General features: G+C 42.9%; 5 protein-coding genes, 2 long non-coding RNA genes and 2 other non-coding genes across 11 annotated transcripts; 3 read left to right on the top strand and 6 right to left on the bottom strand.

The window, feature by feature from the left end:
* Positions 1-80,435: 80,435 nt before the first annotated feature.
* LOC136051630 (uncharacterized) lies at positions 80,436-81,888 on the bottom strand. Its single transcript, XR_010622482.1, has 3 exons — positions 81,724-81,888; positions 81,276-81,523; positions 80,436-80,760 (listed from the first exon to the last, which is right to left on the bottom strand). It is a non-coding gene; the product is annotated as an uncharacterized LOC136051630 (long non-coding RNA).
* A 1,295-nt stretch (positions 81,889-83,183) lies between these two features.
* NPAS2 (neuronal PAS domain protein 2) lies at positions 83,184-180,111 on the top strand. 2 transcript variants are annotated; one of them, XM_065741138.1, is made up of 21 exons: positions 83,184-83,223; positions 129,192-129,245; positions 133,962-134,110; positions 137,094-137,185; positions 140,372-140,461; positions 145,566-145,686; positions 146,666-146,779; positions 155,758-155,876; positions 157,454-157,536; positions 158,108-158,214; positions 159,370-159,517; positions 160,079-160,160; positions 160,557-160,698; positions 161,388-161,494; positions 161,674-161,766; positions 166,512-166,658; positions 173,541-173,735; positions 174,574-174,740; positions 175,780-175,872; positions 177,493-177,679; positions 178,918-180,111. In XM_065741138.1, exons 2-21 carry the CDS (start codon positions 129,214-129,216, stop codon positions 179,083-179,085), a joined length of 2,436 nt encoding a protein of 811 aa, XP_065597210.1. In that variant the 5' UTR covers positions 83,184-83,223; positions 129,192-129,213; the 3' UTR covers positions 179,086-180,111. The 2 variants fall into 2 exon arrangements, with proteins under 2 accessions (XP_065597210.1, XP_065597211.1); XM_065741139.1 differs by lacking the exon at positions 83,184-83,223 and adding an exon at positions 110,857-110,933.
* Positions 180,112-183,219: 3,108 nt separating this feature from the next.
* Positions 183,220-187,123, top strand: RPL31 (ribosomal protein L31). Its single transcript, XM_065741143.1, has 4 exons — positions 183,220-183,350; positions 184,527-184,652; positions 186,816-186,928; positions 187,043-187,123. The coding sequence occupies exons 1-4, from the start codon at positions 183,244-183,246 to the stop codon at positions 187,072-187,074; spliced, it is 378 nt and encodes a 125-aa protein (XP_065597215.1). The 5' UTR covers positions 183,220-183,243; the 3' UTR covers positions 187,075-187,123.
* An 804-nt stretch (positions 187,124-187,927) lies between these two features.
* TBC1D8 (TBC1 domain family member 8) lies at positions 187,928-234,917 on the bottom strand. Of its 2 annotated transcripts, none has more exons than XM_065741136.1 (20): positions 234,791-234,917; positions 224,685-224,840; positions 221,162-221,280; positions 218,925-219,153; positions 215,002-215,242; positions 206,810-207,017; positions 205,455-205,649; positions 204,706-204,888; positions 204,144-204,294; positions 203,361-203,575; positions 202,865-202,982; positions 196,987-197,272; positions 196,358-196,487; positions 195,937-196,035; positions 195,298-195,366; positions 193,731-193,971; positions 190,631-190,696; positions 189,993-190,082; positions 189,726-189,826; positions 187,928-188,510 (listed from the first exon to the last, which is right to left on the bottom strand). In XM_065741136.1, exons 1-20 carry the CDS (start codon positions 234,915-234,917, stop codon positions 188,052-188,054), a joined length of 3,483 nt encoding a protein of 1,160 aa, XP_065597208.1. In that variant the 3' UTR covers positions 187,928-188,051. The 2 variants fall into 2 exon arrangements, with proteins under 2 accessions (XP_065597208.1, XP_065597209.1); XM_065741137.1 differs by having other exon boundaries at positions 224,730-224,840.
* On the bottom strand, positions 209,570-209,641 carry TRNAP-AGG (transfer RNA proline (anticodon AGG)). Its single transcript has one exon. It is a non-coding gene; the product is annotated as a tRNA-Pro (tRNA).
* Positions 234,918-254,683: 19,766 nt separating the features above from the next.
* On the top strand, positions 254,684-263,426 carry CNOT11 (CCR4-NOT transcription complex subunit 11). The gene is made up of 7 exons (XM_065741127.1): positions 254,684-255,098; positions 255,254-255,418; positions 258,650-258,802; positions 259,352-259,554; positions 260,321-260,523; positions 261,723-261,819; positions 263,071-263,426. The coding sequence occupies exons 1-7, from the start codon at positions 254,684-254,686 to the stop codon at positions 263,266-263,268; spliced, it is 1,434 nt and encodes a 477-aa protein (XP_065597199.1). The 3' UTR covers positions 263,269-263,426.
* A 1,021-nt stretch (positions 263,427-264,447) lies between these two features.
* On the bottom strand, positions 264,448-268,789 carry LOC136051621 (uncharacterized). Its single transcript, XR_010622481.1, has 2 exons — positions 267,277-268,789; positions 264,448-265,055 (listed from the first exon to the last, which is right to left on the bottom strand). It is a non-coding gene; the product is annotated as an uncharacterized LOC136051621 (long non-coding RNA).
* LOC136053386 (small nucleolar RNA SNORD89) lies at positions 267,082-267,196 on the bottom strand. The gene has a single exon (XR_010622646.1). It is a non-coding gene; the product is annotated as a small nucleolar RNA SNORD89 (small nucleolar RNA).
* A 222-nt stretch (positions 268,790-269,011) lies between the features above and the next one.
* Positions 269,012-286,367, bottom strand: RNF149 (ring finger protein 149). The gene is made up of 7 exons (XM_065741125.1): positions 285,827-286,367; positions 278,441-278,691; positions 275,581-275,649; positions 272,761-272,843; positions 272,188-272,284; positions 269,653-269,848; positions 269,012-269,298 (listed from the first exon to the last, which is right to left on the bottom strand). The coding sequence occupies exons 1-7, from the start codon at positions 286,284-286,286 to the stop codon at positions 269,240-269,242; spliced, it is 1,215 nt and encodes a 404-aa protein (XP_065597197.1). The 5' UTR covers positions 286,287-286,367; the 3' UTR covers positions 269,012-269,239.
* Between the last annotated feature and the right edge of the window lie 1,991 nt (positions 286,368-288,358).

Below are 288,358 nucleotides of genomic sequence, written 5' to 3'. Positions count from 1 at the left end.
AATGCAATAAGGTATGGAATGATTGTCTAGCAGCTTGAACAAAGTGAGTAAACAGCCTTATGAATCAGCACCTTGCAAGAATAGGAAATGTTTTGCTCATTGTCACCACGGGGCATGCTTGGTGCCACTAAAGGTAACACTGTCTGCTATCATTGTGCACCCAGACATGGGCAGTGCCAATAGCATAAGGCAGTGCAGGTGATGGCTGTAAAATTTGCATGGTTTCATGCTGAAGTAAATAGTATACGTGGTGCAGTTTGTTGCTTGGAAATGCCCTTGTTTCTGGCAGCAAACATGGCAACAATATGAGTGGTTGAACACAACTATTACAACACAGCCAACTTGTTTTAAAATACAAATAATTTTGGCTTTTTTGACACATCCATTAAGAGGTTTAATATCTTCTCATGCTGGTATCTCTGTGAGTGCATGTGTGTGCATGCATGTGTATGTTTTGTTGCAAGCCCTTACTGTGCAAACTGGACACCTGTATCCCTATCTCACTCTTCATGTCCAACTTAAGCACACTGTGGGAACAAAAACAAGGCAAACCTGAATCGTCACTGTAATCCATCCAGTAGTTTTCCATTGAGCACTGCCAGAGAAATGGCTCAAGTTCAAGGACAGAGCTTTTCTCAGAGTATATGAAGAAAGTCTGCCTGTAAGAGAAAGACTGATTTGAAGGATGTTGGATCCTTCAGTGACAATTGACTGTAGTGGCAGCATCCTTGTCAGGAGAATAAGTGCACCAAAAGCAATAATGTTCTTGTGCTGCTGCTTTGACAGGAAAGAGCCCCATCCTGAGCACAGATGTATTAAATTGCTCTATGTTCCCTGGACTGTGTGGCAACTGTACCTGTACAGCTTATCACAGCACCAACACACCCAAAGCTTATCACACTTTTGCTTTAGTCCACCTCCTCACCCTCTCCTCTGCCCCATGACACCTGCCCCCTAGCTGCTCCTGAGAACTTAGTTTGGGATTTGCTCCCTTCTGCCCTATTTTTCTCCAGTTTGGAGGTGATGTACAGGGAAAAGAAGGGCTGTGCTGTGCCTCTGGGGCTTTTTGTTGTGAGCTGCTCTGTACCATTGGAGCCATACTCTGTGCTAAGATGGGAACTGTGTGACCCAGGCTGGCTTCCTCCCCAGTAGCCTGTGTGCTCTGCAAGCAGCTCTCCTGAAAGAAAACTGGATGTAATAGATGTGATAGGCAACCTCCATTTGAAGCCTGCTTGTGGGAGCATTTCTTATCAGTGTGACATTGTAAATACGGGCGGACATGTTCCTGTGCACGCAGACAAATGTGTCACACCGCTGCGTAAGTCTGAGCACAACTGTGAGGAGAAGGGGAGTTTAATATAAGTTCATTGCTGCATGCTATACTTGCAGCGTGCTAGAGCCATCTCCTCTCTGCTTTGTGCATGTACCAGCAGTAACCAGGTAACAGTAAACTGATTTACATTCCAAAGCGATTATCCGCAGTGATGCACTCCATTAAATGGGCGGACGGTGGCTTACTTTTCATAATCCACGGTGACATACTGGAAATGAATGTGACAAAAATTATAGATAGCTCTTTGGCTCAATATGCAAAAGAAGAGACAGGGAGGAAAAGCAGAAGCCCAGGGGCTTGCTCCTGCAAAATGCCATGCCAGGCAGTGATGTGCTGAGTGCCTCAATGCCACATGAGGGCTGTGAAAGTGGGGGGGGGGGTTCCAGCCCTTCCAAGGAGTGTGGGATGGAGCTCTCATTTGGGAAGTCAGCATTCATTTCTTCCCAGATTTTACACAATTATAGAATTGAAGAAATGTTTGAGTTGGTAGGGACCCATTAAGATCATCTGGTCCAAATCCCCTGCAATGAACAATATCATTCTCTGCAGATCAACATGTTTTAAAACAAGTGCAACCCTTGAATTTGCTGCTCCTCAATGACTTTTCTGTGTTTTGTTTTGTTTTTAATGAACTAATGCCTGCAAACACGTGTGTCACTGTGTGTAAAAGGATATAGCTCAACACATGTTTAGTTTGGTAAACAAACCATTACTGACCCAAGGATTGTGAAGGCAAGTCACGAAGACTGAGAACGATCAAACAAATAGACACTGCTGAAAAGAATCCTACATGCCTGAAATTTGTACTAGGCTGTGGGGTTTTTTAAGCCATAGAACAATTAAAGAGGGAAACACACAAACTGGGTCAGTCCACCCAACTATTCAATGTCTTTCCTCTTCAACCGTGTCTGGGATCACAGAGCCTAATGCTACACCATTGCATAAATAAGTCAGGCCACCTTCTGTGTCTCCATGCTGTTGAGGTCAACTGTGGGCACTGTATGCTTTCTGAAAGAATCACGTCAATTCCAGAGATATTCTAACGTTGTTTTATCAAAAATTAGCACCTTGAAAGAATAACTTCAGCCACGTCAAGATAGCCTTCAAACTAGAGACATAAGAATAAACCTCTACAGCCTTGCCTTAAAAGATAGCTCCAAACTCAATTGCTCTGAAGTCTAATAAATGCAATATAAATATCTTTTGAGCAAAACATACTGGTGAAGAGAATGTTTATTTTGTCACAAAAATCAATGCAGTCTTCAGGGATTGAATCAAATAGCTGTGGAGTCTGCCCTGTGATTCATCTCGCTTTTATGAGTGAGGGATGCTAGGATGAAATGAAATACATGCGGAGCTGGAATGGTTGGAATATGCATCATGAGAAACATCACCACTTTCTTTTCAGCTTGAAATCTGGCAGTGACATATGTTTTTAATTGCTTTCATTAATATATCAAAATGTTTCTGTCACATGGTGAAAACCGCTAATTCATGAAAATGCAGATGAGATGCCACAACCCCTAAACTAACAGAAAACCTTTCATTGAGGTATAATTCTGAAGCACCACCACCATTCAGAGCTCTGCTGGCATGCAGGATTCACTATTCCCATTCACACACATTCTGTGTGAGCTAGACTCACAGCTCATATTTTCAGAGGATCTGTGTCGGTCTCTGGGCTTCTTTGCTTTAAGTCAAATATACAGCTGCACAAAAAATATTGGCATTGTCACCAGCAGCATCACTTTACTCTGAAGCAAAGATGAGTCATGCAGAAACTAAACTGTACTCAAGCAATGCCTATCTTATATGCAACCATCATCTCCTTATTTTCCAGGACTGAAGTAGATAACCATTTTTTATCTGTGTTTTCAACATTAATCTTTAAAGCTTATAATATGGGAGATGAGCTCATTATGGCAATGTGGATGCCACTCTCAGACACATGGTCTGATTTTTGGGTGGACCCTCACTTTAAGAAAGACATTGAGACCCTAAAGTGTGTCCAGAGAAGGGCAATGAAGCTGTGAGGGGTCTGGTGCACGTCTTATGGGGGAGCAGATGAGGGAGCTGAGATTGTTCAGTCTGGAGAAGTGGTGACTCAGGGAAGACCTTATTGCTCTCTACTTCTCTCCTGACCAGAAATAAGATTGTGGCAAGGTGAGGATTGGCCTCTTCTCTCAGATAATAGCAATGGGATGGGAGGGAATGGCTTTGGGTTGTGCCAAAGGAGGTTCAGGTTGGATATTAGGAAAAGTTCCTTCTCAGAAAGAGTGTTGAGGCACCAGCACAGGCTGCCCAGGGGGGATGGTGTAGTCACCATCCCTGGAGGTATTCAGGGATGGTGTAGATGTGGCACTGAGGGACATGGTCTAGAACACTCACAGGCATGGGTTGGTGGTTGGACTAGAAGATCTTAGTGGCCTTTTCCAGCCTTAACGATTTTATGATTCTGTGATCCAGGAGCTGGACTCGATGATCCTTATGGGCCCCTTTCAACTAGACATATTCTGTGATTCTATGCTTCTAAGTAATAAATTGAAGGAAACATAATAGAAAGACCAAATTAGTAAATAATATGCTTTATTTAATTTATTGCAATAGCAGTGATTCATTTTTTTAAACTACTCAAGATTCCAAAAGGACAATGACTCTGAGACAGCAGTCAGCTTGCCACGTGACAGCCTGTCACAGCCCTCCCTCTCTCTTATGCTGTCACCCACTGAATGAATAGGCAAAAACAACCTCCTTTCGGCTCGGACACAGGCTGCCAGTCAGTTCTGACAACAAGCATTTGGTGCCCATTTTTAGCAGGATTGTAGCAGATCAGGCTCTATCTGGTGGCTCAACAGAGCCTCCCATCTGCGTGCAGCTCAGTGCACTTGATCTTTAAATGTGCCACGGTTCTGAGTCACTGGCTCGCTCTGTTTCAGTGTAGGTGATCTGATTCACCAGTGTGAGGTAATAATATAGCTGGGGAAAATTAAGCTCCTATTTCTATGAAAGCATAAATGTTATTTGAGACAGTGACATTTACAATTCACTGAAAAATATGATTTGTTTTATATGCAGTTGTTGAGCTGCCAAGGAGCTTTTTTTATTTCTAGCAATTTAAGCTTCTCTGTAAAGTAGATGATTTAAGACAGGCAGAAGATGCGTTTTTCTCACGGATCCATTATGTCTGCCTCTTCCCTTTGCTCCTGGTCTGCAGCAGCAAAGAAGCCACGCTGGTTGGGTATCACTGGATTGATGTACACAGCTCATTTTTCTTTTCTATACGAGGGAGAGAGAAGAAAACCTTATAAAACACAGAGCCTTAAAAAAAGAGAAGCAGACAAGTCCATCATGATGGATAATGTTTACACAGTTAAATAAAAAATACACTTGCAATACCAAAAGCAGAGTACTTTTCATTTTCATCTACAGTGTCACTCTTCTAATGATTTCTGTCACAAAATCTAAACAAAACCAATCTGGGCTTGCATGGCTGTGGAGTTCTGCCAGGTGAATCAGGAAAGTAGGTCAGTGGGTCATTAATGCAAACCTGACAGTGAGAACTCGGCCCGCTGAGAAGGAAGAGGTTTAGCGCATTCTTACATTTGACACACTGTGTGCATATCACTGCCTCTAAATAGGCATTGCAGCTCAAATACTGCAAGCCAAAACACAGATCTGAGAACATTTCTGAGACTGAAATGCCTTCATCCTCTCTTTGTACAGACCTCACAAATCGCATTACAGAGATAGTGGGTTTTTTTTCACAGCAAAAGAGCAAGATATATTACAGTTTCTGTGTGCCTAAGTACACTGCAAATCATTTCCAGAAACTTACACAGCCTTATTTCTATTACTGACCAAGGGACTTAACCCTTAAAATGCTTTTCTGCTCCCTCCTAAAAATACTGAGTATTTCTGACCTTTCATTTTCCAAGAACACAACATTGGGAATTTCCTGTGTGCCCTGAGCTGTGTTTCGGCTTCCACCTTATGCATGGTGAGGGCAGTATGATGGGGAAAGAAAAGGACGTGCATTCTTCTGGGCTGGAGCTCCCTATGTCCCACAGCCACCCCTTCAGGCATAGCCCCACATCCCTTTGTGGAGTCCTCTCCACTCTTGTCCAGGTCATCCCATCTAAGAGCCACCAGTGACAAAATTCACCTTCTGGCTTTCTGAATCCTTCTCTTTTTTGCTAATTTAGTTTACCTCTCTTGGTACAAATACGCTTGGCTGTGTTATTGTTGCAACACTAAAGTCAGGAATGTATGGAAACTTTACACATTTTTGTCCCCTCATCGTGCAACCAAACACTTGTTGGTTTTTAGGATTTTTTTTTAACCTAATTGTAGTTTCTTGTTTTGTATCATTTTAGATTGGTGCCAAGTTTTTTCCATCTTTATCTTCTTTTTTATTTCTCTTTTTCTCATGTGTATTGGATTTCCCCCTTTGAAAAACCTCTCTTTGGAAATTCAGTGTCAGCAGTTAAGAAATTTGTAACAGCTTGGAAATCCTTCCTGATACGTCAGTTGTAGAAACATCTGACAAGCTCAGCAGCTCTATGGTGGACAGAGTCATTAAGAAATCTGTGAAGGCAAACACAGAAATGTAGAGCTAAGATTTCTCGTTCTTTTCCATAAAACAACTTCATTGGGTTTGTTTGACTTTTTGGCTGGCTTTGTGTCTTTCATGAACCACGTGGAAAACCTGAACTCAGAGACGATATCGGCCCATCAGCGTGGGTAGCAGTGGCATTAGGTAAGCCGTGGTCATTGCAGCAGTGCAGCACATCTCTGTATGAAGGTCATCTGGCTGCCTGCTCAGGATCATGGATGCTGATGTCTTGCTCTGACCAGGACAACCTGTGGTGCCTTGAAGGGTGAAATAACACCTGCTAGAGGTAGTAGTTCTGCAGGGGGTGAGCAGTGGATAGCGACCCTTGTGATGTCTTGGAGGAGTTGTAGATTCAACTGGTGGGTATCTACAAGTTGAATTGATTTAAATCCAAGCGATTTAAGCAGTTGTTTATAATTATGATTCCAGCCATTAGCAGAGAATAGCTAATCCTCATCTGCAGTTTGTTTTGAAATTTTCCTTCTAAAATATGTTCCCACAAAAAAGTCCATGCTCAATAATTGATATAAATGCATATTTATTTTTGCAAGACTAGGAAGTCAAAAATCTACATGGATTTATCTGTGGAGTTACAAACATCAATTCAGACATTCAATTTTTAAGTTACTTTATCTTGAAACATAGGCAAAACATCTCATTTATTAGGTGATACTACTTTCTTGTTTATAATTTGAATGGATTAAAATATGTGACATGAGCATTTTATTATTTGAATTATTTCAGTGATGCTGATTTCAATGCTCTGTAAATGTGGGACAAAACAAATGTGCCATAGCACACTGAACAACTAAATAGAGTATTAAACAAATATGTATTATTTCTATTTGTCAAATCAAATTCATCATTTATGGTCAATCAAAAGATAATATTCTGATTATATTAGAACTTGTAGATTTCATCCTCCCACATTATTTACACTCATAAATCAGGGGATGATTGGTTTTATCTGAGTGCTTGGTTTTCAGCTTAAACCATCTAGTCCATGAGCATCCAGTCTTCTGGCTTTCCTGACCTCACTGAGAGAAGAGGAAATGCCATGGGCCACACATAAAATATATCATATAGTTACTGTATGTAAGTAACAAAACTTATTTTTAGTATGTTTTTAATTAAAACATAAAAAACAACGAACAGCAAGAACATAAAACCAGTGAGATATTTGACCTTGTTTTTGTGAAACTAATGCATCAGTGTCTGGTTTGATGGCAGTGGCTGCAATGCTTAGTGAGTTCTCAAGGTGTTCATCGGAGATTTTTGGTGATATTTTACTCTTCCTGTGACTCGTCTCTGAAAACGGTTGTTCACAAGTGTGAGTGCTGCCAAAAAGAGATGACATGTATAAGTCACGACTGTGAAGTGAGGGATATTTCTCTCTGGTAAGATAGATGTTGCAAAAATCTAGTAAAGAGACTTGATCAAATTATTCTTTGAGCTGAATGTCTGATTGCAACTCTACACCTTCAAATCAAAATTGTGCAGGTAATGTGTGTCAATTGAAAATAGATTTGTGAATATACAAAATAATTGATTTTTTTTTCAGAAATCTATAAAACTATTTTATCCTTTATTACAACAGAAAGCACGGCTGCATATATTTTGCTGTACACAGGACTGTGTTCAGCTAACGCATCAAAATGCATACAACCATTTGCTATCACTTGAGCTTGCCATAACATAAGTTTCATTTCAAACGCTGTTATGGTTTAAAACATAGCACAGTTGAGTTGATTTTCACCTCACAGATGCATGTTTAACTCATTTAAATGAGAGGTCAAATCTACCAAAAATGCTAAACCTGTGAGCCATTTTTGGTCTTCACATTCTGGCACTAATTTTCTTTCTGATTCCATAAATGACTTGACTTCATTTCACAAATCATAACATCTTCTTAGCATTTTACCCTGACTTAGTCATCACCATCCTTAAGAAAAGTAAATGATGTGCCCATAATCAGCATCCGTAAAGGAACTTCTGGAACTGGCAATGATTTGATCCATTGGATTTCATGAAATTCACAGATTTGATGACAATTTGCACAACATTGTCCATTTTTAAAGCTTTTGCACATAAATTTTCTTGATGCATGATGCAATGACATTTTATCATATGTGAGTTGCTGGTGGCAACTGCATCATCTTCTATTAATTTTATAAGTCCCTCTTTTTTACCACTGTCACCCAGGTGCCAACAGATATGTTGACAAGGGTTAAAGAAAATTGCTTTCTTGAAATTTTTACTGCTTCATAGAGATTGAGAGATTCAGTTGTGTCTTTTAATGTCACCAAAGAAACCATTTCTTCAGTGACACTGTGTTCATTATGAATACCTCTAATGAAAATGGCAAGTTAGCCATTTTCTGTACTGTATCAGTACTGCATCAGTACTTTTATCTACTGCCAAAACATAAAACTGGAAATCAGCAGCTTCACTCTTCAGATTTCTTTTGATAGATTTTCCCATTTCTTCAGCTGACCTGACTACAGTCTGGTAAAACATGATTTTAGAAAAATCTGTTTTTTTAATCACAGAATCATAGAATGGCCTGGGTTGAAAAGGACCTCAAAGATCATCCAGTTTCAACCCTCCTGCCAAGGGCAGGTTTGCCAGCCACTAGAGCAGGGCTGCCCAGAGCAACATCCAGCCTTGCTTGGAATGTCTCCAGGGATGGGGCACCCACAGCCTCTCTGGCCAGCACTGTTCCAGTGCATCACCACCCTCTGAGTGAAAAACTTCCTCCTAATATCTAACCTAAATCTCTCCTGCCTTCCAGGCTGCAGAAGTGCACTGCTGGCTTATGCCCAGCTTCTGTCCATGAGAACTGCTGCCATGATGACACATGACATGGGGTGGTGCGCATGCAGCCTGTGGTCTGTGGGTTGGATATGCCTGGTCTTGTCTCTGCCCTGAGCTGCTGGAGCACAGTGTAATGCAGAAGGGGCTCTGTCTGTACTTAAAGTAGAAGTTACCTCTGCTAAAAAAATGTTTTGTTTCTGCAGCAAGACGTACTTCCAAGTGCTTAGTGCATTACCACCACCAGCTGCGGGATGACTTTCTTTAAAAGTTTAGCTGCTTGCATGCATACAAAACATACACTGCTTATTAGTTTTAATGTAATTTATATTATTCTAATATATGATAATAAATTTAGACCTTCCCATATGTCACCATGTTTTACATTTTAGCTTGAAACAGCCATTATTTAGGAGAGAAAAATAAAGATCTAATTTCCACTGTAATAGAACCAGATTTTAATGAAGATTAACCAACCTTCCACTGATCAGTGGAGCAAGGTGATTATACCAACAAAACAAATTTAGCAGCATTACTGTTGCTATGTATGTCAACTTATTATATGCAGTAATAACTTGAAAGCGTAATTTTATTAATTACCTCCACAGCAGTTGAAAGTGCTTCAGCTATGTTTTGTTGATGGAAGGACATACTATGAATGCAATCTAATTTCTCCTGCAATCATGTGTTTACATCCTCATGGAAATCAAACAAAATTAATCACTTGCTGAGTGCTTTGTCAAACCGAGAGCCATAATAGGAATGCCCACCAGTTTACTCCACAAAGTCCAAGTGTTTCACATCTCCAAGAAACAGGGAAATGATAGCTGGGTGAGCAGTCAGACAGAAATTAAAGCTTTTTACTGATGGGTCACAACACAATGAGGAAGCAGCGTAGGAACAGTTGGCTCTGAAGTTGTCATCTCCACATTAGTGACCAGATGGATATTCTCTCTTCCAGTGCCACGCACTTACAGCCAGGAGCTGTGAGCAGCAAAAGTCCAGGTCATCATCCTCTGCAACCAGTTCCCTTCCTGATGGTGTCTCCTCTACTGCATCCCCCTGGGTATTCCCAGGGATAGATCCTTGTGTGGGTACGGATGGCATTTGCTGAAGTCAACAGTGGCTCACACCAGCTATCCCTCAGCTCAGTACATGTCCTCAGCAGCCTGCAAGCATAGGTTACACATGGAGAGTTATCTGAAAATGAATTCTGAAACAATGCATTTAACATATGAAAGACTGGGAATCCAAAATGAAAGTTTTTACATACTTGGCATTCATTTGTAAGTTGGCAGTGACAGCTTTCATCCTACAGAAAACATTTTTTATCTCATGAAAGTTGAAAATAGCTTTGTGCAGTACTGGTGCCTCTTGTTAAGATGGGGCTTTTCATCCATGACCTACTTTGCTTTCTGCACAATATACCTAATGAGTAATAATGACTTTGGAAAGGGCAGCGCTGGAGGAGAAGGTGAAGTTAATGCCTTAAGATGCTGTCTGTGAAAACATCAAACAGAATATTTTTCAGCAGGTTGAATAAGAGAACCCAGTTAGAGCACACAGTTTAAGAATTAAACAACACTGGTCTGTTGGGTGAAGTCTCATGGGGTGGTGGTGCTGTGGCAGCCCGGGGCACAGCTGCCTGACATCCACCTCCCTTTTCCTCAGCAGTGGGTGCTGATGCAATGCTCCAGCTTCTCTTGCCTTCATCCATCCCTGGCTCTCCTTCCCTCCATACCCCAGCCCCACACCCCATTTGTACTGCAGTACCCCAGGTGATGTTTAGTTTGCTTGCAGCAGTCTTAGACAACAGAAGGAAAATTTTAAATTTTTATTAATACTGGTAGCATTTTCCTTGTCTTCTTTGACTGGAGTACTTCGATTTTGCTGGAGTTGAAGAGATATAATCTATTTCTCTTCTAGAGTTACTAACATTTTTTTACCTTCCAATATGATTTTGTGCTTTGAGGTGAGCTGAGAATACTCTTGACTGCAAGAGTATTCCTTGTCAAACAGTGCAGAAGGAAAAGGATTTTATATACATTATATTTGAAAAAAAAACTGGTAGTCAAAGTCCCTGATGACTGAAAAAAGGCAATGTCACACCCATTTTTAAGAAGAGTAGATAGGATGACCCAGGGAAGTACTGGTTGGTTACCCTCACCTGACTGCTGGGGAAAACCATGGTACAGATCCTCCTGGAAGCTGCATTAAAGCATACGGAAGAGAGGAATGTGATACAGGACAACCAACATGGCATTATCAAGGGTACATCCTGCCTGAACTACCTAGCTGCCTTCTATGATGGTGTTAACTGTGGACAAGGGAAGAGACATTGATGTCATCCATCTGGACTTAAGAAAGGACTTTGACATAGTCCCCAAAATATCCTGATGTCCAGGTTGGAAAGAGATGGGTGGATGGACTGTTCAATTAACAAGCAATCTCAAGATTGTACCCAGAGATTGATGGTCAAAGGATCAATCTCCAGGTGGAGTCAGTGACCTGATAGCATTTCAGTATTTGAAGAGGGGCTTTAAGAAAGAAGGGGACAGACTCTTTAGCAAGTTCTGTTGTCACAGGGCACGGAGAAATGGTTTCAAACTAAAAGAGGGGAGATTTTGACTGGATATAAGAAAAAGGGTTGTTTTTTTTTAATGATAAGTGTAGTAAAGTACTGGAACTGGTTGCCCGGAGAGGTGGTGGATGCCCTATTGATGGTGACATTGAAGGTCAGGCTGTGGAAGCTCTGAGCCACCTGATCTAGGTTCATTGCAGGGGAGTTGGACCAGATGACCTTTAAGTTTCTCTTCCAACTCATATGATTCTATGATTCTATACCAAAAAATACATGTGAGCTTCTAATTCAATAGTATACAACTCACAATCACATCTTTTTTATTTCCTCCCTTCCTTCCTTCCTTTATGCCTGTGAGTTTTATCACCAACCCCGGGTCTAAACTGTATTTTCTTCTTTGCCTACAGAGAATAATCAGAAACACGGGAACTGGCTTCCTGAAAAGCACAAAATGTCTTCCTGAGAGATGAGGAATAAACCAAACAGGGCAAGGAGACAGCAGAGATGTGATGCTTGAGGAAGGGGAATGGGGAATGTGCTGCTGGAAGGTAAGCAGGAGACACAGAGGGAAGATGTTCCTTGCCTCAGTCCCTGTCTTCACAAGGAGCTGCCTGCTTCAGGCTCAGCTACAGGCAAGGGTTGATCCAGAGGATTTAATGTATGGGTGATCAGCAGGTACGGGCTTCAACGTATATTCAATCCCATGCCAATTAGAGTAAATAGGTTCTAAGAAAAGTGAAAGGTGTGAAAGCCATGTGAAAGCCATGTGAAGTAGAGAATGACAACTGGCTTCCCTCACATTATGTCTAGCAATATAAAGCAGTATTAAAATACTGATATTTTGCAAGGCCCCTTTATAATACTGACATGATCTGAAGGGGTGTTTGTTTAACATACCCAATGTTTTAAGTAGGTCAAGTTCAAAGCCTAGTCAATATTTGAAAAATCTCTGCAAGTTAAAGAGGCAATGAGAAAAATTTGCATGTGAGTCAACGAGAGCTTTTCTTTCCAATTGTACTTTGCATAGGGAAAATGAGGACAGTACACAGCGAATTGCTATTTGTGTCCCAAATACCCAATTCCTTCTCTGACTTTCCATATGAGAAAGATGAATTCTGAAACACTTTTTCTGAGCTCTTACTTGATCATCCTTTTCTCTAAATTGGGAAATAGAAACTTTGATTTCCCATTTTAACTTTGCCAGAAAAATCAGGAGCTAAAAGTGAGTTTTATTTAACCTGAATCCCAAGCATATGTACATCCTAGTTACAGTATATTGCTGTGATTTGGGAACACTGGATGTCAGATATATGTAAGACAAAACAGAGACTATGAATGACAGAAGGAGGCATAAACCAATAAATAAAACTATTTCTTTGTTTACAAAAAGCTGAAATGGAAGAATTTTCTAAGCAACTGGGGAGGGGCAGGGTACGAAGGGAAGAAAGGAGAACAGCACTTGCTAGCACAGGCCAGTGACATTTAGGCATGGTTTCCCTTAAGTCCAGTGGACTTCCAGAGAGCAGCTCAGAGCAGATGCTGTGAGCCATTTTTTTGGCAAAAACTCTGAATGACCTCTATTAATACTCCAGTCCAGACCAGGAACACACTACTCTGATTGTCCCCACTTACAGCACTGATTTCATGTCAGAGCAGCTTTTGGTGTTCTGAGTAAAACCAAGCTGGAGAAGACACTCTGGGAACACCCAAAGTGCAACAGCCCCAATATCTAGAGAGCAAAAGGAGCATTATTTCCTGGTTCAGGTGAGTTCAAAAGCCAAAGCAAGGTGGTACAATTATCCCAAAGTGCAAGAGCTCTGTGTCTTTCTTGAGCTGGAGGCCCCAGGCTTCGATGCAGATGGGGTTTCACAAAGGAGGGACAATCACTTCCCTCACCCTGCTGGCCACACCTTTTTAATGCAGCCCAGGATATAGTTGGCCTTCCAGGCTGCAGATTTGCACTGCTGGCTCATGCCAATCTTCTTGTCCACCAGAACCCCCAGGTCTTTCTCTGCAGGGCAGTTCTCCAGGAGTTCTTCCCCCAGTTTGTATAAATACCTTCTCCTTTCTCATTAATCAGAGGGGGAACACTCTCCTTGGTCTGCTTCTTCCCGCCTTGCACTCACAGAAGGATGTCTTTAAAGAGCTTCCAGCTCTGTTCTGTTCCTGTGCCCTTAGGGACAGTTTCCCAGAAGATCCTATCAGGCAGTTCCTCGAGCAGCAAGAAGTTTGCTCTCCTGAAGTTCAGGGTCCTGACTACTTTTTGCCAGGCTTGCATTCCTCCAGATCACGAACTCCACCAGGGCATGATCACTACAGCCCAGGCTGCCTCCAGGCTTAACCCCTCTAATGCTCTCCTCTGCCTTGGTGAGCATGAGGAGGTCCAGTAAGGCTTTGTCTCAGGTCGGTCCATCTAGTACCTTGACCAGCAAGTTATCCTCAACAGACTTCAGGAATCTCCTGGATTATCTGCCATCTGCCATGCCACTATCACAGCAGATAGCTGCGTGGTTGAAATCCACCATCAGGACAAGAGCCCATGAGTGCAACAGCTCCCTCAGCTGAATCATAGAATCAGAGGCCAGCACCTGCGGGGGGCTATATGTCTCATCCCCATGCAAGGTCAGCTCTGCTGTCCTCAGGGAGCACCTGGCTCTTGCCATCAACTCTAAAATAATGCTTCCGGTAACTAATGTGATCATAGAATCATAGAATCATAGGGGCTGGAAGGGACCTCAAGAGATCATTGAGTCCAACACCCCTGCCAAAGCAGGTTCCCTACACCAGGTCGCACAGGTAGGTGTCCAGGCGGGTCTTGAATATCTCCAGAGAAGGAGACTCCACAGCTCCCCTGTGCAGCTGTGCCAGTGCTCCGTCACCTTCACCGTAAAGAAGTTCTTGTGCTCATTCATGCAGAACCTCCTGTGCTGCAGTTTCTGTCCGTTCCCCCTTGTCCTGTCTCCACACACTGCTGGAGGGAGTCTGGCCTCGCCACTTTGTCCCCCACACCTCAGATATTTATAAACCTGGATCAGGTCCCCTCTCAGTGTTCTTTTCTCAAGGCTAAAGAGACCCAGTTCACCTAGCCTTTCTTCATAAGGGAGATCCTCCAGGCCCTTCACCATCTTTGTGGCCCTGCACTGGATTCTTTCCAAGAGATCCCTGTCTTTTTTATACTGGGGAGCCCAGAACTGGACACAGTACTCCAGCTGAGGCCTCACCAGGGCAGAGTAGAGGGGGAGGATCACCTCCCTTGACCTGCTGGACACGCTCTTTTTAATGCATCCCAGAATGCCATTGGCCCTCTTGGCCACGAGAGCACACTGCTGGCTCATGAACAACCTGTCATCCATCAGGACACCCAGGTCCCTCTACAGAGCTCCTCTCCAGCAGATCATTCCCCAGCCTGTACTGGTGCATGCAATTATTCCTCCCTAGGTGCAAGATTCTAACATTTGCTTTTGTTAAATTTCATGCGGTTTCTGACTGCCCAGAAGCAGGTAGGCTGTGTCAACAGGCTCCTCCTGATCAGGTGGCTTGTAGTAGACCCCAACCACTAGATGTCCTTTACTGGACTGATCCCTGATTTTAACCCACAAGTTCTCAACCTGGTCATGGTTGTTAATCAGACACAGCTCTTCACAATCTATCCACTTCTTAACATAGAAGAGAACTCCCCCTCCCCTCCAACCCTATTTCTTCTGAAGAGCTTGTAGTCCTCGTTGCAGTATGCCAGTTGTGAGATTTGTCCCAGCACATTTCCGTGATAGCAACCAGATCATAACTTTCCAAGAACATAGTGGTTTCCAACTCCTCCTGCTTATTTCCCATGCTGTGTGCACTGGTGTAAAGGCACTTCAGCTGGGCTTTCTGGCACACTACCTCTTGAGAGGGGCCCTCCCTCAAACCTCCAAAAGAAACCTGAAGTTTTCCCCACTACTTCTTGAGAGAATTTCCCTGCAATCTCCAAGCCCTTCTCTGTCCTGTTGACCTCCACCCTCTTCCCCCATCAAATCTAATTGACATCTCTGAACTACTCATTCCACCCTAGTGAGAGTCATTTCCTCCCTTTCCCCTGTTAAGCCTAGTTTAAAGGTGTCTCAATGAGCCCTGCTAGCTCCTGGGCTAGGATCTGCTTTTCCTTTGGAGACAGGAGAGACTCATCCACAGCCATCACGTCAGCCACCAAGTAAACCGCCCCATGATTGAAGAACCCAAAGTTCTTGTGGCAGTACCAGCCTTTCAGACACTTATTCATGGCCTGATTTTTCCTAGACCACTCCGTATCCCTCATCACCCCAGAAGGGAGAGAGGAAAATATGGCTTGCACTCCCAGTCCTTCAACCAACCGCCTGAAAACCTTGAAATCTCTTTTGATAGCTCTCAGGCTTCCCTGAGCAATTTCATAACTGCCTGCCTGAATTATCAATAACGGATAATAATCAGAGGAACAAACCAGACCTGGGAGTTTTTTGGTGATGTCTCTGACTTAGGCTCCAGGGAGACAGCACACTTCCCTACGGGTTGGGTCAGTTCTGCATATGGGGCTCTCCATTCCCCTCTAATTACCTACCACAATTACCCTTGTGTCTTCTCTGGCAGAGACAGATTCAAGGCTTGAGAGCAACCTCCTCGCCCTAGTCCCCATCATAGGTGGATCCTTCCTTGCCTCCCCACTCACCTCCTCTTCAGTTTCCAGCACCCCAAACCTATTGCTTAGGGAGACCTGGACAAGTGAGTCATGCAGGCAGGGGGTGCGCCATTGATGCCAAGCTGGGACTTGAGATCTTAGAAGTCTTTTCTAGTTTTAATGATTCTATGATTCTATGACCTGAGGTGCATGTCAGCAATGCCATGCTCAAGAGGTACACTGGGAGCCACAGGCACTTCACAGTTTGGTCACCATTTAAATTTTAATTTGATGTACAGCCACAGCTGTGGCCTATCTGTAAGACAAGCTGTTGGAAATGAATTTCTGGTGTCAGTGTAAGGCCTTGGGGATTGGTCTCCTGATCATGGCCCAGTGTGCTTCCATGATTAACCCAGGTGCAAATCTGTGCAGCAGGAAGGGTTTCTGAAGAATATTTTCAGATCAGATAATGGATAGGAAGAAAGAAAAGAAGCAGCCTACCAGGTGGAAAGATCCCACTGTTACTGCCTGGGTGCTATTCTGCAAAGCTACATGAAATTTGGATTCTGTGATGCTAAATGACCAAATTCACACTGATGTTGATGGGGCCAGAATCTGATTCCTGTCAGTTTGGGATCCATTAGCCTGGAGCTTTTCATCAGTATTTGATCCAAGTAAACCAGCAGACTGAAAACTGAAACCAGACTGCAGAAAAATTCTGCATTTCTGTGAGCAGCAAGTCAGTCAAATGAATGTAAAAGTCAAACAATGTTAATTTATTTAAGATATTCTTTATTTTATCTTTACAAAAATGTAACAGGACTTGGCTAGGTACTTCTGCATTTAGTTGTAATTCTAGCTGTGATACCAACTCCAACCCAAGTTTAATCTAGTAAATGAACTAGCCACAAAGTGAAACAGCAGTTTTAACCTGAAGCTATTGGTTATGATTCTAAAATACTTTGGAAATAAGACATGTAAAATAGTTTTTGTCGAGTTAAGTGCTTGCAGCTCTAAAAAGAGTGTGATAAAGAGACAAACTACTTTTAATGTGTTTTATATTAACAACATGGATGTAAGGACTTTGTCAGTGTCACAGCACAAACAATGGATTACAGTAAAAGCAGAGAGAAGAGTGGCAGTCTTTATACAAATTTGAGACACATTCCCCTCTTTCAAAGGAAAAACGTGATATCAGTGCAGTTAAATAATTGCAGTATTTTGAAAAGTTTGTTGTAGTCTTCCTATACAAATACAGACAAATTCTGTGAGAGATGCGAATGCTAACAAACTGTCTTAGCCTCATATTAATTCTGAGGCAACATTGATGCGCTCCAGTTTTACACTTCACTAAGGACAAACAATGTGGCAAAATATTAAAAGCTATGCAAACACGGCTTCGGGATTTCATTTACAAGATTCTTTTGAAAACAATATTTTTTCTCACCTAATGCCCTCGTGAGAGTGTATTTCTCATTACATTTCTGCCAACTGGAGAATTCCAGTCAAGTGAGAAGAAATAATGAGCTACATTACAGCAACCAGTGAAAAGAAGATATGAGTAATGCAACGTACTCCCCTCTACCAGTGCTGCATAATTATACACCTTCCAGAGAAACGAGAGAAAAAATAGCAAGGATATTTCCTTGCACACACCCTCTCTGACCACACAGCCAACATTTAGAGGCTGCTTTGTAAATACCCCACTCTCAGACGGTGATGGACAGTGTCATGACTCTTCAGTGTTTATTAGATGAGAAAGAGGGAATGAAGGTAAGGATAATCATTTGGCCCCATGAGAATATGTCTGTTTGAGTGGTCTGCCTCCTCCTCTGGGGATCATGGTGTCCTGTGATCTAGTCTTACCTTTGGAGCACCTATAAGCCGGCCCCAAACATTCCAGAGATCATAGAATCCTTAGAGTTGGAAGGGACCTCTGAGGGACACCTAGTCCAACTCCCCTGCAATGAGCAGGGACACCACAGCTAGGTAGGTTGCCCTGGGCCTTATCCAAACTCACCTTGAAAGTCTCTGGGTTTGAGGCATCAACCATATCCCTTAAGTGACCTGTTCCAGTGCCTCACTGGAGTTTACACAAAAAACACCTCTTGTACTATTGTTTCTAGAAGGTAAAACTTCCACATTTGTTGTACTCTGCTTAAAAGAAGCCTACACATCACCTGGTCCTTCTCATGCCATAGAGAAAAAAAAATACTACTTGTTTTCAGAGATATAGTCACCATGCCTCAGTCTAAAACACCTCTATGATTGATCTTTCCAGGCTGCAAAACTTTAGGCAAGTGCTTAATTAGTCATGAGTTTTGCACTCCTTAAGCTATTTGAGTTATACATACAGCATGAACAGTGTGCACCTTTCATTGCAAAATGCTTTGATTCTCAGTGTTATTCTAAAAATGAATATTTGACCTAGGTGAACTAAAAGTGGGTAAACTTTCTCATTCACCTAAGTCTAATTTTCAGGCTCAGATGTACTATCTCAGGTAGTTTGGTTAAGTAATATGATGAACAAAGCAGTCGCTGGATAAGGACTTGGCTGAGTGGTTACACTCAAAGAACTGTGGCCAACAGCTCAATGTCCAAGTGGAGACTGGTGACAAGTGGCATTCCTCAGGGATCAGTGCTGGGACTGGTGCTATTTAACATCTTTATAGGTGATATGGTCAGTGGGATTGAGAACATCCTCAGCAAGTTGCAGATGGCACCGAGTGGTGCACTTGGCATGTCAGAGGGAAGGAATGCCATCCAGAAGGACCTGAACAGACTTCAGAAGTGGACCCATGGGCCCAAGTGGGCCTCATCAAGTTCAACAAAGCCAAGTGCAAGGTCCTGAATCTGTGCTGGGGCAATCTCAAACACAAATACAGGTTGGGCAAAGAATGGCTTGAGAGAAGCCCTGAGAAGAAGGATTTGTGGGTGTCAGTTGATGAAAAACTCAACATGAGCCTGCAAGGTGAATTTGCAGCCCAGAAGGCCAACCATTTCCTGGGTTGCATCAAGAGAAGCATGACCAGGTCAAGGGAGGTGATTCTGCCCCTCTACTCTGCTCTGAGACCCCACCTGGAGTACTGGGTCCAGTTTTAGGGTCTCCAACACAAGAAAGACATCAAACTGTTGGAGTGGGTTCAGAGGAGGACCACAAAGATGATCAGAGGGCTGGAGTACCTCCGTTGTGGAAACAGGCTGAGGGAGTTGGGGCCCTTTTCTGTGAGGGTGATGAGACACTGGAACAGGTGGCAGAGAGAGGTTGTGGGTGCCCCTTCCCTGAAGACATTCTAGACCAGGCTGAATGGGACTTTGAGCATCCTGGTCTAATGGAAGGTGTCCCTGCCTGTAGTAGGGGGGTTGGAACTAGGTGATCTTAAAGGTCCATTCCAAACCATTCCATGCTTGAGTAATTCTATGCCCAAGAAACCAGCTAGATTACAACCTTGCTGGAGTTTGTCAGCAGTTTGGAGGACTTATAAATTAGGGAGTTTGAAAGGCACATCCAAGCATTACTGACGAGACTCAGATCTGCAAAAACAGGTCAAATTCAGTTGCTGCTGTAGGATTTTCACTGCAAAACTCAGATGTGGGGAGAGAGGACATTGAAATGGAATTAAATATTCACATAAAAACACAAATCAGGATTTTTTTTTTCACTTAGCACATGGAGTTTTTTTTCACAATTCTTTTTGCAGCCTGTTTGACAAAGTGTATCGGTGCAGAACTAACGCTGTCAGAACCAACTGTGTGTTCCGCAGCAAAGAACAAAGTAAGACACTATTGTGAGAAAGTTTGCCTCAAGGCTGTGTTTCTAATAGACTTTAAGGCCATAAGATAGAAACAAAAATCTATGAAAGAAGCATTAAAGAGATGCAATTGTAGGAGGAAAAAAATTAAACTGCGGGCAACATTTCCAGTGCAAGCAAGGGAAAACACCAAGTGCAATGCACAGAATCAAGTTTCTGGTGATCCTTAGCTTTAGCCATTAGTCTCTTAGCTCTAGTACTTTTCTGTGAGTTCGTTTTCTAAAGCTACCCTCTTCTCCTCCTCACTTCAAAGTAGAGCTAATATCTTCTTGATTTGCTCTTCTCACCCTTTCCCTCGTGTCCATAGGAGAGCAGACTTCAGCACTTTGGCTGCTTGCAGGAAACTAGTTTATGGTGATGACATCATACTTTTCAGGTTACATGAAGTCCCTGCCTCAAGGAAATGCCAGACTGCAGAAACACAATGTGGGTAATCATTGGGTAGAGAGGAAAAACCCCACATGAATGTGTGCAGAGGGAATGGGAGAAGTGGAGCGCTCCCCAGGGCTCAACTAATCAGGCTGTGTATTGGCAGAACAGATGTTTATTTCTCTTCTTTCTCTCACATGCACAGAAACATGCTGATTTAATGACTGCAAGCATTCACAACATAGTCTTTCTTTCAGGACCAGATAGAAAGGAGAGACTGATTGTGAAGATGCTTTTGCTATACCTTCAGCTATAGCAAAGGGAATAGCGAAAGCTGCTGGCAAAATAAATTGCTTTTTTTTTTGCATCAGAGTTCCTGTATATCAAAAACGTCCCACTGTGCAAATTCCTCTTTGAAAGAAAAGCAAGGACTGAGGTTGGAATTAGCTCTGGCAAACTGTAAAGAACTGAGGCTTTCTAGAATTCAAGTGCTGAGGCGGATGACAGAGTGAGAAGGATTACATTTAAAAAATAAAAATAAAAAGCAGAGAAACCCACTTTCAATCTAGCACATTTCAATTACTGAAATTATTTAATATTGTGACATAATTTATTTAAGCTTCTTACTTTGACAAGAATTTACTCTACACCAAAAGATTCTGAGTGTGTAGTGTTCCCGTGCAATAAATTTGTTTTCATTGATATGTGATATGAGGAGTTTTCCATGCACCCTTATCACTACGAAATCCACTGGAAAATAATTATTTTTCAGACATATCTCCCCACAGGAGAAGTGAGATCAGAGTCTATGTACATATTTTGAGGATGTAGTTAACAAGCAGAATTAATTGCATTAGTCTTGTAAAGACCTCATTTTTCCCAACCTTGAGTTCACACTTTAATGATGTTTTATGAAGTCTTCTGATCTTGAATAGCACGGTAGTTTTAAAAAATCCTCCCATTATCACTCTAGTTGTCAAAGAATAACAAGATGCTCAAGATGCTTTCACTAGGGATAAGAAATTGAGGAAGTGATGATAGAAATAAATTGTCTGTATGGGTATAATTTTGCCTTCTCAATTAGGTCCCTGTAAGAAAAGATTCTGGGGATTCTGTGCTCATACAAATTCAGACGGTGTTATGCTTCCTCAGAAAACAGAACTGAATACCAATGGTCAGGATAAATTGCATGGGTTCAAGGCACAAGCTGGATGTCAAGATGTGCTTATCTGTGGATGGATTCCCAGCCACGAGGGTTTTCCCGGTAGCAGTGGGCTTGGGCTGAGCACCAGGCTGACGTCAGGCTGGTGGGATCCCCACTCTGCATAAGTCTCTGCTCAGCTCTTTCCCTCATCCTGCTTATAAGCTGCCAGCAAAATCATCATGCTCTGCAGAAATAACTGGCGAGGAAGATCCACAGTGATTGCTCCCAGATTTCTGTCTGTGAGAAAGATGTTTCCTATTATCATACAAAAATACAGTTTTGTTTTTTTTTTTCAAATTCCACTTCTTAGAGAGTAAAGTGCTTCCAGTTCCCTTCTTCTGCAGCCATTTTTGGAGGTTACTCATCCAAATGGTGCTCCCCAGGGCTCAGTATTGCAGCCAGTTTTGTTTAACATCTTTATCAGTTACATTGATGAGGGGATGAAGTGCACCCTCAGTAAGTTTGAAGACAACACTAAGAAGGGCAGGAATGCTAATCTGCCTGGAGGTAAGAAGGCCCTATAGAGGAATCTGTATCAGCTGGACCAAAGGACTGCATCCAGCTCTATGACATTCAACAAAGCTAATGCTGAGTGCTGTGCTTGCCTCATAACAACCCCACACAGTTTGGGGGAGAGTGGCTGGAACATTGCCTGTCTGAAAAGAACTTGAGTGTACTGGTGGACAGCTGACTGAACATGAGCCAGCAATGTGCCTAGGTGGCCAAGAGGGCCAACAGGCTTCTATACATGCCGTGGTCATCAGTCAAGATGTTTGATATGTTATTTAAAAGTAGGTTACAGTCTAATGTCATGAGTTCGTGCGGGTTGCAGAAAAGCAGAAGTTTGGACATGAAGCCTGTAGTCTGTATCACATCAACCTAGGGGAGAGGTGGAAATGGAGTCAAAGTAAAGCACCTAGTAAAAGATGACAGAATCAAACTGTGATCCATGTTTAATGTGGTGGAATTACGCGATGTTGCCAGTGAATCCCATACTGTCATAAATTGATGATTTATTTAACAGAAAACTGAGGATTAGAATGCCTAAAATGTCAGAAATTTGTATCGGAACAACTAATAGTTGCAAGTGTATGAAGAAATACATTAGGTGAATCAAGGGCAATCATGATTGAGGGCCAGTAAATTTGCGCAACTGTTCAAGTGCAACTAGGGATGGAAATTAATGCTTGCAAAGAGACATGTGGCTGTTTCTCCAAACAAATGCAAGAAATTGCCACCCTGTGGGGACACTCAACAGCAGATAATCTTCATCACCCTCTGGGTAGGGTCTCTATGGAGTGCATGTGTGTCATCCTTCTGACTGGAGGCTCAGGTTGAGCTATGGTGTCTGGTTAAGGAGAAGAAGCCCTTGGTCAAGTGCTGGCTTGGCTGACTTTGGCTCCTCATGTATAAAGAAAGACCTGAAGGCTCATGTTACTGCAAGAAGTCATTTCAAAGGTTAATCTAACAGCGTTAGTGAATTTGATGAGGAACTGGTCTCTGAGAAATTGGCGGGAAGATTGGCATCCCTCATCACCATTATTATATGATGGATAATAGAATCATAGAAGCATTAAGGTTGGAATCAACCACTAAAATAATCTAGTCCAGTCATCAACCCATCCAATTAGTCCCACTAGCCATGGCCCTCAGTGCCACATCTACCCTTTACTTGAAAACCTTCAGGGTTGGTGACTCTGCCATCTCACTGAGCAGCCTGTGTTGTTGCAGACAGCAGCTTCAAGGGACATACATTTGGAGACAGGAAGGGGAAAGGCACAAGCTCTTGGGTATGTCTGGAGACAGGCAGATATGTGTATAGAGCAGCTCCCCAAGCCTGGAGCGCATTAGATCACTGGACCCCCCCAGCTCCAATAGCCATGATTTCACAGGGCTGGGGTCTCACTGGGGGCCAGAGTGGAATTCATTGCAGGCTCTGGCAGCCCATTCTCTTTTACTCTACCAGTAAGACCAGGCAGCTCCAGTCCTGGCACCAAACACCTCCCTAGGGACGGGGCTGGGCCTGGCTGAGACAGGGTCAGGATGTGGGCTCATGAGTGAGCCCAGCTGTGCAAAAGCCATGGCTGGGCAGGGAAGAGCTGTTAACTAGCGCTGCTGCAGCCTCACCGTGGCAGGGACTGGCAACTCTGAGCTGACGTGAGGGCCTGTGCTTGGAGGAGGCCTGCAGGGCTGAAATGGGGTGCTGGAGACCCTAGTAGGACTGGGCAGGGACAGCCAGGCCTGGTGGTGCCTGTGTGAGTGGTCCAAGAGACCTCTTCAGTGGAACAGGATTCCTTTTCTTATTCTCAAGTAGCATGCCGCTGTACAGGAAGAAGACTGTGTAGCTTAGTTGAAGCCAAGTTTTTTATTCACTTTTTGTCTGACATGGGGTCAGATGAGTTGAACAAAACCTGAAGGGTCACGCAAGGTTTCTGCTCCTTAGTCTCAAGGCTGTCGTTACTGGCACTGCCACAACAGGCATACTAGCGCAAGTCAGAACCCTGTTTGTATTTTCAAACCCTTTACCAGATCATTCATTTCTTATGGATTTCCCAATGAGATGGAATACCAAGGACAAGTCAAACAGCAAAGCATGATCTATTTTATTTCTCCCCACTTTCTATTACTAAAAGAGCATGAGAAACACTTGAGGGCAGTTTGTAGAGTGCATCTACCATCCAACATGACAAGTAGGTTAATTGGAATGAAGGAAAATGTGACCCTTGACTACAGCTGCCCCTTAAGGGTATTGAGTTTAATGTTGTTGTTATTGTGTTCTGCAACATTATGAGGCAAAACACAGTGATGGGCTCTTCTATGCACAGGAGCTGTTCTTAACAAATAGAGCTGCACCAAGTGACTTGGATTAAATTTGACTAAGTCTTGCCTGAAGAAATCTTTCCCTAGAAAATCCTGTAGCACTCACAAATATTTTAGGACTGACAATGCTGAGTGTCCAGCTCAGTGGAAAAGCACAAGTGCTGTAAGGGAGCAATACAATATGCGTCTTCCAGGCATAATAAGTATGTGCGCATCACCTGCCATTTCTGTTTCTGGCTCTGCGTGCAAAGGAATCTGTCTTGTGACTCTGTATAAATGTTGAGGGGGAAAATAGTTGGCTTTTTTTCAAAGTGGGAGAAGTCATTGCAAGAAAATGTGTGCTAACTAATGTTAAAGAATAGTGATTTTTAGTCTATTCCACTTGAACGTTCTGCTCTGTTGAATGCAGACAGTCTCTATGGAAATTCAGACAGTAAGAGTTGGGGCTACATGTATTCAAATTTGAGTTGACCTCATTATGGCTCAGTGTTAAAAGCTGTTACTGATATGGTCAGAGCTTATTCACATAAATTGTCCCCTCAGTTTCTGTGGGAGTGCTGCTGTGGAACTGAGTATTGAAAAAGGAAGCTAGTTGCATTCACAGAGCTGGAGGTTTGTGCTTGCCTAACTGGGAAGTCCATGAATATGCCAGCAAAACATGGATCGGGATTTGTTGCTTTGGCTAATGTCCCTACTAGCTGATGTCTCCTTCCCTTCCTTCTTGCCTCCACACTGGAACAACGTGAGGAGGCCTGCACTGATCTGGTGTGTGATGTAGAAGGAAGATAGTGGCTGGTGGGATCCCACTTCTGTTGACCCCAGCCCCAGACAGCATCCACTTGGTCTTGTCATTGAGGCCTATTCTTAACAGTGCATTGGAGACCACTGCGAGCCAGGTTTCATCTCTGGCAGGAGTCCCTGACTGGAAACTGCTTTCTGAGGCAAAGGGCCTTTGTGAGGGCATGGCTGTGGGTAGAAAGGCCTCATCCAGGGTTTCAGTTTCCTGGGAAAAACGAAACGAAACGAAACCAAACCAAACCAAAACAAACCAAAACAAAACAAACAACCTGGGTGTAATGACAAGAAAGTGTTACCAACGAGAAGAGACAAAACCATATTCTGCAGAGCTCCTGAGATCAGCTGGGCTGGGTGTACACAGATGTAGCCAGATCTGGAACTGCTAGTTGGATTTCTTTTTTTCCAGGTAAAGACTATTTTTAATTGGAGCACATGAATATTAATAGGATATACAAGTAGAGAAATAAGGTCCAATGAGCAAGCCATGGGCAAAACTGTAAAGCAAGTTTGTAAATAGGAATCAATCTACTTTATCTTATTTTCTGTATTGTGCCTACTCTAATAATCTTTAACTGACACTGGGGAAAAAAAGAGATGGCTCACTTCTGTATAGAAGGTCCCAGGAAAAAAAGGTAAAAAAAAGTTCCCTTTGAAATGGACATACCTGTGTAGACCCGAGAGCTGAACTCAAGGAAAGGAAACATTGTCCTTATTCTGTTTCCTTGTCACAAAACAGTATTGTCCCAAAACACATTTTTTTACGTCCGTTTGCATATTACTGTATTATTCACCTAGTACAGAATCCGTTCCATAGGTTCAGCCATACAGGTGCCACTGGGTTCTCTGGGAACAGGATGTGTTCCTCACCTTGGAATGAACAACAAGCAAAGTGTAAGTGTTCCCTAGAACAAAATCTGTTCTCTAGCAACAGAGAAAGGCTTCAAAATCCTCAAAAGATGAATGATGAAATGAGTTCAAAACATTTCTGAAACTGTGGAAGAAGTTGACCTGTGACCTGATGAATAGTGATTTGAATATTTTGAATTATCTGAACATTTTTTACATCTTTCTTGGGTTTCTTTGGGATTTATAGTCCACTTTGCTGAAGGCTGCATCGCAGGAGAATGTTTGCAAAAGCACAAAAGCCACTTAGCACTTTCCACCTGTTGAAATATTGCAAGAGTCTGTTGTCCTAGCTCAGTGTAGGCTTGTTTTTGACAGCTCCATGGAGGACAATGTGACAGCACAGTCCGATAAGCTGCTCTTGTTGTTAATGTTGGTTGCTGCTTCTATCCTGCTTCCCTGGCCACTGGGTACCCTTGAGGCACAACATATCAGCTCTGCTGCTGTAGCTTTTCCCAGTCACTCTTTAAGACCATTCTGTTGGATGATCCCTTTTGCTTTTATCAAAATCAAACCTTTGTAATAGGATAGGACTTTTAAACCTGAGAGGTAGTGGCACAAACTGAGGAATAATTAAAGCAGAAGAACTAACTTGGCAGCAATATTATGTGGTTACCAGAGCATAATGACTGAGCTCATGTCACCGGTGTTCAGCTCAGTTTGTCTATCTGGGATCCTACAAACTGCGGATTCTGCAAGTGAACTAATTCTTTAACTGGTTTCTGCTTGTGCCTTAGCATTAGTATGACAATACACCTCTGTGAGCTTTCCTCCCTTGCTGTTCAAGAAGCAATTTTTTGTTTGATATTTGCAGTTACAGATTGAGTGGTATAATGGAGCAAAATCCTCTGACTTCTGGTGGTACACGAAGAAGGCAGAAAATAGAGAAATGTTATTGTTCTTAGATAGACCTGAAAGTAATAGCTTTGTACAGATAAAGAAATGTTTGGAAATACATTAGCACTGCAATATTCCAGCTGGGACATGGAAATAACTTGTCTTGTTGGTGCTTATTTTCAGACAACAGAAATGAAATCATGTCTCCAGCGTGAAAAGGTCAGCCAACAAGATTTTGCTAAATTCATCAAGCCGTGCTCCCCACTGAGCAGATGCCACTGGTGTGCACTAAAGTAACAGAGGGGCTGATGATGTGGCCAGAATAGAAGCTGAAAAAGATGCACTGATCTTTTCATTTCCTGCATACTGAGAAATAGGATTCCCTAGATGAAACTTAGCATAAATCTTCCCTTCCTCCCACATCTTTTATCTGGCAAAAAGACACTTAATGACTTCAGAGAGAAAGCACTGTTCCAGCCAGCATCACCTGGCAGTAAGGAGGACAAGAAAGTTCTCCAAGATTTCAGTTCAGTACTTTTCTGAGCAATAAAAGTCCAACCTGCTTTTTCTTGTGAAACAAAGAAGAAAGAAATAATCCAGCACAAACTCATGTAAGGATATCTTTATACATTTTGAAACTGGTTCAAAGCTACAACGGGTATTGTCACAGCATCCACGGATTAGATGACATTTACAACAGTTCTTAATTAAATTTACTTAATTTAGATATTTATCAGCCAGAATCCATTGGCATACTTTCTTCCAGCTTTTTTAAAGGTTAAATGAGCAATACATGTAATGAGATCTTTGAGAATACAAATTGTGTCACTTTCAAATTACCCCCAAAGCCAGTGCTGTGCTGGAGGATTTGTGGAGCCCTGGCAGAGGGGAAGGTGCCTCCTGGTAACTCTTCTCACTCTGCTGACACCAGAGTGCAGTGTCTGACCTTTACACTGCCTCTCCTGTCCAGGTTTGGAGTGTGGGATATGATCGTAGCACTGTTGTTTGATTTATTGTACATCACGGGTGAGCTCTCTGTACTCTTCTACTGTACCATTCAGCATGGCACTACTGCACTTTTTAAGGAGTGTGTGGTGAAGTGTGTCTTAGGAAGAACATTATTGCAAGCCAGTGCAAAGCAGAATGAAATGCAATAGTCTGAAAAGGGCAATTACAGTGAAACTACATATGAGAGCTGCAGATGGACACAATATGTAGTTGAATGACTAACGAGGAAACACAGTAGATGGCCTCCTAACAGCACATGGACCATATGGTATCCAAAAACTGGGGAATCATTCTTGTCAATGTGGCAGTTTTATAAACGCCAAGGTAAAAAAACACATAAGCTCTTTTGAAAATCCCACTGAGTATCTCATCTCAAGCTGACAGATTTTTTCAGAGCTAGCCTTATGGGTTCAGACATTATAGCACTGAATACAGTGAGAGAGGGATAGGACAGAACACAAGATTCCCAGTAAAGCTCCACACAAGGTGGTAGAATTCCACTAAATTCAGCATCCTAAATTCACAAAATCTGGCATCAGTGCTGTTCAGATTTTGTTCAAGTTATTTGCAAACTAGATTTTACTTCTTCACACAATTTGGTGATAATAATTTGCTTTGCATAATATAGAATATTTAATTACGTTACATGCAAGAAACACAGATTCTTTCTGTCTGATGATGTATAGCAGTTATGCAGGAGTGGCCTTCTCCATAAATAACTCACATTTGTTTGAATGTACCATCCGCTGAAAATAAACGCTCAGATAATCTCTGTTATCAGATACCAGGGATGATTGAACCGACTGTGGGAGAATTAGTGGCAAAGAATGATTGGGAAAAGGGGCTCAGAAGTTAATTTCCTTCTGCATTATCCATCCATGAATCAGTGTTGCACTTGAAGCATAGGCTGCTAGGCATTTTAAAGAGAACTTGCCAGCATTGTGGATAAAAATGTAGTTGACATATCCTTGTTTTGGTCCCAATTGTAATGAGTGCTGAGCATCTTTACTTCTACTCTGTCTGCAGAAAGCCATTGGAAACGTTCATCCATTCCTTATGATGGGTGTTGGTATGGTTAAGCAAGCAACACATGTTGAAAATTTACTTTTGCATTTCTTTTGCTGGGGTTATTCAGAACTCAAGATAAATCTGTGTCTTCCAGCACAGGACACCAAAAGGGAGTTCTGATTTCTGGGGTGATTTACATGCCCTTGCACACAGTTGAATTACTTTTGTTCCCAGCTGTATGTCTGCTGCAGTTTTTATGTGTTACTGTCTGATAGCAAAGTTCTAGGGCTGAGCTGGTAGCTGCTTGTTGAAAGCTGTGGCGGGAAGTTATGAACCAGATCCCTGTGATGGGTTCAGCAGCGCTACCCAGCATCAAAGTCTTTGCTCAGCTTGTCACTTGCCTTTGTCAGCGTTAAAACCACCACTCTGAAATCTGAGGTCCTGAGCTCACCATGCGTGTCTTATTTGATCCTGATTATCTTAAACAGTCTGACAAGACACTGGGAAATGGAAACATGACATTTATTATTCTGCAGAATGAAGGATTTTATGTTCTAGCATATTTTTGGCAAAACAGAGGAAAAGACTCACATTTAGAGATATAGCAGACAGCTCTTAAGCAATATGCTAACTTATTTCTTTCTGTCCAAACCGTAAGCTATATGACAGCTGTCTTTCTAATGAGAAAAATGCCGTAATCATTACTCGTGTGTAGTGGTTGGCAAGAGTTGTTCGAATTTCTGGAGAGCGTAACTCTCTGATCTGTTCTTCTTGGGGTAGTTTACATACAATTTCTAAAGTTTGCATTGTTAATCATACCTATATTTAGAACTTTCATTAGTAGTGACTCAGTACGAATGGGGAAAAAAACCAACAACAACAGAGAAAAGATATGGCTGTAAAATTCAGATGTGGTGAGAAAAGATTGTATCCTAAATTTCACTCTATGGGAATGTACATCTTGATTTCCAATTGGAATTAATTTCAGCAGCCAAAAATGTTGTAAAAATAATCACAGCGCAGATAAACTTACTTATAAGCTGATTTTTGTACACTTTTACTTAAGTTACAGTAAATGCTTTCTTTCCCTGATTAAAAAGAGCTAGGTTAGGTTAAGGCAAATGTATTCCGTTATTTAAGTTAAGAGATCTGATTTCATTTGTCAGGCAGATGGATGTTGGTTCAACTTCTTGTCGGAGGAAGATCAGTAAGTACAGCCAGGTTTTACTGAATTGTTGGACTTGTTTGTTTGTTTAAGAATATATAGTGTTTACATAGAAAAAAATATATATTAATCTCTCTGATCTCCCGAATACTCCTGAGGGCCTCTTCACATTGGCATAGGAATGCCAGGGAGCCCCGTGCTGACTGTGGCCTTTGCCAATGATGTCCCAAATAGCATAGCAGCATTGAGTTTGAATGAGCCAACGTCTATGGATTTCCAGTATGATGGTAAATAAACAGCAGACAGCACGACACACACAGATTTCGTTGGCCAAGGGTCCAAGGGTCACACTGGGTGACCCTTCCAGAAAACTATCTATGATCATTTTTGTTTTCCCTTATCTTTCTAGAAAATATATAATGGTCTCCTTGCAATTGAACTGGCTGTCTTGTTAAGAGCTGTGACCTTCAAAAGATAAATGAAACATGGATGGCTTAAGAAAGAGTTGCAAAGACCTCTGTTGCAGCCTCTCAGTCTCTATGCAGCCACCTGAGTCTTTGAACTTCTGCAGTATTTCATATTAATAATCAATAAAGTAAATAGTGACTTTGATTTCTTTTTTTTTTTAGTAACAAATCAACTTTGAAGGGAATAAAAAAGTTACTGTGAAAAGAAGGGAATAGATATGAAGAGGAAAGGAAGATATTGTTAAAAATAACAAAAACAAAACCCTGTTTTCCTCATCTGTATCTTAAAAGCATCATGGATAAATTGTAGTTAGCATGTGGATAATGTAAGACATTGGCCTAATTCTGCCTTCACCTTTATTCTAGCATTGCCTTTTACTTACTCTGTGAGGGTAGAAATGCAAAATTTCAACCCATTTCCTAAAAGAAAAAAGGAGTTCTCCAATTTCTGTGTTATTTTGAGGGTGAAATGCTGCCTAGAATTAATTCAGTCATTTGGGTACTGCAAGGTCACTCCTAGACATATTTCACAAGAAAAGATGAATTTATAGTTGGTCTAAATTAGTGCAGCTTCAGTGAAGTCAATTGAATTACTCTTGCTCAGTTCAGGTCTTGTAGTCAGATTGCCTCTGGAATATGAAGTATATCTTGTCTACTATCAGTAGCGAAGCTAATTTAATCTTTCTAGGTGATAAAGAAGAGGGGCCAAGCCGTTCTTTCAAAAAGTAAGAAAAATGAACATGCATTTGGAGGCACACTGAGGAATATTTAAGTGACAAAATCCTACAGAGAACAGCATGTCACAGATATAAGGAAAAAACGCATTTTTGTGGATATCCCAGGAGCATACAATGGGGGCTGGAGGTGGTGGGAAGGTAGAGGGCAAAACACCTGGCACTGTGCTCTCTTAACAGGCAGGAGGTGCAACAGGAACCACTGACTGATCCTCCAGTCTCCAGGGGTGGAAGGGGCTGCTCAGCCCATCACTGGCTCCTGAAAGGAGCAAAATGTAAAAGCAAAAATATGTTAGAAATTATTTCATGATATCTAACTCATCTACAAGAAACTCAGGGTGGGCCAAGGTGGTGCCCTGATTTGTCATCCAAAAATGTCTTGTTGTGAATTAGATCCAAACAGTCATGTTTTTGTGTGATACATTGCCATTTAACAAGGGAAGGGGTTTGGTGAAATGTTGCTCCCAAGGAAATAATTCTGAAAAGGAATTTAATGCAAATATCAAAGCTGCTTCAGAATACTTTGTGCCAGAAGTATCTGTTCCTTGTGGAGCCACTGTAGGATGTCGACAATATTGACAAATCTCAGATTTTAAGACCCAAGCACTGACTATTAAATACATAACAGCTGTACATTTAGGTATGCAGACTACCATTACCATCCATTTGTGTCTCGAAGGTGGAAGTATTTTCCCAATAAGTATCAAATATCTCTTCAAAATCCAGTTCAGAGGTAAAAGAGGACTTTTGTGCTGTTATTCTGGGTTTTCTGCCATCACAATGACATCTATCTCGAATATCCTCTGTCTACCAGCAAGATAATAAGGTTTCTAGCTGCCAGACTGGAATAGGAGTAAGCTGGTGGAAATGGGGATTGCTTGGGTCATCCCTGGGGTCAGTGGTGTGTGACAGCTGTAAGAGAAAATTTTGCCCTAGGGTAAAAGAAGAAGATAAAATTCTCAGTTAATTTATTTATCAACTTCTCTGATTCCTGCCCTTGTATTTCTGTTTTATGCTGTTTCCATGCAACATAGCATTCAAAAAGCCAGAAAGATTTTGCTATCAAAATGCCAGCCCTTCTTTCCACAAAGTCACTGGGTGAAGGTCTTTTTACTCAGCGAACAGTGACCGTCTATGTTTTTTTTTACAGAGATGTTTAGAAAGAGATCCTTCAAAAGAATAACACTGCTTCTCATACAGTGATTTATTTTTTTAAAAAGTTTCTTCACATTTGTCATGTTACTTGGCTTAACCATGCTGCATGTGCCAAATGTCACCTTGCACTGCTCTGCTAAAACAAAAAATTGGGTGAAAAATCAAACCTACTCTCTGCTGAGTGTCCGAGCACATCCTTCCTGGCAAAAGGGAGAAGGTCTCCATCAGAGGAAGCTGCATCACATACCAGCAGTGCTCCCCCTACTAGACTTACAAGGTCCATTTAATCTCCAGTTGATGTGAGCACCTCAAGGCACATAATGTTATATACTGGGATACCAAAAAATGGCTTCAGAGCTAGAAGTCTAAAACATCCAACAGGGAAAAAATAAAAAGCTGACACAAAAATAATCTCCCAAGAGACAGAAAAAAAATGAAATCATACCTCAATAGGTATTAAATGCCATTGTGGGTTTAAAGAGTCTATGTCAACCTGTGTGGGCTTCTGAGGGCACCCAGTGCTGCCTGATTCTCCCAAGGATGGCTCTGGGATCGAAGATGTTCTTCTTTTTCAGAAAAAAAAGCAACAATTAGTATCTGATGTGGGTACAAAGGTTTCTATACCCGTATACAAAGAGGTATAACCCCATTGCCACCAAACACTATCCGATTATCTCCACATGTATTCTCCATTAACCACTTCTCATGTAACTTGGCAAGCAGGGGAGTAGAAATTGGGACTTACATTTTAGCCTACTCCAGAATGCAACTCCCCAGTGTTGCAATTAGCCTTTCTCCTTAACTCTTCCAGACTGGGGCAAAAGGCAAGCCACTGTGCTGTCATGAACAGTGGGTGGTTTTGAGATATAGCGTGTCACAGAGATGAAGTTTCTGGGAAACTCCTTTAAAATCATAGAATTACAGAATTGTTGTGATTGGAAAAGACGTCACAGATCACTCAGTCCAACTGTCAATGCACCCCCACCATGCCCACTGACCATGTCCCTCAGTGTCACATCCACACGGTTCTTGAGCACCTCCAGGGACGGTGACTTTTTAACACAACAGAGCTGAGATTCCTGGCTCCCCTGGTTCAGCCATATAAGAGAGGACTGCTGTCATTGCTCACACACTGCTGAGACCCTACTCAGTGCACTCAGGACCACACTGTTTGCTCACTCTCCCAGACAGAATGCCTATCTCTGAGACTATAATCTTAACTCAATGCCTGGTGCAGCTGAATCAAACAGCAATCATGTCTTCCCACTGCGTCTCCGCAGGTTGGTTGCCACAGACCTTGATTCCTAATGCAACGAGGCATTGCTAATTAGGCTGACTTTCTACTCTTCAGCTTCATAACAATAGTGGAACTGAGAGAAGCACAATTAGGGTGGGGAGGGGGACATCTCCAAACCACGCTTTGGAACCTTCTGTGTCAAAAGAAGAAAAAATGGATATAATAAAACATAGGTAATTAAAAATTACAAGTGAAAATACTTTGAAGGTTATTCATTTCTCATGGATTTGAACCCTCTTTAGCAAGCCAAGAGCATAATATCTCCCATTCTTCCAAACTTCTATACATTTGGCGTGCGTCACTGCATATCCAGGAGTGGGCTAATTAAAATTGTTTTGTTGGTAACGATAGTGCATCTTCTTTCACTAAAGAGTTCAAACTACAACCATCCTCTTGATCTGCTCTGAGATTTTTTAATCTCTAAATTAGAAAAAAAAAGCATATGCCCTTTTAATGCCTATAAGAATTTGAGCTCATTAATGCAAAAAAAAAAAAAAAAAAAGAAAAGAAGAAGAAGAAGGAGTAGAAGAAAAAAAACTAGGCTTTCTATTATAGCTGTTCTTTAATTATGGAACAGCATGTGCGAGAAGGCTCTTTACTCATAACTGTGTCCTCAATTCTATTACACATTTTAGTGGAGAATGCATGTAATAGAAAAACAGCAATAGAGTGTGGAAATTGTCCAGAGCTCTGCTCTCCTAGGGAAACGATGCCAGTGGTACTTTTGTGCTGCTGCTCCTCGGCAGCCTCTTTGCACTTTCCTCCAGGTTACATGCACAGCATGACTCACTGCCTGATGGTTTCATTGAAACAGAAAAATATAGGCACAGTAATGATTGCATTCAATCATAAACTACAATCAATATAGTGGAGTTTAAATGTTCTGTGCCCTAGCAGGCCACTATGGGGTCCCCCCGCTCCCCCTTCCCCATCTGATTCCCTGAAGAAATGATTTTTCATTTCTAAAGGGTAACAGTTGTTCCAAGCGATCTAGCAGATGTAGTTGAGCCTCTCCGAATGAAATATGTAGGTCAGAGCAGGAGGCATTCATTGTTTTCTTTGATGTACCTTCATGTCAGCCCTTCATTGGATGGAAAAGCCACTTCACAGTGCTCTGTGGGAGTCCCATGGGGGACCTCGCAGTAACCCACCCCACAGAGTTGATCCGGGGGCAGCGGCGGGCAGAGATGTCTTTGTGCCCTTAAAAGACTCCGTGACCTTTTATTTACGGGCACTGGGATATAAATCTCGAACAAGTTGTGAAGTGTGGACAATTATCTCAACAAAATCTTTTCTCGTGTGCATCTCAGCACCACAGCAAGGTTTGGCAAATTCACAGACTCCGATGAAGAACTGCTCCCAGGAGACCCAGGCGAGACCGAAAGCAGGGGGGAACGTGGCCATGTTGGGACACGGGGAACTTCTCCAGGAAAAACAATAAACATGACTTTTGGCCTTTAGAGACATCTTGTGTGCCACTGCTGATCACAATTCCCTGGGGCAAGTATCTTCTTTTCAACGCCAGCAAAAAATCTGGCTCAGTATTAAGTATTACTCTGTCTTTTGCAGCGTCTTCAAAGGGGAAAGAGTCCAAAGGATTCCCTTTTTCCCTACAGTTGTGATGCTCTGACAAAACCCACTGCTGCAGTCTCTCCTTCCCAACACAGGTCAGGAGAGGTCCCCCATGATGTAACAAGACTCACCCCAGCAGACCCCAGTTCCACTATTCTTCACGATCACCTGCACCAGGAGCTAACAAAAAAATGTTTTCCCTTTTTCTGTTGGCAGTGGCAACTGCCTAAAGATGAAAAATAACTCCCAGAAGGCCGGTATAAAATGAAATCATGCCAACAAACCCTAAATAAAGGTTGCAGCTCCAACATGTCTTCTGATACACTCAGGATGTGTGATAAATGACAGCTGAATAAATCAAACCCCTGGAGTTCCATCATAACGATCAGGTTAAAAGTATTATTATCTCATTTCAGCTAAAAGTTCCGACTCATATATATATATTTTTTTCCTAAAACCTCAGAGATCTTGGATTGTATGTCACTCATATTAGAGCTGGAAAAGCATAACTTTCTAAAAAACAGACCTTTTTTTGGTCATAAATCAACGCTCCGAGTTTCATTCGGCTGCCTGTCTCCCTTTCTTCCTCTCCCCCCACCCCCCCCCCTACCCCGGTTTCCTCCTCCCACTCGTTAGTCTGTTCAGCACCTTCGGTGAGTCACACAGAGCTGGCTGACAAGTGAAGTCAAGTTCGACTTCACATCAAGTTCCTGCAGAGCCCTTCTGCTGCACGGTGTGCTGAGCACCGCTCCCCCCTCCCAGCCCAGGCTCAGATGGACCTGCACCCCTGAGGATGTGCATTTGGGACCACGAGTCCCCTGCACACCTGGAGACCCGAGCTGCAGGCACTGATGTGAGTCAATTAGCAGAAGACTGGCAGGTGAGAGATGCCGTGATGGGTCTTGAATTATGTCAGGCTAATTTAAGCCTGAAGGAATGAAGGAATAGTCGCAGTATTGGTTAACTCTGCCTCCTGTCTCATCCCCTAGCTAAATTATATTCCCTTAAAACTTCCAAAGTGGATCTTGCCTTATCACATAGAGTGTCAGTGCAGGACACGATAGTTGGGCCCCTAACAGCTTATTGTGCAACACCCCCCGATCCAAGGACTAGAAGCTGTATTCTGCAATCCCATTTCTGCAGAGTCTGTAAGTACGTGCCTAGCCTTAAACAAACAACGATCCCTGAAAAATCCCAAACGCTGTACTGAGGTATGAGGTTTATGGCAGTTATACTTCCTATACAGCACTGTCCTGAATCAGACTGTAGTACATGATTCCATACTTTTATGTTTCTGGCTTAAATGTCACAGCTGTTAGCCGTTGTTGAGAGGCACTGCCCAGCCCCTCGCAGCCAGAGCTCCTGGTGCCAAACTCCATTCCCATGCCATGCGTTTGCCAACTGGATGCCCTTGGGCATCTGAGTGCTACCCTGCCCCAGAGCAGCTCTTTGGCCAACCAGGAGGTACCTGCTGAGATCTGGGGGCTTTTTGAGCAGACGCCTAAATAGTACTACAATCCCAACACAGATAGTAATGAGGCAGCCTGGATCTCACCATTAGTGCTCAAGCCTTAAACAAATCTTACTCAATTCTTGCTGTAGGAGAAAGGGCAGTAAATCTTCATTTCACTTTTAGCAGTGATGTACTTTTACGACTCCTATAGATGCAGCTATTAACAAGGCTCAGAGAATTATTTTACATGCTCTTTTTTCCAAAACCTGGGAAAAGTCTGGTTTGTTACCAGGAAAGGAATCTTTTAAGTCTGGGATTGATTACTGCTTGCTCTTTTATGTATGTGTAAGTATTAGGTCAGTCCTGAAAGATGCATAAATTACTGAAACCAAACTGTTGAGTTAATAAGAACGATATTTTCAAACTCTTATGTTTCCATTTTAAGTTCCCATGCTATTAATGCCAGTTGAATAACTCACTGAAACTGAAATGAACCACGTTCAAGGCTAAATTATGCTAAAATAGGTCAAGCAGCAGTGAAGGCAGTTATTCTGACTAAACTAGGGTTAACAAGATGCATGTAACAAATGCCTCAGGAGAACAATCACATGCGCTTGCTGCACATGATACCACAGCAGGATACCCATAGCTTCAGGTTCGAGCTAAATGGCATCATGGTGTGCTCTTTCGGGCAAGAAAATAGTTTTACAATTGTTTGAATATGATCCCCTCATTTTATGTGATGTAACCTGACAGTTTAAAGGGTCCCATAAGTACGTTTTCACTGAAGCCTATGCAACTTCTACATACTCAACTAGGCTGTTTTTAACATAAAGCAGAGGGAGAGCAAAGAAGTAATTAATGAAAGAGCTGATACCTTCTGAGACTCCTGGCATGACAGCATGCCCAGCTGTCTTTCCACTTGCTTCGGAATAAAGAAAGAAGTCAGGAGGCAGAAATTAGACTGAGGTATTAAAACTGAACATCCTCGGACTTCATGGTAAAAGAGATGAAGTACACACCTAGTGTTAGTCTTCTTTGTAACAACAACAACAAAGAAGCTTTTCACATAATTTCTTTGATTTTTCAGCACTCAGTTCCATAAATCTTATATGAGAAATCTATAATGCTGATCTCTTCCCTTTCCTCTTCTCTTCCTTCTTGTTCTTTTTTCCTTTCCCCTTTTTCCTTCTTCCCTTTCAAAAGCCCCTATTGTGTAGAGCTGCACTTGAATTTTGAATACTTTTACCACATCTCCATGTTAGGGTACAAATACCTTTCAGCGGAAAAATGAAGTAGAGGAAAACACACAGACATATTGATTGAGTCTGCTCTCACCAAGCACCTGGGCTGAATACTTACATGTATACACTCTGTGAATAAAAAAATTCTGCATCTAATGTACCAGATGCACATCCTTTTTTCAGAAAGTTAACATGTACACAGAATATTACATTTAGGAACATTTATGAATGTGTATTGGATTTTGCTTATCCAAGAGCACTGCATGTATTTCTGTAAATCTATTTGATGATACTAAGTACCAAACTGTTAAAAAATTCCAGTCTTTACAGCTGTGTTCATTTCTATGAGGGGTTTTGAGTTTATTAGCTATCCAGGCAGAGGGAGAGAACAGACAGAGTGGGGACAAACAGGAAAATCTACTGAAGAAACTGATTATATAAAGAAAAAAACTTTCTATTGTAACAAAAACCAAACAACGATGAAGAAAACCTGTTGAAATTCATTTTCTTCACTGAGAGTTTCTGTTGCTTTTTTCACATCTGTCTGGGCTGCTTCTAAAGCAATGTAAAGAGAGTACAAAAAAGTCATTGCTGAACAAATACTCCACCTCCAGCTTCAGGTGATGAAAAACAACTCTAGCAAAGCTGTTTTCCAAATGGAAATGCTGAATGGAATTGAAAATGCTCTCCAAGGTTGGATTAGTTTATCATTTCTGTTTAGGGATGATAGCTAATTTTTTTGCCAGTGACAGAGGGTGTTCGATACTAGTGCTACTATCATGACTTTTATTTTGGAGCAGAACATCCTCATGTGCTCTGAATATTTGTAATATACCAGATTATGGGTCAACATAACTTGCTGTTGACGTTTTAAGCTTGCCCTAACCCAAGGTGATATATGTAAGTAGACAAGGTTGTTAAATTTGTAAGAAAATGTCTTGTATTATTGTCCTGCACAAAAATAGTAGGAGATTTCAATTTTTTTCTGAGGGTTTATAGATACGTTGACTTCTTGGCATTTCTGACATTCCAACAAGAGGGTAACTTAGGTCTTGGATGCTGAAAATTAGTGTGTGTATGATACTGCCTGTGAAAACTTTACCTTTACTGTTGAATTCGGTTCAGAATGAGGATTTTAATACTGTCTTCATACTGCAATAGAGTTTGGCAAAAAACCTTCTATTTCTGTTTAGAAGCTATTTCAATCTGCCTTTGATAATCCAAATTGGATTCACCTACCTCGAGACAAAATTTCCTTTACCATAAATGAAATGCGCAAATTAGCTATGTTAATTAGACTTGACCCAGTTACTGGCTTTGGGATCATCCTTCTATCTTGCCTAGAGCTAAATGTCCCTCCAGAAAGCAAATCTCACTGTTAAGACAAGAGTTAAAAACCTTTCATCAGGGAAAAAGAAAATGTAACCACTATTCCATCACCTGACGTTGTCTGCTACCCTTCTTTTTTTTTGCAGTGAATTATTGATTATGAGTGATTTAGAGTTCTCTGGCTTATCTACATGACAGCTCTTCCTCTCCCCTCGTGCCACATACATGCTCTAGTGCAGCAAGAACATCTATTACAAACAGTGATGTCAGATCCTTAAACTTTTGTAGCAAGTATCAGCTGTGAATCAAATGGCTCACCTAATCCTTCCTCATCCATCTTAAAACTTCAATGAGTTGCACAGTATCAATGGCTGAGTATTACCACCTCTGCTTAGAGATAAGCTCCATGTACACGGCAGTGTACTAATGCCTGATGGGAAACGTGTGCCCAAGAAAACCCCCACAGCAAGATTGTATTGTACTACAAAATTCTGTTTGTTACCTGGCTGGCTTCAGAGATGTTATTTATCCCTTTCCAAGTTAAAATGCAGGGGCTTATCTGCTGGGAGCGTAATCTTGTACAAAACCAGAGAGACATTTAGATTCTGTTGAACTCCCTGAGAGTTACCATCATGTTCCTAGCACAGACTTTGGAATTAGCTGACATCTGCTCCCTGGACTTGCGTTTTTTGCAGGGTTTCTGTTGAATAGAAGAAAGAAATAAAATATTTCTGTGCTACAAAAGAAATGTGACTTTTCTTTCTTTTTTTTCTTTTTTCTTTTTTGCAAGGAAACAGTGAATAAGGAATAAAATATAGTTTCTTTCAGTGCTGTTTTCTCTGGGAGCTGTGGCAAAATACTAGGATTCTGTCCAAAGCTACAGTATCAATGGCCATTGGTATCACGTGCAGGTTCGAGACATTCTTCTGATTAAAAATAAATATTAGTACAACTAGTCATTTTACAGCTCCCAGAGGAAAAATGTGCTTTTGCCAATAGAGTTTGTACCAAATTTGTGACCAAAACCAAAAAGCACTTCTTCCAGGTAAAAAGCTGTGGCTATGGCATGATGTTGTCAGCACACGGATGTACCCATTCTGGCAAATCCTCTCTGGTGTGAACTAGACCTGACTCCAGAGCAGATGAACACAAGCAGGTATTTACCTGCCTATGCAACTTTATGTTCAGAAGGAGAAAGTACAGTAACTCATCTGAATAAAACAAGTAGCCTGAAAGTAGGAAAACAAGCATGTGGTGAAGAAACTCTTCCAGACTGGGATGGGTGCTGGGAAGCTGAGATAATCTGCTTTGTTCAGCCTCATCTTATGCTGAGTTCTTTGTACTAGCACACTCCCAGAAGTATCATTTCAAGCTAGAACTCTATTTTGAGGCTGTTGAAGTAAGGAAGCCTCTCAACATTTTTTTCATTTATGATTTATGAGGACAGTAGAGCCTTTGCACAAAATTAAAGGCTGAGTGAGAGAATCTGGAAAGAGGCAGGACCAATGAACTAAGCTTATGATTAAGTGCCAGAAACCTCCTGAAACTTAATTCACCTGTTTTAACTTATTCCTTGACCTTGGGCAAGTTCTTTGCCTTAAAAACGTTTCTTTTATCTGCTGATACAATTTGCAACACTAAATATACCAGGGAATGAGGACACATCCATTTCTGTGTGTAAACTATTTTGAAAACCATGACCACTTTTTATATCTATTATGCAAGTACTTCAGTTCTTTATATAGTAGCTGAAGAATCATAGGCTTGTAGTAACTATCCTAGTCACAATGCCACACTGTAATAAATTTGAGTAGGATGGCAGCTTGAAGCTCCTGTTCAGTTACCTGAAGTCTTCACAATCAAATGAAATAGAGATAGGTGTTTTTTTCCATAAGAAATTAGACTGCAAGCCACACGTGAGTTTGGCACCTCAGTGCTTTTAAGACCAGTTTTCATTCTCCCAGTTAATCTGAACATAGAATCAAAGAATCGTAGAATAGCTTAGGTCATCGAGTTCCAATTCCCTGACATGGGCAGTGCTGCCACCCACTAGATCAGACTGCCCAGGGCCCCATAACTAGCCAACATCCAGTATCTCAGAAAGGTATTTCCTCGGGACAGACTGAGTACTTGGTTCGCAGGAGAAAATATTCAGCTGAAATATTACTCTGTGCCTTACCGAGCCATTCCTCCTGCATATTAGCACACACTGAGATCGTCCCACTGCCCCTTTCCCCCCACTCCAACAAGGGGATGTATAGTAGCTTCCTTTGTGGAGCCCTTGAGGTAAAACTTTGCTCTGCTGACTGTGCAGGAATGACAGATAAGCAAGATGTGCTTAAAGCTAAGAGAAGAAAAGCAAGAGGTAAAAGATCATTTATCTTCTCTTTCATTCAAGATGTGTTTTTTTATAAACGTTATAGAAGCATGCTTTAAAATCCTTTAAAAAAAGAACGCATCCAACAAAGCCCTTTTTGCCTCTTAATTCTGATTACTGGCAGGAGGAAAATAATCAGTTATATAATCTATATTCTACTATTTAACAGATACTAAATATAGTGTAGTTACTCAGAACAACACAAAACATAATAATATGAGAAACAGTGCCGAAGAAGAGAATACTGCCATTGTAGACAGAGGCATTTTTAGCATTATGTTCCTCAGGAAGAACATCAAATATTTTTCTGAGTGACCTAATTTTCTTTGTCTGATCAAATGTGCCAGATGCTTCCTTATTCAGAGTTGCCACTCTAAGTGAAAAACTGTTTTCTGGCAGCCACTTGAAATCTCGTCTTCAGTTTTCTGTTAGGGATTATTGTACAATCATTGCCCGGGCAGACTGAAAGCATATGGTAACTGGGCTGACATTATCTTTGCTATTTCAAAGTTCCCTAAGGATGTGTGAGCACAGCTACAGGTATAAGCCAGCCTCCCCAATGTATTTGAAATGCCACCCAAACTCAGCAGTGACCACACAAGCTGTGGACAGAGAGCTCAGCAGCATGCTTTCTATCTCCCTACCGGGGATGGGAAGCTTTTCCCTTTGGTAGATATGCCCATGACTCAGCCAGGAGAAATGCTAACAGTGGCTCAGTGCCATTTACTGTGCATGTCCCAAGTACAATTGTACCCTCTGCAGAAGCTTGAGAGTCTGTGTTTTAGTTATAGTCACCCAGGTTTTACCTACTATGCTCAATTCCTACTGTACAAACTTTTCCTTCTTGGGGGACTGTGACAATCACAATTGATATAGCCTTTCCCATTGTTCCTGTTGCAGGACCTCAGAAGGAATGTCTTCATTGCTAAGTAAGGGGGACATGGGCTGAGTTAAGGCCCTGACCCCCTTAGAGTAAATGTTCAGCAAATACCACCATCTTGTTGATGACTAACTGGAAGGTTCCATTCATTTGTGAATGAACTTCATGCTCATACACAAAAAGACAAGAATTTTGGTTTTACTGTTACTGTCATCATTTATTTTGTGCTACCTTGCCTCTGGTGGCCTTAGACCAGTGCCTAGACCCGTGCAATGGCTCAAGTGACAGTCACTAAGGTTATGTGTCTTCCAACCAAGAGAGGATCAAGAGCACTGAGCAGTAGCTTATAAGAGCTCCCAGAAGGTCAAAATGTGATGTTCCCTTATTCATTCTAATGTGGGGAGTCTATCTTACACATACTAGTGTTATGAGGAGCAGTTGAGAGAACTGGGATTGTTCAGTCTGGAGAAGAGGAGGCTCCAGGGAGACCTTATTGCTCTCTACAATGCCCCGAAGGGAAGTTGTGTAGGGATGCTCAAAAAAACCCCAACATTTGGTACGCACATCTCAGAGTAGTTTACCTACAGGTACTAAGCTTTAAGGCAGCATAGGCAAATGACTAGACATATGGATGCTCTATAAACACCTAAGCATCTAAACCTAGTTTGTTTCAGTTGATTACAAATCGATTAATGATAAAAGAAAATGAGTTGCTTTTGAATTATAGTATCTACATAGCCAATACATTCCTCTAAGAAAATCAGTAGAAGACTGTACAGTAAGAAAGCCGTCAACGAAATGGAAATCGGGCTTCCAAGCCATTTAAATTTTAGTTTCTTTAACTTATTCTGAAGTATAAACTATTAGTAGTACTGACTGTCTCAACAAAATAAGTGGATCAAAATCCAATCTCATTTTGCAAATGCTATGCACAAATACAATTCAACATACATTTTTTTCTCCTTTTCTGACTTAAATTAGCACCTATATACAGCTCAAGGAGCCCTGCAGAATTTTAAACAGGCGGCACTGAAATAAATAAATAAGTCTGGGAGATAATGCATTCTACAATATTCACAGCTGAGATTGCTCATTTTCTTCTAGACAGTTTGTAATTTTACTGTAACTTAATCGTGACCTACGCTGTAGTATGATTTTTTAACACATCACTACAGGCAAGTTGTCCTATTCACACCCCAAATGGAAATTCATACTAAAATATCAACAACTTGGAATACAGACACCAGCTCAGTCATACCTGTAGCATCGCCAGGATCTGTGAGACAGACAAAGAAGGTACAGGAACAAATTTATTATCTAAGAAGTACAAGCAGCGCTTGTAGGTTTGAAGAATCTCTGTCCTGGGACAGAAATCCTGGAAGTACAATGATTTTATTGCCTAGAGGCATACTAAAGGAATTATATTAATAGTTCTTCCCAGTCTATCAGGCATAATGGGAAAACTAATCCCAACTGTGAATTTGACATTCTGCTGTGCCATATTACTTGCCGGTGGAGGCAGCTGGCTTTCACTTCTCCCTTCAAAGCTGTCACCTATCCCTGATTCCTTGGAGTCCTGCATGGAGCTGAGTGAGCAAACAAAAACAACCCAGAGTCCCTACTAAACATTGCTCCAGAACTTTCACAAAGTCGATTTCTTTCAAGTTATCCATCATTAAAAATGGCTGTCAGGGGTTATCCTGATTAGCAGCTGTGCTGCAGAAGGTCTATGCAACCCCAGCCCACTCCCAGCTGCCTGTTTCCCAAGATAACATTATCTACTTGGATGCCTTTGCCAGAGTTTCTGTAATTATTAGTGATTTGCAGTGCTCTTCTCCATCCAGTGTTTATCTGAGCAGAAGACAGCAGGAAAGTCTTGCAAGATTTTTTCCTTTCTCAGAAGATTTGTTTGGCCAAGTTAAAATACCTCCTCAAGGAGCGTGGTGTGATTTTTCTTACCTTTGTATGTAAGATGTAATTTTACTGCTTCCCAGTCCTGTACTCTTTGAAAGCTCATACTGTTGTTCCAACCACGGTTTTCTTTCACATGTGTTAGACCTTTCCTGTAAAATCATAAAACTATAGAATCGTTTGAGTTGGAAGGGACCCTTAAAAATGATGTAGCTCAACTCCCCTGCAATGAACAGGGACACATACAGCTTGATCAGGTTGCTCAGAGCCCCATCCAAACTGATCTTGGATGTGTCCAGGAATGGGGCAGCCACCACCTTTATGGGAAATCTGTTCCAGCGCCTCACCACCCTTCCTGGAAAATACCTTTTTCTTACATTCAGTCTAAATTTCCTCTCTTTCCATTTGAAACCATTTTTCCTTGTTCTATCACATCAAACTCTGCTATACGGTCTGTTCTTTCTTATAGTCCCTCTTTAGACTGAAAGGCAGCTTGTATCTAAATCCAGTGTCTTTTGCTTTGCATGCTGCCCTGTGTTTCAGCCTTGCTGCCTGCTTGCTCCAGCTTCCCTATCAGCTGTGAATCCTCTGTCATCAGTAATCCACTACTTTAACTGGCTTAGAGTTTCCTTCCCTCTCTCCCTGTCCCAGTCAAATGCCAGATTAGAGCCAGCAGAAGCCCGCTGCTATCCCTGTTGTATGCATTAATCTTCTTACAAGTATGGTCTGTCCTGTATTTAACCTCTCCGCTCTGTGCAGCCAGGTGATACCGAGAGCTTGAGCAAAGTTATTTTCCTTTGCATGTTAATGAGTAAAGAGCCCATTAGTAGCACAGGACTGTAGTTTTATATACTTGGTTTAGCTGAAATTGCTCAAGCCACTAATTGCAGACTACCAGACTCTTCTTCTCCCAGCAAACTTTGATGCTCAAAGGATTTGAATGATTTGTTCAGTACCATGAAGCCAAAAGCCATCAGGTGAGCAATTCCTTTGAAATCAATGGGTAATATGGCTCAGCCAGAGCAGAAGTTTGACACTGTACCTGTGCTGCAGAATGGCAGGCAGCTGCCTTAGGAAGTGAGATAAATCTTTGATTTTGGATTTCAGCATATCTGGGGATGTGAGTGAGAGAGCAAGACCGGAGATCGGGAGCCCCATCTTCTATTCCTGGCACAGCCCCGGTTCACTGTGTGACTGTGCACAAATCGCTTAAGCTGTCTCTGGGATAATAATCGACACAGCAACTCCAGGAGGCTTAATTTTTAAAGTGTCAACTCATATATTTTCACCGATGTGCCTCAGGAGATGTCCTCTTCTCTTCACTGGAAGCCGGAGCAGGACCGCAGTACTGACAGCAAGATTTGCAACCCTTGACCTGCTCTCCCCCAGTCTGCTGTAACTACTTCATACAAAATGTTCAGTGATAATAGTAATGCCAGAAATGCTGTCCCAGAGCTCTGAAAGCCTCTTATCATCTTCAATTCCTAAAGCAGAGTGTACAGAATCCTGTGCTCCGGTTTCCTTTTTGCTACTTTCAGCATTAATTCTTTTTTTGTTATGCCAGCAGATGCATAGTCTGCTGCTGATGCTTTTTGGTTTTGGTCTCTCTGGTTGCATGCCATAGTATCAGACAAAAAATTTGGATAATTTTTTTTCCAGTGTGTGTTTTTGTGTGCCTGAAATCCTAAACATGCAGAAGTGACAAGTGATGGACTGCGGCTTTGTTGGTGTAGAGACTGCAGTCTACACGCTCCTCTTTTGAGAAGAGCCATACAGCACATGGCCATTTTTGATGGATCTTTCCACTGTTCACCTTTCCACTGTCCCAGAGTGGAAGCTCAGGAATATCCAAGTTTTCTACAGAGGTACTACACTCATGAATATCCAAGTTTTCTACAGGGTGGATCAAATGCACCAGCAAGATACATAATAGACCATCTCCCCTCACCTGGGTTGTACCTCCTTCCAGCCAGGGCGACATCTGATCTCTGTGGCAGCTACACTAAAACAATTAATTTCATGGGTCAAGAGCATTTGGAAAGTATTTGCTATGTTTCTCTTACTGCAGTTTAGCAGCTGGAGGCAAACAAGGGCACTGAGAGCTCAGCTCTGCTGTTCAGGTCCAGTGAGCAAAGGAGCACTCATTGGAAGTTGCCCTTCTGGGCATCTGGAGTGGGACAGACATCAACAAAGTCAATAGAAAAGCAGTCGTTCAGACTCCGTCAGGGTATGAGTCAGATCTCTGGCTTCTGCAGCAAAGATTTTTATTTATGTAGTTTGCTACATCACAATATGGTGTCTCAAAATGTCTGCCACCACTCGCTTTTAAAGCGTACATATAGCACATACAGTCTTGTCACAGCTGACACCTTTTTTTGATTTTGCTACACGAGAGTACTCTGTTGCTGATGAATCAAGCTGTTTTCAAGACTGGTTTACTTCTGCATATTCTGGGGAAGGGAAGCAAAGGAAAAAATACAGCTATTTTTCAGATAACTATTCCCACCTTTATCTTTTGAGCAATTCTTCTATCTGAGGCTCTTTTTGACAGTCACAAACACAGTGAAGCATCCATTCTTCTGAAATCTGATGAAGAAAAAAACTTTACAGCTAAAAGCCTTGGCTCAGGAATGCACCTTTCTTTAGGACAACATTTAGCATGCACCAAGAGCATCAGGTTCCAGCCCTGGGGGAGAAAAGATCCAGTGATTTATCACCTAGCGTTGGAATGGAAGTGAAGGAGTCACCCATGCCATCTCCCTACCCCATGATGGTCCTGGTGACATCTCTGTCTCTTCTGCCAGAAATGCATTGATTCCTTTTGTCCAGAGTCTGTTATACTCAGGGACATGCCCGTGTTGGTAATTCACCCCCCTTCTTTGCAGGACCTCTCTGCAAAGGCATCAGTTTTAGCTGTACAAAGAATTGCGGTTTCAGTCTTTACAAAAAGGGAAGGAAAAACACCGCAGGTCATCAGCGTGCTAAATAATTTAGGCGTGCTTTCCTCTCTTGTTGCACAGCACTGATGCTAGCAGCAGTGAGCACAATGTGCACACTGCAAAGAAAGAAAGGGCACGCTGGGCCAAATTCTGCCCTCAGAGGCATACGTGCAATTTCTAGTGACATCAGTAGGAATCGTGTGTGTGGATTGAGGGCACAATCTGGCCCTTTATTTTCAGCTGCTGTATTATGATCGTGACATGCTAATTTCTAATTCCTTTAGCAAAATAACACAGGAAGGCTTAAATATTCATGTTGCCAAATGTCAGAAACACCTCTACAGAGTCTTGAGCCAATTCATGAAAACAGATTTCAGGAACGATGGCCATGCTCATTATTGGAACCTGACATCCTCAATCAACTAAAACCTTCCTTATCTTCACTGTGTTTTTGCCAAGCTAAGAAGTGAATAAGGGCTATGGGATTTAGCTTCATGCTGGCTGCTTTGGACATCAGTCTCCTGACAGCTATGGTCACAACTTCCTACTCACAGGGATGCAAATGTGAAGGCACAGATGTCATTGTGAAATGCTGAACACTGAAGTCAGGCACCTATCTCTTCAAAAGCCATCAGCAGAAGTCAACCAAATGTAAACTGATACGATGAAAAGTGCAGGTAGAATCATAGAATCATTAAGGTTGGAAAAGACCTTTAAGATCATCATGTCCAACCACCAGCCCACCCCCACTGTGCCCACTGACCACGTCCCTCAGTACCACATCCACACGGTTCTTGAGCACCTCCAGGGATGGTGACTCCACCACCTCCCTTGGGCAACCTGTTCTAATTCCTCGTCACTCTTTCGGAGAAGAAATTCTTCCTAATAGAGATAGACAATCATTGAAGGGAGGAAAAAGGAGATCTTAACTCCTCGTGAAACCCCAGCAGCACTTTCTCAGCCTCTTCAGGGAGAGAATGGAGATGCCAGAATTAATGAGAAGGGTAGAAATTTCCTCAGCTGCCTACTTTCCCTTTGGGAAGTACCACAAATAGGTCAGGACCCCAACACCCCAGCACCGTGCTGACTAAATTGGAAGGCCCCATGGTCACACAGCAAGTATGTGCTGCAGAGTACTGTGGAGTGCAGTTCAGCAAGCTGAATTAAACACAGAAGGGGCAATAAAAAAGAAAGGCCAGGAGGTGAAAAAAAGGAATAAATGGCAGCAGGACCTTGCTTTTGGTCGTTGCTCTAAGTCCTGTGAGCCCTGCCTGCACGCTGTCATCCTGCACTGCCCACGTCATCCAGCTCCAGCTGTCCTTGTTTCATTCTCGCCATCTCTTTCCATACAGACAGCAAGCTGCCCATGGCACAGCATGACCGAGAGCCCCATGCCTGCAGCGTGAACTCGTGCTGGCACTGCCAGCCTGCCACCATCCTCCAGGAACGTGCAGCCTGTCCCTACGTGGCACTGGATCCTAAACTGCTCATTATAAATAAACATGCTCCTAATAATAGCTCGCCTGACCTGACTCACTGTAGGAAACAGCCTCAGAAATGAAGAGGACAAGTTTCAAGCGCAAGAGTTGTAATTTTTACACGAATAAAAAATGAAAAGGGCAGTGCAGGATAGGCTGGGGGAAAATTGTATCACGAGGACCTAGAGTTACAATCTCAGGGTGTTAACGGGCTTGTTTGGTTGCCAGGTCTGATGCTGTCTCCCCCTGTAAGTTCGCTGGGGTTTGATGGATGGATGTGGAGAAATATTACTTGAATTGTCAGATAACTGTTAGTCACCCAGATTAAAAACAAATTCCATTGACATCGTGTCATACCTTGGGAGCCCAAAACAGATATTGATGTTTTCATCTTGTTGCAGGGAGGAGGGATATAGGAGTGGGCAAAGTAAGAAATCAAAACCGCCTGGATAGAGGCAAGTCTTTCAGCTTTATTTGAAAAATGACACCGCAGATCAGTGCACCAAGCTGAGGGCAAGAGATAACACCATCCAGCCTCTCTCTCTCTCTCAAATGAAGGGGAGACAAAGGCAGTATTATCATTAGAACAACAACAGAAGCAACAAAATTTCTAACGGCTGAGGAGAATTATAAGCACAAGTGTAAAGAACAGATTCACTTGGTGGATGTCGCAACATCCATCAAGATCCATCTCTCAGAACAACCTTGTGTCAGTGGGATGCCTGGGGGCTCAGAGGAGGAAGGGTGTGATTTTGTCACCTTCTGGAGATGAAGCAGAGGGAGATGGTCCATGGAGCATGAGGCATTGGAGGGAGCTGCTCTTACCCAGCCTGGAGAAGAAGTGGTTCAGAAGCAGCTAACAGCCCCGCAGCATCTAGGAGAGCAATCAGGAAGACGGAGCCAGGCTCTTCACAGCATTGCACAGCAGGAAGGTGAGAGATGGTGAACTCAAGTAGAAAAAGAGAGGTTCAGATTGGACATAAAGAGAAGATTTTGCCCATGAGGACAGCCAGGCAGTGGATCTAGTTGTTCCAAAAGGCAGTGCCACATCTGGCCTTGGAAGCTTTCAAAATCCAAATGGCAAAAGCCCTGAGCAACCTGTTCTGACCTTAGGGCTAGCCATACCTTGAGCAGGAGTCTGGACCTGCAGGAGGCCCCTTCCAATGAGAATTTTCCTATAGTTCCTATGATAAACTCACAAGCTGTTTCTGCTCAGTTGACCTCAGTGGTGACTGTGCTGATTTACATCCACAGAAGATCTGGTCTTGAGTCTATAGTTAACTGTCCCAGTATATAAAAAGACTGGGATATGTTTTACATCGTTGGGTGGTAAAAAAAAGGTCTTGAAAGGCCTCTTCATGGTACACTGATAAACCAATAAAATACAGAGCACACATTTTCTGATGATAGAGGTTTGAAAGAATCTTGTCTTTGATCCATGTTATGTACATGTACGGAGGTGACTAAGACTTATGCAAGTTGTAAAGTTCTGGGAGAGAGACTGAAACTTTCTTGACATAGAATTTGGCACCCAAAATTGTAAGTAAATGTGTATGTATGTGAGGTATATATGTGCATAGTGTATATAGATATGGGTCACATGCACATAGATGTCCGTTTTACACAACTTATAAACTACGTTATACCACCGTTACTGTATTTGCAAAATAAAGCAGTAGAAAATTAAGTAATTCCTGGTCACTCTCAATGTGCTTCCCTTAGAAGTGATATGACAAAGTTGTGTACTAAAAAGTCATCAGGCAATACTAAATATGATACAGTGTTATATATGATTGCATACCTTTCTTTTTTTTTTCTGAATTTTCTTCTTACTCAGTGGGTAGCTCCTTTCCTGATTTAGTGAACATTTTTCAAACTCCATTTTGAAGTTGGATGTACAAATTTGCTTGTGATATTCTCACAGTGTCTATAGTAGAAGCAAGTTAACATTCACAGTAACCCGGTGAAGTGATCACAGGCACACTGCTCAGGGAGGTTACAGTGGCTGATCACATAATTGCAAACGTTATTGCCTTACATACTTACAGAGAATCCAAATTAAGGTTCCACAGGGATCACAATTCTAGTACTAACATTTGGTTGTCTGATGCTGAGCCTTACCGATATTCTTTCTCTACAGTGTGTGTAGGTGTGTGCTTTTAATTGACTAAGATTATAAAAAAGTCAAAGAGAAAGACTGAAATTCCACCCTGGGCCATCATATTGATTACAACATGCTTCACCGCTGTGGTTTGAAGCGATACCCCACACTGACACTTACCCTTTGAGATGGTAAAGAAAAAGATATCAGGAGTGACCTGTCATCCAAGCCAGGTCCCTGTTCACAGATTGCCCACTTCCTTGGGGAAAGAATGACTCATTATCCAGCTACCTGAAATCACCTTTAACTCAGGTTAAGCTAAAAGGCAAATACTGTCACTTATTCATAACATCCAACAAACAGCCTCACCATGTAGAAGAGAGCAGCAAAGGCTTTTCTTGAGGTGGGATTCAGGTGGCTGTCTCCTGCTATCAAACAGCCAAGAGACAGCTGAAAACACAAAGGTTGGCAGATGGGTCCAAAACAGAAAAATACAGTAGGCGTAAAATAGAATAGCTTGCTAAATAATTGAGTAGTTCTAGTAAACTAGGTGAAAAAAAAATTATGAACATCTTTCACATTACCAAAAACAATCATTCTCATTTTCTGTTAGGGCACAAGGCATATAGTAGCAGAAGAGCCACAACATACAACTTCAGCTGCAACGTGAATCCCAACAAATTCAAAACTGTTATGTGACTCAAGTGTGTGTACTTAAAATGTCTGCCTACACCATGACAACTGCCTTTTCAGGCTAACTCTGCCTCCTTTTTGTCTTGGCTTCTGGATGAAACTGAACCACAAATGACAAGGTGGGCAGACTACCTTGCCAGATAGCCCTAAGTAACACAGAAAACAGTGCAATTCTGCCTTGCTTTCTTTTCAGAGCAAACCTGCAGCATCCCCATAAGGGCTTTGAACTACTCAAACTAATCAGACCTCAAGAAGTCTGGCATCCATTACAGCCTTTGAAGACTCAGAGACCCAAGTAAATATTATACAATAGACTTGGCAAGAGAAGTCACTCCTACACATCAGGTACATGATGCACATCTAATCTTTTTTTTTTTTTACGGGAGCCAGCCTGAAACTTTCTACCCTGTAGATGCACGAGTGTTCTGCCCTCAGCAACATTGTGGAGATTCTTCTGCTCAAGCACAAAGTCATCACACTTAACGTGAGGGCTCAGAGAGATCTAAGATCACGTTAGTCACTGGCGGCTTTCTTTTAGAGTTGATGGCAAGAGCCAGGCACACCCTGAGGGCAGCAGAGCTGACCTTGTGTGGGGATGAGACATATAGCCCTCCACAGGTGCTGGCCTCTGTCCTTTGACTATAAAGGAAGCTTGGGTAACTAAGTCAGACTTAGATGTTTGACGTTCAGATGTGTGAGTTACAGCAGATGTATCCTGCCTAGACAGGGCATGGCTAGAGTGAAACATAAAATATGTTGGAAGATTAATAAAGGTTAGTGCATTTCCATATTTGGAGCTTAAAAAGCCACAGTGGTGTGTATCTCCCTCCCCCAGTAGCAATTCATCTTGAAGTAATGCAGCTCTCTCTTTCCCATGTTTATGTATCTTGTCATTCTATATTCAGGGAGGAACGCTGTGGGTTTCTTCCATAGTTAGAAGAATTTATGAAAAATAAGCATATTTTTTTCCTAGTAGCTGAAGTAAAACAGGCTTTTTGGAAACAAAATTCTTGACAGATTGCAAATTCACCTCCTCCTCAGGAATTTCAGGGCTCGTGGTCCATTTTAGTAGGAGATTGTTTGGTCCACCAAAGAACAACACAGTATATTCTTTACCGTACTGTGGATATAAATATTAACTGTCATATCACGCATTTTAAACACCGACTCTAATGATAAACAAATATTTCCTGAGGGCTGTAGGAAAGGCCTTGGGAAATGACAAAATGTTCCAAGTGAAAAATAGAGGACAAATATTAATATTCTCCAAATTACTATTATTTTTGTACCTCTGGCAATATGTTATCCCGCTGTCGCCGAAGAAAACAGTCATTTCTTTTTATTAAACTGCATGATTTTTAAATATGAGCGTTGTAAATCTTATTTGAAGAGTTCTCCAGAAGAAAAATGTTGAGCTGCTCTGGGGCATTTTTAAACTATGTCATTTTTAAGCCAGACAATAACATGGTTTTGTAACAGGTCACATGAGCCTGGTCCAGCCACGGGAAGAGCATAGTGTGCAGGGGATGTGTGGGCACAGACTGTGGGTGGCTGTAAGCAGAAGCCAGGCTCAGTGTGCAGCGATGAGACGAAGGAAGGAGCAGTGAGGCAGCCCAGGGATGGAGAGAGGTGAAACTGTGCTGCCCGCATCCCACAGCAGCTCCATTCCTACCACAGAAAGCATCCCCCTTGGCATCCAACTGCACTGCCTGGCCAGCCAAGTCCCTGGTCCGAGATAATAGGCGTTTGCATCCTTTCCATGCATTCTTGGATTAGCTACTGCAATGCTTGTCCCAGTAGCATTAACAATGTACACACTTGTCAGTCCCAGGAAATAGCAGTGGAGTCACAGGAAAGAAGAATTACAAGCAGTTTCTCAGGGCTTGAAGTCTGAGTTTACAGTCACAGTCGGATGGAACAGAAGTTCTTTTACTGCCAGTCAGAGAGGTAAGCAATTCCCACAACTCAAAAATCATTAATTCAACCAGGAGTAAAGATAGCACCATCTTCCTTCATTATCCCCTAATTTAATTGTCACAGATTAAAGCCTGGCATAAATCTTGGCACAGATTCCTGTTGCCAGACTTCAAAGAGAGCTCCTGAAGTCTTCTGCCAGAATCAATGATCATCGCTATATCCTTTTCTTATGCAGCATCTGTATCTTCCCTAACATTAATGAACATTATTTTTTCATGCTTCTGAGCAGGCTGAAAAATACACTTTTGAATCACATTTCCCATGTGAGGGGAAAAAGGAACCCTTCTACACTTGTTATTCTCCTCTAACAAGGATTAAACCACACTGTGGATACTAATGAGTGACTTGCAGTTGCCCGCCTCTCACTTTAGTTCAGTCCTCAGGAACACCGAAGACAAAATTCCTCAACTGAAATCATAACACATTCTATGGATTGAATGTTTCAGACCTGTTCTTACAACAGCTAATCAAGCTGCAGAGACTGCTTGCTATGCAGACTTGCAGACCTCTCCAGTCGCTGTTGCCAAGGAGTAATTTTCTTTAAAGTAGATTCGCTTGTCCACTTTACAAAAAGGGAAAACAGAAATAGTAGGTTTCAAGGAACTTGGTGTGAACGATGCACATTAATTTTACATCAATTTGCCTCCTCTGTGTGCTTTTCCAATGTGCACTGTAATTGCTAATTACAAAGAGAATTAGGCTCCAGAGCTGAATTAAGGTAGAAAATACCTGGAAGAATTTCTGACAGAGCTATGACTGAGGATAACCTACTTCTGTAAGTATGTCCATTTTTGTTTTCATGGCTACCATACTATCATACTACTATACTATCACTGTCAAGCAGAGGTCACAGAGATTATTTTCCTGTGTGTATACATGTGAGCATGTCAGTGTCAAGGAAATGCAAGATAAATTAATATCTCGTCTCTTCACCACCCTATTGATATTCCCCTCAGTACTACAGCAAAGTTCATGGATCTTTATTTCTTTTTCATCCACTACAGCTTTGTTTATGGAGTGGTACGTCTACTACAGGGAAGAACCTGTTGGCTGCAGGAAGAGGGTAAAAAGTTGTGGTTCATTAGACAAAATGTTATATAGTCCTTTCCAAATAACTGATTTCAAACCAGCAACTGGTCAGTTTAAGGATCCATTTGTTCAATATGAAATAACCAAGAAGATCCGTTAGATGCAAATCGTTCATTTCTCATCACCCCTGACATGGAAGAAACATAGTTCCTGAAAAAAGGACTTTGTATTAAACTACACTTCAGGTTTCATTTACTCTCCCTAGCAGTGTTATCTACTTCTTTGTTTATGACTACCAAAGAACTCGGTGGCAAGTCACAGGACAATGTTAAAGTTCAGTGAACATGTGACTTTGTCATAAACCTCCAGAAGTGTGCCAGAATCAGGTCTGTTGGGGCAGAGGTAATTGGGCAGAGCCCCCCTGTAAAAGGGGAGGCATCCTGGTCTCACATTTCAAGAGGAGCCCAGTACCACAGACCACTGCAGATGCTGTGAACACTGCACGATGTAAAAAGAGAAGAATATATAAACATGAATGTTTCAAAAGGGATTTAAAGCACATGAACACAACGAGAATGTCTGAGTAAAATGACTTGATAAACTATACAAGGAACAGACCTCCTCAAAGTTTAGCATATAAGATAAATAATCATGCCCTGGAATTAGAAAAAGTGTATCCCCATGCTAGGTCTTTCCATAGTGACCTACTGTGTGTCTGCTTGTGCTTTCTTCCGAGGTTCAGCTAACCATCAGTACGACCCTCTGTCATTTTTACGTGTGAACAAACAGTAATGTGCAGATTTCAATTGCTCCCAATGAGGACTCATTAAGCTCAGGATCCATCTTCAGTTCTCATTCTTCCTCATGTCTTCACGGTACTACACAAAATAGATGAAAATAAATGAAAAACTCATAATGATACTAAAAAGTAAACTAAAAATGCTTAAAGCCGAGCAGGATATTTAGTTTTTCAGTTAAAAAAAATGAATAATGATGAGGAAAGAAACAAACAAGTCATCCATAAGTCTTAGCTTCTAATGTCCACCTAACAACAGTCATACCCTACAATTTCTACAAGTACATTCAGAGATTGAAGGAAGTCCGGGTATGATTCAGTTAGATAAGGCAGTCAGTCAAGGCCATGGGAAGCCACACATTCAATAGAATAACTCATAAAATTGCTTGATAAGGTGGGAAGCACAAATAACCTACCCCTGAGAACTCAAAGAAACTGAAAGCTCAGCTCAAACTGATCATAATTAAAATAATAGCTTGTAAGAAAAAGTGTAGTTTCTAAATGAAGAGATTACAAAGAGAGGATTCTTTCAGAAAACATGAAAGGGAAAAATTCAAGAAAAATACATATTCGTTTTTTTTCCCCAAAACCTTTCATATTTCCCCACTACAGTTCATTGAGATGGTAAGAGAACAAGCAGCTGATTGCTTCAAATTCAATCCCACAGAAGAGTACACTGCATGAGCTGCCTCATTTCTTTGAACACAATTCACTAGTATTATCCTGTAGATTAAGTTGTGCCACAAGATTTGTGTGAGAAAACTGGTACAGGACTGAGCTATTGCATTAGCGTCTCAGAAAGGCACCCTGCCTGCTCTGGGAGCTCATTTCTCTCTGTGGTTCCCTGCCTTTCCTCCCCAGCAGTCTGCTTCATAGTTTACTGGCCCCTTTACAACTCGGACTGGGGGATGCACTTGTGGGGGTCATTACCCACCCACTGATATCAGGATGAATCTGACAGCATTCAATATTTGTTACTTTATGCAAGAATAATAAGGAGGAAATGACCAAACCTCCTGTACTCACAGAGGATAATTAAGCCTTAAATATCAGCGGAAACTGTAAGAAAATCACTGTGTTCTGGTGTTGCTTATTTATGGGCTTAATGGAAAGAGCAGAGGGCTCAGACCTTCGTGCTGCTGAGGGTCTCCTCTGGGAAGCTGAGAGCCCTTGGCTTGCTTTGCTTCCTGCTCCCAGCCCATCAGCAGAGAGATGAACATAGCACTCAGCTGAGCTCTGAGCTGTATTATGGGGAAGGTCACCAGGAGAAGTTTTCTGCCCCTGTGGCCTTCATGAGACTGAGAGCGATCTGTTCCTGGGCAATCAGAAATATTCATGTTGGACCATAGGCTTCACCAATGGGGGTCTGTAGATGAAGTGAGTACTGTTCAGAGACCAGAGACTGTGCCAGTACACACTGCAAAGACTCTACAGGGCTGCCTGGGGCTGCCACAGCTGCTCCCACGAATGTTCAGGAGGAGGAACTGGCACTGAGCATAGGGCATTTTCAGCAGAGACTCAGGAAGGACAAGGTGGGGGAGATGAGACCTGCTTCATTTGCTGCACTGCCTGCTAATGTGAGCCAGGAGAGGATAACATTCTTACTAATTCTGTTGTGGTTGGCAGGGGCAGAAAATAGATCGTGCAACACTTCATCAAAGTGCTCGATGGCTGCTGTGCTCCTTCTAGTCAGTGAGGGCATTAGCAATTACAATTCTAGTGACATGATTTCATGTCTGGGATCTGACCCGGCTCCTTTGGTTAATAATACAGCTTCCACTAGCATCAGCAGCTGCAATATCACCCTTCGGATGATGCAGTGATTAAGTAAAAATCTTCCAGCTGAAAGTAGGCAGGTAACAACTCCCCGTTCTGTATAATCACTGGAGTTAGTATGGAGATGAAAAGTATTTTAGTAAACTTTTCTACTTATGTTCATTTTTTTTATTTTTATTTTTTTGCAAGTCAAGGTGGAATCTCCAGGCACTGGTAATCACACAGGAAGCAAATGTCTTCCTTGAGAAGTTATGGATTAAGGACGAGTGTGGTTTGGCTTGTGGCATAGCATGATGCCAGCCAACATTGGATGAGATTGCAAACCCACCTTCAGCGTGTTTTCTGGAGTCCTTTAGGTGACCTATGTAAACAGTTTTAGCTGTTATCTAGATCTCAGGCTGCAAGCCCTGCTGCCTTGCAGCCCCAGGTGCTGAGGTGGGTGATCACTGGCACCTCTCTCCTATCCAGCACCATCTGCAGAACTGGGGACCACTAGAAGGCTGCATGGTAAAGGTTGTGTCCAACGCTGGCTGCTGAAAGGTGGTGGACGCTTAGGGTATACATGTCATTGAAAACTTTGGCTCTCTTTTCCCATGGCATCTCCTTGGAGAGGTTTCTCTGACTCTGAGCATTGCACTGTGCAGAGAGAGAGCCATGAATACCAGAGAGCCGGAGAAGCTTTCCTTATCAAAAAGAGTTATTTTGAACCCATAAAGAAGTGTATTTTCTGCTGTAGCATATCCCAGTGAGCTCACAATGCTTTCTGAAATCTGTTTTTCTGGGTAGAGTCCTGTGGGAAGAATGTGCAAGTTCCTCTGCCTCAGCTCTGCAGTTTTATTACAGCTCAGTCAAAACGCTGAGGTGCCAATTCTCTTCCTTTTTTTTTTTTTCTTTTTCTGCTAATTGTTAAAGAAAATATCTTAATTGTGTAGAAGAATGTGCAAGTGTAACATATGATTTATTATCAAGGACCCATTTTTTTATGCACTGTAAAACTCCATCTGTCCTGTCATCTGGAGTTGGCTACTTCTCTTATAACACACAAATGCAGATCAAGAATAATAAGATTTCAATATCCAGTGCATTAACCAAAGCAGGGTCTGATTTTACTTGACAGAAAGGATTGCAATAGCAGTCTCTGTGCTCTGGACGTGTATGAGGGGAGTACATAGCAGTTTATGATTCTGACATCAAATAATTTAACCTCCAAAGTTGTGAGGCTCCTTGGCCACATCTTACAGGTTGCAGGGATTTTTATTCCCTTTGGAGAGAAAATGGCTTGTTGTTCCCTATCTGCTGCTGTTAACACGTAAAGCCACTCCTTGGCAGAAGCTGTTGTCAGCATCTTGAGTTCTGTAACCTCTTTATGGCATATCACGCAGGCGCGGCTGGCCTGTCTTCTGGTCACCAACCCACTATGCACGGGGCCCACGTCTGCACTCTGTGCTTCACACAGCCTCAGCGTGGGCCTGGCCCACGTGCTACTGTGGGAGATAACACATCTCTGTTGCTCTTAATTACTCCTAACGTTGTATTTTTAGCAATACAAATTCTTTTATTGCACACAGGTTTTGATCGGTTGTTAAGGGTTAGGATGACATAGATAAGTGAAGGAGCAAAGTGTGCACTGGGTAATTAAAGCTTTGACTCAGCAAAACCAAGCAACTTTACATATTTCTAGCTGAAGTTAAGGCCTGAGCTTATCCTTATATAAACCGAACATTTGCATTCTCAGTCATGCACGGTGTATGGATTAGGCCTTTCTTGAAGAAAGGAAAACAAAGCTCACCTGGCCTTTGAGTTCTTTCCAGCAAACCTGTAGTGTGGTGAAGAGAGTGAGGCAGCCAATAGCACCTGCAGGAAGAGAGCAGGATGACAAAGGCCTCTGAAGAAATAAGAAGCATTTAACTTGTGTGTGTTTTTTTCCCATATGATGTTAATCTGTAAAACCAAGTGTCAGGGTAAAACAACAACATTCAGCCTTATATCTGATCATCTCCAACAAAATTCAGATAACATTTTTAAGAATGAGATCAAAAACTTCAGAAAATAATTTGATTAGGAACTGGTTAAATGGATATTAATTTATTAATATTTTGTGTACGAGCAGATTCAGCTCTATAGTCCTTAAGTTAACAATATGGTTCTCAAAGAAGACCTATGGGATAATAATAGGACTAAGCATAAATATACATTATATAAATCTTTGATTTTTAGTAGGACTTTCCATGAAGTGAAATGTGTATTGATAGTCAGATAGCAAAAACATGTTCTTATTTTCACAGAACTATAGGCTTGTTTGAGTTGGAAGGGACACTTGAAGGTCATTTAGTCCAACTGGAATCCCACAGCCTGCAGGTCAGATCCAGTCAGTGGGCTGTTACCCCTATATTGGCTGACTTGACCAACCTACTTTGGGTCAGGTGCAGGGGACAGATATCCTCCTGGAATCATGTGGCTGTCACTGAACAGCTCTGATTATGCACAGAAGCATTGCTGGTACGCAGAAGTGACATGCAGAGGATCCGACCAGCCAGGTGTGTCTGTACATCTAATAACCATGTGCAGAAAAACGAGCTACTGGTGGGAAAGTGATGTAGATAGTATAAATACTTTTCCCTAGAAGGCTAAATATAGAACATAAAGATCCCAGTGCTGGCAAGGAGAAATGCATCCTCTTTCCCAAAATGAAGGAAGGATGCATTGTGCATAAATGGCATGAATTCCCAGACAGATCCAAATAGAAAAAGTGATGAGAGTGTAAGGAAGAACCCTCTAAAGAGGGAGAAGAGGGAAAAGCCATCAATTTCCACTGGTATTCAAGCTAAGCAAACACATTTCCATGCCTTGCTGAACAGTGGGGTTTCCTGGGACAACCCCAGGCGCCCAGGATAATGTAAAAACGTAAGAATCAAGAGGTCAGATATCCCACTTTTAAAGACAATAATACTATTGCCACACAACATTACAGCAAGAATTTGCAGGGATAAAAGAAAGGCAAATGGAACTAGTGAGGAGTATGTAAGTAAGAACCCAGTCCAACAAAATCATGAATGCAGGCGGTCCCCAGTGTGCCTGGGGCCAGTGCTCATCGTCTGCCCCTGGATTAAGAGCAGCAGGGATTTGTAATCCAGTGTAACTCTCACAGTGTCTGCCTGCCAGGGTCAGCTGAGGACTGCAGTGACTGGGAAGCACGGCTGACATCGCCAGGGTAATTCCTCCTTCCTCCCTGCCATCATTAGCACAGTGCAGGCAGGTCTGCAAGCATCCAGCCATGAGTGTTCTGGGAGGTTAACCCAGGAATGGGATGTACAGAGGGAATGCACTGGGATTTGTGGCATTCCAGAAGTCCTTGTCTCTCTGTGAAAGCGGTGACCTGCCACAACCCCTTCCTTTTGCTTCTGTCAGCTTACCGAGTGCGGCTGTCTCCTCAGCTGAACTGACACCGTTCTGTCAGATTTGGGGCTGTTTGATCACGTAGACGAGTGTCCTCAGGATGTGCCTGAAGATCACTCTTTATTCACGACTCAAAGGCTGTCAGGAGGAAAAAGCATACATTTGAGGCACTATAGTGGGTAGCTAATATCATTATTATTGCTATTATTATTATTATTGCTATTATTGACCTGCTAATTGCAGGCCTGTAAGTCTCACTTAAGTGCCTGGTAGATTATGGAGATTATTCTGGAAGTTGCTGAAAAACACCTGAAAGACAAGGGAAGTCCTCTTTAATAAACTTAATTTATTTTTGTGACAAAGTTACCCACTTGGTTGCGTAAGAAAACCAGTAGACATAATCTTTTTTGATTTCAGCAAAGCTTTTGTTATTGTTTCTTGTAGTCCCCTTCTGGACAAATAGGCAAAAACATAATGTGATGAATGAACAAGCAGCTGATGGGTTGTGTTGATGGGTTACAGTAGATGGGGTTACATCAGGCTGTGCCCTGGCAGCCAAAAGGGCCAGCCATACCCTGCTGTGCTCCAGCCCAGCACTGCCAGGCTACAAAGATGGTGAAGGCTGTAGAAGGGAAGATGTGTGAAAAGCAGCCGAGGCCCCCGGGTGTGCTGAGCACAGAGCAGAGAAGCTGAGCCCTGATGGCGGCTGCAGCTCTCCCAGGGAGCGGAGGGGCAGCGCTGAGCTCTGCTCTGTGACAGCGACAGGGCCCGAGGGAGCGGCATGGAGCTGTATGGGGAGGGGCAGCTGGGGTAGGGACAGTGCTACACCACAGGGCAGCGGGCACGGCCCCGAGTGCCAGAGTTCAAGGAGCATTTGGACAGTGCTCTCAGACAAGAGGGTTTGGATTTTGCTGTGTGGGACCAGGAGCTGGACTTGGGATATTCCGTGATCCTCCGGATCCTATTAAATCTAGATTACTTTTGATGAAGTTAAAGCCTTGCTATAAACTTAAACAGAAACTGGATTTGATCAGCTGGCCCACACCACGCTTGCATGTTTGAGGAAGTTTCCAAATGCAACAGCATCGCTATAAAGGGAAATAAAAGTAGCAAAGAAACATTCATAGGGAGGAGTAGCAATCACAAAAATAAATAAATAATAATAAAAAAATTTAAAACAATGCATCTTCCAAATTTTAAAATAAGATCAATGCTATTGGTTATATACAAGTTCAACATAGCAGGGATTTTTAATTATTATTTATTTATTTTTATTGAGAATAAATGGGTAACTGTGGTTCCAAATCCCATATTTTCCTCACAGAAAGCATCCTCCTCTTATAGGATTTCCACAATACAGTGAGGAAGTTTGCAGCTCAAAATCTGCCTCCACTCACTTGATTTGCTTTTACATTTCCTCCTTTCTGCCAATGCTCCGGTGCTGCATGGAATGAAAGAGCTAATTTAACATGGCGTTCAGCTGTGCGCTGCCTGCAGAGCCTGTAGGAATGGTTTCATAGGGGTGCTCTGTGAAGGTGAGCCAAAATTAAGGCAAAATTGTATGCTGCATCACAGATTCAGCATGGTTTTCTACCTCCTAGCAGCCAATCAGAGGGTGCAGCTGCTAGAATTGCACAGGTAAAATTGATGGAGCTACCTCAGATGCTCTGGAATAAATTTTCCAGTGTTATTTTCCTACTCTACCCTTTCTTCCCTCCGAAAGGAATCAGCAAATGCCATGCTGCAGCTCACCACCACAGCACTCAGCTGTCAGGAGTAGTTTTCCTACAGGCACAGGGTTGCAGGCAGTGCTTTCATTTTGAGAAAAACAGAAGTGTTTAGATGGTAGAAAGACCTTGGCACCGGCTGCCTAGCTTACCCTTTTGCAGGTAGATGATCCTACTCTGCTTGGATGGAGGAAAAGCGTAAATCCTCATCATTTTGTATCTTGCTACATGCACTCTAGCTTTTGCCCCCTGCGGCTGTCCCAGCTCTTATCTTGGGTACATTGTCTTTGCAAAAGGAAAAAGCATCAGGAATGACTGTCAAAACACAACCGGATTTTGCCTACAGGAAGATGAGTGATGTTGCTGCAACCCACAGCCTGAATGCAATGTAAAATACCAGTTAAAATAGAATTGTTTGCATAAAATAAAGCTCGAAGTTTTCCTAAAGCCTGATGTTATTTACAAATAAACAGACCGTGATTGGAAAACCCTGGGTACATATGATTTGTAAAATGACAAAGAAAAAAAAGTCAAATAATCGGTCTTATTCTTTTAGAGGTTTTTCAGCTTGCTCACTGTCCTGAGTATTAAATAGCACCTCTGAGCTTCTGAATGTTGTCAACAACTACTGTTTCCTTGACAAAACCATAAGAGAAATAAATCTCATAAAGAGATTGCTAGGCAGCTGTTTGTTAATGGCTAAATGCTTGCAAGCGTTACACAGTATTATCTCTGTGTTCATGCGGCTCAGCACTTGACTAGGAATCAAGGGATGTGAGCTGAGTTTCTCCAGACCACCTGGCTGCATAGCAAATTTTGGTACATTTACAAGTGTCAGATGCCTCTCTAAATGAGCTACGCCACCTCCGTCGCCACGCAAAACCCAAATCTTTCTGCATCAAGGAAGACCCATGACACTTAGCTAATAATATGCAAGTGCCTTTCTGTGCAATAACTGAACAAATTTTACTTGACATATAACTGTATGCCTACCACAGAAAGATGGTACACAGTTTCTACAGCTGTGGAATTGATTTTCTTGCATATAAAAGAGTATATTAGGGCAAATAATTTTTTTTTCTTTTTTTTTTTAGCACACAAGGAAAATGCTTTCAGAGCTTTGGCAATGCCAGTTGCCCAGTGGGACCAGATAGGAGTGCAGATATAGATGCACATGTGCTGGCTGACTGCAGCATCCTACAAATGCATGGGGACAGCAGGGCACTCTGCCCATCTCTGAAGGCCATCTGAGAAGGTATCCCTGCTAGCACCAGCACTGCTGGCAGCTGAGCAACCTCACCACGCTCTGTGGAGCAGACCCATGCCTGTAGGCATAGCTCACCTTGGGGCACATTGGGCAGCCCAGATGCAGTCCCACCATCACCTCATTCTGCGTCACTGCTGCCTTGTGTGAGCTGAAAGCACTTGTCAACCCACAGGCAGAGATGCTATATGACAGATTGCTGCCTGGGGCTCAGCTTCTTCATCACTCCACACTGACCCAAGCCTGCACTGCTGTCAGTGGGGCCGTGTGTCCGTACTCCATCCTTGGCAACAGCACTAGTGCATGGGTGGGCAGCAGAGACCCCCATACAGCCACATTCCCTGCTTACTGCGCAGCCCCCTTCACTGTCAAAGAAAATCTGGGGGATAACATGGCCAGCAGAACATCACAGTCGTGCATGATCATGAAACTGCCTAAATGAAGGTGGTAACTCTTCTTGTTAATCTAGCGATGAGCATGAGTTACCTGGATCTATAATAGGTTGGGATGCTCTGCTTGTGGATGATGTGAATTACCCTCTCCATCAAATTTTACAAGCGGACTATACAAATTTCTATTAAGTCAAATGGTTTAAACATTGTGCTGGAGGGTCTACCTAAACTGGAGTTGACCCTGTCTTGGTATTAGAGGCAGGTCTGGGTATCTCACCCAGGAAGCAGAGGTCCAATTACATCTTCGTAGATGTAAACAGGCAATAATATCACTGTATGAGCAACTGTGATGTGTTACTGTTCCCTTAAAAGCATAGCTGCAAGAGAAGACTTAAAGCAGATTTGGGTTAATCAAGTGAAGCTATGCCAGTCTCATGTTTGACATATGCATGCACTCAGGCATGACTCACCCTTCAAACAGTGATTCATCATTAGCTTTTCTTATGAGTTTATGTGTCTTTTGTCCATCCTTGTTACAGTCTCTTGCCATTGTTTCACAAGTGCAGTGATGGTTAAAACAACATTAAAATTAGACTTCTAATTGGGTCTCTACTGCAGCACACGCGATAAGGGCAGAGAGGCCGCGTGCCTGTTGCTCTGATGAGAAAGGGAGAAGTGAGCTGCAGCTGATGGCTTTAAAATGGGTAAAGGGAGGAGGAAGGGGGCTAGGGCAGCTGTAAGAGAGTTGATTCTGGAAGGGCAACATTGTCAAGCAATGTGATATTACATTCTGTTACTGCCTAAGGAGCTTCAGCAGTCCGGTGAGCCTGAAAGGAATACTGGAGTACTACTTGCTAAAAACCTTGGAGTTCTGCATCAGCACAAATTTGAGAAGTGAAGTGCCACAGTTTCTGCCCCTGTGGTGCCCAAGAGTGTGCATGGTATGATAGCATTACGTAGTTTGAAGCATTTGGCTTATTCCCTCTTTGGCACCACACAGTGTATAGCCTCCTGTGCTGTTCATGTCAGGCTGCAGCAAGGAGTAGGGAGCTGGTGAGAGGCTGTGCTGCCAGCAAGCAGGTCTTTTGATTCACCTTATTGCCTAAAAAAGAAATTACCCTCCGCCAAATTGCTCAGTGTTCAATTATTCTCCATGGGACATTCAGTGATATTAAACAGAATAAACTTCTACATTTCAAATAGTTAGAACTGAGGAAAATTATTCTTTTTTCAGAGGTACCTTGGACCGTAGTGTTTTAACAATTTGTCCTTTGAGAACTGAATCATGGCCAGAAGACTGAGGATCTCGGCATGGAAAGAAAGACAAGTCTCTTCTCATTTCAAGCATCCAGGTCTGTTTGTATAAGCAGAGGGTAAGAGTTTACAGTGGATTACAGGTCATCATTTGTAATGGCATTTGCTCTTAAACAGTTACCAGCTTTATTATCTGTACCCATTAAAAGCGGATTTGAAGGAAGAGATATTAACAGCAATGCCAGACTGTACATATGTTTTGTTTTATACTGTACAGTTCTAAAGAGAGAAATGAGCTCAGCAATAAGTTTCTATAAATCCAACTTTTACATTCAGTATTTTAAAACTGTGTTGCTCTGTTTCCCTTTGTTCCACCTGCTATCTTTTTCTACTTCATTTATCTTTGCTCTCTCTGTCTCTTTTGTATGTCAAGCTTGTAATGTATTTAACGTATTTCTTAGATTCTCATACTTTTCCCTCTTTAGAGTCGGCCTGCTCTCATTTCTGTTTCTCTGCAAGGAAGTCTTCTCTTTCTGATTGTGTCTTTCTTTAGCTCCTTGTTCCCCATTTCTTCCCTATTTAATGCATTGCTAAGACTTCCCTTTTCTTCCCTTTGTTAAATGTCTCTCTTAAGGCACTGTTCCCCATCTGCACTCACTCCCTCATTTACCTGCTCTATCAAATGCTCAGGGCTTCTCCCCTTTGTTCTCAGCTTTCCATCCCTTCCACTCCTCACCTCCCCTTGTTCTCTCCTCACCGGAGCCTCTTCTTCCCCCCTTTTCACTCTCCTCTTCAGCATTGCATACACTTTTCTGCTTACTTTTTTTTCCCTCTCAAGAGGACGATCAAAGTCTGAACACTCTTCCTGACTTCCCAGGGACTATTCAGGAATACATCTTTCTTTCCAAAAGACCCCCAAAAAAGGAAAACCAGGCGAGTTAGTGGGATCTTCTTTGTGTTACCTGAGACTCTGAAGGAGGATAAAAATTTTGGTGGTCTGCAGGGTAAGTTTCTTCTCTAGGTCTGTGGTCTGCCAGTGTGAGCGAGGACATGAGCTTTGCTGAGCTGACCCTTTACCCTGCAAGAATATCCCTCTCCACCAGCCTTGGTAAAGGCTTGCCTTCTCTATCTCCTTCGTGCTTCATAGCCATAGGGGACAAACAGTGTGTCCACCTCCCATTGAGCAGTGTCAGCACCCTGAGGGGATCCCTTGTCTCCTGTCACTCTTCCAGTACAGCAGCCTCAAATGGGGACCAAGTGATTATCTTGGTCACTCCCAACATCTCTTCCACACTTCAGCTCCTCCTTCTCTCAGGGTGCTGGAGGAAATCCAAGCTCCACAGGTCTACGCCCTTTCTTCAGGGTGGAGATAAGGAGAGAGAGACCTCAGCTTGCCTTGTGTTTCTGAAGAATCATAGAATCACAGAATGGTTTGGGTTGTTAGGGACCTCAAGGCCCACCCGTTCCCAGTTCCCTGCTGTGGGCAGGGCTGCCCAGGGCCCCATCCAACCTGGCCTTGAGTGCTTCCAGGGATGGGGCACTTCTCTGAACAGTCTGCTCCAGGGCCTGACCACCCTCTGAGTGAAGAATTTCTTCATAATGCCTAACCTAAAGCTACCCCTCTTTCAGTTTAAAACCATTACCTCTTGTCATTATGCTACTGGAGAGAGCTGGGGTTTTGAAACAAAACTGGAAGGTGTGTGGGTGGTAAGGCCCTGGGAAGCAGATACTGGCTCTTCTCTTGGTGTTGTGCAGGACATGGGGCACAAAGTTTTGAAATGTTTCTGCAGCAATAGTAAAAAAGTAAGAGTTGGGAAAGAAATTATTTATCACTGCCACATTGCTAAAGAAATTAATCACAGTGAAAACACCAGAACAGACTGAAGAGCAGGAGAGGCAGCAGAAGAGAGGCAGATGAGGAAGATTCTCATGGGTGCTGTCAGAAGGCCCTCAGACACTGTGCCGCCCAGCCTAGGAGAGCCAACACATGTAAGTAAAGACCAAGCAATTATTGCAGGACTGAGTCAAGTGTGCCGTGAAATTTAATTAAGGCCAGCAGTCTCTAGAGCCTCGTGGAGCCTGGAGAGAGCCCTGTCACTCTCTGTGCAAGCTGGCCGTTCATCACTGGTGTCCCAGCACATGCAGCCCATTAGAAGCGGCTGGGAATGTTCTTGTCCCCTTAGCGGTTTTCTGTCAGGCCTAGTGCAAATATTACAAATTAAGCAGAAACACGCAACAGGGTTCCCTGCAGACTCCTAATTAGCCGTCGTGTGGCGGCGTTTCTGATCCAACTGTCTGCTCACTGTGATGAATATGCTGTGATGGGGCACGCCTGTGACAGGCCATTCATGGGGTGCTGCTGGCACGGGGGGCGCCATTTTGAATGAATCTTACAGAGTTTTTCAGCCCCTCTGGGGCTGCCCGCATCCATGCTTCTCTTCCTGAGCCAGCATCCAGTCCCAAGGCAGGCTGGAGGGCAGAGTGGACTCCAACCAACACTGAGATGAGAGAGAGCAGAAGGATGGGTCAGAAAGCTGAGGGAGAGAAGCCAGGTTCTTCAGAGTCCTCTTGACTAACAGGATCAATATTTGTATAATATTCATGTCAAAGGACTAAATATTTGTTATGGGACTAAATATTTCAGTGCTGCTCTAGTGACTTTGCCAGCCTTCAGCGCCCGGGGCTGCTGGTAATGAGCTGGAGTCACACACCATGCTGAATTATTATTGCTAACACGTATGGATGCAGCCTCATACCTGATGAATGACACCTGCTGTGAAAACTGAGTGATGCTATTTTAAGAAGGTATTTATCTGGTATTTGGAGGGGAGCTTTAGACATATGCAATTCAGATGCATTTCTTTAGATAGGATAGCAGTCCTTACATTATCATATTCAATGAAAGTGTGCCTACAAATACATCTTCTGTACGTGCCGTATGTGTGCAAAATGTGTATCCTAGATACCTAATGGCAGATCCAAGCTGTAAATAAACTGATAAGCCAAATGTGCCTTATTGGGCCCAGATCACTAAAATTGGTAGGAGCCAAGTACGGAAAAGAGTGCAAGATTGGATCTACCATAGTAAAGTCAAACATTATTATTTCCTTTGTAGAGATTAAAGCAATATTACAGATTTAAAACTGGATGACATTTTGAACACCGTTTGAAAAATCATGTTACAGATTTACCAAGGCACTTTCAGTATAAAACAGCCTTCTGGAAGAGTTCTTGGCGATTCTTTAGAAATCTGCAGGCACTTTCTTCCTTTCCCTTCCCCCTTCGTCTACTGCTATTGCACTTTTTAATTGTGTTCCACTAGAAAAACAAAATGAACAGATGAAATATTTAAGGACAATATTTACAACAGGATATTTATTTATTTATTTAGTTAGTTAGTTATTACTTTTCCTGACTTGCAGGTTAAAGTGGGAATTTACTGTGGGCTCCAGTTTGTTTGAACATCTGTCTTGCTTGATTGCTATTGATGCAGGCATTACCTGGCCAATATTTAGAATAAGCTTGAAGTGGGATGATGAGGATGTCTTTTGTGATTTCTCACAAGACACCACTTTGTTTCCTGGTAGAGTCACTTGTGCATTCTAAATAAACCATTGAAAAGGAAACTTCCTCTCTTTCTCCCATGAAAAACAATCAAAACTTCTGAAAGCTATGTTTGGGTTCTCACAGGGTTTTGTGGTAGGCACATGCATTGCTGTCACTAGGAATGTGACTAGCGCAGTGTCCTGCTTCAGGTTGGGTCAAGTAAATAGCTCAGATCTGAAGCATGCAAAGGGCACTGCTGGGATTGTACAATGGCAGGACCATGAACTGAAATAGAGTCAAAGATGAGGCTGTTTCCTAAACTTCTCTTCCTTCTGGTTAAATTCATAGTTTCCTGCCTGTGTCCTGCTGTGGCTAGAAATCAGTGTTTTTCCATGCAGGTGTCTGGCTCCCAGGCTTGCTCCTGGGATCAAAGTCATAACAGCCAGGTCTGGGTAAAGCAGCTGAGCTCCTCTATCCCTATGTCATCAGCCACATCAGAGTCACTCAGCCTGTGTAAAGTAGACACGCTGGGATAGAAAGGAGGCATTTGTGCTGTGCAAGTGCAGCTCACTGTTTTTTTTTACTTCCTGGAGCTGCCTGTCCACTCACAAGGGCAGGCAGAGTCCCTGTGCCTGCAGTGAGGTCTATAGGTGCATGCTTAGACCATCCACCTAAGCTCAGGGTGCTTGCATCCCAGCCAGAATGCATACTTCTACACCTTGCAGACTGCAGGCTTGTTTGAGAAGGAGATGGACTTCAGGGAGAAGGAGGTGACTGTTCCCCTCTGCTCTGCCCTCATGAGGCCCCATCTGAAGTACTGTGTCCAGGTCTGTGGTCCCCAGCACAAGAAGGACATGGAGCTGTTGGAACAGGTACAGAGGAGGGCCTCAAAGATTATTAAAGGATTGAAGCCCCTCTCCTATTAATAGAAGCTGAGCACTCCTAGCATGGAGTGGGGAATGCTCCAGGGAGAAGACTGCAATGATACTTACAAGCAAGAGGGGGGACTGACTTTTCACAGGGTCTAATAGTGATAGGACAGGGAGGAAAGATTTTTAAATAAAAGAGGGGAGATTCAGAATTGATATTCTGAATAAATTTTTTACTCAGAGGGTGGTGAGGCACTGAAACATGCCAGAGAAGTAGTGAGTGTTCTATACATGGGGCCATTTAGGCCAAGTTTGGATGGGGCCCCAGGCAGCCTGAGCTGGTGACTGATAACCACGGCAAAGGGGTTAGAACTAGACAATCTCTGAGGTCCCCTCCAACCTAAGCCATTCTGTTTCACTTGATAGCCTACTTCGATGAAATTTAGAGTTGCTAATGGGCTAAGATTCATTGACATGCTTTTGAGATGCGCATGGTGATCTTGCAAATTTAATTTCATTTTTTCCTCTCCAAAAGTCAGTTAGGTTTTCATACCCCTCCTTCTTTTTTTTTTTTTAATTAGCATAACTCAAGATAGTCACTTTCTCCTTCTTAATTAGCAAATTACTTATCACTAAAGTAAAAATCATTTCACTCAATTTTTGTTCACAATTTCTTCTTAACTTACGAGAGTTTGCTTCACAAAACTTTTCTTCACTGTACCGCAATGGTGCATTATGGGATCTCAGATTTCTCTAAACAGCCTCAGGTACTTAATACGTATATTCTTTAAACAGTGTAATTCTACTCCTCACATCATTCATAAAATTCCTATTTCCTCAGGAGATCAGCACTGACTAATGCTCTGCACAATTAAGCATTTTAATTGCATGTATGAGATGTTGAACCTGGGGCTGTTTCCAGACCAGGTCATGCTTTGAAAAACTGTAAGGAAGGCAGGTGCTTCTGGAAGATCATTCATTTGTAAAGATTCATTTCCCTATCCCGCTCCATGTCCCAAAAGAAAATGTTCAGTGAAAAGCTGTGATTCACTGATGGACTGAACACATGCACAGCACTAGGGGTCATGTGGGAACCCAGCAGTTGAGATCCTGAGTTTTTCTTCAGACACTATAAAGAATCTACTCTAAGGAAACAGAGTTCTCTGTAATTTATGCTATATTTAATGGTACTAATTTCTCATGCTCATCTATCAATTTCCAATCTTCCTCTCACTAACCTGAATTCAGTTTTTCAGTTCTTATTCTTGCTGATGGTTGAAATTCTCTCTCATAAGTATTGCTCAACAGATCTACTGAATACTTAAGGAGCATTTCCTGTAAAATTCATCTGAAATTTTCCTAGTTAATTTCCCCAGACTGTGTCAAGCAGTGTGCGAATAGAGAAACAATAGAAATAGATTATCTTCCTCCTTATTTTATGACTGAACAGAACACTCAACTACCAGGATGACCTAAAAGGAGTAGACTTCTCTCAACGTATTACAAAAGACATGTACACCCTCTGTCTAGAACTACAAGTTAATGACCATTACGGTTCTGTGTTTAGTTATGGCTGTACTAAAAACTGCTGTTAAACATGACATCCTGTGATGATTAAAATCCTTGTTAGAGTTTTAATTTGATATTAAATAGTTAGATAATATTTACCTAAGCTAGGCGTTAGCAATATCCATTTACAAGTATTTCTGTTTTAAAAGGTATACATTTCATTCCTGAGAATGAAAAGTAGATACTAGATACCACTAGTAATGCATTTGGCTTGAGGGTATTTTGTGAATGGGTAAGGATTTCATACCTTAGATATCATGTAAGAATTAAAACAAATGGAAAAAAATATTATGGTCATCCTACATCTTATGGTTCCACAGGAACTGATAAATTCCTGTACTAAGAATGTATGACTAAACCAAAGGACTCAGATGGGGGAAAATCTAGTATTAGATCTCTTAAGATGTTTTTTTGTATTTTTTTTTCCCCAGATATTTTGTATTCATTAAGAATGTCTTCCTGCAGTGAACTCTCACTCAAATTCCTGCAGCTGATTCTCATATACAGTAACGTCACTTAAAGCATTTGCAACTCATTATCAACAACATTTGTTCTAGCAGAGACAGAATATGACAGACATCCATAAAACCAGAAAAGCGATGGGGAAGGTGAGCCTGAAATGAAACTTCTCTACACTTTGCTATTTCTAATGATTGTAGAACAAGACATCTCTGAGAAATACATTTGAAGCAGACAAAGGAATACCTATTCACACATTAAATTTTAATTATAAGGTTTACTTTCTCGCCAGTAGGTCCTGAATTTCTCATTCCGGAGAAACACATGTTGAGGGGGTTCAGGGATGGACAGATTCCAAAAGAGTTCGAATGGTTTCAGGGAGGAGAGAGACAATAGGGACACTACACAAAATTGCCTAGTTTTGTTTTCCAGCTCACAAAGAGTTCAAACTGCTGATTGCTGGGAATAGAGAGGGCTCAGAAGGGGACAGATCACTCCCTCTAAAACTACTTCCTAATTGCCTGTATTGGAAATAGGGTGTGAGGTTAGTGGACCTTGACCTTACCTAATGCAGACTTCTTAAGCCACTATGATACGTGTCAGTGACAACCAGCACCAGCCCCATTATTTAAGGAAGTCTATTTCAAGATCATATTCTTTGGATGGCACATTCAGGTATTCTTTAGCATATTTAATTTTAGTTCTTGGGAGTCTGAAAGTTCAAATGCATTTCATCTATATGAAGCATATTCTGAAGCAATTTATTATGTTTTGAGACCTGTCACTTCAATGTCAATCTTGACAGTATGAGAAGTTCTGCACTGAAGTAATGCATACAGAACAGAAGGCCAGACACCTGCCCAGACGAGTTTGACCTAATAAGCCCTTCAGAGAGGGATTTAGCTGCTGATACAGATGCCTAAATTTAGGACACTGCAGTCAAGATATCTGTACACAAGCTAGGTGTTTAAACATCCATTACAGTCAGGGGAAGTTTGGTCAATAGGTAATGGTGTTAAGGAGAATTCGTAGCATTATAAAGTAAACTCTAACATTTTCTTAGCTGAATTACCTCAGGCTCAGATGACCATATTCCTTAGATCTCCAGTGATGGTGGCAGAAGCTCAGACACCCAGCTGGCATGTGAAGGCCAAAATTTGGAGTAGGTTAATGGGGAAATGGACTCATTCACACTTTCAGTTAAATCTTGTAGAGTAATAAATAATTAATTTGTGCTGGATGGATTTGGTATGTTCTGGAGCCCTAGATCTCCCTCATATCAATCAATGAATGTTCCTTCTGTGAAAGGAATGATTTTTTCAGGAGAGCCTGGTGCTTTAGGATGTATACAAGTCATCAGATATCTTCTGTAACATCAGCTAGCAGCCTAGCTAAAATTACCCTTCTTAGACAACAGAGGAACTATATCTTGGCACATGAAATCTTGACCTGAAGTGAACAGCCAAGCAAGTTCTTGAGATTTGCATGATTGTCTTTTATTATTTTTTTTCAGAAGATTTTTTAAATGGTAGATATTTTCTCTCTAAAAGGCTATGGCTATGTCTACATGACAACCTGCAGTTTCCTAAAGGCTTGGAGTTATTGCAAGTCTCAAGAACTGCTTAAAACTTGACTTGCAGCTTTGATATCTGCCTCTGTGGGGATGTGGGTGTAGTATGTAGGACAGGAGCGTGACTTTGTGGGGCTATCTGAATGGAAAAAGCAATCAGGGCTTGAGGTTGGGACCACAGCTCTCACTCATTGTACTGTGTTTACACCATACTCAGCCTCTGCAGCCACACTTGTGTAAACAAAGTAATCCCCCTGTGCGTGATAAGATGCACCATCAAAGACAGGATAACTGAAAACAAACCTGAATATATCCATGAGGATATAGCCTATCTGATTTGGATTACTGAAACAAAAAATACTCACAAAGCAGCTCTGGAATGCATTGCTCCCAGAGCAGAATTACGGAGGCAGTTTGGCTCCTTGTGCTCTATCCCAACACGCAGGAGGGGCTGTTGAACACTGTCTTTCTTTAGCAGCCAAAGACCAGAACTGGGCTTTATGTAATTCGGCTGTCCTACATTTATCTCTACCTGGCAACGACTTTGCCGTGCTGGCTGCGTGCTGCACGTTTTGTACTTCATCTGTAGCAGCTTTCTCTTTGCATTTAGATCTGAGAACATAATAATGTCAGATCTTATGCTTAAGATCTAACTGAATGGAGTTGATGTCATCTCATTTCCTTCCCCTAAACCACTTGGCATCATCTTGCCTTTGTCTCAGATGTGGGCTTTTTGTCTTCGTGCTTAAGTCCTAGCACAATTTGTCTTTCTCATTTCTTGACGATTCATCATTGATGGTGATTTGGAAATCAGTGTTTTGAAGAGGTGAGGCAAAAAATCTGAGATGTAGGGAGGTGAGCTGCCAGAGGCAGAAAGACAGCTCCCTGAATGTCAGCCTTACGCTCAAATCTCACCAAAGCGCTCACATCACTAAGGCACACTGAATCCCTGCAAGCCTTAACACGTACCTCCCACCAACTCTCTGCACCTCGTCCTGGGTGCTTGTTCTCTCCTTCTCTCCATTCCAGGCATCTTCTGCTGGCCTCTTCATCCTCACTGCACGCCTTGCTGATACATTGCCCACACCCTTTGCTCTACCTGCCTTTCCATTTGCTCCCTTCCCTACTGGCATGGAGAGATTCCATGTCATCTTTCGATGTCCATCTTGTACTGTTGCAGTTGTACAACACACACAGATTTTTGTTTGAATAGCAAACTGTACTCAGCTTCCACTGTGAATAGGCAGCTGCCTAGGGCAGGCGCGCTCACAGAAAAGATCTTTGCTTTCTCTCTTTCTAAAAATAATCAAAGAAAGGGAAAAGTCAAAAGCTCATCATGCCCCAAAGAAATGTCTGCATAGCCACAGAAAACCTTCAAATATAGAAAACAAGACAGAGCAGCAGGAGTAGAAAATTTTCAGATCAAAGGTTTAGAGAATGTGAAGTTCTGTTTGTGGGATGTAGAGCCAGAGATGTTTGCTCTTCTCAGAAAAAGAAAACAGGCCAGTACACTCCTGTCAATGCCATGGTGCCATCAGCATTTGAAAGCTGAATGCCACTCCTGCTTGTTGCAAGAGTTAGGGCAAGGGTTACTTGAACTGAAATGAAGCTTTCTGGCTATTTCACTCACTCAAGTAAGGCAGATGGGGATACTTAGGCCTAATTTGGGGGAGGCATTTTAAGGTAGACATTCAATTCTGCCTACAGCAGCATGGATCCCCTTGGGTCAAATAATCATCAGTCAATTCCCATCGATTTTTTTACAGGTATTGGTTTCACCAGGCAGAAACTGAGACATGCTCACTGTCACAATGCTGGACACATGTGGTGTGTCATGCACAGCCTGAATTCTGTGGGGTTTTGGTGGTTTGTTTTGTAAAGCCCATTGAGAAATATTTATCCCTGGGAGGAGGAGAGGTAAGACTGAGACAGGTTAGGTCATTTACTGCTGGTTTTCTATAGCACTGTCAAACTTACTTGATAGCACCAGCAACATTACCACATGTTCTGTGGAACATGAAGTAATGCACCTAGCAAGGACTGCACACTGAAAATGAAACTGGATGGTTACCATATTTACAACAGTTTTCAAGCAGTACAAACATCTGACTACATTTTTAAGGGCAAGGAGGATATCTTTAAACAAACATGCTTCCTTCCCGCAAGTAATGGATTGCAATAGCAACTGGCAGAAAAGCTCAGCTGTTCTTTCAGTTTTCTTTGTGGCTTCATGGCTTTTAGCTCTAACAAAAACATTTAATAAAAGGTAGTACATTTTGTTGTAGGGAAGTTGACAACGTTTATTATTATTATTTTAGCCTACATTTACTTTCAGAACTCTAGAGCATTTTGAAACATTTCCTCTTGGTGTTCAAGCTTTCTCTGATGGATTCCCCGTTCCCCTTTCAGAATGGTTATTTTTTTTGTGTGTGCACAAAAAAAATGAAAAAAATGAGATGGAAAAAGAAAACAATATTGAGCTCATGTATCTGAAATTTATCATGAACTTGATATCTTAAAGACTCAAGAGCCACTGTAACACATTAGAGAAGGAAAAGAGAGTAAAACGGAGAACACCATCATGCACCGGTAATGATTTAGTGTTTGCCTACTTGGGTTGCCTGTCCAATACTGTGTGCATTCCTCATCCTCACTTTCAAGGAGCTGAGGAAAACGATCAGAGAAGAGCAGAAAAGATTATCAAAAATATGGAGAAGTTTCCATGCAAGGAACAAAGAAGCAGCCTTTGGCTTTTCAGCCTGGAAGACGGTTGACAGAAAGGGATTATGACATTGGTCTAGAAGGCTGTGAGCAGTATGAAAGTAAAGAGGAACTGAGTATTCTCTTCCTCTTCCAACATGAGAATGAAGAGACACCAAATAAAGCTAGCTGGTTCAAAATGAGCAAAACCAGATGGCTCTTCATAAAGTGTATAGTTAAGCAGCAGGGTTCCCTGCAGGAAGATGTTGCCTGCAGTGGTTACACGGGCATAAGGAGAGATTCAGAGTAAAAACTATCGACGGCTGAGAGAGCACTCCAGAGAAGTGCGTGATTGTGCTATTCTTACTTCCTCGCATATCTTTTCTGGTGATAGAGGCAGAATACTTTGGTCTGGTCCTGCATAGTTGTTCTTATTTTCATAATTGCTTCCTGATAGAGTTATCTAAGTTCCTTTCTTTGACCCAGATAGGAATAGGGCTGTTATTACATATATGTCTGTTTGTAAAAAGGTGCTGATGTCAATGATTTGCTGAAATACATTCAGCAAATCTAACCAGCAGACTACTTTGGCATTAAGAGCAGGAAAAGATTATAAGAGTGTTAGGAACAAGGGAGTAATTTAGTTTTAGGGTCAATTTTAGGGTCTTGCAATAACTGACACTGCAATAACACAGTCCGTGAAACTCCTATATTGAAAAAGTCGTCATCTGTGTAAAACCAAGTTCTGTTCAGTGCAGATGATGGACTGCTGTCCTCTTCACTCTATCCTGGCAGAAACATGTACCTGAGCAATGTTAGCATCAAGAAGCTTGAGACTCAGCCCTCGTCTGAATCACACAGGTACAGACTTCCCTGCAGAGACCCGCCTCCGACACGGAGCCCTTTGGAAAACATTTTGCTGTATTTAGCATTTCATTAAAAGTGTTGTGTAAAATGAATTCTCCGTTACTCTGTGCTGCTCATCTGCATGTAATACCAATGGTAATTGATTTTCTGATTGTGCATGAACTGCTAATATAAAACCTCTGCAAAAAGCTTACAGGTGAAATCCATTTTCCCTGCAGACAGCCTATATAATCTGGTTTTACACATTTAAAGGACCTGTGATGGCAGTGGGCCCGGCACCCCACCTCCTGCATCATCCTACTGAGTGAGATTGGCACCTGTCCAGCTTCCTCACAGCCATCTCAATGGACGTGGCCCTGACCAGGCCCTTCCTACCACCTCACCCTCATCCCCTCTGTCTCTCAGACACGTTTTTTCAATACGAGGTTGCTAACGCACCCCCTCACAGGCGGCTCTGTTAACTGCATATTCTTCCACTTAGACAAGAGAAACAAAAGGCACTGTGTGTTTGTGTCCACACACACAGCTGTGTTTGTGTCTGGCTGGGAACGGCCCAGCCTGACGCAGCTCCCGCTTCCAGTTGTCAATGGGAGCACATCGGCGGGGCGGCGGGCCCACATCTGTGCACGATTACTGTGCGATGTCGGCATCAGGCCCTGCCTGTTCCTCTGCAAAAACAGCTGAGGGCAAATATTGCCTACAGGATCTGCTGATGCTCGAACACTGCAATTACTCCTGAAATCTAACCTAATTACAGTTGCTGAAGAATTCTCTCCATCCTCTCTGGCTCATTTACAACTCTCCTACATTCTCCTTTACGACTCCTTTCTTTGAGTCAATATTTACCTCCATAACTCTCTCTTCCTCTGCTCCCTCCCCTCTGCAGTGCTCCATGTGAGCAGAGCAGCACAGCCTCCCCCACCAGCCTGCACCGGTGTCGAACGTGGCTCTAAGGTGTCAGAGTCAAAGCTTTGACTTTGCAAAAGCAACAGAACCACCTCACCAGATTTGGCATTAGTGAAATTGTTTGCTGGAGTTGTGTTTGTTGTTCAGCACTATCCCACAGTAAAGAGGGGAACTGCAGATGGCCTATCACAAAGAGAAGCTGACGGTGACAAAAACAAACAGGCCACAGACAAGCGCACTGCCAATGACGAAATAGAAAACAATTCAACTTTTTACACTGCCTCATAGTATAGGACAAGGGAAAACGGCTTTAAACTACAATAAAGGAGATTTAGGACAGATGTTAGAAGGAAATTCTTAAGAGGCAGTGAAGCACCGGCGCAGAGAAGCTGTGGTGCCCCATCCCTGGAGGCGCTAAGGGCCAGGTTGGATGGGGCCTTGGGAAGCCTGAGCTGTTGGGGGGCAGCCCAAGGCTTTTAAATCAAGATCAACATTCTTTAAGTTGACAATATGGCACCTGAACAGATGCACTTGGGAAATTTTTCACCCTGGAGGTGCAAGCAGTCAAAATCAGTGGTCATGATAATCCTTTTCCACGTAGAAGAGAATATAATGAGGAAGATCTCGCTGTGTATGCTACAAGCATTCTGGAGCAAAGTCTTCTGAGCTAATGTTTTTGAATTAAGTTTCTAAATTCTAGGATTCACATTTTCTCGGTACTATTTGAAAATAATAAATGGTAAGATCTACATGCAAAGCCAAATCCATATTCCCACAAGTCTGAAGATTTTTGTATTATTTCAGTTATTTACGTAACTTTCACGTTTAATTTTTCAATAGTTTTACTAATCCATGTTAAATGTTTTGTGCTGAAGGTAGGTGCAAGAGCAAAGTGCTTCAGAGGATCGATGAAAGCTGAGAAGAACTTGAAAGAGCAAGCATGGTGTTAAGTAGTGTACCAACAAGGTTGTGAGCAACGGTAGTCAGAAAAAAAGAGAGGTAGCAAGTAACAAAAAATCTGGAAAAAGTATTTGGGATCCTGAGCTGAGGTAGCTACAGGCCTACCTGTCTCCTCCTGAAGTCAGTGGAAAGAGGGATCAGGCTGCTGCTATGGGAAGAAAAGGCAGTGGTAGCTACACCTTCCTAGAGCTTCTGGGAGAGGTAGAAGTCTTTTGAAATACGCAAGAATTAAGATATTTGTAGAGATCTATAGATCCATTAATGCCATTGCTTTCTTTAGCCAAGGTAAAACCAAAGATGTGCTGTGTTTGCACTGAAGCTTCTCCCAGCTGTTCTTAATTCAGTTGTGGCACTGCAGCCCTTCTTCTATCTCACTGAGACTTTTACAGAAAAATAGATCCTTTACTGCTGGTTTCCAGTTTAAAACTCATTTTCTTGAACATCTCCCAAAGCTAACCAAGCTTTAGCAGCCTGCATTTCAGCTCAGAGCCTTTCTCCCAGGTACAGCCAGGGCATAATTTCTTGTTCACATTAACCAGCACAGTCCTGCTGGACAAAGCTTTGCTGTAGAGTGTGATCCTATCCCAGCATAAGTGAGCATAATGCCATGTATGGACTGGCAGGACCAAAGGACAACCAGAGGCTAAGGGGACCATCTTGCTTGTCCCACACCTGATTATTTCCATAGCCTCAAGTTTGGGCTCGCTGGGCTGGTATGCATATTGCTCTGCAGCAGTTGAGTGCATACATGTAACTTGTGCTGCAGAACAGTTTTGATCCGCAGGAAGGCTGCAAACTTTTGGCCACAAGATTGCTGAGCAGTGGTAGAATTTAGGGCTTTCTATACAACCAGCAATTTCTACTCTTACAGACATGAAATCTATTCAAGGTTTAGTCACTGATTTTTCAGCCCTTCTTCCCGCCTCCTCCTAGCATTAACCACTTAAAGAAGACCATCACACCCTCTTCTGAATAAGCTGAAGAATTAAATCCTCAGGTAGGCTGTAAATAAGGCTAAGTTCTTCTAGACAGACTCTTCGGAATAGATCCATTGTTTCCTTAATAATAAACCAAGCTAAGCTAAGTTAAAATCCACATGCTGGCTCTTATTTTGTAATAACCATGCAGGAAAACAGGCAGCTTGGTTTCCTAGCTGCACAGAGCTGAGTATCCATCAAACATCCTCCTCCAGCACTCGGGGCAGCACTGGCAGGGTGCATTTGGCATCCATTTCTCTGTGGCACCTGGTTCAGGTGCATGCTGCCAGGTGATAATGATGCTTCTCCCTCTCCCAGGAACCTGTAAGCTGCAGAATGAGAAATAATGCTGATCCTCTAAAGATTGCTTTTCCCCTGCAGAAATCCCTGCAAGAACTGGTTACAGAAGTGCATTACGTGGGGAAGCAGCTCCCCACATCTGTCTGTCCTGCTCATTAATTAATGCAAGGGTAATGTTAATAAAATTAAACCTTCATCATCGCCTTCTTACTTCAAAATGTCTGAGAATAGCACCATATTCCATGTAAATGGATTTGTTCTTGGAGGATCCTTCTTTTCCACCATGCCCCTTCTCCCACAGTGACTGTAGCACCATTCACATTGATTAGAGGAAGATTATTTGGAGCCCCCCTTTTTCCTTCTATACAACCACCAGCCCAAAAGTAGGCTCCATGTTTAGATCACTGGAGCAGTGATGTCCTGGGGCTGGCTGCTGTCACTTCCCATCCCCCCAGTGGCTCTTGCCTTGGGAGGCACCTATCTGGTGGGTGGTGGTCCATTGGTAGCCCTGGTGCATCTTTTCTGGGCTGCCAAAGTTGTCCAGCCTATTCTGGTTGAAACAAAGGAATTGCGACTTGGGATTGCAACCTCCCGATGTCTGAGAAGCAATTTACCAGTACTTTGTGATTATAAAACGATTTCATTCTTAAAATTGAATACTGGGCTCTATCCCCAATGTTCTTATACGTGGCACCATGGCACCCAGCGGAGTCCCTTGGTTGGCCTCCAAACCAAACACAGCAGCGATAGCATCCAGTTATTTTCCATTGGTGGCTGGATGGGAGGATGGTCCATGGACTTGGAGAAGTCATTTCACCACAGGCTCAGGTATGCACTGGGAAAACCTTGCCATGCTTTCAGCCAACCTGCTGGCGGTGGCCATAATTCAAGTACACACCAGTAACCTAGGGGATGAATGAAGAAATAAACCTTAGCCAGCTTCCCTTTCCATCATGCAGTGAAGGCACTACAAATTCATGGGGAATGCATTAAAACTGAGTACATGCATGTCCCAGCGCTGCCTTTACCACTGTGATACTTTCCTCAGGGTGCTCCCTTTCTCATCTTTGGATATTGTTTTGGGGCAAGTTTTTGGAATGTTTTCAATGGGACCAAAACATCACCTCATGTGGAATATAGTCCTGGAAGGTCCTTTTCTTTACCCTTACAAGGCTTGAAGATTATGTGTTATACTTCATTGAGCAACACAAGAGAAATACCTCCAGAACAGCAATCCCTTTTATTCCACTCCCCATGTATCTGATGCTTTATCCCCTCGGGTGCTACTTGTTTGCCAAAGGATTGTTTAACCACTGTTTGACAATTTCCAAATGGGAAAAACTGCTGGGTTCCATCCAGCGGAAGGGAGGAGCTTTGCAAAGTTTTCTATTTAATCTTGGTTAAAAGTAAACAACTTTACCCTTTCAACATTAGTCATGCCCGCTGGAGAAAGGATGGTGTGAAGGCGTTCAGCAGAAGAGTGTGACAGTTTCCTGTGATGATTCCCGTGTGCGCTGGGGATCGTAGTCACTGGGTATGGTGGCAGGGCGATGGGGGGAGCAGGGCTTGGAAATGGCTCCTGTGTCCCCTGGCTGTGCTCCTAGCCGTCGGGATGGGCAGTGAGGGAGAGTGCTACCCAGTTCCGGTATGCTCCTTGTCTCTGGCTGGCTACTTTTCAGGAGGAGAATTAGGAAAAAAAAAATAGAAAGGAAAAAAAAAAAAAGAAGAAGAAATGATGCAAAGAGAGGAATAAAAAGAATGACCTACTTTGCGAAAAAAAAAAAAAAGAAAATAGAAAAAATAGAGCTCTCTCTCAAGGTTTTGCTCTAATTGCCGGTGCGGCGTTGCATAACCACATCGGGACTTACTGCCTGTTCCCGGCGAGGCCGGGACCTGCTCCGAGCTCGTGGGGTGTCCCCTGCGGGGAAGGTGGGGGGTGGGGGGGAGGGAATGTCCCCCCGCCGCCGGGAGAGGCCGGGCCCGGCTGCACCTGGACGCTGCCCCACCGAGTGTCCCACGGCACGGTCCTGGGGTCAGAGATATGGGATTTAGGGATGTAAAAAAACAGGGACGTAAGGATGAAGGGATGTGGGGATATATGAAGATGTAAGGATGTAGGGATATAGGGAGATAGGGATATAGGGGTGTAGGGATATAGGGGTGTAGGGGTATAGGGACGTGCGGACGCGGGGATATGGCACGTAGGGGCAGCCGGCAGCGCGGCGCGGGGATGCCGCTCCGGACCAGTACAGTAGCCCGGACGCCGGGTTTGCTTGAGGCACTGTGAAGCCATCCCTGATTCAGGGCTGGGTTTTTTGGTTGAGGTTTTATTTTTTTTTTCCCTTGCTTCCCCTTTCGTTCTCTTTCCAGCTTCTCCTTTTCTTGGATCCACGCCTGTCTCCTCCCACAGAACGAGAGAGAGAGAGAGAGAAAAAAGGTCACGTATGTTTGGAAAAATATGTAGGTCAGTGGAACATTCCCTGCACTTGTGCAAACGGAGCCGGGGCGGGAGAGCTCCTCCGCAGCCCTCTCGCTGCCCACCGCCCGGCCCGACCCTCCCCGAAGCCCGGGCGCTCGGCGGCGGGGAGGGGGCAGCCAGGAGCCGGGGTCCCTCTCCCCTTCCCTAACCCATTTCGCGCACCCAGCCGGGCTCCCGGCTCCGGGGAAGGCGGGCGGGCGGCGGAGGAAGCCGGAGCGGGCGATCGGCCGCCTCCAGCCTCCGGGCCCGCGGTCGCCCATGGGCGCGGGGCGCGGGGCGCGGCCCCCCAGCGCCGGCGGCTGAGGGCGGGGGACGGCGGCCGGGGGATGGAGGCGGCCGGGGGGGGACGCCCCCGCCTCGCCCGCCGGGCTCCAACTTCGCCGCCAACTCCCGGCCCCGCGGCCCCCGCGGCCGCCCCGCTTCTCCCGGCCGCGCGTCTAACTTAATGCACCAGCGGCAGCCCGAGCCAGCGGCCCCCCCGGCCTCCCAGCCCCCCCGCGGCAGCCCGGGCTCCCGGCGGCCTCCCGCTGCCGGCGGAGCCCCTGGCCCCGGCGCGCCCGGTTCCCGCGGCGCCCGGGGCGGCGGCGGCAGCGCGGCATGAGGCGGCCCCGCGCACCATGAGACACGGCACCGGCCCCGGCACCGGGCGCGAGGCGGGCGGCGTCCCCGGCTCCTCGGCGGCGACCAAGAGTTTGCCGGCTCCCGAGCCCGGCCTCCTGCGCGCCTGGAGCAGCGGCGGCCGCTGCCGCAGCGGCACCGGCAGGCAGCGGAGAAGCGGCGGCATCCAGCCCGGCGGCACCGGCACCCAGGTGGCCACCGCGGACAGCAGCAGCAGCGGCGGAGGCGGCTGGGTCTTCCCCGCCGCGCTCCCGCAGCACCGGCAGCCCAGGTAACGCGCCGCACCCCGGAGCCCACCGGGACGCAGCCGCGGGGGGGGGATGGGGGTGGGGGGGTGGGGTCGGGGCAGCCCCCGCCGTCCCCGGGGATCCCGCTCGGTGCGGGGTCATCTCCTCACCGCTGGCGCGGGGGAGGAAAAGTTGCGGTGAGGTCGGGGGGGATCTCTGCTTGAGACCCGCTGGGACGCTTGCGTGGGAGCGGGGCTTGCGGTGCTCGCCGTAGCCGCGCACGCAGCCTCGGCTCGCTTCCCCGCAGCGTGCGCGATGGGGGAATGCTGAACGCGGCGCTCACGAGGAGTTGCGCGCTGCTTGATCTCCTGCACGGTCACCGTGCGCTTTGTCAATTAGCGAGCACGCTCGTCCGTAAACTTTACTCGGCGCTCCGGAGCTGTCGGCACGGCGGCAGCTTACTTTCACTCAAGTGACTCAGAAATGATGAGCGGCTTTGAGCATCGCGGCCGGCAGAGGAACTCGAATCTTTTCGCGGTGCTACGTCTCCAGAAGGGCCGCGGGACTCGCGGCTGCGAGGCTGCCCAGCCTGACCTAGTGCGTGGCAGCCCTGCCCACGGGAGGAGGTCGGAGACGGATTGGGCTTGGAGGTCCTTTCCAGCCCAAACCGTTCTGTGATGCTGTGATCCTAACCAGGCTCTCGGTGCCCGCTCAACAAGTGGCGGCGTCTTGAAGCCGAAAGCCGACTCCCTCCCATCCCTGAGTGAGTGGTGGTTTGTGCCCCTCCGTGGCGTTGGGCTGTGTGCTGACACTGACTTAGCAGCGCTCGCACCTTGCAGACATGGCCCTGCTGAGCCCTGCTCCGACCCGTGCAGCCATCAAGCATGCCTAAAATTGCCTTCCTTCACGCATTGAGGTGCTGCCCTGCCTGTGTGAAGCGCTGAACCCGTAGGTTATATTTCGCAGAATTGCAGCTGTCCCATTTTCTAGCCCAGCATTTGAAGGTACTGTTATTTTATCATAGGCAGAAATGTTGTCTACTGTTAAAATTACCCTGTGCTTTCTAATACAATGCTCTGCTTTCAGGTGCTTATGCATTTGCTAAGCTTGAAAGTAGGCTGACATTTTCCGAGCTGAGTATTTGCTGAAGACAGAATCTCTTTGGGAAGTTTCAGATAAAATGGTTCAGCTATTTCTGAGAGTGTGGTGAGAGGAAATTGCATTCTTTGACCACGTATCTGACAAAGATGGTTTAGGTATATCCCATCCTGCACTAGGAGACCTTAATCTTTGTTTTCCCGTGAATCTGCATTTTTTGGCTCTCTTGAAAAACCCTTTCATTGAAACCGTTGAATTCTTGTGGCTTTGTGTTTTGGAGCAGGAAAAAGATACTTGGCTTGGGATCAGCCTTGTGACGGGGGTATACGTCACGTTGATTGAGCCTATGAAAATCTTCCAGAATTTGGAAGTGGTGGGCATTTGGGGCTTTGCCTGTGGCACTGCTGGAGATGCTCTCGGTGTTATGACACACTGAGCTTGTCCTCCTAGGAAGGATGGAAGCACTCCTGCTCATGGCTGGAGGGCCGAGTGGACTTCCCTGCACAGGTCTTCTCAGATGTTGCTGCTGTGGTGAGCACCAGAAGGAGGGGACGTGGGGCTGTGTCCGCAGCAGCTGAGTGTGCCTGCTGGCATGGAGACTGGGTGGGGAACGAAAGGGTAACTGCTTCATTCGCATGCATGGGGAAAGAGAATGTGGGATTAGGGGGGAGAAGCAGCACTGGCGATGGAGATGTGGTGGAAGTGAAAGGTGGGGACCTTGAATCAAGTGAGAGGGCTTGGTGGAGTTGGTACACAGCAAAGTTTGGCAATGAGGTGAAGAGGAAGGGCTGGAAATGGAAGCGGAGGGGGAAAACTCAGACCCAGAGAAGGAATGGTGAACAGAAACACATGGTGAGAGTCTTGTGGTGAACAGGGACAGGAGACCTTGGCCTGCAAAACCAGTGGTTTCCAGACTTTCAGTGGTTGTATTGTACTATTACTGCTTCTTTGTCCTCTCATCTCCCCCCTCACACAGCCTTCTGTGCTCTTCTGCCCTTGAGTGTACTTCTTTGCCCCACATGAACTGCTCTGACATCTGGTGACGGTCTGATTTTTCGGGTGGTGCTGTGTGGAGCCAGGAGTTGGACTTGATAATCCTTATGGGTCCCTTCCAACTTGGGATACTCTGTAATTCTGTGATCTCCTTGCTCCAAGGAGCAGCTCTTGTTGCTCACCATGCGTTTTGCACCACCTTCCTCGAGCTGTGGGCTTGCCACAGACAGGATGGCATCTGTGTATGTCCCCGTTGAGTCTCACACTACACTTCTGTGCTGTGGACCTACGGGATTCATCTCACCCTGCAGTAAGCTGATGCGGGTTTTCCACAGGAAGAATTTATAGCTCAGTATATTGAGAATAAATCAACACAGCAAAGTCCTGTGGAAACAAACCAGTATGTTATCACGGAGCTGATGCTGATGCTACACATTTGCTTCAAGAAGAAAAATGAAGATCATCAGCTGATTGTTCTGGTTTGTAGCCTGGCATTCTTTAAGGATAGGACATTTTGCACAGCCCTAAGTTTAGAGCAAACAAATGATGTCACTGTACAATTGGCAAATGGTAAATATAAAACAACTGAGAATGGCATTCAAATGTGTATTTTATGAGTACTTTACTGCTTTTCTTTCCTCCTAAGCTGGACACTAGGATTTAAGTAACTTTCATTTGCATTTAACAATGTTTGGCTTTCAAGCTCTTAGGACAGAGGCACTCAAGTTGCAAATTTTGTAGGGAGATCATTATCTGTATGAAAATAAGGCATTTTCTGGGATTTGGCTTAGCTTTCTGTTGATCCTTGGTTTTATTAAAACTTCTTTTTGAGAAACTAGGCTGAGGCCATGCAAATATTTGTATTTTAGCTAACTTAGTTCAGGCTGGAAGTGTAACAGAAATCAGCATCAGCTGAGACTGACTTTCCTGTTCTGAGACTGATTACTGAAATTGGAAAAGGAAATGCCGTGTAATACTGTTTAAGCAGAGTGTAGAGATGGTGGTGGATTTGTTTATGTAGTGGCATCACAGAGGGATTTTTTGGGGAGGGCTAAGATCCTTTGTTGGGACCTGCTGCTTTGTGCCAAGCAGGATGTATATATATTGATGTATCACTGGCTGAATTCAGAGCTGTAAGAGTTGCAGAGCAGGAAGGACAATGTGACATGATGTGACCCTGTAGCTTTGTTATAAAGCACGTGAGAAACCAGAGACCTGGCTCACTCCTTGCATTTATCTTGTGATGGCTCAGAGATCTCTGTAGATTGGGCTGTTGGATTTTGGGACGCACCTTTCTTGGACCAATCTATGTAATTTCATGTACCTTTTGGGGATGAAGGGATAAAAGCTGCTTTTTATACTTCATGTCTTGCGTCTCTTCCCCTAAAGGCAAACCATGATGCACACGTCAGCCTAACCCAAATGTTGTGTTTAATAACAGTTTGGTAAAGTCATTTCTGTTCCTTTATTCAAGAGCCAGAAAATCAGAAATCAGTGTCTCTTGCATGCTGCTTGCCTCACATGTTCCTTAGGCACCCCCAAAGCTATCTTTAATTCAGCATCAATCTGAAAATTCACCTGTGGCTTCAGAGGAATAAACCTCTCCAAACAGCTAAGCCACCAGTGAGCTTGGACATTTGTCATCAGCAAATAGCATTGTCATACACTTTGCTGTCTGCTCTCAGTACCTTCCTGTTGTTCCTTGCCCTGTCCCTCATCTACAAGCTCTGTGAGGCAATACCATTGCTTTCTGCAGGGCATGTACTGTAGGTGCGCACCCTGCTCCATGCGGAGAGCTCTGAAATACTCCAAACCTGACTGTATAAATGGTGAGTACTGGGAGGTGGGCTCACCTTCTGCTTGGACACAAGTCTGTGTAAAAAAAGTGGTCTCTTGCTGACCTGATTGTGACTGAAAGGAAACTGTGTTCATCTGTTTTACCACTATTCTTATGGATCTGTGCATAAAAAATGAAAGTACCTAAAGGGATCCTACAAGAAAGCTGGAGAGGAACTTCTTTCAAAGGTGCATAAGTGATAGGACAAGGGATAATGGCTTTAAACTAAGAAAGTAGATTTAGTTTGGCTAACAGAAAGAAATTCTGCACTCATCGGGTGGTGAGACAGTGGGACAGGCTGCCCAGAAGAGCTGTGGGTGCCCCATCCCTGATGGCACTCAAGGCCAGGTTGGATGGGGCCCTGGGCAGCCTGAGCTGGTGTTTGTCCAACTACAGCAGGGGTTGGAACTGGATGGGCTTTGAGGTCCCTTCAAACCCAAGCCAATCTATGATTCTCTGATTCTGCCATATGGGAAAAAAGTCTGAAGGACATTTATGTGGGCTTGAGATCAAAGTGGAAATTTAAAGTTCAGGTGTGAAGCTTCTTTGTCATTTCAAGCATGGAACAAGAGACAGAATGACAAAGCATCATCTACCTGGACATCTAAACCGTCCTTTCTCTATGAATATTCTCATGTCAAATAGGTGTAATATGTGTTGCATTCATACGTAATAAGTCATGCTGACAGTTAATGAAATAATATATATGTCACCTAAAACAAAACCATAGAAATGCATTGCCATAAGTCACCGAAGATGCAGGAAGTTAGATAAAATCTTCTATAAACAGCTCAGAAAACATTCAGATGTGAGTGCAGAAAACAAAACAAAATAAAACAAAAATGGAATTAATTAAAAAAAATCATTAATTCACTGCAGAAACTATGGGTGTACCCACGTCTTTGAGATTATATGTGTTGATTCTTCCATTCCAAAAGCATATGGTGGTAGGGAGGAGGTTAAGACATTCAAGGTTTGGTGATCAGAGGAACAGTGCAGCTTCTGCATGAGTAGCAACAAGGCTAATAAAGCGATGACTGGCAAGAAAGGAAAATCTGTAAAAAAGAAATCAGAAATCTGTAAAATTCTGCAGTGCGTGGAGGAGGCAAGCTGGGAGTGACTGCAGTCAGAGACAGCCATGAGGGCACTGGGTGAAGCAGGCAGCCATGGGGACTGAAACAAAGGGAGGTGGCTCCTCGAGCAGTGTGGTCGAATGCCGAGCTCCTCACCACAGGATGTGGATGCTGAGAGGTTACATCAGCTAATGAGGTGACTGGATGAGTTCATGGAAGAGAAATCCATCACTGGCTATTAAAAACAAAACCACTGCCTCTCGCTTAGGAAGCTTTGATCTGTAAATTATTGGGAGCCTGGTGAGTATCCTGAGGAAATACTGCTTTTGATTTGACCAATTCTTTGTATGCACTCCTTGACACCATGTCTGGCTGTGGGTGGGCCAGGTGGTCCCCCAGCTGTGCCTGCTCTTCTACTTGAGGTGTGTTGGGGACCCCAGCACAAGCAGCTCATGGAGGCTTGCACCTTCCTGCCCTGTGATAGTGCATTTGAGTAGAAAGAGCTGGTTTGAGGAAACTAGTTGATATGCTCCAGAGCAGAGCCATGGAGTGAGCTAAGGCTTATGCAGTGCTGGAAAAACAGGGTACAGGGCTCAAGCTTGCTGCTCCCTGGTGTCCTATTATTTAGCCATACAGTCATGCCAAGGATGACAGTCTTATCTCCTTGGGTTCAAGTAGGTTCAGAAAGCAATTACATTCACAGAAGCAATTCCGCCAGGAGACATTGAATACCGAGCTACAATGCCTGGCTGAAGGAGTCTCTTCTGGGAGACCATTGTATTGCCACGTGCCTGTCCCACTCACAGAGCCTGCCCCAGCCTTAGCTGCTGCCCAGAATCAGAGGGAGGGGTTGGGGCTCAATGGCCTTGTTTCCTGACCCGGCAGTGCTGTCATTAGTTTTATCTGTCCATTGGAGAGCAGGCTTTGAAATTCCAACAAAAAAAATGGAAGAATATGGTAGACAGTCATTTCTTTCACCTAGTTGCAGCACTCAGGCACTGGTTAAAGCAATTATGTCGTGTTGGTTGCTGGTTACTGGACCAGAATTTTCTTAATCATCTAAAAGACAGAATTAAAAACCCTGGGTCATGAGCACCACAGCTGTTCTGATCCAAAGCCTGTGTATTGCTTAAGCAGTGGTCAAGGTATAATATATTTACACATAGATTGTGCTGGTGTTATCACTAGTTTCCTGATGAGAACTAGCTATATGAAAATGACAGCAACAGTCTGAAATTCAGCAATGTGCAAGTCATCGTGGTCATTTCTTAAAACTCCTCCATGCTAACTGGTAAGAAACTCAGAGACAGCGAGTAACTGAACTGTATGAGTGCCTGCATGTATTTTAGGACTGCCTTATGTAACAGAATGGCAGGCCCTTACGCTGAGCGGGCGAGCGGTGTTGCATAAGCAGCTGGGGAGCAAGCAGGAGCTCCAAGAGCACTCCTGGATTCTGCAGATCCTGCTGGATCTCATTTGATGATTTAATAAGCCATATTAACGTCTCTTCCCAAGAGTTATCTCAGAGCAGTGACACTGATTTCATTTCCCAGATAAGCATCACTTTTCAGAAACAGCATCAAACTTTTCAGTCGGTTGAGCAGCTTAATGTCCTGGTAGCCTTGAATTTTCTATAGTCAGCACTCAATCCAATTGAAAATAAAAACACATTAAAGTGAAAACCTTGAACGGGAAAATACTTGTTTTTCATTCTAGTTTCTAATTCGGTAACCATTCTTAAAGCCCATCACTATGATTTCTTCTATCTTGGGAAAAACAAATTATTATTCAAGCAGCTTTTATTTTCTTTAAAAATAGACAATACTGTTCAATTGTTGGGAAGAAAACCAGAACAATAAAATCAACTTTAACAAGCGTACAGATGGCAATGAATTTCTTTAACATAATTTTAGTCCTTCAAACAGTAATAATTAAGTTTGATTTTTTTATCATTTTGTCATTGATGAGCCGACCCGAGTGTTTTTCTCTTGATTCATGCTTAGGTTCGCCAAGTCGTTAAGCCAGAGAACTCTTTTAACAGGAAGCTCCCACCTGTAATCTCTCAATCAACAGGTGGATGTGACTGCAATACCTGAGAATTGTTGGTTGTCTGATCAGCGGAATGAAGCCAACTATGAGTACATCTCGGACTTACTGGTTTGGGTGGGATGACTCATTAATATGTCATGGAGAATTGATGCAGTATTTCCCCTATCATGGATAAGATTGATATTCTTGCACAGTCCTGTAGATAATAAATATCTTTAGTGTGTGCACTGGGATCAAGTGGAGTTGGGATATTTTCCTTCTATTCATAGTTCTTATACAAAATATCTGCCTGGCTGTTTTTATTGATGATTCTAGATTTTACCTGTGGTATTTTGCCTGTTACTGGTTTTGACATCTAAAACAGGAGAAGGTTTTAAATTGGAGGCTTTGCATTTGACATACCCACAGCCCTATTACACTTACAGTGAGAGCTCCTTTAATTTATGATTTATTAACTTATACGATTTCTTCATGGACCATTAAGGCCACTACTTAGACAAAATCTTCATCCTGTTCATCAGATGTGCATCTAGCTTTTAAAAGTCGCATTATCTTTGGTTACCAAGGTCAGAAGAGTATTTTGTTCCCGTTTAGTTTTCACTATATCAGTGCAGCATCTCTGGAATACACTTTCTCCGTCATTCTGCCTGAAAACAGCCTAATCAAAGAATACTTCTGTGAACCACATGGGTGCATTTCCAACAATTTCAGCAAGAGCAATGCAGATACAAAATAAATAGGTCACTCATATCCACTGTTGTATTCGTATTATTTTTTTAATAAGAAGGACTGAAGAATCTTGTTTGTTTTCAGAGCTGTCACTGAAGTAAATAGAAACTTTCCTGGAATAATTCTGGACCTTTGATTTGCTTATTTACAAGGTGACATGAGTCCATTTTTTCATCTTTACTCTTTCCTACAGCATGAAGGGCTTTATTGTAAGCTGATGCACTCTGATGTATCCCAGCTGGTTGTGGTAATTACACTTTTACTGCCTGGCCCCTAATATCCATATTTCTTGAAAAATGCAGAGTCTTTTTCAGCAACACAATATCTTGCTGTATCTTGCTGTTATTCAAGTATAGAAATAAAGCTGCATTTGGTGCCTTTGCTACTGTCCTCATTAAGGCAAAACTCCCACTGAAATCAAGGGGAGTTTGGCTTGACAAAGAATTACAGGCTTGAGCTTCTGACAGAACTAAACCTTGTCTTTTTTTTTTTTAACTTTATTATTATTATTATTATTATTATTATTTTATCTGTTACTCCTTCTTTTACATAATTATAATCTCTAGGTTTTTTCATGAGGACCTTGTATTTTCATATTTACTTCAGTCAGGCCTTAGGACCTTCTGCTTCTTCCCTTTCCTTCTCTTTTCTTCTTCACTTTTTCAGTTCTCCTGTTATCCCCACCTTCACTGAATACAGTACTGTAAAGAGTTGCTATAGATCATGCACGTATCAAGGAATTTCATTATCTCTTTTAGATTACTTCTACACATAGGTGTCTATATCCATGTACTTGCCTTAGGGTGATGCACAGGTTTATAAGATTGGCGATTTAGACAGAGATTTATTTGCACAAAATCCACCTCAGTAATCTTTCTTTGTATTCTGGCAAGATCTTAAAAGTTCCTCCGAAGCATTCACGCAGGGTTTTAGCAGTAAATTGGGTTTTGAAATGACACAAATATTTGGCACAGTATTGCAGTCAGAAGAAAATACTTTAGGATTTTAAAGTCTGTGTGAAAAGGGTTTTGTTGATGGCAACAAAACTGGAAATCTCAAAATAGATTTTATTTGTAATTGTACTGTGGAACGATACAAGCTTAGACCACATATATAATGCTGTTGTGCATCATTTCTCTTGTCTACAGTCTAGGGCAGCCTGATAGAGAAGTGTAGGCTCTGATCAGTGATGGGCTGCATTCACAGCCAAATGCTTGAGAGGGTTACCAAGCAGGGGACTGTGTCATGCTAAATACACCATTGATCTAGAAACTGATGGGGTCACTGATCCTGGAGATCCAATAGACATGTAGAAGTGGCACTGAGGGATATGGTTACTGGGCATGGTGGGCTGAAAGTTGGTCTAGATGGTCTGAGAGGTCTTTTCCAACCTTAGTGGTTCTATTATTGGCAGAAAGAGGAGCCATGGTGAAGGCTCTTCTAGGTGCTGATCCTCCTTGGTGGTTGAGCTATGTGAGGCATTTCCTTGTGCACCACAGGGTGTTACTTCCAGCTGCTCTTGGTCCTTCCCTGTATGCACTGTCCCTGCTGGTACCTGATACTACGTCATACTTTCTCACTGCTACTTATTAATTATTTTTGGTTTTAAGACAGAAAGCCTTTTTATTTTCTTGTATTGTTATTTTCTTTCAAGTTGAACTGACATTCAGATTATTTTCCAGAAGGCCTCGTTCATGCTTGTGAAGTAAATAATAACTGCATGCCTTCTTAATGGATAGTATAGAATTTCAAAGTAATGCCACCAGCTCACAGTTCCTTAGCATCTGGATCCCTCCAGACATTCCTATTAATGTAAAAGGCATAACGCTTAAGTTGCTTATCCTTCCTTAAATAAGCAAACATGTTTTCTCTTTTTGTGAAGATTACAAATATTGTTTCATGGTGTCCAATTTTCTGCTTCTCTGGAAAACCTAAAATATATTAAAAACTACAGGCTATATGCATAGTATAATGCCAGTTAAAAAGGCATCATTTATTTAATGCAATCACTGTTTCCTTTGCTCAAAACTGTCTTTTTCCAAAGAATGATTTAAAACATATCTGAACAATAGATGTATTGTTGTTGACCAAATATGGAATTTGATAGTCTTTTTTTTTTTTCAAGATAGATTATTTTTCAGAGTACCTAGGGATATAAGTTCAGTATTTAGATTCAGAATTCACATTTTGTTTTTTCTGGTTTATAATATATGTATTTTCAAAGTCATAATTGGCATTAGACTTGCCATATTTCTCTGCAGATTTTTTCCTGCCTTGAAACTACTAAAGGGTCATCATGCTGGTTAATGAAAGGATTGTATTTTTTCTAAGTCATGAGTATTTAAATATTCTTCTACGCAAAATTTTTCCCTTTCATGAGGTAGTTTTAAGAGACATCTAAAAAAATTCTGTCTTGATAATGCAGGTTAAGTTCATTCAAAATCTAGATATCCAGTGGTGGAAGGTAATGAGACATTTCAAAATTGGTACTGTGTAATTGAGAGGGGATTCCATATATGAGATGCCTACACAAAAATTGGGTATAGCTCGTTTTGCAGCTGAATCCCTCTGTACTGTTCTTAGAGTGCATAATCAGTTACGCTTGTGTTGATTTAATCAATTATTCTTATGCACAAACAAACAAACACAAAAATCTGGCTAATTTCAGGCTCTCTTTGAAACACCAGACCTCGAGATTTAACTTACAAAGAAAGAAATACTATTTTCAAGCCTCTAGAGTGATTTAAAAAATGGCAAAGATATATTTGGGAAGTACCATACTTCTTGGTACTGGCAGCTGTGTATCCTTATGCAGAAGTGGATTTGGCTGAAAGACCAATTCATAAATATTGTATCCAAGGACTGCAGCAAGCTTTCATATTTTCAAGAGATAATGTAAAATGTGCAACATTTTTTCTTCACCCTCAGAAGTCTCAGCTTAAACAACTCGGTCTCCAAAATATGATGAATAATGGCCAGCTAGCCAAAGTATCCACGTCTTCTTCAGTCACACAGACTGGAGGTGATTCTGCTTCTTCCTCAGCAAGCTAGCACGTGTAGGAGAAAAGGTCAGCTTGCTACAGTCAGTCTGAAATCCGTCCTGCACACTGGCAATCTGCAAAGCATCTTGGAAGGAGGAGATGTCAATAAAGAACTTGACTCCTTCACTCAGTGGCTTTCCATCTCTCAGTCTGTGAGCTTCCATGCAGGCGGTACAGACTGCTCCTCACTGTGTTACATGTTGCTCAGAAAGCCACATGGGAGATGGGGAATCACTCATGGCTCTCTTAGAAAAGTGTTGTTTTTTTTCTCCTTGTCTCTAAACCTTCCCTTTGATCTGCAGTCTGAGAAAGCAAGGGGTGTAAGGAAGAGGTAAACATAATCTTTGATCTGATTGCTCCTCTCCTTCTGGGATGCTCTCTGGGAAAAAAATTTCCCCCTTGGGAAGGCAACATTTATCATGGCAGAGGCTCTGTGCGCAGGATCGTCTGGGAAGACACTGAGCACGTCTGGCGGGCGCTTGACATTTTAGCACAGACTCAACACAGCACCTTCATTCAGGTAAACACTTAGGCACATGCTTTTCATTACCCTTTTGCTCAGAATTGTATCTAAGTCTTCTGAATATGGAAAGATTTAAGTGCATATTTAGGGGCTGACTTATTCACTGCTCTGACTCACACGTATGCTGCAACAGGGATGGGTTGGGTGGAAAGGGAGCCATCATCACAGTAGCATGAAAGCTGAGAATCGCCTATTTTTCAAAGATCACAGAGAATCCAAGGTAGGAAAGGACTCCATTCTGGCCAGCCTTTTTTCTGCATTTTATTCTGAAGTAAATAACTTGTTGAATGCTTCTCTCTAGTTCTGTTTCCCAACTACTCTCCGGGTTTCTTTTGGAGAATTCTGTTTCAGGTGAAACTCCTCTTACTCTGCCAGAATGCAACACCTCCTGCAAGACAGTTGTCATAGAGAATAAAGAAATAGCTGGGAAGTTGTGAAACATTTCTGCAATGAACTCAATCATCGTGTCAGCATAGCATATTCTTCAATTTAAGACCAATTTTCCATTGCTTTATCAAATGTTATCCTTTAGTACTAAAGCCATAGCTGCAAGATTGCCTTAATTTTGCTTTAGTGAGTATGTTATGCTACTGTAAAAGATGACCCTGCCATACTCCCGAATTTCAATACTTATTTCTGTTATATCCCTTTTCCAGGAGCTGTAGGCAAGACCAGAAAGCTGATCTTGCTGAAACGTAACCTTTTCTGTGGGTGGATAGATTAATTTTCAGCTGTTGTGTTTCCCTAAACTGGTTTGTACAAATGGTGGTGATGGGTTCAAGGAAGGAAAGCAGGACTTCCTTTGGAGCTGCTGTGGGTTTAAGTCATCTTACGGCATTCCATGAATATTTTTTCACAAGTGTCCTGGAGGACTAGATAAACAGTGCTGTGTTTTGTCATGCAGGAAGTTGGTGAGTAGGGAGACTAAGGCAATGAGAAAGTGATGACCAGCAGGAGAGGGAACAAAGAGAGTGAATGAGGAGCGAGGGAGAACAGGAACTTTGAGCTGCAGATCATGGCAGTAGAGAAAAAAGAGAGGGGACAGATGGAGAAAGAGCCCCCAATATGAGATGTGGCAAAGCTCTGTGGTCAACTGGAGGAAAAGAGCTGGAAAGAGGGCAAAGAGGAAGGTCAGGGTGGAAACTTGCATGCAACACAGTGGGAAGAAAGAGGTTGGAGGAGAAGCCAAGGAGGTCTTCGGGCTGAGCAAAAGCTGGAAATGGGGTGGGAAAGCAAGGAGTAATATGCAGAGTTGCTTGGAATGTACTTGGGACTTGGAAAGCCAGAAATAGAGATGAGTGGATGATTGTCCTCAAATGTGAGGCTGTGTGAGAGGTCTGAGGTGTGGAAAGAGCTGGAGATCAGAGTGAGCTGCTTGCTCACTTGGGCACCTAGAATGGAAACCCAGTGCTGGCAAACTTAGCACTTCTCTGCTGCCAGCAAACATTCACAAAGCCCATAGGAAGAGCATCTTATCCCCGCCTCTTTCTGCTTCCCCTTGTTCCTACCTGCATAGGTTCCCTGCCGCCATGGCAGCTGCCAGAGCTTGTTAGCTGAAGTAGCTGGAAGTCTGATGATATTTTGGAAATGTCACAACAATGCCCAGTAAGGAGCACTTTCACTAGCAAAGCCACATGCTCGCAGAAGCTGCATTAAATGCTAACCACTATGGATGCAAAGTCAAGCGCTCAGAAATTAGGAAATAGTATAATTAAGCCTGCCTGTGTGATTTTAATTTATTCACTTCCTGCGTATTCATTATGATTCAGTACTTAATGATTTAATGATTGCACTATACTCATTTTTATCTTTTTATTTTTTTGTTGTTGTTGCTGCTTGTTACCAGTCATTTTAAGTCATATTAATTTGCTGGCATTTCCTAATCAGTTCTGATTCACTGCACAACTTCTGGCTTAAGCTTGGGGGACAGGTCAAGCATGGAACCATTCTGGTGCCACCAAGGCTGACTTGTCCTGGCCTGAAACAATTCTGAATTGACAACAATGAACTCCACTTAACAGGTTGGCAACTCTATTAAATGTTGGCATTCCAGTTGTTTTTTAACTGAGGAAATCTTTGGTGCAAAGACCACACGCACCTGCAAAGGTGGTTAACCATTTCTCAAGAATGTACCACCTCTCCTTTTTTACTGTTCTGGCTAAAATCAGGAGTAATCCTAACTCAAGGCAGACACTATACAGGAAACTTGCAGTCCAGGTGGTTTGGTTATGGGAACGTTCTGTGTGACCGAGAGAAATTCCAGATGGAGGGATCCTGCAAGGCTTCCAGGCAAGCACTATACCCACGTCACTCCCTAGAAAAACAAGAGGTGAGGGAGATCTGACAAGCTTAGCCATGAATAAAATTCACATTTCCTGCAGCCAAATACATGAGCCTTAGTAAAACCCTCAAGACTTCAGATTTTCATCTCAGTCATCCTGTAGATTCATTTACTGAGCTAAGCTTTTCATAGAGCTCCTCCATCTTCTCTTGGAATTATTGCTTCTTTATTTTGGGAGTGGGAGGAAAAGAAGAAAATAAAGCTCATGATTTTGTTCTCAGTTCCAATACCTACAAGTGACAGTGCACAACAGCAAGGCTAAGAAGAGAACTTTATGCACAACACTGCCGGATCATGCAGGGCAGTGTCAGCGTATCTAAGGCAGGTAGGGAATGGGAATGACCAGCAGCTACCACCACTAGCAGCACTGTCCAGTTCCATTACTGTGGCTGCTGACAGGCTCAAAAAAGTAGTTTGGAAGAACAGGATAAGTACAACACAAAAATATTTATGGGTCATATCTGGTTCCCTTTACATTGGGGTATTTTGAATGAATGTCTTCTGGGTTCAGATCTATTTTCCACCAAGCAAGCAGTGGAAAGCATATTTAGTATGAAATGCTGTCTCCTTTGAACTCCAGCGTGACCAAATTTTTGCCTTTATCACACAGAGTTTTGTGGTTGCAATGAAGCCATTCAACGTTATTGCCCGTCTCACTCTGTTCTCTTCATAACTTTCCAGTAGTTTGACTCAGCTCATGTAATTTTTCGGACCTCTTTGTCTGTTTTAAAAAGGAATCCTTTTTGGTTCATCAGGATTCAGGAAGGTCAAAGAGAAAAAAATGCATTTCGTTTAGAGAAAAAGTACTTCCCTAGCAACTTTGTTTCTAAGACTTTATATAGCTTTAAAGGTAGTTTAAAAAATTAAATTTGCCATAGAATCTGGCATTTATATTTTGAGGTGTACATACCTGAGAGATTATAAATATTGAGTGCTACTTTCTTGCTCATTTTCAGATGCTGCTGATGCTGTTATATGTTTTAGTATCAGCCTTTCAAGATTTTAAATTAAAAAATGCTAACTGGTTTAAATAGTCTAATAAATAATTTTTCTACTAGTATCTAGAGTCATCTTTATGACTGCTGATACAATTTCATTTTAAAGAACTATGCGCTATTTTTGTATCTGAGAAAATGTAAGTTGTACATGTTCAGAGCTATATAAAGCTTCAACAATTCTTTCTGATATGAATTATTTCCAAAATTGTCAGTATGTAACCAAACTCTTGAGATCAAACGGGCTTTTAACTTAGTTTTCTGATCTTCTAATAGCATCTTTTAGGAGCAGATTGACAGGCATTGTTGAAAAATTTTATATATATGTATATTTTACTCCCTGCAGAACCTTGTGCAAAAGGAATTTTATTATCTCTTCATAAAGTCCTTAATGTAAGAAAACACAAACTTTAAGAATCTTGCTGTAACAAATTTGCTTCTTCTTTCCTGAGTAGGAGTTACATGTGCTGTTTTGTATTGGAATTGTAATTCAGTAAGGTATAAAGCTTGTCCTTGAGTTGGAAGGTTGTTCTATTGGTGAAGTGACTTGATTACTCCCATGTATTGATGTCTTCAGAAGCACAATCAGTCTTGTTTCTATCATATATTTTTATGCTCCGAACCTATATACATGCAAAAAATTCCATCCTTTAGTTGTGAACCGTGTAAGAGTAAAACTTTACACATTTCTCTTTTGCCGTGCAAGGCTGTAATACTCTGAGAAGGATAATAACGTAAACAGTAGCAATAAACACCTTCACTATGTCCATGCATCCCATCCTGTCAGATTGATGCATTAACTTGTTGGATTATGGTCTTCAGTCAGCAAAGCACAAAGAACGCTGATAAATAAAAGTTTAGCCTGTTTTCCCATATCATTAAAACCAATGGTGGTTTTAACACTGATGGAAGGCAGTGGACATTGCTGTCAGAGCAGACGGAATTTGAAAGCAAATATGTTACCTGTTAGACAGCTCTTCAGTAAAGAGAATCATTCTTTCATTTACTGTGGTCTGTGGAGACCAAAAGCTCCCCCACGGACTTCCAAGGGACCCATCTGAAATCTGTCCGTTATAGCTACAGTAAATACGTTGTTGTCATGGTAATGTGGTGATCAAAGTCTGAGGGAAAAACTCAGGCATTTCTCTGGTTCATAGTGTGAGATGAAAGACTTGTCGAGAAATAAAATAGAATTGATCAGCATTTACTTTAGGTTGGCTTTGCAACCTTCCAGAAAGATATTATGAATTTTAATTTAAAATTAAACTGCTTCTATTTAATTATGTGATTTTGTATATCTGTGAGGATATTTTTTGCACCCAGAAAAATGCTGTCAAAGTCATCAGGGTAAGGTGGAGGTGTTCTTTCCTGGATCAATTTATAATGCAGGGAAGTAGCTGTGTGTAGCTGGGACAATTCACCGATCTCCTAAGAGATGAAAGATGTGTTTTCACAACAGACTAAAGCTCATTGATGTCCACTCTACCACCAGGTGCCCCTAAATGGTGAAGGGCTGCTCCCACTTGCACACTTGGTTTGGCAAATGCCAGTTTGCCAGCCCCCATCCATCCCCTGCTCCTGCAGCTGGTGAGACTTCTGTTCTCTAAAGTCCCTTCAGTTCTCTAAATCAGAAAAATAAAATCCAAAGAAGGATAGCTTCTTGTCAAATTACTGAACTGAATCAGCCACACAGGGAGGAGGGACTAGCAGTAAAGACAATCAAGGATAAAAGAGGAGGAGCTGTGGAAGATCTGCATTTTTCCAGCCCATGGTTTTGAGCCTTGAGCACTCAAAAGGCAGAGCCTGGGCTGCTTACTGACTGAACAGGAGAAATGCATGTCCCACAGGAGTTATGAGGAGAAAGGTGGCTTCAAACTATGCCTTACTTAGACCAACACATGCCACGTGTAGGATAGGAATACTAAGCCCCAATGCCTTCTGCACTAAGCCAACAGATCTTTCCCACTGGGTTGTGAATCCTCCCCCACTGTGGCCCACTTCCCCATTATATTGCTTGGGAAACTGGGACACCACTTTCAGGCTTCTGATTACCACTCAGAAAGGGCTGCTTGAATATCAGCCCCAGTTCCACAGAATATTACCCAGCTCTGATCCCTTTTCAGAGGATTCATCCCTTTGCCAGCATGCTTACAATGTGTTTCTAGCCTGGCTCTAATATTACTTGCTCACAGTGAGTGTCTCGTCATTCCAACACAGCATCCTTCTCTTCAGTGGTGTAGCTTAATGGGGTATATGCATACATGCCCATAAATCTTGACAGATCAAACTGTGCAAGCTTTAGACACAGTGAAAGGGGATGACTCACCTGATGAAGTGCTTGCTAGTCAAAGCAAAAGCTGCACAAAAGAAATCATAAGTGTTAAAATAAGCTTTTGTCAACAGGGATAGATTCTGACCTTCTTAATCACAGTGACTGTGTCTCACAAGTATTCCCAGTGAATGAACTGAAAATACATGCAGAGTAATAATGAGAAAGGGTACCAAATTCCAGCTCTAGGTCACCCAACTTGTGTTAAAGTCTCAATCCATCTAGCTGTTGTATCATGGCTAATGTTTCATGATCACCCTTTAATATATGAGAAAACAGCTTAATCTAAGGGAGCCTTCCTGATGTGTTATAAATGTGATGAGTACTGAAGGGACCATTGAAATTACAACTACAGAAAAACCCAATGTGAGATGGCACACGACATGATGATATTAAAATGCTGAGCACTTGTAACTTATTTCCTTGACACTGGAGGTGGCCTGCAGCCCATTAACCAACAGGCTGAGCTAAAGGCCTCAGTGTGGAAGAAAAGGCAAAAAACAAGAGGAAATTCCATGAAAACAGTAAAAAAAAATGCTGTAAAGGACAATAATCAAGGAGAATTCCTCTTTCAAAGTGCGTGATAGTCTGAATGGAATAAATGAGAGTGTTGAAACCACAAGGGTGGCCTCCATTCATGACCAGGACTGAATTCAATTTTTAAACATGAGTAGTATAGAAATTGGGTGTATTTGAGGCTTTGGAGATCAAGCAGAAGGGCTGTATAAACACCATGACTACAAAACAGGAGCCCTCCCTAGAATTTTAAGGAAATTCCTGTCAGTAAAGAGTGGTGAGCTTTACTACATTATTTTATTCAGAAGTTATTGTGTCAAGTACTGTGCTTAGTTTCAAGCCCCTCACTACAGGAACGGACATCAAGGCCCTGGAGCATGTCCAGAAAAGGGCAGTGGAGCTCTGACGGGTCTGGAGGACAAGTCTTATGGGGAGTAGATGAGGGATCTGGGATTGTTCAGTCTGGAGAAGAGGAGGATCAGTAGAGAGCTTATCACTCTCTTCAACCGCCTGAAAGGAGGTTGTGGGTGAGCTGGAGGTCAGCTTCTTCTCCCAGGTAACAGCAACAGGGCAAGAGGGAATTGCCTTAGAAAGAGTAATCAAGCATTGGCACAGGCTGTCCTGGGAAGTTTTGGACTCACTGTCTCTGGAGCTGTTCAAGAACTGTGTCTATGTAGCTCTGGGGGACATAGTCAGTGGGCATGGTGAGAATGGGTTAATGGTGGGACTAGATGATCTGAGAGGTTTTTTCCAACCTTAACAATTACATAATTCTGTGAAAAAACAATTTTATTCTGTAGACCTCAATGATAAGATATTCCTCGTCTTGAGGATATTACTGTCTCATGCAGTTTTCAACATAAAGTAAATAGAAAAGTAGTTTTGTCTGACTAAGGACTTTATTATATGCCCCAGAGGAATTAAAACTCCAGGAAAGGAAATGGAAAAATCCAGAAAATGAGGAAAGACAAGTACTGCAATTTAATAGCATGTTTAAAGCGCATACTTATTTTAGAAATTGTGCTCAATATCTTTCCTCATCAGGTTTTCATTTATGTGCAAGTAAGTACCAGCTGACATATATTACTAAATCACAATGCAAGGGTCGATAAACATATCCGCAAAACTTGCTTTTTTTCCTGCACTGTGGTCTGGTTATAAAAAAAAAAAAAAGGAAACAAAGAAATGAAAGTATTAAGAGCACTTTTTTTATCTCCACATAGATCATAAATCAAGCATACAGTAGAAGTTTTCATCAGTCTTGAGGCAGCACTTGGCTGCATGGAATATCGAATATCCGAAGGAAAGACCATAACTTCTGAGATGTGCTTGCTGTTCTCATTTGTAATTTATCTCTTAAAAGTATGGCAGCCGAATGATAATGCCCTTCAGTGAGGTTTTCATATCCCAAGAAGTACGGAAATCAAGAGAGACATTCCCAGTCTGAAGACCTGATGATTTTTCAGGATTGAACTCAGAGTGACTTCAGAGGCTCTTAGTCCCTAATCCCCCATGTACTGTTTGTACAATTCTGCTTCTGAGTGTTTAACGTGCTTTTATCTCTCAGTGTGAAATGCCCATGTAAGCAGAGGACAAACTAAATGACAGCGCACAAGTATGAAGGAACAACAAAATAAAGGGTCGCCATATACATGAAGTGAAAAAAAAAGACATTTTTTTCCCCTTCCTTGTACATTTTTGGAGCTGAAGAGGAGTCTGATTCAGGAGAAGGCTGAGCAAAATGGAGCCTGAGAGTCAATGTGATTGCTCTCGATAAATAGATGAAAAGGAAACATGAACAAGGAAAGCTATTGAAGCTAAAGCACAAATTATCCCAAGAGCAAAAGGTTTAAACTTTCAATGCATTGTTGCAGAAAGTTTAGGCCACCAGGTAGAGAAGTTCCTCTAACCATTGGGAGAAAATACTGAAGTAGCTTCTCCATAGGATTCATGGTGGAGAAGCCTAGCTGATTAGACACTGGTAACTGTGAAGTTTGTGATTAGTGTGGGACTATAGAGGGGAGGGAGGTGCTTAGTCTGAGCTTTTACTATCACAGCACTTCTTAAGCAGGACATACTTGATTTTGATAACTTTCTTAGAAATGGGTTATTCGTACGTAAGAGTTGCTGTTTCTCTCTACTGACTACAAAGGCCATTCTGACAGTTATCTCTGCTGTCAGACATCCGTACTGTGAATACCTTGCATTAGGTAAGAAGAAAAAATCCATGTGACTAAAAATTAGACATTGTCACCTCTAACTTCTTGGTTTGAAAATCTTCACAGGGTCTAGTCCTGGAAACCTTCCTGGTTTGGGCTCTGAGTTCAAAAACTATGATTTTTTTTCTCAGTTTTTTGGGAATAAAGGATTACTTGGTCATGTTTTATGTGCAGGACTAGCCTGAGGCGGGCTTCAGGCAGACTTGAACGTGTCCTCTTGTACCTAGGAGCACTGTTTTCATATGTTTAGTCTTAAAAGATAAGGCTTTTAAAAAGGAAAAGCAGCCGAGAGAAATTAAATAGGAACTGTTCAAAATTGGGAAAGGTGGATGGGCTGGGGGACAGGTTTCCTGAAATCGTGGTGGTTGCTCTGGAGAGCTTTTTGAACACACTTCATCTCCTCTGGCCACAAAGAAAAGAAATCACAAGTGGGAGAGATTACTAATGGGAAATGCCGTATTATTTTCATAAGTCTAATGGATGATGTGAAAGAGTGAATTGTTGGGGGAAGCCAAAATCACACTGAACACTGCAGCATTTAGGCCTGCTCTTGGTTAGTTGCTATACTGGAGACATACAAAAAAAAAGCTAGAAACATGGTGTTGTAGATTACATTGGCAGGATCTCCTAATGTGGAGGCTCACACACAGCCAGCTGGCTACTCTAAACTTTCTGAGGCCAGCTTTGCCCATGGCATGTGAGCTGGGTGGAACAGGAAAAATAGGAAATCACCACGGAAAGGGAGGAGATAAAGAAATTCCCCTCTTGAGTGCCAGCATTGCTACTCACAAGAGCTGCTGACAAATATTACAGATTTTATCTGTGAGGACTGAGGTTTTCCCTGTCATGGATTTGTAGTTTTTCTCCTCCTCCCCTGCTCAACATTTGAGTGTTTCTCAGAGCATGCAGGAGCAGGCTACTCTGATTGCCCTAGATGAGTCATTCCTCCAGATAAGCCTGACTGACTTCAAAACTAAAGTTACTCTGCATTGGATGGAAAACAGTGAGAGAGAAGAAAGCAGACTGTAAATGAGGAATTACTCTTGCCAAACTGCAGTCCCTGTCACATGAAGCCATGCTGTTTCGTGTGTGAGGTGAAGTGCTGTTTTGAACTGATTTCAGCTGATCGTAAAACAAAAATGATGTTGTAATTGTCACATAAAGGCTCCTGACATAGCAGGGGAGAAGACTTCAATCTGTCGCAACCTGTTCTCTTTGAGGAAGAAAAGGTGACTGAGAGTGTTATTTGGCACAGAACAGTGAATCGGAAGCAGAAATATAGTCCTTCTTCATTTTTTTGGATGCATTTACACTTGCTAATATGCCACTCGGTGCTCTTAAAAACTTAACTCTTCATTCCTACCTGGCAGCAAACTGAGAAACTACTTTCCTAGAAATGTGCCAGAAAAATGCAGCTTCTTCAGAACCAAAGATTTCTGTCAAATGTGCATTACAGCAGTTAAGACAGCAACTCTTTCACTGCCCTGCGTGTGGGCTGCTCTCCATGTAGGACATTCCAGTTGGGGCATTCCTGCACAGCCCTAAAGTAGAAATACCACCTTTGCATTTTCCCATCTCCATGCTTCTAAAAGCATCCAGTCTGCTGCCAGGAAGCTAGTTTATGTGCCAAACAGGGCTCAAACAAGATATAAAGGTTGCCATTCAGGACCTCAGGCTTCAGCTCTAACACCTACTTTATCTTTAGGGTAAATTGGGGAATGACAGAATAGGACTGAGTGAGACTCCGTAGGAGCCTTCTGAACAGGACATTTCAGAACAGTAATGCTGTACAGCCCTGACAGACAGACAGCACTGAGCAGACACATCACCATGAAGGATTTCCAAAGGAATTCTCCAATTGGACAAAAACTGAGTGACACTTGATATTTTTGCTGACATGGAAGAGAAAGATACTGTAAAAAAAAAATTTCTTTTACATTTTAAGTATAGCCATATCCAGCAGCAGTATATAATTCTGGATCAGAAGGACCTGCAGGACATAGTGATGAATTTCTCTCCTCTGCTTTTTCCCAGTACTGGTCGGTGGGCTATCCATAGCTATATGGCCCTCAACCTCACCATTTATCTCTCAACATCCATCAGCGAATACTTTGGACCCAAATCTAATGTTAACATTAAGAAGTAGGAGTTTTTGGTGATAATTAAGGGCAGGATTAGATTTAGGCTGAGGCTTAGGGTTGAAAACAGGCAGATCTGAGGTACTCGTTCTGCAGGTACAGCCAACAGGACCTGATGGGCTACAGTGAGGACTAGGGGACCAAGCTTTCAGGATTTACCAGTTAACACTCCTGCAGCCACATGCCCACTGTCCCCTTCTTTAACCTTGCCTCTAACATTAGCTCTCAGCCTCAGTGTACTTCTGTGGCCCATAACTGCTCCAGGGTTATTCACAAGCCATTTGCTCTGGTGGCATTTGTACACAGTCCAACCTAGAGGGCCTCCAAGGATTTCTAATTTTGCTGGTAGTCATTCACACTGCATAATGGACACTTGACCTAAGGTCAAGTGGGTCAAGCAGGACCCAGATACAAGAACAAGTAGGACCCAGGTACAAGACCCAGGTACAAGTTTGTCCCAGAGCCTGTGACATTCCAAGCAGAACTGTTGCTTTGTGGGATTCAGATAACTGCAGATGATAGAGGCAAGAATGCTAAAAAAAACTTTACTTACGAGCATGTAAACAAAGCCTAGAAAGCTATAAGCTGTTTGACATCTCACGTCAGTGATTGATGCTCCACTTGCTCATTCGTTCCAGCTGAGCAAGTCACTGACCAGACACTGTTCCCTTCAGCAGCAGAGACAGTCTCAAGAAACTGTTAATTCTTCTGTCTTCTTGAAGTAAGGCTGCAGCCTTCAACAGTATTGTTCTGACACTACGCGCACATGAATCCTCATTAGCTTCTATACATCTGCTGCCTGTGCAGGATAGCCCTTGCTGGGACATGTCTATTACTGCCACCAGTCCTCAGTCCTAACCTCAGTTTTGGTCACGCCATCAGAAAACTAGAGCAACTCAAGTCTGGAGACTTCATGAAAATCTGCATGTGGGGCTGGAGGAGGTGAGTTGTGAATATAGTCCAAGGATAGTCCCTGAACATTGTCCTGTGTTATTTTTTAGTTCCCTCTATGCAGAAATGTAGCATTATCTGTAGATATGAATCATGACATGCTTATGGGTGAAGATTTTTTTTTCTTCTCAAATTCCTGTTGTAAAATGGGCACTTCACTGAACAAACAAGAGCTTTATTTTGTCGTTGGTATTTTGACACTGATTTTGAGAAAGTGGAAATGCAGTTAGTTTAGTCAGGGTCATTGTGGTTGTTCCATTAACATGATGCATGTTTTCCTGGCCATTATCTCCAAGCTGTTTACACAACAGAGCTGAATCAATGTATCTAATTCCCGTTCACATGCATTCATTTTACTTACCAGTGAAAACTGATGTTACCAGTCTTTAATAAGCACTTAAATTAATTCCTTCCAGACATATCATTTAATGCCTTTCATCCTGATGGAGTTGAATTAGCAGGACTAACTACTTAAGAGTACAGAAGAAGAAAGTAAAACATTTTAGGATTAGATATTCAAGACAGGTTTTCACATTAGCATATTAAATCCGTAAAGTACAGGTGTTATAAAGGACTTCAGTTACCCTCTGGTTAGAAGCAAGCTTTTGGTATGAGCAGAACCTGTGCACCTTAAGACACAGGCTCTGCAGGTGGGTACGAGAGTGTTAGACAAAAGGATGCATTCTCAGTGTAAGTCAGAATGTAAAATTATTTTCCTCAATGTGTTAGAAACAGCCTTCAGAGCCTCTTTGCTGCTCTGGCCCAGCAAAACCATTTCCCCGTGTGAAACCTTGGACAGGGCACCCACACATTTGACACTAGGTCTACAGTTGCACCAGAAAGGTCAAGTATGAGGCAACCCCACTGCATGACTTTACGATGGCTCTCTTATTGCAAATTGTGTGCCTGCCAGTTCAGGGGAGCTGGCCACAAAAGCTTTGTGATTAAAGAACGTGAGCAACCTCTCAGGGACTCACTATCCTTCACTGGTCCCCAGAACTGGGAATCTGTGTGGGCAGTTTGCATTGTGCCCACAATGCCTCCTGGATCAAAATCTCAAGCTGGTTACCCAGTGAGAGAGAAGAAGCCACAGGTCATTTAGGACTTCTTATTCTGGAAAACACCTACACCAATGGACAACACCTACAAGTAACTTCTGCATTATGTGCAAATGAGACACTTCTAATGCGAACAAACACAACATTTTCTCTCTGCTTTCCATTCCCTCCTCCTCATTTTTTTTTCCAATGCAAAATAGGAAATACAAATTTGGGATACATGAGAAAGACTTGAATTTATTTAAGAAATATACGTTGTCACACTGAGCATGAGAATGTGCAGTGTGTTTAAAATAGTAGGTGAAGCTTTACTCTTCAAAGTACTTTCCATACAATAATGTATTTCTGGATAGGTTATGAAGTCAGTATGCTGTATTAGCTATATCCTGTATATGAATGCTGATCTTGCAAACATTTCTTCTAGGAAGATGGATTTGTGTCGTATGAATTTGTGCATTTTGACCTTAACCCTGCTCATATAGTGTCTGTGAATCTTGGGAACCCAATTGCTAATGGGTCAGTAGTAGCAGTACTCTCTGTTTCCATCTTTCTAGCTATTTGCTCATTAATTTTTCTGCTTTAGAGATATGTCAACTAGCCAGAAACATCAAGAAGCACTTTGTGTGCATTACAACTCTGTCTTTAATACTAGGTCTTTTTGACCATGTTCAAAAGCCAGGAATTTTTCTCTTTTTCTCAGAAATATATCCTTCTTTCTCAAACATACATCTAGGGAATTTTACATGCGCAAAAAAAAATTAGGCATAATACTGATCTTATTCATAAAGAGGTGAATAAAATTTAGTCTTGACATGAAATCTGGAGATATTTCAGTATTTCCTTCAAGGGGAGAAAAACACAGGAAATTTTATATGTTTTATATGTGAAGGCATTTCCAGAAAATGTAAATCTCTGTTGGGGCTACATTACTGTAGCTGAAGTCAGAGAATGTATAGGGCTAGATGTGCTGAGGTGGGAACTTGCATTAGGAGAGGGCAGCAGCAGCAGCCATGGAGGGTAGAGCAGTGGGAGATGTCGCACCTAGTTTTGGGAACTTTTTGTCCAAATGCACAAGATAGCACCCTTAAAAGAAAATAAATAAATAAATAAATAAATAAATAAATAAGGGCATCTGGATCTGTGTTCTCCTGAGCGTGCATCTCAGCTGTCTTTTAGAAGCAGAAAGGATTTATCTGAGCTCTTTGTCATGTTCTCTCCTTTTCTTCCATGTCTGCTGAGAGTCATCCTCCCGTATCTTCTGAAACGTGGTGAATGCACATCAGCATCCCTTGCAAGCTCAAGGTAATTTAAAGGTAAAGGGAAAAGAGTAACTTCCATGGCAGCTTTGTCTTGCAGGATCCCTACAATAAAAACCAGCGTAAAATTCCAGGGGAAAATGGTGCAACATCACAGAATTTGTTTTCCTAGTCCTTTCTAAGCTTTTCGCCTTTCTGCTCTTTCTATTAAGGGCCAACTCATCACTCAGATTTGTTTCTTTCCAAAAAAGGGTAAAATCATGCCCATGTTTGCATCCAAGGAACACACAACATGGCTTAATAGGAGGATCTTAGGGTAGTTCTGATGCTGACTGGCTTCTGGTGCACAGAGCAACTATTTCAGGCTGGCTTTGATTTACACCAGAGGCTAGCAGCCAGCCAGCAGAAGCCAGTGCTGTGCTGCTTCTACCCTGGCTTCATTCTCTGCCTATGCCCTTAACACCCAGCCTGAGAGCCACGGGTTGCTCTGCTGTGGCACAACCTTGTGACTCCACGAAGTCCCCAAGGAGCCAGTCTCCACCTCCCGTTCCCTAAACATCAAGCCTCAGAAACCAGGACAGGAAGAGGGGGTCATTCGCTCTTTGTGCTATCCTATTGTTTTGTTAACATTTAACATGCCCCTGAAATAGGGCAAAATATTTTATTATTTCCCATCTTTCTCGAGGCTGCATGTTCCAGTGATGGCATTTGCCATTCGTGTGGCAGAAGATCAGGTACGGGCAAGAGAATCAGAGCTTGAATTAGTTACTGCATCGACCAAGGTGCTCGAGTTGCTTGTGTGTGCTTAAGTAATGACAGTGCTGAGGATAGTGGAGAAGAATCCCCCAGGAACAGAACATGAACATTAATTATAGGGGGGAAAATATATTATTAACATCAGACCGCACACTACAGGAGATCCCAGTGTGACTATTAAAGGAAATTAATTACCACCTCTCTTTACCTTTCAGATCAACTCTTCTTTGTATTGAGAACAATTCCTTCTTTGTTACCACTGGTATTATCAGCTGTGTGAGAACAGTTTTTCCTGGTATTCCATTCACTGGTATTGTGTATCTGTATAGTTTGAAAATAAATATTTGCGAGAGAGGCATTGCATTCTTTCTGAGGGACAGTCCCACAAGCCCAGGTTCAAGCTCTGTGAAACAGATCGGCACGCTGAAATACTGCTTTCTCTGCACTGATAAGTGTGAAGTAGCATCAAAGTCATTCTCTGTGGCAAAACCAGGAGTGGGATTTAGGATGTAGTACAGGAGACCTCTTTTCCATTCCCATTCCTCTCTTTACATCAGAGTAGTTAAAAGCCAGGAGATACTTTTTTAAACTAATCCTGCTTCACAAACCCTTTTCCATATCCCAGTGTATTTTCCAAATGCATCTTGTGTAATCTCACACAATAAATTTTTGCTGGTAAAGTCAGAATCGAGGTCAAAACTGGACTAAAAGAAAACTCATTACAACTTCAACATCCGTAATCCACCCTGAGGAGAGAGATGAATGCAGTGAGCAGGCTATGCATGCATTGTTTCCATTGTGCTCTTGATTAACTTATAATTCGCAAGTGAGGGAGTGTGAAGGAAAGTACTGAGTGATGGAAGGTCACCAATTCCAAGAGGAAATAAACGATACTTGGGCATCCCATTCATCACTTTATTTGTGTAACATCGTTTTGGAATCTGTCTCTCTAGGATAAAGCCCATTTAAAATCTTTTAATATTTTGCAAAGACAAGGCCAGAAGCTTGTGTAATCATAATGACAAAAGAACGGTATATAAGATCTACATCGTCCCAGGGCTGCCAGCTTTTTTTTTTCTTGAAGAGGCCACTAATTCTCCAAATTCTTCATGGCTGTCCTTGGATGGAGGCCAAAAAATGCTCATGATCCTTTCAACCCCACATGAAGATCTGCTATCAATACTATTATTTCCAGATAAAGCAATCCTATGTGCTGCATTATGGTTCACCTTTGCATTCCAAGGAGCATCAGCTTCTCAGAAAATCCTCATTACAGACATGGCTCTGATTAGTATCAGGTTCCCTAATTCTGGTGCGTGCGTGATCTCTCTTCATCTGTAATTGCACCCTCCATTTTTACAGAGTAAATTTATTAATGAGCAAACTCTGTACAGAAAAGAAATTGAATCAATTGCTCCCTTCATGTGAAGAAAAGCAGCTACCCCTCAAATAAGCAACAAACTCCTGAACCAGTCACTTCCTTTAACACACTGAAATTGAAGCAGTGTAACAGTAGCTGGTCTGACTGTGGAAATAGAGATCAGCATTTGTATCAGCTATTTGTAAAGGCCGTAAGAGCTTGACTAAAATAAGAATTAAAAGCAAAAATTGGTTGGTAGAACAGACATATGTGCGAGACAGAGAAAAGACCTGTGCATATATTCTTAATCTGCTTCTACTGTTAAAGTAATACTGTAGCTGTAGGACAGCTAGACATGATTGAAACGCTCTCACACTTTATTTTCTTCCACAGTTTATTGCAGAAATAATAAACACACTGTGCTGCACAGAGTCAAATTGACGCACGTGATCTTCTGCATTATTGGTGGCTAATACGATTGCTCTGGAGCAGGTCAGTGCACATTCTCACTTTCAGTTACTTTGGACAAATGCAAACTAAGTGTACCGTGAAAAATTTCATCACATAACATGGCGTCCAAAAGATGATGTATGTCACTACTGTGATATTTTTATTATGCCTCAGAGAAAACCCATTTTAATGCACAGCTGCAAAAAAAAAAAAAAAAAAATCACAGGTTTTAGAGGAGAAAAGATCCAGAGTAACTAATGTGGACAAGCATTTTCTTTCACGTATACCAGCAGAGCTGCAAAAATGCACGAGCCAGGACATCATCTGCTTTTCTCCACATACAGTATTTTTTTTCAGTGGGAGACAGGATTGAATTAAGTCTTATCGCTGGATTTTGTAACAGTGCTTGTGAGGAAGGCAGTGAATTGCTAGATAGAGAAATAAGAGGAAGCTATGGCATGCACACAGGATCTTGAGGCATGGAGGAATCAAAACATAGTATTAAAACTGATTCTTAAACTCTGCAGAGTTTTTTGTTCAGTGCTCTATGAAACAAATAGAGGAGACGTGGTGTGACAAAAAAATCTTCTGCCAAATGTCACATCTGCAGGGTAGCTGGAGTTGTAGGTAGTGGGTATGTTTCCTGTCCAAAATGTGACTCCTCGTTAGCAGGAAACTTGTTTGTGGAAGGGTAGCAACTGCTGCTCTTGCTTCTTCCAGCTCAGCCTTAGCAGCTTGGCATTCAGGACTAGGCGGTAAGTCCAAGCCAGGTTTACAGGACTTCAGCCCCTTTTCTTTCAAGGGAGTTGCTGCTGCTTCTCACTGATGTGGGAGCAGAGCGGTCTGATCTCCCCCTCAGTGCTGGGAGTGAGGGCAGAGTGGCCCGGCCTCCCCATCTCAGCTGAACACTGCAGGATACCAAGTATGGATGGAGGAGGGGAGGAGGAGGCTCTCCCTGGTGAAGGGGGTGGATGTCAGGGCAGGCTGAACAGCTTCACAGACTCCAGAGTGGGACAAAACCCAGACTGAGACAGAGATAATTGGTTTGATAGTCTAAGAATAAGGAAGCAGCAGATGTCTTTGAATGCATGATAAGAGCAACAGGTCAGAGACTTGGCTCATGGTGATTAGGTTTTGAGAGAGCAGTAGAAGAAGCCTGTCTTCTGAAACTTGGCACAAAGCTACAGTACTTTTTTGAACATCTCTTTGGGATGACAACCTATGATCCCCCTTTTCTTTTTTTTCCCCTATGGTTTCCACATGAGAGTGACTGCTTCAGTCTGCACTTAAGTCCCACAGGAGCAGATTAGAGAGGGAAAAGTATCTGGATCTATGAAAAGGATAATAAAGGGGAAATAAGGGTATCAAGAGAGCCTCTGTTTCCCAGAGAGTCTTCTTAAACGTGCCTTACCATTGACTCAAATATGGACTGATATCCATGGCATAATCTGTGCAATTCCACACAACACCTGCATTTCTTTCGAGGTTTCTCATCCACTCTTTGCCCAGCCTGTTATTTCTTATCCTATATGACAAAAAACCATCCTAGCAGCCAGGGAATTGGAATGCAGCAGAAAATAGCTGAAAGCTAGCAGTGAATTTAGGAGCTGTGCTAACCATTTGGAGATTTATTCTCTTTTTTTTTTTTTCCTGGATAATGGCTAAGTTAGAACCTTTCAATATTTCAAAAAGTGAGCAGTAGAAAATATCCCTGGGGACAGGCTGTGTAAGCTCTGATCCTGTATCTGAAGTCCAGCACCAATATTTTCTCTAATGAAAAAAAGTAATTCATTCAGCTAAAAGAGAGTGAGTTTGACTTTGAAAATTAAAATCAATGCTTTAATTCAATACGCATACAATTACCAGCTGTCAAATGGCATGTAATGCACTTTTACTGGGGGAAATAAAAACACCATCACAAAAGACCAGAAAGGAGGCGTTTGACAAATGTTAGGGTTCTCAATAATGAACATTTTTGGTATTTTTGAAAGCAATGCTGCAAAGTTAAGCACCACAGATGACAGAACATTATGCAGAGGGCATAAAAGGACCAATGGTGTTTTTCAGAGCACATATCACCGCTTCCTGTAATGTTCTGTTGTCACAAATATATGGTGATTAGCTATTTATCAGAGTGAAAGCACATCATAAAACATTCCACATGTCATTGAGTTTCTAATAATCTGTGTCGCTGTAAAGATTAATACATTAAGTCAGTCCACATAACTTCATAAAACACGTTCCTTTGCCAAGATTTGTGTCGGCTTTGGCAAACAGCGGATGAAATGGGAATATCTACTTTTGTTGTCTGGTCTGTGAAATTACAGACTTGTTTTTTCACTCTGGGGCAACGCTGTTTTGAGTAATAAGAATGTCCCCAGTAGTGTTGACAGCATGGGAAAACCTCACCTGCCTGCTTTACTAACACAGTCCTACTTTGTCTATACTTTGGGACATGACTCACCTGCATTGAACCTTTGCAAATCCTTTTGCCCTGTTAAGGCACACTGAGGACCAGCCCTGCATATCAAGGTCAATATTTTCAATTTTGGGCGCTGAGAGTTCAGCACTGAAATCCATATTTAGTCATCTTACCACCTTTCTAAACACCCACAGGTTCTGCAATTTCAGTGATTTATTGCTACCTGTGTTTCCAGCAATACTTCCCCAGAGCCCCATGGTGTCTAAGAATACACTGAAAGTTGTATTTTATTTGAAAGATAGCTAGTGTAATTACTGTTTCTGGGGAAAATAAAAAAAAAAAAAAAAAGAAAAAAGGAAGGAAAGATGTATTGCAAAAGGGAAATTGTTTCAAATCACAGAAGACATCTGAAAATCCATCCACATATTCGTGCGACTTCAGCATACTCCCCTCACTAGCTTAAAAATCTCCTGTTTAAAAATGTGGCCCGAGCCCACTCAGAAATGCATGATTCAAAATGAAATTAGCGATGAATCCAAAGGAAATATAACCTTCCCAGGTCGGAGTGTGACTGATGGCGTGCAGCCCCAGTTCAGTGGGGAAGGTAGGAGTTCATTTAGATTGATTTATTAATGTTTTTCATGGAGTAGGTAAAATACTTGATAATTAATGGCAGAGAAATATGAGTTCAGCGAAAATCCCCCATAAATTAAAAGTATTTAATTTAATAGTAATTTAGAGGATTTTGCAAAGTGCCAGAGCAAGATAACTGCATTTGCAGAGGAAGCAAGATTGAGAGAACTGCCTGTTGGACTGATGCACATAATGTATCTTTATAGCCACGCGATTCACCATTCAGCAGCAGTACTACTATCCTTCCCATCAATATTTCCATGAAGAGAGAAAAAAAAAAACATATCAGGAAAAATATTATTTCGCATTTCATTCCTCACTCTTTAGCTGACTTAAAATTTACTGCATGCCTCACAGTACAGTTTAGGACTCAGCATTATTTCTCAGAATAATGTCAGTTTTAAAATAGCCTGGAATTAGACTGTGGACAAACTGAAGCTGTTCATTCCAGTGAAACAGTTCCAAGTTAGGAGGATATGGGTGAAGCCTTTGAGTGGCTTTCCTATTCCAGCTCAGTCCTTTTTGTCCATCTGCATAGCAGCAGCTAAACTCCATCTCCTTATGGCCCATATGCACTTTATATTGGGCTTTAAGTGGCTTGGCAGTGCTCACAGGTACCGAGATGTTCATCTCCAACTCATGCAGTGTGTTACCAATGGTAATGCTCATGCAAAGCCTCTGACCCATGCACTAGGTCCAGGATGAGGAAGGGGTGTGGGAACAGTGTTGGCTTGCAGATGGGAGAAAGTGCTGGCCTGGGGTACCATGGAAAAGGAGATGAAGGGCAGGTAGGAGATCAGAAAACCCATGGTTGGATTCCCAAAATGTTCATCTCAGCCATTTTGTCTGCCAAGGATTGGAGCAAGAAACTTGTGTTTCTTGACAGCAGGTAGGCTTGACAGCAGTGGGGCAAACCGTAAAACGGTGGGTGATATATTAGGCAGATGTGCCTTGCGAAAGTGCTCATTAAAATTTGTGTGTCATCTTCACTAAGGGAATAGAGAGCATTTCACTTGGCAAATATAGGTTTTATTTTTCCTTTCCTGTGTCCTCAAGGATGAGGTGATTAAAAACAAAAGGTAAGAGTTTTCAAAGGAGAGAACTACATGGATGGGATTGAGATTTGGATGAGGATTGCCCTCTTTTTCCGTCACCCATTTGAAAAAGCTCTGCTCTGCTTTGAGGGATTTGAGAGACTCCTCGCTGCCAATTTTAGGAGTACTGGAACACATTCAATCATAGACAGAAAGGATAAAGTGTACTTAATTCTCTGCACTTCGGGGTGGTTTACATTGGCACAGTCTGAAAGGTTTAGAGTTCTGAAGTTTACACATTCACAGAGTCTTGGTGTTCAGATTTAACATCATGTACTTTTTTTTTCACTTGAAGTAGGAAACAATAGGAACCATCAGAAAAGTTTTTTCAGGAGCTTGCCTTCTGAAGTATGCAAAGCGAGGTGAATGTAGAGGGAAAAACACCCAAGGGGAACCAACTGATTAAAAACGAACCCCCGTAGCCCAATACCCCCATAATAATGTGGCAGTAGGATGTATGAAAATGGAGTGCTGTCATATTGGATTTTATACTACTTTTGTCATAGTTTCTATAAATTAACATATTTTCAGCTGACACTAAAGTTGCTACACTACAGACACTCTTGAGACGGTTTGAAACCCACCAGGCAAGAGCAACAACAGCATCCTTGTGACCAAAAATTCTGATCCATCTTGTAACAAAAGCTGTTCTCCTGGTTTCCCAGTAATGCCTTCATGATACCTTTCTTTTTTTTTTTCTTTTTTCTTTTTTTGGGGGGGATTTTAGGAACTTTCCACTTTTCCCCATCTGAACCCATAGCCCTGTGACTGCCTCTCCCAGGTGTTTTGCACGAGTCTGGGAGCCAGTGGGACCTGACCCATCAACTGCCAGCTGCTTCCACCTCTTTTCTCCTTTCTCTCTTTTTCCTTCTTTCCCTCCTACATCTATCTGTCCTGTACAATGTATTTTTGGTGGCACTGGGTAACTGTTTAAGCTAGCAAGCCTACACTGAGCCACATTCCTGCTTCACTGCTTGTTCAAAGCTGAATCAGGTATGCTGACAAAGAGACGGAGTCACAGTAGAATAGAATCATAGAATCAAAGGACAGTAGAATCATAGAATGGCTTAGGTTGCAGGGGACCTTATTTCCAACCCACTGCCATGGACAGGGTTGCTGCCCTGCTGCCCAGGATCCTGTCCAACCTGGCCTTGAATGCAGCCAGAGATGGGGCTCCTACAACCACTCTGGGCAGCCTGTACCAGTGCCTCACCACCCCTCTGAGTAACAAACTTCTTCAAAATATCTAACCTGAATCTTCTCTGTTTCAGTTTAAAGTCATTCCCCCTTGTCCTATCACTATCAGATTGTGTAAAATGTTGCTCCCCTTCCTGCTCATAAGCTCTCTTCCAGTACTGGAAGGCTGTAATGAGGTCTCCCAAGAGCCTTCTCCAAGCTAAACAAGCCCAGTTCCCTCAGCCTCTCTTCATAGGAAAGGTGCTTCAGCCTTGTGACCATCTCTGTGGCCCTCCTCTGGGCCACAAAGCTCCAGCAGCTTTGTATCCTTGTGCTGGGGGCTGCAGGCTTGGACATAGTGCTCCAGATGGGGCCTCACAAGTGCAGAGCAGAGGAGGACAGTAACCTCCTTCTCCCTGTTGGCCAGCCCTTTTTTGATGCAGCTCAGGATACAGTTGGCCTGCTGGGCTGCAGATGCACTGCTGGCTCATACTCATCTTTTCATCCATCAGGACCCCCAAATCCTTCTCTGCAGGGCTATTTTTTTTTTTTTTTTTTCCTCATGATTTTTACCCCTCGTAACTATGAATGATATGCAACAACATGCAACAATTCAGAACTTTTGGGACACACACTTAGTGTGTCTGTACGAATATATGACACAGATGGCAAATAAAACAGCAAGTCAGCCTGACATTCTGACAGCAAATTTGCTTGCAAGCAGGAAGGATAAATGCACATTCAGAATTGAAAGAAGCACCCATCATAGCCAAAACATGCTTTCGTACCAATACCGTTTGGCACAGAAAAGATTCATTATTTTGCAATTGTAACTTTCACAGTACGTGAGCATGAGGTGAATCAGCTGATCAGTACTTCACTATGGTTTTCAGAATGCCTTTATTCTTTCTTTTCAAAGTTAATATCTGGCAGAGGCACAATTTGATGTTTTGCTATGGGGATTTTAATGACTCCTCTGTTTCTGGAACACAGCAGCTGAATGAATATGCTAACATTTAAATGCACTTTATACTCCCTGGACTGTATCCTGCATTTAGTCTGTGTTCAAGAGGGCATTATGTTGAGACGTTCTGAAACCACTATTCCATTTCAGTCAATAGGGAGAGTTTACTGTACAGCATGAAGTAGAGAGATGCTTGAGTTTGAATAAAAACTATAAACAAAAGCAGTTCTAGTTCGCTCTTATGCCTCCATTTCATCAGTATAAGGCTGTTCTTATGCTGATCAGCAGTGGGTCACTGGAATGCACCCTGGCTATAAGAATAAAATATGCTGATGTATTTTCTTGCATAGCAGCAAAGCAGCAGGAGGATGTCTTAGTATCTGGGGTTAGATCCATTTTAATGGATCCTAAATGACCTGAATTGAGACCAACTATGTATTTAAATTAATTATTTCAAGTGCTGCATTTATCTCGAATACACAATTTCAGCCATAAAATCTGTGGTCTTAAGCATTGCTCAGGATCCCCCTTTTCCAAGCAGCACTTCTCAGAAGAGCTGCCTGGCAGGAAGCTCTGCTCTGGGCACCCCAGAAAGCAGCACAGACTGCCTTGTGAGCTCCCCATGCAGCACTGCAACGCCACGTCACGCAACACAGAGCTGTTTCATCACAAAAATAGAACATCTATCAATTACGGTTGAGGAAACAAACCTCCCTGCAAAATTCAGACAAAATACCCTGCCACTGCTGACACTGACAGCAGGAAAAGAGACACAAGGTGTAGTAACAACAGATGAATTAGAGAATTTCCCATGCAGGAAGACAAAGTTGCCCTTTAATTCTGCACTTGCACTGTAGAATGATTATGCAGAATTTTCTGCTGGTATTGTACAGGCTTTAGTCTGTTCTCATGTTTGTTTGTTTGTTTGTTTGGGTTTTGCTGTTTTTCTTTTTTGTTGCTGTCATTTTTTTGTTGTGCTGACCTATAAGAGTTATCATTACCCAAAATAAATAAAAAAAGAACAGGAAATGTGCTGTTCGGTACAATGAAGATTTGAATTTATTCTCTCTTAGCATTTTGCTTTTCAAATCACCGTATTCCCAGTAGCACAACAAAAATCATTTGCTTTAATGCAATCACTAGTAACGATCATATCAACACAAACCTCTGTTTGCTCATATGTTGAGCTCATTGAATAAAGAAGCTTATCATTTATCTGTGTAGAAGCTTTTAATTAGTTTTCTGAATTTACTCCAGAGATTAATGGGCAGATAGTATTTAATATATGCTTTATTGTTTCCATTTCTTTATTGAGATATCTGAATTTGTATGCTGTTCCACCTTTGATCTTTTACTCTCTCTGTGTTAGTAACCGTGAAATATTTGTCTGCAATCAGATTTATAAAGAATTCCACTAGCCCATTGCAACTGGATGGTGGTGGGTGGTTTGTAGTGTAGGACACAGCAAGTTCTACTCTGTCAGGGATTATAAACTATGCTCAGAAAAGGCCATTTGTACCAGCGTCAGTTGTACATTCTAAGATTTTCAGCAGCTGGATGGGTAGGTGCCTTTTCCTGCTCACATACCAGATGAATATTTCGCAGACTTAGGCATTCCTTTCTTACTGAGATTTCTTTTGACCTTTCCTCCCAGCTGCCTTCATTTTCCCTGGCCCTGACCATCAGGTATGGTGCACAGCTTACCAAAATAAGAGGAAACAGATCTATCAGACTTCAGTAGTAAATCATATCTCCATAGTGTGTGTGCCTCCCTGGCTTTGGCCAGCACCAGCTGCCTTCGTGGAGGAGGTGACACACTGCAGATCATGCTGTTTGAAGAACTTGATCCACTGGCTCCTTGCAGCAGTGTCATAGAATGTGGTGGTGGGGTAGAGTGATTGTGGTTGCCAGCAAGGTGCAGGTGGGCTCCTCGTGGTAGCTGGGCTTCTCTGAGTTTCCATAATGAGGGTGGTGAGGTGCTGGCACCAGCTGCCCAGAGAAGCTGTGGTGCCCCATCCCTGGAGGTGCTCAAGGCCAGGCTGGATGGGGCCCTGGGCAGCCTGATGTGCTGAGAGACATCCCTGCCCACAGCAGGGAAATTGGAGCTAGCTTATCTTCAAAGCTGCCTTCCAACCAAAACCATTCTGTGATCCTATGAAGTCTCCTTCCTGCCACATGTCTGGCCACTGCAACACTGTTCTTGAAACCTCTCGGTCTCCTCTTCACCCACCCTCTCATTGCCAGGAAGAGAAGCTGAGCCCAAGATGCTGAGTTCATCTTAATTCTTGTGTCCTGGGAGAAGGTACATATTCAAAGTGCAGATAAAAGAGAACAGAAACCCTAAGTAAACAACAGCACATCATTTTTATTTAAAACTGCCCTATGTAAATATAAAGTTCAACATTATGGGTTTGTTGTCCCAGTAGGAGAAGGATTAAAATGCTTATTAATGGGATTTAAAAGCAGGAGTTCAGTCATATTAGCTACAAAAATATAATTATCATAATTAAGATTGCAAAGCACTAATGATGCTCTTTAATAATTATCCTTTTTCCTCAGAGATTAATTTTGTAAAACCTGATTTGAATTTTACAACTCACTGGAGAAACTTTGTTGGTGTAAAGATGGGAACCGCTGGTAGCAGGAGCAGGCTGAGAGAAGCAGCACTTGGAACACTGGTGGGATGTGCTGGCACCACGGCTCCGGCTGCTCTGGGAGAGTTTCACAGTCACAAATGCGTTACATGGTGGAAAAAAATGGGTGCAGCCTTGGTCTGATGCTGTATCTGAAATCTCGTCAGTCTTACAGACTTAGACATGAAACTACAAGACAGCAGTGGGAGAGCATCCAGCCACAAAGTCCTTGCATACAGGCAGACCACACATCTCTGGACTCTGTCTCTCTAGGCTTAGGAGTGCCCAGCCAGACCCTGAGCTTGATCTTGTCAGAGGTGACCTTAAAACCCCTTAGCTTACATGATTAACCTGCAAGGGAGACTGCAGGTGGTACAGGGCAATAGCCTGTATGGTCACAGGCTTACAAGGTCCCTCCTGAGAGATGAGAGAGACAGCAAATTCTCAAAATTAAATGACAACAAAACGTCCGTTTAAAAATATCTCCCCAAAACAGATTTTCATGATTCATTTCTCTAGATGATTAAATATTTAGTTCTGCTGACAGGAATATGATAGTTACTATAGAGCAGAAAATTTAGTGCAGTGTGTGAGTTATAAGAAGATATGTTATCAAGCTGTTAACACAGAAGTGATGGGATTATTGGTGTTGATATCTGTATTTCTTTATATCGTGCCGGGATTTTTTTCCTCTGTACAACAGATGATTTAGGCCACAGCTTTGCATTTTCTCAGGACAGGGGAGCTTTTGATTCTTACATGCTGTGTGCAGTAGCAGTTATGTTTTGTCCCACACCTCCCACCTCCAGCCCCCATCAGTGGCAGAGCAGCTATGTCCCCATGGCTGTCACCACGCTGGGACACCGTGAGGGTGGAGAAGAACAAAGAAAGCACTGACCAGTCCCAGGCTTCGCTTTGTGGAGATGGGTCCACCAGGAAGCAACCAAGGTGTCACCAGGGCAGGGAGAAGGCAAGGCGACTGAGAGAACAAACTTTCACCTTAGGTCCTGCTCAATGGAGGGAGAGCTGCCATGTGTGTTTAAGTACCTAAGCCTAGAAAGAAACTGGACTTCTCATTTAGTTTCTGGTATACTTTCACTTTCCTGCTGAAATATCCACAGAAACATGTGGCCTCATATTTTAGCATCTTAAATGTGGATGAGACACCATTAAAACGCGTAAATTTTGACAGCACTGTCAGGAATTCAGAATTTCCTTCTGAAGTAAATTTCTCCACTGTTAGTAAGGTTATACCCAGGTCCAGAGACTTCAAAACAAGAGTAACCTGGTTCCTTGAGAACCATCTCTAAACAGTTAACAGACAAAAAGTGGGGGTAATGAGACCAACCTCTTTCAGCTCCTGGGTATTCTGCTTTACACTGTAGTGCAACTGTAGCCTGTTTAATTGGATGGAAAGGATTAGAACGATCTTGTCAAGGCTATTGCTGCTAGGAAGGAAAAAAACAAAGACAGGGACTTTGACAACAGTCCCATCAAAAATGACTGATTTTCTGTTTGTGTCAGTGCTTCCCAGTTAGTTCATGCCAAACAACACAACAATCCTTGAGATTTGGACAAATAAATCTTCAGAGTGTTACACTCACATATCCTGCCAGTTTGCATGTTTTGTCTGTGTGTTTGACTGTCAGATCATAGGTTCAGATGTTAGATTATTCTACTTACTGAAGTATTTGCAGAAGCAAATAAACTTGAACAGATTTTTACAACTGAGAATACTTCATAACTGAGACCATCTTCAAAGCTTCAGGGGAAGGTTTCAGAGCTAATAATTACAAAATAATCTGTGCAGCTCTACCTGTATGTTTAGGCCTGGATTTGGTACAAAATATAAGTATGCCGGGGAGTTCTTACAGCAGTATAGAGTTAAGCGCATGTTAAAATCTTCGTACATTTGGGGCTTCTGTGAGATTAAAGTTTTATAAATACCTAAAACAGATTAAGAACATGAGAAGCAGAGAGTGAAAAATAAATTTATTTTGCGGTTAAGAGCCTTTCTCATGGCAGGACTTTTTCTTCTTCTCTCTCTCTTTCTTTTTGTCCCTAATTCTACAATAAAACAAATATTATTTTAAATTAATGGCTAAAGATGACATAACAGATGCATGACATTCAGATCTGTAATGTTAAAACGTGTTCCTCACGTTTCCTTTCTCCTTGATGGGTGGTTTATAAAGCAGGAGATGTCAGTGTAGAGGAGACAGGTATTGGTAGCACAGAAGAGAAAAAACATTAAAACAGATTTCAAGAAAGTATGTTATATAGGAATTTATTCAGGGAACATGAGTATGTTTCTGGTGGAACCAGCTGAGTAGATCCAGAACCACAGGACAATTCATGTTGGAAAGGACCACTGTCAGTGTCCAATCCAATCTCCTGCTCAAAGCATGGCAGCTCTGGGGTGGGGCTATGTTGCTCAGGGATGTCCTGTCATGTCTGAATAGCCTTCAAGGAAGGGAACAGCACAGCCTCTCTGGGCAGTCTCCACCGCTGCCTGGCTGTCCTCATGGGGAAGTTTCTCCTCTCTTCTTTCAACTGATGCTCATTACTTCCTCTCCTATCCTGCACTGCCATGAGGAGCCTGAATCCAGCTCTTTGTCAGCCCTCTGTAGGTTCTGGTGGGCCTGCTAGGTGTCTCAAAGACATCCCTTGTCAGCAGTGAGCCATCCCAGTTCCCCCAGCCTCTCCTCATGGGGAGGTGCTTCAGGTCCCACCACCCTGGGGGCCCTCTGATCAATTCCATCCAATCCTTTCTGTGTTGGGGTGTCCTGAACTGGGCACTCTTACCCTAGACATGGTCTAACAAGTGTTGAGATAATGCTCAATCAAGTCATGTCCTCCTATTCATGCCACCCAGGGCACAAATGCACACCACCACATCTTGCACAGCTTGATGCCTGCCAGGACTCCCAGGGCTGATCCACAGCAGTCCATCTCCAGCCTGTACCAACATCAGAGTCTCTTCCATTCCAGATATCAGATATGGCTGTGGTCCCTGTTGAATTTCATGAAGCTCCTGTCAGCTCTTTCCACCAGCCTGTTTGGGTTCACCTGGTGGCAGGCCTGCCTTTGAGCGTAAAGCCAGCTTAAATGACACCTAGAGCTCCCTCCCTCCCCATCTACAGATCCTGTCATTTATAACAGGCAATCAAGATGCTCTGCTGTGATTTACACTTGGTAAATCTGTGCTGACTATTCTCTTTCGTGTGTCCAGACATGTGGTCTGTGGACTTACTCTGCAGTTTCCCTGGAACTGAAATAAGGCTGACTAGCTTGTTGTTTCCTGTTGCCTTCTGGTTGATTTGTTGTTGTTGTTGTTGTTGCTGCTTAAGATGGGCATATCAGTCTTCCTCCAGTAATCAGGGACCTCTCTGAGTCTCCACAGTGTCTCAGAGAGGAGAGAGATCAGCCTAGTGAGGACAGCACCAGCTCTCCCAGTACCTGCAGAGGCAGCCTATCAGCCTCCCCCAGCTTGTATGGGTCAAATTTCCTCAAGGTCTTTTAAGTTCCTGGAGCTGACCCTCACCTATTGCTGGTCCTTCTGCTCCTCTGTGATCCTGCCTCCAACACAGAGTCCTGGGTGACCCTGTAGGGGAAGGCTGGGATTGTAAGTAAGAAAGGGACAGGCTCTTTATCAGGGTCTGTTGCGATAAGACAAGGGGAAATGGTTTCTAACTGAAAGAGAGGAGATTTAGATTGGATATAAGGAAAAACTTTTTTTACAATAAGGATGGTGAGGCACTGGAACAGGTTGCCCAGGCTGATGGTAGTAGAAGTCCTGTCCCTTGAGATGTTCAAGGTCAGACTGGACAGGGCTCTAAGCGACCTGATTGAGCTGTAGGCATCCCTGTTCATTGCAGGGGTTTGGACTACAAATAAATGACCTTTAAATGTCCCTTCCAACTCAAATGATTCTATTATTCTTTGATCTGTTTGCTGTCATTATTCCACCCAACCATCCAGTTTTGTAGCAATCCTTCCTTACTCAACCTTTTCCTACTGTGATATTGCAGAACAAGCTGTTCTTCTTGCCATTGACATTCCCTGCAACTGTCAACTGCAGGTAAGCTTTGGCTTTCCAAACACCGTCTCTACACACCCAATAAAGTCAGTTAAAAAAGACAGTAATTCCAGTGGACGATTTGCCATCCCTTGCCACATTGCCCATGCACAACCTTGGACAAAAATATGGCTGTGCACCCTAGTTGTCTAAGTCTCACTTTTCCTGAACTTACAGTAGTTGCACTCTGCCTAATTCTGCATAGTTTTGTAAGAAGGGAGGAATACAGATATGCCAAACCAGTAATGATGTAGGTTTTAACTGCTCCGTGCCTCAGTTTCCTTGTTAAAACGCACTCATCAGTTCCAGCACACCGTCCCTATTTTGCCATATCCCTGCTTCTATAAATGCGTCGCCCTTCTGTGAAGGGGCTATCCTCCCCAGAACAGGCTTTCCCTCGTGAGGGCCATGTGACAAGCCCAGGTCCCACTCTGCAGGAGAGCGGGCTGCAAGCAGACCATTGCAATCACGTCCTCGGTTCATCACATGCAGCAATGTTACCGAACTGACCTACTTTTCCCGTCCGCCCACGGAAGGCTAATCCTGTTTAGCATTGCTGGAAGGGAACGGGCACGCGGAAGAGTGCTCCGAGTTATACAGATGGCAGTCTTTGCTGATTAATGTTACTTTAATTTGTTTGCCTTTCTGTTTGCAGCCGTGTGAGGGGAGAGCAGCGTGGGGCTGGACCTGGGGATTCACTTATCCTGCTCACTGAAGTCTGAGTGGCATTAGCCATTTGGTAACAATCATAATAAGGAAGATAACGAGCATGCACGTCCTGATCTCTGTCAGGGACGCCAGGCACTGCACAAACTTTATGCCTTGCTCACAAGCTAGAGATAAAGGATGCCCTGCGCTCACCCTGGCTGCCCTCCCTGCATCACTGCGCTGCTGGCATCAGCTGTGCTCCTCCTAGCTCGGACAGATGCAAATTATGCCGCAGCTATAGGGGGCTCACGTACTGCACACCCTGGAATCTAATTGCCCCCGGGGGCAGCGGGGGGAAGCTGTCCAACAGCTCTCAACAATGGGTGCAAGACTTTTGATGGACAGAAAAGGATACCTTTTCTCACTAAACGAAGAATGAAAACAGAGTACAGTATGAGCCCTTACTTCTCCTCATTATAATGTCATAGCACTCAGTTGCGTTACCTGTAAGCAGTCCCTGCCAACCCCAGTTCGGAAGAGCGGAGCATTAATTTCTGTCAAATTACATCATTTTCATTGTCTGCATTTGGATTATTTTTTTAATGTCTGTTTTGCTTCAAGCCAGTCACCATGTGAAGATTCACTGTAAACACGTGTGTGAAACATGGAGGAGCCCATGAGTTTCACAAGGTTCAGTATTTCCTCCAGAAGTTTTCTTCTTTTCTTTTTGTGCTGGGTATTTCTTGGAAATCTATAAACAACCTCTTCTCCAGTGTAAACAGAATGTAGTAAACCTCTGACTTACAGAAGACAGAATTGCGCTCTGTCAGGCAAAGACAGTCGTAACTCTAAACCCAGACTCATACTGTGCTGCTGGATTTCTCCTTTGATCATAAAAAGAGTGATTCCTATAACAATTACAGCATTACATGACCTCTGGTAACTGCCTTTCTCTCACTGAAAAAGCACGGTGCCTTCTCAAGCAACAATCTATAGCATGAGGAAAGTGAGGTTTTACTTTCTTATATTGTATTAAGTCTATTCTGTTCACATTTTTGTAAATCAGTTTGGATTGGTAGAGGTGTATGTAGGCTATGGATTCTGTGTGTTCTTGTAACAGCTCAGAGATTTCCATCTGAAAAGTAAATTTGGAGGGGTGCATTAAATTTGTCTATGAATCTCTTGATTTATTCTGATTTGCACTTATATGAATCCTTCCTGTATGCACCGTAGCTGTCACAGTGGGATGTCTGAGTGCTTCATCCATGCCAGAGAAACACTGATCAAGCCATTTTAAGTGTTCAGATGGTCAGTTGTTGCCTGTGACCCCTTGTTTCCTATTTGAGGTTGGATATGAGGAAACATTTCTTCTCAGAAAGAGTGGTGAGGCAGTGGCACAGGCTGCCCAGGGAGATGGTGGAGTCACCATCCCTGGAGGTGTTCAAGGACCGTGTGGATGTGGCACTGAGGGACGTGATGGTGGTGATAGGTTGATGGTTGGACTGGATGATCTAAGAGGGTTTTTCAACCTTAATGATCCAATGATTTGCGGTTCTTGCTCTTTTCTTCCCAGCAAGAGAAAAGAAATACTCCACTCTTCAGTCCATGCTACCTCCTACTAGAGCTCTGCCTTAGCTGAGAAGGAGGAGTAGGTACAGCTGCTAGCACGAAGCCACAGCACTACTCCCCAGTGTAGGCAAGCACCCACCAAACCCATGGTGTGGAACATCCATGGGACAACTCATCATGCCAGAGAGGAAAGGGGAGGAAGAGCCCAGCCTTCCTCCCAGGCTGCCTGGTGTATAGCTGGAGGAACACTAGTGCTGTGAGTACCCACCAGGCTTCCCCAGCCACAGCCCTGGGCCTCTGGAGACTTACATCTCTGTCTTCATCATTATTGAACAGAGAGTTGTAATTCGGCTGAATTAAATGAAGGTGATTGAAAATTCCTGTTAAATGTCAGGCTGATTTGTAGGTGCTGAGATTAGCTCGCCACATGGCAATTTACTGAGAAATCAAGAGCTGCTTACTTATATTTTGAGTGTCAGTCATGTTACAGGATATCATCGTGAGCAGTAGGACAGTAAGGAGGTAAATAAACCTCCCCGACACAGAGGAGTCTAACTTACTGAGAAACACGCTTCCAGCGTAGCACGAGGTGATCCTGATCAGGTCCAGAGGAATTTTACAGTGTGAGCATTGTGTCACTGGGAAAAGTGTATCAACATAAACACAGTCTTTCTTCTGGGGAGTCCCTGAAGAGAGCTGGCACCGTCCCTGAGTTACTCCTTTCCCAAACAGCTATGAATGAATGGGGGAAGATGTGTGTGCTGTAATTCCCCATCTGATGACCAAGTCAGAGGGGCACAGTTCTGTTTCCTGCATTCCCCATTAGCTGAAGAAGCGCTTGTTTTGAAAAGCAGAGAAAAACTAGAAGGAAAACATACAAAATAAAATATTTCTATACATGTTGTAATGACCTAGAGCCCTGGTGGTGGCTTTACAGCTTGTCCAGACTCCTCCTGGTAAGGGAAGCATTCTGGCAGACCTCAGTGGCCCAGGGGTGGGGAGGGCCATGGTTTGCTACAGAAGTAGCCTAGCTGGCCACCAAGCTGGTGTGGAAGTCCTCAGCTAGCAACGAACTGACCCTGCATGTTTTGGAGCCAGGCAGCAGTGACAGATTCTGCTGTATCTATTTTATTGAGAACAGCTTTAATTTCACACAGTACATATGTACCTACAAACACTGTTAGCAGCGTTTATGATGCTCTGGAGATTTCACCAGAAAGCAAACAGAAGTGAATTGACAATCAGATATTGTCTAACAGTAGCGACAGCACAGCGGGTCCAGAATTTCCTGTTAAGTCAATGAGAATCCTTGTTTAGCGGAGACTGGCCATGAATTGCTGTATTGGTCTAGCCAGGTCCCTGGCAGAGCAGACCAGTCAGACCTGTTGCTTTCTGGTAAGGGTAGAACCTTCCCTGCAGTGTAATTCCTCAGCAGTTCACGCAGTACAGCTATAGTAAGCCATTTTCCAGAGGACCGTTGTGTCTTGCAGAAGCAGATGGGGCTGAGTAGCACCTATCTCATCCATCCCCACCCTGAGCTCTGTCTCCATGTTCCTGCTTTCAGATGGGGATGTGCTACAAAAAGAGGAGCCCCTGGTGCAGCAGACGAGGATCTTCAGTGATTGAGAGAAAGTCCTCTGCTGATGCTGCCCTGTGTCTCATGTCATGTCCTAGATTCAGCAGGAGGGCATGCAATGCAGCCTTGTGAGCAAAGCTCCAGCAAGGGAAGACAACAGTCTTAAATGCCAGCCCTTGCCATTCAGACAATGGCTTCTTTGCTCTCCAGTGACATAGCTGGGCATTGCAGGTTCAGTAAGTGAGCAAATAACAGTAAAAAACACTGAGTTTGTTGTCACATTTTCATGTGAATTATTTGAAAATGCTGTAATTAGGCTATCAGCCCCATTTTGGCACTTAGTGAATAATCAGCCATAGGATTTGTAGAATACTGATAAATTAAATTTAACTGGGACTATACGTTTTCCTGGTCTAAAGTATAGATTGTGCTATGGCTGACTGGCCTGCTTTCAAACCCAAAGAAATATCTGAAAAAAAAAATCATAACAACTACACTGTGCTATTTATTTTGTGTATCACAGAATTCAGCAATTTAAATTTGCCAGCCCCTCAGCCTTCAGATTTTCTATTTGTGCTGCTCCTTCAAACACATTGAGTCCCGTGAAGCACCAGGTTTACCCTCCCATCAGTGACCTGTAGCTTTGATTTCTCATTCCTCTTAGATCTGATAAAAAAACTACAGGGCTGTTTCATGTTCTTAGCTAACTGTTGAAGAGCAGGTGGAATAAGACTATGAAAGTGCCACTGACAGAAGGAGGGAATTTATCCACTGTTCTTTCTATTGATAACTTTTAATTCGTGTATTTTTAATAAGACAGTTTGGAAACAGGCACATTCCTGTGTGACTCATAGGTGGAAAATACCATGGGCTTAAATAATGCGCAGCAATTAACTTGCCTCCTCCCCTCTCCAGCGTTACTCATGTCCTACATTTTGAGGAAATGTTAAATGGAAAGCTCTCTGATTTTTGCAAGCGAGTGCTATCACCACATGTCCTTACACCGTCCCTTTGGAAAAGATGCTTGGGCCAGCCCAGCAGCATGGTGCTGCCCATTCAGGAAATACTAGGGGGGATGCAGTGGGAGGTGCAAGGATGCAGTGAGGGGCTGGAGGCAGCATTTGGGGCAGTGGACTATGGGAGCACCTCCAGTGCCTCCTCCTCTTGCTCTCAGCAGAGGGCTCATCCAGCTGGCAGAGAGCAACCTCAACATCAAAAATCCCCCGAGAAATGTCTGTTTCTGTACAGTGCTGGCGCACAATGTTGTGCCTGGAAGCCTTGATCCCTGGCTGCAGCCCCTACAGCTAGTGTGATGCTGAGGAATAATGCTGTCTGCGATGGATGTTTCTTAAAATCACGGACTGTGGCATAAAGCACTGCTGACACATTTATCTGACCTGGATATCATCACTCTGTTATTAGAATGAAATAGCGTGACTCTGAGATTAACCTGAAAGTGGAGCTAACAACGTGACGATTCATAGTGGTTCTTGCATTCCTTCCACAGGAAAAACTGCTTAGACAATCTAATGGATGAAGATGAGAAAGACAGGGCAAAGAGGTGAGCTCTTTTTTTTTTCTGAACTTTCTTTAACTCTTGGTGAGCTTGACGTTGCTTGTTGCTGCAGAAGCTCTTTCATGCGTAATCAATCAATCAAAAAGAAGAGAGGGAAATAAAACCAAGCCCAACCTGAAAAACTGCCCTATCACAGGCTGCAAGTTCTGGCCACCCTGTAAGAGGAAAATAACTTACCAATGTTTCCTGTAGAAATGGTCAAAAAAGTAAAGGCACTGGATATTTTTTTTCACATTAGCACAAGGATTGAAGAACTGACAACATAGTCCTGCTGCCGTAGCACATCATCCTAGCTCCCAGAGTGTATAAAAATGCGATGTTTTTTTACAAGAAGCATATTGCAAAAGAAAATGAACTTTAAAAATGTGTTTTGGTTTGTTGTTTTTTTTTTTTCTGTAATATGATGGTCAGCTACTCAGCAGTGCCTATCTCACGGTTACAAAAACACCCAGAACTTACCTTCACAACAGAGAAAGGCTGTTCAAAGTGCTGTGTCAGCCCTAAAATGGCAGAAATTTTTATTTCCATATATTCTTTGCTCCACAATAAAGTCCCAGCTGATACGTAGGCAGGAAATTGTTGTGAGCACTTTGTGGGCAGGGGAGGGCTGTGCTTCAAGGCAGAAGAGCCATGCAATAAAACGCTAATAATTGTCCAATCTGGCTGGCATCTGCAGTGTCACAAGGGCTGTTTGAAAACATTTTTTTTTTTTTTCTGGAGCATTATCAATACTGCAGCCCGCAATCTAATTGCTTGAGAGAGAGCCTCCTGTTGCGTGCATTTTTTTCCTCTGGTTCCCCCTAATGAGAGTAATTTCCAGTCCAGGCACAACTAGTTGATCCAGCTTCATCACTGTTGCTTCCTTCTCCACTGCTTCCTTCCCTGCAGCCTTTTCTCCCCAATATAGGTCAGTACATACTGCAGCCATGCTCAGCCACTCTCCTTTTCTCGCTCCTCCAGTGCATGCAGGGCTGCAAGGAGTCACCTGCTTTTGTGGGGTTTGGCTGATAAATAGGGGCACAGTATGGCATATGGCTGTGCCAAGACATCCACAAAGAACATGGACACCTGTGGACAGGGTGGTCTTGAGGAATGGATGCCTCCTGTCACGTCACCAAATGAACTGTCTTTTTAGTGCACAGGACCTGAGGAGTGTAAGATGCAGGGAGCTTGGGTCAAGAAGGTGGAGGGCAGTGGGTAGCCCATGCCAGCTAGACATAAGACCTCATTTCATTAATCCAGATATTAGCATTGTTGGGGAAAAAAAAAGCATTAAATGAACACACAAAGGACAAAAATAGAATTAGGCGTATCCTCACGATCACTGATTGTCATCACCATCTGGTGTGATTTTCATGCCGTTTGTTCAGGGAGGAAGTTTTTGACGTGCCCTGGGGCAGGCCTGCTCTAAGGTGGATGAAAGAAAAAGTATCTTTTAAGATGTTAAGAGGAAATAACTACTTCAAATTCCAATTTAAATACTTCTTGGTCTTTAGAAATAAATCTAAATTGGAAATTAAGTTTGAAATTGTGGAATCATAAGGTATCCTGAAGGGATCCACAAGGACCAGTGAGTCTGACCCCTGGCTTCACACAAAATCTAAACTCTATGTCTGAGAGCATTGTCCAAATGCTCCTTGAACTCTGGCACTTGGGGCCAGTGAACTGCTGCCCTGAGGAGCCTGTTCCATGCCCACTGCCCTCTGGTGAAGAATCTTTTCCAAACCCCCCAGCCTCGTCACAAGAGACTTCACAGAAGTGTACAGTTACTATAGTATATGAGAACTGATGAGATTCATTTAAAAGCTGTGTGTTTTCTTCCAAAGTTTTAAAGAAAGTAAAATGTGGAAGAAGCTACTGGCTAAACATTGTGCTGTTGTGTGTGGAGACAGCATCTTGCCTGTGTTTCAGGGGAAGCACTTTTGTTTTATCCTATCCAGCATGAGGAATGTGTCCCTCTAAGCTGAAAAGACCCAAGAGGGAGTAAAAAAGACAAGAAAATTGTTATTTTCACTTATTTTTTTGAGTTAAAAAGTGGGTGAGACTGCATCTATCTTGACCTCACTCTATGGGGTTGGACCTAAACCAGGAGTTGAGTGCTTCAAGTGTGAGTAGCTCAGCTCCTATTTATTGTCAGCCTCCGTTTGTCAGACTGCAACATCCACACATCCCACCCATGCTGAGAAGAGAGGCCATCCTCTCCTGAGAATGGGCATCTTCACTCTCACCCCTGGGCCAAGGGTCTATTACACAGCTGAGCTGTATGGCTCTTCCTTCAGAACACAGCTCATTCGGAGCCCTGTGCTGCACTGTCTGACTCCCGAAGGCACTACCTCACTCCAAAGACTACAGTACACATACAATGGTCCTAATCTTGGCAGCACTGAAGACCTTTTCAGCATCGTCTGATCTTGTCGAGATCAGAAGCCATCATTTCATTTTCAGTTCTTCAATACTAGATTAAGCGTGCTTGACTTTATAGATCTATTAATTTCAAACAAAAAGTATTCTTTTTTTTTCTCTTAACCTCTCTTGTAGTTTCCTTTAACTAATAGAAAGTTATTTTTACAAAAATATATATTTTTAACAATCCAATTGAATTGCAAATTCCAGCCAAAACCAGCTTGGAGTAAACCTCGAGACAACTCTTGATAAATTAGGACTAGCAGTTGCCATTTTCCACTCCAACAAAACATAAATTTAAGACTCTGAATTAAAGTATGTGGTACAGCTACCTGTTTTGATGCACATATAATGTAATCCATTGGACAGCCAAAAGAAATAGGAAATATAGTGTAAAGTCAGATTTCATTGTAAATCAGCATAGTGCAATGGCTGCTGGTCAACAAGTATTGGCCTCTTTTTAAGACAATAAGCAGCAAATATGTGAGAATAAAAATGGCTGTTGAGAACGCGTTTTGAATTGATGGGCTTGATCTTTCTGAATTCAAGCTGTCCTGTATTGCCTCTAGCTGTATTCACTACAATCCAGATTTTATTCATACTGCATTTTCTTCTTCCCCTTGGATATGCATATTTTTTTTTGGAGTAGCAGGGAGGGAGAACTGTGATGAGCAATGTGGAATTAGCACTGTTTTGGCTTGCTGTAAGTGATATGGCCTAGCAATGAAGTAAACAAGGCGAGGGAGTAATCTTCCAAGGGAAGTGATGAAACCTGCGTTATTTAAGACAATTACAACTGGACTGAAAACAAAAGTACTTACTACCATACAGGAATAATTTAGATGACCTAAGTGTGGGGTTTATTTCCTCTTTTCCCCCTTTTTAAGATTTTACTGTGATCATCGATTGAGATCTTGGTAGAGTTCTTTCTATTAAAGGAGTTTTTTTTTCCTTTGTGAATAAAATGTCAAGTGTTAAAAATAGGTATTTTATATTTCTGTCAAGGCATCTTTGTATTTTGGCAAAGCAACACTTTCCGTACAGACAGTTGGTACTTTATTTTATTTAAAGGAGGATCGAGACCCTTTGAGCTTAAAATGAACCGAGGACTGAATAATGAGAAAGTAAAATGTTGACGTTCTTTAAGTCTCCTTGAACTGTACAGAAATAGGATAAGGATGGAGCTTTTCACGTCGTGTTCTGACAGCCTTTTGCACTGCAGTGAGAACAGGCTGGAATCAGTCAGGCAGTATCCACCCAATCTCTCATGTTCCAAGCTGTAAAATAATCAAACATTGGCTTCTATCCAGGTTTTCTTATCTCCAAGTGTGATCAGGGTCGAGAGCAAGACAAACAAAAATTACCCATCCCTCTGTCTGTAGTAACATCCAGGAGCCTCTACAGTGATTTCTCTGCTGGAAATGTTTATTGCTGGACTGGTCCTCTGGGGGATGTAAACGCTGGGCTAAATTCTTCTCTAATTTTCACCACTGTGTGGTCAGAACTCCTTACAAGCTACAGCAGAATTAGCTGGGATGAGATGCTCAGTAGAACAGGCCTCTTGGCTTTTCTTTCCTGCCTACGTATAATGAGATTTTTAGATCTTTATGTCATTCATGAGGCAAATCTTGCCTGCTCGATGACCTCTCAGAAGAACAAACACAGCTTCTGGATTATGCTTATTTTAACATAGCTACAGAAGTCTGAGTGGTAGTCTTCATGTAGGAAGACTGTTATATTCTTGGGGACCATTTGGAAACCTTTCTTTGTGCATAGCTTCATATATGTTTAAAAAATAAATAAAGTACACAAGCTGAAAAGGTTATCAACAACTTAATGACAGTATCATGAGGTTGCCAAAAAAAAGAAAAAAAACAGATGAAATCAGGTCCTTTCTTCCTATAAGCTCATCAAACACAGCAGAAATAGGCTTTGTCAGATGATCACCAATGGAAATAGGCAGGACTGGCTGAGTGCTGTGGAGTCATCATTTCACACCTAAAGAATTGCTACATTTTGACCTTAAGTGATTTGCCCTGTGGCACTCAGGCATTATGAGCAAGCAGGGGACTGTGCTAGTACTTCTGTTATATGGAGTCCCTTTCTCCTAAGACTGCCCAGATGGGTATGCCCCATAATTTTATCAGTCTCCACTCTGCTCCTTTGCAAATGATTTGCTGGTGCCAGTCTTCACATCATGAGGCATACAGCATGCTGATTTCCACATTCATGTATTACAAACAAGTGCATGATGATTTCTCTTCTTTCTCCTCTCATCTTTTTTCTCTCCATCTACAGGGCTTCGCGCAACAAGTCTGAAAAGAAGAGGCGTGATCAGTTCAATGTTCTCATCAAGGAGCTCAGCTCAATGCTTCCAGGCAACACCCGTAAAATGGACAAAACTACTGTGCTGGAAAAAGTCATCGGCTTTCTGCAGAAACACAATGGTAAGAGTTACTGCAGCCCATCATGCACTTGCCAAGCTCTGTTACAAAATCCTGTTTCCTTCAATGATTATCAAAATGGCTCAAGGGGCTTAAAAGTGCCAATGTAAGGGTCTTTTTTCTATCTCTTGGCTTCTAAAAAGATAATTTCCAGGCATTGTGCTGCCCAAATCCATCTCCTCAGTTGCTCTTTAGTTGAGAATGGCACTCAACCTGGTATGGAAAAGGGGTGAATGTCAGGAGTGGAGGCAGCTGTGCCATGCAGCAGGGATGCCTTGAACAAGAGGAGTGTGGGGCTGGAGAGAAGAGTCCTCCTTGAAACTGGACATACTCAGAGAAGAAGGATAAAGCATTCACCCCTGCTTCTCTACAGAAAAATGCCAGGAGACAGACTGATCAGCCCCTTGCTCCTCAGTGAACTGTGTAGGATTCAACTTTCACAGAGAGCAGAAAACTCAAACCAGGAAAGGCCCCAGTTTTTTAAGCCAGTGTCAGCAAATTGTGTCCACGGAAAGTTATACTTGGTTTACCCAAGCAGAAAGCTACATCTTGTTTTCAGAGCATGCAGTTGCATGCAGTTTTGGCCTTGGAAAGGCAGGAGCTTGTTTTAGGTTGCATACACAGTGACAGTGAAGTGTCTCAGAAAGGTGCCCTCACTGCAGAAATTCCTGACCCTGCTGCTCTATCCCTATTGGTCTCATTTCCAGTTGGCACAATGAGCTCACACAGAAGGCTTCCTGTAGCATGCATGAAGTGCTTCTCCTCTATAAATCAGGGTTAACATGAGGCCCTCTTGCTCTCCTTCCATGAGGAAGAGACTGAGAATTTAGCAGGTGACCATGAGGAACATGCCCGGTCCCATGAAGAGAAACGGGCTCTCGTGAGCTGACACACTGCACCATCTGGCTTGCTTTGTGCATCGGACATCTCCCATTCTGGAGATTCTCTGTAGGAAGCAGGAAAGAACACAGCAACTCTTGTACCCTAACTCCCAACATAATGGAGTTGCAAATGTCAAACCTACTAAGGAAATAAATACAGTGATTCTGTTGTTTGAGCTAAGTTTCTCTTTAAATTAATTTTCTATTGCATAGACAAGGGGATTTCATATGGGAACGCATGACCAGGGCATCTCAAAGTTTGATAATTGTATATGTATGTTAAAAGTGGCAGTAATAACATGCCTTCTTTTTTAGCTCCCCAAGACAGAGTAAACCAAAGTGTGGGTATGCTCAGTTATAAAAGCCAAGCAAAGAGCAATCACAAGTCTTGGAAAAGTATAGACAAGTGTGGCTGATAGCCCAAATAATTTCCTACAGAAGGCACTTCATTTCTAGAAGAACAACTGGGTAAAAGAAATCCAACAGTCATAATTCCTTCCACAGAAATTGGGTCAAACTGTGACTGGTTTTGTGTACTTGCTAAAAACAGTACGTTATCTATTTTTAAACTAGATTAGTAGTCACACAATATAATGCAAAGCATCACCGTTTAAAAATGTTGATTATCTTCAGAGTAGTTTGGATCTGCTTTATTCAATCGTATTTCCCTTTCATTTAGTAGGCTAAACCAAGATTTTAGTTATAACAGAGGAGCGGGTCAATTTTTAGAATTTTTGGTTTCGTAAACAGTCTCTTTCTTTATAATCCACAGAATCTCCCAAATCTCAAGTAATTCTTCTAGCAGTTGATGTTTGTGTATATCAGCTTTCCCAAGCTGAAAGCATCCTCTATTTTGAGGCTACATAATGCAAATCTGGCTGGGGCTGATCTCTACTTTGCTTTCGTCTGGTTTTCATGTCTCCATGTAAGACCATCCCAGCTGCCCACGACAGCCCCAGCAGTGCAGAAAACAAGCTTGAACTCGCTGCGTCTCCACTCATAAAGCTAGAATGGGACTTTCATTTATTTCTAGGAGACAATCTGTACAGGCAACGTTATGAATTTACTCTCTTCAATAGCACTGAGCCATTTTCATTTCCCTGGCCAGTTTGCCTATGTGCTCAGAATAAGGAGCACTGGGTATTGCGTGCTCTGTAAGTGTTAATCAATAGGATTAATTAGCAGGTGATGCTGAAAGGAAAAGGCAGACTGCACTCAGCACCCCATCACTACCAGCACTGAATGGCAAAGCCCTTTCTGGGGAAGCAGAGTGAGCAGTGAACAAAACTGCACCAGACTCTGTGAATTATAAGATCTACCCCATAACACTGTCTGACAAATCTGGTAATGCATCTCTTGGGCAAAGTTAGCCCAAGTTGCTGTCTTTTGGAGCTTACCACGGTGCTTACCACTATTCCTGGTACAGTGCCACGTTTCACTGCCATGCCATGATTTGTCACCTTGGTGTGCCTGCACTCCTCTTAGGCACCATGTGTCCATTGGCTTTGCTGACAGCAGGACCACCATCCATGTGAACATGAGCATGGAACACCCCCTTCAGACAGGATCTGGGAGGAGACCTCAGTGCTCCAACCCTTACATCACCCAGATTACAAGTGACCCAGTGCCCACGTATCACTTGCGTTTTGGTGAATGGAGGAATTCCTCTGATGTTTGGGGTTATGGAGCTTTGGGGCTTCTCTGAAGGGATTTTCTTGCTGTTCCTCATTTGACACAGTAGCTGTGGGCTGAAATCTAGCTCCTGGGTGTCCCAGTTTTGAAGCAGCACATTGTAAAAACCAGTTTGGTATGTGCCAAACCTCATCTTGATCTTAGTTTTGTGCAAAACATTTTTATCTTTTGAACAGTACTTAATGCTGACTGAGGCCAAGGGCTAGGTGAATACAAGCTCCCACCGAAATTGGTTCAAGCTGAGTTGAATAAAAACGGAGGAAAACACTTTAGGCTTGGGCCCAATTTAGACAGTCATTATTCTCTCTCTCTTCATGCAAAACCCGTACTTGAAAAATGAGATTTTTGAATATACAGGTAATGTCTACCTTTTCACATTGAATCTTAAAAAATGAAATGTTTTATTTGTCTAGAGGTCTCGGCACAGACGGAGATTTCTGAAATTCAGCAGGACTGGAAGCCTTCATTTCTCAGCAACGAGGAATTCACCCAGCTGATGTTGGAGGTGAACATACAATATGGCTCTGATAATGTTGCCTAGCAGTTGTGGAAATGCCCATGCTTCTAGAATAAAATGTGGCTCCAAAAGAGGTTTCAGGTACCACCACGTTTGCCCATCAAGCGAAGCTGCTCCTTCAGCAAGGGGTGAGAGCTGGCACATGGTGCTGCTGCTCGCTCTTGCACCAGCAGTGCTATTGCTGCCGCACCCTGCAAAGGTGCAGATGGAGCTCCAAGAAATGCAATCCAAAAGAGAGATTTGAATCACAGATTACATTTTGTTTTCACAACCAGAGGTGAGGGAAAGGGCACGCAGCAGTTTTTCTCCTGATCTCGTAATGTGCTATTATTAATATTTATGCAAGAGTAGCACCTACAAAGCAGTAGTGTTGCATCCCTTTAGTGCTAGATGCTGTACAACCAGATAAAACCTGACAGCTCCTGCAGGCTTGATGCAGTTAATACTTCCACTATAATGAATTTCCAGGCCCTTATCAAACACTTTTTATTCTAATAGAGAACAGGGTTATTTTGCAATGATAGGTTTTAAATTATCTTTAAATTACACTATAGGTGCTTTTAACACTAGCTGGGATTTGAAGGGAGGTGACTCAGTGGCGTTTATGCACATTTGAGATGAAATGCAAATGAGCTGCTAACATGTACTTTTCTTTCTTAGTAACAGCTAGAACCTTCTTTAACAATGATCTCTCATAGTAAACATGCTGAGGTTGGATATGAAGGGATTCTCCAGGGATGAGAGGTGCTTCACTCATGCTGTACCCACAACCAGCGACTCCCATTTTGGTGCTCAAGAACATAGCACCTTCAGTCTGCATTAAATCAGTTCCCTCAGGAGCCAAGATGTTGGTTGATGTCTTGACTATTGATTCTGCTTGTATCAGCCACACAGTTTTAGAGTAAAACACTTGCTTTCAAGTTTCCTAGTTTATAAAACACCTTCTTGCTACTGTAATTTTCCATGCCCTTCAAGCTTGACGTTGGGTACTGGGATGTTCTGTTGAGACAGATGTTAGTAGTCACTTCTTTTTTCTTTTTTTGCCTTTCCTCTAATCTTATTTATTAGCATTTGGACAAGGCTGCTTGAAGATCTTCCTGTTTTGTTATCAAAGAATGGGAAGGATTTTTTTCAAGCGCTGATTCAAAAGAGTTGTATTTAATCACAGTACTATGTCAGCTTTCCTGATAACAGCCCCTCTTTACTGAATGAAAAGTAAGAAAATTACACGTGAGTGGGTACCAAGATCTATTGGCTCATCCGTGATTGTTGCAGCAGGGAGAGCTCTGATGAACCACATGCCCATGCTGGAAGGGGACTGCAAGTAAATAAACACAGAATTATGTATGCACGCATTAACTTGATTTTACCACAAAAGTCTGATGTGAGTCACTTTGTATGATTTGCATTGGATATGAAATAAAGACTCAATTTTAATGAAATTAAAAAAAAAAATCCTTCACCATAGTAACGTGCATGATCCAGCTGCCTTGTGAAACCACTGCTCTCTTCTGAGGGTTAACAGCTATCATGCCTTTTGGAAAACAGCTTGAATGTACTATACTGAAGAAAAACATATCCTCTGCACTTAGATTAACAAAATCAAACTAACTATAGCAGCTGGAGGGTTTTCAGAAGTACTAAGCGCATACTCTTCTGCTGGGGTATAAGTTATTGACCTGCTTTTCAAAGGATTGTAGCACCAGTGGATTCCCATTGACTTAAATAGTTGTGGGTACTCAGCATTCTCCGGAAAAAGGAACATATGTTTGTGTCTTTATTCAAGGCTTTTGCTTTCCAATTTTTTTAACCATACAATTAACATTTCTAGTGTTGTCAGAATTCTTATCCTTATTGAAGTCAGCAGGGGAGAAGGATGTTCTGCAGCTCACAGGATCCAATCCTGGCTTGGAGAGGTGCCCAGATTTGCAGGGAGAGCTTGTGACCCGTGCCACCACTGGGCTATATTGGCCACATACCTGTCTTTGGAGTACCCCTGAAATTTTCAGTCCTGCTCGTGGCACTTGTGCTGCTCCAATAGGGCAGTCAGCACCAGCTCCATGTCACCTGTAACCTAGCAGAGAGGGCACTCACCCACTTCACCTGAAGGCACGTTGCCAGTGGCTCCTCAGTCTTGATGAATCGTAGAATAGAATCATAGAATGGCCTGGGTCGAAAAGGACCTCTAAAGATCATCTGCTTTCAACCCCCCTGCTGTGGGCAGGGTCGCCAACCACTAGACTGGGCTGCCCAGAGCCACATCCAACCTTGCCTTGAATGCCTCCAAAGATGGGACATCCACAACCTCTCTGGGAAACCTGTAATGATGAGAAGGTTTTAATATTGTCTCTGAGCACCTGCTATTGTCTGTGAATTTTTGAGGTGTTCTGCTAAGAGTAGGTGAACTGTTGCTTTAAATCTGGAAATATACTTAGGTTTAACTTAGAAGGAGATTGAGCTCCACATTTTGCAGCTCAAAATAAAGAAGGAACTAATTTTGAAGGTGAAAAGGACTGCGCAGAGGATTGGGATGAGGCATTCCCTTCAGTGATGGGCATGAGGGGGCTCACCACAAGGTGGGACCCAAGTGAGGAAGGAGCTCTGAAGAAGGGGAAATTTCTCTTTGAATGATTAATCCAGTACCATGACCTTTAGAATAAATCACTCAATTAAAAGTCAGACTACGGATTATTTGATAATTTGCATTGCTTTTACTTACATGAAAGCCTAGTAATATACAACGTTACATTAATACAAACTGAGATTTATGGGTTTTGCAGAGAACTACCATTTTGAGTTAGGATTGCATCCTTTCATCGTCCTTTGATATTTACACAGAGCTCAAATGTTCATTTTAATAACTTCCAAGGGATCCAGTCTTAGTCATTTTGCATTATTAAAATGTGTGATTAATTTAAAAACCGAGACATGAAATATTCCTGTGAGCCCTTTGTTGCTTCAATAGTAGGTTTTACTAGGCTACAAAGAGTGTTGTAAAAGCTAAATCAGACTGTAAAATCAGAGAATTACTGTTCTGCAGCGTGAGATAACATTCCTAAGTCTCAACAACAATACAGTGCTGAAGGACAACAGTTTTGATCAACATGCAGTGAGACATGCTGTTTACCCCCCTCTTTCCTGCTAAAGCACTCTCCACTTGCATGTTTTCCTTAGGCACTGGATGGCTTCATCATAGCAGTAACCACAGGTGGGAGCATCATCTACGTGTCTGACAGCATCACACCTCTTCTAGGGCATTTACCAGTGAGTAACTCTAGCACGAGCTTTTTTCTACTAAAAAACATAGGATTGGGCCCTGCCGTGTTAGAAACACATGCAGGAGGGTGGGAGGTGAGGTGAGAGGATGTTTTCTTGCAAATGCAGGGAGAGTTTTTGTTCCAACATTATGCTGGTCGCTGCTGTTGATCGCCTTTGCTCCTACTCAGTGTGATTCATGCATTTCAGGTTTTTGTTGCTATGAGGCACTTGGGTTTGAATGGAAAAAGCTCTGTGGGAATCCTCTCACCAGAGGAGGGATGGGTTGACCTGGCTGATCTTTTCCATCTGATTCCTAAGCCAGTTCAGCCCAGGAAGAAGCTTGTTAAGGACCTCTTTCTGCACCAGGGAGGTAACAAATATAAACCCCATTGCATTCAGAGGGGTGGGAGGTAGCCAGCAACCATTCCCACACCTGAGCTGCTGTGGGAGATGCTGCTGTGGTTGCAGCAGAGGGAGGCTGCACTGGACCCTGCTGTTACTAAGGCTGCTCTGAGAGGAATGGTGCAGTAATGAAGGATTAATCCAAACACTCATTTTTTAGTAGCTCAATCTCAAATAAATGCATGCTCAGGAGAAAACAATAGCTGCCAAATCATTATTTCATCGCCACCGTTCTCATGTTCTTCAGAAAATTACAATTATTTTTCTCTCATTTACTTTTTCACCAAATACGTGCTATGTTTTCCACCCAGCCAAATTTACTTCACACACACTACCTTGCTGTAATGTGAACAAAAATTATTTTCTTCTGAGGCAAAAGGAACTTGATGAAAGGCGGCAGCTCCTGGTAAATGCAAGAATATTGCTATGCAACAGCAGATTGAACTGAATCTATCTACTCCAGTTCTCTTTAATCCCCAACAGTTGAGAACTCAGTGGCTGACTATTTTCTGACATTTGTCTTCAAATCAAAGGCAGAGAGAATACTGTCCTGCATGCAAACTGCTGTGTTTTCATACGCTTACTGATCTATGTGGAGCTGCTGGAGCGGGCCCAAAGGAAGGCCACAGAGATGATCACAAGGCTGGGGCACCTCTCCTATGAAGAAAAGCTGAGAGAGCTGGGCTTGTTCAGCTTGGAGAAGAGAAGGCTCCTGGGAAACACCATTGCAGCCTTCCAGTACTTGAAGGGAGCGTATGAGTGGGAGGGAGACCAACTTTTTACACTATCTGATAGTGATAAGGCAAAGGGGGAATGGTTTTAAAATAAAAGGAGGAGATTTAGGTTAGATTTTAGCCAGAAATTCTCTACTTAGAGGGCAGTGAGGTGCTTGCACAGGCTGCCCAGAGAAGCTGTGGGTGCGCTATCCCTGGAGGCACTCAAGGCCGGGTTGGATGGGGCCCTGGGCAGCCTGAGCTGGTGGGGGCAGATCTGTCCTTCCAAAAATTGATTTTAGTGGACATGGTAGATCTGGTGCAGAAAATTACCTCTTCAGGAGGACAACTGACATCGGACCCTTTCCAAAAAACAGCAAGTTTACCTACATAAGTTCTCCCATCAAAGCAGCACACAGCAGCCAGGGATGGGAAGCAGCCTGGAGGCAGCAGCAGAAGTCCCACAGACCTCGGGGCTGACAAAGCAATAGTGGCCCTGCAGAGTATGCTGTGCAAGCTGGCTTCTGCCAGCCCGAACTGTGCAAATCTTTATGCCCATGCGCACTGTGGGACTCATGGGGCATTTTAGCCTTGTGCTTTCCTTTCTATTTGTCTTCTGAAGTTCTAAAACTAATCAGAGCGCTATTTGAAAAATCTACATCACTTACTTTGTTTACCTCTAGGATTTATTGATAAGGTACACTCAAGTCACTGTTGGAGGGACAAAATACCAATTCCTCCTCCTCTGTGAGTGCAGGGCTAAAAAAAGATACTGTGTAAATCTGCTTTGAGCACAGAAGGGAAAGCACAATTGGGTAGAGTGCGAAGCAGCTCTCTCTGTGGGCCCCTATCCACAATTTTGATGTATTTCCTTTCATTAAAATCATGGAAAACTCTAGTGTTGGGAGTAAATATATCCCGTTTTCTTTTATTCAGCTCCCCCAAGTACTGTGGAGCGTTTTCAGACACCAGCTGCCTCTGTGGTAATTCTAAATAGTCTATTATTGCAAGATTTGGAGACTTCTCCCAGAGTCGGCTGATGTGAAGAGAGGTTTAGTTAATATGGTTAGACTGACTGTAGTTAAAGTGAAGTGAACTATTGTAAATCTGGTCACAATTCAAAGCATTTAGCATCACCTGATACATTACACCACCGAAACATGCAGGCCTCGGGAAGGGGGTCACTCCCAGGGCTTGTAGAGCTTCCCATTGCAGAGCAATTGGGCGAAGCTGCAAACTGTTCTCCGACCTATTCATTTTTGTCTGAGGTGATTACTGTCCCTTTTTGTCATGGCACCAGCTGGCTGCTCTTTGGGTTTGGTGCAGAATGAGTTCTGAGGAGCTTGTGTGACATTTCTTACAGCTCCAGTGAGACTCTGGTATATTTACTCGCTTCTTTATTTTTGGCCTGTCAATATGTTCCTGATTGGCATATTGATTCAAGAATACTGTTGTATTCCTGAGTTGGACGAGATTCAGAAGATGTTCTGTGCGCTTCTTTACAGATATGCCTGACCTCTCCAAAGGCAAGAGCTGTAAAACATGTGAAGAAGTAGATTCTATCTTCTGTCCTTTACCAAAAAATAAATAATAATAATTAAAAAAAAATGCTATATGCCATTAGAAAAGATGCAAAACATTAAATTCTGGACATGGTACACGATGGGGGCAAATAACAGCCTTGGCCATCCTGTGGTTGTGTGCTGCCCTTTGTCTCCATAATGCCAGGACTTGCAAATTAGTGAAATCAATGAATAGGTGGCACTCCTGGCAATAGGATGCTCTGACATTTGAGTTGAACAAGCTCTCCAGGAACTCCTACCATACACATAGTCGCAGCTCCCAATGGATATGATCCTAAACAGAAGGGATACTGCAGCAGTTGATCACAATGTGGAGACAAAGGGCACCAAAGAACCACAGGCTGGCTGAGGTTGGCAGGGCCCGCTGGTCCTTCTGGTCCAACAGCTCTCTAGCAGGGCCACCCACAGCAGGGTGCCCAAGGCCGTGAAGATCTACAAGGAGGAGACCCCACAGCCTCTGGCAGTCTGTTCCAGTTCTCTGTCGCCCACAGAGCAAGAAGTGCTCCTAGTGTTCAGAGGAAACTTTCTGTGCTCCAGTTTGTGCCCACGGCCTCTTGTCCTGGCACTGGGCAGCTCTGAAAGTGCATCCCAAGTTCACCAACAAAGTGTAGTGAATGTGAGGAGTGGTGACAGCTCATAGCAGGTGTGGAGATACCCTGCACATAGCAGTGAGCAGGTCCTTGCAGCCCTCCCACAGTTACTGCTGAGTGGATGGGAGAGTAATTAACCCTCGTGACACTTGTGTGAGACTGGTGGATAAGCATCATTATCTACCACTTACAGGTAGAAAAGGATTGGGAAAGAAATTACTTTTCAGAGGCTATGCCATAAGCCTTGAACTGCACTCAGCACAGCCATTCCCCTTCAAATGCTCTTGCTTCATATTCTCAAAATTACATGAACAATGTAATATATTTTGTGTGACTACAGAATATATATGTATCACATGCAGTATCAGTGGGTTGTGTATTAAAGAGGTATATATCGAAGTCACAAAAATAATTTTCAAGTATTCTTCACAAAAGGAATATTCAAGTAATGGGCACACTTAGTAAATACTTAAATGGAATAAACTAATATATTATTGCATCAAGGTAAGGGTACAAACTGTCCAATTCTAATTTTTGAAGTGTATTCAGTGCATTTCCCTACCCAAAATGGGAATTACATAGAGAACAGCAGGCATGGGTGGAAAGCTAAGGGAAACCAGAGCATAATCTTAAGTAAATACATGAATAAATGATGATGATTAATAACTTGCCAGTCTCATACAGGGCTAACACATTTTCAGCACGAACGTGCTGTCTGCTAGCAGGTGGCACATGGAGCTTCATCTCTGCCCAAGGTAGTATCTAGTGAGATGAGTGCAAGTTAATGCCATTAGAGGGTTACTTTATCTCACAACTTCCTTTCAGGTAGAATTGTCAAGCATTGTGTTGGTCACTGCAGTGAACATGGGGAGACTTTTTTCTTGGCAACCTTGTGATGTACTCCCGTCTTATCCATCATGGGCCAGTGTTCCTTGTATCCACCATACCTGTGGGTAGCTATCATTTGGTGTTGGACACATTTTGGTTTCCTACCCACTGGACACAAGGCTGGAAACACCTGGCCATTCAGCTCCAGAAGGCTTGTGCTGGTGGTACCATGAATACATGGAATCATTAAGGCTGGAAAAAACCACTAAGACCATCTAGTCTAACTGTCAGCCCATCCCCACCATGCCCAATGGCCACGTCCCACAGGGCCACATCCACATGGTTCTTGAACACCTCCAGGGACAGTGACTCCACCACATCCTTGGGCAGCCTGTGCCACTGCCTCACCACTCTTTCTGAGAAGGAATTCTTCCTAATAACCAACTTGAACTTTCCCTGGTGCAACTTGAGGTCATCTCCCTTCCCTGAGGTGGGAGAAGAGGCCAATGCCCACCTCACCACAACCTCCTTTCAGGTCATTGTAGAGAGTGATAAGTTCTCCCCTGAGCCTCCTCTTCTCCAGACTGAACAATTCCAGTTCCCTCAGTCACTCCTCATAAGAGTTGTGCTCCAGACCCCTCACAGTTTTGCTGTCACTCTCTGGACATGCTCCAGGGCCTCAATGTCTTTCCTGTCGCAAGAGGCCCAGAAGTGAACACAGCACTGAGGTGCGGCCTCATGAGTACAGAGTAATGATCACCTCCCTGCTCCTACTGGCTGCGCTATTTCATCCAGGAGGATATTTCCATCCAGGAGGCCGTTGGCCTTCTTGGCCACCAATTCCCCATCCTAGGGGACTGCCACTGCTATAAAGTGAAGTCCACGGCAGAACATCTCCTGGTGGAAGGAGCTGACATGCAATGTGAATGTCGTGACGATGCTTGTCATGACATTGCTGTTTTTTCTTAATATTTCTGTTGGTTTGTTTTTGCAGTGTGATGTCTTGGATCAGAATTTGTTAAATTTCCTCCCAGAACAAGAACATTCAGAAATTTATAAGATGTTATCTTCCTGTATGCTTATGACAGATTCTGCCTCATCGGATTACCTAAAAAGTAAGTTTTATTTTATCTTTCCCAGTAAATCAGAACCATGGGTAGGATAAAAAAACTTCTCACAGAAGGAGTTTTTTGGTTTTGGTTTGGTTTGGTTTGGTTTGGTTTGGTTTGGTTTGGTTTGGTTTGGTTTATGAGGCATGCAGTATAAAACTTATGTTCATAGCATTTCAAAAAGATCCTGCCACCTGGCATGACCCTTTGGTATTATTTTTAACTGAAACTCGCTGCATTTATTTTATAGGCTAAGCCTACTTGCAGTCATGTTAATTATTAAATATAGCATCTTCTGAGACAGCTGAGGAAAATAGGTTAGCCAGTGATAACAGTTTGCCTGAGACAAATCACGTCTTAATTGATATTTCAGCCCGTTAAAAAAGATGCCATTCAGAGATATGCCAGTGGCGCATACCTTTGTTTTGCATTATAGTTGAAAAGTAGCTGTAAAATCATCGTAATTCTTTTTTCAAATTGAACTTTGTTTTTCTTAAAAATCCTTTTATTTGCCTCAACCTTATTCACTCTAGGAGGTAAGATGAAAGAAACCAGAAAGCACACAATAATGTGAGAAGTACAGCTGCTTAATCTACTGCGTACATAAAACCTGCAGCTGATAGTTAATATGCTGAAGTTAATTTAATAGATTTTTTGAAGTAATTAGGCGTAGTTTTCCAACACAAAATGTAAAACAGCTGTGAGTCATGAAGAGCCTAAACAGAAAAAAGCCATGGCTGTAGGATCCTTTTCTCTACTTCAATACACCAGTGCTGTGACAGTGTAGCTCCTATGGTGAAGGCTGTGTAAGAGAACGTGCCCGCACAGGTCGGCTGCAGGCAGAGCTCTCACAGAGGCTCTAGGCCTGCTATTTAGTGCACCTTGGTGCTTAGTGACAACACACTGCTCTTGTGCTGCAAGATTGGGGTTGTGTTTAGCTTAAATAGTTTATTTATTTCTTCTTCTTCTTCTTTTAACAATCCAGCTGACAATGAACTAGAGTTTTATTGTCATCTTCTGAGAGGAAGTTTGAACCCAAAGGAATTTCCAACATATGAATACATAAAATTTGTAGGAAATTTTCGGTCTTACAGCAATGGTAAGCTTTAATCATTGTATAAATGTTACTTTAGCTATGTAAAATGAACTGTAAATATTGTTCCTTTGAACAATGCAGGCTTGTACTGAAAGAGCTGTTTGTAATGTTGTGGGGCAGATTTTGCTTCACGTGGATTAACAGCTGATTTGCAAAAGCTGGATGAGAAGTGGCCAAAATTGTGTCAGCTCCTGTTGTTCGTGCCCTTTGCTTGCTCTGGATGCTGGGCAAATTTGCAAATACCAACAGCTTCAGAGGAGAGTTGGGTTGTGCTTCCCAGGCTGTATCCATTAGCTACACAAGAGGAGTACCACTCTATATACTGGATTAAGTGGAACACACATCCCAGTCTGTACCAGAGGCAATAGCTTACCAGATTTGCCCTCTTGTCCCCACAGGGCCATTTTGGTGAAGAGAGGCAGAGCAGTGCCCTGAGGCCTCCTCTCAGGTTGCCATTTCCCACCCCTCCCCAGCACCACAGAGCCTGATACCACAGCGTGGAGAGTGAAAAGCACTTGGCACAGCCTGCATTGCAGCATAGTCACCCTTAGGAAACCGTCTTTCAAGGGAAGAGGGGCAGATTTCTAGCTTGTGTGCTCCCTAACAAACAGATTGCTCCACGGCTATTAGTGTCAGAGATGAAATATTCTTTTATCACTTTCCCCTCTCCTGCCTGCCCGAGTTTGCTGTAGTTACTTGTCTGATTGAACTCTGGAGTGGCATTTCAAAAGTTGCTGGTATTGCTCCAAATAGGTCATCCTCAGCAAAAATTCCCCACTGTGCTTTCCAGAAACCACACGCCACACTGTGAAGAAATGTCCCTGTCCCCATTTAACTTTCTGGTCTTGAGCCACGCGACAAGAATAGAAACCTACGTGCAGCATGGAGGCATGTATTTCTTGCTTGGTGCCATACGGTTTGTGGCTGTATTTGTATAAAAATGCTTTCTAGTTTGAATGGAGCGAAATGCGGCCGCGTGGCAGACGCACACACCAAGCTGTTCTGTTTTCTAGAGCAGAAACTGGATTTCAGGTGCTGACTCATAAGGATACGTTCCTACCAGGGGAATTTCTGTGCCATTTTCTCAAGGATTCTCAGCCTTTTATTTTCATGTAAACTTAAAATTGCCCTCTTCCCTGTTAGGACTTCACATCCCTGCATTTGGATCAGTGGCTATTTCTCAGAAGAAAGATAAAACTTGCATTTTGCTGCTACTCCAGATATCTCCCCTAGCTTAATGCATGCAAACTAAATGCTAACACACTGATTTCACAAGACACGAAATCGTTTTGCAAGGACCCCAGCTTATAGCTCACAAATAAGACACATGCTTTCTGCTTCAGTTTTCTTCTTTCTCTTCCATGTGCCACTTTTCTCTAAATCCTCCATGACATGTCACCTCTTCCAGTTTCTCCCCAGTTTCCTGCAGACAGACTCTCTGGTTAGGAGGGAAGGCACAGCATTGGTCCCTGGTCTGTGAGATGGTGCTCCCTCTCCCCATCTCAGAGGCTAGGCTACAATAAAAGAAGAGGTAGCAGAGCACAGAAATTGCAAATTAAGCTTAATTAGCTGGAGATGTTCCTTATGAATGTATTCAAGAATGCTTTTCCCTGTAGCTTTTCACAGCAGCAGAAGTGTGAGCATGTTTTTACGCATGGGAGATGGATACAGGATGTTCTTCTCTAAATACAAATTTCTGCTGCTCCCTTTTAGCTGCCCAATGCCAAATTTTACCTTTGTTTTTCTGCAATTTGCTGAGCCTGCTCCGTGTGCATGGCCCTGCTGCTCCACCACAGGTTCACCAAGATGTCCCATTCCCACTGACCTAGTGTCATGGTAGGGATGGTTCTAACAACAGTGCTAACCTCTTCTTCTCAGCCTTCATTGAGTGCTTTGAAGTATGGATACGTACATTTTTGGCCTTTTTAACAGAGACATCACTAGGTTTATCCTACTTCCACATAACTTTTTACATAACCTCCCTTGGATTCTTCTCTCCATCTTGTTACTCTTGTTCATTGCTGACATAACAGCAATGCTTAGGGGAGGTGGGTGACGTGTTGGGGTCTCAGAGTCCATCCCTCCTCCCTTGTACCTACTTCGTCAATCACATTGTGACTTATGGCTGAGAACGTCATATAGGGATGGGTTTGAATGGATTAAATTGAAGGACTGAGACTTAGACTGTCTTAGGGGCTTAGCTGCTCTCCCTAACTTCATCAGAAGCTGTGGGGCTAATTCCCTCTTCTGCTTTAAAGGCTGTTTTACTATAACACTGAGATGCCAATGAGATTTATTCTTTCACTAAAGTAGAACAAGTACATTTGTACCGTGGTGACTTGTCACTAGGGTTGCTGTTGGGGATCATGACCTTGCATAGCCTACATGGATCCTGTGTAGGAGTAGCTTTCCCACACCCCAGAAGAGAGATGGTGCAAGGCGGGGAGATGCACATGCAGCTCCCAGAAACTGCTGGTGAAGTTCACATTGCTGCCAGCATGTGTTCAGTCTTTCAGAAGAACACTGTCCCTAGAGCTCTCGGCTCAGCTACAGCTGGAGGCAAGAGAAGCTGCTCCAGCCAGAGCCAGGTTCACAGCAGCATCCACCTAGGCTGGTTCTGGGCATGGTTCTGTGCTCTGTGATGCGTTTAGATGAGGTGCTAAGGGCTTTGATTTAGTAGTTGGGTAGGGATAGTGATAGGAGGATGGTTGGACTAGATGATCTTGTAGGTCCTTTCCAACCTTATGAACCTATGAACCTACTGCACAGGCATTTTGGCAGCTGTCTCTGCGCCAGGGATGTGGCACAAACTGCCTGCACAGGAGTGAACCCCCTCGAATTAGCTGTGCCCAGGCAAGAGGGGACAGGCAGCCAAGCAGTAGTGCAAGCGGCGCCGAGCAACTGCATGAGTCACTGCCTGTGCTAAATCAAATACAAGAGATTTGATTTTCCATTTGGGAGGATTATATAATCATCATTAATTAAGCTTCAATGAGAAAAGCAGAGCCGTAACCTGACAAGAAGACTGAGCAGTCCCTGGAGAGGAGGGGAGATGGTCTCTAGGCCACTCAGAATAGGAGGGCTGAGTTCCATCTCTCTCAGTGAGAAAGGCCTGGTTGCTCACAGAGGAAAAGGTTACGGGGATTTTTTTGGTTGGTTGGTTGATTTTTTGATGTTTTGTTTTGTTTCAAATGGGAACACCTTCAGATATTATGAGTGCTTACATCTCATACTCACAGGGCAACTGAGGCTGGCACAGCCCCCTGGGTCCCTCTGGCCCTGTACCAGCAGGAACACAGAGAGCAGGGTGCCCAGGACCACAACCATCTCAGGTCTATCTCCATTCAATTAATCGAGGCCTTTTCTGTAGAGAAAGAGATTAAACCATCATCTGTCTGAGGGAACTGAGTGCCACCGCTGCCCCTATTCACAGAAGTACGTGGTATGGGGCATACTCAGGTCAGCATTATCAGTGAGTAATGTGGTGGTTTCCTGCCAGTTTCATCTGAGGGCTGAGGGTGGAGGAAAGTAATAAAGACAACCCTCCAAAAAGTTGAAGGGAGTGTTTATCTTCCAGTGTGAAATGTCAAACTAAGTGAGAATAAATAATTTTACAAAGCTGCTTAATAGCTCACTCTGATAACAAAAGATAAGGAGAGCTGGATTCATCCCCCCTGTGAAAAATTGTTGGTTCATTTATAAACAGAAGATCTTTAAAAATTGTAACTAAATATTGGCTTTGGTATCGGATTCCTGAGGTGACATACTTGTCTAAACACTCCTGAAAGGGGGCAAAGACTGAGATCTGCCTTCAGAATAGCTTACCAAAAGAACAAAAGGACCACCAGCATCTTCAAAGGGGCAGATGTGGCCTTATAACCAAAAAGCCTGAGGTTTTCCTCTTAAAGGAGCAGATAACTGTTGTGTGGAAAGAGCTCATGAACAAGTAGTATAATTAAATATTATAGTGAGATTTAAAAGTGCACATCTTTGTTCCCAATTATAAGAAAACTCAGGAATTATCTGGTTACTTGGTGCTAATAATAGCATATAGCTCTACTGTTAGCTGATGTGTCTCTTAGAGATAACAATAACCATCAAGGAAATGATTATGCTGGGGAGAAAAAAAATCACTCCCAGTATGATTAACTTAGTCTGAATTCCATTTTGAAGGAAAGAAACAGAGTTGTACAGAAGACACATTGATTTTGAGTCTCTACAAGCATATGCAGAAACATCTGATAACAAGAATAACTTGAAATGAATGTTTTGATGAGAACTGACAGCCACATACTATTATTTACTATGAACAAAATAGTAGAAGCTGCAGCTAGCAACATGCACTGCTAACACCAGGCTCTCTGTAAGCACATCAGCAAAAAAATTTGTGTCCTAAACAGTCTGTTGGGGGTTCAGATCCACATAGAATGGCAGCACTAAGCAGGAGGAGGAAAAAGGAGAGTGGATCCAAATGGACAGTGATGTATGGACACCATCATTGTTGTTCACTCAAAGCTATTGAATGCAGCCTCACTTGCCATTAGCACTTTGGAGTTCATCAATACATATATTAATTGCTGAATGTTCTGTTTATCCATGGTCTGAATTCATTTATATGGAACACTCTTGGTTTTATGCTGGTCTGTTTGCTTGCATTTTTTGAAATTACCATTCAGTTTGTTTGGCAGTCACTAAAACTGGTTCTTTAAACATTAGCATCCACTGGCAAAATAGGAAAGAAGGATTTCTTTCAAATGACATAAATGAGAAGTTTGCTTTTACAGAAAGAATATGTTTTAAACATCCTAAGTTAAAATAAGATGACCGAGCAACCAACTGCTGTGCTATTATTCACAGAATAATGTCTCATCTGTGTTTTTTTTAAGCACATTTTCATTCATTTCATGTGGCATGATTTGAATCCCTGAGGGTGAAAATCTTTTTATCTGTGGTAGCTAAGGGCTTTATATATTACTTATTTTTAACATCTTGTCCTTCATGTTCCTGGTCCTTTTATTTTTAAACCCCATGTACAAGCAAATCAGTTTATTTCTGTCTTCTTACATTATATTTGCAGGTCATGTAATACCTCCACTGCAAAATAATTGTGTTGTAGCTCTAGCAGCAGATCTGATAGGTAACCACAAAAATTATTAGAACTCATGCCAAGGAGCACGATCAGCTAACCGATAAACACAGGACAACTGTTCCACCTTTGACTGCATATTTAGTTTTCTCACACAGTCTTATAATTCCCTGTTCAGGGTGTGTTATCTAAATCATTTAATTGTGAAACACACATGCCCTCTGTTACCTGGCCCCACCTGGTTGCAGCCAGCTCCACATTTTCACCAGACACCTTCTGAGAAAAGCACTCCAAGACTTCCAAGTGTAAATATCATCACAGCATTAGACTTCATCCTATGTAAACTTTTTCTGTTGTGCTCTGAAAGAGTTCGCTATTGAACTTTGTAACCTGAAGATGTTCTGTGTGGTTTTCTTTCCAACAGACATTGTGAATTATAAAAAGTGTTTAAAAGATTATGCCAGGATATCTTTTTAAAATTTGTGTACAGATCTCTTTTTTAAATTACACTTTAAAGATATCAATAGATATCCAGGTATCCAAGGCCAGGTTGGATGGGGCCCTGGGCAGCGTGATCTCCTGGGTGGCAGTCCTGCCCATGGCTGGTGGTTGGAACTCTATGATCTCTGAGGTCCCTTCCAACCCCAACCATTCTATAATTCTGTGAAACAGGAAAGGTTGGAATTTGCTGACCAACTGCAAGAAAACAGCCAAACATGCTGTGCAGATAGAGATGTGGAAAGAACAGGTATCAACAAAATAAGTCAGGCAGAAACTAATCCAGAAATAGGTCGCGTGTATTTGTTACTTTTAGTCATGGTAGTTGTTATTTTCAGATCAAGATTCACATTTCAAGTTGGTGGTTACATGCCTGCATCATGCTTTGGACCTTGTCAGAGACAGCTGTGTATGGAGACAGCCCAGACCAGTTTGAAGGCTGGATGACTTTCAGCCAGACCAGCTCTACCTCATCTCTTCAGGCTTATTTCCTCACTGCCTCTAAGTTCGACATTCTCAGTATGACAGTTATTTCCCTTTTAGGATTGCATTTACTTCTTGGAAATATAATCCTATTTTGTAAATGCCACATTCAGGGATGTATTCTGCTCTCTTCTGGGAATAGAATGTCTCTGATTCGTGTCCATTTACATCCAACAGCTTACATCAAAAAAGCCATCTGCTCTCTTTGGCTCAACTCTCTTGTCTTCCAGCAGTTCTCCTGGAACTGGTGTCATTTACAAGCCCATGGCTTCAATAGCTAGGTTAACTTACTGTACCTGAACTTTGGAGGCTGAATGTACTTATCTTATTTTTATTTCTTATATTTTGGGTTCCACTGAACACAGCATAGCCAGACAATCAAGAGAGGTGATTCTCCCCCTATATTTAGCATTGCTGTGGCCTCACCTTGAATATGGTGTGCAGTTCTGGGCTCTACAGTATAAAAAGAATGGTAAGATTCTTGAAAGAACCTAGAGGAGCGCACCAAAGCTGGTAGCAAGGCTGAAGGCATGCCCTGTCAGAAAAGGCTGAGGGCACTGGACTGACGAATTTGGAGAGGAGGGGGCTGAGAGGTGACCTCACTGCTCCCTGCAGTGCCCTGAGGTAGGAAACCAGAGGGGGGCACTGGGCTCTGCTTCTGGGAACTGATGGCAGGATGAGAATTGCACAAAGTTGCACCAGGAAAGGGTCAGAATGGACATCAGGAAGTATTTTTTTACTGTGAGGGTGCTCAAATACCAAAACAGCAAGGTTGTTGGCGCCCTGTGCCTGTCAGTGTTCAAGAGGCCTTTGAGCAATGCCCTCAGTAACTTCTTGTGAAGTTGTCAGGTTGGATTCAATGGTCTTTGAAGGTCCCTTCCAATTGAACTATTCCATTCCATTCCATTCCATTCCATTCCATTCCATTCCATTCCATTCCATTCCATTCCATTCCATTCTATTCTATTCTATTCTTAGATCCTAGCCTACAAATATTTGCCATCAAACGTAGCCATTATAGAGAGAAATTGGCCCATTAACTTCAACTGGGACAACATACGAGGTAGAAGACTTGGAAATAACTTTTTTACAATGTCCTTTAATGTGAGTTTATAGCCATACCATTGATTTTTAAACATTAATTTTTAAACAGGACTGATTGCAGAAATCAACAGACTTGCATGAGATAATCTCATCAAAAAGTAAAACCAATAGCTATTTTCTAATGCTTCTTCTGTTTCCGGAAGCTCCTAACTCTTCCTTCTTTTTTCCACCTCTTGTGATAATAATCCTGTAGAAGCCTTCTTATATGCACATAACCCCAGGAGCAGAACTGGAATTCATATTCCTAGAAAGTCCCCAGAGCAAGCATGCTTTGCTGGTGAAAGGAGGAGAATTTTGCCCATATTTTTAATCTTAATATCCAGTCAGTCATGCCCTCAAGACTCAACTGCAAAAGGGCTGCAGTCCCTGTGGATGTTCACATCTGTGCTGCCTTTGCAGATGAGGAATCTTCTCCCTTTTGGCACAATATATTAGGCACAAAGTGGTCTAAGCCAGTTAATCACAGGTTTGAATTCTCCCAGAGTACCAGAGTACTTACTTTTCTGTATTATACCCTGTTATCCTTCTTATCAGCTGCGCAGTATTATGCTAAGGTTTTCAATAGGTTTCTGGGTTACAGAAGCACGTGTGATAAATAGGTTGAGACTTCTCCCATCTCTACAATTTATGCCAGTGAACTAAAGCCCAGTGCAGAACCATCCCAGAATAAAATTTGCTAGTGAACTCCTCCCCAGATAGATATAAAACCCTTCATTTTCACAGGAAGTGACATGCTTATCCCTATGCAGAAGAAATACATTGTAGAAAACAATTTCATGAAGTTGGTTACGGAAAGGAAAGAGAGTGGATAAAGTCGGATAATGGAAAGGGAGTTCTGTATTACTGTTAATCCCCATTAGCATTAGATTAACTCAACTGGTGACCTCTGGATGCTGCATGGGACCCTCTGCCTCCAAGGGGGACAACGCAAGTTCAGTTCCCACTGCAGCTTAACACACAGTTTCATTACAGTCCCATGGGAGTGGGATTACCATCTCTAAACAGCTCAAACTTGGATGACAAATTTGTGTTATGTCATTTTAACTCGGGATTGTGGGCAAGTGTAAGGCAACACATTCTTTTGGCAATGTATCTCTATGGCAGGATGTACTAACAGCCCCACAAAGCGACACAAAAGCCATACAATCATGAGAGACAGACAAAAACACACATAACTGTAGCTGCATCACACCATTTTTCTTTCTGCCCAGTGTTTAGGAGACATCTGCAGACCCAGGAGAAAGGCCCAGTTCTGGCAGATAGTGCCATATACAGAGTACTCTTTTTACTTATTCAGAACAAGCAGAAATAGAACAGGAACAAGCACTTCATCAGCTGAGGATCTCGGGCAGGCTCTGCTAGCTTGGTGAAGTCTTGCTGGCATTGGTCCTCCATATTTGTCCACTGACAGCGTGAAGAACTGCCTCTACTGCCTCTCTTGCCAATCCCTTTTTCCCTTTCTCATGGGAGTAGAACACACTAGGCTTGCTGCAGCATGTTTTTGCATTGTGAGTGGTGAAAAGGAGCAATTGGATGTATGGGGTTTCTTTTCGGAAAGCTGTTTTATACTCTGTGATAAGGTTTGGCCTTATTTTTATCAGGATTAACCTCTAAGATTCATACTTGAAGTTAAGCTCTGATGCCTTTCTGCCTAACATGACTGACTTGGATTTATACATATGCATATCAGCTTTAAAAAAGCTTTTAGAGCACTTCTGTGAATAAAATTAATAGTAGTATGCTTCAAGTGTGCAAAACGTGCAGGTCTGGTACAAGGCATGACTCTGGCTCCCACTTTTTGTCCTGCCAGTGCCTAACTCCACCTGCAATGGCTTTGATGAGGCTGTTCCCAGGGCTTACAGAGCATCACCAGGAAAGCAGATCTGCTTTGTTGCTACCGTTCGTTTGGCAACACCTCAGTTTTTAAAGGTAAGGGCATATCCTGCATTTCATATACTCTCCTGAAGTTATCAAAACGGTAGTGAGCAAAATTCTCTTATTTTGCTAATTGAATGGATTACAGCTATCACATTTCATGCACAGAAATCCAGTGAAGAGGATTATCAGGGTGAGTCAGGATCTGCAGAAATGGAGTCGCTTCTGCCCGCCTCGCACAGGAACCGTGAACCCTGGTTGCATTTACCAGTTTACCTCCTCCCAAATCTACATAGTAAAATGATTGTTTCTGGATCGAATAGACAGCGCAACCTGACGCCTGACACTGTGGTTCCCTAATTAAATGTGAGCTGCTGCATCAGGTGTCCTGTCCTCAGGGATTAAGAGGTTAAAAAGCCCATCTGAGGCACTGTTTGGATGAAATCACTGCCCCCTGGCATGGCTATGTCACTGCACAGAGCCTCACGGGGCTCTCCTGAGTGATTCACAGCCCTGACAGCACGCAGGATCCCTGATGGGTGCAAGAGGACACCACCCATTAATTTAACCACAGTAGTCATGCTAGTAGCAGAGGCCAGAGCCATGGTTCTCTGAGAACACTGAAACCAGTTCCCTCATTGCTGGGTAGCCAAAATCTTAAAACACACATAGAATCAAAATGGACTACACGTGATGACAAGTGACCCAGGGGATAGGGATACATCAGCCACCAAAACACCCAGGAAATCCTAGACACTGATCTCCCCAGGTCACCTGGATGAGTCTCATAGCCCTGGTGCTGACTCTCCTCTCAAATGGAGGCAGAACTGTTCATCTGACTGGCTGAGCATGACAGAATCAGCACTTTGGTTTCACATAACAGTGTTCTCATGTTGCACCTGAGCTACTCCTGAGCTGTAGGGTGTATTCTGGGCATCAGTATGGATCTGAGTGTAAACTGAAGAGAGGAATTGAAGCTATACATGAAGCCTTTTGCCATTGTGCGGTCAACAACTTTAATCACCTTCTTGAGCTTTAATAAATATAAGATAAATACTTGATGACAGCACACCTCAGCTTCTCCTCTCAAAGAGAGTTGGTGGCCCAAAAGACTTCTGTCCCTGAGGGCAACAACAGAGAGGGGAGTGGTGGAGGAAATGATAGGAAGGCCTTGCTGAGCCCTCAGCCCATGGGACACGGTAGCAGGAAGCAGGGGAACATCATGGGACAGCAGATAGACTGTCCTGAACAGCACTGATGGAGACAGGAGAAACTTTCACTCCCAGTGTCATCCCAAACCTTTGTGCTTGAAGTCAGGAAGAACGTAGGCCTTGTTTCACACTCAGAAATGGGGGACAAATGCCCACCAGAGGCAACATCTAGGGTGAGACTGGGGGGAGAGGTGAAGATGTCGGGTATGCTGGGTGAGGTGGAAGGAACTGATGTCAGATATGAGCCCTATGAGGGGAAAGGGACCAGTGACATGGAAATGAGTGTGATAGATTGCTCTTTGGAACTAGGAGGAAGTGCGTGAATCTTTTCTGTACATTGTATTTATAGCTTACAAATCTAAGATGAAGTAGAGGTGTGCAGCTGCAGGTCTCAGTAATATGGTTTTCTTCACCACACAGGAGATGTGCATCGTGGAAGAGCCTTTAGAGGAATTCACATCAAGACACAGTCTGGAATGGAAATTTTTATTCCTGGATCACAGGTGGGTGACAAGAAGAACAATCCCAATTGTGTTTTGTGCTTGTTCACTGCTATTTTCCTAAGCACAATTCTCTCAAGCAGTGCTGTGTTTCACATCTAAATCACATGAATGGGAGGGTTATCACTAATGTTTCTACAAATGCTAATGTTTGTTATTCTACCCTGCATTTATTTTGATCTGTCTTCTAAAACAAACTGTTTTTCAGGCTGCATTTGGGGTTAGCTTATTCTTGTTTGTTTTAAAAATATCAATGGACCGAAGCATTTCCCACAGCAAAAATATACAATTAGTATACAACTATGGAAATAATTCCCTCAAAATCCAGCCCATGTTTGCATGTGCAGTTCCCACTGAGTTATGACTCATGTACCACAGGCTCTCACATAAAAGCCCCTTAGAAACCAAGCTACTTTCCACAAGCACTTTTTTGCCAAAAAGAAGGGCTTGTCACAGGCCTTATGCTGGGGAGAAGGTGCTCACTCTCTGGGCTTTTGGAATATCCCTGTCAACGTGCAGAAATACTGTTTGTTTTGTGGTTGTATGGGTTCACTTCTGTTGTGCCCAAATGCAGAGCACCGCCGATCATAGGATACTTGCCTTTTGAAGTGCTGGGTACTTCTGGCTACGACTATTACCATATAGATGACCTAGAGCTGCTTGCAAGGTGCCATGAACACTGTAAGTATCACATAGCCCACGTTTCTGTGAATTAACCAGGATACCTTTTTCAGTAGCATATGGTTGTTGTTAAGGTAGATGTAAATGCAGATGGGGAGTTTCTGACCTTTGCCTTGTGGCTGTATTCCTTAGTGGAATAGATTGAGTGCATTATCACTGATCAGAAGTGATTGAGGCCAATTCCTCTAGCTCTGAGGAGAGCACTTTCACCTTCTCTATTCCAAGAAGCAGCCAGTGAGACTTACCGAATGGATAAAATATGCCAGATCTGACTCCTGCTGTATTAGTCAAAAATATACAGGAATAGTTCAAGCAGTCTCTTGAGGAGATTGTATTTGGTGGAAATCTTGCAGACTGTTTACCATAATGCTGCCCACCGTGTATTTGGCATTACCTGTGATTATTTAAATAAAATCTACTAAGATTTAAGTGGAAAGCTCTTTTATGAAGTGAAGAAAAGGAGGCAATCCTTTTCAAATGTTTGGTTATAGATCTGAGTGGAACATCTCAGTCTCACTGCCTCTGGGTGGCCTAAAAATATACAGCCAAAATTAGCTTTTATAAGTTGACATTAAAATATAGAAAGGTTAAATATATGCATGTTTGGGATCCCCTTGAAACCTTTGGAACAAAAGCAGAGATTAATTTTGTCCTTGAATCTTTGAAGCCTGTAATATACCAGTTTACCACCCTTCAAAATGTTGTCTATCTGTGAATTTTCTTCTGGTTTCAAATGATTTTTGTGTTTGCACAACGTTATCCCCTGTACTCACTTCATTCTGTACAGTCACTAGCATCCATCTGTACAGAAAACTCATCTCCTCAAGTGTTTTTATTTTGTACTTTTCTGCTACAGGTCTTCAGATGATCACTGCTAGGAACTAATCCCAGATGCCTCATTAGGGAGTATGTGATCAGCACATAAGCCAGGAAGAGATTTATGTTTCAGTTGTAGAGGACATTAATGTGTTAGTGCCCATTAATGTTAAAGCTAATTGTACTGTTAAAGGGTGTGCTGTTCAAATTGCCAGAAGAAGGTATGCAGAAGATGCTTAGGAGTCAGTGGGGCCATGGACACCTTTGTCCCACTTCTCAGCTTTCATGACCTTTTCACACTGGTGACTGCTACTAGCTGTGTCTACTTTCTCCTGACAGTGATGCAGTTTGGCAAGGGGAAGTCGTGCTGCTATCGGTTTCTGACCAAAGGACAGCAGTGGATCTGGCTCCAGACCCATTACTATATCACATACCACCAGTGGAACTCCAAGCCAGAGTTCATTGTGTGCACACACATGGTGGTAAGGTACGAAAACTCATGTCAAACAGTGGAACGTAAAGAAGAGTAAGATACGGGCATCCTCACAACTGCAAACTTTGGCTCTTAGAAACATGATCTGTCTTCAGAGTAACAAAAGTGAAGCCTGAGCTCTCTGAATGAAACACGTTCATTGCAGAAAAATGACCAAACTAAGTGTATGCTGTGCTCCATTTGTTGTCCATGAGCTTAGGAGTAGAGTAACTGTTGAATTTTTCCATTTTCTGCAAAAATAAGGAATAGACAGATCCCTCAGCTATCCCATTCCTTAAATCTTTATGTGTTGGTTTTTTTAAGAGATGTGTGGAAACTTTTCAGTGAAGTTAAAGAGTAACTTTAGGATGTGAACTTGACCTCAAGTTTAATCCAATTTTTGACTTCAGGAAGATAGGTAGAGAAATAAATGAAAATTAAAACAGTCTTTCAAATGCCATACAGTTCCATCTGTTCAATTAACCTGTAAAACTTTAGAGTAATTCATTTCTGTATTTGCTTGAAGCACATTTTATGACCTCCATTGTGATCCACAGAACTGTATTTTACATTCAGTTATGCAGATGTGCGGGTGGAGAGGAGACAGGAGATGGGCTTGGAAGAAGTGTCCTCAGAGGTTGTGTCCTCAGCACTAAAGGTACAATGAGAAAAGGTTTTTTTTCATGAATACATGTAGGAATCACAACTTTTTCCTACGCTAACATCACTGAAGACTTCAGCATTGTCTTTCTGGGTGGTTTCCCTAATAATAGTAATAATAATTCATTGCTCACTTGAATAATTTTAAATTAAATTGGATAAGTTCATTAAAGCTCACCTCAGTGACAGCTCACTGGACAGCACATTAAGTAATTGCTACTTGGAAGGGACATTGACACTGGTGCCCAGCTCTTCTGTTGGCCTCCTTGGAATTAGTTCTTCTTGTTTCATGCAGATCAGACAAATAAATAAGTCTGCAAGTATTGGTAGATGCATTTTGAAATGATTTTCCCCCAAAAGATGCAATAGCTATTCTATTTTTGCTTTGTTTCAGGACAGTGGCTCCAGCTTGGATCCTGAACAGCACTTTAACGCGCTTGATATTGGTGCCTCAATCCTCAGTGCTAGCCGGACACCATCAGTGTCATCCAGGAGCTCACCAAAATCTTCCCACACACCCAAGTCTGACCCAGCATGTGAGTGGCTTTCCTAGGTTGCTGCATTATTTTACATTTAGCCAAGTTATAGAATGTGTGTCTATATCCCACAGCTGCTGATGTAATAGTTATTGATAAGTTATTGATGATACATGTGTTTCACTGACAGTGAAGTGCAATGGCAATATACAAGAAGGAAGATCTAGCACAACCATCCATACACTGGAAAATGAAACCTGCTATTTAGATCTGTTATGAAAATAAGGACTTGTGTCTTCAGCTTTGAGGATCAAACATTTGACTGTATGAGCAATGCAAGGCCACTCCTGACTTTCTTGAGTAATAGCAGCCTGAGGCGAGAACTCTTCTGGCCAATATTCGGGATGCTCCAGCCATGACTTGGGTACACCTTATGTACTCTTTCTGCTTCTTGGCCTGGAAGAAAAGCCAATGAGCTAAATTTAGTTATTTGGTCCATACAGAGGGAGCTTTTGGGTCCTTTTGGTTTGCTCACTGGAGCACAGAGCTACAGGGTGTCTCTTCGACTTTTGTCCTTGCCCAGATCCTCCTTATCAGTTTAATTCACTGCCGTTAAAGCCGACAAGAACAGCCTGGGCTCCAGCTGGAATTCAGCCAGACTGTAGTCATTTTTAGCCAGGTCTCATAATCTTGATTTCCAGTGGAGATGATCTGCCATTTGTGAGAACTCACCAGCACTTCTCTTGCAGCTACACCAACAAAGCTGACTGCAGAGGCGAGCACTCCCTTGCAGAGAACATCCAGCACGCAGCAGGACTTATCTGCACACAGGCTCAGCCAGCCTACCGCTCTGCAGGTAACTTCCAGAGAGCAATAGGGACAGGCAGGAGGCAGAAGGCATGTGCCACATATGCAGCTTAGCAAATCCAAACAACTTGCACAGATGCCAGGGCACTAGAAGAAACATAGAATTTAAAGGAGCCAAACTTACAAATAAAGTTTTGCTTTGTTTGTTTTGCTTTGTTTTTAACCTAGGCTTCCTTGCCTTCTCAACCTTCATGTGAGCTTCTCCCACAGCAGTTGCTGCCTCAGGCAACTTTGCAAAGTCAGCCTGCACCACTGGCACAGGTTAGTTGGGGGGTGGGAAGTGGAATAGGTCACTTGCCTCTCTCCCGATGCTTTCTTCCTTCATCTAATAAATAAATTCATTGCAAGAGCCCAGGTCCTTGAGGGTTTTTAGAGAAGCTCTTTAGTAGCTAAAATCAAAAATCCTCCAGCCCTCAGACTCCTCAAACGCTGTGGGAAAGTAATCTGAACTGTATGCTTGCGTGTTTACATATTTTTCTGCATACATTCTCAGCAGAAGTCCAAGTGCATATAGGTTCACACATCTACTTTGCAGGATGACAGAAAGCAGAGATGGGAAATCAGTTTTCAACTTTGCTTCTATGGGATCATATCCTTTCAAAATCAAGGTCACACTGAGAATTGAAAACACAAAACCTAACAAAGGCCCTCCTAAAACAACTGCTTGGCTACATGAAGGCAGAACCAGCCAGCGGTAAAGGCACACTAAGAGCACAGCAGCACCCTTCTTGTGAGTGTGGCAGCAACAGCAGGACATGTTTTGCACTGACAAATTCTTCCACTTAAATCTTTTGGCCTGTATCTCAACTGTGGGTGATGGCCCAGAAAGCCATCTCAGCGTCTCGTTTGGTTGGGTTGATGGTTGACAATTGAACTAGATGATCTTTTCCAACCTTAATGATTCTATGATTCTGTGATTCTGTGATTTGCAGTAGATTCTGAAGGAGCAAATTGGAGCACCATGTTCCCATCTCATTGTTTGCAGCCTGTGGTTGTGTTGCGATGAGTATCCCATCACCCCCTGATTTCAGAAATGACAGTCCTGGACCTAAGCTGCTGATGCTGTTTGTACACTGTGTTCCTTCCCAAGATCCCAGTGCTTCTTCCAGCAGCATATAAAACATAAAAAGTCCTGAGGATCCATGCTTTAAAATAACAAATTCTAATTTATCTTTTGTGTTTAATATTCTTTTCACAACTCCACACCAGCATGCAGTGAAGAAACAGCATATCAATTATCTGCTCTGAGCAGTCATTTTCTTTTACAGATACTCCTCTCCTGTATTCATTAATGCACTTCCAAACATCAATTAGTTTATTTATTGTAACCCTGTGCATGTTCTGCATGACTTTTTTTCTGCTTTCCTTCCTCCTACCCCGCAGCCTTGGTGAAGGGATGCTTTCTGATTGCTAACCAAAGGCCCTCCCTCTGATGTCCCAGCATAACACTTTTTGGTGCTCCAGCTCCATCTTCCCCACCAGACCGTGGTGCCATTCTATTGCATGGCCACAGGTGCAGCCCCTTGGCAATTTCTAAACTGGGGGAAGCAAACATAGCCTATTTAATGAACCCTAAAACACAGCACTGTGTGCTGCTTGAGTGTAAATGGTTCTCCTTAAACCAAGTGCTCCCTATTAGAATATTTGTTTGTTTGTCTCCCTCATTGTAATAAATTAAATCTCCTATAACCCAGCGGATGCTGATGACTGAATAATAATCAGCACTAATAATTCCATTTGGGATTGCACAGGTGTTGTTTGGTAGCAGCAGGAATGAACAAGTTGTTCCGTGAGCCTCAAAACCAATGAAACCTGGCTGACTGCACCCTGCAGGGCTGTGCAGTGGGGGGTCCTCCTCCCCACTACCCAGCCAGAGCTCATGGGGCATCATGGCAGCACAGTGCTGTTGAGGCTCTCACAACTGTTGCACATCTGCCAGCATTGGGTAGAAGGCTTAGAGGTAGGAAGGTAGAAGGAACAGAAAGGTTCATTTCATTAGGAAACCAAGTAAAAAGAAATAAATAGGGTCTTTTGCCTTTACCCAGCTACTGTTTTAATGAAACTTGTAGAAACAGAACGTCTTGAGGCATACATCCTTCTGCTCAGCACACCGCAAGTGGGAGAACATCCCAGTGGGCATGGGTCTGTTTTCCCCCTTGATTAAACTGCGATGCTCTGCAGTTATAGGTATCTCACAGGTTAAGTCACAGAATCACAGAACTGTAGGGGTTGGAAGGGACCTCTAGAGATCATGGAGTCCAACCCCCTGCCAAAGCAGCTCCCTAGCCCAGGTTGCACAGGTAGGCATCCATTTGGGTCTTGAACATCTCCAGAGAAGGAGACTCCACCACCTCTCTGTGCAGCTGTGTCAGTGCTACATCTGACACGTTATAGCTGTGCAGTGCTTTGCTGTGGAACATTTTGAGTTAAGCTCTTTTAGTGTATCATATAATTACAGATTTCTTCCTTAATTAGTAGAGCAGTTGGTGATCTTGAGATAAATACTTGGCAGTGCAGGTCAATTGCTGTTTGTTTCTCACTGTACAAAAACAATAGAAGCATTGTAGTCACAGGTATCACTGCCAGAGTTATCAACAAACTTTGGTCTTAGAGTAGGAAAAAAAACAAAAAAAAAAGAGTTTCTCATCCTTTTCCTTAGCAGTTCTCATCTGGTAGACCAGCTAATTGCTGTTGCTGTTGAGTGGGAAACAAAAAGACAATACTAAATGAATATGTTACATATAAAAGGTGCTGAATAAAATAATGGACTAATGATTTAAATTCAACAGCAATACTTTTTTGTGTGCAACTTTGTAAAGCAAATTCAAATTTAAAACTAAGAACTAGGAATGCAAATTGTTTCTTATGGAGTCTAAAATTATTATATAAATATGTCTCAAAGAATTCCATTCATTGTATGAAGGAAATCAGGTTCCTTTCCCAAAGTGTGAACTCTTCAAGGAGTCCACATGTTGGACAGTCAGAATAAACTTCGGCTAAATTGTTTTTAGTTCCATTCTGATGAAGACCCCTTTAGTGACTATAGGGTAGCCCTCAGTAACAGAGTTAATACGGAGAAAATTAGGTGGCAAGGCCCAGCTTTTTACAAAGCCCTTCTGTACATAAAGGCAGGAATTGGCTGTGCTTAACCTAGTCAGGTCACTGCTACAAAGCGTAATTCCACCTCTGAATTCAGGGTGCCCAGAACTCTTCCAAGACATGGAGCAGGGCTTAAGCAAGCAGAGCAGCAGCCCCTTGGAGTCACCTACTTGTACTCAAACATCAGCAGCTTCCACTCATCCATTACTCAGGTTCAACACATTGCATATGGAGTAGGGAAAGAGGAAGAATCGTCTCCGAGTTCTCTCCTTTAACACCAATTAATTTAACACCAGATTCCCACAGGGTCTTTCAGCAGCGTTTTTCTGCTCTGGGAGAGGATGGGGCTGCAGGTGACAGTGCTGATGTTAAAAGGCACAAGCACTGCAGATGGCATCCCAAAGGCAACGTGTTTGCATTACCTCCTTGGTAGACCTTGCACACTGTGAGCGCTCAGAGATGTCTCAGCCATCAGTTTGGGCTTCAGGTAACTGCTGGCCACTGCACTGGCCTCACACACAAGGAGACTTTAGATGGTGACGTCCCAAGCTGGGCTGGAAATGTAAAGAAACCCAATGAAGTTCTCTTTCTTTCTCACCCAGAAGACACGTACATGGAGTTTTCAGCTGTTTGTTGGAGGGAATGTGAAGGTACTTTCATGTATTTAGCTGCTGCAAACCAAGTGGTTAGCTGATACAGATCTGCCATTTTTAGATTTCGGAGTACCCAGAAATTTCACTGATCCATCCAGCATTGCTAGTACCACAGAGCTCTTTAATTCCCTTCTGGTTACCTTTTTTTTTTTCCTATGAAAAAAGCAAAAGCCAGAAATGGTGGAAGCAAGCACAGCTTCACCCACCAGCATTTCACCAGCACAGAGCTACAAAAACAGCCACAGGAATAACATCTTCAAGTTCGACAAGCCATAGCAAAACACCTTTTTTCTTTTTCTCCTGTCTTTTGCCTGGATGCTTCCAGTGCTGAATCCTTTTCAAAGACTTCTTGGATGCCCCGATAACAGAAAAGCTCACCGACTTTTTGAAGCCACAACACCATGGGTTTTTCTCAACATGTGCTTTTTACTTTTGGAATATGAGCTTGTGCAAAGCAACAATTCCAAAGCCAATTAAAGTAATAATGAGCTTCGGTGGACATTGAGTCTTATCTGTAAACACCAAATAAAATGGGGAATTTATGGCCATGTTGGTTCCCTCCATGCTTATGGAGTGATTCCAGTTGATGCAAGGCACTGCTGCTATGGGGGCTGCACTTTTTTCTTGACCCTCATTAGTGATCTCCATTCTGCATTATTATTTAGAATAGCCTTTCTCCCATCAAGCTCAGCTATTCATTTTACCTCATGTATAAAAATAGCTTAATGAGTATTTCTTGCATCTTAGCCACTACACAGTGGCAGAAATCTAGAAAATGTTTACTGTAGTGAGCTGTGGCATGATCATATAGTAAGTAATCAGCATAATAAAACATTGCACTGAAGCTACTTCTGTGTGGAAAAAGGAAAGTATTGGTAAACACATTTGGAATATACAGCTGTGCTGTGCTAAGGGCTCCAAACCACAAGCCAATGATAAAAATGCATTCGTTTGCCATCCTATTAAGATACTCTTGATATTCTGAAACAGCATACTCTCAAAAATGGGCATTCTGATCATTTCCTAACAGAACAGGGTCAGTTGTAAGCAGATCACTGTAAGTGAAGCAATTTAATATATGAGCGTAAAATTGAAAATAGAAAAGATTTATCTCTGCCTAGATGGTAGTATATTACACATACTTTAGTCTTTTGACTGTGCTTTGCAGACAAGAAACCAGTAACTTCTTACAGAGTAATGTTGCACAGAGGACTGTTTTCTTTGTAAAGACTCATTTTTCCTCCTTTTTTCTAGTTCTCTGCCCAGTTTAGCATGTTCCAGACCATCAAGGACCAGCTAGAGCAGCGAACGCGGATCCTGCAGGCCAACATCCGCTGGCAGCAGGAGGAGCTCCAGAAGATTCAGGAGCAGCTCTGCCTGGTCCAGGATTCCAGCGTGCAGGTGTGTTGCTTCTGGGAGGGCAAAGCATCCTCCTGTGAAGCACCTGATAGGGTTGGTGACTTAAAATTAGCCCCAGGGTCGTGGTGTACAGGTGTCCGGCCTTTTCATTTGCTTGGGTCACACTGAGTAAAGAGGAGTTGTCCTGGGATGCTTCAAAAGTAATGCCACCTATTTATTTCCATGGAAAATACGACCCATACAAAAAGCACAGTAACACTGTTTGGTAAAGTAAATTATCAGCTACAAAACACTATTTTTCACCATAGTCACCACCATTGGATACTATTTTTCATCAGCCATGAAGAAGCACCTGCATGCCCTGCTCCTAAAAATCTGCACCAGAGGAAGTGACCCACTGTTACACAATTGCTGCGATGGTGTTGTTGCTGAGATGCACCACCCACTACCTCACTGTGCTCAGTTCCACTGTTTTGTCTCCATTAACATTTGGAAAATGTCGATGAATGTCAGTGGGTGCTATTGTTTCCACATGGAGGAATTCAGTGACATACCTTTGCTCCATCCATACTTCTATGTCAGATGTCATTGTGTCAGATTGCCCCTCTGCTGCCTTCTGTCACGTGGCAACAGCATGTCACAGAATATTGGTGGGAATGTCCAGTCTCTACTGTCACACCACCAACATCCACCTCTGATGCTGTAGGCCAATATCATGAAATAGGAGGTATTACTTCTGGAGCAGCCCTCATAAAACATAGTTGATGTATATAGGTAATTAAACTTATTTTAAAATATTTTTTATTAAAACATAAAAAAGAGAGCAACAAAAACATAAAACTAGTTGTATTTGACCCTAATTTTTGTGAAACCAATGCGTCAGTTTGGTTGGATGGCATTAGCTGCAAGTTCTCAAGGTGTTTGTCAGAGACTTTGATGAAATTGTACTCTTTCTGTGCTTCATCCTTGAAAACAGTTGTTCACAAATGTGTGTACTGCCAAAAAGAAGTGATAAAACATGAAAAAGGTATGATTGTGAAGCAAGGGATATTTCTGCTAAAATGAGCCTTATGAAAGTCCAGCAGAGAGACATGATCAGATTTTTTAGTTCAATAACTGATTGCAAGTCTATACATTCCACTTGACATTTTTTGGGTAATGGATTTGTGCTGACTGGAAATGGAGTCACAAATATACCAAAACACTGATGATTTTTCTTGCAATCTTCAAACCTGCTCTCAAATCCCTTTATCGTAATGGAAAGCACGGCTGCATATTTTTTGCTGTTCACAACTGTGTTCAGCCGATCTATCAAAAATCAAAATAACATTATTTGTCATCACTTGAGTTAGCACTGCACTACGCCTCATAGCCTGGTTTCAGCCCATATGTGGTTAACAGCACACAGTTTGTTCCTTGCTGAGCAATGCTTGTGAGCCTGGGCAGGAATAGCCACTGGCTTTATAGTGAGGGGTATGGAGGCTATGGGGTGGACTGCATTACGAGCTGTGCCAGGCCACATGCAGCCCACAGGCCATGGGATGGACATGCCTGGGCTACGACACATGGACATGAGAAAGACAACTCATCTGAATGGGGATGTTGCCCTCTGAAAGCCTCTTGAGTAGCCTACACCAGGAAAGATTAAGAGCTCTCTGGAGGGAGAGAGGAAAGCAATATCTCAACCGTAGTGGTGAGGGGAAAGATTTGAGTCATTTACACTAATGTTTTAGTACTTTTATCTACTGAGTCTTCTGTGTCAGCAGCTGTAATGGAAACATATTCACATTCATACCTAGCACTGACTGTATCTCTCCAGTTCATTACTTTCTATCAGTCCACTGCGTGTTTCATGGGGACACCACAGGTGCTCAGTACCATGTCTGTACCTCCTTTAGCCACCAGCCCTCCTTCAGGCATTCCCCAAGTGCTCATCTCTTTCAGATCACTCTTTCCCTGTTTTCCCAACCCCAGCCCAGCTGGGACACAGAGTACAAGAGATGAATTCCCATGTCACATTAAAACCTCCGAAACCTCTGCTGCTGTTCATTCCTTTACAGCTGGGAGGTGTCTAAATGCATTTGTCACTGGACCAGCTCAAGCCTTCAGGGTGAAACTGACTGGGGCTGCTGTCCTTGTATCTTTGATACCTTCTGCACAGAGCTGGTACAGTATCTACTTTGTACTACCTGTGATCCCTGCTGCACCAGCAAGTTCAGTTTAATTCATCTTAGGTTTCTTTTAATGACAAATGTAAGAAAATCATACACTTTTATGGAAGTTTCCCAAAAGCAGGTTGATTACTGCTCTGTTTTTTATTATGTAACTATAAATACCAGGTTGAATGACCCTTGCTAGAAATGTTGCACTGGGGACCCACTGTGAGCATTGTACTAACAAGATTTTTGGAAGACAATCTCTGCCACAGAAATTAAAGTCTCTAACATTTTAAGTACAGGATGAAAACACAGGACCTGCTGAAGCCAATGGGAAATTTGCTTCTAACTCGTACAGAAATAGATTCTCACCTCTCATCAGCACCTGTACAATGCATTTTGATGTATTAAAACCATTTGGGATTGTATGTTTAGGCAATTAAGGAATCGGTGAAGCTAAATTTGAAACTTTGCCACCTAAGCTACTACATGTGTTCTACTATGAGGCAGCACGTCAGTGCAGGGTCCTAGAACCAGGGCTCCCTGTTCCTGGTCCCATATAAACGTACAGGCAGACCAGACTTAATTTCAGGCTTAATTTTCTCTATTGGTTCTGCAGTGATATTGACTAACAAGGAAGAGAAGTCCCTCTGCAAGTAGCTGTCTAGAATATTCAGAATCATGATGTGTCTGAAAGCTATTATTGTTATTATGAATATCAAGTCATGATATTTTTACTTCTTCTCCTTTTAATTGGGCAGAAAACACTACACTGCCTCTGTGAAGTCTTCAATATTTATATACCCTGATCCTTTTTTTTCTTTTTTGTATATAATTGAGGCAAAAATAGAAAATGAGAGCACCTTCTTACAGACAGGAAAGAGATTTTGTTTTTGTATAGCTGGATGGGGAGGGCTCTCCTTCTCTGGGATCTGAGTGCCTGTCAGTCCCCCCAGACCAATCTCACAAGGCAGCAAGCTATGAGCAGCCACACTTTTACTACTCCTGCTTTCTCTAGACTGAAAAAAAAATAAAAGCAACAAATTACTGTGCCATTACAAGGATGGAGTGGGACCAGGGATTAGCTTTGTCATACTCAGCTAGGGGCATTTTAAAATAAAGCCTCACATTTTCACTTGTAGCACTTCTGTGACTCGCAGGAGGTTGGGAGTAAACTGCGAAATCGGAAGTCTATCCACGTGCTCTGCCAAGCAGATTTCACCACTGAGGGAGCTGCATGGCTGCAGACATCAACCCATGTCTATCATCAAGGCTACAAAGCGTAGCAGCAAAAGGAAGAGCACATTTCTGGTCTTTTTGATATTTCATGGAGTGAACAGGGCAGTGCTGGTTGTGAGCATGGGGGAGTGCCATGGGCTGGCCACAAAGGGGAAAGCATTCCCTGGTTTTCTCTCGTTAGCTCCTTTATTAGCATGTCGTCCCGAAGTGTGCACTGTGGAGAAGCAAGCCCAATTTCCATTTTCTTCAGAGGTTTTCAGAAGTGTAGTGCAGCACTCCACCAAGAAGCATTTTCCCAACCGGACAGATGTCAAACTCAGTCGTTTTCATTTGTAACTATTTCCAAGAGCCTCGTCCAATGAAAGACAAAACTAGCAGGAGGGCTGTAGGCCCTGAACAAAGTGCTCCAAACCCCATTAAGTCCCCGGTTCTGTTCTCCTGACCAACAAAAGCATGAGGGCAGCAGCAGCAGGAGTAACCTCAGAAGTCTGAAGGATGCTGTGTTTGTGCCAGATTTCAACGTCTGGCTAATGAATTGCGGATGGGGAGGAAGGCAGAACGAAGAGCTGAGCCTGAGCAGCTTGCAAGAAGTGAAAATGAGAACATCCCTATCCACCCGTAATTTGCAAGCCAGTCTCCCTTCAAAGTCAGTGTATCTCATATTCCCAGTGCTGCACCTCTCTCCTCTGCAGGTATTTTACTTAGGGAGTCTTGATTCCTGTAACAAAGAGCTATCATCACCCAATTATCCAAGCAGCAAAGAGTCAAGAGCTGTCTCCCTCACATCTTCCAGTGCGATTCAGCCATTAGCATCAGAGACTTGACTATCTCACAATGAGTGTCAGAGGGCCACTTCCCTCTCTTGCAGCTTTGCTGCGTATGTTATCAAGCTGGCCAATTAAAAATATTTGTGAGATGCTTCTCTGGTCTTGCAGTCCACAAAATCAGCCACGAGACATGTCATTTTTGGCAGTGCAGTTACGGGGCTGCTGATTTATCTGTTCGGATTTGCTCTGGCTGGAAAAGATTTCACTCTTTATTATGAGGTTTCTGTTGCTATTTAAAGCTGCAATGTTTCAGAGGAATTCAGGTAGGACTATCACAAGAGATATATTATGAAAAAACTGCATTGTACAAGTGAAGTACATTTTTGCTTTCAGGCTTAACTTGCAGGTAGCAGCTCCGTACTTCGATCCTCTCTCAAGTCTTGTTTTTATCAGGCATCTTGGGTCTTCCAGTTCTGCAGGGACACAGGTTAAGTGACACCATTGCTTCCTGCCCTCAGTTTGTTTTTCCAGGATATTTATGTTCAGTCTGTAGTAATGCTGCTTTGTACATTTGAACACAACAGAGAGCGTCCCTCAGTGTAAAACACTCCTAGGCCTCTCAAGGTATTAACACATGAACAAAAGAAATCGGTTTACTGCAATAAACTTGGTTGTAAATTCATAGTGTGCTAGCTGCCAACTGCACACATTCCTATCCAGTGGTACACTCCAGTAATTGCAAAGTAGGTTACTCTGCTTCCTGTCAAGGATAAGCTACTTAGCCTCTGCCTCGTTCACTGCAGAGTAACTCATCTGCTGCAAGTTCCACCCCGTCCAGCATTTGCATTGATGGGTATTGAGTTCACACTGGATGGACTTAATATTTCACCAGCACTGTGCACTGTGTACAGGGAGGACAATTAAGATGTTGCTCCTTAAGGTCGTTCCTTGTGCCAATCTTGTCAGGAACAGTAGGCTTACGGTCCTCATGCCATGTTTGGAAACACGCCACTTGCTCTACCTCCTTTGAATTTTACATCAAACATTTTATATCAGTGGAGAGCGGTTTCATTGCTGGAGTTAATCAAGTTCATCTAGCAAACGTGTCCAAAGCTGATCTTCTATATCGCAGAAATAAACAAGAAAATGAATTTTCATAATTTCTGCCTTTGATTTATTCATAATAAGACCTATTTATTTGGCAGAAGTTGCAAGACCATCTGTCTTTCTGGTATGTAATGGCACCAAACTCAGCGAGCAGTGTTTTTAAAAGAAAACACTTGGAGCTAATTTCAGACCCGCTGCAAGCAACCATAACTCTGTGACTTGACCCATTTATTTCTGTCAGGCATCTTTGAGATTAGTTACAGGACCTGAAACACACCACACTGTTGCTTTAAGTCCGTTAACATTTTCATAATTGCCCCTACTCTCGTTAAAGTAACTGATTAACGTAAGATTTGTCTCTAACTTGTTTCCAAGTAAAATCTTGGCAGGCCAAGATTCATTAAAAATTACAATATTTAAATAAAAACTGTGTTTTTAAAGCTAGATAAATAACCACAAATATGGTAGATCAGCCTACGCTTATGCAAAGAAAATCAATGCATTGTGTTGGTTCTTTGAAGAAGGGGGTGGGTTTTTTTCCAAAAGAAATTACAGGGGACACGATAGTTTAGGGAATTGCTAATATAGCAATAAGCTGCATAAAGGTGTACTAATTACTGGGTGTACCTCAGACATACTGCCATGCATGAGACTGGTGGATGAATAATGAAGACAATAATTGTGATTCTGATTTCATTTCAACTCTCGGAAGCTCCACGTATGTTAATGGAGTTCCACACTTGTACTGGTGGTGTGGGACCAGAATCAGAGCCAAAAATGCCTTCAACTACCTGCAGAGTGTCGCTTTGTACAGTCCTTGGTGGCAAGAGGATAGGTTTGAAATACTGCAAAGATATCTTGTAGCATTAATAATTAAGAGTTCTAAAAGATGCCTTTTCCTTTTGTATAGCTCTAGTAAAAGAAATAGCCTCTAGGAAAGCAGAAGATTCCAAAGCCCGGCAACTTTTGAAGAAGAAAGATTCATCTTGCAGTGCAAGAATGGAGAGTACATCATTTACAGAAACATACTAACAGAGAGGCTTCTAGCTCTCCCGCACAAGTCAAATGAGTGATTAGGAAGAACACCAGGTGACAGCTACCTGATGGGAAATCAGATAAATGACAGTGACTGCCTGTTTACACATCTTCTCAATGATAAGGACACAGCCATTCGACACGCACAACTCTGGCCTCGCTGTGGCCTCATTAAATACGTTCAGCGACCCAACTGTACAGAAGGTGTTGAATTTTCCGAGACAAATTCAATAGCAGCCTTGCCTGAAAGACAGGCTGATTTGTTGAAAGGAAAAATGAAAGGATTAAAAAGACATGGAGTTACTCTTTGCTTTCTGGTCAGGGTGTCCCAGAATATGACAAATGCTCTCAAAAAGGCCCTGCCTGCCCCATGGAGTGAGGGCTTTTACTTTCAGGACACATTTCACAAGTAATGATGCACTTTTAGAAGAAGAAAGAAAGAAACCAGAGACAGCAGAATTGTTAATATAGGAAATATGTGATTTTCAACTAACAGTAAATGCATGGTGAATTCAGAGCTGTGATTATTTTAGGAAATATCTCTAGATTTAAATCTGTCTCATTCACCACTCATAACAATTGGACTATGTCACTAAAACATCTCCCTCTTTCTTTTCCAGATGTTCCTACAGCAGCCAGCAGTGTCCCTGAGCTTTAGCAATATTCAGCAGCCAGAGCCACAGACACTACAGCAGAGGCCAGGGGTCATCTCTCAGCAGCAGCTTGTCCCCAGTCCCCAGCTCCCAGGGCAAATTGCATCTCCACAAACTCAGAGCCAGCAAGTACTGAGGGAAGCAAGTGTGATATCAAGCCAGGTAATCATTTATCTGACTAGAGAAGCATTCATATGGAAAGAAAAAAATGAGCTCTTATTAGACAAGCAAGTAAAATTACACTGGTCCTACAATTATGCCTTTCCTTCCCTATTCTTCTATGTGCAGACTGTATAAAGTGTGTCCCTACAGCATTTTACTTCATCTTTTTAAGACCTCAGTCAGTAGAGTTACCCACTGCCTGCCATGATGGCATGCTGTTGGGGTGCTTGGATATTGGTGTGAGATGTGTGGGGTGGGCAGTGGGACATGGGAGGGCAGCATCAAGTGTTTGTAACTGAGACCTGTGAGAGTGAGGAGGCTTGGCACAACAGTTCTTACTGCTGACATCTGGGCATTTCCTTCTTTGCTCTTCCACTCACCAGCTGTGCCTCTCTTCAACAGGAGCCACAGCCTCTATGGCTGTTGCCAGAGTGCGCAGTGAACGTGGCTGTACCACAATGAGGTGAGGGCTTACAGCCCTCAGCCTTAGCATTTAGTCTCCTACTGGCCCACATTAACATAACTGTTTAAAAGTGAACACATAGAAAAACAATGATATTTTTCCTTAGAAAAGGTCATTCAGGTTGGATATTGGGAAAAGTTTCTCAGAAAGAGCAGTGAGGCAGTGGTACAGGCTGCCCAGGGAGGTGGTAGGGTCACTGTCCCTGGAGGTGTTCAAGAACTGTGGTGGATGTGGCACTGAGGGATGTGGTCAGTGGGCATGGTGGGAGTGGGCAGATGGTTGAACTAAATGATCTGAGAGGTCTTTTCCAACCTTAATGATTCTATGATTCCCATTGTGGGGCTCTCACGGCCAGCTCTCCCTGCTCTCTTGCAGGGCCCAAAGGCAGAGAGGAGCACTGAGCTGACTACAGGCAGCAGCCGCCCAACTCGCAGCACGGCCACACCATTCAGCCCCTCCACCCCTCTGTCCCGCCGAGGCCCTGGCCCTGGCTCTGGTCCCGGTGCATCTGCTGCTGGCTGCAGCCATGACCAGCAGCTCAGGTAGGGTACAACATGGCACTGAGATGTCCAACGCCTCAGGCTGCCCTGTGGGAGTGAGGGAGGGGGTGAGGTTCCAGCTCCAACAAAGCGTATGAATATCTGTTGGAATGTTGCCCAGCAGAAAAGGATCTGGGGGTGTTGGTCGGCAGTCGGCTGGATATGAGCCAGCAGTGTGCCCAGGCAGCCAAGGAGGCCAAAGGCATCTGGGCCAGTGTCAGAAACAGCGTGGCCAGCAGGATGAGGGAAGTGATTTTCCCTCTGAGCTTGGCAGTGCTGAGACTGCACCTTGAATGCAGTTTTGGGCCCCTCACTGCAAGAAGGACATTGAGTTGGTCAAACACACAACAGAGAAGAACAGTTAATCTGGAGAAGGGACCAGAAAACAGGAGGTATGAGGAGAAGCTGAGGGAACTAGGGCTGTTAAGTCTGGAGAAAGAAAGACTCAGGGGAGACCTCATCGTTGTCTATAGCAACCTGAAAGGAGGCTGCAGCGAGGTGGGTGTCTGTCTCTTTTCTCAGGTGGCAAGTGAAGGACACAAGGAAATGGTGCCATATAGCACCAGGGGAGGCTTAGCTTGGGTATCAGGAAGAATTTAGTCACAGAGAGGGTGATCAAGCATTGGAACAGACTGCCCACAAAAGAGACGTGTGGATGCAGTACTAAGGAATATGGCTTAGCAGTGGACTTGGTATTAGGTTGATGGTTGGACTTGGTTATCTTGAATGTCTTTTCCAACCTAAATGATTGTACCAAAAAACAAAAAATAAAACAGTTGGATATTGAGGCAGTACAACCCACTCCCACCGAAACCAGCAGGAACAATAGAAGTTTCCCTCTCCTGAAACCCAGCACCTCAGAAGAGCACAAATGTGAAATGCACGACCCCAGACCTCTACTCAGCAGAGCTGAGGTTACATCTCCTGTGCTCAGTCTTGTGTCATACCTGCAAAAGCATCTTTTCTCAGTTTTCAAAATAAGGCATTTTTATGATCTTTCTCTTACAGTAGTATCACTTTTTTCTTTTTTTCCATGTACAAGACTGTTGCTCAGCCAGCCTATTCAGCCTATGATGCCCACGTCCTGTAATGCAAGACACCCTTCAGACCTCAGCATGGCTGGAACCCAGGCTAAGTATGTGGCTTGTTAAAGATAAAATGCCAAAGTCCCTTTTGAGGGGAAACAGTCTTCTTTAGTAAGATGACAAAATAGATATAATCAGGAGCACATTATTGTGCTGAGTCTCGTTGCCAGTGTCAGGGTCAGCCTTACCTGCCTGGTCACATCAGTAAAAATTACAGAGGGAAACACAATGTGTCAGTGGTATCTTAACAAGGCTGAGCTGGGGAGTTTTTCTCCCTCATGGCAGTGCTCATTTCAGTGCTGGAACTTCTGACCCACAGAAAGTCAGTCCTGGCCCAGCTGAAATGACAAGCACTAAGAAAGCTCTCCCCCTCTGCACAGGGAAGCACTGGAGTAATACCAGTGGAGGAATGCCTATTCAGTGCAGCAGAGCCAAAAGAATCAACAGGCCCTGCATCAGCACTCTCTGAATTGTTGCTAAGCAAAACACCCTCTTTCCTCTCCTTTAACCTTATGTGAAGGAAGTGGGAACTCTCAGTCATAAAATGCTTTTTTTCCCTTTTAGCTCTTTGTTTGTTTGTTTTTGTGGTCATTGTCCTTAATTGTTAGCTGTCAAAATGATAATGTAATTCTTTGTACGTCATTAAAGTGATTCCATATGTTACCTCAGGAATGTAGGTATTCAGTACTTCCTTTTTAATCATAGCTGTTGCTACTTAAGATTACTTCAAATTGAAACCTTCAACATACAGATCTGCAGTTGAGATCTGCTTTTAAGCCCCTTAATAAACAAGCCTGATCTTCAGAGATACCTCTCCCCATTCAAGTTCTCTGCCTGACTCACAGGACCCTTTTTTAGAGCTCACATCCTTTCCTAAGTGCCCAAATCTTAGCATTTCTGACTAACCCCTAATTTTGAACAGCTGTTAAAAACACACAGCACAGTATGATCTCATCACCTATTACAGGATAAACAGAATTAGGCTGGGTTGGCAGTAGCTCCATTGTGGTTTTACCCAGAGCCTTCTGCAAAACAGCACATATTTGGCATTAGCTGTGCAAAAGCAGCCTAGCAAGAGGAGCTGAGTGTTTTGGTTTTGGCCTGTCTCTTGTTCTAGAGGACTTCTAGAGGCTTCTTGTGTTCTTCTAATGTGGTCCACAGATATGGGAGCTACGAGCTACTGACCATACTTGGCAGTATGTTTGCAAGCACCTTAGAAAGTAATCAAGCCTACCAATCCTTCTGCAGGAGATTACCACCCCCACAAGCAGACATATCAGAGCACAGGCAGCAGAACAGGGGACGTATTTATTTCTCAGCTGCCTCAGTTCAGAACTCATTAATAAAAAAAATCAAAGGCCATTTGATTTAACGAGCCTGGGATGTGAATCTGTGGCTGAAGACATGCATAAAGCAGAATATCTGATAAATCTAAAATGCGGTCTGGGTTTTGAGGTGCAATGTATTCTGCCTTCCAAGTCCAGCTCATGCACAGCATTAAGCAGAGCAGTGCTGCCAGTGGTGCTGGTTCTCATGTGTGCAGATCTGATGCACTGGAATCCTTTACTAAGAATTATTTATGAAGTCCATTGATGTCTACCTCGTGTCCTAGGAGAAGACCTTTGTTTCTACTGGCTTGTTCTTGATTGTTTTCATTCTTTCTCACACAGATATTCTCAAAACCAACAAATGTTTCAAAGTTTGGAAGTGCAGACTTCCAGCAGTGGCTCTCCAATCGTTCCGATGGGACAAGCAGTGTTAAACCAAGGGTTTGCCACAACTCCTCCTTCCCAGCCACCCTCTCTGCCACCTATGCAACTCCAGCACCAACAGCATCAGCAACAGCGCTACCTGCAGGTAGGGAAGGACAAAGAAGATAATGTGTAAAACACACGCACAGAGTAATGAAGCAAATGGGCTGTGCAAACGGGGCCTGCAGGCCTTGCCAAGCTGTAAGTTCCAGCAGGAGCCTGTTCATGGCAGAGATGGCCATTTCAGAGATACTGAAATGTGCGAGACACTGATACAGTGTCGTGTCCTCTTCCAGTATAGCAAGAAAGCAGTGAGAACAGTCAGATGATTTCAAAGGAAATTACTAATCCTGCATACTGGAAACATAATCAGATTATCCTGGATGTATTTAAAGTATATTTCTAGATGGAGAAAATTGCTGCCTTAGGATTTATTTTGTACTCTTTATTAAGTACAAGATTTGCTTAGTTTACAAGTCAAAAGATGATTTTTAATTACCAGCAACAACATAAAATGAGAGCTGGATCAGATATCCAGATCTCTTCCATAAATTAATGTATTTTTCAACTCCACAAGGCAAAGAAGATGAATTGGAGCAGATCACCTGGAAGCACCAGGTGATTTGAAGATGAAAAATACTGTGGCGTTTTGTTTTCGTTTTTGTTTTTTACCTAATTCAGCACACACTAAAGCCAAGGGGAAGGGGGGGGGAAATGTGTCTCTTTAGGTGTCTCCAAAGGAGCTGAACTGAGTGTGTAAAACCTTATCATAAATCCACTGGAATCATTGAAAGAGTACCATCGACTTCAAATAATTAAACTGAAAAATGGAATCTTTACCGTAGCTGAGAATTAATGGAAAATAAATAAATAAATAAAATGGCAGACACCATTCCCATACAAGCTTCTGCAAAATTCACATCGACTTCAACATGGCAAGGTTAAACCCTACCTTATACTCACAAAAAGAAAGGGCTAGAAGGGACCTCACGAGGCCCAGTAGGCTCCCCTGTGTCATTTCTGCTTCATTTCTACCATCTAGCCATGTCATTTCTGACACGTTTGTCCCAGCCTGTATTTAAACAGACTTTTCAGAATAACCTGCAAATCCTAGGCAGGGCATGCCTACTGGAAAACCTTTCTCAATGCCTAACTGTAATCTTCTTTGCTGCAATTTAAGTCCATTCCTCCTAGCATAGGTAAGCGAGCCCCTTGCCAAGCACACAGCCACAGAGATAAAAGCCAGCAAAAGAGTAATGTTTTTAAGCATGCTGTACATTGAGGACGACGAGCTCTAACATGTGAAAGAATCAAACAACGAGATGAATTTTATTTTATCTGTAGGTGCAAACACCAAGTTCTTTGCACAATGAGCAAACTGATTCTTTGCTCCTGCCATCTTACTCGCCACAGCAAGGAAATATGGGGTATCATCAGGCACAGCAGCAGCAACTACCAAGAAGAAGCAATAGCTTATCAGAATCATCAAATTTACCACAGCCACTGCGATAGAGTCCCACCAGCACAATCAATGCACGATTAGCTTTAACCAATGGGCACATGGGGCAGGAGAGAATGACTTTGTACTTACTGTTTTGGCTTTTGCACGAGCCTTTGTTTCACAGCTCTGTGATGCCACAGAGGACAGACTGCTGCACACAGCACACTGACGGCACGCTGGATTCAGTTTACGCTGTCTTGTGAGCACAGCATGTACTGGCAGAGCAAAACAAAGAGGAACAGTATACTGTGCAAACTCCATCATCACTGGGTGCACAGGAGGAGGAGTTCCAGCTTGGCGTGTTGCTTGGAAAGCTGTCTGGCAATTCCAAAAGACTGTTGACAGACACATGAGGTACTTGGCCTTCACTCTTTCAGTTCTTCTTTTGTGTATGAAAAGCACTGCGTCAAAGGTCTATTGAGGAGAGAACAAGAGATTATTTTTATTATGATTATTGTTATTATTTTGCACAACTGCACAGAGGACAAAACCTAGGCACTTTCTGTAAAGAGAAGTTTGTTTCCTTATTCTTGTGGCCAAATTAGCACATCCAATGGAAAAGAAAGCCTGGTCATTGGTGAAGATGGTCTACAGCTCATAACCCTTGATTTAGAATCTGACAAGTATTTTGCAGCTTACCCTAACTATTCTTAGTGACTAAGAACAAAACAACAGCAAAACAAACAAACAAAAAACACTGGACTGTTTTCTATATGAATTGTGGTTGCAGAGGTGAACTCAAATTGTAAGCACAATCATGCAACTCTCCCATAATACAAGATGGATCCTTCTTCATGCTAAATAATTCACTCACTGCAAGTCTCTGAGAAATATGCACTGTGTTTTGGCCCACTGACTCGGGATGCTGCAGACTATTACATATCTCCTTCATTATAACATTTAGGGTTGAATTTTCCTTTGGGGGGAAAAAAAGAAATGCACTTTTCGCTTTTTTTGTATGTTTTCTGTTGATATGTTTCTAAGAAAGATTTTATGTAATTATTAAATAAAAAGTAGTGTATTGTACAGCTGTTGTAATAATGACCTATTTCTATATAAAATAAAATTATATGGAATTATGTGGAAATTATTTTGTATATGAAATATCAACTCATTTCACAAGTATAAAGATTGTGCTTGTGCTTTTTTGTGAGTGGATATTTTGTAATAAACTAATGATTTAGAAATGTGGTTTTTTGTGAAGGGTACTGCTGTTTCATGCTATATACATCTCAAGCTATTTTTTTTTTCCATTTAATGATGAACAGTGTTCTTTATTTGTAGAATAAAATAAAATAGCCAAAAGGCTTTACTGCAGGACTTGCACACATTTTCCTGTGGCTGTTCAACTACATGATTCACTTTAGATTTTTAGTATTAGCTATAGCCTTACAGGGTGTTTGGCACCCAGTTAGCAAAAACAAATATCCTATGGGATCTGGGGTATGGCACAGACAATGAGAATGACAGCTTAGGAGGTCATACCAGCTGCTAGCCAAGACAGCTAATTTTACATTCCCTTATAACTTAAGGCCTTAGGTAGCTTTGTACTTCCAACCAAACTGTTTTGGACTGGGACAAAACATAGGGTACAGCAGACAGTTTACAGCAGTCTGACACAGGATATACCTGGGCTCTGACCCGTGCTCACAAAGCAGCAGCTTCAGTGCTTAGAGAATTAGCTGTCCAGAGTTTCCTGCTACACCTCTGCTGATTAGCTAACATACCCCTCTGCATACAGTCTAGTGTCCACTTGGGCATCCTTGTGCAGACTATTTCTTGTTAAATTCAAATTGATGAGATGAAGCAGCCAAAGTACAGACCTGCTTTCCCTCTACAACTCTGCTGCAGGAGCAGCAAGCCCCAACAAAGAACAAGTTGGACAACTAGGTGTAGTAATGTCTTCATCTGCCACAGCAGGTTTGAAGGGATGGCTCCCAGAGCCCCCGAAGACAGCCTGCATCTGACTGACACAGCCTAACTTTCAAGAGGGCACAAATCATTCTGTCCTTCTCACACATCTGCACCAGAGATGTCACAGGGCCCTCATGTTCATTTCTGATCTCTATGCCATAAAGAAACAACAGAGATAATTGGCTTAGGAGCTGCAAAAGGTGAAAGTAAACTTTCAGAAAAAAGTTCACTTGCCTTGGGTTCTGAAAAGCCTTCTGAAAAAAACTAAAAATCTGGAGAAAACCTGCTGGTAAAATGACCCCACTGCTTCCACAGCAGGACTGGCTGGCAACACTGATTGATACACAGGTATTTTAGTCTGTACTGAAGGAAGATGAGGGAGTCAAGTATCTCTCTCCCAAAAAGTATTTTGAGGCTACATCTGGTCTCCAAGAAAACATTTCTATCACTAGCTCCTGTCACCTCTCCCAGATATATAAGTCACTGTGCTCACATTTAAGTTCTTACGTTCAGTGAAGCAAGAGTGACCCCTCCAGATGAAGATTAAAGCACCAAACCCTAAGGTTCTCTCATCTGATGTCTGAGGAAACTTCTTTCCATAAACTATAAATAAACCTTAGTGAAGGCACATCAGAGGGCTGTGCACATGGAACAGGCTGCCTAGGGCACTGGGCACGGCCCCAAGTGCTGGAGTTCAAGTAGAGTATGGACAGCACTGTCACACGGAGGGTCTGAATGCTGGATGGTGCTCTGTGGAACCAGGAGCTGGACTCTGTGATCCTTGTGGGTGCCTTACAACTTGGGATAGTATATGATTCTATGACCATTGGATCTCAACTGCTATGATGGAAGCCACAGGAGGAGAAAATCTCTTTAAGAAATTGTTTTACTTTCCCACATCTCTCCTGATTCTCGGTGCTATGCCCGAGCTCAGCCTTAAACCAGCAGTACTGCAGTAGTTAGCAGACAGTGAATAGGGTGGGGCTGTCTTCCCGTAAACTGGCTTACATTGTTGTTTGGAAGGACACAGGGCATTTGAGAGAGCAGATTTACGTCAGAATCTCATTTTTCACAGTCTGTCTCATTTCTCCTCCCCATACACACACTCCAGCTCTGGATTACCGCCCTTGCTCCCTGCTGCGTGCACACGAATTGCCAATCCTCTTTTACAGAGCGGTTTGTGGTTCCGGTGTGGTATAGCTGGGGTGTGCCTTGTCCCAGTGGAAGCGTCCAGCTCCAGCTATTTCTCTAGGCAGATCAAGAGGGCATCGCGTGCTGCCCTGTGCTGGTTGGTGCACTTTTCTGCCTCAGGGATGAGAGGTGCAGACTGAACGGGACACTGCCTGCCAATGGGGTAATCCTCAAGCCAAGCCCCCGTGCAAGGGGCAATCTACAAGAAAGACCCCTAAAGACAGATAGCATATAAGAAGGCAGCACTCAAAGCACTCAGAGCCCCATGCAGAGAGGCAGGTCAAACAAACAAACAAAAAGGCTAGTGAAAGCATGCCTCGCGTAGCGATGTATCAAAGCAGCCTATCGTTAATCATAACTCATACCCAGTACCTTGAACCACACCCACCTCCTACTAAGGAGCCGCCAGATTTTAACAGCTGGCACCCGCCTGCAGCCAGCGCGCATGCGCGCTGCACCCGCCACCCCACGCTCCACACGCTTCTGTTTGCGCAGGCGCAGTGGGCCGCAACCCGGAAGGGCTCCTTGCTTCCGCGCGCCCTTCCGCCCTCCTTTCCGCCCTGCGCCCGGGTGCGGTGAGTTCTGCTGCGGCTTTTCCGCCTCTAATCCGCCGCCATCCGCCTCACAGGGCCCGCGGCGGGACCGCTCCTCGCCTGGCACGGGGCAGCGGGGCAGTCCTCTCGGCGGCCCTCTGCTCCGTGGGGGTGGCCCCGCGGCCCGGAGCTGGGATGGGCCGCGGGGCGTCTGTGCGCGGCTGCGGGCTCTGCTGGGCCTCGGGGCGGGAGCGGGACGACGTAGGCCCTTCCCGGGCCGCCCTGATGGAGGAGAGAGAGTGGACGTGCAGAAGCAGGGCGGGAGGGGTGGCTTACGGTCAGGTAGGGAAGGCGATTTGGGAAGCGGCCTCGGGGAGCAGTGGTGTGATGTGTTCATCAGAAGCGATGTCCTGAACGTGGGAGTTGCGCGGCCCGTAAGGAGCTGGGGAACGGAGGTTCTGTGAAAGCGACGTGGGAAATCGGAGGGGTGTGCGTTTGACGTGTGCCTGGGTGCTTTACAGTGGTGCTCAGATGGCTCCCGCAAAGAAAGGCAGCGAGAAGAAGAAAGGGCGATCTGCCATCAACGAGGTGGTGACCAGGGAGTACACCATCAACATCCACAAGCGGATCCATGGAGTGTAAGTTTCATGTTGTATTTTTTGTCGGTGAAGTGTTGCATATGCAAGTGGAACTGAGGAGGACGACGACGGTGCTTACTGGCACTTAGTGTGAAGGGTGGTGTTGTAGTCCCTCCTCCTCCAGTTGTAACCTAAAGGGCTAGATCTGTAGCTCTGCAGAGCTGGACTTGGAGATGACTTTCTGTAAAAAGCCTGTTACTTTTTTTTGTGAGCGTTCCTGGATTTAATTTGAAAGAACTATTTACCGCTGTGCCCGAGTCACCATTATTTCCCAGTTTGAATTGTATCTTGCTATAAGTTCTAGAAATAGTACTGTAATCATGTCATTGGATCTGTGCTCTTTGCTGAATCGGCTGAGGTGTAAGTTGGGGTTTGATTTGAGATGAGCAGTGTTTGTTAGGATTTGTGTGTATTTGACAGTGTTTTGAAGCACATACAGCCATGCAGCTGTAAAGTGCTTGAGAAGACTTTTGCCCAGAGAGGTGGTGGAGTCTCCTTCTCCGGAGACGTTCAAGACCCGCCTGGACACCTACCTGTGCAACCTGGGCTAGGGAGCTGCTTTGGCAGGGGGTTGGACTCGATGATCTCTGGAGGTCCCTTCCATCCACTATAGTTCTGCGATTCTGTGACATGCTGTGAAATTCCTTTTGGTTCTCTTCATATGTGTATGGATGTGGTCACTTGGGAACTAAAACTATGAGTCAGTGTAATTGGTGAAATGGTAGAAATTAACTTTGAGAAATGAGACAGCAAACTGACAGTGATACCCTTAAATGGAGTAACATATGAAGATGCTGGTCTTGCAGAACCTGTCAGCGTTGTTCATGAGTGGAACCACACTTGTGATGCAGTTTAGATGAGGTGCTAAGGGATTTGATTTAGTAGTTTAGTGGGTAGGGATGGTGTTAGGAGGATGGTTGGACTAGATGATCTTGTAGGTCCTTTCCAACCTAATGTACCTATGAGCCTAAGTTCTGATGGTGCTTTTGGTGCTCTCCTGATAAGATGAAAGAGTTACCTGCCAGAGTGGAGCTGTAGGCACACTGTGGTGCAGCTAAGGCTGCTGGATGAAGTTGTTTGCATTGCATGTTCATAGGATGATAGTAGATGATTGCTGCAACAAGTGTCCAGTGCTGACAGTTTGCTGGAGTGAAATAATTGTTCTCCTTGTCCTAGTGGCTTCAAGAAGCGGGCACCACGTGCTCTCAAGGAAATCCGTAAATTTGCAATGAAAGAAATGGGTACTCCTGATGTTCGCATCGACACTAGGCTGAACAAAGCAGTCTGGGCTAAAGGAATAAGGTATGTTTCTGCAGCTCTCTGGGTTGGGTGTCATTGTGTCTTGTATGTACAGGACTTCGAAGGCCAGAGGGATCTGAACCCTTGCAGCTTTTTCTTTGGAAATGCTTTTTCTCTGCTTCCTTTCTTCGGACTGGATGATCTTGGAGGTCTTCCCCAACCTTGGTGATTCTGTGATTCTTACAGTGTGCAGGCCAGGCCAGCATTGTGGTCAGCTCCCATGGTGAACTTGTAGCAAAGCTTCAGTGAATTCTGGAATTGAAAGACCTTCATTCTGCCTCTAATAAGAAGAAACCAAAAAAAGAGGCAATTTTTGCAGGAGAGAGGAAAAAAAAAAAAGATGGGGTATTGTTGTACTGCAATACCCCAATCCCTATCATAGCAGGAAGGTTTTAGAAACCCATTGTGTTCTCAGCCAGGTACTTGGGATCTGTAATGTGCCTGAAGAGAATTAGGTTTAAGCATGGTGAACAGACAGAATGCCACACAAGAGGATGATGGTCTGTGTTACAAATAAAGGCTTGTGTTAAACTGCTGCCAGGGAGGCAGTTGGTTCAGCATTTGGCATGTGTAGAGGTGGCCCAAAGGCTATTGCTAACTGTATTATGGTGTAAAAGATCCCTCTCCTTAAAGTTACCTGGCAGGGATTCATATTGCAAGTGATAAGTCTGGCCCGTGCCATATTCACAGCCCTCGTGTGCTTTGGCAGCCCTCCCTTCAAAAGCAGAGCAGGAAGATGGGACTGAGTTACTGGATGGGCTGGGTTTTTTCTGTCCTTAGTATTAAGCTGTTGTGTACGAAGAAGTAGCAGTTGTTCAGTCAGGGGACAGTATAACTTCAGAGCTCAGTCACGAGGCTGCTATGCAGGATTTTGTGTTCATGTGTAAAAGTGCTTTATAATGCATTCAGTGTAAAAGAGCAGGGTGTCATCATGACTGTCTGTCCACTGTGAGCTAGTCCAGGGTTAACATCTTCTGGGAGGATGAGAAGAGACTAAAATCACAGTGTCAGCTAGCGTGACAGTTGGTGAGCCAGGCAAAGTAACAAGAAGTGCTTTCAGCTTAAGAGGTGGGAGAACAGAAGCAAGTCTCTGTGTCTTAATTACAGTTTGCATTGAAGTGCTTAGTGCTGGATCTGATTCTCTATATAGCAAGGAGGAAGTTCCTTCTCCTGGGTGGAGTACTCAGAACAAAACTAGTCAAAAATCCTGGGTTCCTCTGAGTGGGAGATTTCTTGAAAAATAGTCTGAACAAACTATTTTTGCCTGCCCTCAGCATCAGACTTTGTGCAGTATTAAGGGAGGCTAGGCTGTGACTGACTGATTCTGCAGGCTTTGTGAGGAAGAAACGCTGTGTGTCCACAAAGAGGATCTTGGTGTAGCTCTAATGCTTACTAAGGTTGCACTGACTTCTGGCCTATGGATTGAGTGATACTCTGACTCTTTAATAAAGCCCTCAGGCTTTCAAAGTAGTTGTGGGGTTTTTGATCACAAGAACTGATCTCACTTCAGCCCTCTGAGGAGGAGAAGCAGAGAGTGCAGGGCTCTGCTCCTGGGATCCAATGGCAAAAGGGAAATGGGAGAAAGCTGTGCCAGGAGAGGTTCAGACTGGCCATTAGGAACAGTTTACTTATTGTGAGGGAGCTTAGAGATTAGAACAGGCTTCCTAGAGAGGTTGGTGATATCCCTTGTCTGTCTGTGTTTAGGAGGCATTTGGACAATGCCTTTAACTGTTTGTTAGCCCGGAAGTGATTGGGCAGTTGGACTCAATAGTAGATCCTTTCCAACTGAGCTATTACAGTCTATTCAGGTAAGAAATGCTTGTTAGTAGCAGCTGCTTGCTGATGATAATCACCTTGGTTGCCTATTTGCTGGATCAGAAGAAGAGCAGTGGTGCACTTCTGCCTTTATACTGCCACTGGATCAATGCTCAAGGCTCAGCTGACTCTTAATGGTGAGCTTAAACACAAAAGGCAAGCAGCATAAATTCTGAGGAACAGGCTTTCATCTTGTTACGGTGCTGTTACAGAAACAGGGTTGATTCATCACGCCTTTGAACAAATACACAGAGCTTCAGAAATCAGAGAGGTTAGTAACCATGGAACTAGAGTTTTTTTCTTTCCTATTCAGCACGTATTTTATGGACAGTTAATGCTGTCTTGTTTCAGGAACGTTCCGTACCGCATCCGTGTGCGTTTGTCCAGAAAGCGCAACGAGGATGAGGATTCCCCAAACAAGCTGTACACGCTGGTTACCTACGTACCAGTCACAACGTTCAAAGGTGAGGCTGCAGGTGGCTTTCAAACCACACGTGGACTTCTGTTGGGAAGACTTGCACGTACACGAAAGGGGCTCGTAGTAGGAACAGCTGATGATACAACTTCTTGTTTTGCAGGTCTACAGACAGTCAATGTGGATGAAAATTAAAACTGGTTTTAATTACAATAAAATTATGAAAAGAAAGTTTACTCCTAAATCTTTCTTATTGCCTGGTCTCTTCAGGATCTCACCCGTGAAGCACTGAGTTGAAGAGCTGATAGCTTGTTTTCTTGGGGCTTGTGCATAATGGTGGTGGTATTATTGTAAGACAAGCCAGAACAAATATATATATATATATATATATATAGACTTCTGCTACATGTGAATGTAATATGGAAGATGATGTCTGGCTGGCACAGTCCCTTGATTTTGGTCTTGTGGGAATAAAGAGTCATGACACAGGTACTGTAATAGTACTTTGTGTATGTAATCTCTCCAGGATAGAGGCTGTAGCTGTTCTTCCTCTGCTTCTCCCAGACAAGTCTGCGTGCTGTGCTGAAACATGGGGCTGTGACCAGGCCGCTCAGTGGGAACACACTACCTCAGGGAATACAAGGAGTAGAAGACTAATGGTGCTTAGCTCCCATCCATCAAGAAACTGTCACCACAGGTCTGGTACAAAAAGGGTTTATTGCAAAGTGCATACTTTCAGAGCCCAACATCAAAAGCACAGTCCATGTACACGTAACATTTCAGCAAGACATACAAATCGGAATACAGTCCAATATATTAAAATAGTTTCAATTACCAGCATTGAAACAGTTTTCAGTCATTAGTGCAAAAAAGGCAACCTAAACAAACTGCACAGTCACTGAATAGTTTTCCTGCTCTTGAGAACAGGAGCCAGCCTTTCCCACTGTAGAAGAGGACTTCAGCATCTTCACGCTGTAGACAGATGTTTCCTTTTAACATTCAAAAGAAGGACATAACAAATGGATGGCACAGTACAACTTATGCACCCTTCAGCTTTTAAACTGAAAGCCACAGGCTTAACAGTTTATCAGAAGTCCACTGCTGACTGAAAGCCTTGTACAGTATGTGCTTTGGCATAATTTCAGTGCACGTTCTTTTTGACAGGTTTGTTGCTAGTGTGTGTTGGGTTTTGCATGTTCGCTCCTCAACTGGCAGCTCATTCCATTTGTTTTGAGGCTATACTGATTCAGCTTCGCGTTCTCAAGTTTTGGTTTCAGCTCTAGGGGTTTCTCAAAGAAATTAACTAATGACTGCTCCGTCAAGAGGGATGCCAAAATATGTTCGAAAGAGACAGTCCAGTCCCCTTCGCTCACAGGTGAAGACTGAGAGTCTCTGTGAGGGGCCTTCACAGTGTCACTAAAAACAGCATCGTGGTCTGGAGCGGAGGGCTCGGGCTGCGGGTCCTCACTGCATTCATCCGATCCGCTCCCCAGGCTGATGCTCCTTTGTCCTACTTCTCCAATCTGAAGTAACAGCGTGGTCACGGTGGCAATGGCTTGATATAAGTCGTTCTCCTCTGGGTCTTCATGAAACATGCTGTACAAGGTTTTGCAGAACTGAATGAATTCCCTCTGTAAAGGATGAAAAACTAGAAGTGAGGTGCTGAACAGCTACGCTGTGGGTAACTAGGAGTCAGGGGAGGGCAGAGCACTGCAAAAACACAGAATGCTGTCTGCAGATTTGCTCGTTTTTAACTTCTGCTTGCTTTAGAAAAGTGCAAGCAAGGGGATTTCAACCTCCACTGAGGCTAGGAAACACTTGTACTGGAAATCAAAAGGGGAACGGAGCACGGAAGTATTTTGCTTGGAACAGGACCTCACAGATGACCAAAGGGCAAATGGAGATACAGTCTATTACTGGCCAAAAAAAGAAAAATAAATGTTTTTTGGAATGAATCACAACCACAGCAGCCGCCCATCGATCTGCAGATACCTTCCCTTCAGCTGCTTCTCCATTTCTCACCAGAAATGTTTTTTTTTCTAATTAAAAAAGAAAAGCAAAATCCTTCCTTCCTTCCCTCACTCAGACATCACAGATGCTTATCAGGCTCTGAGCTGTGCCATTGGTGAGACCTGAAGTTTCACACAGGTTAGTTCAAGTTGAAAGGCACCTCAGGAAGTTCCATCAAACACTGCCATCGCAGAGATGATGCAGTCCAGCTGAGTCTGAGCTTTTGAAAGGCTGGGGAGAGGCCACCCCTTTAAAAACTTGATTTAGCTATACCATCACAGAAAGGATTCTAAGTTGATTCTCATTTCTCTTTGCATGTCCATAACAAGTTATAATACAGGGTGCCCTTTCCCCAGCAGATTTCCTTGTACCAAAAGCGCACACAATATGGCATTAGGGAAGAGATGACAAGGTGACTAGAGCCTCTGGCTGTTTCCTGCTGTTCAAGTCAGTGTTAGGCTAAGACAGGGCAAGCCTCAGCTGGTGATGGACCAACGAGGTTACCCATGTGGTGGGAGGAGGTCAGAAATCACAGAACAGCAATATGCATCCTCAGGAATTCTTTGGGTTCACAGTGAGCACTTTTTTCCATCCTGTTAACACCGTATATGTATTTACCAGGCAGCCCATGGAGAGCAAGCTGCTTAGAAAGGTGGCTGAGAGTTTTGTTAACACGATGCCTTTTCCCTTCATCAGAATAACCCAGTCCTACATACCTGAAGACTCAGTCTGATCTTGGGCTTAAGCTGCACTAAGAGCTAAGCCGCTGCACTTAGAAAGTTCATTTGTGAATGCTCTCCACTTGAAAAACAGCCCACAGCCCCTAACATACATACCTGGCTCATTTTTGGCAATTCTTTTTCCATTTTAGTATCCTTTTCTTTGGCTAGGTCCTTCAACATTTGTTTCAACTGCTTTTGGTAATCTACTGCATCACCTTTTACGGAACGGACACAGAAAGGAGAATTAGTTTTCAAGTCATTGCAGTAAATCAGCATTTCAGAGTAAAACCCAGACAGTGAAGATAATGGAGCAGGGGTAACAAGTGGAAAGTCATTATGGTGTGCATGTGTGTATGAGATAGAGAACCACTTCTGCCATACCATTTGATTTCCCAATGACTAATGGTCTTGAAGTTGACAGCAAGGGATTCTTCAGCGGTGACTGGCTGTCTCTTTCATCTTCAGTGAGAGCTGCCCAGAAAAGGTATCATTAATCCTAATGCTGCACAGTGGTTATTTATGTTTGTAAAATTTACGTATGTGAAGAAAATAATAGGGTAAATATGTTCTTAAGCAGTTACTTCAATACATCATAACAGAAAATTATGTTAATATAAGGCTGGAGCTGCAGTAAGAGAAGGAAGTCTGCTGGGAACTTCCAACAGAGAAACTGCTGCAAAATTTTGTCACCTCATCAAAACTGGATCAAGATGTGAGAAGGACATTCCTACTGCAGAGTTCAGCCATCCTGTAATGTAATCCCAGTTTGGTTACTTTGAGACTGAATACACAGAACCGGCAGCAAAACGTGTCCGGATGCAGCAGATGTGAGCCTTAATGCTGTGCATCCATAAATTCCACCCAGCAAGCTTTTACCTGAAGCCACCATCATTACAAACACAAATCCCAGCTGAAGGAAGCAAGACAGTTCATTGGGCAGCCTCTTCCCAACCGCTTTCATCAGGTGGTTGGTGTTGTTTTTTAAGGGAAACTGAGGTATTCCCTTTCAAATTTCTTACCTGGTGGGATGTGCAGCTTATACAGGAACTTTATCTTTTCATTCATTTCTCCATTATACATGACATCTGTGAGAAGAAGGGGTGGGGGAGGGGGAAGAAGAATAAGGAAGTGGACTAGAGCATTTACCTTCACAGCTTTAAATAAACCAACCATCTCGGTGCACAAAAGATAATTGTTTGCAAGAACAATATATGAAAACAAGCATATTACTGTGAAATATTTTTAAGCTGCGCCTGCTAATGCGGAACAGCAGGTGACAGGCATCTGTTGTGTTCGTTGTTGCTGTCAAATAGACTGGGAGTACCTAACCCTATGGAACTTCGTCGTCATTTAAAAATATCAAGGAGAACGGTAGAGAATCTAGCACAGGCTGTCTGTTGCTGCAAGATAAGCAGAAACAAGAAAGGGGAGAGCTCTTTAGCCCTTACACTCTTCTATAAAATAAGCCCCAACAAGATATCTGCTGTCTTATAATACAGCTAATATTTTCAGTGATCAGGAGAAATGAGATTCATAGAATCACAGAATGGTTTGGGTTTGAAGGGACCTTTAAGATCATCTAGTTCTTCCCCCTGCTACAGGCAGGAACACCTCTCTCTAGACCAGGTTGCTCAGAGCTCCGTCCAGCCTGGCCTTCAATGCTTCCAGGGAGGGGACATTCACAATCTCACTGTGCAACCTCTTCCAGTCTCACCACTTTTACTGTAAATAATTTCCTCCTAATATCTAGTCTAAATCTACCCTCTTAGAGCGTAAAGCCATTTCCCCTTATCCTGTCACTACATGCCCTTATAAAATGTTCCTCCCCAGCCTTCCTGTAGGCCCCCTTCAGGTACTGGAAAGCCTCTATAACATTCTTCCAAGGCCTTCTCCAGGATGAAGAGCCCCCACTCTCCCAGCCTGTCCCCATAGGGGAGGTGCTCCAGCCCTCTGATCATCTTTGTGGTCCTCCTCTGGACCCGCTCCAACAGTTCAGTGTACTTCTTGTGTTGGGGGCTCCAAAACTGGACCCAATACTCCAGGTGGGATCTCAAGAGAACAGAGTAGAGGGGCAGAATCACCTCCCTCGACCTGGTGATCACATTTCACTTAACGCAACCCTGGAAATGGTTGGCCTTCTGGGCTGCAAATTCACACTAGAGGCTCATGTTGAGCTCTTTCACCAACCGACACCCCCAAATCCTTCTCAGAGCTTCTCTCAAGCCATTTTCTGTCCAACCTGTATTTGTGTTTGAGATTGCCCCAGCACAGATGCAGGACCTTGCACTTGGCCTTGCTGAACTTGATGAGGTTGGCATGGGCTCATGTCTCAAACCTGTCCAGGTCCCTCTGAATAGCATCCCTTCCCTCTGGCACGTCAGCAGCACTACTCAGTTTGGTATCATCTGCAAACATGCTGAGGATGCACTCAATCCCACTGTTGATGTTGCCCACAAAAATGTCCCAGCACCAGTTCTTGAGGAACACCACTCATCACCAATCTCCAGTTGGACGTTAAGCCGTTGACTACAATCCTGTGAGGGTGACCATCCTGCCAAATCCTTATCCAGCAAGCACTCCAACAATAAACCCATTTTTCTCCAATGTGGCAGCCAGGACATTGTGCAGGACAGTGTCAAATGCTTTGCACAAGTCCAGGTAGATGATATCAGTTGCTCTTCCTTTATCCTCTGGCTCTGTAACTCCATCATAAAAGCTAGCTAGTTCATCAGGCATGACTTGCCCTTGGTGAAGCCATGTTGGTTACCACCAATCATCTCATCTTTATTTTCCATGTGCCTTAGTGAGGCCTTCATGAGGCCTTCTGTGCCATGATCTTGCCAAGCACAAAGGTGAGACTGACTGGCCTGTGGTTCCCTGGATCTTCTTCTTTTCCCTTCTTGAAAATGGGAGTTATATTTCCATTTTCCAATCAGAGGGAACTTTATCAGACTCGAGCTTTCAAATATGATGGATAGCAGCTTGGCAACTTCCTCTGCCAGCTCCCTCAGAATCCATGGATGGATCTTGTTGGATCCCATGGACTTGTGCACCTTCATGTTCTTTCAGTGGTCTTGAACCTGATCACCTACAGTAGGCAGACCTTCCTTCTCCCAGTTGTTACCCTTGTTTTCTGCAGCTTGGGTGGTACAGCTAGAGCCCTTGCCAGTGAAGACCAACTACTTTTAAATGCACTTAAATACTTCTTTCAGTTTAAGGAATGTAAGAATTGAAATAACGTAATAGTACAGTGCTGGTTGATTTGGTTCACATAAAAAAATTCTAGCAAGCTTAAGTGGAAAAAACATGGACTTAATTTCTTGAAGCTTTGATTACTGAAGCCTTTTTGTCATTTGGCTGTTCTTCAGCCACATTTTGGGATGGACAGCCTCACCTCAATAGCACAGCTGTGGCCTCAAGCTCTGCTCTCAGTCCCTGATAGTCAAATTTTTTTGTTCTGCTTATTGTCAGCAACAGCAAGCTCATAAGGTAATTCTTGAAGAAGCAATTACAGATAATACACTGCAATTTAAAAAGTATACTGAGTACAGCTATCTGGCAGAGACTTCCTAGCCTTCCACACAAATCTAAGTATGATTTTAATTCGTTAAATAATTTCAACAACATTACTAGTACATATTTTAATACAATACTGAATGATGACCTCAGGCATCTTTTAATGATATAACACACCTGCCGTGAACAGAACAATGGATATTAGTGAAGGCCACTGGTTAGGTGCATTACACATATAAGAAAGATACCTGCTCACTTCTTTATAGGATGGTTTGGCTTGGAAGGGACATCAAATCTCACCCAGTCCCAACCCCTGGAGTGGGCAGGGCTGCCCAGGGCCCCATCCAATCTGGCCTGGAGCACATCCAGGGATGGGGCACCACAGCTTCTCTAGGCAGCTGTGCCAGCACCTCACCACCCTCTGAGGAAAATATTTTCTCCTAACAGTTAACCTAGATGTCCCTTCTCTTTGTTTAAAACCATTCCTCCTCATCCTATCACTATCTGCCTGTGTGCATGGTCACAAATTAATTATGTGACATCCATCTCACCCCATAACACCCCACCTCTGCCCACCTTCTACCCCATGCAAGAAGCCAATACCTAGGCAGCTGGCAAGCCCCTTGAACTCAATGAGATGGTCCATATTCTCATCTAGGAGCCGGAATGTCCTCTCAGCAAGGATGTCAGTGTGCTCCCCACACGTCCAGGGTGAAACAAGCTTGTAGAGGTTAGTGAACTGCTGGGCGTCAATCCGGTACTGCTCAGCATACGGCCTGCTGGGGTCATGTCGCTCAGTGGCAGGACCCGCTGCGTCCCAGTAGCACCTTATCAGATGTTCCCTCTAGGGAGAAATCAAATGCAGGAGAGGGGAATTGCGATATCAAAGAGAGAACACAACTGGCAGAAAAAGGCATTCACATCAAAGTGTGCTGGAAACGCTCAAAATTCTCTTTGTGTGTAGTAATATAATGACACCAAGACTATTCATGTGAGAAAAAGCTAAATTAATCTTTAATTAGAGCATCCAAGTGCTCTTATTATCACCAATGGATAATTAATAAATTTGAAAACAAACTGGACAGAGTCTTGGAAGAAATTCACTGCAGACTACTGACACTCTGTTGGCCACATCAGCTCAAGACATCTATCCAAAGGTACAGGGCAGTGGAGAAAATTCAAGGTGTCAAACATGCTTGACCCATTCATTAATTCTCTCCCAGACTTCTCAGTTTGGATGCTGTTCCCATTATTCTTCCCTTAGGGACAGAGCAATGCACAACAAAGAGTCTCAAAGAAACAAGCTGTCCTGGGGAGCAAAGGAGGTAATGAAAAAAGGAATCAAAAGGAAATCAAGTCAGAAGAGGGAAGGAGTGCAAGTAAAAGTCAAGGATCAAAAACAACAGCAAGGAGAAGGGAAGCACTACAGAGTGAGCCCCTGCAGCATCGTCTTACCACAGCTAATGGAACAAGAATACAGCTGCTCTTAGCCACAAAGATACTTAACACTGAGCACATGCCACAGGAATATTCTCACTGCCTAATATTTATGGATGAACAATAGACTAAAAGAAATCTACATTAAATATCCATTACATGCATGGAGCTCTAAATCATGGATATTTGTGTAATCGTAGATGTTTCCATCTCCAAATATCTTTTATAACAGCTCTTTCAAATATCATCCTGACATAAAGGAACTGACATAGAAACTGCTTTTATTTGTTTAAAAACAAAGTAATAATTAAGAACTAACAGATTTAAGATTCTGGGTTTCCTCCCCACAATTGAGAAGTCTGCCTTTAAAAAGCATCAAGGGAGTGGGACTTAAAAGTATTACATATCTCCAGTGAGCAGAACTACATACCGAGACTAGTCTGCATGTGAAAATTACCAGGACCTAATTTCTCATGGACCATTACCAAGCAGCAAGTTAGAAAAAATATTCTCAATAATTCTCCACTAAATTATCAGTACATTCATTAGTAACTGGACAACCATGGAAAGGACAGTATGACAAGCTGCAGCCTAAGGTCTCGCCCAGGTAACAGAGAACACCTCTCCAAGACGTCCCAGATGAAAAGCCTGAGATGGCTGTGCTAAGCGATGGCTGGAGGTTACAGCCAGAAGCCTCAAATAGCTTAATCCCCTGCTTTTTAAGTACACCAACCTTGAACAGGTCGTACAACTCCTCTAAATCTTCAGGAAGAATCGAAACATCTGGGATGACAACTCGAAGCTTAAAAAGAAAGAGAATACATGTCAGAATGCTTGCTACTGTCATCACTGACAGAAACAAGAGAGCACATGAACCCTCCCCATGACTGTTCTCATGTGATACAGGTGAAAACTGAAGCACTGAAACATCTTTGCAATTTCCACCCCCCTTCTCTAGGTTCAATGGTTGGACAAATCTGTGAAAAGAGAAATTTCCCAAGGGCCATTAGAAACAAAGACAGGAAGTCCCCAAGCTGCAGGTCACAGGAGGCCAGGGAAGCATCGTATCACGCATCATGCTCTCTCTGTTCTTGCTCTTCCCCGAGCATCTGCCCAGGGCCACTGCCACACACACAGCATTGGGCTGGACTGTCCTGCAGTTGCTCTTTATGTTATAGCCACCCTAGAAAATAATGCACGTGGCTGCAAAACAAAAACATCATGCATCCCAGAAAAGAGTTTTTTCCAGAGTCAGTAATGATTCTCCCTTTTTTCATCATCGTGTGCCTTAGAAAGACTGAAAGCTGGCTGCCACAGAACGGTGGGGCTGAGGGGAGGTGTTAAATCTCAGCCTAAGCAATATTCTACTCACCACGTTTTGCTTGGTTGTGTCTTCGTGGCTTTGCAGAACACGGATTCTGTGTTTGTAGCGCATGTGCTCTATCTGTTCCACAGAGTGGTCACCAAATTTCTAGAAAGGAGGAACACAAGCTTATTGTTCTATAGTATTTTACTATATTGAGAACCAGGAAACTGTTTTTTCCAATCGATGGGAAATACAACTTCTGAAGTATCGTGACTCCCTCAAGAGCTCACAGCTTAAAGCATGTTCAGTTTCTGACTGGCCTCTCAGTTCACATATTTATTCTACACCTAGCACTTTGCGTTTGAGCACTTCTTCAAGCATCCTTAAAAATGTGTATTAACTGTTGAAACATCCATGCTGAATTTAAACCTTGTTCCTTTACAAATGTATAATTTATCTGACCAGTAGACACCAAGCTGGATTTTACCTCATAAGAATCATGAATGAGATCTGCTATTTCAGTCACTGGAGTGGCTTCCTGATCGTCGCTGAAAAATGCATGGTGATTACCAATAGGTGGCAGAGGGCTCTCCTCGTTTTTAACGTGCTCTAAAAACCTAGAGGGAGCAAGTACAAGCAACACAGTTTACTCTGTAGTATGCTTTTTTTCAACATAAATAACAAGTCTCATGGCTCAGATTTAAAACAAGCATTTTTGTAGGCTGCTATGTTTTTCAGAAATGCCTTCAGTATTACTCATCCTAGGAACAAGTCGCCTAACGACAGAACTGCCCAAGGAAGAAAACTTCTGTCTCCTTGAAGTCGGGAGCAGGAAGCTCGTGACTCCAGGGAAGAGATGAAGAGCAGCAGTATATACTGCACACTGACGCAGTCCGTGCATGTCTCGGCACCGCCAGGAAATGTCACAGGACATATATTTGTCAAATTCACAAAGCCCATTGTTTAAGACAGACACCGTGAAAGCAGCAGCAGCACGTTAACGCAGAGGGTGCTGCTTGTGCCTGCAGTTGTCATGACAACGGCAACCGAATTCCTTTGACTGCAGGAAGATTTGTGAGGGGAGCAACACTCCTGCAACCAGATGCGTGACTGTACCTGCTCAGAATCATCAGGGCCTGCCCGTCATCCTTGCTATTACACAAGTCCACCGCGTTGGCTTCCAGTATGGCCAAGCCTAGCTGGAAGATGGCTTTGATCCCATCGTAGAAAAAGCAGTCTACGACATTCACAGCACTTTCTAGAGGCATAATGCTAAGAAAAAGGGTGAGGAACCATGAAAGAGAAATGGAAGCTAAGGTAGTCAGATCCTTCATATGTTCAGCCAGTTCTGGAAGCTGCTCTTTTATGAGCTCTTCGAACACCGACTGGTCTACCTGAGCACCTGCAAGTGCAACGAAGCAGTATTAGCCAGGATTGACACAGGAAAAATACTCTTTAAAACTAATGGTTGCTGTCAACTATCAACTGCAAGACACTTCTCAAAATTACGCTGACAAGATATGCATTCTGTTACAATGAAATTCCCATTATCTTCCTGCTGTGATCTCAGCCCCAATCCTGATGTCTGTAATCCTCACTGTGCAACTTTCTGCAAGAAGACCACGTTGGTTCTGCTAAGTGCCTCTAGGGTGCAGTAAAATAGTAATAGCAGCAGCTGTTGTTTTTGGCTAAAACAGCACATAATAATTAAGTGATAGGAAAAGCAACCTTAAAGCATTTTACTGTTCAACTCGGGGTCTGTGTAATGAAAATGAAACAGTACAGATTCCTCTACAGCCTATGTACACCAGCAAGCTGGCAGCACAGCTTTCGCTCCAGGTAGCAAAATACAGGAGAGGACTACATACATTACACAGGAAGGAAAATATTTATACATATACATACGTATACGTATACATATGTACACAAATATTTATGGGTACTCAGGTAAATACACATTCTTTTTTTTTTTTTTAGAAGAGATTTCTGCAGTGCCCATATATAATCTTTCCTGACCATCCAAACCAACCCTTCCAGAAGGAGCACATTTAGGCCCTATTCCTTTTGCTTGAGCTACTACATCAATCTCGCTTTGTTGGTACATATCACAGTCTCAATACAGAATCACAGAATCATTTAGGTTGGAAAAGACTTTAAAGATCATCACAAATCCAACTGTCAACTTGACCTACCAAGTCCACTATTAGCCCCTTAGTCCCTCATCCATACATCTCTTCAGTATCTCCACACATGGGGATGCCACCACCTTCCTGGGCACCCATTCCACTGCTTGACCACCCTCTTCATGAAGAGATTCTTCCTGATATCCCATCTAAACCTCCTCCAACACAACTTTTCCTCAAGCCCTATTGCTGGTTGTATAATAATACATTTATTGGGTGCAATCTCAATTCAGTAATTTCAGAGAACAATGGAAAATTGTGGCATAAATCATAAAAAAACAGGTATGATAGTTCTCTGTTTCCACATTAAGCCACAGAAAACTTCTGCTGGTCTCTGAACAAACATTACAATACTAAAAATTGATAATAAGCACCCAGGGGCACGCAAAGAGCTTCCGAGAAGACACACCAAGAACTTTGGTTACTTTGAAGGGACAGTTTTCTCATGTCAGACAATAAGGGAAAAGAAAACAGAAGAAAACGTATACTGACGCTACTCGGGAGCATTTGTCTTTAAGTATTTTTGTTTGTTTTGGTTTTAATAAAGAATTTATTAGCCATAGTTTACAGATCAAAAAAGATATGGTAAGTTTTAGGAGTATTTGAAAGAAGACAGAGACAGATAGGCAGACACAAAAAGATCCATTCAGGCTCGAAGGCAGCACGGGAGAGACTGCCAAAAGCTAGGCTTTAAAAGAAATGTGCAATGCTGACCTGATCATTTGCAGGATATTATACTATAAGTAAATAGTGACACTGTAGATGAAAGTTAAGTGGGTATATAAAGATATTTTTCCGCCCACTTTTTAATTAGGCCCACAGAAACCATAACTGAGCAACTAAATTTCTCGTGTATTGTGTCATGAAACCATACTGAGGTAGGAAATACTAGGGTATCCATTCAAGAACAGGATGACCCAAATGATTTCTTCAGGACTGAAAAGTCAATTCAGAGAAATGAAAGTAGGGTTTTCACTGTTTGAAAAATGATAATAGCAAGATGATGACACTCTTAACAGGTACAGCACAGTAAAGTGGCCCATACACTCACAGAGAAGATGGAAAAAGTCACGATAACTTGAGAATTGGATATGCATGAATCTTGTCTCCAGTCTTGACTCAAGCGCAACTTGTTTCTATCTTATCATCATAGCATCAAAGAATCTTAAAATGGCTTGGGTTGGAGGGGATCTTAAAGATAATCCAGCCCCAACCTCTGCTGTGGGCATGGCTGACCCCACCAGCTCAGGCTGCCCAGGGCTCCATCCAACCTGGCCTTGAGTGCCTCCAGGGATGGGGCATCACTCTGGGCAATCTGTGCCAGCACTTCCCTGCCATCTGAGTAAAATTTTCTCTAGCATCTAATCTGAATCTCTTCTCTTTTAGTTTATAGCCATTCCCCCTTGTCCCACCACTATCTGCCTACATAAAATAAGCTTATAAGCATCCTTGAAGTAGTAGAAGGCTACAATGAAGTCTCCCCAGAGCCTTCTCTCCAAGCTAAGGGAGCCAAACTCCCTCAATCTTTTTTCACAGAAGAGCTACTCCAACCCTTGGATGATCTTTGTGGCCCTTCCCTGGACTCTCCAACAGCTTCGCATCTTTCTTGTTCTGGGAGCCCCAGGCCTGGACACAGTACTGCAGATGGGGCCTCATGAGGGCAAGGTAGAGGGGGATACTCACCTCCATCTCCTCCCTCCACTTGTGCAGCCCAGGATATAGTTGGTCTCCTGGGCTGCAAGAGTATACTACTGGCTCATGTCTATAGCTTCTCATTCATTGGGACCCTTGAATCTTATCTCCACAGCATCACTCCCAATGAAATCTTCTCCCCCTACTGCAGATATGTATATGGGATTGCCCCAACCCAAGTGCAACACTTTGCATTTAGGCTTGTTAGGCCTTATTAGGTTCACACGGACCCACTTCTCAAGCTTGTCTCTCTGGATGTTATCCCTTCCTCCTATTGTTTCAACTGCTCCACTCAGCTTGGTGTCATCAGCAAACTTGCTGAAGGTGCACTCAATTCCATGATCTTTGTTACTACTAAAGCCTTAACATATGTTCCTGGAGGATCTGTTCCATGATCTTTCCAGTAATAGATGTGAGGCTCACAAAACTGAAGTTCCCCTGGTCTTCCTCTCTCCCTTTCTTAAAAATTTGAGTGATGTTTCCCTTTTTCTAGTCACTGGGAACTTTACCTTTCAGCCATGACTTTTCAAATACTATGGAGAGTGACTTGGCAACCACATCAGTCAGTTCCTTCAGTACCTGCAGTGCCTGTCATCTGGTTCAGCTTCACTAGGAAGCCTCCAACTTGCTCTTTGCTTACAATGGGAAGGATTTTGATTCCCTGACACGACAGGCATGGGAAGCCTGGCTGCCAGCAAAGACAGAGGCAAAGGACTTGTAGAGTACCTCAGCCTTCTCTGTGTCTGTTATAGCTAGTTCTTCCTTCTCAATTAAAAGAGGGGGTACAATCTCCTTGACCTCCCTTTTCTGGCTGATGTACTTGTAGAACCCCTTTTTGTTATTTTTCACATCCCTCCCCAAGTTCAGTTCCATTTGTGCCTTCGCTTTCCTGATTCCATCTGCATATTCACATGGCATTCCTGCGTTCTTCCCAGGCCACACATCCCCACTTCCACTGCCTGTACATGTGCCTCTTACCCCTCAGTTTGACCAGAATGTCCTTGCTCAGCCATGCCAGCTTCCTGCCTCTTCTGCTTGTTTTCCTGTGCTAGCGAACAGAGCCTGCAGCTATCAGCTTGTAATTTCTTCTGTGCACTGCAGAAGGGACAAGGACTAAGGAATTTCTGAAGTAGAAGATAACGGGTACCCACCCTGCCTGCAGGCTTTTTCTATTTGCAAGCAGTGAAACAATGAAAATGCTTGTTAAAAGACAACAGTCACAACTGTCAAAACTGAAGGAAGGAGATGGTCACGTGATAAAAAGGTTGAGCGGGACTAAATTCCCTAAGATTTGAAAGCAAACATTAAATAAATTTTTAAAAAGATATTGCATGTCATAAAGAAAAAGGCAAAAAAAGATGGAGCTAAGGAGGCAGTGCAGATTACTGACTGACACTTGAAGAGGAAAAGCACGGTGACTTGGTATTGAGGCCAGAGATTACCAAAGTTAATCTGGATAACATTTTTGGCAGCATGGAGAAAAGAAGAAAAGTTGGGTCTTGGAAGTGTGCAGGAAGAAATGATACGAAGTTTAGATATGAGCTGTTTACAAATCAAAAAAGCAAGTCAAATGACAGGTGAAGCCAAGAATACAAACTCAAGCAGCAGGAACCAGAGAAGTCAAGGGGGAAAGATTAGTAGCACCGATTTGGCCACACTAAGGTCCACAGTAAATGACAGCTGCAGTCACAGTATCACAGTAAATGACTGTGAGTGACAGGCAAGATACAAACTCAAAGTACAACACAAGGGTAGTGATATGGCCAGCCACATGGGAACGTTCAAGTTTATTTGGGTGTGAAGAATTCTACTTTACAGGCAATTACCCAGCAAGCAGTGACATTAAGACAGGCCCTAGGCTGATGATGTCTAAGAATGCAAAAAGATAAACAGACTTGTTTTTTCAAATCAAGAAAAGAGATGCACATACAAAGGAGTGTCATCAAGATGGCAGTTTATGAAGTCATGCCTGTGGACAAGAACTGAAGTTCTAACAAGCGGGAAAATTACAGTGCCTAATCCACTAGCTGAAAATACCAATGACATTGGAAACACCATGAAACATTCCAGCACCTCTTAATTTGCCTCACCTGCCATTTCAGTGACAAGACAGTGACTGTGCAGCTGCACAGCATCAAGAAGTATTACAATCCCACCCCACAAGAAAATGATTAGAAATCTCCCCAAGCATCTTGTCCTTCTCCTCAGGAAGCACCAAACTGCCGACACCAACTCTTGCCTCCAGAAGCACTACTCCCAGGCCCTTCCTCCTATCCCCCCCACCACCTCACAAGTGACCAGATCCCTCCTTTGCTACAGCACAGTGTAATGGCAGACACTTACTAAAGAGTAAGGTTAGCACTGAAGAGTGAAAAGCTATCAGCTATTTCTCTAAGAGGAGGAAGTAAAGAGACTACAAAGAACAAATACTTCTTCTTGCATGTCTACATGCAATTACTGTGTCAAGCAGCTCAGCCCCTCTCTTCCTATGCATGAGGCAGGCATTTGCAATTTACATGACCATTTTCACAGCAGTCTTTAAAACAGCTGCATTGCAAAGAAGCGAAGACATGCCACGTGCAGTACAAAGCATGTGCAGTAGAGGGACTGGGGTTATTTCTTATTGCTGCACCTCACTGTCAGCGATCTTGTTTTGTACCAGCCCTCATTACCAAGGGTCATTTTAGATGCACATCTAAAATTACTCTAGCAGCTAGGCAACGCAGAACACATCAGCTCAAAAACAGCCTGCAGATCTTTCCTAAACTGACCTGAAACAGTTAGAATCTCTAACACTGCTAACCAAGATGCACAAGCTCTTCTATTTTTATCTAAGAGGAAGAAGTTCTACTACCTTCTGACCAACAGGAAAAAAAAAACATGTCAAACTGCAGAGTGTATGTTTGTGGTTCTTGCAGCTCAAACATTCTGAACCAAAAAATAACACTGGAACTTAAGGAGCCACCACTGCTGTCTTTCCACAGTACACAAGCATACTGACTACTTCACTTGTGGGTACTGCATCTGAGCAGGACTGCACTTAGTCCTCTCAGCGCCACCCAGCTGACCCTTCCCAGCACAGCATGTCAGCAAGGACAGTGGAAGAGACATCAGCTCACCTATCACTCGGTGGTTGAAGTAGTCTGGGAGCATTCGTTCACACACTGCAACCAACAGCCAAAAGGCTTCTTCCTCTTTGGCATATAACAGTAACACGGAGGTCAAAATATTCATAGACTTACAAGGGGAAAAAAGAAAACCAAGGTTTATTAGAGATAGCAAAATCTCCTGGCAAAAGCTAAGTTGTGGATATTTTTAAATAAAAGCAACCTAACCTGATGTAAACAACTGACAAAAACAGGCAGGGGAAGGTAATAATCATTGACTAGGTAATTACAAACCAAGAAAGACACAAAGGCGTAACAAGTTTTTCAAACTGACATAAGCTCCTGTTACGATGCCCTAAGTTACGGATCTTCCACAACTAAAAAGATATTATTTATCAAAAACACTGTTACAATTACTCCCAACAGGATGATAAAACTGAGAAAGAAGAAAATGGGAATAAGAAAAAAAAAAAAGAAAAGCAGTGTTATCCCACTAGGAGCTTTTCACCTGGCAGTATCCTATTTTGGGGTTTCTGTGCGCGTAGGCAGTCAGCACCCTCCTGAGCGCCGCTATCCCCGTCTCGCTCTGGAAGGCAGGGTGCTCAGGCAGCGAGCGGTGCAGGTCACGCTCAATCTCCTCTGTCACCATACAGCACTTGCCCATGGAGGCCTCCACTAAGTGTACATAGTAACCAGGATGGGAGGCGAGATCCGTCACAGCGTCTGGAAGCAGAGAGAAGGGAGGAAAGATACAAGCAGATTACAGATGTTTGAACATGTCATACGTTGGATTAAGGACTACACTTGAGATCACACTGTAAGAGCTTTCTGGCTCTGCCAGACCTATGGATGAAACGAGTTGTTTTTTCCATCTTTGGTTTCTATTACTCCTGCCAACTCTCAACACAGAGCAGGAGCAGCACTGCTGACTTGAAGATGTCATTATTTTGCAGTAATCTGATTTGAGCAGGGTTAAATCAATATTTATGCTACGATCAAATTGTTCCTTGAAGAAGAACATTACTTTACAAAAACATGACATTAATGTTAAATTACACGAATGAAGCAGATGTTACTTAATTCTTTTCTGCACATCATGCCCTGAGATGAAATTCTTACCATCCACTTAGGTACTTACTTGCTGTTACTATTTCAGTGATCATTTGTCCTCTGTAAGCACATAAGCTCCATGCATAAGACATTTCATTGCCCTTGGGAAATGCTGTACCTAAATGTTTCGCCATAGACAGAATCAGACATGACTACAGCCAACACGTCTGCAAGTGCTCACCTGAAAAGAGCAGCCAGAGTTTGCCTCGTAAGGACTCAGGGATTCCCATAGCAACAAGTTTTCTGATCTTCTCTGTGCGAAACATGCACACGGTTCTGCCATACTCTACAAAATGGTCATCCCATAGGCTCTCTTTGATTTGCTCCCTAGACTGCAAACAAGAAGGTATCTTTAAAAGAACAAATCGTGTGCAGGTGAGAACTTGCAAACAAGAAACATTTTACATCTTAGAAACTCTGCAAGATCTTTCCATTACCAAAAGATATGGGAAGTCTGCTCTAAGGAGTTAAACGGTGCCCATTTTGCATATGTGAATCACCACATAAGGGAGAACACAACTGAAGATAGGGAAAAACATTATAAATATTCACGAGGAAGGAAGGGGGGAGGAAGAAGAAAAAAACATGCAAATAAAAAAATAGCTGTTCTTTACTTAGCACACATGTAACTTCTCCAGGCAATACAGAGTTCCTTACACTAAAATAACCTGTTTGAATGTCACCACAGCCTTTTTTCTTTTTCTTTTTAGAGAAACTTACAACATCCTTAAAATTGTACACACCTTTCCAAAATCGAGGCCTGCCATTCCCGACTGATGGAAGTCTGATCTCAGTGCTTCAGCACTGAGCAGGTAACTGCTCTCTCTGTCGCACTCGCTTCTGTCCTTGCTTTGCGCAGCCTCCGTTCCCGGACTGCCAGGCTCACATCCCCCAAGCACACACGTGGATGTGAACACAGGAGTGTTCTGCAGTGCAGGTCATCAGGAGGTGACAAACGAGAAGAGGTTAAGAACTGCCTCCCAAACAACATTCAAAACAAGCAGCAGCCTGCCTGCTGGGTTAGCCTTTGCCTGTTTGCATCAAAATGCTTTACAACTTCCAGGAGGAAAGATCTTACTCAAGACTTTATTCAAATCATCGTTTATTGGTATGTCAGAGAAGGGTTGTTACTTTGAAATAGTTGTCGTTAGTATCCCTGCTGACCTCAGCCTCACTTCATAAGACATGTACTTCAACCTATAGCCATCTCGTGGCCCTCCAGGGGACTTCCTAGAGTTTGTCTATCAGCCCATTCTGTCACACTGATGAGGCCTCTGTGAAGAGCAGTGCTGGCCTCCACTACATTCACTGCTCCCCTCAAATGCTGTGGGCCACAGCTGCAGCACGGGTACCCTTCACACCACTGCACTGGTCATTACTGAAGGCAAAAGTACAGCTTCAGATTGAAACTGATCCCTGAGAAAGGCAGCACAACACACCAATGGATAAACACAATGAATTCATAATTCAAAACGCCACAGAAGTTCAGTACCTGTTTCTTACTTTGCACATTGTTACAGTGCACTGGGTTGCTGGAGTTCACTTCTTTTAGCCTCTGGAGTAGGTTCTCCACCAACGTGTCCCGTTCCTTCAGCTCAATGAACTGAAAGGCAGTTTTGCTCCTTATGCTAACAATGATGGGATTAGGAAGAAGACTTGTGTCCTCCATCTTCTCAATACTGATTACCTTTTCCAGAAATATCAAAGAAAACACATTATATCTACATATCTACAGAAACATCTTGAAATATTGTATTGTACCACAAATTACAAAAATGGCATTCATTTGCACGTGTGTTTTAAAAGTGGTTATTCATCTTGGCTTTCCTTAGCCAGACATATTCTGCCACCCAAAGCTTATGGTATCTTTAGAAGCTCATGGCAAGCAGCAAGAAGTATCCCAGATGTTCTTCCTTTTGTTTTGTTTTTATTTCAACTTTGCCACCCACTTTGACATAACAGACTGAGGGGAAAGATAAGAAAGGGGAGCAATAATTAATATTAGATTTAGAAGAGGGTGAACTCCATCAAATTCTATGGGACTGAGGAAGAAATTTATGTTCAAACTTTAGAAGATGGAGACAAACAGTAGTTTAGTTGTTTCTGATGAAGTATTTAACACTGTTCTCTTTTTGTTTTCTATTTCTGTAAGAGTGGAAGATAAGTCGCTGCAGTTAGGATATATTATCATTTGGACGTTACTCTGTTATTAGTTGAGGATGAAAGGAAAGCTTTAATTAAGAGATCATAATGTATCCGCAGCAGATCAGGCAGATGTTTACTGACAGTTCCCTTCTCCTCTACTCCCACCACCTTCCCATGCGTTCTCCCTCTATTTAAATAAGTCTCTCATTCATGGAAATTCAGCAATTCATCACTGCTTCCTGAATTCCCCCTTTTCTCGCTGCCCTATAGGCTTGAAAAGTACACACAGGATTTGCTAGAGTCTGTCTGTGGAGAGAGAGACTGAAGACTTCTAAGCACTGATCCCAGGTAAGGAAGCCTTTAAGCTGCTAGACTGGGTCCAAGCTGAAGTCTCTTTCAACATCAGGTTGGACTCATGCATTTCTGGAGCTGGGAGGGGAGCACTGCCCCGGTTTTGAACCGATCACTCCACTGCCTTGCGCAGCTCTGTCCTGCTGCCCATGCTTCATTTTATCAATTGCATTATCTTGCCCATACGTAAACCTGGGAACTCATGTTCTAATGAGTCCCAGAATAAACTTTACAATCTTCCAGGCATGATACACACGTACACTCCTCTTTTTATCAAATGATAGTTTGTGGATAAATTGTGGACAGCAGAAGAAAGCAGATACGGACTTGAAATGAAACAAACAACTCTACCTCTCTAAGTGGGATGATAACATTGCAGGAGCCATTTTCCTTGCTGGCAAAACAGATATAACTGTCTGAAGTATACATCCTTCCCACTGTGTGACAGCGGCTGAACGGTGTCCAGAGAGAACAGTCTACAACTTCATGTAGCTTCTCCTTCCTGGGCAATCTGAAGAAGGCCCGAAAGAATTCATTCTGTGCTCTGGCTTCAAGATCCCTTAGAAGAAAGCATTAAAAGAAAATCACAAGACTCTGAAAGCCGAGGCACCGTGCGCAAAGTTATTCTCCTTTTTAGTCTCACCAAGAGCAAGGATAGAGAACAAAAGCACCACGCACAGCTACCTTCACTGCCTACGCGAGCAGATCAACAAAAGACTAACTTGGAAATAGAAAAAGAATCATCATCAACACTTTCTTATCAGTAGATCAAAAGCAGCTGCTTGAACAACTAGAAAAGGGAAGAAAAATTAATTTAAATGAGTCCTCTCTTTTATTACCATTATTATTTAGCCTTACACTTTCTCTGGCTGCTATACCACTTTCCAGCCTCAAAGAGTTACAGGTTTCAGTGCCCAGGAGATAACTAGAGCTTTCATCTGATGAACGTATATTGAGCAACAGAGATCAGCTTTGAGTTCCTTGTTTCCCGTCCCAGCAGCATTACCAACATCACCCCAGGGATTTGCACCTGCATCCAACAGTGATGTGTTTATTCAAGAAGTACCACCCAAAATGATCAGTAAAAGAAGAGTAAAGTAGGGTGGTGTTTACGTCATCGCATCACTGACTTACAGAGGTATCAGCCTCCGAAATGCAAAACCATCGCAGGTCCCTTAGACTTAGGAAGGAACAACAGCATCAGCTACATTCAGTTTGGATTAGGTTTGCTTCCATTTACCCATCCACATTTATGTGGAAAGAAAAAAAAAATTAAGATTTCATTGCTGGGCTACGGTAACCTACGAGTTGAGTTCAGAGGATTTTTTTCAGCTCCTTTTCTAATGAGGAATTCTGCAGTAGTTTATTATGCTATGCGTTACAGTAGACACAGGCCATAACTGTCATCTCACCAAGAGCAGTTCCTGAAACTTTAGGACTTGAAGTCTATCATTCTCTTTACGAGTAAATTTTTCCAAACATGATTCACCTCAGCAGGAAAAAAAAAAAAGCTTCACTTTGTTACTGTTCCACAGCAAGAATTTAAAGCACGGGCTGGAGTGCAGCAGGGAGTGGTACCTTGTTGTTGTAAATCCCCTCTCCATTCCTTCCTTCCCCCTCCTCTTCTGCAAACACCCTCCCCTGCACCAGCCCTGTTGTTTAAAAACAAGAAGTTTGCACAGATGTAGCCTCTTCTTCAGCAAACAGATCGTGTGTTTCATTTCAGTTTACTCTGCAAAGACAAAGGGAGAACGACAAGCAAAAACAAACTGAGAAATGAGAGGGGCGGATCCGTAGCTGTGACAACGGACACACCGCATTTCACAGCGTTCGGCTGTTGTTTCCTTCTGAAGTGTTATCATCCTTCATAGGATTATCCAAGGAAAACAGACAAATAGCCTCCTGTTTTTCACAAAGAACAAAGAGAAGCGCTCTCCGTAAAGGAAGAGAAGAAATTTGCTCCGAAGTTCAAATTCCACAGCAAAAGAAACTCGAATAAGTGCCCACGGCGATCTGCTATTGTGACAAAGCTAGATCAGGATATGCCTCCTAGTTAACTCAGCACAAAAATATTTTCCATTCCTGCACAACACAGATGAATGCTACTGATAGCATCTGCAGTCAGGTCTGTGTGAAGCTGTTCTGTGCTGCTATTGTGCCAAGAAGGTAAGACCCTCCCAGAAGGTACATAATTGCTGCAGTTTCTATACCCTTATGCCAAAAAATGCATTATACTACAGAGTGGAACCTCTGTTGAGACAGATTGTCTGTTACTTGAGAATTGATTATTTCTAATGCTCAAAAATCCAAAGTTCCTGTCTAGTTCCAAGAGTCTTGCATTTTGCTGCATGTCCCAGAGCTGTAGGCCTCTTTCAGACAAGATCCATTGCTACAGGAATTCCAGCTGAAATACAACTTTCCATATATGAAATGAAGTAAATTCCTCAAGCAACTTTCACCAGGATATAGCACCCAACCGCACACATTCAACCTATCCTGAAGGGGGGAGGACTGCCAATCCCAGAAACAAAGAATCATGGAATATCCCGAGCTGGAAGGGATGAGTAAGGATCACAGAACTGTAGCGACTGGAAGGGATCTCTGGAGATCACTGAGACCAACCTCCTGCTAAAGCAGGTTTGCTATAGCAGGCAGCATAGGCAGGCATCCAGGTGGGTCTTCAATATGTACCCACAACCTCTCCAGGCAGGCAGCCTTTATCAGCCCCAGCCTTTCCTCACAAGGGAGATGGCTCCAGGCCTCTCACCATCTCTGCAGCTCCTCCACTGGACTCTCTCCAGAAGTTCCGCATTTTTCTTGAGCTCCCCTGGGAAACCCAGAACTGGACACAGTACTCAGCAGATTGTCTCTTCAGCAGGGCAGAGTAGAGGGGGAGGAAAGATCACCCCCCCTCAACCTGCTGTCGGGTTCTTTTTAATGCACCCCAGGACTCCATTGGCCTTCTCTGGGACACTAATGGCACATGGCCAACCCAACCTGCCTCCCACCAGGTCAGGACACCCACAGAGCTCCTCTCCAGCACGTCAGCCCCCAACCTGCACGGACTCGGCCTCTGCTGAATCTCGTCAGGTTCCTCTCTGTCCAAAAAGAGGGCTCGTCCGGGATTTGAACCCGGGACCTCTCGCACCCTAAGCGAGAATCATACCCCTAGACCAACGAGCCAGTTGGTTGATGTAATTTTTAAGTGCAACTCCCGGCTCCACAGAGCATTACTCAAAATTCAAACCATATGCCTGAGAGCACTGTCCAAACACCTTCCAACTCCGGCAGCTTGAGGCTGTGCCTAAGAGAAAAGTGCTGAAAATAGAGGACAGCCTGCTGCAGGGTGAGAGCCCGGAGAAAAAAACGGTAGCAGAAATATGGGCAGCACTTAGTGCTGTGGAATCAAATTAAGGGAAAGTGGCACACCGTGACAATACTTCCTGTTAGGCAAATTATAGGGCTTACAGCCTTCAGAAATAGCAAAAAAGAAAACAAGACAGCAATTGCGTAAATATGATACAGCAACGACTCAAGCCAGATCCCACATTTTGAGTTTCACAATACCTGCAGCACTGAACAGAAACACAGCTTCTCTACACGCTGCCCAATCCGACTGAAATCTCTAGCTCCACAGTTTTTAAAGTGGTTTGGTTTGTGTTGAGCACAGTACCTAAGAAAAGAAGGAAAGCTATCCAAACATAAAACTAACATAGATCAAATGTGTACACGTGCCTCGGAAGAATAAAGGGCTTAAGGATGAAAACGCTTTGTTCCCCACTCTTCAGACAAATCATGAGCTCTCTCCAAACACAGTTCCTGACTTGCAGGCTACATGGCTCTTGCACCGTCTCTGCCTTTGGCACTTCAAAGGGTCTGCCAAGTCAAAGCTGCACTAACTCCACGTGTGTGACCTACCCGTTACCTTGCAAGAGCTTTAAACTGCAGGAAATAACACACAAGTCTAGGAAAAAAGCATCGGGACACTTAAAATGATGTCCTTGCTGTCAAATGTTTTTCTTTTTTCTTTTTTTTTCGGTCTGCTTTAAATCCAACAGAAGTCAACTTGGCAAGACTTTGGCCCTGCTGAGTCACCCACTGCCTGTTGCCAGACAAAGAACTGTATGGCATAAAGTCAAGCAACAGACATAGAGGAGGAAAAAAAAAAACATCAACAGACCGTTTGACCTCTCACTTTTAGAGAATGACTACTGCCCTGTTTTTGCTATTCAGACTTCAGAAAATTGATCTTGAAAATAACAGCAATATATGTCTTGTACATCAGAAAACCTGATGAATTTCTGTGGCAAGAAAGGTTTCTCAGAAGCAAGCTAGGAAAAGCCATCTGACGAATGCCAACATAGACTTGTCAGGACAAATGTAAACCCAACATCATTACCTCACACAGCAGGAACACTGGACTTGTAAGAGGAGAAGGCGCAACAGATATTTCAGCCAGACCTCATGAAAGTCTTGATATTTCCTCACAAGGGAACCTATACAACTGGATTGCATTGAAAATCTGTTGTGTCCAAAAAGCGTACCCAAAAAGCAGCCCTCAAAGGCACACAGTTAAAGTGGGAGGCTGTGTGGAGAAGGTCTCCTGGGAGTCTGTCTTACACTGGCATCTGTTCAGTATTTTCATTAGCGACCTGCACAGTGGAGCAAAGATCATTGCTATCACATTTGCATATGATGTGAGGCTGGTAGAGGCAAATAAGCAAACGAGTGGGATCAGAACTCAGGCTGAGATGGGTAGTGCAGACAAAAAGCAATATAAGTATTTTCACCTGTAGTAGGTAAGCTGCACAAATGCAGGCTGAGAACCAATTCTACCAGCATCCATTCTAAAAAAAAAAACCAGAAAAAAAACCTCAGGATTGTAAACCAATCATGAGTTAGCAGCCTCGTGCTGATGGGAAGAGACAGACCACCACACCAGGCAGCACAGGAAAGCTTTCAGCTCCCAAGAGGCAGCAGGGAAGGCCTGGGGTTGTGGCAGGGATGGGGGTGCTCCTGCACACTGCCACTGCACTCCTGCAGCCTATGGGATTAATGGCAAATGTCCAGAGAGAAGCTATCAGAGGGGCTAAAGAAAAGATGGGTATCAAACATCTGGATAAACCAGAGCAGTGCAGATTAAAGAAGAAAAGTAATATAGGAGATGTGCAGCAATCTCTGAATATACAGTGGTTGCTCTAAAGAGACACATCTGATCTCTTCCATTGTACTGGATAGGATAAGAAGCATTAGACTCATAAACCTGCCAAGAGACTTCAAGAAAGCCCTTCCAACCAATGGTGAATTACCACTATGGGCTCTGGCACTGCCATTACTGGAAAACCTTAAAATGTACTAGGCAATCATCCATCAGGAGTGACACGCAGAGATAATCCAAACCCTGCCTTCTGCCAAGCACGTGAATAAAATGAGGTTCTTCCTTGTCAGATCTTCCGTGTTCCTCAAGTTTATGGTGTTCCTGGAATCAATGCAGACTGAAGTGACATTTACAATTTAAGATACTTCCGTTTCTGTTCACCTTAGGTCAGTGTCAAAAACCTTGTTTGCTTTCATACAAAGCAAATCCATCCTCCCTAGAAATTCAGTGTTAGACATGAAGAAAAGAAATCAGGCCTGAAAAAATGTATTATGCTTTTGAAACCTTACTGACATCAGCACTAGTGCTTTTAAATCATTTGTTATGGCCAATTTCCTCATTACGTTCAAAGAACACGATAAATATTCTTATACCCTGAAATAGATGGAAATAAGAAGTACAATAAAGCTATACAGGGGACTTGAGCAACCTTCTTATTGGAAAAGAAAAATATTTACCACATGTTCCAGTAAAAACGTATGGCAGAATGAATACATCTGCAAGAAATGGCATTTATAGTTCTCAAACACCTCTGCCTCACTTTGCTTTTTTATGGCAATTAACTTAATTGTTGCTAATCCCTAGGTAATCTGTTGTTCCAAGCCTTATTCTTTCATCAGGCAGCACTAAAACTTGCATGTGGACTTGTCTGAAGCTGATCATGATACAACTGGTGTTGCAGACTGCAGGTCTAATCCCCCAACCTCTCAGTGTCTTGTCCATGCACCGCTCAGCAGGAGGGCCTCGGGGACAGCATCAAAGATTTCTGGTTTTTAGAATGCAAACAGACTGTGGTGACATTAAAAATACATTTCATACACAAAGACATTGAGATGAGTTTCTTGCAAAGGAAAACCTAGCAAACAAAGGAAACCTAAAGCATTAATTTGACACAGCTGGAATAACTTTAATGATCCGTGGATTACTGCTTTCATTTTGATAGACTACTATGTGCTTCCTAATCACGCACAATAAATACAGAGACAATTATTAGGGAAAAATGTCAAGTGGAAAAGAATTGTTCTTGTAGTACTACAATGGTTCCAGGAAAAAAAAGTAGCAACAAAAACCTCACACACCGAAGAAGTTCACCCCCCAAAACATGTTAGCATTAAAAACCAGTTTATCTACTATTATAACTGCAGTCTTGCTTAATCACATCACATCAAAGTGGTTGCTGAAGTGTGACAAAGGGCACCAGAAACAGCAGCTTATAAAAACACTGCCCCTCTAAATCTCACAAAGGAAATTGGATTTCAGCATCTTCCATGTTCTCATTTCTGCATCTCAGATTACAGCGTACCAGCGTGGTTAAGAGAACATCTTGCCCAGGAATCAGTTGTATTTTCATACTCTCTTCCACTCTTCTCATTCTCTCCTCTTCTTTGTTTTGTTTTGTTTTTTGTGTGTGTGTGGTTTTTCTGTTTGTTTTTAAAGTTGGAAGGAAGAAGAGGAAAAAAAAACCTTAATAAATGCGTGGGATGGTTTCTGTTACTTGTTTGCTAGTAGATACACTACAACCCAAAAATCCCACAAGGTACTTAGAGGCTGATTGACTGGGAGCACCATATGATAGCATCTTATTAACTCTCTAATTTTTTTTTAATTGCCATTTTAGGTTGGTGGGCCTCCTTGTTTTCTGTGTGTTCATTTTTCACTCTGTTCATTTATTTGATACAATAATTCCTTTGGGAAGAGATGGTTAAAAGTTAAAAATCAGTAGATACTGAAAATGTCTCCCGTGGATTGTTACGTTTCTTTTGGATTTATCTCCCTTGTTTTATGGATCTAACTTTTTAGCCCAAAAGAAGGAGGGTGGTGGAATTGTAAAGCATGGAAACGGGCTTCAATGCAACCTATTACTCAAAGTCATATCCTACATTAGTCAAAGGACATAAGCTACATTTCTTGGGCAAAAAGCCCACAGTGTTAACAATATCCAGTTACACATACGGTGAAAAACAATGACAGCCTTTGTGTTTAGAGCGGTCCTGGCTATAAAAAAATAGCCTGTAAGGAAGTTCATGGCTGCTCACCACTGTATCAGTCTAACAAACAGCTCCAGTGAACTCCCTGATGGCATCATGGATGAAATCCTAGTGTCAGTCATTGTCCTTATTGTGTGTACATAGGAAATCAAAGGGAAAGCTGGAGAAAAGCTCCAGGGTCTTCATGTTTTAAACAGTTTTAAAACAGTGAGACTTTAAAAGTTTAATACTAAACTTTGCAGAACTGCTATCCAACATCACTGCAAAAACGCCACCCAAAAACAGTATCATGGCTACTGGACATGTTTCTATTTGCTGGGAAACAACACCATGCATTCCCTACATTTTACTCTGGAAGCAACACCTGGGTAATTCCCTTTGTACCTCTGGCAGAAGGATAGGAAGGAAGAGCAGGAAACGTTTACAGCACTCCAAACATGCTCCATTCAGAAAACATGCACTACAGATTGAACACATGAACACTGATGCCCCAGCCAAATTTCATTTTTGGATATTACACTGTGCCCACCTGAAAATTCGACCCTGCAGTTTCTCTTCCCCTTTTACATACCAGCAGATAAACACACAGCTCTGTCTTATACTACTGGCAGGAAAATAGTTATCAGTCTTCTCCCTGAGCATTCAGTGCATTTCTGCAGTGGGAGAGGAATGCATAGATGCATTTCAGGGATGCACTGTGTAGAGCTGACATCAGCACATTAGTCTGTTGCAACAGCCTGTCTGTTTTTGTGCCCTACAACTGCTCACTGAGTCAGCTATGACAATCCTCCTAGTGGGAGATTCCACATATCAGTTATCATCCTACAGAACTGTCAGCACTAGGAAAGCCTATACACTACTGACATTATAAACAAAGGAATGCCACTCCTCAGGAATGACAGAAAATATCCCTCATTGCTATTTGTGTTTCTACAATAAATGGTACTTTTAAAACAAAAGCCACGGTGGCATTCAGGGAATAAAAATGAAAAAAACAACAAAAAAAACCCCAACCAATACCTTGCACACAAATTAAAATTATTTTATATATTGCAGTACATTATAAAATCTGTTATTCTTGCCCATAACCTTTACAGCCTTACACAGCTAACAGTGCAATCCAGAAATTTTACTTTTGAACCTCTGCTCACACATGGAGGAACAGTTTTGCTTCTTACCTCTTGGTAATCAGAGTAGGATCCTGTAGGCCTGGATCCAGCTCAAAGACCTCATTATCCAGGAGCCTTCGGAGAGTTACATCTGCCAGCTGCTCCATGATCCGGAATGCCTCAGCGATATTGAGGAACGTGGAAAAATCGCGCTCCTTGTTTGGTGTGGTGACACGGACCGTGTCAGTCATGAAGACATTGGAGGTTCTCTCCAACTTCTGGACCTCAACCCAAGGAATGATGAGTTTCACTGCCATTGCAGAAAGACCAGAAGTGGATTAGAAATTCTTGTTTAAATTGTTCGTATTTGAAAAATACAAATTCAGGAAATGCAAACAGAGAGGATAAGCTCATCTTTAAAAAGGCCAAAGAAAAGATGACATGCTTGACATCACTATACTTTTGTTCTCCCTCGTTCCAACAGACTGTCTGTTGAGGATCTCTCCCTCAGAATTTCATCTCTGTTCTTAAGAAATGTTAAGACTGAGGAGCTGTGTCTCTACTGAACCTTTGCTTTTAACTTCTTCAGAAGTCATTTCTGCAGCTTTCATTACTACCAGAAGAAATGGTGGATTCCATGATTAGGAAGAAAAAAGGGAATAGGGCTTGTGACCTTGCAAAAGTAAACTTTTAGGCATTTGGGAAGTTTGTTCCAATTACATACACAGTCTTTTAACACTGAAGTAAGAAAAAGAAGTTTTTGTACCGTAACGTTTTTTTTTGTAAAGTTTAAGTACTACTATAAACGGGGTGTCAAAGAGAAACCCCCTAGGCAGTGGGATCTTCCTGTTCTGATTATTTTTTATTTTAAAAAATGCACTAGCAAGTTTTGCCATAAACATTCAATGCATTTAAAGTTGTTTATGGAAAAGAAAAAGTCCAGAACACAGTTCTCCATACTTAAACACCCTGTCAAATCATATAAATACAAACAGAGAGAAGAATCAGCTTATTTTAGTTAACCACTAAAAGACGTTATTTGCCTCTCATATGAATCTCTGGGTATAAGTTAGTCTGGAAAGAGCTCTAAAATAGATTAAACTCCTGCTTAACTGTTGGATGCTTCCCAGCGTTCTGTGTGCCAAGAAACACCAAGGCTACATCTCCTAACATCCCTAGCTGGTCTCCTGATGCCAGTAAAGTAATAAAAAGGCAGTAATAACAAGCATTGTCATGTATATATGACACATATCCACGATTGTTAATTATATAAGTAGCCACGCTCAGCAAGTTTTCTGTATTACAAGAACCACAGCTGTCAAAATTATTCACAGGTTAAATTTTTTCTTACTTAAATAAAGCACAGCTGCGTCAACACACACAAACTGTTGCAAATGGTCACGAAGTCATCTGTACGAGCACAGCCAAGGGAAGAAAGATTAAAGAGTGCTGCAGCAATAGCGCTATTGTTCAAGCAGGCCAGAAGCAAACAGGCTGTGTGGTGCTTGTCACAGAAACAGCACACTGTAACAGGCCCCAGCTTCTGATGAAAAGGTACAAAGTCTTCAAAGCTTTAGCGAAACTGGAGTGTAATTAAAAAATGTAAAGAGACCCTGGCATGTCCTTGCAAGAAATCTGACAGGTGAATCCTACAAAGTTCTGCAAATACTTCAAAAACTTAGCTAAAAGACTTGTCTTGAAAATATGTTCCATGCAGTCTATGCTCACATAAATTTTATGACAAGCTGAAAACAGGTTCCAGTACTGCATTCCAGGTAATTTCAACAAAAAATAAAACACAGAGAGGGCAGAAGGCTTCCCAGAAGCTGAAGACTTAACACTTTTACTATAAAGATATTTCAGTATACAATTTGGGGGAATTTTTATACAGTTAAAACACAAAAGAACTATTTGTACTGAAACTCTTTTATTTTTTTTCCTAAGAAGATGGGAAATAATACAACAAATGCAATTTATTAGCAATATTTGCTAGATCAGAATTAGCCAGATTTGTTATAGCTGTCTGAAAAAAGTTAATACAATGAATCATTTGTTCTAGCTATCATCTTTATCAGAATCAGGGAGCTGGGTAACATTTCAACACACAAGATTTCTAAACTGTTCTTGTACAACAGAAGGATCATCTTCTTTTACTGTTGCTATTCAGATTGTACATATATCATTTGTTTCACTGGAGAGCTAAGCATAATAAAAGCAGAGGAGTCCTAACGGTCTGAAAAATGCTTTTGTTTCTTTTTTTTTCCTTTTTTATCTTCTCTGGAAAAAGGTAAGCTGTATGAATAAGACAAGGCATACATATATTAGTTTTATGCTTATGCACACTATGTTAACTTCAGTCAGTGTGTTGCCAGGCGCTGATCCCTGCTGTGGCAGGGGGCTGGACTGGATGATCTCTAGAGGCCCCTTCCAACCCCTACAATTCTGTGATTCCCATTATTTTTTTTAAATAATAGGAAGTTCCCATTATTTCACTTTTCCATGCATGGACTACAAAGGTAATGGAATTGACTAACAGTGAACGAACAGCCTATTATCCATGTTCAAAACGAATGGTTGCAAACTGTAATTGAGGATGGGCTGGGTTTTTTTTTATTTTTGGTGTTGTTTTCTTTTGTTTTTTTTGCATTTTCACAATGAGTTGTTTTAACAAAAAAGAAAAAAAACAGTTGATTCTTCTTATCTATCATTAATAAGCATAATTTTTGCTCTGTCTGCTTTGGCAGACTGGATATCTCTGCTTAATGAGAGAAAGCCTGCAATGACTGCAAGCAGATACAATTCACAAAGCACACTATTTGACATTAAACAGAAAACAAAAAGATTAATCAAGGACACAGGTACCTAGAAACACTGCTACAGTCTTCCAGACAACATTCAGCTTCTGTATTTACAAGGCATAACAAACTTACCAGTATTTTAAATCTAACTCTGCCTGCCATCTTTTCCAGATATGTCAAAATGATTGACGTGAAACAAAGCATGAAGAAAAAGGATCCCTAACTCTAGGCATGTCCTTCTGTGTTTTAAGTCAGGGGCCTACAGGAGGGCTGGTATAAGGGCAGGTAGAGACAGGATGAGGGGAAATGGCTTTAAACTGGAAGAGGGTAGATTCATCAGACTAGAAGAAATTCTTTACTGTGAGGATGGTGAGACACTGGAACAGGTTGCCCAGAGAGGTTGTGGATGCTCCATCCCTGGAGGCATTCAAGACCAGGCTGGATGGTGCTCTGAGCAACCTGGTCTAGTGGGAGGTGTCCCTGCCTGCAGCAGGGGCTTGGAACTAGGTGATCTTAAAAGTCCCTTCCAACCCAAACCATTCTATGACTTTACGATTCTATGTCTTGACAACAGCCAGTTTCTATCTTTTATCTTTCTTACAGTTCCACTTGTGCGCCAGTAAATGGTTCAGCTTCCCTAATTGCTATATAATTCTTGCTGTATTCATGGCAGGATAGGTCGATACGACGACGGCGCTCGCTGCAGCAGGATGGCGAAGACTCAGGGCAGCAGCAGTGTCACTGCTGTGCTTCCTGTTCTATTTTGAGCCCCGCAGCAGCCTCACGCACGCCTAGCACCGCGCTCTCTCCCCCAGGCAGAGCTTCCTTTCCTGCCTCACCGCCCGACCCGCAGTGTGCTCCCATCAGCTCTCAGCTGACTGTTTGCAGCACTAAAACCAGCTGCTGAAGCTGTAGGAGGTCTGGTACGTTTTAAGCTTGCTTCACATGAAAAGAAGAAGGATTGGAGAGTAACTATGACTGCAAATTCTTGTGTTCTCATTTTTATTACCAGATTAATGCTAAAATACTAGCACAAGGGAAGAAGTAAAAACCAAATTAAACTAGATCTTCCATCTGAATAATAAAAATCTCAGGGTAGAGTTACACTTTTCATAAAAATCCCATCTCTGCATTTCAAAGCAGTTCTGTTTATCTCCCTCCACAGTGCTAGATTTCTTGCATATTTACACTTACATTCTTTGCCCAGGAAGAAGGAATAAAAACAGAGATGATTGATACTCAAATAAAGCCAGCCTTGCCGAGGAACTTTTCCTTTCCAACAGCAACAGGAGTAATAGGTGATCAGCTTCTCTGCTTCAGGAAAATTAAATCTGGACTCAAACTTCACCAGGGCTTCTCGGAACTTTTCAGGGTCTTCCTCCTGCTCGGCGAGCTTACTGCTTGTTTCCTCTGCAATCAGTGCCTGATTCAATAAGAAGATAACAGACAATAAATCTACAGTATTTGCATTCAAGCAAGTTACTGCAAGCTAGCCACTCAAATTTTAACAACACAACTCTTTCTGAAAATTGAAAGCTGATACGCTATTCTCATAAACGGATGCATTTCTGCAGTGGCTGCATCTCTCATACACTTGGAATGCTTCCAGATCAAGACTCTCAGTTGAAGTGTTTTCTGGGATTTTGTTTGTGGGATGTCCTGTGTTTTTGGGGATTATGAGGGGGGGGGTTGTTGTCATTGCTGTCGCCCTTGCTGTGTTTTGGTTTTGTTTGTTTGTTGTTGTTGTCTATTTACAGTTCATGATCATTGGGTTCTGCTGCATACAGAGCAAAGATACAATAACAATTCTGTATGCTGATCAGTCCCGTTCTCCTATAGAGAAGCCACGCAGTAAGATGTCAGTAAGTTGTAACATGTTCTGAACGACTAAACATGTGATTGCAAGAACATCTCTGTGGATATAATTAAATGTTGAGAATTTTAACAGTGACGTTGTAACAAATGAGTTAACCAGAGGACAAAGTCCAACACCTGAGTTTAACATTAAGTAATGAAACGTGAAGGATTTTAAATACTCCCTGTGCTAGGCAATCGGCTGCCACAGCAGTATCAACAGAGATTAATTTTGTTTGAGTCAGTGCACTTAGATACGTGTTCTGTGCCAGGGGAAGGCCTCTGCACCATGAGCAGAAGATGGCACAGCAAGTTTAAACTTTCAGCAAGGTGCAGCACACCGAAACTGCTCCTTTGAAAAAGCAGAATAAAAGCTAAGATTTACACAGTGATGTGTGTTGTGCCTCCTTCCTCATTTCAGAAACCACTGAGATGAGAGCAGCAGGGTTGAAATTTGCCAGAAACATTACGTTCCCACCAATTTTCCAAACAACAACAGTGGATATGGGGGGAGAGCATCACTCTTAACAAAGAGAAGGCAGCAGCAAGATCTCAATTACAGTGGTCCCCAACAGACCTGCACCACTGCCAGACAAGCAGCCCCTGGAGTGTGTGTTTTATTAGAAGCAGAGCACAGGATGCCAAGTTTTCTAAATTTTAATGCATGTGCCATTATTGTTTTAAATCTGTTCCTCATCACCTAATTCCTCTATCCCTAAAATTTTTGCCCTTCTAAAAAGATGCTCATTCAGACACCAGGCAGCTAGCCTGAGGCTTTGCTGTAACCACTGGCCACGGTGCTGACACCTTGCAGAGCCCATGGTGATTTCCATGCCTCAAGAAGAGAGCCCAAGAGAGCAGCATGACAGCCTCATAGCTCCAGCTCGCTGGACAAAGGCCACCTCTGCACCAGAGGACAGCCATCCTTACACACTGGAGGCAGCTTCACTGTCAACCCGGCAGCAGGTTCTGCCACTTTGACTGTCAGTGCTTATTGGAAAACCAACAGGTCATTTGGTCCTTCATAACCTTTCTCTAACCGTCACACAGAAACTGGCCAAATGCCTGGCATCCTTTTGACTGTGTGACAGAAAAGGTATTTTTCACACCTCACATCAGGTCAAGATTAACTGGGCTTTTAAGCCGTGTCGTGGGTAAGACCACCAGGAGGTGCCTGCTAAGGTCCTCCTCCTTGGAGGCACAGTCAGCACTGCCATGCCAATGGTGAGACTTGGCCAAAAGAAGACCCAGGAGTCACTACTCTACAAGAAGCCACTAACTATAGAGTCACTGTGTGAAAATATCATGGCATAAACGCTTCCTTGCCTCTTACAAGTCTGCATGGAAACAAATCAGTAAGGCTACAGATAGGGAGAAGTAAAAAGAACTGAACGTGAACAAGAAAAGTAGGCAGATTTGGCGATAACTGCATTCAGGATGAACACTAGCTAGATCAGCACACTCTAGAAAAGAATACTATTTATATGGATAAAAATAAATATAAATGATAATAACTTCCTGATTTTTTTTTCTAAAAAATCACAACTAATTGGACAAAAGTATGACAGTTTCCCTACCTTTACCTTCCCTTTGACAAAACTAACAATATCTTCTTTATTATCAAAAACAGACAAAGTATGGAGCAAGTTTTGTTCCAGCCATTCCCAGTGCTGATTTATCTCCTCAGCAGTGGCACCTAGAAAGGTATAAAGTAATGTATTAAAATTCATCCTGTAAAATAAATTGAAAGAAAGAGACAACATTAAAGTAACAAAATGTGTTACTTCTTAAATTCATGATGAGAAATTGAACTTTCAAGCTCAAAACTCTTGGTAGGAAACAGGTCAAAAAGGTCCAATTTGTAACAGTATAGTTGGAGAAAAACAAAAAACTCATTGTTTTAGGGAAATAGTTTCAGTGCTTTTAGTTTTATCTTCTCAAACATTCTCAGCCAGCAAATGCTGCATTAAAAGTCAAAGCAGAAAAACCAGCAAAACCTCTCATTGATCTGTTAGAAGACAGCTTATTTTGACACAACATTCCACAAGCAGCCACTGTAAACCCCTGTTATACATCTTGTTCCCCCAAGTCCCTGATGGTTCTTTCTCCCTTTGTATGCACATGCACACACACGCCAGCCACATGTGCATGCATACATGATTGATCCTACTTGAGAAGCTGTTTGTAGTAAGAACCTAAAAAGGAAGGAATTGGATTCAATGAAACCCACACGGTCTGCAAGGGCATCTTTTCAAGGTTCAGGGGAGAAAAACAGTGAACAGAAAATCACTGAAAAATAAAGATTTTCAGATGTAATGTGTTCACTCTAAGTCCAGAAATAATATTTCAGTCATTTCATTACTTATTTGCTTTGGCTCTTTCTGCCTGAAACTGAACTGCTGCTGCTTATCATTATGACAGGAGAGTTAGAGCGAGAGTGGTGACAGAGAGGACAATAAAGGGAAAATATGGCCACTCTAGACCTTACTGGTCAGTGGTTAAATGTTATACATAAAAAGTGAGCAGCTGAAGTTGCTTTTTTGTATGCCTTATTTATGGAGGAAAGGAGAAAAGTAGTTTAACTTTAAGAGACACAGAAAGTGTAGAGGAACACAATTATAAAACGAATCTCAGTTAGAGAACTTGCTGTCTTAAAATTTCATTTGTGTGCACCTCAGAGATGCATCACGTTGCCTCACAACAACAACAAAAAAGACAAATGAGCTATGAATTTTCCAACCTCCTCTGCTCTGTTTCCATAAAGAATGCCAACTGGCAGGGAAACTTTCCAAGCTTTAACTTCCTTGACAGGAAGGTCTTGTGATGGAACTTCATAAATGTCATTAATCAAGGTTAGATATCTAAAAAAATCAAGAAAGAAGATACACTCAAACGGCCTTTCTGTAAGGAAAACAAATCATGTCATTGTTAAGGACACCAGAGAGATACTTCACTTACATGAAATACGATGAAAAAATATTTAATTTATATTGAAATGGCTGCAGAAAGAAAATACTGAGCTGGCTCTCTATGCTTGGGCAAACTAGAAGCTACTAAGTGTATGGGAGGGCTGGTAGGCTGTCTCTTGGAAAAGAAGAGATACCTCACTTGGCTGCTCCCTGTGGCTCTCTTTTGCCCACAAGTCTTTTGAAAGAATTACGTGGATGGAGACAAAGCCTGAGGTTAGGCATTTTTTTTCCCTGTAGTGGTAGATGATTAGCCATCTGGACTGAAACATCTCTGTCAGAACAGGCATGCTGGGTTTGGATCAAACTTCCCAGCAGCCCTCAGAGATTTGCAAAAGTCTGTAACACAGATATGACCCTTATGCATAAATTATGGCTTCAGCCTACAGCTCCTGGAGCACAGGACCGCCAACATACAATTGGAAAATGTCATTTTAATTAACTGCTTAATGATATGATGGCTATCCCTAATGCAGTTACACTGGGAGACTGGAAGGAGCTGCTGGAGCTGCTCCTTGTTTTTACTACATAGCAGGAACTCAATTTGACCTGCTGCTCCTTCCAAATCCAGTAACAAAATCCTGTTTGTGCAGAGCAAACAGCCAAGCCTCAGCAGAGCTGGGCAACCAGTGACAGACACTTCTGCGGCCTTGGGGAGAAGAAAGTCCCTTGTGGAGCTCCAGCTTTCTAAGAAAAGGGTCAGGTTGTGCTGTTCCTCCACCTGCTGTTGCCAAAGCCCTGAATGCTCACTTCAGGGTTTCACGAGAGATATTATTCAGAAACAGCTCCTGCTACCATGGTTCTTAATTTCTGTGCAGCTCTCACAGCAGCATACGTGCCATGCACTTATGGCATACAAAACAGATCCTCCTGCCTTCCACCTCATTACCACAAATCTCATTTTCTCAGAGCTGAGTATTTATTTAAGAAAGCTAAATTTTAGAAAACAGAAATCAAATGAGTTTATCTCAGCAAAATCCTTAACTGTTCCAACAGGTATTTAATTTGTAGTTCCTTTAACATAAAAAAACCTTTGGGCAATAAGAGTATGGACAGGGCAAGGATCAACCTGAGGAAGGAAGACTGCAGATATTCAAAAGAAGCCCCTGACAGCAACACTGAGCTTTTCGGTGAAAACCAACTGGCTTCATCAGAGGGCTTAACAGCAAGAAGAGCTTAAAATTTCTCCATGAGATAATCTTATTCAGAAAAAAAAAGGGGTGAGGGGTAAGCAGAGGGTGGGGAGAGGCAAGTATCTGTCAATATCAGTATCAAAGGGAAATGCAGAGGGATCATCTCTGCTGAAATCATGGAAGAAACACAGAATGAGCCTGTACAGGAGCAGGGTGTGAGTACACAGACTGCCCCTTTCATTTGAAGGACAGCAATATCAAAAATCACAAACACCACGTCAAGATTTACCTTGGCTAACTATTTCATGGATCCATGTAAGAAACGAAAGCAGAACATGTGCTGTCAATTTCATAGAGATTTCATAGAGTGGAGAAGGGATGAGAACTGCCCTGCAGACTTGTTAAGTTAAAGACAGGGTGAGTTTGAACACTGGCATTCAACGTGCCTCAGTAAGACTGCTGCGATTCACATCCGTATCCATTTCCTGAAGATGGGTCTGACTTTCAAAAGTTGCAGAAACACTGTAAAACGGACTAGTGTACAACAGACATTCTTGCCAACAACTCCAGTTATTACCTGCCTCATGTAGCATTTTCTAAGCGTTCAAGTTATATTTCTCTATAACCAAGCGTTGTAAGAGATTTCACGGGCAACAAGCAAGACAAGAAAAATGAAAGCTGAGACCAAACAGCTTCTTGCTGCAAAGCAACTATGATAACCATACAAAAATATATGCATATGAATAGAATCACAACATTTTGCAAGAGACAAAAAAAAAATAACAGAGAACACCCTCACCTAAGCAAGCTTTCTACTGAAACATTTTCGCAGTTAACGTTTTCTCATAATCAATACCTGGGATTCTAACTGAAGGTTAATTAGATTGTTATTTGAGCTATAGCCAAGAGCTTCAAACCCACACACAACCAGCTGGGTTACCTTGAATTTCTTGGACATGCAGATGCTGAGCATGCTCAGAATTTTTCAGTACGTGACTCACCAATAGCTATGGCCCAGTAAACTTCTGATCCGTTCAATAACTCACCACATGCAATGGCAGAGTAAACCTGTGAGCCTGGGACCTGCAGCAAGATTCTGAAGGGAGCAACACGCGCGTTGGAATCCAGCACGGCGTCCAGGGCACCCACCAAGCGACCTGCAGCCACACGAAGAGAGAAGTGGGAGCATCAGCACCATCCTTCACTGCCACCAGTTCTGAAGCCTGCAAGTCTTTCCACATCTAAAAACGGGAAATTACAACATGGAACATGATGGTAACAGTTCTGTCCATGTTTCGAGCGGCAGCTCACTGCTACTCAAAATGCAAGATGCAAATGAGATTAGACGATCAAACAGAAGAAGTATTTTGTGCTTCTGGTTCTGCCTCATGTATATGTATATCACCACAGAACTACAGTGAAGACCTGAGGGAACCTAAAGAAGTTACTGTTCCAGCCCCCATTCTCAAGATGCATAAAGGCACCTGTGCCATAAATAGTATTTGTCTAACCTGTTCTTCAAAACCTCCCACAACCAGGGTGCAACCACCTCCCCAGCAGACCGCTACCAATAGTGTCAGGATGTACTCTTGCAGCAAAAACAAACAAACAAACAAGCCAACCACTGCAAACTTAAACCTTCCTGCTGGAAATGAATCCTGCTCCCCGGAACACACAGAGTAATTGGCCAAAGTTTTTGATGTTAATACTTGATAAACTCAAAAAGCATCGACATAATTTGCCACTATTTCACAATTTCTCTCATTCCAAACGAACCCCAGTTGACTCATTTTTTCCTTACAGGTCATATTTTTCAAACATTTCCTTGCTCCAGAGCTAACCTTCAAGCGTAACACTCAAAACCAAACACAGTGTTTAATAGTACAGTCTCAGGTGTATGAAGAGTGGAAAACCACCTTCTGTATTTTGCATACCCACAACCGTATCCAAATAGGCTTGCAGCAGTATCCCATTCCAAACTGGCACCTGATTTAAATACAATACAAAGCTAGATTTTCCCTTTACACATCTAACTTTTCCAAACAAAACGCTGTATTTTCAGTTTTATTTTTGCTCCTTCACCATCAAACCGAAACAAAATGGATTGTTCTCCATCTCCAACAGTTTTGGCAGCCCTCAGTAATTGTGTCCACCAGTCCATCACATAAGTGATTAATGGAAACAATAAAATGAGACCTACAAAGTTCTCCTCTGAAATACCAGCTCACTCGGACAACAAACCACAGAAAATTAACTTGAGTACAGCTCAACAAAATAGCAGCGTAGCAACCTTCTTGACAAGGAGGTACAAGAATCCCACATGAAACAGTATCAAAAACCTTCCAAAAGCAAAAATAATTACACCAGTTACTTCCTTCTTGCATTCACACACACCGGTCCTACTATCAAAACTAAGCAGAAGTTGGACTTCAGTACATTTTAAAACTACATTGTGAGATACTATTCAGCTAAACACACATCAAGACAGCCATCTGTTTAAAATGGAGACCTAAATTTGAATACTATTATGTATTATAGCAGAAGATGCTAAATGCCCTCCCGCCAAAAAAAAGCATCCAAGTATAAAAGGTAGCAACCCATCCACGCTCACAGAAAACACAGCATCAGCTTCAGTGTGCAGTCTTCAAAACAGCTGGCTGAAAGCCAGTAAGACAGCATCAAACGATGCAGAGAACAATACTATGGTTTAACTTCCAAACTTCAAAAGACTCGAGACATTGCATGAAAGAAAAAGAGGGAACTTATGAAGTGCTGCGCATGATCTCCCCTGGTGACAGATCTAGGAGAAGAATTTCTTTTTAATTTCACTGAAGTAACTGGAAAAATCATCTGACAGTGCTATGAAAATCCCAAAAGAACACTTACCGAACATCTGATTGGTGAAGTAATTGTTTTCAGAAGCTATGAAAAATGGCATGGAAGTACACAAGGAGCTGCAAAATTTTACTTCTTAGTCTGCACAAAATTAATTTCTTTTTCTGTTCCTGAAAAACTGATGAGAAAAAAGAATTCCTCTTCTCGTTCCTGACTTCTGCTTACAATTTCTATCTTGCTTATCAACTATTACAAATAAGGTTTCCTCCAACTGGGAACCACGCAAACTAAAAAGCTGAGGGTCACTGGGATGGAACTTCAAGGGATGCACTTTCTAGGGTGTAAAAGGACACGATATAAATACAACCAAGCTGGATATGGTAACCTAGTGGTAATTACACAGTCAGCATGTCTCTGATGCACACTCTGATGCCAGGATGAAGCAGATCTCTTTATCACAGGCAACAGGGAAACCACTTTTATCTCTAGCACAGTCAAAAATTAAAAGGATTCATAAGCAGAGGAAAAGAGAGAACTGCTACATGGGTCTCCCTCCCAGAACCCTTTGTTGGTGGTATTTTGTTTTGGTTTTTTTTTTACTCTTTGTGGGACAAGACTTGCAGAAGAAACTTAAACCTGAAAGTACTTCTTTGCCCTTAACAAGCCGCTCCACCACGTGCTCATCAATTTTTTGACCTCCAATGCAGAACTTCTTTGGGGAAGCAGTTAATGTTGCATTGGCCTGCACATATAGATTTGAAGGGTCAGCTATAGAGCACCAAGAGAACATCTCAGGCTCTTCAAAAGCTACAAGGCTCTTCACGCATAAAGAACATCGCCACGCTAAAATTCAGACACAAATCTCAGGTTTAATCTATGCTTCTGACAGATAGAAGGAGAGGACAGAGTGGAAAAGGAAACATCTCCACTGAAATTATATGCTTCGCCTCAATAAATCTGATCCCCTTAGCAGAAAATCAGACAGAGGGAACATGTGCCTATATTTTTTAAGAAGCAAACCTATACATCAAAATTCCCAACAACTCCCACGCCTTACACTGAAGTTTTCATTTCATCCCTACTATTGAAGCATCTACCTTTGTACTTACTTTACTGCCTTGATATTGGAAATAAGAATACCTCCAGGAGTGCTAAACTTCTAATTGCAAATCAAATTTATATGTGCATGATGGACAATGCCATAAACATACTCAGGTATAAAAAGCAGCAAGGAACCTGGGGATCCTTCTCCCTTTCTACAATAGATAGTGCCTCTCTTCTACAGAGGTCAATCTATAACTAACAGGAATGCAAGCAGGATATCATGAATCACACAAACAGGTTTTGCTATCTAAATAAATTTCAACTGAATGATGTGGAACAAACCTGCTGACCATTTCTTGAGAGAAAAAAAAAAAAAACAAGCTAGCCAAGGGTATTTTATAACTAACTGGCTCTCAAATGCACCATCAAAAGTGCATTTAATCTTGAAAAATAAGTTTATTTATACCCCCACAAAAAATGTTCCACTATGAATTACAACCTAGACAAAGAAACGTGTACAGTAAGTTAATCTAACAACAGTTTCTACCAAATGTATCTTTCAAACTAAAAAAAAGCAGGCTTATTTCCTGAATCAGTGTCAATTATCCACAAGGTATTTTAAAAATTCATACAATCATGGAATGGTTTGGGTTGTAAGGGACCTAGCAGCCCACCCAGCCCCATCCCCCCCCACCAGCTCAGCTGCCCAGGGCCCCATCCAACTTGGCCTTGAGTGCCTCCAGGGATGGGGCACCACAGCTTCCTTGGGCAGCTGTGCCTGTGCCTCACCAACATCAAAAATATCCTGTATCAGCCCAGGGAGATGCTCAGCAGGAGGTCCCTGGGGTTTGTGGTGACTAGTACAGGACCACTCAGAAGAGTGACTGGTGGCAATGTTTACCTCAAAGCCCTGTTTAAGTACTTACAAGTTTTAAGTACTTTCTCTACAGAATCAGGATGCATTATCTTCGGTAGATACAACCACTGATGTTGGATCTGAGCAACAAGCTCACTCTCCATTACAAAGCCATAGAGCACAATCTGAATGTTCAGAGCTGCCTTTTACTCCTGCTTGCTAATTTTGTTTCCTGACAGATGTAGAGGCAGCAAGAAAAACAAGCCTCAGCAGTAAAACCAGCAGCCTGACAAAACAGTTCAACCAACAGGACAACACTCTTACTGGAAAGTGGAAGTAGGCAGTGGTGCAGGTTGGTTTCCAACAAGCACTGATTTGCAAGGAGAGTTAGTAGCTGTAAGCTCAGCTGCTCAGGCATTAGAATTCAGAGGGGAAAAAAAAATAAAGAACCAATCAAACAATTTGGATCTTCAGAAAAATAAAGTAGTAGCTGAACTTTAGTAGGCACATTCATTGTCTGGACAAGCTGGCCAACACTGCATGGTGATTCAGAGGGAAACCAGGATTCCCCATGTCCATCTGTCCACTCCAGCTGTAGCAGAAGGATAGTCTTCGTGCTCAGGGCAAGACAAATAGCAGGGGCACTCTGAGAACTACTCTGGCACATCTTCAACCTCACATCTTGCACCTCGTCCAGGACAGCAGCCCATCCCCAAGAGGACAGTCACAGTGCAGGACAATGGGAACGGAGCAACTGCTCCCAGAAGAACACTTGGGGCCTTGCTTTCTTAACATCTTAATAGGATTTTTCTAAAAGTTTGAAGCACGGGTTCAACAGGTTGCTGCTTTCACTTAGACCTCGCTAAAATCTATGTTTCTGTTAGACAAGAACTGTCAGTTGTGAAGGCTACTAACAGCATCTTAACAGCTTAACACCAGACATTGTCTTTGTTGAATTCTGCTGAATTATGTAAATAGGCTTTGACACAAAGCATCACCCAAGAAAGAGTTTCTTCCAAAAGACTTCTTTCCATCCTCCAAGATGAAACTCACTAACTTATTTGGGTAAGCATGCAAGAAAAAAGGCGAAGGAGGGATCCTCCAAGTGCTGCAGAAAAAGTGTTTCCCTTGCAGCAATAAAATCTCACAGATTAGCTTGAACATTAGATTTCAGCATAAGAGGCTAATGCTCCAAGCATTTATAAATCCAAGGAAGCATAAGCACTCGAGTCCTGAAATCACTTCCAAATTAACAGAATCATAGAATCATAGGGGTTGGAAGGGACCTCAGGAGATCACGAGTCCAACCCCCCTGCCAAAGCAGGTTCCCTACACCAGGTTGCGCTTTTTCAGATCAAACACTGCAACTGGGTAGGTTTCCTTCTTCCTCTTCTTATTTGTTTATTTTTGAACCTGGCAGATAAAAACCACGGGGTTTAACTGCTGCTCCCCAGCCAGAGTGTTGGGCGAGAGTAGAGCTTGCCCTGGCTCCTGTGCCAGGTGACACCAGCCACACTTGCAGCACACCTGGCCTGTTCTCACAGCCCCAGAGCTAAATGCTTTGCCCCTTGCGCTGCAAAAAAGCACACATGAAAACAGCTTTCTGCCTGAAAACTGCCAGGAAGAGGAACACACCACCGTGTAGCCCTGTAAATTACTCAACACAGGCTGCTGCTCTGGGTACTGTGATAAAAAACCATCCCTTGCCTTTTTGATGGCTGCTGTAAATAATGCTGAAGCAAACAAGGCAGTGTTTCTTGAGCTCCGCCACTAGGCACTCTCAATTACTTCCTTACTGTCTTCTAGTCTGTTTGGCCTCCACAACTGAAAAGTTACTGTGGTTGCCAACTGTTTTGCCTAGACTGGTGGTCTGAGTAGACACCACCTGGAGCTCTCCCCCCACACACAGTTGCGTTCTCACATTTCGTACAAGGAGGATGAAATACAGACACAAAAACCACACACAGGGAGCCAAGAGCAGCATGAAGAGTTCGATGTGAGGTTGTGGGGTCAGAGATAAGGGTGCTGTGCTTGGTGGGAAGCAGCCACAACCCTTGTTGTTGGTGCCTGGGCCATGCGCTCTACTGGAGAGAAGCCACAGGAGCAGGCAAGTTCAAAGCATGCTACACAGAAACATGGGGGGAAAATGAAACTAAAGAGGGAAACACTTGTCCGTCTGAATTCCAGCTGTGGGCACGGCTAGATAAAATTCTGATGAGAGTTCAAGCTTTTGGTAAACTATTTGCATTTCCTCTTCTCCTCGTGCAAGGTTTTTGAGAGCTCTTCCTCATGAAAACAGAGCCATAAACACAGACATTGGGCACAACCAAGTGTCCTTTATTAGCACTGTTTTTGTGCTATCTTCCTCTATTCCATCTACTGCGTAAGGACTTTTTTTTGTAGTTAGAGCTCGAGTTTAACCTTTATCTATTCAATAACTTCCATTGGTTTCATAGATTAATATGAGAAGGCAATTTTCCCCAGTTCTGGTGGCAAGCTGTTTTGAGGTCTGTATCAGGTTACATTCTTTAATACACTACTTATTTTGCCTTTACACCTTTCAGAAGGTTAAAATAATAATAATAATACATGATATGCATTTGCATATTGTACTGAAAATTGAAGTCTCGACTGCATATTTGACCCTCTTCTTCTGGAGTGTAATAAATAGGGGCAATCAATACAGGATTACTGTCTTAGTCACAGGAACCTTCAACTTCTGTGGTCTCGGTGTCTTTCTCTGAAATAAACTGTATCATGAGATTATTTATCCTGACCTTGGGAGAGAAACAGGGCTAATAAAAGCTGATGTATGTAAGATGCTTGCAGTACTATTTGGATTGGTGTGTACAGAAGAGCAGCAAAACACCTTTTGTTTTACCCAAAAAAAGGACACTGAATTTATCAACACCCACCTTGCTCTATGCATTAAAATTTTAGAATCCAGTCAAGGGGAAGAGGGGGGCCAGAGTGCTTTCCACGTAACAAATCAGATCTCTACTCATGACAAGGAGGTGCTCTATGGACCAGTTTGAAAAGCCATCACTCTGCAAGAACTTTATTTAAAAGAAAAAATAAAATCCTAACGCGGAGTTTAATTCAAGTGCTGGCAATAGCTCAAGCTGCCTGTCACGTTTATTTTTATTGAAGAAATAATAAGCTTCAGATTCATACACAGATGTTTCTTCTTGCCAGTGTATTATTTGACATCTAAGACCATGAACTATAAAGTTTTATATGAGTTCAAAGAAAAATTGATCATTCTTTAAAATGTTCATCCTCTGAGAATTACAAAGATTTAAGACCACATCCACCTTGGAATGTGCCCCGAGATGAAAACAGTTGAATACTAGAAGAGTATTACGGGGCAGTATCATAAATAAATAAAACACACGAGTAAAACAGGAACAAAACATAATCATTTATTGATCTACTACAGGGAAGAAGTTGAAGAAGCAACATGTCTCAAAAAGTAAAGACAAAAAGCTGCTTGAAACAGTTTACAGATTTCAGAGTTGATTTTTATAATATTAAGTTTTACTTAAAACAAGTCACTGAACATGCAGCTTTGCTGTCAAAATTTGTGAAATTTATCTAATCAAACAGGAAGATATTCAAGCTTTCAACATTCCCTAATAAAACTAAAAATAGTGATGAACTTACAGGCCAAACTGGCTTGCACTGCTCTACCATGAAGTATTTGAAAGTGATTTTGTCTACTGATGGCATCTCAATCTTACTATTAATACATAACCTTGCAGCCAAAAACCTCAGCCAGTACCAGATCCAATTAACTCTGACCTATTAATTGTGGCTATGTTACAAATCTTTTCACCATTAACAAAGAAAGTGGCCAATAATGGCCAAAAAATCTGTAACCAACACCAATTAATTTGGTCATTCTTATATATTAAAAAAAAAGACAAAAATTAAATATTAGTTTTAATTTAAAAAATACTAATTCCGTTTCTACAAACTATTTCTAAACATTTCCAATTTCTCCTGAGTCTCTAATGCAGTCAAGGTCTCAAGCAGAGATCCAGGCTAACTGGCAAGTTAAACATTGACTTGAAAAGCACAGGAAGACAGAGCGGCACTGATCAGGTCGTGAATAGTTAAACACTATCTCTATCATTTTTTGAACCTACTGTTTGCAAATCCAGTGTACATTCAATAATTGCCCTAGAACATAAATCAAATTACAGTAGCAAATACAGTCTCTCTCTTACCAGCATCTGCTCTGAGTCCAACTGAAACATGCTGCCCAAAGAAAGTAAGGCAGGTGTGGTATGGAAGGAAAGCACTTTCCTTTGATAGATGTTCTCTACTCCATCCTTGAGGAATTAAATCCACATAAAATACACCCTCCAGCTGCGCTAACTTACTCTTACATAATGGATAAAATGCCCTGGTAAGGAGAGAAAAGCATCCTAGGAGAAAAAAAAGAAACATGCAAGAATGAGAACAGGGCAATAAAACAGATGTTCTCTCGTATATTCAGGGAAAACACCACGTTGCAGCAGCAACCACAAGGGCAGCTCAGCTGCTGCACGATCTTGCTACCACTGCTCCACTCTGCTCAAAGCTAATTATGCTGGGTGGTCCACTGCACCATCTGCACACTCTGCTTATGAAATCTAGCCTCATTGGTTTTGTTGGCTGGCTTTTTTTCCCTTGTTTATCCCAGATGGACACTAACACAGCCTGAGCATGTGCAGCCTCAGGGCAGGAGCTGAGAGACTTCGTTTGACAGTCACCTGTTTTCATGAAACACACACGGCCTTCAGCACTTTCCAACCTCTACTCTTCTGTCAAATGTAGCTCCTGTTGGCCAAGGCTCAAGCTACTATAAGGAAAAAGAAAACAGATATGGCCAACATTCCCACCTAAGCTATGTTTCACCAGCAAAACACATTCTTCTAACTTGAGTTCAGCAAACTGTAGAACCATTACTGTGAAACACAGTAATACTTCGCTGCGCTCCATATCTGTCAGTTTGGAAAATGCAGGTACCAATAACATGTCCATAAAGCAAGAACTGCAGTGCAGGCTTTGCACCTAAAGGAAACAGATGTACCAGCCAACCCAACAGTTTCTCTGAGCACGTCTCCATTTTGACTGTAACTAACTAAAATTTGTGGGGAAAAAGAACTAAGCTGTTTACCTCCAGCATTTCTGCACTTCTTATGGGACTCTAATTTCTAATCTGTTTTAAGACAGATGTATTATAAAACCGTTTGAGAGAGTCAGATTTTATAGTTCCCTTAGAAAATGTTTTCTAAGGCAGGAGTGGCTCAGCTTTGTCATCCAAAAGGTTTGTGCAAGCCCGTGCGCCCTAGGTTCAGAAAATGATTCACCTGAAACAGAACCAGATAGAGAAGCGTTTTGTTTTCTTCTAAGCCCGCAAATCTGTGCCATGGAAAGCTCAGGCACGAGGAGCGGTATTTGTGGCTCCGAACCTCATGATTGCTCTGGACTTGAATCAAGCAGCTGTAAAAAGTTATTTTTAACTCTGAAAATTAATCCACGCCGCCCTTACAGTCACGAAAGAGCGGCCTGCCGCTTCCTCACGGGGGGTGTGGGAAAACCTGGGGGCAGGTGTTTTTCTCCCCTAGAGAGAAAGGCACTGAGCCGGCAGCACTCGCACTTCGTTCGTTGCACCTCAGGCGGGGACAGCCGTGCCTACGGCAGGGGTTGGTTGTGGCTGGGTGGGCTTTGAGCTCCCTTCCAACCCAAACCATCCTGTGATGACTGCGATAACGCAATGGCAACGCGGGATCTGCCGAGCCAACGACATCAGCTTGCGGGCTTCGTTGTGAATCCACCGCTAGGACAAACTTCGGGAGGGAAAGACGCACGAAGCAGCACTACCTACTGGCGAGGGTCTACAGCTCAAGAGCAGAAGGTTCCGATAACAAACACTCGATAACGCAGGCTTGGAAAATACCGTGAGAACACCCGCTCGTTCTCCCAAACACACAAACCGCCGTTTCAAACGGCGACGTTTTAGAAAGTAGACAACAGCCTCGTGTGCTTCTGAGCCCCGCTGCCGGGCGGGCACAGTCTCCCTCGGGCGCTACGGGAGCGCTCCGCCCGAGCTCCGCGCACCGCCGCCGCGCGGTGACCGCTTCCCCGCACGGCTCCCGCTGCCCGCCCGAGCTCCCCGCTCCGGAGGCGAGGGAAAGCGAAAAGAAAGTGCGGCGCCGAGCAGCACCGGCGGGCAGCTCCCGGCCGCGGGATGTCGGGCAAGCCTTCCCCGGCCCGAGGCTCTCCCCGCGCCCGAACAAAGCGGCCGCTCCGCGCGCCCGCCCGCTAACACGGCTCCCCGCGCTCCGCCGCCAGCGGGCCCCGCCGAGCCCCGCGCCCAGGTACCGGTGAAGCGCCCGCCGCCGTCCCCGTGGCCCCGCCGCCTCTGCAGGACGAAGTAGCCGCTGCTTTTCTGGGTGACCCAGAGCTTGAGGGCGTTCTTCAGTAGCACCTCCTCGGGCTTCAGCCACATCGCGCCCGGCCCGCCGCAGCCCGCTCACATCGCCTCCCTCCGAGCGGGCCCGGCCGCCGGGAGGGGCGGGGGGCGGGGCGCGGGGAGCGGGCGGGGGATGAGTGCGGGGCGGGAGTGCCGTGCCCTCCTCGGTTGTGAGGCGCGGGTGAGGCGCTCGGGGTGCTGCTGCCGCGGGCGCGGCCAGCGGGAGCCGCTTCCTGGGACCCGGGGGTGGCTGGGATCCAGCTGCCCGCGGGAACTGCAGGAGGACTGCAGTTGGCTGCCACCTAGTAAACGCTGCGCGCTCTGCGCTCCGTGCGGTGCTTCCAGCTCCGGCTCGAGCCCGCGGGTCGGGTGCCGCGTTCATCTGGCTACGAGAAAGACGCCGTGGTGCCGCGGCGCATCCACAGAAGGGCAGTCGTGAGGGGTCCGGAGCACATGAGGAGCGGCTGAGGGAGCTGGGAGTGTTCAGTCTGGGGAACGGGAGTCTCAGGGGAGACGTTGTCACTCCACAACGGCCTGAAATGAGGTTGTGGTGAGGTGGGAGTCGGCCTCTTCTACTAAATAACAGCGATAGGATGGGAGGTGATAGCCGCAAGTTGCACCAGGAGAGATTCAGGTTGAGTGATGGGAGGAATTTCTCCTCAAAAAGGATGGCACAGGCTGCCCAGGGAGGTGATGGAGTCACCATCCTTGGAGGTGCTCAAGAACCGTGTGGATGTGGCACTGAGGGACGTCAGTGGGCATGGTGGGGGTGGGCTGCTGGTTGGACTCCATGATCTGAGAGGTCTTTTCCTACCATAGTTACTCTATGATTCTACAACATGCAAGCTGTGAGCATGCTACTTTGTCTGCTATGAAAAGCTATTAAACGGAGACGATGGGCATCCATATAACAATGTATTTAAAAATTAATGGCAATAAGAAGAGGTTTTCTAAAAAGCTCTTACAGGATAAGAATAGCTCAGAGGTTCCCCTGCCCCCAGAACAATCCTGGGGACGGCAAGTCATTAAGTGCTTGGTGAGGTGTGGTGGTACTTCCTGCCTTCCCAGAGAGCTGATTGGTAATTTGCAATAGTGTTTTTGGAAGTTTTTTTACATTCAGCTTTGGTTTTAGTCACATTGATTTGAGACCTAATGGAGAAGAGAAGAACGTTGTGCACACTCACGTTAGTGCTGTCTGGAGACATGCATCTGGTTGAGTCCAACCATCAGCATTGCTGACTGCATCAGACTTGGCCTAGCCATCATCAATCAAAATGTTAAAGCTCATGCTTTTTGTGCGAGTGGCTTCTCCAACACATGGCATCTGTGGACGGAGTTTGACAACAAACCTCTTAGAAATGGCTGGGGAGGAAAAAAAGAGGGAGGGATGGCTGCGGACATGGAGAAGAAGCATCACAGTCATTTCAGCAACAATGCTGGGTCAGCAAGGGTTGCCGAAAAGAGTTGAGCGTGCCTATTATTATCTTATTTAGCAAAAAACATGCAAGGAAAAAGCCACCACATTATATCTCTTATCACTCAATGATGCAGCCTAAACCTGCTAACCAGACAGCCTTAAGCAGAACCAAGGGAAGGTTTGTGTCTGTGGAGAGAGCCCTGCAGGGATGCTCTGGCTGTTCCCATTCTGCTTGAAATGAGTTTGGATGGCCTATGGACAACAGTTTTATCACCCTTGTGTCTACAGAGGCAAACAGAAACAGAGAGGATGGGAATCCAGCAGGTTATTAGACATGTAATGAGGTGCTGTGAAGTTATACGCTTTGCTATGTGCTTTCTTACACAGTCTAGGAAAGAACAGGGCTATCTCAGTGTTACTCAAATGCCTTAAAGTCAGTAGGCAGAGAAATAACTTCAAAAATAAGTGAAGATATAACTGGAAGGAATGTACTGAAAGAAAATGAGGTTTCTGGCCTTATTCCACCCTTAGCATGTGCTCCAAAATGATGGTACTTGGGGTATTTATAATGCCATGTAACATTCTTAGATTTAAGCAACAAATAGCACCAGACAGGGAGCCTGCTTTTCAGATGGCTTCATCTTTCTCATCCATAAAGCATGCCTCATCCATAAAAATGCCATTTTTTTTTCTCTGCAATTCACTGAGATGCTGGGGGAAGAGAGATCCCTCATGTGTGTAAAGTGAATTGTGCATCTATGGGCAGCAGATGAGCAGCCCTGCATGCCCCAGACTGGGAGGAATGAGTTCATTCCAATCCCAAGGCTTGGCTGGTGGAACTACTAGATGACATGGATGGAGCAGAGGTAGCAGCGAGTGTGGAGAAATAATGTGTGGGGTTTCAGGAAAGTAATGCACATTAAGGAATGTAACATTGGAAATTTAAGCTGCTGGCAAATAGACATAGGGAAAGGTAACTAAAATACATTTATTCCAGGATTCCAGGCACCAAGGAAAAATGCTTCATGGAGATTAAACAACAGCTGCTGTTTTCAACCCTTTGTGATCTCCAGCCCTCAAACTTTTCCACTTCAGCTTCAGACTCCAGTGGTGCAGTTGTCAGCGGGTGTCAATGCTCTCACTTCTCAGAGTCACATTTCCTGGAAGCCTCTCACCAGTTCGGGGGTCCACAGCCCTGTGTCGGGAACCACTGGGCTCACTGACAACAGGGAAGAGATTTTTCTGACGAACTGAGCCACAACTCTGCAGATTCTCTGTACTGGTACTGGTCTGTGTTTGGAAAATACCTCCCAGCTATATTGAAACAAGGAGCAAATTAAACCCTTGGCCAGCACCCAGCAACAGGCTGAAGCACCCAGCACATTGCTCCCCTCAACATCCACTCCCCCTTTGCCAGACGTGCCATGCCTTCATGTAGTGTGGGACTGTATCTCATAGAATCACAGAACCATTTGAGTTGGAAGGGATCCTTAAAGGTTACCCAGTCCAACCCCCCTGCAATGAGCAGGGACAGCTACAGCCACGTCAGGTTGCTCAGAACCGTGTCCAGCCTGAACTTGGATGTCTGCAAAGACATCCACAATCTCTGTGAGCAGCCTGTGCCAGTGCCTCAGCACCCTTATCGTAAAAATCTTTTTCCTTATATCCAGTCTAAATCTCCCCTCTTTTAGTTTTTTTTAACCATTTCCCCTTGTCCCCTTCCCTTTGTATTTCCTGCTTTTGTAAAGCCATGTCCTCAGCACAGACCAGGCAGACAGCAGTCATCCTCCACCAAAGTCTGGAGGGACCATGCTTGATATATCATGCTAATTTCAGAGTACTTCAGTGTTTAAACAGTGTAGATCTAGTGGAGACAGATTAAGAAAGGAACGACAGAAATTATTCAAGGTTCAAAGCTGACTTGTGAGTTCAGATGAGATGCATTCGATGTATGAGTAACTTGGCCAAACATGACAACTGGTGTACAAAATAGCTGCCTACAAATATCAGTGTGTTAAACAGAAAGAAAGATGATGTATTTACTACATTTGAAAAGTAAATCATTTAAAGCAGGGAGAGAGAGTTGTGGGTTTAAGCAGGTCCACATGCTTTATTTTTATTGTGCTGAATAATGTACTGAGGGACCAGAGTCGTTCTGGAGATAGAAAAAGATGGATCATTCCTCCTCCTAACGTAATTCAGGGATTAGAAAGATTAGATAACTAAGTAAATGCTTCTTGCACCCAGCTCATGGCTTCCTTCACTACATGAAATCCCCTACAGGAGGGGATTTTTTAAGATGCTTTGAAAGCCCTCAAAGTTTTTCTCATCAGTTGCCCTCCCAGACATTGTCCTATTGGAAAGGGGCCATGTTTGCTTCTCACTTGCAGAAAATCCACTTCAAATTTGGCAGAAACAAGAGGGCCCAAAGGGAAACCACAGTCATTCACAAGGAGCTCCCAACTCCTGGCAATGTGCCTCCATTGAAACCACTCTGCAAAGACCCTTCCTTCTGGACATATCAGATCCTGGGAATCTGCAAACATAATTCTTGGGCTTAGATCTATTAAAAAGATCAAAACACAAGACATGTGTGGGTTTGTAAGGATCCAGGAGGTGGATCACTACAGTAAGGACAGTTGTGGAAATGCTGTAGCATTCTCAGCTGTGTTTCCAATGCCCTTAATTATGGGATTGCAAAAGCCATCTCATGTTTATGGGTCCACATGTTTTTGTCTTCCCACTTGTGCTGATAAAATAACAAAATTTATGACCTGTAATTAGAGGTTTTGTTTATTATCTCTGATTAAATTAATACCTGTGCAGTAATGAAGATATAAGGAGTAATACTCTCAGGAACAAGTGCAATTAAGCTACAGGCATCACTGTTAAAACAGATTAGAGGTCTTGACTCATGGTTTTGTGCAATAATATTTCGTGACTTTTTCCCTGTCAACATGTTATAAACATGTTTACATTTCAAACAGCCATTCTCAGTTCTTTTCTTAGATCTTTTACTGAACTGCTTAGAAGAGAAAGTAGTTCAGTTGTCCCACCTATTTTTCTTGCTGATTCCACTTCTTATTTCCAGCATTGCTCCCCGACTTCCAGTTTCAATTTCTGCAATTTAGAACTAACAAACCTCTTCTGGGAAGCAGGTGATTGAGGGGATACCCAGGCAGGGATTTTCAAGTCACCCTTTTCCACAATGGTTGGCACAGAGATGTGGCCGTATCTTGTCCTGCCAATCCCTTGACCAACTCCCCACTGAGTTGGGTCTCACCTGCTTTTCTCCCCACCTTCAAGTAGGTGCAGAGATCTCAAGAATATCATTTATTTCTGGCATGCAGTAGTCACTGTGTGAGAAAGGCAGAGCTGCCCTCCTGAAATACATTGTCAGTCCTCAAGGGGAATGAAACAAGCAGCCAATGTTTTGATACCTTTTGGAATTTAATGAGCTAGACTGAGTAATGTGGGATCTTGGACAACAGTAGAAATAATTATGTGGTGGAAGAATCAGCAGTGAAGGTGTAAAGGCTCTGTGAGCTGTGACACAGGGAAAAGCCCAGGGTGGGCAGGACACAGCTTTTCAAGCAGCGGTTCCAATCTGCCATTTCTCTACCTGCAAGTTCCTGCTCAGCACTCAGGTTTTAGCTGCAAAAGCAAGTGACCTTGAGGTAGTCGGTCAATACCTTGAGGTACTGCTGAGCCAACACAGCACTTGAAGTGTGGCTGCTGGCACTGCGACCTCAAAGGAAGCCTGAAGTGGAGCAGCCACTTAGTAGAGACTTCCTCCAAGGCTGTTTCCTGATCCAAAATCCCCGTACTTTTCAAGATCAAAAACTCTTCAAGGGTTCAGCAACAATTAAGTGATTCTGGGGGGGAAAATGGAAAAAAGCCTCTAAAAGTGTGCCAGCATTTCCCATGGTGCTGTGCCTCATTCCTGTGTGAAGACAGGCAGTGGTATTTATGCCATAGCTATCTTCTGCTGGTCCTGGTGCAAGCTGCCCACACCTAATGCCTGGCCCAAGGAGCTGGCAGAATTTACACTTTGCTTTGCTGCACTTGGAGCCAGGGGCCTTTGCTGTTTTCGTTAAGGTGCTTACTGTGTTTTTCCTTTGAATAACCACATACCAGAATGTCATCCATGTGGTCAGTAAAGCCTTTCTGAAGCCCTGAAATAGCTGTGCCCTTTTCTCTGTCAGCAATGACTCAAGGCACGTAACAATTACAGCCCAGAAAGGCATAAAAGTATATGGTCCTGCTTACAGCTACAGCAGTCTCCATCCTGCCTGTACCAGCAGGGTCTGATGCTGCACCGCTGTCCCGTGGGATCTCTCATTGTGAACACAGGAACCGATAAACAGCTTTAAGACTGGTAAAACTCCACCACTTTCCCTCTTCTCTCTGGTCCTATTCAGTAGATGTGATGGAGATAGTAATTCCCAGCACAGAGCTCGGCACTGTGCTGTGACCTGAGTGTTCCTGGGGTCACTACTGGTAGAAGCCAGTAAAATTGTATTTTACACTGCTGTATATATATATATACACGTCTGTATTTACTGGGCTAACAGTTCATGTGGTTTCTAAGGAAGTCTTGTGTTGTTTTCTGCTCACTTCAGCAAAGCCGGTAACTGTATGTATGTTCCTGGTTTATATTCTTCTCAGAAATAAAATATTCATCAAACACTTAGGGAAATGCACCAAACCATCTGCCTACCCTTTGTGGGGGGAAGCAAAAAGATTTGAAAACATGTTCCGCTTCCCTTTCCATTTGCACAGATCAATGGGTTCACTTGGAAGACTTTCTCTTTTAACCTTGATTACTCTTCAATCAATCTTTTTTGTAAGCCTTCAACCCATAAAATCTCAATCTTAAGCCCACTACTGCTGCAGTGCAGTAGTGATAAATTAAAACGTTTTTGTGTATTTATTTATCTCCCAAAGCAGTATCTCCTTATACACATTGGGGAAACCCAACAAGCCAATGAGGCCTGGACTTTCAGCAGCTGTTTTCAGCTGCTTTTGAGTGTGCAGGTTAAAACCTAGTTTTGCACAAGTAATCAGCATCCCATTGAAAACAATGGCAAATGTGAAATCAATCCCTTAGGAGCTCTGGTGCTGAGCATCAAGTGGAGCTCTTAAAAGTAGTTTGTGCTTTTGAAAACTCTGGACTTAAGCCAGAGCTTTCATCTTCTTATCTGTAAAAATGGAATGTGGCTTAAATACCTCTCCAACAGCTCATGAAGGTTCGTTAATGTTTATAAAACACTCAGAATTGAGAAGTGCGGAGTATTTCTGATTATTTATTAATTCCTGCTGTCTTGCACCTTCACATTCCTTTCACATGTCCTAGAAGAATATTTTGCAAGGAGCAGTACCAGCAAAACCGTAATGGCCTCCCATCTCCCCCACAGCGTGGCAGGCTCCCCATACCTCCTCCCCAAACCCTTGCATGGCTTTTGCAGTCAGACCCCTCTGTGTCATGTTCTCCCCTGCCCAGCTGATGCAGCTTGCAAAGCTGGACCTCCTGCAGGCCCCTATCCTCCTCCATCAATTGGCTGAAATTGTCGCCACGTTTAGGAGTTACAGGGGATGGGTGAGGGGAAGTTGGTACAAGACCGTGTGCAAACAGAGCTGATTTCTTCCTATACCAACAGGCATTTGAAGAAGTCTGAATTTTCAGATCGGAAAGAATCGGCGTTGAGCAAGCTTACTTTTTACTGCTGAAACAGTTTATACACTGGATTAGCATTATCCTGAGCTCCTTTTTGCATTGTAGCAGTGATAGCGGTACATGTATGAGAGCTGATATGCCCGTAATACAGATGTAGCCTAAGGACGTGGTGTCTAGTCACAGCAGTGCCTGTATTCTCCAGCAACAGCAGTTGGGACATGAACAAAAGAGCAATACACTGAACCCAGATGTTTTCAGAAGCACCTTCATGCCCTCAGACAGTTCTGTAGTAACTTCCAGCTCATCCATCTCACACTCTGGCAGGAAGGGCCTGTGGAAGCTGAGACAGAGTAAACTTCATGCCGTATTTGCACAAGGGGAAGGTTGTTGCAAAGTGGAGAGCTTGCTGGGGCACACCATCTTCTAAGGACAAAGAACATACCCACAGCAATGTGGTACAGGACAAAGAGGTGAGCCAGCTGAGAAGCACACTGAGCCTTGCCCAAGGAGCAGCCCTGGGCCACAGGAGTCCTGGTGCCTCCTTTCAGCCTTGTCATGTGTCTCCAGCTCTGGCAGGCTAAACCCCTGCCTGCTTCTCTCTGTAGGACTTAGCCATGTTTAACCACGTGAGTGCAAACACCAAGGTGAGACAAGCTCACCTGAAAACATTTGGTTCATGTTTTATGTGTGCAAGTCCATGCCAGAGATTTAGGAAGATGGCGTGGGCTTCAGGGCCTCACTAGCACCAACTACTGAGGGATCTGTCTCACTGCCCTTTGGAAAAGACGTGTTTGTCTTTCCTCAGCTCCTGTTCACAAGCATTCCTATCCCATTATTTAACTACCAAAAATAAAACACTTCTGGTTCAGCATTTTCTCCCGTGTGTCCCCTCCAGCTGCTGCCGAAGCACGGACCCTGCACCAATGAACGCACTGTTCCTGTTTTGGGCTGTGATGTTATCGCAGTGGGATGCACACAGGAGGCTCTGCCCATGAAGGGCATTTCAGCAGTGCATTTTCTTAACCCTTACTTGACAGTGATAATTCCAGGCAGAGAAGCCACACTGACATAGAAGAATGGAGACGGCTGTTGTTCATCCCTTGCCAGCTGAGGTCTCTGGTGCCACAGTTGTGAATTTACGGCAATATCTAGAGTAGGAGTGGTGAGCAGCAGCTACAGTTAGCATGGAGAGCTGCCTTCATGGAGCCCTGTGAAGAGCTTGCTCTGAGCCACCAGTGCTATAATAAAACAGGGGACCAGTGTGTGAATGAGGCATCACTACTGCCTGAAAGATGTCTGCGCCAGACATAGGGAACCATTTTCACGTCGATTAGGTGAGTTTTAATGCTGTGACAATAGGATGTCTGTGCTGTGGTTGCTAATGCCAAACCACAGGCTCCAGTGAAATAATAGGTGGCTGAGGGAGAGTGCACTTCTCCAGCTACACCGACTGCACGCGTGTGTCCTTGGTGTGATCTCTGTGAGAAACACAGGAATGATTGGCAGCCAGGGGCACGGCTGGATAGGTCTGCAGATGGTGGCTGATCACAGGGAAACATTTACAACACAAGCATGGGATGTATAGTGCATGAAACGAGGGTCCTGAGAAGAGCTCAGGTTTCCCCCTGTGGACAAGGCACTATCATATTTACAAATAGGAGGTTTCTGCCCACTGTTCCATTATTTGAGCCACCTTACCATCTTTTGTCCTGGTGTGCACAGTTGTATGCTGAGGTCAGATCACCTGATGGGAAAAGAAGGTTTAATTATATGCAGAATGCTTACAGAATGGTTTCAGCTGCTGAAGGCAAAATGGCTCAGCCTCCCAACTTGTTTGGATGCCAGTGCGCTGTGCCATTTGTGTTAGCACAGCACACTGCTTCTGCCGGAGCGTCAGTGAAGGACACCAATCTTCTGCAGAAGGCAGGGAGAGCAGGGAAACCAGGGGTGCCACATGGCTTCCTATCTCTGTGCTGCAAGTGGCACATTTATGCATTGTTGTGCGTGCGTGTAAGACTTTTATGCTGTAGATTCTTTGTGACTCTTCTTCCTTTCCCGTGCACTCCAAGGCCAACAGCATTTTTACAAAAAAAAAAAAAAAAAAAGGCTCAGTGCCCAAAATCACTAAGCTTTTATAGAACAGGGAACATTTGTTCTGCCCCCAACAGATTTCTGCAGGGTCATCTTAACTAAGAAGAAAACTGTACTCTACTTCCTTTAGTAAAAAGTTGCCCTTTTTTTTAATGGAGGAAAAATGAGAATGTTCTTATTTACATTGTTCCTCATAGCAGGGTCACTGCTTTTGAGATATCTTTTCCATTATCTCATCTCCACCCATCAGCCTGTTCCAAACCTCCTGCAAGTTAACACAGTTGTTTCCAGACATGGCAAGATTTAAGCTTGAAAAGAATTCCAGAAACAAGCAGAAACAGGACAACTGAAGAAAAGGTGCATCACTGACACCACTTTAAATGCATTTTTAGGCTGCTGACTTGTTGGAGTGCCCTGACAGGAACTGAAGCTGCTTCACAGAGCTGTGACAGAAGAACTTTGCATTTTGCTAAGGAGATGTTTAAATGTTAGCTACTGATCAGCATATCACTGAGGAAATAAAGGAAATTTGGTCTCTTAAGCAATCTTACCAGTACTGCAGTAAAAAGAAATGCCCACACGTCACCATAAAGATGTCAGAAGGGCATTAGAATATGTTGAACTAAGTCAGAGAAGTTTCATAAAAAGCAAACCTGTTCTTTCTTTTTCCTGTATGCCTTTCTTCAACTTTCAGGGCATCATGCTACATGTCTCCAAGGAGTTTGTGCGCTTCCATTGACAAGGCACTGGCCAATACTGAAATAGGACAGCATACTATATCACAGCAGAAATATGATCTTATGTCATTGGGCCTATAATCATAGTTTTATTTTAAGGCTACTTTCCAAGCATCATTCTAAATACAGGTAAATATGTAATCGTGCCATATGCATGTTACATGTATATGTTACGTTCTCTCTTCAACACAGAAACACACAGGCACTGCTCAGGACCATATCCTAGTGTGGAGCAGATGGGTGGTCAGGCAGCCGAGGAACAGGCTGGGTTTCAGCCTTGACCTGAACATACTGGGAGAGTTTGACAGGTAAAAGTCTCCCAGCAGTGACACTGAAAAAACTCAGGATTTCCCACAACTTAACATATGGTCAAATTTACATTCTCCTTTTGAGGTAACATACCCACTTGCAAGGGTTTTATAAAATAACTGGTTAGATGTGAAGCTACTCCTGTTTCTGATGTGCATTTTATTCTCCATAACAAATTACCTGGAAAACACTTGCCAGATAACAACAGAGATGGTGATGACCCTTTCTCTAGCACTGGCTTTGCATTTCTTTTCCATCTCTAGGAGCACCTCTGAGCTGTCGCTCCAGTCCTTCCCATCCTTGTGACCTGATGAAGTTGCACACATCACATTAAGAGTTACAGCTGTGCAAAAGTTGACTTGCCAGCACATTGCTGCTGCCTATCAGCAGAGTTCAGCCAGTGCTGACTTCTCCAGGGAGGGAATGGATAAAGTCTCTTCTCTGTCCCAATCACTGACTGTCCTAAAACATACATACATTTAACACTTCTGGAAGACTTTTGCCTTTTGGTCACGTCCAGCTAAAAAAGATTAATGGTCAGAAGATGATGGGGGGAGGAAAGGAGGCAAGGGGGCTGGTTTGATAGACTGACAAATAGACAATGTGATTGCATCAGTCTCATTTCCTTAGGAAACTAGGCTAAAAATAAAAGGCCTTATTTGCTCCTGGGAATAAAGCAGAATGTCTCTCACATCTTTACAAAACATTTGTTTCTGTGTATACTTATAAACAATCAGGATGGGAGAGGAAGTTTGCACTGGGTTTTGAGAAGAAAACTACAAGGAAGAGCTAGAGGTGTGTGGATTTTAAAACCTGGGATCCTTTTAGACATACAACACAGCAACAAATGCAGAACGTTGAGTACTAGTGCCATGTTACCCATGTGTTAGCAGTTGGCCCTGCAAACCAACTGCCTGCTGGGCAATTTTTCACCCCTCTGCAGAACAAATAGATTTCTTCCTCAGTGAAGATGGATGGTGTGCTTTAGACCAAACCCTGTGTGCACTCTGAAGTCATCAGGGTCTCTCAGATGTAAGCGAGCAGCACAGAAGTTGCTGTATTTGATCAGATTTACAGTCTAGAGATTCCTGTTCGATGGTGACCAAGACAAGCTACTTTAGAGGAAACACTCCCCAAAAGGTCACTGTTCTTATATATTCTGCATAGAAAATGCTTTTTGCTTATAAAATTCGAAATTACTGCTTCGTAGTTTCAAGAGGTACTGCACTGGAGGCATGTTTTTATAGTCATACCCAACAGACAGGGAACTATGTAGTTCCACATCCTCCAGAAACCTCTGATTGCTTGCTATGAGACATAGCTACCAACAGAACATCCAAAAAAGGCCATGGTTCATACAGACCAGGGGGCCTTTCGTCACGGCAAACTGGCTGTAGAAGCATTTGTATTGCCCATCTCCTTTGTTTGTGAACTACTTTTTCATTTTTGCTTCGGTGTCCTACATGTGGAAGCCCCCTCTTCCCAAGACATGCTATGATTTCCATTACAGAAATACTTATTAGTCTCAGCAAACAATGTACGAAGGTCTATATAAACATGTCATTAGAGGTAGTCCTTGTCTTGAAGAATTCATGTTCAAAAGATAAAAGATCAGCACATTCTGGGGAAAAAAAGGATGCAGCATGCAGCTAGAGGACAAGAATAGGAGCATAAATCTTGACTGCAGGTGTAACTGGGACTCTTCCCAGTATTTACCCTCAGCTTAGCTTCAAACTTTTTCTTGCTTTCCTAGGACATTCAGCATGACTTTAAGAATGGGATTGTTCTGTCTCAGTGTAGAGGTCAAAAATGAGACATCTGAGCTCAGCCTTCCACTGTCCTTTTGCAGTAAGCCAAGAGAATGAGGTGTTTGAAGGAGAACTGCTCACTCCTACCACCATCTACTGAAAATAAACTTGTGTTTCCTGTTTCAGAATTTTGGAACCAAATGATGGTTTTCTTGATCATTTCTGTCACTAGTTAAAGGCTAGTGTCTCTGGTGTGGGCAGAAATTGAACAGAACACATGCCTGTGTCTGTCTTAGGTATCTTATCTGTTGAATGTTTTAGGATTTCTTGGGAAACTTCTTCGAATCAAGTACAGTATCTTCATTTCTCCTGTAGAACGGTAGCACAGCCATCTGGTGTGTGTATGTGTGGCTGGTGCAGCTCCTCAGTGCTGCTGTTAGCATTACCTCCAAGTGGTCATACATGCAGGTGACACTTGATTGAAATGAATGGCTGCTTCGCATCTTTCTCACTGAAACTTTTCTCTGTAGGGTGTAACTGCTGAGTTATTCAGCAAAAGAGAACGTTTATCTTATCTTACGGTGATGTGTGTATCTGCCAGTTTCATTTTTCTGTTTGTTTCTCTTAGCCTGAGCTAGTGTGTCCCACAACTCAGCTGACTCCTATCTAGAGAGTATCCTGGAGCAGCTTTCTTCACTGCGCAGCTGTAACACTGCACTCACTGACAGGACTGACTGGGTCTGCATCGTTAAAATCTTCACTGTGACCACAGCAGATAAACAAAGATACACGCAGATACAGTGATCTGTTGTTTTCCCTTTCTACTTTCTTGTACCAAGGATTATGGCTTGTTTGTTCTAAGACACTGAAAATGATATACTTTAATGCAGCTGATGGCAACAAACACTGTGGGGGAGTATGGAGGAAGGATTCAGTAGGTAAAAGACAGAGGAGTTTTTTTAGCAGATAAACATTATGGAGTACTTGAACTTGTCTTTGAATCACATTAAATATACACACAGTTAAAACACTATTGACATGTTTGAATGCTAGCGTTGCAAATGAGAATCAATAGCACACTATTAGGCTCATTATAGTTCCGTTATACATCATTAAAATGCATCTAAAAGCTTTCAACATAAAATGGGAGATGGGATGAATAAGATGTTTTGAGGAAGTGCAGCACACTCAGAGACAGTCACGAGGGAAACTTTGTAGGCAGTAGGAAAGAAAGCCCTGCAAGGAGCTCGCTAGGTGTAGGAAATAAATGGGAACACTACAAAATGAATGAGACGAAACTCTGCTACAGACAGAACAGCAGAGCTACACCACTGCTGGCAGAAAGCAAAATCATGAATACTTTTTAGATACATTTGCAATTTGAGGTTCTCTCTTTGTCTAGCCTATAAAAATCACTATATCACAATGCTGTGTAATGCATCCAAAATATATTTTACCCTCTCGCACAAAAGGACTGTACAGATCCTAAAAGCATGTTTAAAAATTAGCATTTTTTAAGCCTCCTTCTGACCAAATGTCACTTGGAAAAGTGCCACATCATCAGATACTTTAACCTACTTCTTTTCTATCTGGTATAGGTTTGTAATGAGAAAAAAAAAAAAGTTTCATATTTAAGAGTCTTTTAAATGAGCATACACACAAATATATTCACTGGAGAGAAAGAGAGGTTCCTTTCTAAAATTCTGAGATGTCCTTTCTAAAGGGGAAGAATGAGAAGGAGGGACTCCCCCGATGGCTGGGAGTTTAAACAGACAAGAGGGACGACAGATTTTCAGTCTCCACACACATGCATTTTTGTGCTTTCGTACCTGAAAGCCAGTGCCATTGCTTACATTGTTCCTGGCACAGGACCAGAACACAGACCATCATCCTGCATCTCACCAAGCACTTTCTCACTAAATCCTGCTTTTCTCCTTTCCATCCAGGAGTCCTCAGTTCCTGTAAACAAAGCGAAGTATCTTTAGACAGAGATGAATATCCCCCCCCCTGCTCTTAGTAGAGCCATTGCCTGGATTTGAGTTTAACACTTTGCAGGCAGAGGGAGAAACAGAACCTGAAAGTCCCCCTTCTCAAACAGCAGCTCTCATCAGCTCTGCATTACTGAATGCTTTTTCAGAAAGCGGGTTTTGTAGTTTAAGCATAAATCCCTTCCTCCTGCAAAGACTCAACTGATATTGATTTCAGATGAAAACAGAAACAAGGCATCAATCGAGCCATTGAGCCAGCGAACAGAAATAGTGCCAGGTGAGTCAGACGTGCAATTGCAGAGCTCAAATTATAAATGCTGAATACTGAAAAGTTTGCAGTGAAGAGTTCCCAAGCAGTGTTCACACAGAACACATCCTCACCTATTTTCAAATCACAAATGGATTTTTAAAATCCTTGTGTAATCAAACTTGGAAAAAAAAAAAAAAGTCATCTTCCGAAGAGAAAATGTTTTAGAATTATCACAGAAGGGTTTCCTAGCCAGAATAAGGGTGTATGCACAGATATATATGCCAAAAGTCATATTGCATTCTGCTTTCATTTTCTAGTATGACTCTTCTGGAGTTTCACCATTTACTTTAATTGAGTGCAGAATTCCAGCTCTTCTGGAAGTGTCTAACATACTCAAGAAAACAATTGTGCTAACATGACTTTACATGGGTGAGCAGCTGACATTTGAAAACTGGTTTAAAATACAGAAGTATCACTAAAATTCACAGCAGCTAGAGTTCATCAACAATCACAGTTGTTTCTGATTGGCTATGGAACAGCATTCATGAGCCATTGTAAAATGATATTTGGAGTGTTTCTTAAACGTTCTTTGAGTTATATCCAAGAATCACTTGGCATCTTTGAGGTTTGATGAAAAAGTGAAGATGTATTCTCATAGTTACTCAGGAAGGCTTTTAGCCATTGTCAGCACACCACACTGTTGATTACTCCAGGTATAATAAATCTGTTTCTGCATTGGTGGTCTCATTTTATGTTTCGAATTGAAGAGATGAACTAGGAAGGATAAGATACAACAGTCACTAGAAAGCTGCAGATGAAGAGACTCACACAAAACGTACCTTCTCCCTCCTTCCCCTTTTGGATATGTTGCTATTTAAAATACTCTGTAGATGGTCTGGGCCACTGAAATTTTAAGGGAAGGAATTTGTGTACAAGAGAAAGGTCTTGTGAGAATAAACAAAACAATGTGGAAGTGTTCTGACTTCCCCTTTGACTTCAAGGTGTGACTTAATTCCTTCCCACCATGTTCTTCCCATGTGAAATGTGGGATAAAAATACACTGGTGGAAGTTGTTTCCTAGCCGAACTATTCAGCTTCTTCGCTATAAAAAACTCAAATATTTGCCACAGATAAGGTTAATTTAATATCACTCCTTCGCCACTTTTTCTTTTACCTCCCTGATGTTGTCTATTTTTGTTTCTTCTTCACTAGTTTTCTTCCTTCCCTGAGTGCCCACAGTGCAGTATCTGTTCTTCGTTATTATCTAAAATACAATAGCAAACAGTAACATAATCAATTTTAATAAGGAAAGGGGGAAAAACAGATTCTACAGTTAACTGCATGGCCTTTCCCTTAGCTTTGCCTGCTAATAGGAAATCGGGTTAAGTCAAATCAAATGAGCTCCTTTGGTTACAGATGTAATTTTCCAGTAACAATTACCATTTCTCACAAGATGATGTAAATTTAAACACCAAACAAAGTTCACACTCACAGCGACATAATTTTAAGAGGTTTATTTGTACTTGTAAAGGCTGTCTGAAGTCTGTGCATTCATATTAGCATGTATAGCCAACAGGACAGAGCTAACAAAGGAGCCTGAGGGTCAGTAATCTAAGCATAGCCCCAGTGCTTCATCCCTCTTCAGGAATTCAAAGCATGACCTTTACTGAGGTTCTTTCTCAAGCCCAACTTAAAGAACGATGGGTATATTTCATGTTCTTATGGATCATTTAGAAGCTCTTCTATAAGCCATCTAAATGAAACGGAGTATGTTCAGTCTGGTCCCAGAGAAGCTCTATTGCAACGTCAGCAACGTGAACCTTTTCCTTTGTGCCGTAGGGCTGTGCTGCACTGGGCTGCTGGCCTGGAGGAGCTGGAGCACAGCATTCCTCCCTGCATGCAAAGAGATCCGTTTGAGGAGCCAGGTATGTCTGAGGACGCATTTCCTTGAGCCTCCACTAGTATCGCTTGCTGTTGCTTTTTTTACATAAATGTTGAGCCCAAGAATATCCTCTTTTGCAGCACATTTACTACACTTCTTGCCGCGGGAGTACTTTAGCCCTGCCCTTCTGTTAGATTTTTTGGTACTGTGAAATGGTAATCTGTTTCAAAATCGTCATGACTTCAGGATCTCCTGTGTCAACCGACGTTTCTTCCCATCCTGCTTCCTATAGAGTATTCCATCTTCTAAACCGTTAGCTTTCCTGCTCTGACCAGAAACCTTCTCATTTGGATAGAAGGATTTCAGATGGCTGCATTAGCCACATAGAAGTAGATTCCATTTTTGCTGTCTCAGCCACTGGGGAGACGTGTTATTGCTCCGAGGACCATTTCTGCAATTGTACATCCATTATTCCAGTAAGGACATTATGCATTTCTGAAACTTATGGGAAAAGGAGGGAGAGGTTTTTCTTTCTCAACAGGTTTCTCTTTGCAACAAATTGGCTCTGCTGTCTCCAGCAGAGTTTGCTATTAGCAGCAGGCTCAACAAAAAAGACTACCTGGGCAGAAGCACCACAGGTTCTATTTGACAGTGGATTAGCACCCAGAAAACTGTTCTTCACTTACGGCACAATTTTAGGCATGCTTATTTCTAACCACAAACTTCTTCCCACAAAACAACAACAACAACAACAACAAAAGAACAAAGAAAAGTTTTGCCAGCACACCAGAAGCAGAAAATCTGCTCAGTCAACAGATGAGTGCAGTATGCAAAAGCATTGAGGGAAAGAAGCTAAAGGAAAAAAGCTGAATTCTTTGCATCTCTACAGGGATCTTGGAGTTCTTCCCAGGCTTTACTGACAGGGTACAAGTCAAGAGAACCGTCCCACAATGAAGAGTTAGTAAGAAACGTGAGATGAAGTGTATAAAATGAATCGCTCTTCGTCACCAGGATCTGATGGGACTCACTCAAGATATTTATTTTGGCTGAATGATGAAGATGTAAAATTGCAGTGCGCAACCTTCTCATCAAAATGGTCTCAGCAGCAAAAAAAAATAGGGGCAGAAAGTGTGAGACCAATCTTTCACAAGGCCATGGAGAGAATCCAAGAAACTATAAGCCATCAAGTCCAATTTCTGTACTGATAAATGCAAAATAAAATACTGTGAGCAGGGTGGAGTGGAAAGAGAAAGAATCCATCCCTTTTGCAGTGGTGGATGAGAACAGTTCTTTTATAGTGTCAAGTCAATGTACATGGCTTAAATAGAGCAAACAATGTGAAAAAGTGAGCAGAGAAATACACAGGACTCATTGTATAAGGGTATATAAATACAGAAATCTGTGGAACACTCACAGTTGAATCAGGATAAGGCAGAAGTAAGAAAAGCAGAGAAGGGCAACAAGTATGTCTGAACACAGAAAGCACGTTGTGTGGTCATCTGTCCTCAGAAGGGCACATAGCTTAGTGGGGAGCAAGTGAGGTGTGCTATGATAAGAGGTGAGCAGAACATGAGGAATGAACAGAGTGAAGAAGGAAGTACAGTTCTGCACAGCTCTTGAACTGCACAGCTCATTGCCTCAGTGTTTTATTCATGCCAAAAATATGAGCTGGTTCGTGAATCACTGAAGATGAGCTCAAGGAAGAAATGTTCATCAGGGGCTGAAACGATAAGCATTCAACCTTTGAATTGAGAAGTACCTAAACTGGAGGTGACCAGAAGCCAAGAGCACACAGGGGAAGTGCCACTCTGTGCTTTCTGTGCTACATCTTTTATTTCATTTAGTTTCTTTCATTAAGACCAGCAAGTCCTGTCAAGAAAACTCAAGTTTTGCTGTAATAAGCTAGCATTCTCCCAAGACTTTTGTATCCTTGTGTAAAACCATATCCTGCCATCTCTGTAGGAGGTTTAGCAAAGACACAGAAACAGCCTTTTCCACTCTGCAGTCCATTGACATGGTTTCACCTTCTCAACTTATTGCAATAGTTCTTCAGACCCAGAAAAACAAACCTCTCTGCCCGGAATAAAGAACTACAATAATATCTCTACAGCTGAGAGAAAGAGAGGGGAAGACAAGAGTTGGCTAGTTCAGCATGGTATCCAAAATGTCTTCCCAAAGACTGAGCATTCAAGGCAGCTGCCAAAGTTCATCTTTCTACCTATTTTGCCAGAAATCCATTTGGGTTATAAAGAATTTTACTTTCTCACAACACCTTTGTCTCCAAATTACCTAGTATTCACCTTTTTTGACTGAAGGGATGTTCAGCTACTTCTCTGTATGTGTTGCAAGTAAGGGTAGAAAGCCTTTGTATATGCCCATGCTTTCCCATGTTCTCCAGCCAGCTCTTTTGCACACCTCCAAAGATTATTTCCTCAACAATTTGCAATTCTTTTATCTTCTTCTCAAAATTTATAATGTAAGTCCTTGCTGCAATTCTTAGCAAATTGCAAAATCCTAAGGATGCTTTTGTTCCCTAGAACAGGCTGGCCGTGGCAGCAAGTCCAATGGCATCCTCTTCCAGTTCCTTTACTATTCTATCCATGTGTTTTGCAAGCAGAGCACTCAATGTGATCTAGTCAGTCAATGAGTAGCTGCTCTAACAAGAATGCTTTTAGATTATCTCTTTTGTGTCTGCAGACCTTTTTTTTTTTTTTTCTTTTTTCCTTTTCTTTGGGGATGGGGGTGGGGGTAGGGAGGAGAGGGGAAGAATGTAGTTGCTGTTGCCTGTTTTACCCAAAGCAATTACTTTTTATCACCTATATACTGGGTAGAAAAGCTGGCCATGAGCCAACAGTGTGCACTTGCAGCCCAGAAGGCCAACATTATCCTGGGCTGCATTAAAAGTGAGGTGGCCAGCAAGGAGAGGGGGATGTCTATCCCCCTCTGCTTCGCCCCTGAGAGGCCCCATCTGGAGTATTATGCCCAGCTCTTGCACCCCCAGCACAAGGGTGTGGAGCTGTTGGAGCAGGTTGAGGTTGGCCAAGATGGTCAAAGGGCTTGAACATCGCTCCTACATAGACAGGCTGAGGCTCAGAGAAGGCTCTGGGGAGACCTCACTGCAGCTTCCCAGAACTTGAAGGGAGCTTACAAGCACGATGGGGGGGGACTGACGTTTTTTTTTTTTTTTGCATGACCTGATAGTGATAGGACAAGAGAGGATGGCTTTAAACTAAAAGAGGGGACTGAGGTTAACTGTTAGGAGGAAATAACCCCCGCTGGGGGTTAGGGAAGGCTCTGCCCCACAGGGCGGTGGGCACGGCCCCTCGCTCGGCTTCGCTGAGCACCCCCCACCCGATCCGCAGCCGCACTGTGCCGTCCTGGGGCCGCTGAACTCCCCCTACCGGCCCCTTCGGGCAGCCGCGCTCCCGCCCCTCCCGGCCCGGCCCAATGGGAGCGCGCGGTGCCGGCCGATCCCCCGCCCCCCGGTGGATCGGGCCAATCCCATCTCGCGAGACATCGCCTCGTGCCGGGACGCGGCGATCGCGCCCCTCCCGCCGCGGGGCGGTCCGTCCCCGGGGCTCCGCTGAGGCCGCGCCGCCTTACGGCCGCGCCGTAAAGCGAGGCCGGCGCGACGGCGCGCGGCCTTCCGGCGGCGGGCGGCTGCGGCGGGGCCGGACGCCGCGAGGCGGGCGGGCGGGCGCGGATGCCCGGGGGCGGGGGCAGCCCGGCTGAGGCGGGCGGCGAGGCGGGAGGCGCTGCGGGCGGCGGCGGGGCGGGCGGCGGCGGCAGGATGAGCCTGTCGCCGAAGGAGCTGACGAGTCTGCTGAGCATCGTGTCGGAGGAGGCGGGCGGCAGCACCTTCGAGGGCCTGTCCAGCGCCTTCCACCACTACTTCGGCAAGGCCGAGCACTTCCGCCTGGGCTCCGTGCTCGTCCTGCTGCTGCAGCAGCCCGACCTGCTGCCCAGCCCCGCGCAGCGCCTCACCGCCCTCTACCTGCTGTGGGAGATGTACCGCACCGAGCCCCTCGCCGCCAACCCCTTCGCCGCCGTCTTCGCCCACCTGCTCAACCCCGCGCCCGAGCGCGGCGGAGACGAGGCCGAGCGCACCCCGCTCTCAGGTGCCGGGGGAACGGCGGCGGGCGGGGGCAGCGGGGCGCCCCAAGGCTGCGTGCCGGGCCGTGCAGACCGTGTTCTTTGATTTCTCCGCGTCGCCGACGTATTTGGACGGTGCGCCTCAGGAATCAAGGCTTGCTTCTTCCTTCTCTCCCCGTAGGCTTCTTGCCGCCCATAACCCCGCCCGAAAAGTTCTTTCTCTCGCAGCTGATGCTGGCCCCCCCCAGAGAGCTGTTCAAGAAGACCCCGCGCCAGATCGCTGCCATGGATGTTGGAAACATGGCCCAGTCAGTGGATATAAGCGGGCTTCAGCTGGCCTTGGCAGGTAAGGATGAGGTGTGGTGGCTGCTGCTTGACTTTGAGGTGCTTCTGTCTGTGGGAAAAGTTGGACTAAGCATAGAGAAACTTCAGATGTGGCCTAGCCATGTTATCACAGAATCACAGAACTGCAGGGGGTTGGAAGGGACCTCTGGAGACCATGGAGTCTAACCCCCTGCCAAAGCAGCTCCCTAGCCCAGGTTGCACAGGTAGGCGTCCAGGCGGGTCCTGAACATCTCCAGAGAAGGAGACTCCACCACCTCTCTGTGCAGCTGTGCCACTGCTCTGTCACCCTTACCATGAAGAAGTTCCCACGCACATTTGTGTGGAACTTCCTGTGCTTCAGTTTGTGGCCATTTCCCCTCATCTATCGCCACACACCACTGAGAAGAGTCCAGCCTTGTCCCTTTGCCTCCTGCACTTTAGATATTTACAGGCATGGATCAGATCCCCTCTGAATCTTCTTTTCTCAAGGCTGAACAGACGCAGGTCACTCAGCCTTTTGTTACAAGAGGTGCTCCACGCCCTTTATCATCTTCGTGGCTCTCCTGGAAAAAGTCCAGCCTATCCTGCTTAGGTATGTCACCACCTTACAAATAAGACCAACTTGCAAGCATAGGAAGACTTTCACCTGAAGTTTGGCATGTTTTTTGTTGCATGCTTATCCCTTTTTCTCCATTGCAGTGGTTTGGTACAGGGAATGTGAGGTAACTGCCATGCAGTAGCTGGCAAATTGGCTGTTCCAGTTGCATCTTCAGTTTTTTCTGGTCAGATTTTGCAGTGTTAGCTCACCGGTGGGAGGTGGTCTGCCTTTGCTAGGCTATAAGGACAAGAAACATGGTACTTATTCTTGGATAGGAGGAAAGGAGCAGGAACGTGATAGTTCTGATCATTCTGAGTAATAAGTTGCATCTGCAGCTAACCTGGAATGGAATATATTGCTTGGAACAAGTTGCCAACTTGAGCAGTTTATTTAAATAAAGTGTTTATTTCGTAGTACATGCAAACGTTTTGAAGACGAAACTGACCATCCTACTTCTATACTCAAGCACTGTAGTTTCTCACTGTGAGGTCAAGCACTACTCTTTCTGTCCTGCAGTTGTATTTTGGGGCTGTCATTTTTATGCAGTGCTTGTCACTGCCTTTTTCTGCTCTGCTCTGCTGTTCCCAGTGTCCTCAGCTGCTGTCTCCAGACAGCAGGTTCTTTGGACTGTGTAAATAGAATACCCAAACGTACCCACAGAGAGGGGAAACAAACCCTTCTGGTTCTTCTGTCAGTTCTGTCTGTATTTTTGAGACTGTTTCTGATAATTCAACTTCTAGAAATTTCAGGTAACTTGTGAACTGTCATGACATTGCCACAGTTTTCATAATACAGCAGACAGTGTGCAGGATGAACTGTTTGAGAGCCCTTGCAGGAGCTGAGAAACAAAACAAACTGCATCTGCAACAACTTCACCCTTTCTTAGACTTCTAACTGTAGCTCCCTAGAAAAACTGTCTTCTTTCTGTCAGCTCTCTCTTAGGAGATGGCTGCTGTTGTGTTTCTGTTAGGATTGTGATGCGTCTTAACTGTGTGCAGCATTTCAAAAGGTCTGTTAGCTTTTCAGAAGTTGGTGGTGTGTGTCTCCTGTTCAGTATGGAGGATGAAGCTGAGCTGTTCTCAGTGCATAAGTACTTGGCATTGTGGTGTTTAAATACAGTGTTCCAGGTGTTGTAGTTGCACCATTTTCTCACCCATTTCCCAGAACAGCTGTGGGCCTTCTGAAATTGTGGCCCCTGACAGGAGGTCAGGGCTGTTTAGAGCAGGACGATCAACTTCCTTTACAATATACAATGTATAATATCAATACAACTTGAGTTCATTGTGACAACTATTCTTGCAGGCTTTTCTATTGAATATCAAATGCTGGAATAGTATCTTGGGAGTCAGTATTAAAACCTGCTTTGTTCAAGTCTCTCTTCTGTCTGCAGAATATTCATTCAATTCTTGATCTATCCTTACAACTTGACGGTGTGTTAATGTCTCAAAAGTCTTTTTAATCGATTTGAATGTATTGGTTCAAGTTGCTGCATTCTCTCCTGAAATATAACCATGTTCTAACAAACTCATCTCTAAGCTCTCATCTTTTCCTTCTGCTTACCCTGTGCTGTTCAGGGAGGTGGTGGGGTCACCGTCCCTGGAGGTGATCAGGAAACATTTAGATGCTGGGCTGAGGGACATGGTTTAGTGGGAAATGGTGGTGGTGGGTGAATGGTTGATGTCAGTGTCTCTCATGGGTTGGAAATAGAGCCCATATGGATGGGGAGCTGCAAAGGGTCACGTGGTTGCATAGAAGAGTGTACTTTGCTTAAAGGAGATAAGGACAGTGTGGTGGAGCTAAGGGCACTACACTTAATTAGTGCAAGAAGTGGTGTTTGATTTCGTGTGGGACCAGCCAATTTGGACCTCAAATTACTTGAGACTTAATCTGATACTCAGTATCTGTGGGAGGGGGAGGGAAGGAATGTGGGATGGCATTGTGTGGTGGGTTCTTGGCTTTCATGTGTTGTTGGGTTTTTGTCAGCTCTTTTTTACCAAGGTAATAGAAAACATGGTTCTCATTGATACTGAGAATACAGAAGGTCAGCTGTTAAGCCTTCAGATATGGAAGAGTGAGAGACTGTGACAGAAGAACACCTAAATTCCGATGGTGCAATTTGGCTTTTAGAGGGACACTTTCACAGGATTGCTTCATAGCTTTATCTGTAGAATCCTGAACAGTTGGACTCTGATGCAAAAGTAGCTTATGTGGTGCCACTAAAATGTGTTGGCTAAATCTGAATAGGTGACTTCAGTTCTAGTATGACTCTTATCGTTACAGAAAGTAAATAGATCTCTGCAGGTTTCTCCCTTCACTGCTCTGAGAAATGACTGCAAAACTAGATAGAGTTACGTGAACTCTTCCGGGACTATCCCATGCACGTACTAAGATGCTTTTAATACCAGATTGCATCAGTTGGTTAATGTTTTAAAGTCGAGACTGTCTGAGATTAATTTCTAATTTTCTTCCTTATCCTTGCTGCGTGCTGCTGGCCTTCTCCTGTCAGCAGGCATTCTGAATACCAGCAAATACAGTATGAAATCTCATGTTGTTATCTGGGTGTTTTTTGAAGCTAAGAAACCTTCATGCAACTTCTAGCATTCCGGCATCTCTGTCAGTGCCACGCTTTAATATTGTGGACTGACCTTCTTGCAGAGCGTCAGTCGGAGCTGCCAACGCAGAGCAAGGCCAGCTTCCCCAGCATCCTCAGTGATCCTGACCCAGATTCTTCCAACTCTGGTTTTGACAGCTCTGTTGCCTCCCAGATCACTGAAGCCTTAGTGAGTGGACCAAAGCCTCCTATAGAAAGTATGTATGTTTTCACATCCTCTTTCACTCTGCGTGCTGGGTTGTTATTCATCTCCGGATGGAGCGTTGTGTGATTCGAAGATATTTTCAAGGTGTGAAATAGGAATGAAGATGAAGGAAGTAGTGTGGAACTGCACCAAACTGTTTCCAGATCAGACTCCCATCACATTCACGTTTCCAGGCTTTTCAAACTCTGGAGTGTGTCTTAACATGTTACCCACATTACCTGATGCTGCTCAACTCATAGCCCCATGGGCAAGATTTGCACTGACTGTAACCTCAAAGAATCAGTAGTGTGGAAGGGAAGATGACCATTCATCAGTGGCAGAAGCAATATTGTAATGGTCCAGTTCAAGAGGAAAAACAGGCTGAAGTAACAGCATCACTAAAAATAAGGAATGAATGCTTGTCTGGGAGGGAAATAGGGCCATAACACACTTCCCAGTGTCGTTATAGCTTAAGAAATGGAGGGTTTTGGAGGTATTCTTGTACTGAAATAAAATTAAGGTCCAAGTTTGAAAAAGCCATTTCACAGTGTTGCCTTTCCAGGTCACTTTCGGCCGGAGTTTATTCGTCCACCACCTCCGCTCCATATATGTGAGGATGAGCTGGCGTGGTTAAATCCGATAGAACCGGACCACACAATTCAGTGGGACAAGTCCATGTGTGTTAAAAACAGCACTGGAGTTGAGATAAAAAGAATCATGGCAAAGGCTTTTAAAAGTCCCTTGACTTCCCCACAGCAAACACAGGTACGTATCACACAGTTTTCAGCTTGATTTTCTAACAGGCTGCCTATTAGACCTGTGTGTTTTCAATTAAAATTGTTCAAGTTTTCCAATCGGATTTCTGTTCTGATTTGGTAAATTGCCAAGTGATATACATTCTCAAAACCCAAGGGCTTTGGTTAGAGTATGTATGACCAAGAGAAGTCTTTACACTTACTAGCACTGACTGGATGTACTTGAAGCTGATCAGTAGAGGCACCAATACTTTTCTGTGTGGGGAAACCTCATTGCTTATGCTTGTGTGGAAGCTGTTATTAAGAAATTAACTCAGAAACACTGAACCTTTGCTCAGTTTGGTAATGTTACCCCCTTCGTTTCAGTGGGATTGTATATGTTCATTACACTAGCACCATAGAATGATGGAAATGCAGAACTCTTTCTGACAGCAGTGAACTTGGAATAGTTTTTTTCAACTGGACTGAAAAGTAAAGGATTTTTTTTTCCCTTTCTCTCCATTGCCCACTGATCAAAAACTACCAGATGCCTTGGTAATGGTTTTCTTATCATATAATCACAGAGTGGCTTGGGTCAGAAGGGACCTCGAAGATCATAGTTCCTTAGCACTGCTGTCTGTAAGTGGAAGTATTAAAGAGATATATCTGCAGTGTATTTCAACAGAGATGTCTACAGACATACTATTCTCCCGTAGTTTAGATGTATTATAGCTGTTAACTTCAAGCTGCACTGTGAATAACTAAGAAGAATTCAGACTTTCTTTTTCCCTTTCCAGCTCCTTGGAGAACTGGAAAAGGATCCCAAGCTCGTTTACCATATTGGTCTCACTCCTGCCAAATTGCCAGACCTCGTTGAAAACAATCCTTTAGTAGCCATCGAAATGCTGCTCAAACTGATGCAGTCTAGTCAGATAACGGAGTATTTTTCTGTCTTGGTCAACATGGACATGTCCTTACATTCAATGGAAGTTGTCAATCGGTAAGTACTATCTCCAATCTGACACGGTTTCCTGAAGTTCATAAAATAAAGACAAATCTCCCAAGCGATTATTAAGCCACTGTGAGGCCAGCTGCAGGCTGTACTTTGGGGCATTCCAAAGAGCACCAGACAGAAATAACAGGAGCTGAACAGATCAACAGTCAGTTACAGTATAGAAGAGTGTCAAACTCTTTTCTCAGTTGTTTTGCTTTTTAATAGCCCTTTAAGATTAAGACTTTACGTGTTTTAACTAATCCTGCAGAGGAACGTGCTGCTGTGGATTTGTAGCTGTCTGCAACCAGTGGATGGTGTGTTCCTGTCATAAAGGCTTCACTTGCTTTTTGTGCAGTTTCTTCTCGTTGGTGCCTTTATTTAAAGGGAAAAAGCTCTTGTTTTGGTCCAGGTCAAATTTGTGAAGCTATGTGTGCAAAAAATCAGCCTTATCTCTAATTCGTCTTCTTTTTCAACTGGGATAGCAGTTGTGTCTCACTAGGACATCTGGAAATGCCAGGTTTGACCCTGGAGGTGTTCTGGTGTGGAAGGCCACTGCAGGGTGCAGTGGGACAAGAGGCAGTTAGTGTGAGAAGCATTGCAAGAAGTTACTGCCTCAGAGCTATTTGCTTAAACAGAACTTGCATTCTTGATGCAGATTAAGTGAACGGGAGGGGGGGGGGGGGAGGAGGGAAGAGGGAAATGGGGTAATCATTACAACAGGGAGAAACAGTGATAAAGAAACAGTTCTTATTCCTGTCTAGGACACCTGCACAACTGGCCAGGCTTGCTGGCTTTTTCTGCAGTAGAGCTACCATAGGAAAAAAAAAAAGATATTTGAAAGAACTAAGGAAGCTGATCTTTAGATGCACAAAACAGTTATGCTGGTTGCATCCTTCAGGAACACAGCACCTGGATTTACTGAAGTTCTGGTATGGATAAGGCAAATTACATGAAGAATCTCAGTATTCAGGCAGCGTATAGGACTGAAATTGTACCAATTTACTTTTGTAACTTATATAAAGTATTTGACATTAGTACAAACATACTAAAACTCAAATTTTAACTCAGCTTCTGTCCTGTGTTGGGCTTAAAAAAGGAAACGTGATCAGCAATAGTTTACTGTCAGAGGCCTAACTCATCTGCTCTGCAACAAAATCATTGAATTAATGGCTTAATAAACTATTGGATATTTTTATTTCAAACAGGCTTACTACTGCAGTTGATCTCCCTCCTGAGTTTATTCATCTTTACATCTCCAACTGTATCTCCACCTGTGAACAGATTAAAGACAAATACATGCAGGTGAGTGCTCTTCTAAATTGGTTAGGAAAAAAGATCCCATGTCTGACTCTGTGTAATATGTGCTTAGACTTTGAGTGATAGCATTAAGTTATTCTGTCTTACTGCTTCTTTATTTCAAAGCACTAAGTGGTTAATTTCTGCTTAGCTTTGAGGTTTGTTTTTTTTTCTTCTGCAAGTGTCTACAACTTTCAGGTGATGTTACTCTTGTAGAATTCTCACCCTTCAGTTCTGGCTATTACTGACCTACAACAGCTTGCAGATCTCAAAGACCTCTGTTCTATCTTCACGCCATATTCTCTGCTTTCCAAACCCATCTGTATTCCTCAGTTCCAGCATACAAGCTGTAGTCATTTCATGAACCTTCATCCCCCTTGCACGTTGCTGCTGCATGCATGCTTCAGGAATACCCTGTATCTCAAACCTCTCCCATTCATTTCACCAAGTGCCCAGTTGGCCTTGTGCCCCCAGATATGTTTTTAGTGAAGAACAGTTCTGTGCTTAGTTCACACAAGGCTGGGTGAGTCTTGCCCCATTCCCCCACTCAGCTTCCTTCTCTCCATACTGAAGGACTGCAGCCTCGTTAGGCTCATGCAAAGCAGCCATTACTTTAAGATTTTGGGTTCTTTCTTTAGTGCCTGCTGTAGCTCTCTCCTGCATCCTTAAGCTGCAGAGACCAAAAATAAACGGGATAACAAGTGCAGCATGGTTTTAGACAGCAGCAAAGTCCCCTCTGTCCTGTTCTTGGTACCTTTCCAGATGATGACCAACCACTTGTTAGTTTTCGGTGGCTGCTGAAGCAGCTCTGCACTGGGACATTGCCAGATACACATGGATGATACACTGGCCTGTGACATTTGGGAGCAGAACAGGAAGACAGAGCTGCGCTGTGGCTCAGAACATGCTCAGCACTGTTCCGCTCTGTGGGTGTACCAGCAGCTGTGCTTCAGGCACATGGGCCAAAAGAGGGGGAACAGAGGGCCAAGGAGCACTTTCTGATCACCAACTAGCATGCAAGGCTCGAGGGATGTAACCTGTTAACTAAGATCTACTTTTGCCCTTGAGAAAGGATGTACTCCCCTGGTTATCAACTGGATCTGTGTATGATAGCTCACAGGTGCTGTTGCAAGGTCTCCACAGTTCCTTGCATGCTCTAAGCCCTGAGAGGGCTATCCCATTGCTGAGGAGTCAACACTGCACTGGCTGCAAACATTCATGTGGGTTGTAAAACTCTATGTCTGTCTTCTGTTTCAGAACCGCCTGGTCCGCCTCGTTTGTGTCTTCCTTCAGTCTTTAATCAGAAACAAAATTATCAATGTACAGGACTTGTTTATAGAAGTGCAGGCGTTCTGCATTGAGTTCAGCCGGATCCGAGAAGCTGCTGGCCTCTTCAGATTGCTGAAGACACTGGATACTGGGGAAAACCCATCGGAGACAAAAGCCTCCAAGTAAAACTGCACTGTCACTGTTGGGGAAAAAGCCTGTCAGCATCCTGTACCAATTAATTGTATATTTCAAAGCCAGATCACTGGATTAATAATGTTATACACTATAAATAGCATTTTATGCGTTTAAACAATAAATGTTAGGGTTTTTTGGTTTTTTTTCTCAGATGTGTGCTTGAGTTTGATGTGTTAGACTTACATTTCTGTAGTTTGGACTACAGGTTAAATTCCAGGGGTTGCATTCACATGCTGAACTAGAAGCTCTATTCCTAGTGGGGGGGGTGTAAATATACTACTTGCCATTTAGTGTTAAATTTAATGAAGTATATACTGTTTATTCACTGTCTCAATTTTCTAGTTGCAGGATAGCCATAATTATAACCTAAATCTGCTTCTCAAATTTTTATGAGGCACAATATTTGATAATGTAAGGTCAAGGCCTTCTTCTGGCATTATGTAAGTACTGCCTGCTGCTAAATTCCTTGGATTGGAAAAACCCCATCCATCTCCCATTTTACACAACCACCTTTTTGTAACATGCCCTGTAAGAAGCTTTCTCCAGGCACTAAAGGATGAGACTCTACAGCTTCTCAGAGCTAGGACAGCCAATTGAAGCAGCACTCTCCTGTGCTGAGGTACCAATGGCAGGGTCCCTTTTATCCTTCCACAACTTATGTTTAAAAACACGCAGAACACACACCTTGTGTTTCATTTATTATTACTAGGTAGTATTAAAAATAATCTGACAGAACTGTTACTTTTTCAAGGACTGGAGCCCATAGGAGGAACCCACATTTAAGCAGGGGAGAAGGGTGAGGAAGGAGCAGTCAAGATGAAGGTTACAAACCGACCACAGTCCCCACTGCTCCTTGGCTGCACAGGGCAGGGGGTGGGAGAATGAGGAAGAAAAGACTGAAACTGAGCTTGAGAAGGGCAGGAGGAAGGAGGAAGGGATGGTTTTTGTTTTGCCTTTGTTTCTCAGTAACCCTAACTCTGTTTTTAGTTAGGAAAAAAAAAGCCTGCCCAAAGTCAAGTCTGCTTTCTCTGCCTGTGATGACAATTGGTAAGGAATGGCCCTGTCTAAGCAAGAGAGCAATGTAGTGGGCCTCCAGCAGCCAGCCAAGGTCAGCCCACCACAGCTGTTTACACATGTATAATAAAGAAAACTCTGAAGTTCCTCAGAATGTTGACTTTCAAGATGTCTGTATAATTTATTACAGAGTTTGAGCTTTTAGCCATTAAGTTACATCAACAATGCATAACTTGACATTCTTATAATTGTACATACACAATGAAAAAAAACAAGTTTGGTGCTTAATCCAATCAATCAACACAACCAAGGTAGCACAAGGTTACCATAAATGTTGATTGTCAATGGTTGTTGACAAAGATTAGCAAGTTTGAGTGGTTATCCACACTTACATTTCGAAGTGAATTCAAAGTTTTGGACTTAAGCTTCAGACTAAGGAAACGATGGCAACTCCAACTACTTTGCTGTTGTCAATTCAGAAGGATATGCTCATTTAAAAATATCGTTACCGTGTTTCAGATGGTGAAAACTAGCTTCAGGTCCAATGGAAGTATAACAAACAGCTTCCAGGCAATGCATTCTTCACACAAACACATGCAATCGTAGAGACATTCTACTTTTAAACTTTCTCAAATCGAGTTTTGCAGTACAGCAGGATATCCGAGGAGAGAGATTAGGACCCATACTGAACAAAAACAAAAGCCACCAGCTTGACTTTTGCATGTTTAATCTACAATTCCAATTCCCAAATCTTCACGTATCACCTGTGAGAGAAAAGAACAACTAGTAAAGATCAGCACGGAGAACAGAATTACTACTGCTGTCACTTCTCATGTCATTAATTTCAGTTTAGTGTGGCCCTACTATAGAAACACATCTCAGAGGGGAGCTGCCCTGCCCTCCTCCTCCACCCCCATTGCTCGTTCCCTTAGCCCAGTCCCAAACCTCACTCCATTAACACAGCAAGGATACACAGCTTCCTAGCTTGTCAAAATACCACTAGGATGGATTTATTTTTCTGCCACTTAAGCCGAGTTAGTTTTATCACATACTCTTGAATTTGAATGTGAGAGCCAGAACAAAGTAAATAGTTGAAGCATAAAAAGAAAGCTGAGAAAGACCACTCTTCTTGTATCAAGAAGCTGTTCAATCGATTGAACCATCTTGTGTAGTCTCACCCAGACTGGTGCCTGAAGTGAAACACTGAAGAGAACCGTCTCTTGTTAAGCTGCCAACATCAAGAACACCATTCCCTCCAGGTTATCACCTCCTGATGAGATAATGCCAGTTACCTTCTCCACTACATTTCAGTCCCACCTTTCCTTACAGTCAGTACTTCCTTAACAACCTCAGCCAATTTGTCCAGCACAGAAATGCTGTGTTCAGTACCTAGCAAGGAAGTGACAAACTTCAACCAAACACATCCAACCTCTGACAACTACATGCATGACCTTCCCACTCAGAAGGTGATCAAGCACTTATGGCTCTTCCAAGCAAGAATTCCCAGTTTTTTCCCAGTTTTACTGAACACTGGGATGCTGATGTGTACCAAAGCCATGTATTTATGACATAGCTACACTTAACTGACACACAGTGCCCTTCATAACTTCAAGTATTGTCTGATTCTGCTAACGGCACTTGTTTGTCTAATCTTACCTAGACAAAAGAAGTTTTTATGAGGCAGTCACATCATCAGCCCAATAAGTTATCCTATTTATTGCCACAGTCACGTAAAAGCAATCACTAAAGTGTTGGCCCTAGCTTCTGATGGAGCTTATCAAAACCTATGAGTCCCACTTGTCTCAAGGACTTTCAGAAGCACAGGGATAGAAGGGGACAGCCATCACCACACTCTCACTGGGTTCCTTACACATCAGCTACTGCCCCTAAATCCAGAAGAGTTTAAAAAAAAGATCCCTAAGGCTGCTGCAACAGTATTTCCCTGTGCTCAATTACATCCCTGAATATAGAGAAATTCTGTAAGTGCAATAAGAGGCCAGCTCTGGTAGGAATATGCCAGCACAGAGTTCATTCAGTAAGCAAGGGTTTAAAAAAAAAAAACATAACACCATTCTCAGTGTGATAAAACCATCCTACAACTCCTCCAGCATACCTTCACTTTTCTAGCAATGATTACTGGCAACAGGCAATTGGATGACATTCATACACCTGGAGGTAGTTGTAACTCCTGCTAGGCCCTATCTAACCAAATACTGCAAAGAATCTCATCCAAGCATTGCTTGAAGCCCACCTGTGCTTAAAAGAAGAATGCAGCCTCAATCAGAGGTAGTTAGTGGGGAAAAAAATCCGAGCTGTCAAGTTAAACTGGTACCACTGGTAATTTAACTCAAGATGTGCTTAGATTTGTGATGTCTACCATTCATTTATTTTCTTGACGACACTAAAAGCCAGTTTTTTAAGTACTATTTTTCTCCTATTTAGCATTTTTGAACAATTTTAGTAAGTTTTTTTTTAAACAGAGAGGAGGATTCAGTCTTACCTTAACCACCAGCCCATTTGACATTTGTCTCCTAAAAACTTTTGCACTTGACAAGTTTCTTCCCTAAGAGTACCACTAGAAGCAATGAATCATACCAATGAATAATATATATATAATCTGGGTACCTGTATTTACTCAGAGCCACCTTCACCCACTTACTCTAAGTGATCTATTTCAGTTCTAACCATAGATGATAGAGCTTAGAAGTGTGAAGTGTAAGTTCCACAGACTCTCTCTTTCCCATTCCTTATTTTCATACCATCACAATGTCTGCTGAAGCACATCAGCTTTCTGAGGTCAGACCAACATTCGCTTCGGACAATTTTGTCATCGTGCTTCCCAAGGAGAGCAAACTGTTCATTGGAGGCACTGCAATTCGGCCTTTTATTGTCATCATTCCTCAGCAGCACAGCTGGCCTTACAAGACATAACTGAATCAACCACAGCTTTAAGTGGTATCTTTAAAACAAAGTTGGACTACTTACCACAGTTCTCCCCTCCGGTGTGAACACTGCACTGCAGATATCAGCAAGATACGCTCCACAGATTAACAAGACTTCTCTTGGTAATTCCTCTTGGTTCCTCCTCAAGCTAGAGTTTAAACCCTCTCAACATTTACTAAAAAAAGAAACAATGTTCAATTTTGTGTTAAGGAAGAGGGAGAAGACTTAGTTTATAATGTTGAAGAGAGAGTTGAAAAGGCAGTTCTGGAAATGTTGATAGGCTTCCCTTGGAGACAAACATCCCTATACATTGTTTGGTTTAGTTGTGGGCTGTTGTTTTTTTTATTTGTTCAGTTTTGGAGATGCTTGGTCAGTCATATTCCATTCTCATGTGCTTTTCATAAGATAAAGGCATCACAAAATCTTGCACCTGCTGGTGACATCAGAACTACAAGCAAATTTCCAGTAACCTTAAAAATTACACTCCTACAAGGAAGAGGCAGATCACTGTCAGTAAGCATTAACAGGAACAGTTCATCCTAAATTGCCTTCAAAATAGGTGCTCTGCAAAGTAGAAGTTCAGACTGTATTTCCCCCAGATGAAATCTCTCGTTTCTGGAACATTCATTCTAAACTTAAGAAAAGTTATTGCTTCTACCGAAGCTCAAGAGAAGTTAGAAAAAGAATTGCATATTTTCTTAAAAACATTCCAAATGTACACTTGAAAAAACAAAAATGCATTCTAGAACAAATGTCTAGTAAAAGACACCGTTGTAAGCAACCTTAATAACAGCTTTACAAAAAAAACTGAGGAACATAGCACACTTATAACATGACGATGCTAAAATCCTAAGCCATTCATTTAATACCCTTATTAAGTAGTGTTTTAAATATACATATTTCTTTACAAAACGGTTTAGCAACTCCCTATACCACTCAAGAGTATATAAATATTTGAATAAGAGGTCATACTGGGAGATGTCAGGGTTTATATATTTACTCTCGGATGCTTCAGGTTTCACAGGTGTTTGACTATAAGGCACAGTACTGCTAATCTGAAAGAAAGGGATGAAAGCTAGTGACAAACCCAGTCAAAACCTCTAATACAGAATCTCCAGGAGAAGAACTCTAGCATCTCTACACAAAGAAAAAGTGTTTGTAGATCCTAAGAAACAGTTCCAATTTGCACATAAAGATGGGAGCAGGAATAAGGAATTAAGTAAAATCTTATAAATAGACTAATAAATACATTTTAGCCACAGTTAGCCCTTTACCTCTGTTCTACTGAGTTTAAGAATGAAAGAGGTAACCAGTGTGCATATACCTAAATAAGTCTACATGCGCAGCACGTGAAGACCACCTAGCACAACCTATTACTGCCAAATTCAGTATAAAAGCTAGCCTGACAGAGGAAGTCTCCTTTCTCTCTCAGTGGAACACATTACAAGATCAAATCAGTACTTATTACTCGTACAGAAAGTTGCAACTAGTACTCTTCTTCATTACCAAGGAGGATATGTAATTTACTCATTAAGTTATTTGATTCCTTCAGAAGTTAGAGTCTTTTTTTAAACAGTATCCATCTCCAATTACTGCAGAACTTTCAGAACATTTTAATCATGGTAGTCTTGTAAGTGTTCTCCACATATACATACTGAACACCAGTAGTGCTTCCAAAATATTTACCCACCAGACATTCTACATTGTCTCACTGCCTTGTCTTCATCTTGTTACAGCCCTCTGAAACACAATGACATTGTAATAATGCTTACAGAAAAAGGGTTATTGCATCTTTTTATAGGATGAGACATCCAGAGGAAGTTTTATAAAATCCTCTTGTGTACAAAATTTTTAGTTATTAGCCCTTTTGGAACACCAGCTAGAAAAGTTCAAAAGGTAAAATAATTTACATTGTTATTTTTCCATTAACCAGACAAAAGTTCATTCTACTTAAATAAAAAGTAGTTCTGCAACAGTCTATCCAAGGTATCTTCCACAAAGCAGCTCAGTGGGAATTTCCATTAGATAGATGCTCTCCATGCCGGTTATTACTGATATCCACATCTACAAGCCAGAAAATAGAAGAAAATTTGTTTCCAGATTCATCTTTTAAATTGCTTTCTCTAATTCCGGGAACAAATTAAATATTCATGTATATAAAAGATTCAACACACTCTATGTAAGTAAATAATGTTTTGGGAAGATTACATCTCCCTTCCCCTCAAACATTTTTTTTCCAATCTTGCCAGCACTGTCTCAAGATCTACCTGGGTATGTTTTTTGAACATCAGTACAAACAACACTTAATCTGTTCTGCAGTGCTATACTAAGACCACTAACATCACTTGGATAAAGCCAGCTTCTAGTGCCAATAACGGCATCAAGGATGAACAAGTGATAAACTGAATTATTACTTACCAAGTAATGCTGTGGTTTCACCCGCATCCTCTTTCAAACTGGTACATTGCAATACAGATTCACTGGTGGAGGAAGCTGACAGTTCGCTTACTTCATTTCTGTCATCTTCTTGTAGAGCAATACTCAGACTTCCAACTGAAACACTGCCACTTATTGATTCAGGTATTGGAACTTCAAGTGCATCTTCAGGGTCCCCCTTCAAAATGAAAACACATTAACTGACACTCCTGTCCACCATTAGGCATCAGCATTCTTCCATATTATCACTTCATATCTTCACCTTACTGGAAAAAAAGTGACTCTTTTCAGCTAGTACTGTCTATAAGCTCATGGGTACAGTATTTAGCAGTGTCTACTTCAAACATCCATGACAGATTCCCAAGGAACTCAGAAAACCAAGAGTGGCAATGGCAGGAGGCAACTCATTCAGCCTTTCAGTTGGAGTATGTCAACACTTCAGCAACAGTTTGATGCAGCCTGGTTAGGAGCACACTCAGCGCATTTGCAAACCTACCGATTATGCAGATCATACAAATTGCTGTTTTTTCCACAACAGTAGTTTGGCAAGTTTCAACTTTTTTTTTTTTTAAACTGTAATAAACAAAAGCTTGACATAGAAAAAGGCTTCCCTCTTCCTCCAGCCTATTTTGAAATGCTGGTCTGAAAAAATGGAAGTAATGCCAGTTCCTCACTTTGCAGGAATAGAACACGCAACATGAGCGAAAGAATTTATTTCACCTGTTGGTCAGCATAAGCTACTGACCAAAAACCAACTTCCAGGACAGATTTAAGTCCTACCAACACAATTCTGTTCCTAAAATTCAACCTTAAGCTATTGCTGATAATATATGACATTATTTAAATAAAACAAGTTCAGTCCAGTACAAGTAGCTCCTCCATGGGCTGCAGAATGACCAACTTCCCCTCCTAAAGAGAAACTAGCAAAGGTCTGCCTTAAGAAATTCTATGCTGTTCCTTCCTTCACTGTTAGAACAGCACACCTTACAGTATGCTGAATTTTAATAAGCTCTAATCAGGGTGACGGAGCAGTGGCACAGCTGCACACAGAGGTGGTGGAGTCTCCTTCTCTGGAGATGTTCCAGACCCACCTGGACGCCTACCTGTGCAACCTGGGCTAGGGAGCTGCTTTGTGTCATTTCAACAGTCAGCAAGCACACCTAAAGAGATGCCTTTGCTCTTCACACTTCTTTCCTCAAATTAGCAAAACATTCACACAATCACTCTATGTATCAGAATGGACAATCCAGATCAGGCTGAAAACCAAGCTAGAAGAAAGAACTGCATGATTTCTCGCACTACTAATTCCAGTGCAAATTGAATGGCTGACACAAGACATTTCCTCCACTCCACCAGAAAAGAGAACTGGGCTTGTGTTTAATCAAACCTCATTCAACCTGCTTCCAATATTATTCTTTGTCTATCAAGCAGAGGAGTCCTTAATTCTCTTGGTTAGTGCACCCCCTGCAGTAGTAGGAATACAAGGAATAGAAGTGCTCTGAAGTGTTACAGCTTTGAGACTGCATACAAAAGGATATAACCTCGCACACGCAACCTAAATTATGTTAACATCAAGACTTGAAAACAAGAAGCAAGCTATTAACATTAATAATGTAGTTAATTTCACATGAGAAGATTGCAATTCTTGGACAAAGCCTGACTTGTTAAACAGAATCACTATGATTTCATGTATATGTATATACACATAATATAAGATGTACAGATACACACATTATATAGCAAGAGCATTGCCAGCCTTCACAAAACAAAAAAAAAGTCAGTCAACCATATACCTGATAAAGTCTCTGTAATGAAATAAGCTAGTCTATGTTCATTCCTAGCCAATGAAAGGAAGACCCCTGAATCTAAGGAACTACTTTCTGATGGTCTCAGTAGAAGAAGTACATTCATGTCTAATGGATCTTAATGCAACTCTAAGACTATTTATCAACAACAACCAAGTAACCTACCGCACGTGTCTTCATCTCTCTTTTCTGGTGCTGTCAGGAAGAAATGAGAGCACATCATTTTCTCTAGTTAACCAGCTTCCAATGAATGTCTTTAGGAAGGTTTTCAGTAGTGCCTCATTTACAGGGTTAAAACATTAGGTCTATGTGGAATTATATATAATGTGCTCAAACCATATGAAAATTATACAAAAATCAATTTACTTTGAATTGCAGTTCTCAACAAGATTGAAAACATACGTGAAATCTACTGAATTAAGCCAGGTTTTTGTAGCTTGAGCAAGTTGCCTCACTTTTGCTTTAACCTCATTACTATTGTCAGGTGAGGACAAAAAAAAGTGATTATCACGGAGTACACAGGGGGCTCACAAGCAGTTCAATATTCTGTTTAAGCTCCTATCCTCATTTTCTCATATTCTCATTCACTCCTGTATCCGTACTCAGCTTCTCCAGCCTAGTAAAGTAACAACGGTTCTCATTCTGAACAGTTACATAAACACTTAAGGCATTATACTTTTTTCTTGAAGATTAAAACAAACGTGCAACATACCCAGTATCCCAAAGCTTTGATAACATCTAGTTTACACATTGGACAAGTTCGGTGATCCAAAAGCCAAGGGTCAATGCATGTTCTATGGAAGATGTGCCTGGAAAAAAACAAATACCCTTTAGAACTTATGAAAACCACACACTACTGCTTCAAGAGATGTACAAGTTACTGCCCTAACAGCTCACCCAACTCTGTAATCCTGACTTTTAGGTACTGCTAAATTTATTAGGACAGATATAAGCATAAGCTCTGGAAAAAAAAAAATCTCTCAGGTATGCTAACCTGAAATACAAGAGAGCACTAACCACAAAGACACCACCAAGGTATCACTCCAACTGTATACAACTCAAAATTACAGCTCTTTCATTTTTACACTTCTCCCAATTGCTTCCTGTATTCCAATAAATATGAAGTTCTATATTGTCTCCCAGTACCCTTCAGTGTGTAACAGGCCACAAAAAATGGCAGGGTTTCAGCCCTGATACCAGTTTCAGAAGAGTCTCCAAAAGACTCATCAAATTCTTGTTAGGTAAAACATAGCAAAAAGGGAATAAAATAATGAGGTTAACTTACTTGCATGGCAGAATTCGGACAGTATCTTTCAGTTTATAGTTCTCAATGCACACAGCACAGTTTTCCACATCAACATCTAAACCCTAAAGACAATAACACATTTAAGTGAGTTACATCCATATAACTACAAACTTTTGAGTTTTCAAAAATGCTATAAATTGGTTTAGCAAATAAAAATGTGTCCCTCATTTAATTCTAGAAGTGATTTGATCGAGTGATACCAAATACTAAAAGCCAGGCCCCTAACTCAGAGTTTCTAATTGAAATAGCAATACACAGTACTCTAAGGCTATTTGTTAGATCTCAGACACTGGCCTGAAGATGGACACCCATGAATGATTTACAAAACCTACAACATTAAGAAATTTTTAAAAACAGCCAACACAAATTAAAGCTTCCGATCTAATTTTTAACTGACAGTCCTACAAGTCGCAAGAAATTAAGCAGAGATTGGTTCTTGAGGTTGAATACCATGAACCATCTTTCTTCACGTATGCTTTCCTTCTACCACATCCTAATAAACAGCACATGGAAGCCAAAAGAGGAGAACAGAAGTAAAATGTTATAAAGATTAAGTTTTTCTCCAAGTTTATAACACGAGTTAAAACAGGATTTCCCACACTACCCCCCATTTTTTTTTAAGGGGTTATTTAAATTTTCCTAGCGAGTCTTACTGCCTCCTTGGAGCCATACTTATGGTTACAGTACAGGTACAATAGATACCTCCCAACAAGAGAAATAATTTTAAACAACCCAATTAACACTGAATAAGTAAAGGAAGAACACAGAGTGGGCCAACTTCTTTCATCCTCTACTGAAATATTTAACATTTACTGCTGACTGAAACAGTTAAAAATTACTACAAATACTGAAACAAATTAGTACAACAAGCAAACTTTCAAGTTCAAGGCAAAGTTTCTCCCTCCTTTATATGCTATTCCTTTACATAATTAATGCCTCAAATTCACCCCCCTTTTTTTTTTAATATAAGCAGTTAAGAATACACATTTTTCCCATCATAAATGTTTTTCCTTATTCTGCACAAAAGACAGAATCCAAGCACGGAACACATATCCAAATGAGCGTCCATTTCACAGTAATCCCATAAGCTTCTCAGGAAAGATCTACACGATAGCAAACAATTATAAAATGTTGACCTATTTTTAGTTAGATATCTCAACTTCAAGAGAAGTGATAATAAAATCACAGCGTCACAATAAATAGAATAAATGCACTCCTTCCATTGTAATGACAGAATGAATAAAGAAAAAATGGTAATGTTCGTATTTCTAGAGACAGGACCATGTTTTCAGATAAATTTAGTTCAAAGGTACATTTGCACCACTAAGTTGTCAAAATTTGCTGGTAGTTGGATGACTTAAAACAATTGGTAAGATATTATTTACCAAGCAGAAAACCTTTTAGATATTTTAATCTAATTTCATTCCACTCTGCTTGACCAACATGCCGTTAATAGCTGCTACAAGCATACTGCACAATAAACCCCTATTTTATTTACTTTGCTTACAGATACATTAGTAGGAATGAACTGATACACTGCAAAATCTCCCCAAATGATCCTTTCTAGAGGCTGGCTGAATTTCAGCTTCAAAGCAACTAACAGCTCCACTGCGGTCCCCATGATAAAGTTTGCCATGATTCTTTTACATCCATTTCTTTCTATGCAGATGTTATGCTTTGACACTACTTCATGTAAGTTGTTATCCAGTTCTATATTCCCTTCTTTCTAATTTCACCTTGTGAAGAATATGAACAGAGTATGAACTCTGAACAGAGCCCAGCAGGTTACAATTAAATTGTAAATAGCAAAGAGTAAGTAAGAGATGCTTAAAATACTAAACACTCAATGCACAAGAGGAAAATAAAACAAGCTCTGAGATTGTTTTATTATCAAACTAGTTTGCTACATGAAGGACATATTTTCCATAGCATATAACTTAAACTAAAGAGCTTCTGTTGCACTGCATCTTTTGAAGTTCTTAAGTGCTCTTTTTCACCTTAATTTTATTCATGGATTTAAAGAAAATTCTTTTTCTCATCTCTAAACAAGTCATTCCTCAAGCAAAAGCTGATCAAATAAAACAAGGCTGAGAAAGAAACATCTACATGGTAGCAGAAATCTTTGCATAAATTAATTTAGACTTTAGATTCATAGCTGCCTGAAACTAATCCATTTTTTTCTTACCTCATATTTGCTCTATTAATTAGTAGTTTAGGCCTTAAGCTGTCAAAGTTAACTTTCTGAAAGCTATGCTTTTTTCTTAGATTAATTCTAGTAGAATTGTTTTAATTTTACATTTGTACTTTAAGTCTTTATAGCTCATTATCATACGTTGAAAAAGATAAAATGAAGGCTTTGTTTTTCAAAGCTTTTCGTATTTGTAAAGCCCTCTGAAAAATAAAATAGGATGATCCCTTAAATGAAAAAGTTATATTGGCTATGCAAACTATGCACTCGTAGGTCTTCAGAAGAACTTTGCAGTCTACCTGTTAACATCTTCAAGCAGCAGTAAGATCAGTGTTCCCTCATCTTTATAGCATCAGCCTTTTATATTTTTCTCCTGTATTGTTCTGTGTGACTAGATACTAAGGGCAACAAACCAGCCTCATGTTTCAGAAACAGTCGAATTTGGACTCTTGAGTTCTAAAATTAGTCTTCTAGACAAAGGCAACGAGATTAACCTAACATTCTAAGAAATTCACTGCAGTTTTGTGAAAAAAAAAAAATCAGCCTAAGCTCCAAGAAGGCATTACAACATATTTCAAATCATTCATCAAAACCCAAAGCCACCAAGTTACCTTGTCTCCACGTTTCACAGTATGCAGTTGAAGCTGGCTGATTGCTTTCTTGGTTTCTTTCCTATGTCCCTTGAATAAAAATGTGAAGCATTAGCATAGAACTGAGCTTTAAGAGCTGCATTTCAAAGCTTTTAAATATTTTCCACATGGACTACTAAGCCTTTGGAATGCATCAGAAAATTCAACTCCGGGCAGATCATTTATTTACAAAGTACTTTCAGCCAGCAGATGCTGAAGAACTACAAGTCTTGCGTTCTCAGGACACAATAGTAAACATTATCCATAGGCACACTGCTCTAACAATGGCCTCAGCTGGCACAGGACTAAACAGATCAGACTGATACAGTCTTGTACAGTAGCTGCCTGCATTAAGGGCCTTCCAACACAGGAAAACTGTAGTTAATTTATGCTTTAGAGCTGCAACAACAGAATTAACCAGACCTTCTTGTTAGGCCAAGCAATGAGCAAGCAGGCTGTAGGTTTTACACAAGCTCGAGAGTAGGTGGAATCTTGCTGAGCAGCCTACAGCTGGCTACCAGGTCAAAAGGCTGCTTGTAGCTATTAATGCCTTCCCTCATTAAACACTGTCTAACACATTATCCAAAGCTTTACACTGAAAGGACACATTATGCAGAGGAGACAACAAGAAAGGCTTCACAGACATGAGACAACATACTGGACTTCTATACAGTAACGGCTCTAATTGTGCTTGGAAGGGAAGCAAGCAAATAAAGCAGTACTGTATTCAAGACAAAGACATAGCTAGAAACTGAGAAACTGAACATTCCCCATTAAGAGTTTGATCTATCTAGCAAGAACTTGCACTGATGAAATACAATAATACACACACACACAAAAAATTATTGCAGCTTTTCTCTTAATATCACAACAACTTATATCCTCCATATGAACTTAAATACCACCCCCCCCCCCAAGTAACCATAGAATGTCTTGGAAGGGATTGCACGGATCAAGTTCCAACCCCCATGCTAGAAAATAGTCTGAAAATTCCCTCACAGTGCACTTAACTAGCAGCAGTCTCTTCCACCTTCTGTACCAGCACAGGGTTTCCTGTGCTGTCCTGCTTCACCTTCAGCAGCAAGAAGCTGTTCAAAGATTTACTGCTAAACCAATATCAGAATATGTCACGGGACAACCTCCCTCACCCTCACTTAGCAGCTGCAGAGTAGCTTGTTTTATAGTATGTCATAATTAACTTCAAAGTTTTAATAATGTTGAAGTCAATACATCAAAAGAAGTAAGATTTAGGTTACATGAATGACTTCTGGTTTCCAAAATTCTAAGACAATATTTTGCCTAGAGATATTCAGAAAACTTTACAGCTTTGCAGTTTTGTACATTTGTTTTCAACACTTGCCATAAAAGAGGAAGAACTAGAAAACATGGAATAACAGTCTAATGCTAGATGACTTCATTTAATTATAAAGCACATAACTAAGAGTTGACAGTACATATTTTTGGGAAACATCCCACTCAATCTAAAATATACAAACTACTAAAGCACTTGAACTTCCTCTAGTGTGAGCTGTCCTAAGGTCCATGCAGCAGGAAAAAACTGCTTTCTTCACACACACACAAAAATACATTAGATCAGAAGTGCACTCCTTTTGCTATAAGTACCTCACAAGAAAACATTTTTCTTGAAAAATGTCTTAGAATTTACATTCTGAGAATAAAGTATTAGAAAAGAAAAAGGAAGACTACCACAAACCAACGCTTCACGTAGACTGCAAGTTCAACCAACAGTGTTATCTCAAGAGTTTGAAAGAAGGTATTTTTCTAGAACAGTTGTGTAAGTTATAAACAGAGCTCAAAGTCAAAAATTGTCTGTTTTTTTTTTTTTAAACCAACCTATCTCAAGGAAGAAGAGGAATTTGAAAAGGGCAAAGCAGAACCAAAGCTATTCCTTCCTGATCTTTCCTGCACTCCCATCATTGTCAGCACTTCTAATAGCCCCAGTGAGCACAATCTCACACAACACATGCTCCTACCAAGGTGATGCAATTCACAGCAGTTTCTGTAAGGCACGAGAACCAAAAATTAAAGCTCTAATTATAATGTCTTAAAAATAAGAATTACCACTGTCTCTTCTCCACTGAAAAAATATTCTGGTTAGTAAAGTTAACACTTTCAGAATGAACGTTACATAAGAATGAAAGTAACTTCCATCCTTTTCAACATTAAAAATTAACTTAGATGACAACACAAGAAACTGTCTTTATTCATTTTTTGATGACTGGCTAAATTAGTTTCCCCACTACTTCGTATTGGTTTCCATAATTACAACTAGCCAAGCATATAATGCTAACTAGCAAATTGTTTATTAGCCTCATTAATCATCACTGAGTAGTGTTGAAAGGTTATAGGAAAAGACAGACATTATAGCAGAGCTCATTGTGATAGGAAAAAGGGAAAAGGTTTCAAACTAAAAGAGAGGAGATTTATACTGGATAGAATTTATTTTTTTCATATTTTTTTTACAATAAGGGTGGTAATCAAGCTTATATTTACAATAAGGCCTTTTAATAATTCTTACAATAAGGGTGCTTCAATCAAGCTGCCCAGAAATCTGGTGAAAGCCCTGTCCCTGAAGACATTCAAGGTCAGGCTTGATGGGGCTCTGAGCAACATTACCCAGCCCTAAGCATCCCTGTTTGTTGTAGGAGAGTTGGATTAGATGATCATTTAGGTCCCTTTCAACTCAAACAATTCCATGATTCTATGACAGTACAGTAACAAGAAGGCACAGATCTTCAGTAATGCTTCAATAAAATATGGGAAGTTAAGCAACTGATTTGATAGAAGACTCCAAGTACTTCTAAGCTTCATCTCCAATTACCTGATTTCCAAACTGTGATCCTGTATACAGGAAACGTTGTATATAGTAAAAGATCAGCCAAGCAAGTGATATAATCATCATGGTGATGAAGGCGATGGCGACAAACACAACTGACTGACCACTGATATACTCCTGCACGTGACGTGTGCCAACACCGATGGTCATTCTTACTGGAATGCCTCTTCGTACTGGCTCCAATATCTCTATTCCTTTTGGATAACCAACCATTATCACCACTGTATTTCCTGTTCCTGTTGGAAAGGAGAAAAAAAATCAGTAAAAATGTTTGCATTCTGGCTTGAGAGTAACTAGGCCTCTTCTATTACGAGCAGGGAGTAAAATTACGGGAAAGCGTCCTCATTTTTTCAAGTACAGTAGAGCTTGCATCAAATTTAATAATAGAGAACCCTTTACTTACATTATGAAGTGCAAGATAAACTTCAGGAGTTTACACAACTAAGAGTTAGCACTTAGAGTAAGTACACTTTAATCACGGCCCTACATTCCTCATTCCACAAGCAAGAGGAGGTGTAGATGCCATGCAAAAAGCTGGCAAGCCATACATATCTTATCTTGAACTTGCTGAAGTTCTAACAGAGCAGTCAGTCTTTGTTAATATAGAAACTTGAACTGCAGATGTAGAGAGGATGCAAGCTACCACAAAAAGAGAGACATTCACTTAAGTTTGAATTCAAAGCCACAGCACAATTAGACTGGATACATGAACAACAACAAAAAGGTTGGATAATTAACATTGAATTACATTAAAAATTTGAACAATTCCAGTCTTCAATATTAAATATTCACAAACTAATAGGACAAGGCAAGGACTTGTCAAGAAATACTTTGGGACTCTTCTGGGAGCATGCAACCAAAAGATTTTTAATACTAAAACTCAAGAGCACTTAATGCTTTTGGAACAAAAAGCACCTAAATAAATTAAAAAAAAAAGACTAAGCACCATATTGGAGCCAAACAAGCTAAGATACTGTCAAGATCAAATGGCATGAACAAAGACTCCTTGTGACTAGGGTTTTACTCAGTTTCATCTGGAAGTGATTCCAGCATTGTCTCAAACATCTGATGAGTATTACAAAACAAATGGAAATCAAATACACTTGTTATGAATGTCACCCTTTCACTGGTCCATGCTGTTTTTATTTGAATAGTTCTTACTATATGCCCTTGGTAGCACAGCTTCCTAGTTTGCCTTGCACTCCTGCCTCTGAGAAAAGAGAAAACGAAGCTTGACTCAGGGAAAAAGTTACAAAATAAAGAAGGGTTTTCCCAACTGAAAATAGAACGTTGTAATATCACAGCTACCCTTTCAGCTTCACAACCTTACCCACTTGCAGCAAAGCCTCCCACTGAGGACATAAACCCTTTTCCATTCCCAATTGCATTAGCATCGCTACAGACGAGCCATGGTAAAAGATAATGCCATACGTGAAGCGGCAGTTTGTCAAGTGGGGATTTTGAAAACTTGGAAAAATCATTTTGGACTCACCTACTCCCCATTACCATGGAGAGTTATTTGTCTTACATTTCAGACATCTAAGCTGAGACTGTTCTTCCCGAGACACCCACTAAGCCCATCCACCCCAGTAACCCTCCAAGAAGAACAAGCTCACAGTGCACCTCCACAGGTAGTGGCTTCTCTCCCCTCACACAAAGGTGTGATGGGAAGCTGTGGATGAAAAGCCACAGGTTCCGAGCATAAGCTGAATAACTCTCCTGTCTGAATGCCAGCTAACCTTTCCCAGCTCCACCTTATGCAATCACCCCACTGCTCACCTACTATAAGAACTATTACACCCATCAGCCACTTCCAGACCTGGCAAAAGAGCAGCATTTCCAAATAGGGCTGGGCTTCTCAAAGGTCTGAGAAAAAGGCACTACTGGAGCAAGGCCCAGCTTATGTCCCTGCTCAGCTGTCCTGCACTTGCTCACCAGCAGCCACCTGGCCAGACAGCATTCACCTAGCTCCCAGCATGTGCTGTCTTGCCTAGTGGGTGTATTCAGGAGGGGCAGAGTAGTGAAGTTTAAGACAAATAGGGCAAATCTACACGCAACTTGCTCCCTAATTAGCTCTACTCACCAACAATGTGATTATTCACACAACACTGCAGGTCCAAGCACACTCAGAATTGAGCAACAAATATTATTTTCCTCCATAAAGTAGCACAAAAGCATTACCAGAGAAGCTAATGAATACTGTAGAGAAGGCCATGTGATATTCTCCTTGCTTTCTGACCTTGCACTCCACCAGAAAGTCACCAAGAAAAGAACATTAATTTCGAAACGTATCCCACAAAGCTAAGAACCTTTCTTCACAAGACTTCACCTCCTGATTTCAGTATACAGCTGAATTAATCAAAAGAGTTTACAAATACCAGGATGGGTGGCACCAGCATTCATGTATTTTCACTCTGACTTGAAGAGCAGAAAGCTGGAAGCAGCCTGGATTTTTCAACCAACACAGACTTCCTCTTCAATCCCAAAATCTACGCTCAGTTTAAACCTGCTACATAGACCTCTGCACAATTTCTGACACAAAGAAAGTACTTTAAAACCCCACAGCATTTAACAGTGCCTACTTCTGTGTTTTGTCACTGACATGTCCAAGTAGCAGTCAGTTGTTTACTTGAATTGGAAAGCAGGATATTTCTGCACAATGGCTGCCAGGTACTACGACACCTTCCAGTTTTAAAACTAATGTAACTACTGCATATTTTATTAAACATCCATTAAATGCATTTTAGCAGCTTTAAGGACTGGGCGAGGAATCTGCTACTAAGATGCATGCAGTTAAACATGACGGCCTTGAAGGTCTAAGATGTAAGCAAGGGAAGAAAAAAACTGAGATCCACTATTACAAAGGCAATCTCAGAGAAGCAGTTGCCCTGAGCAGCCTGCAAGACTGAGGACTTTAACTCATTCCTCACTCTAATTTTAGCCTTCTGTTCAGAAACACATAATTCAAAGACAAATGGTGTTGAGTCATTCCATCAGCTTCAACTGCAACACATCTCAGACCTTAAAAATCACACTTTTAAAAACCTCAAAGTCATGTACTCACTGAGAGCACGCTCTGTTGGATTTGCTGTTCTATATCTGTTTCTAATTCTATGATAAATAACCACATTTTCACCCTGTTAGAATAAACCTGGACTTTTTTCACTATTATTATTTTTCAAAAAGATTTTCCTGATGGTTCAGCAGTCAAGTAGATTTGAAGATCTGGTGTGTGCTCCATTATCATCCCAGTAAGTAAATCCTTAAGATACCTGGAAAAGAGAACACGTTTGAAACTCTATGGCGATGAAGGTATATACCCTACTACTGTGCCAAGGTCAATTTTACTGCAGGTATTGTTACAGCCTCCTCTTGCAGATGGCAGCCAGAACTCTCCTCACAAGGAGGAAGCCATACAGCTAAAACCCCCTTGATTTCACACAGCCTACACAATCACACTTTTTCCCATTCATGAATATACGTAATGTAAAGATCTTCGTACCATTCAGAAACCAACCACCTTCATGCTCAGTTTCTGTCCTCATGAGAAATGCCAGAAGGCTCTCAAGGTTTGAAGGAGGTCAGCCCTTAGATCTAACTTAAATATCACACTTACATCGCCACAATTAACACTGAACGCGTTCTTTAGCTCCTGGCAGCAAAACTGTCTCTGATCTTCACCAACACCACTTACAGCAGCAATCAGATGACAAGATTTTCCCCATTCACCCAGCCCCACCTCATCTTCTCAGACCCTGGGTTTGTACATTGCCACATGCCTCAATAAGGAAGGTATGCAATCAGAAAACAAGCAGCCAAGCAACCAATACAGGCTCATGTGCCCCTCTCCACATGGGCTTCCAACATGTATGTATTTTTCACATACAGAATAACATGAGAATTTTGAAATTGTTTCTTTTGAACACAGCAGCCCAACACAATGCCTACTGTCCAGGTTAAGTCAGCCACCAGTTTCAGATCTGTCCTCTCAGTAAATCAAAGCCTTCAGCAGCAAGCATTGGTAATAACTAAGTTATGCACCACTTGAGAACCCTGAATAGCACTCAGGTCTCTTGACAAAAATGTGGCAAAGAATTGAAGTATATGACAAAATAATCCTAACTATGCCTCTTGGGAACTGGCAAAAGCTGTTAGAATTGTCAGTACAAAAATCATTCACACCTATTTTATTCAATATAGCTGTGCAAAAAAAGCACGTCAATGAAGACAAGAGGTGTACTTTGGCAAAGCCTCGTTAAAAATAAAAGTTTACTTTATGCAACTTAAGTGTATGATTTCAGCTACACCCCAAGCTTCCCTCAAATCCACAAGCCAAGCACTGAAGTTCCATTCCAGACTAAACTACTGCAGCCAGTCCCCATTCCTCTATACCATAGCACAGCTGTCTAGCACAGCAATACTTCCTATTCTACTCCTATTTACATTCTGATCAGGATCCTAAAATCATAGCTTGAGAGAGGATTCACAAATGGCTGGATGCCCAGCACAAAGTATTCATCTCTTCACTTCCCCGATTTCTGAGCCAGCATACAGCCCCCAGCTCACCGGCCTAATCCTCACAATGCTCTACACCTTGCCATGCCAGACTCCACCCCAACCTCTCCCAGATAGTATTTACCTACAGCATTTATTCTCCTTTCAGAAAGGAATTTTAAGCCTCTGCATTGCATTAAGTTTCCCACCACCACCAAAAATAAACAGTTCAAAATGCCTGCAAAGTATTTCTGTGAACCTGAAGTTGGAGTTTAGATCGTTCAGCTCCAGTAACAGGACAGATGACTCCTTGAGTCATCCAGGCAATACAAAACTTCCACTGGAAAACAAAAAAAAAAAAAAAAAAACCCCATCCATATGTGAAGTATATTCACTATTACTTCCCTTGGGGAGACAAGACATGCAACATTTTCAAGAACTTAACACAGAGAGAGAGAACAAAGGCCCAAAGGACATCAATAAAAAGCTGGATCTGAAGAACCCTCTTTTGGAGAAAGGAAGAGGATGGCAAGGCCACATACACAAACTCTTGGCTGCCACGCTCCAAAACTGCTAACTGAAATCCCTACTCACTGCATTCTTGTGACGCACACAGGGCACCCATGAAACAAACAACTAATCTGCAGATTATGGGGAATTTTTGTCCTTCGCCAAATGCTCTGACACCAACTAGCACAAATCACTTCCTGGCCTCACCAAGAATCTTTTTACTCAAGCTGGGGTAAGCCTAAAAGCACGCAACTGCCACCACCACACACACCCCCTATGCACACAAGAAATCTCAAAGGCTAGGATTTTTAGAAGAACGGAGAAACAAACCTCAGAGATCAAACAGTCCCCCATTTATCACCTGCATATTATTCAGGCTGCATGCACATCTGTCACTCAGAATGACTGCTCTGTTCTGCATCATTTCCAGGGCCACGACTGCAAATCCACTAAGTGGACATTCTTCACACATACATATACATAACTCCAGTCTTTTGATACAGCACTACAGATTTCTCACAGCATTCTGTGCACTGCACACAAGTAGCGCTTTCCTTGTGTGCCACCACACAAATCTGTTCAGAGGAACAGCAAACTTGCATCTCTAATAAAACACCTTTATATTCCACACTCTTCCTTGTCCCCTTTTTTCTTAAAGCAACACAAAGCTTGAAATACCAACTGTAATTCCTCCTTATATTCCCAGCACTGAAAATTTCAGTAGCTATTTCAAACATTTTACATGTTTGAAAACTCCCACTGTGAAGCAAAAATGTGCTACTCAGAAATAGTGCTTATATTGTAATAGAGTACATTCCCACCCCATCCAAATGATCTTGAGGTCCAGCCTGCATTTGTGAAATTATTATAAATAAGTACAAATGTATAACTGTAACTACACTAAAGCCTATTCTTTGCACATACAGAGCTTTTATCAGCAAAATGCCAACAGTTTACAAAGAGAAATGTGAACAGAACGGCAGCAGTCAGGGAGCACTTGCCTTCATATTGCTGACAGATGCAACTACACTAGCAAGTCAACACAAGGTCTTCCACTGCACAGAGATGATTAAAAAAAATACGGTAAGAAAAGATTTCACAGAATAACAAATAATATCAGCAAGAGGCTATGATGGTGCATGGAGTGGAATGCAGGAAAATTCCTACAGGACAAAAACAAATCACCAAAGTGACAGCAAGAAAAAAAAAGAGCAAAAAACAAAATAGTTACAAAAGATCCTTCACTAACACACTGGACCTAATTCATAAGTCCACCTCACCTAGCAGCCCAGCTCTTCCCCAGCAGATAAAGAACGGTCTGGATCACAAGTCCCACAGGGAGCAGCTGAAGGAACTGGGACTGTTCAGTCTGGAGAAAAGAAGGCTCAGCGGAGACCTAAAGGCTCCCTACAACAACCTGAAGGTTGGGTAGGGTGTGGGTTGACCTCTTCCAGGCAACATCAGTAGCACAAGAGACAACGGCCTCAAGTTGCATCAGAAGAGGTTCAGGTTGGATAACTGGACAAATTTACTGTCAGAAAGAGCGGTGAGGTAGTGGCACAGACTGTCCAGGGAAGCAGAGCAGTTACTGTACCTGGAGCATTCAAGAATCGTGTGGATGTGGCACAGAGGGATGTGGTCAGTGGGCTGATGGTTGAACTAGATGATGAGAGAGGTCTTTTCCAGCTTTAAAGATTCCATGATATAGCCAAACACAGCAGTCAACAAGGAACAGTGATCACAGCCCCAGCTGCACCAGCGGGAGCTACCTTTGCCCCAGTATGCTATACATGCAGTGAGGCAATTTCCAGCTTGCTACACTCAAGTAACGTTGCTCTTCTCATAAACACCTTACAGTTCTACTTCAGCTAAATCCCTGCTCCACCCCGCCATAAGGACAGCCTGAGCTCTAACAAACACATCACACCACGAACGCACACTGCCGTTCTGACATGATTCGCTTCACCTTCCTATCCTTCTCTGACATCTTCCAGATCCTCTGAAGCCCACCAATGCTAACAGGCGTTCACAGGAGAGCTTCGAGAACCTTTTTCCTTTAGCTTAAGCATCTGATCCTGTCGCATCTGTAAAACCAACGCCGCGCTCCAGGCACGGCTTGAGCCGCGGCTGCAGCATCCACCCCAGCTGTGACACCCGCAGTCGGCACTGCTCCTTTTTGTAAGCTACCCAGACAAGCCGACTCAACATCTTTTTTTTTTTCCCCACAAGGCATCAGTTTCCCCACCTCATCCCCGAGCACGAAGCACGTCCACCTTCCTCTCACCCCCCACAGCCCCGCACGGGAGAGGACGCCGAGCAGAGCTGCCGGCCCCACGCCAGCCTCCCCCCTCGGCCAAAGCCGCTCACCGAGGTGGGACATGGAGACGGTGCTGTTCCCGAAGCGGGCCTCGTTGTAGATGACCACGGCGGCCGCCCGCCTCCTGGCCGCGTTGGTGATCTTGTCCTTGAAGGTACAGCCGCCTCGGGCCACCAGCGCGATCCAGGGCTGCGGGTCCCCGTCGGTCGCCCGGCGGCCGCCGGCGGGCAGCGGCACGTCGTAGTCCGTGTCCGCGGCGCAGCCCTCCATGTGGCGCGGCGAGGCGCCCCGGGGGATGCCCACCAGGCCCTGCGCGCTCTCCTTGGGCGAGCTGTCCCCGTAGCGGCCGCTCTCCGTGCTGCCCTGCACCGTGCGGTTGCTGAGCGGCTCCACGTAGCTCGTGCTCACCCACGCCGTGTACCACTCGAGAGCCCGGGCTCCGTGCCCGCCCGGCGCCCCCAGTGCCACCAGCGCCGCCGCCACCAGCGCCAGCCTGGCGCGCCGCACCATGGCCCGGCCGCCGCCGCCGCCGCCGCGCCGAGGCGGAGAGCACGGGAGAGGCGACAAGACAAGGCGCGAGGAGGCCGCGCTCTCCCCTCGCTCCGCACCCGGCTCTGGCTCCGGCCCCGCCGCGCAGGTGAGCCCTCCCGCCGCCCGCTCCCCGCCCCGGGCGGAGCCGAGCCCCGCGCACGCGCTCATCCGCCCCGCCCCGGGGGATGCCGGGAGGGCGCCGCCCACCCCGGGAACGGGGCTGGGGTGGGGGTGCTTTGCTCTGAAGCGACCCGCTCTGCCCGGCTCAGCTCGGCCTTCGGGTCAGCCTTGGGGAGCTCTCGGGACGAACGTGCCTGCTGTGCTGACAGCTGTCCCTACGCGTGCCGTTGTTCCTCACCAGCACGGCCCCCCAGCGTTGTTTTCCCCTGGCCCCAGCCGGAGGTGACTATTTTTAAAGTAAAGTCCTGTCGGTCGAGCCCAGCGGTACATGCGTGAATAGAATGAGTCATCGCCTCCACCCTTTTCCTCACCCGCGATCGAGGGCAGAATAAGCGTCCTCCCTAGGGAGAGGCGGGCTGCGGGCAGGAAGCGGGGCGGGGCGGCAGCAGGTACGGTTGGAGGCCGCTGGGATCAGAGAGCGGTGTGAGGCAGGGCAGGGGACCCAGTCACTGAAGATGGAAGTTGAGATAAGGTAGACACTCGGACCTCCTTCAGCACCATAGCACGTTTAGGACCAGTGAGTCCATCACCGCCTTGGGCAGCCTGCTGGATGTTCCAGGTTGGATATGTGGAAGCGTTTCTTCTCAGGAAGAGCAGTGAGGCAGTGGCACAGGCTGCCCAGGGAGCTGGTGCAGTCCCTGGAGGTGTTCAAGAACCGTGTGGATGTGGCACTGAGGGACGTGGTCAATGGCATGGTGGGGGTCACATGTTGGTTGGTCTGGATGATCTGAGAGGTCTTTTCAGATCCTATGAAGGCATCTGCATACTTTTCCAGCCACTGAAACGGATCACCTTTTCACCAGCCTTTTTGAATGATCTCACACATCCAGTTTTCCTTGAAAAGTCAACAGTTATTGCATCATCAAAGTTAGCTACATACACTGACAAACAACGTTGACATATCTCTGCAGCTACTTCTTCCTAATCATGACAGTAGATCTGGCAGCGCCTGGCTTGCTTTCTGAGGAGGGTGTACTCGGGCAAAGGCCTTGAGCTCAGTAAGCCCCTGGTGCCAGCTGGACTGCTCTGCTCTGTCTGCATCGAGGCCATTGTGCTCCACATTCTGGCTCACAATTGGTAGTAAAATAAATCCAGTTTAAAAAAAATCCTTAAACCTTAAACTATTCTTTAAAGTAACTCAAGCATTCTCCCCAAATACTTGGCAGTGTAGTTTTGGGACTCTCTCCAAAGGCATTGTGAGAACAAGATCAAAGTTAACAAAGTCAAGATGACAGCCAGAGCGGATCCATGGAGCGTAGTAAGGGGGTGTGGAGAAGGAATCTGGACAGCAAAAGTAGTTAATGAAGGAAAAAATAGGGGAAAGCACTGGAGGACATTAAATGTGAGACAGTGAATGGAGTCAGTGGCAGAGCAGAGGAGGTAGAGGCTGGACAGTGTTGAAGCAGCTGGCAACAGAATACGGAGGAGCCAGAAGGTGCTTGGCAAAAGGCTGATTGAAAAAAAAGGTCAGCATTTTTAGTGAATCCAAAATTCACGTGATAATTTTTTGGAAAAAAGTGAAAGGTACTTAGTGTAATCAAAATAGACATTGCTTCAGAAATGGGATAGAGGTGAAGTAAACTAGGTGAAAATGAAAGGAACAGCTGCATGAAATGTTCTTTGAAGAGTATGGAGTCGCTGGAAACAGGAAAACGATGTTGATTATGGTTTGAGCAGGTTAGGAAACTATTGTCACGATCTTCACAGGGAATGAAAGCCAATCAATGACAAGACAAAGATCATAAGGTGTAAACAGGAAGCACAGACTGCTCTCTATGCATTTGCTGTTGTTGTTTTGTATGAAGTAGAGAATTTAGTGGGGGAGCTTGAATTTTGTTGAAAGGAGATGGAGCGGGAAAACAGTATGAAAA

Source organism: Cyrtonyx montezumae, unplaced genomic scaffold (assembly GCF_038088225.1).
Source record: "Cyrtonyx montezumae isolate F1298 unplaced genomic scaffold, pur_monq_1.0 scaffold_3, whole genome shotgun sequence".
Lineage (NCBI taxonomy): Eukaryota > Metazoa > Chordata > Aves > Galliformes > Odontophoridae > Cyrtonyx > Cyrtonyx montezumae.
This window is presented reverse-complemented; position numbering and strand designations above follow the sequence as displayed.

Excerpts from the sequence above, each read along its gene's own strand:
- TBC1D8 (XM_065741136.1), bottom strand. The coding sequence starts at position 234,917 with ATGTGGCTGAAGCCCGAGGAGGTGCTACTGAAGAACGCCCTCAAGCTC. Across the intron at positions 221,281-224,684 it reads TTACTGGGCCATAGCTATTG|GTGCCACTGCTGAGGAGATA; the intron begins GTGAGTCACGTA and ends ATACCTTTCTAG. Across the intron at positions 189,827-189,992 it reads AGTCATTGGGAAATCAAATG|GTGATGCAGTAGATTACCAA; the intron begins GTATGGCAGAAG and ends GTTCCGTAAAAG.
- CNOT11 (XM_065741127.1), top strand. The coding sequence starts at position 254,684 with ATGCCCGGGGGCGGGGGCAGCCCGGCTGAGGCGGGCGGCGAGGCGGGA. Across the intron at positions 255,099-255,253 it reads CGAGCGCACCCCGCTCTCAG|GCTTCTTGCCGCCCATAACC; the intron begins GTGCCGGGGGAA and ends CTCTCCCCGTAG. Across the intron at positions 258,803-259,351 it reads ACCAAAGCCTCCTATAGAAA|GTCACTTTCGGCCGGAGTTT; the intron begins GTATGTATGTTT and ends TTGCCTTTCCAG.
- RNF149 (XM_065741125.1), bottom strand. The coding sequence starts at position 286,286 with ATGGTGCGGCGCGCCAGGCTGGCGCTGGTGGCGGCGGCGCTGGTGGCA. Across the intron at positions 275,650-278,440 it reads GATCACAGTTTGGAAATCAG|GGACATAGGAAAGAAACCAA; the intron begins GTAATTGGAGAT and ends TTTTTATTCAAG. Across the intron at positions 272,844-275,580 it reads CTGTGAAACGTGGAGACAAG|GGTTTAGATGTTGATGTGGA; the intron begins GTAACTTGGTGG and ends TATTGTCTTTAG.
- RPL31 (XM_065741143.1), top strand. The coding sequence starts at position 183,244 with ATGGCTCCCGCAAAGAAAGGCAGCGAGAAGAAGAAAGGGCGATCTGCC. Across the intron at positions 183,351-184,526 it reads CACAAGCGGATCCATGGAGT|TGGCTTCAAGAAGCGGGCAC; the intron begins GTAAGTTTCATG and ends TCCTTGTCCTAG. Across the intron at positions 186,929-187,042 it reads ACCAGTCACAACGTTCAAAG|GTCTACAGACAGTCAATGTG; the intron begins GTGAGGCTGCAG and ends CTTGTTTTGCAG.
- NPAS2 (XM_065741138.1), top strand. The coding sequence starts at position 129,214 with ATGGATGAAGATGAGAAAGACAGGGCAAAGAG. Across the intron at positions 140,462-145,565 it reads CTCTTCTAGGGCATTTACCA|TGTGATGTCTTGGATCAGAA; the intron begins GTGAGTAACTCT and ends TTGTTTTTGCAG. Across the intron at positions 159,518-160,078 it reads TGCACACACATGGTGGTAAG|TTATGCAGATGTGCGGGTGG; the intron begins GTACGAAAACTC and ends TTTTACATTCAG.